General features: G+C 53.0%; 16 protein-coding genes, 1 long non-coding RNA gene and 1 other non-coding gene across 23 annotated transcripts in view; 10 read left to right on the plus strand and 8 right to left on the minus strand.

Moving 5' to 3' along the window:
* The first annotated feature begins 1857 nt into the window (after positions 1-1857).
* On the plus strand, positions 1858-66413 carry UNC13A (unc-13 homolog A). Its single transcript, XM_072721259.1, has 45 exons — positions 1858-2038; positions 11402-11431; positions 12070-12169; positions 14051-14168; positions 15481-15604; positions 16238-16311; positions 17277-17331; positions 19413-19448; positions 22364-22571; positions 26314-26853; positions 27089-27197; positions 29557-29603; positions 32585-32663; positions 32825-32830; positions 33279-33350; positions 33632-33851; positions 34326-34553; positions 35465-35606; positions 35730-35899; positions 36550-36665; positions 37747-37910; positions 38310-38460; positions 39021-39089; positions 39417-39506; positions 39724-39858; positions 41815-41948; positions 43241-43326; positions 43514-43640; positions 44406-44502; positions 44870-45013; positions 45783-45866; positions 46369-46446; positions 46669-46757; positions 47217-47369; positions 48509-48632; positions 49593-49598; positions 51398-51436; positions 52566-52595; positions 53989-54045; positions 54407-54487; positions 55279-55426; positions 56422-56478; positions 59228-59320; positions 60030-60189; positions 61647-66413. The coding sequence occupies exons 1-45, from the start codon at positions 2017-2019 to the stop codon at positions 61945-61947; spliced, it is 5193 nt and encodes a 1730-aa protein (XP_072577360.1). The 5' UTR covers positions 1858-2016; the 3' UTR covers positions 61948-66413.
* A 6071-nt stretch (positions 66414-72484) lies between these two features.
* LOC112913331 (U6 spliceosomal RNA) lies at positions 72485-72591 on the plus strand. The gene has a single exon (XR_003233662.1). It is a non-coding gene; the product is annotated as a U6 spliceosomal RNA (small nuclear RNA).
* Positions 72592-75469: 2878 nt separating this feature from the next.
* On the minus strand, positions 75470-96910 carry COLGALT1 (collagen beta(1-O)galactosyltransferase 1). 2 transcript variants are annotated; one of them, XM_072721261.1, is made up of 12 exons: positions 96444-96910; positions 94997-95107; positions 93681-93798; positions 89080-89214; positions 87720-87924; positions 85665-85784; positions 80497-80573; positions 80312-80418; positions 79981-80113; positions 78652-78779; positions 77362-77568; positions 75470-77148 (listed from the first exon to the last, which is right to left on the minus strand). In XM_072721261.1, exons 1-12 carry the CDS (start codon positions 96704-96706, stop codon positions 76881-76883), a joined length of 1872 nt encoding a protein of 623 aa, XP_072577362.1. In that variant the 5' UTR covers positions 96707-96910; the 3' UTR covers positions 75470-76880. The 2 variants fall into 2 exon arrangements, with proteins under 2 accessions (XP_072577362.1, XP_072577363.1); XM_072721262.1 differs by lacking the exon at positions 96444-96910 and adding an exon at positions 95659-96389.
* Positions 96911-98569: 1659 nt separating this feature from the next.
* Positions 98570-114753, minus strand: NIBAN3 (niban apoptosis regulator 3). Of its 2 annotated transcripts, XM_025989666.2 has the most exons (15): positions 114519-114753; positions 112851-112981; positions 110368-110493; positions 109703-109817; positions 107706-107873; positions 107008-107123; positions 106830-106934; positions 106454-106616; positions 105652-105842; positions 104617-104775; positions 103491-103607; positions 103298-103405; positions 102120-102231; positions 100654-100737; positions 98570-99151 (listed from the first exon to the last, which is right to left on the minus strand). In XM_025989666.2, exons 1-15 carry the CDS (start codon positions 114571-114573, stop codon positions 99045-99047), a joined length of 1857 nt encoding a protein of 618 aa, XP_025845451.2. In that variant the 5' UTR covers positions 114574-114753; the 3' UTR covers positions 98570-99044. The 2 variants fall into 2 exon arrangements, with proteins under 2 accessions (XP_025845451.2, XP_072577364.1); XM_072721263.1 differs by lacking the exon at positions 100654-100737 and having other exon boundaries at positions 114519-114743.
* Positions 114754-117757: 3004 nt separating this feature from the next.
* Positions 117758-125096, minus strand: PGLS (6-phosphogluconolactonase). The gene is made up of 5 exons (XM_025989667.2): positions 124602-125096; positions 121138-121245; positions 120593-120694; positions 120166-120306; positions 117758-118118 (listed from the first exon to the last, which is right to left on the minus strand). The coding sequence occupies exons 1-5, from the start codon at positions 124887-124889 to the stop codon at positions 117981-117983; spliced, it is 777 nt and encodes a 258-aa protein (XP_025845452.1). The 5' UTR covers positions 124890-125096; the 3' UTR covers positions 117758-117980.
* Positions 125097-133635: 8539 nt separating this feature from the next.
* Positions 133636-163627, minus strand: SLC27A1 (solute carrier family 27 member 1). Of its 2 annotated transcripts, none has more exons than XM_025989668.2 (13): positions 162899-163627; positions 161312-161479; positions 147037-147431; positions 146743-146904; positions 146576-146645; positions 145716-145807; positions 145535-145644; positions 138972-139181; positions 137637-137763; positions 137410-137547; positions 137171-137335; positions 136630-136776; positions 133636-135046 (listed from the first exon to the last, which is right to left on the minus strand). In XM_025989668.2, exons 2-13 carry the CDS (start codon positions 161476-161478, stop codon positions 134889-134891), a joined length of 1941 nt encoding a protein of 646 aa, XP_025845453.1. In that variant the 5' UTR covers position 161479; positions 162899-163627; the 3' UTR covers positions 133636-134888. The 2 variants fall into 2 exon arrangements, with proteins under 2 accessions (XP_025845453.1, XP_025845454.1); XM_025989669.2 differs by lacking the exon at positions 162899-163627 and adding an exon at positions 162224-162399.
* Positions 163628-171430: 7803 nt separating this feature from the next.
* On the plus strand, positions 171431-173938 carry NXNL1 (nucleoredoxin like 1). Its single transcript, XM_025989783.2, has 2 exons — positions 171431-171756; positions 173608-173938. Exons 1-2 carry the CDS (start codon positions 171431-171433, stop codon positions 173936-173938), a joined length of 657 nt encoding a protein of 218 aa, XP_025845568.1.
* A 1617-nt stretch (positions 173939-175555) lies between these two features.
* Positions 175556-184247, plus strand: TMEM221 (transmembrane protein 221). The gene is made up of 3 exons (XM_025989853.2): positions 175556-176031; positions 178228-178313; positions 181142-184247. Exons 1-3 carry the CDS (start codon positions 175712-175714, stop codon positions 181609-181611), a joined length of 876 nt encoding a protein of 291 aa, XP_025845638.2. The 5' UTR covers positions 175556-175711; the 3' UTR covers positions 181612-184247.
* A 4227-nt stretch (positions 184248-188474) lies between these two features.
* Positions 188475-193491, minus strand: MVB12A (multivesicular body subunit 12A). Of its 2 annotated transcripts, XM_025989672.2 has the most exons (9): positions 192565-193402; positions 192378-192476; positions 192151-192247; positions 190532-190658; positions 189893-190012; positions 189712-189818; positions 189422-189483; positions 189046-189102; positions 188475-188864 (listed from the first exon to the last, which is right to left on the minus strand). In XM_025989672.2, the coding sequence occupies exons 1-9, from the start codon at positions 192652-192654 to the stop codon at positions 188802-188804; spliced, it is 822 nt and encodes a 273-aa protein (XP_025845457.1). In that variant the 5' UTR covers positions 192655-193402; the 3' UTR covers positions 188475-188801. The 2 variants fall into 2 exon arrangements, with proteins under 2 accessions (XP_025845457.1, XP_025845456.1); XM_025989671.2 differs by lacking the exon at positions 192151-192247 and having other exon boundaries at positions 192565-193491.
* A 9191-nt stretch (positions 193492-202682) lies between these two features.
* LOC140593774 (uncharacterized) lies at positions 202683-204049 on the plus strand. Its single transcript, XR_011994084.1, has 2 exons — positions 202683-202893; positions 203140-204049. It is a non-coding gene; the product is annotated as an uncharacterized lncRNA (long non-coding RNA).
* A 2049-nt stretch (positions 204050-206098) lies between these two features.
* On the plus strand, positions 206099-211121 carry BST2 (bone marrow stromal cell antigen 2). The gene is made up of 5 exons (XM_025989673.2): positions 206099-206623; positions 207417-207492; positions 207772-207832; positions 208135-208277; positions 209301-211121. Exons 1-4 carry the CDS (start codon positions 206321-206323, stop codon positions 208256-208258), a joined length of 564 nt encoding a protein of 187 aa, XP_025845458.1. The 5' UTR covers positions 206099-206320; the 3' UTR covers positions 208259-208277; positions 209301-211121.
* Positions 211122-211650: 529 nt separating this feature from the next.
* Positions 211651-218530, plus strand: CCDC194 (coiled-coil domain containing 194). The gene is made up of 4 exons (XM_025989854.2): positions 211651-212483; positions 213587-213683; positions 214072-214204; positions 214713-218530. The coding sequence occupies exons 1-4, from the start codon at positions 211833-211835 to the stop codon at positions 214867-214869; spliced, it is 1038 nt and encodes a 345-aa protein (XP_025845639.1). The 5' UTR covers positions 211651-211832; the 3' UTR covers positions 214870-218530.
* Positions 218531-224961: 6431 nt separating this feature from the next.
* Positions 224962-236614, plus strand: PLVAP (plasmalemma vesicle associated protein). Its single transcript, XM_025989674.2, has 6 exons — positions 224962-225482; positions 229555-229651; positions 229749-230461; positions 232056-232113; positions 232264-232345; positions 235884-236614. Exons 1-6 carry the CDS (start codon positions 225114-225116, stop codon positions 235888-235890), a joined length of 1326 nt encoding a protein of 441 aa, XP_025845459.1. The 5' UTR covers positions 224962-225113; the 3' UTR covers positions 235891-236614.
* Positions 236615-242175: 5561 nt separating this feature from the next.
* On the minus strand, positions 242176-246152 carry GTPBP3 (GTP binding protein 3, mitochondrial). Its single transcript, XM_025989675.2, has 9 exons — positions 246052-246152; positions 245388-245641; positions 245186-245272; positions 244895-245097; positions 244660-244732; positions 244428-244571; positions 244070-244235; positions 243291-243569; positions 242176-243072 (listed from the first exon to the last, which is right to left on the minus strand). The coding sequence occupies exons 1-9, from the start codon at positions 246102-246104 to the stop codon at positions 242847-242849; spliced, it is 1485 nt and encodes a 494-aa protein (XP_025845460.2). The 5' UTR covers positions 246105-246152; the 3' UTR covers positions 242176-242846.
* A 1634-nt stretch (positions 246153-247786) lies between these two features.
* Positions 247787-257535, plus strand: ANO8 (anoctamin 8). The gene is made up of 18 exons (XM_072721264.1): positions 247787-248143; positions 248881-248991; positions 249120-249252; positions 249432-249570; positions 249651-249747; positions 250314-250430; positions 250518-250645; positions 250743-250904; positions 251137-251289; positions 251405-251531; positions 251652-251707; positions 251814-251888; positions 252712-253512; positions 253730-253921; positions 254035-254166; positions 254247-254357; positions 255347-256013; positions 256860-257535. Exons 1-18 carry the CDS (start codon positions 248038-248040, stop codon positions 257228-257230), a joined length of 3678 nt encoding a protein of 1225 aa, XP_072577365.1. The 5' UTR covers positions 247787-248037; the 3' UTR covers positions 257231-257535.
* Positions 257460-267768, minus strand: DDA1 (DET1 and DDB1 associated 1). Its single transcript, XM_025989676.2, has 5 exons — positions 267077-267768; positions 262586-262666; positions 262297-262348; positions 261384-261445; positions 257460-260213 (listed from the first exon to the last, which is right to left on the minus strand). The coding sequence occupies exons 1-5, from the start codon at positions 267077-267079 to the stop codon at positions 260103-260105; spliced, it is 309 nt and encodes a 102-aa protein (XP_025845461.1). The 5' UTR covers positions 267080-267768; the 3' UTR covers positions 257460-260102.
* A 433-nt stretch (positions 267769-268201) lies between these two features.
* On the minus strand, positions 268202-269255 carry MRPL34 (mitochondrial ribosomal protein L34). The gene is made up of 2 exons (XM_025989680.2): positions 269119-269255; positions 268202-268899 (listed from the first exon to the last, which is right to left on the minus strand). The coding sequence occupies exons 1-2, from the start codon at positions 269163-269165 to the stop codon at positions 268686-268688; spliced, it is 261 nt and encodes an 86-aa protein (XP_025845465.1). The 5' UTR covers positions 269166-269255; the 3' UTR covers positions 268202-268685.
* Positions 269256-269679: 424 nt separating this feature from the next.
* ABHD8 (abhydrolase domain containing 8) overlaps positions 269680-274376 on the plus strand; it is an 8042-nt gene continuing 3345 nt past the window's right edge. The window contains exons 1-2 of one of the 2 annotated variants that reach the window (XM_072721266.1): positions 269680-272063; positions 272487-273231. In XM_072721266.1, coding sequence (XP_072577367.1) covers positions 272024-272063; positions 272487-273231 — 785 coding nt within the window. In that variant the 5' untranslated portion in view covers positions 269680-272023. The remainder of the gene's footprint in view (positions 272064-272486; positions 273232-274376) is intronic. The other variant, XM_025989679.2, reaches the window with a different exon arrangement.

The raw sequence follows: 274376 nt of genomic DNA on the forward strand, positions 1-274376 counted from the left end.
AAACTTGAACAAGCATTTCACCCTAAGTAGAAATCAATAATCACGTGAAAAGGTCCCTCTCATGAGTAATAAGAAAGCAAATCAAAATCAAAATGCAGCACCAGTTCTCCCCCTCCATTTTGGCATGATCCAAAAACTGAGAGTATTCCAAGTGTTGATAAGGGTGTGGAGCAACTGAATGCTTATATGGTATGGGTGTGATAAAAATAGTTGGAGGCATGTCAAAAAACAATTTGATGTTATCTCGTGAAGCTGAGCGTGTGGGTGTCCTATGATCTGTCTAATCCATGTGCACCAGCCTACATTTCTGAGAATGATTATAAAAGTTTTTTCTAAATAAACTCAAAGTGGAAGCAATCTTAAAGTTCCCCAACTGGAAGATAGATAAATAATCAAAAGTATAGTAAATCCAGAGGATACTGTAAAGCATTGAAAAATTCATGTATTACAGCCACATGCAGAAATGTGGATGAATATCAGCAAAATCATGTTGCACAAACAGAAAAGGTTAGTAAGATATGCAATAATTTTATTCTAGTTACATAAAGTCCAAAAACACACAAAACTAAACCACGTGTTGTTTGTTGATAAATATGTGGTAAAACTGTACAGAAAAATAGAACAAAAAACAAAATTTGGGATAGTTCTTTCTGAGAGGAGGGACAATGAGATAGAGGAGAGGCCATGGGGTCTTTGACTGTGGTGATAATGTTCTTTATTCAAGCGTGTCTTTGCTACCCCTTATTCCTTACCTAGAGATAATTGATACGTAATAGAAATTGAAAAAGCAGTGAGAGTTAACAATAAGTGACAATATACATCACTATTCCAAGTTCTTTCAGGTATTAGCTTACATAACATCTGTAAATCTGTGAGGCAAGTCCTTTTATTGTCCCTATTCTGTGGATAGGGAAAATGAGGCATAGAGTGGTCACATGACCACTGGCCCAAGATCATGTTAGGGATTAGAGGCAGAGTTGGGTTTTAAGTATAGGCCTCATTTGCAACTGACAAGTCGTATTCATTCTGTATTCATGAAGCTCCTTCACGTGTGCTGGGGGCAAAGGACTCTGGGGTTCAGCTTCTAGTGCCATCCTACACAATGAAGATGACACAGTGAACAGGTTTGTAGGACACTGGCACACATGGAACTGCCCAGGTAGATAAGTAGGGACAGGGCTAGAGAGCAGAGATGTGTGGGGGTCAGGGCTGAGCCAGGGGAAGAGTTGGAGGGCTGGGGAGTCCAGAAGATAGGGTCAGTGTGGGGGAGTCAGGGAAGGCTTCCAGGAAGAGGGGGTGTTCAAGCTGGGTATTGATGGATGAATAGGAGTTTGTTAGTTACACAAGGGAGTGAAGGATGGAATCCAGTATGAATGTGTGCAAAGATCCACAGGCTGAGTGGCTTAAAGAGTGAAAGATACTCAGAAGGAGACCTAGACAGGGAGCGGCAGAGACAGAGACTGGATAGAGAGAGGCTCGGAGGGAGACACATGACCAAAAGAGACGAGGAGACAAAAAGAGTAACAGAGAGACACAGGGAGAGAAAGAGATAGAGAAACAGGCAAGAAGACAGACACAGAGCTAGAGACAGAGGAAAAGAGGGAAAGCCAAGAGACAGCAGAAGACTCAAGAGAGAGCCAGGGAACCCACAGAGACTCCAGGAGAGATGGGAACCCGCAGAGCCCGCAGGGAGGCTGAGCGGGGCCGTTCTCTGTGCTCTCGGTCCCGGAGCCCTGGGGGCGGGGAGGGCGGGGAGCCCCACCCGGCGCCGGCCCTTTAACGCTCCCCCAAGCCTGCAGCGCCCCCGCCCCATCAGGCGTCCCCGGCTCCGCCCGCCGGCCCCACAGCGGCACCACGTCAGGAGCTGTCCGCGCCCCCGGTGCTGAACCAAGATGGCCGGCGGCGGAGGCCGGGCCCCGGCGTGAGCTGAGCGCGCGCTGCAGCCCCGGCCATGCCCCAGCCCAGGGGCTGCTAAGCTCTCCCTGGCAGAGCCGGCCCGCCGGCGACCGCGGAGAGATGTCTCTACTTTGCGTAGGAGGTAGGAGGCGAGGCCGTGGGGCTGGGAACCCGGGCTGGGCTCGGGGTCCGTGCGGATGCGGCTGGGCTCCAGGGGGGACGACCCGAGTCCACGCGGCCGGACTTTTGAGAGGGGCGCTAACCCTTGTAGACGCGTCAGGGCGCCGGAGGGGGTGATCCGTGCAGATGTGGCTGCATTTTCAGGGGGTCCTGGTGGGGGTCGCTGGGGGTCCTACGGACGTGGCTGAGCGCGGAGGCCCATGTGGACGCCAGCAGGCACCTGAGCCTCTATCCGGATCCCTGGTCTAGACTGGGGAGTCTGTGTAGACCAGGTGTGGAAGAGCTGGGTTGGGTAGTTCGAATGGATCCTGCAGGGTACTTGGAAGGAGTCCTGTGCAGTGAGCTGGGCTGTGGGTTCTCAGCGACGTGGACTGGGCTCCGAATTCGAATTCGAAGAGGCGGGCGGAGGGAGGGGTCCCCAAGCCCTGAGCACGTAAGGTTTGGGTAAGGAGACTTGACCATCAGGACCTCGGGGAGCTCTCGGGATCTTCCAGCCTTGGGTGTGAGGAGTCCTGGGGAGGGGCTGGGGGAGACCCCTCCGTCCCGAGAGGGGTGTGATTGGGGTCTGGGGGCGCTTTTCCCATTAACCCTCTGGACTCCCGAGTGGGGGCTGGGGAAATCGCCTGAGGGCCTCCCCACTCCCCGCCCCCCCCCAGCACTCCGGGAACGCGTAACGGGCGGTAACGGGCGGGCCTTCTTCGTCGGCAGCCGGGAGCCGACCCCTCCAGGTGCAGGGCCCGTCTGCGCCCCTCCCGGCATGCTCACCTCACCCACTTTGCGCCGAAGGGAGGGAGGGAGGGAGAGGTGGGGTGGAGCTATTTTGGGGCCTGAACGCCATCTGCACCGAGGCCCACGCCCAGGCCCACACTCTGCGTTGGGGTTGGGGGGGAGGAGCACGACACAGGAGGGGGCATGATCCCTGCCCCTCACTTCTGAGGCTGGAGTGGGAGTGAAGTCAGCCCACCGGTCAGGCGTTCCGGGCATTCCTGCTGGGAACTCAGGCTCTGGGAGACCTTAGGCGGCGGCGGTGGTGGCAAACAGGGGCTCAAAGCTTATAGAGGTCTCAACCTTGGGTTTCGAGGACTGGGGTCCATCCCCCCTCATTCACACCTACTCCCCCCAAGAAGGCTGAGGTCGGGAAAGAAGTGTGATGGTCAGGCCTGGGATGTCAGGCTTTGGGAGATCTTAGGCAGCGGGGACTGTGTTGAGACAGAGAGAGACAGAGAGAGGCAGAGCTGAACCCCGGTTTCCGCCTGGACCCCAGGGAACAGGCCCAGAGCTGGGAACCGCCCCCGCCGCCCCTCCGGCGTCCTCCCCTCCCCCTCTGTCGCTCCATTCACAAACCCGGCCCCGCCCGCCGGCTCCCTGCCGCGGCGACTTCCAGAGTGCTGTCGCGCGGGGCTGGGCAGGCGTGGACGCGGGGGTTCTTAAAGGGACCGGGACCTGCTTTCCCTGAGCTCATTCCTGACCGTGGCTGATGGCGACAGAAGGGCCCATAGATTGAAAGCAAACTACCCCCTGACCTATGGAGTTAAGGGAATGGGGAGGTGGAGAGGACCCCCTGGAACCGCCACGGGCGAGGCCTAAGAGAAGGCCGAGGCGAACGTCCAAACCGTGTATTGGCCTCTTCCCCTCCTCTAAGTCGTCTAGCAGTGAGGGCGGGGCGGGGCGAGGGGCCGGCCCGGGAGGAGGGGGCCCACGTGAGTGTTCCTGGCTGATTCTCTCCTCTGCTCCTCCCACCCCACCCCATCCTGCCTCACACCCTCCAAGTTGGGTTCCTCTGGAAGGTTTGCCTAGTTGTGTGTGTGTGAGGGAGGGTGAATCTCACCCTTCACTCTGACGCAAACTGGAGGCTGGACTGCGGGGGTGGTGCGAAGGGAGGGGGGAAATAAGAAGAGTGAGGCTTCCAGAAATGGAGGCCTGGGGGAAGAATTGTGTTGGATGATTCTGTGGAACTTACAGGAAGGGAATCACCAGCAGAGTGGAGGGGTGTTGCTGGGAGGGGCAAGGCCATGGGTGGAGTGGGAAGTAAAGCCCTGAGATATATGAGGGATGGAATAACGCTGGGAGAAGCAGAAGGGGGGATCAGAGAAATGGAGAGAGGGTGAAATACAGGGAGGGATGGTGCCCAGAGTGGAGAGGCCAGGGGGCTGAAGGGGTGAATGGGAAGGGAGAGGGGGTAGGGGAGCAGTGGAGCTGGGCTGAGAGGGCTTTCCATGGATCTGAGCTTATTCTTGGGGATGGGGAAATACCTACATCCCCAACCAGAGGCCCAATTACGTTTGCCCATATCTGTATACACATGCACTGAAACATTCATACACACACTCATTCCATGTGGACAGAAATGCCCAGGATCCACTAAGGCTCCAGGAAGACCACATGCCTGTGAATGCAAGCTCATGGACACATGTGCACATTCATATGTGAAAACACACATGTATACAGGACACAGCCATTCTTCCACACAGACATGGTCCCCGAAATATATGCATGTGTGTCCACATGCATGTTTGAGGACATGGATGTATCCAAACATGTTTGATCTACTCATGCCCTGACATACAAGCATGTACTTATGTAAACCCGTTAGGGCCCCCAATCCCAAGAAATACACATGTGTACACACAAGCCACACATGCCAAGGCCACATGTATATATGCATGATGACACTTGCCTGGACATTCAAAGCAGCCCCTTTGAACAGGTGAATGATGATGTATACACACAAGTAAATAAATACACTTTCGATACAAGTGTATAACACAAACACATATACATACACCACGACATATGTTTCTAATTAACATATCACCTGCAAGCCCTCACATACCTAAACTCATGCATACTAGCATGTCCCACATACTGTCCCACATACCGCACCCCCTGACACATGTACAGATCATCACCTGCATTCAGAGGGTATAGGTAAGGTTATGACCTTATACACACACACACACACACACGTACACATACACCTGCCGGCCCTGGTAACACTAGAAAATACACACAAATGCAAACTCTTGCAAACATACCTGACACCAACACATAGGAGACCACCTTTTACAGGTCTTGCTTCTGTCCCCTCTCATTTGTCTACTTGGAGTCCCATTGCCTCCTCCTCCCACCATCCACTTGCTAGGGCTTGGCAGAGTCCTGAGGCTGCAAATACCAAGTGTCACCTGGTTCCTCCACGAATTCATTCATATATTTACTCAGCAAGCATTATTTGGGCACCTACTCTATCCCAGGCACTGTTTCGGGAGACCCAGTGCTATTCCTGGCCTCATGCTGGAAGGGTCAGAGTGGGAGGGACAGGGACAGGCTGAGGGAACCAGGGAAGGTGGTGTCTAGGGTTCTGTTCCTTTGGGAAACCTCCTTTTACCCACCCCACCCCCACCCAACACTTGCCTGTGTTTCAGAAGATGAGGGGAAGCTAAGCAGAAGGGACATGGTGCTCTAGGTGGAGGGAATGGCACACATGAAATCACAGTGGTGGGAATGCAGGTCTAGAGCTTCCTATGTGCCTTACAGCATTTTGCTGGGCCACTCAACGTTTTTAAAGGCTCCATAAATATTTGATGAATGAATATTGCATATAATTAGCAGATGCATGTGAGGGTGAGTTTGCCTCAAAACTAATAATATCAACAACAAGCCCCTTTTATTCAACAGTCTACAAGTATGGTGTTGATGACTTTAATCCCCATTGTCTTCTTTAATCCTCAAGACACCCATTTTATAGATGAGGAAAACTAAGGCTCAGGAAGGTTCAACAACTTGCTTAGTGCCACAGAGCCAGAGAGGTAGCTGTCTGACTCCACAGCTTACTGGGAGTTGGGGGTGAAGGTTGAGCTTCTTCTTGGAAGAGGGAAGCCAAGTAAGTCCGTTTCATGGGGTAAGAATCTGTCGTGGAATCACCTTCCTTCACCCACTCAATAAAGAGACGTGTCATTTCTCCCCATTCACTGTGGCTTTTCCTCTCTCCTCTCCCAGGAAGCCTTCACAAATCCCTCTGTCCCTGGCTGCCCTGTTTCTGATATCACCTAGCCAGGGGAGTGTGTATCTGGGTCTTTGTTCTCACTATACTCATAGGATAGTCTCCAGGTTTGGCTCTGATTCATCTTCAGGGCTGCAATCTTAGCCCCTTCCCTAACCTGTACCTCGCTTTCCTCCCACATATAATGGGCTTTCTCTGTGAGGTGCCAACCTGTATATCCCTGATCCAGAAGGCCTGGGTTTGAATCCCTAAAACCACCACTTCCTGGCAAATCTTGTATCCTCTTCTTGCTCAGTGTGCCCATCTGTAGATTGGACACACTAATAACACCCACTGCCTAGGTTTGCTAGAACTCTCCAGTGAGATGAGGCACACAGAGCCCTTGGCCCAATGCCTGGCCTGTGGAAAGGTTCCGTAAGTGTGAGCCAATGACAGGAAAAATCAATGATGGTATTTTTATTAATGGGGACTAAAAGCTTTCTGGAAGGAGGTCCGTGGGCGTAGGACATTTCCTGAGAGCTCACTGCGTTCTCAGGCCTGAGGAGAGCTCAGTAGTATACAGGAGATAAAAAGGCGTGCCAAGTTCATTGGAGGTAAGCGGGCGGGGCCGGGGGTTCAGCACCGTGGACAGAGCAGGGACAGCGTGTGCCGCACCGTGGACAGCGCCCGCCCCGCCCGTGCAGAGGGGTCAGATCTCAGGACAGGGCCGCTGGAGGAGGAAATCACGTCATTATTTCCCTGAACGCTATTTAATGAGCACCTACTATAGGTCAGGCTTAGTTCTAAGTGGCGGCAGCTGGTAAACAACACAGAAAGAAATCCCTGTCAAGGGTCTTGGTGCATTTGTGTTTTACACTGAAGTCTTCTGTCCGGCTCTGGCTTATTTCTGTCAATGGAGGGTAAGAGTCCTTGCTCTCACATGAAAGCCAGTGGGGCCAGTGTCCTTATCACGAAGCTCATATAGGCCATCGACATCACATATAAAACACCTCAACATCTTAAAATCAATTTCTAAATTCTTTTTTTTTTTTAAGATTTTATTTATTTATTTATTTATTTATTTATTTATTCATGAGAAACAGAGGGAGAAAGGCAGAGACACATGCAGGGAGCCCGACGTGGGACTCTGGGACTTGATCCCTGGTCTCCAGGATCACGCCCTGGGCTGAAGGCGGTGCTAAACCGCTGAGCCACCCCGGCTGCCCAATTTCTAAATTCTTGATGTTTCCCTTCCCTCCTCCCCAGTCTTGTGTCTTCCGACACCCCATAAGCACATCACGAAGGGGGGCTTTCAGATGCTTCCCTCGACTGTTGGAATCTACTCTTCACCCGCCCCCATCCCAGACCTGGCAGGTCATCGAGGAGGTGCCCAAAGACCGGAATTCACCTCAATTAGAATCCAGTGTCATCCAGACCCGGGGCACAACCAAATAATACAAATAGTAATGATCCTGGTAATGGTAATGGTAATTGTAAATATAGTGGTCATGAGAGTATAATAATGCCGGTTCTAATAATGATGAAAAATAGAAAGGGGAGCAGGAAGAGGAGAGAATAAGAGGGGAGGAGGCAGGGATGAAGGCTCTGCTTTGCTCCATTTCCCAGATGCAGAAACTGAGGCCCAGAGCCTAGCAGAGCCTGTGGGAATCCCCGAGCCTGATCCCCTGCTCCCACCTTTCACCAATTCTGCCCTGGCCAGCAACTGCCTGTGTAACCACGTTAATCAGTCCTAACCAGTCCGCACGGATGCTAATGGGCCCCCCAGGGCCGTGCAGGCAGTGGGCACCTCCCCCACCCGCCACTCCCAGCTGTCGCGTCGCCCACGCCCTCTGTGCCCACTTTATAAATAGCCCTGTGCGTGTGACCAGGAGCTCGCGGGGGGGAGGGGTGGTGCTTCCGCCCCGGTGACCCCGATACTGCAGCTCCGTGCCAGCAGCGCCACGAGAGCGAGCAGGGGGAAAGTGGTAGGGCAGAGATGTGACGACTATGGTGGTGAAGGCGACAATGACTCGTTTGCTGACAAGGAAGACAGAAGGAGAGAGACTTGGTTCCTTCTCGGAGCCCCACCAGCCCTTCCCTGAGCCCCCTCCTTCCTTTAAACCCCCTCCTCCTCTGAGTCCCTCCCCGGATGACACCCGCTCCTCTGCCTTCCTCCACCAAGACCTTCCTCCAGCTCCGGAGCTTCCTTCCTTAGTCCTCTGCCCTCCACCCCTTGCTCCATACCCCACACCCCCTCTGCATCCTCCTCCCCATGCTGCCGAGCCCCTTCCTCAATTCCCCATTTCTCTCTGCGGTCCCCTCTCTCACGCTGAGTCTCCCCCTCCTCCCTCTGAGCTCCCAGTGATGAACATACACTGATGTCCTCATCTTGGACTCACTGAAGCAGCCTGGGAGCTAGAGCCTGGCCTCAGCTGTCAGAGCTAGAGCCCCCGGCAATCACTCCACTGCTGGTGGGTCCCCGTGGAGCTCATTACCCTCTGGCCCACTGAGGCTTAAAGAGGAGGAAAGTGGGTAATCTGAGGGAGTGAGGACAAGACAGAGACCGAGACAGATGGGGGAGAAGGGGAGGAAGAGAAACAGAACCAGGAGGAGGGAGACAGAGAGAGACACTCCATCCCCCACCAGGAGGAGATGGAGGACAGACCTTGAATGACTGACCTCCCCTCTGAGCTCTATCCCTGGTCTGTAAAAAGGGACACAGAGCAGGAGCTGCAGGCCAGGGCCCAGGCCAGGCCAGGCTAGACACCAACCAGCCCCTCATCTCTCCCTCCAACCCTTGTCTCCCAACTCTGCCTCTCCTTTTTGCTGGCCCTCCCTAGTGGACATCTCCATGTCTTTCTTTCTTTCTCTTTCTTTCTTTCTTTCTTTCTTTCTTTCTTTCTTTCTTTCTTTTTCTTTCTTTCTTTCTGTTTTTCTATCTCTGGTTCTCATGACTTGTCTACCCCCTTCTCCTCCTCCCTCTTTTTATTTCTTTCTGCATTTTGATCCCTCCATGTGTTTGTGTCTTCCTCCCTGCCCGACCCTGCCTCTGCACCACCATCACTTCCACTTTCACAGTCACCAGGTGTTATAAGTGGGAGCTCCCCGAGAAGGGAAGTCTGTAGTTCCTGCTGGGTACAGTCCTAAGGGTCCCTGAGCTTCATGCAGCCCCAGGGGTGAGAGGCTGGGTGCTTGAGCTCCCTATGGGCTGAGTGGGGCTGAGGGTGTGAGGGGAGGCCAGTGGGATAGGAGCTGAGCATGCCTTCAAGAGAGGGGCCTTTGCACTTGCAGCTATGTACCTTGAATGAGAAGGTGAGGAAGACAGCACATGGTGACTGATTTTCAGATGCGAGAGAAAGGGAGACAGAGACACAGAGATAAAATACAGTGGGAGACAGAGAGGTAGAGGGAAAGCTAGATCTAGAAAAACAGAGAGAGATGGAGTGAGAGAGAGATGGAGGCCCAGAAAGGAGGATTCACTTGCCTAGGTTCACACAGCACTATAAGTAGAACCTGGCTTCACCTGATTCCATGCTGAACCCGTGCTCATCTCTCCCAATGTCCAGCCAAGGGCTCCCTCTGCACGCTAACCTCCCAAACCCAAATCTGGATGTGAGAATATGATGTACAACCCATTTGCATTTCAAGTTTAGGTCTTCTTGGGAGGGGTGTTGGCATTGACATAGAAAGGTTCTCTTTCCTCTGCAACTCTGGGGAGCTCACTTGGTGCTTCTGGAGGCCAATCCCCCCCACCCCACCAGACACACACACCATCTGTCCACAACAGGAACAAACAGTATTTACTGAAAAGTATTTAGAACTACTCTATGTCCCCCACCCTTGATGGGAATTCTCTCTTCACCGGTTTCACTCGGGTGCTTTTGCAAGACAGAAATTCAAGCAACGAGGACAGACAAATGAACTCAAGACGGGAAGCCATGGCATTTGCCCAGAAAAGTGCTGAACTTGACTCTCAAAAGAAAAGAAAGAATAGAAACACAATTTTGCTTCCAAGAATTTATCCTTCAACTTATTTGCACTTACTCTTCAAGACACACCAAAAAACAGAACGTTTCCACAAAGCGTGTAGAATACTGTCATTTGTGTAGGAAATTACGCACACATGCATATGCGCTTGCTGAATCAGAAACTGTCTATCTCTAGCACTACGAGGAGCTGGTAATGCTGATTGCACAAGGTGGGATCGTGAGGGTTGGGGTAGAAAGAGCCTTATTCTCATCGTATGCTGATCTCGTTTGCCTTGGCTTTTGTGAAATGAGCGTGTATCGCCTCCCCAAACAAAAATGTTCATTGAAAAGGAGAAAGGGAGATGAATTGTGGAAAGCAGGAGAAAGAGCTCGGTTTGGGAGCAGATACAGAGTGAGGGGTGGAAAATGATGCTGGGGGCAGCTGCAGGGTGCAAGAAATGTTGAAAGTTTAATATCCTGTGAGAAAAGCCAGTAAAGAGTGGAATTGCTTTAAATCACTTGGGACTGTGGGATTATGTGAACAAGACTGGACCACGTGGAACCCTGACATATATTTGGATTTTGCCTTTCATAAGCAAGTTGGGCTGGACAGGCTCTAACAACCTCCCAGCCAGGCCTGGGATGTCTCTGTGTGCACTATGGAGCCACCTCTCTGGGCTGCTCTGTTCCACCTCGCCCAGTCCCCTATGAATATTAGACCTCAAACTCCTGGAGCATTTGGTAGGACAAACTGAGCTGGATAATTGGGGGAGAAGTCTCACTGGCCTGAAAGGGGGAGGGGGGTCACTGGAGATTGTCTTTCTCCTCTCTCTTCCTACCTCTTTCCCTCCCCAGCTGTTCTCTCTCTCTGCTGCAATCCTGGAGGACTTCCTGTGGGAGGCCTCTCCTGTCCCCTACCCAGCTCCTTCTTTTGAATCCTGTTCAATTGTGGGTAAAGGCACAGCTGGAGGTGGGGGAGCTTTGGAGGAGTTTGATGGGGAGGAAGGAGGGGCAGAAATTACTCTCAGGGTCCAAATTTCCTTCAACCCCTAGGTCTGCCTGTGCTCATCTATCTGATGGCTTCTTTTTCTCCCTCTCATCCCTGCCTGTCTCTTCTCCTTCCTGTTTCTCCTCCTCTTCTTGTCTCTTTGTCTCTGTCTCTGATCTCATCTCTCTATCTTGCTTTTGTTTTTGTTTTCTGTTTGGTCTCTTGATCTGTCCCTTTACTCTCTATCTTTGCTTTTCCTCTTTGTCTCTTTGTTTCTATGTCTCTCTCCTCCTGTCTCTCTTGTTATATCTCTATTTTGGTGTGTCTCTGTCTCTCTCTTCTCCCTACTCTCTCCCCATCTCCCTTCCCTATCTCTATCTCTCTCCACAGTCAAAAAAGCCAAGTTTGATGGTGCCCAAGGTAAGTGGCCTCCATTCCTGCTCTGTCCTGTGTTGTCTGTCTGTCTGTCTGGGTCTTGGAGAGATAGGGGAGTAGGTCTGACCCAGTGACAGGGGACTTGGGCTACATGTCTTCTGAGCATCACAGAATGTCAGACTTGGCCTATGATCCCAAAGTCTCCCCAGCCATCTCCTGGAGAATCCAGTGGAGTGGTGCTCACCCTGAGTCAATGGCTCTTCCCAGGATCCTAAGGGACAGGGTGGGGGCTCTTAGATCAGGCTACAGGTGGGAAAAGTGAGGCTCAGAGAAGTGAGGGGAGTTTCTCACAGTCAATTTTCTTCCACTACCTGGGGCCTGTCTTCCCAGCTAAAAACCAAGGTCATAGTCATTTCTAAGCAGCAAGATTAGGCATCCCAAGAGTCCACATCTTCCTGAACCGAGGCCCTTCCCTTGTGCTCTGAGGGACTGGCGGGGAGGGACTTGGGGAGCTGGCCTGGGGTATAGGCATAGAAACAGCTCAGTATATTGGATCTGGTTATTGGACTGTAGTCCCAAGCACTCAGAGATCCTGAGGGATCATAGCAGGGTCATCTAGAGCTTAGGAAGGGGCATGGGGGGTCCCTGAGCCACTGTACTGACTCCTGTTCTCACCACCACAGAGAAATTCAACACATACGTGACCCTGAAGGTGCAAAATGTCAAGAGCACGACCATCGCCGTGCGGGGCAGCCAGCCCAGCTGGGAGCAGGATTTCATGTTGTGAGTCTGCAGTGACCAGGCTAGCATGGCCTGGCACCTCGATGATCCCACAGAGCAGAGCTGGACACCTGCATGTCGTCTGGGACTCCACTTCCTCCTCCCTCAGTCCCATGTCCAGCCATCAGCTTTGCCTCCAAAGCACTTCCTAAAGCCAGTTGCTTCCCTTTATCTCCCTGGCCACCAGCCAGGTCCCCGCTGCCCGCCAGCCTCCGCCCCTGGCCTCCTGCTGCTGCCTGCCTCCTGCCTCCTAGCAATCTGTTCTCCTCCAGGCAGTCAGGGGGATATTTTTAAAACTGCAAATCACATCCTGTCACTCTCTAAACTGGCTCATGGCTCATGGCTTGTGAACCTCAGAACAAAACCCACACTCCTCTCCACGACACCCTCTTTCTAGGCCTGGCCCCTGTGACCTGCCAGTACCTCCCTCCATCTCTCCTGGCTCACCTGCTCCAACCACCTCCACCTCTGGACCATTCCTCCTACATGTCCAGCTTGTGTCTGTCCCAGGGCCTTTGCACTTGCTCTTCTCACCTCACCCCCTCCCAGCAGGCTCCTTTTCATCCTTCAGGTCTCAGCTGTGTCCCCTCCTCAGGGAAGCCCTCCCTGACCACCCTCCCCAAAGTGCAATTAGAGAGTAATTTCAGCCCTAGTCACCAATTATTATTTTAGTCATCTGTGTAATTTCTTGACACATTTCTGGCATGTAGCCCTGGACTGTGAGCTCTAGGAGGCTAGGGTCCAGTTGGTCTCTGTCTCCACTGTGAGTCCCGCTCCACATGCCAAGGACAAGGCCTGGCACACAGTAGGTGGTTCAATAAATATTTGCCTGATAACTAAATGAATTCATGACCTGGACCCTCCCCCCAACCTGGAGCCACTCACGGCCTTGTATTACATCCCATCTTCTCTGATGATGACCAGCAACCTGTGCCATGTCTTCTTCTAAGCCTTTAATTAAATCAAACTTTCCCACAGCCCTGGGAGGGAGGATGCTATTCTGATCCTCATTTTAAGGAAGAGGAAACAGAGGGCCAGAGAGGCAAAGTCAACTGCTCAGTGTCACACAGCCTATACTTGGCAGAGCTGAGATTTGGACCAGGCATCCCTCAAATCCATCCCTGAGCAGAGTTTACCTGGGCACTAGCAGTGGTGGAGGCCATGAGACAACTCAGTTGGAATCTTAGAGCAAATTGGAGAAAGAGGGGAGGAGTTGGCCCTACAATTTTAGGGAAGATGTGAAGGGAGAGAGGCAATGTGGTCCCCAACTCCCTGAAAACCAGTTACTGAATGATCAGGTCATAGATATATGCAAGGAGAACATTCCTTAAGGTAAATCTTTGGTAAATTGGTGAATTCAGTGAACTGGACGTTCACTAAGGATTTCCCCCAAATCTGCATATTTCCAGGGTGTGGAAAGTGCTTAGAGGTGGTATCATTCATGTTCTCAGGAATGTCCCATGTGATTGGATAGAGATGAGCCTGGGAAGGTTGGAGGCATCCTGAATGCCCTTATCCTGGGGTGACAGGGAGCCACAGGGGGTGTTTGAGCCTCTTCCTCACTTAGCCAGTATGCTCAGGGTCTGAGGGCTCAAGGAAGGGCCAAGGGGAGGTGGGGTGCAGGAGATGTGTAATATCTTCCACCACTCCTTCCTCCCAGCTTGTAGTCCTGTTCTGCTGTGATACCCTGAGCATGTAACTTAACCCTTTGGCCTCAGTTTCCCTCTATAAAACAAGAACCACTGTGTTACCTTCCTGATAGGACTCACCCAGGCCTGGGTTTGAATTCCAGTTGGCTGTGTGTCCTAAGGCAGGTGAACTGACTTTTCTGAGACTTCACCCCTTCACTCCTACCTCTTCATGCTCCTCCCCGTCTCTCCACAGTGAGATTAACCGCCTGGATTTGGGGCTGACGGTGGAGGTGTGGAACAAGGGTCTCATCTGGGACACAATGGTGGGCACCGTGTGGATTCCCCTGCGGACCATCCGCCAGTCCAATGAAGTGAGTGGTGGACCAAGGGTTGGGGAGGAGTGACTTGGAGGAGCCCAGAGGCCAGTGGCCTACACAACAGGAATGTGTATCTCTATCCTCCAACAACATTTGTGATGGTGGCTCTAAAGTCACCAGGGCCTGAACTCCTTCCATCTTGTTGCTCTGCCTTTCTCCCTGGGCAGCTCAGGATGGCTGCTGGAGGATCCCCATGACATCTGCATTGCTGTTGAGGGAAGAAAAGGTGGCGGGAGGGGCCGGGGGCGGGGGGGGGGGGGGGGGCGGGCACCCTCTTGGTTAAGGACCTAACCTGGAAGCTGCTCATGGCACTTCACTCACATCCTATTGGCTAGAACTTAGTCATGTGGACACTTAGTGGCAAGGGAGTCTGGGAAATGTAGTCTTAAGCTACACAGCCCTGGGTCCAGCTAAAAATGTATTTCTATGGAAGGGAGGAGAAGGGGTATTGTGGGTAATTAACACTTTGTGCAGGGGGAAGGCTACAACAGACTGAAGGTAGTAGACAATGACCGTGGCCTCCTCTCTGGCCTCCTGGCCTTTCGTTTCACCCCTTCCACTCAGCCCCTTCATGCTGAGCTCAGCAGGATCTTACCACTCTAGGACCTTTCCTTGCTGTCCCTGTTCATCTCCTTTGGGAGGCCTTCTTGATGGCACTTGCCTGCATTGCCAGCCTCATCTCCACTCCCCACCCAACATTCACCCTTTGTAGACCCCAAAGATGGCCTCTGAACCTTCACATGTGCTGTTCCCTGGGCTTCAAGTATCCCTTCCATCATCCCCTGAGCCCAGCTCCCATGCTTTCTCTTCCAAGAAACCTTCCCTCATTTCCCTCTGAATACCCCAACCCCCTTCCTCCCTCTGGCTCTGTCCTGACCTCTCCAGGCTGGAGGTATCTATATCATGCTCTGTCTCCTGTGACTGCAGGACTGGTTTGTTCACTTGGAGTGGGGGGTTCTCCCCTGGATGGAGATCAAGGATTTTATTTGAAGCCAGGGTCTCATATGTCCATGAGAGATGAGGAATGGCTGTGTAAGCTTGGGACTACCCCTTTATGGCCCCACAGGGCCTTCTCTCTGGGTCCTTGCCTCTGAGTTCCTTGGATTCACCATGTTGTCCTAGACTGGAACCTTCTCTCTGAGTCTGTTTCTTTGTCTGTAAAGTGTGAGCATGACCCTGCCTCTTGGGGTGTGGGTGAGATGAGGGGAAAGGCATCTTCTGTGAGAGTAGGGGCCCTGTCAGCATACAGCAGATCCCTGCTCCCCCGGCATCACTTTGGACCCTGTCACCCCACCCCAACCCCCAGGAAGGCCCTGGAGAATGGCTAACATTGGACTCTCAAGTCATCATGGCAGACAGTGAGATCTGCGGCACCAAGGACCCCACCTTCCACCGCATCCTCCTTGACACCCGCTTTGAGCTGCCTTTAGGTGAGTGTGGGGCGCACAGGACCCTCACTAGACCCAGGAGCATGGCCAGGCCTGAATGGGTTCAGATTGACCTGCATTCTGAGGACAAAGTTTCTTGTCCCCAGAGGAGAGAGTTTCCCAGCTGCAGTGAGTCAGCGGGTCATGAGCCTGCCATGTGCAGAGTACGCCCCGGCCACCCCCCTCCGTCACCAACAGGCAGCAAATGCTTCTTAACCCTTGGGGCTTAGGTCTGAGCTGCCCTGGGCTGATCTTTGGTGAGGTCTTAGGCTGCAGGATCAGCTGGGGGTAGGACAAGAGGCAAACAGGGACAAAGAGACATGTAGAAATAAACAGCGGCAGAGACACAGAGAGGCCTGTGGAAGCAGCTCAGTTCTCTCCACAGCATCTTTCCAAGAACCCATGGCTTCCCCGCCCTTGTAATGCTAGGATCTGGCTCCTCTCTCATCCTCTCTCATCCTCCATGCATTCCCAAGGCAGCTCTGGTGGGGCGGGGGGGGGAGTGGGACACCACGCTGTCCTCCCTTCCTCTTCCTCCACCCCCTTGAGACCAGCCCAGAGGCCGGCAGGATGCACTGGATGAAGGCTGAGGGGCAGGGAGGGGTTCTGGACTCACAGCCAGGGCTCTGCTTTCAGACATTCCTGAGGAGGAGGCGCGCTACTGGGCCAAGAAGCTAGAGCAGCTGAATGCCATGAGGGACCAGGATGAGGTGAGCATTGGAGGGGGGAACGCTTTTCTTCTTGTGCTTATCTCTCTGTCTCCCCATGTCCTCTGCTCTCTGTATCTGCTTCTCTCTCCACTTGTCGCCCTCTGTCTGTGTCTCTAACTGGACTAAATCAGGGTCCCATCTCAAAGCAATGATGGCGTCAGAGAACATACAGTCCACCACGGACAAACTATTTCAGTCGGCTCAAGTCCTGCCCTTCCCAGGTACCCTTATGGAGACACAGGGGCCCCACACCCCTCAACTCCTTGAATTTCACTTTCAGATTTTTTAAAGATTTTATTTATTCATGAGAGACACACACAGATAAGCAGACACATAGGCAGAGGGAGAAGCAGGCTCCCTGCAGGGAGTCTGATGCAGGATTCAATCCCCGGACCCGGGATCATGCCCTGAGCCAAAGGCAGAAGCTCAACCCCTGAGAGACCCAGGCGTCCCCCACTTTCAGACTTTTTAAACTTCTCCCCCACCAGCCCTGGCCTCTGTGCCTGTTCTTCCACGACATTTCCCTTCTTCTCCTTGGCTCTGGATCATCACAGGGCAAAGACCCAGTGGGGCCCAGAAGGCAAAGGCCAGGAAGAAAGAAAGGGAAGACCAGAGCTCTCTTTAGTGGGAGTTGGAGTGTCAAAAGGCAACACTTACATGATAACAGAGAAATTTTTGTCTAACCTCATTTCCGACCTTCTTCTTTATGCTGCTCCCTGCCTCAGTTTACCCCACTGCCCTCTCTTTCCCTTACTTCTATTTGTTTCTTTCCTTCGTCCGTGTTTCTCACTGTGGTGTGTGTGTGTGTGTGTCTTTCTCTGTGGACTTCTGTATCCCTTCTCCTGCAGACAGAGCGGATTTGGGAGGCAGGGGGTAGTCAGGATGGAACAGAGCAGAGGACCATCTTGGTCCCCTGCACTCTGGCCCCTCCTGAGAGGAACCCTCCCTCCTTCCCTCCCTCTCAGTATTCATTCCAAGATGAACAAGACAAGCCTCTCCCTGTCCCCAGCAACCAGTGTTGTAAGTACCTCTTGATTCCTCCCTGGGCATCAACCGAAACCTCCTCCCTCCCCCACCCACGACAGTCCTGTGTAACAGGCCACTCCCCTCCAGAGGAACAGGTCCTAGGAGTGCACAGCGTCTGCTCACGGTGCAGTGGAAAGAAAAGATCTGGGGCTTGAATGTGAATCCTGCCTTGCTCTGTGGTCACAGCCATGCCAGTGTCCCGCTCTGATCCGTAGGGTCCCCACTCTGAGAGCTGTTGAAAGGAGTCCTTCTAGATGTTTGAAAAACATTTTGCAGACTCTTTAATTCCATTCATCAGATCCTGGATGAGGACCTGTAACTCATTCAACAAGCCTTCACGGGGGTCTGCACAGACTCCCCCAAGCAGCCCACAGTCAGATGGTGCAGACAATCCTGCTAACACAGGTACAATAGGCACACCATCCGGGTGTGCAGTGGATGAAGGCTGCTTCATTTGCCTGTTTTCTTAGATAGAGAAACTGAGGCCCAAGAGGAGAAGCGACTTGCCCAAGGTCACACACCCAGTAGGAGGCAGAGCTAGGATTTGAACTCAGGTCTGAAGGACTCCAACTGTGCTTCTCTTTCCACTGCTATGCATCTATTGATAATGATGATGATGCTCATGTTCCTCTGACTGTCCCTCCATCGAGGCTGAAGTTTTCAGGAGTGTTTATCTTCCTTGGCCTTGTGGATACTCCGACGCACTCAGACCAGTTCTACATGGGCCAAGGAGATGTCTGTCCGCTGAGAAGTGCCCTCCGAGTCCTCCGGAGTGGGAAGAAAGTGTCGAACCAAACAGTCTCAGGGCAGAGCCCCCACCCCCAGACATTTTGACCCCACCCCACCTTTCGACCTCTTTCTCCTCTTCCATTTGCTTCCCCATCCCCCTTTCATCCCCCTTCACAGTCTCCCCTGTATCCATTGTCAACCCCCCACATGCCCAGGATGGTAATGATGGAGCCTGGTGGGTGGAGGAGCTGGGGGACTGCAGTTGAGGGGCCCTGTTTCTACCTTAATATGGGGGTACTATTGAGAAAGTCCTCTGACTTCTCTACTGGGGAAGGAGTCCTCACTGCCCTGAGTAATTACTAATCCCCTCCCTGGTGAGTGGAGTCACTGAAGGATTGGGGTGGAGACAGTAAGAAAGTGGAGGCAGGAGCAGATGACAAGGAACAAACACCTGGAGAGGTGGACTGAAGTGAGTGGTGGGCTCAATTTGAGAATGGAGACCTCCTCCCAGCATTTACCTCTGAGTTCTTTCAAGAATGTTTCGTTACCTCCATTTCTATTTCTTTAAAGATTTTTATTTATTCATGAGACACACACAGAGAAAGGCAGAGACATAGGCAGAGGGAGAAGCAGGCTCTTCACAAGGAGCCCGATGCGGCACTCGATCCCGGATCCCGGGATCAGGACCTGAGCCGAAGGCAGATGCTCAACCGCGGAGCCACCCAGGCGTCCCTCGTCACCTCCATTTCTTGGAGGGGGCAGCCAAGCAGCAGAGGAGATAGGATTCCGGTCCAAGGCATTTTTTCCCCCAAGATGCCAGGTTCTGAGGATGAACAGATGAGGGAAGATGTGGTCCTCTCCCTGGTCCTGATGCTTGAAGGCTGTGTGACTTTAGGCTGCTCACTCTACCTCTCTGGGCCCTGTTTCTTCACCTGCAAAAGGAGCAGAATGATTACAACCCACCCATCACGGGTGTTTCCAAGTTTAGATCGCCAGTTCAATGTTTCTTTCCTTATATTCCAGAAGGGGCAGGGAAAGAGTAGGGCCTGCTGACTCCAGAGTTCAGAGTTGGAAAACCCTGGACCCAAGTGCCCCCTTTATTACTTTCTGGCTGAGCTTGCAGCCTCTGTGCAAAATGAGGCTATTCTGACTCCCTCCCAAGGTGATGATTGAATGTCAGGGGTTGAGGTGATATTCTGAGAAGATACTCAGGGCAGGAGGGGATCGGGGTCCTGGGGTGTGAGGAGGAGATGGGGAAAATGAGGAGGATGGGGGAGTACCCCTCCCCATGCCCCCCCCCCCCGCCTCCTGCTCCCTTTTATTATCTCTGCCCCTTCTCTTTGTAGGCAACTGGAATTATTTTGGCTGGGGTGAGCAGCAGAGTAAGTACTCAGTTTGATGTTCTGGGAGGCCGTGGGGAAGTGGGTGCCTTGGCAACCCTGAGGCCCCCATCCAGCCACCGGGGAAGCAGGGAGTCTATGGTGTGCACACCAGGGCCTGACAACTGGCAAGGCCCCTCCCATGCCCGCCTGTCCCCTGACCATTAACGTCTGTCCTGAGGGTCCTGCTTTGTTTGGTGGGGAGTGGGCACTATTACTGGGGTGGAGGGATTCAGCTGGGAGGAGTGGGCATTTAGACCAGAGACCTGCCTGTCTCCAGCTGGGCGCTGTGACCCCTTCCCCCACTCCCACCTGCGTTCCCCATGTATAATGTCATCTCCTCTCCTGTGACTTCTTCCTCTTTTTGTCTCCCTGTCTTCCTCCTCCACCTGGAAATGAGCCCCAGTGTCACTCAGAGGGTGGTAGATAAGGAGTGAGAGGGTCTCAGAAGGAGCAGCCGGGCAGGGACCAGCAGGCACATAGCATTCCAGAGACCTCAGCTCCCAAACCACCCCCACCCCATCTTCCTCCAATTTAACCCCAGAGGAAGGAGACAAGACACCCCCTACTCCACAACTGGAGGCTCATTTACCTCCCTGAGGAATCGCTCCCTTTTCTCCATGTCCTGCTCTTCCCAGAGAAATCGAGTCTTCTAGCCTGAACATGAATCTTCCTCCTTCCCTCTACCCCACCAGCTGGGAGCTCCTCCACCCGGTGCCCCCCCCCCCATATCCTGATGGACAACCTCCACTATGCCCTCCCTCCAGGACCAGGGAAACTGTCCACAAATACTTTGATACAAAACAATTTGTCAAAAACCAATTTAGCCAAAATAGGCATTTGGCAAACAAGAGGGCTTGGTAACAAACAGTTTGCCACCAACAAATAGTACAGTTAAAAACGAAGACAATTTTGGCTGAAATCAGTTTGGCGAAAGCTGATAAATTGGATCAGGAAGAACAAAGACAATTGGGTCAAAACAAGAGTGGTTGAAAATACCTATTGGGAAGCAGACAATTTGGCAAAAAGCTATTTGGTAAAAAAAAAAAAAAAAAAAAAAAAAAAAAAAGCAGAGTCTGGGTAGAAGCAGAAAGAATCCAATAGGAAGCAATTTGCCCCCAAAACAAGACAGCTTGTCAGAAAAAAATTAATAATTTGGTGAACACACCCGCAGCCTCATGCAATTTGGTTGGAAATGTCTTGGCCCGGTCAACAACAGTTTGGTAGGAAGAATGCCCATTTGCCTAAAGACTATACACCCAGGCAATTGGATAGAAAACCAGTTGGTCAAGGGAGCAATTTGGTGACACTGACAAATTGTCCAGACTTCCAGGGGGTACTGTCTGGGTTTCAGATCCCCCACTTCAGGCTTTTATGGCCTCACAGTTCCACCCCAATGCCTGCGGGTCTGAGCCATGGAGATTCACATCTGCTTCTGCCTAAAATGCCAGCATTGATGATGGCACAGAGCGCATCAATCAGATGCTGGCCACGTATGACAGGACAGGATAAAAAGCTTGTAGGTCACAGTGGTCCAAGTCAGATGAGAAACCAGGAAGCCAGAATCACCTTGGTAAGGCCAGCTTCGCTAGCTGAAAATGAATGTAAGTTTTCTCAGAATGCTAAATAAATAAATAAATAAATAGATAGATAGATAGATAGATAAATACATTTGATGTGGTAAACATTATAAAAAAGGACCTACTTGTCAAATATATAGAAACAGACACTACTAGCTGGAAAAAATTTAGAAGGTTAAAATAATAAGGCAATAAAAGCACACAAACATCTGGGAAATGAGCCAAAAAAACTTAACAGGCGTAAAAAGGGGCAAGCAACCCTTTTGGTATTTAATATCACCAGTAAATTGATGCCATGGCTGAGAGTACTATAGACCACCCAGTCAGGGGTTTAATTTATTTTTTTTGCAGCCCATTTATTTTCAAGTATTGCTTTCTTTTTTTTTTTTTTTTTAAGAGAGAGCATGCACACCCACACGTGCCCGGGGTGGTGGTAGGGGGTTGGTGCAAGGAGGAGCAGAGGGAAAGAATCTCAAGCAGACTCCCCACTGAGCCAGACACAGGGTTTGACCTCATCCCAAAATCAAGAGTGGGGTATTTCATGACTGAGCCACCCAGGTGCCCCTCAAGTGTCACTTTCTAAATAAATGGAGTCTCTCCCATCCCACTACAATCTAACATCCTTCCACACTGTTCTCTTCTTATCAAGGAAAATAAACCAAACTAAAATGTCCCTTAATTCTCATGAAACACTTGAAGTTCAGCAATTCCACCCTTTTCCATTTTAGTGATAGATTCTGAGTGTGTGGCGGTCTTGCTAACTAAGAATGCGATCCTTTTTGAGGACTATAGTATCTGTCGGAGCTCCTTCTTTCTTCCCACACGTGTGAGTTCAGACCTAAGATCCACACCCTTGGATATCAGGAAATCTCTGAGAGTTAAAGGAAATTTATACTCCACCTTGTCCTCCTGACTTCCCTCTAAACTTTTCCATGAGTGTGTGACTCCTGTTATGGGAAGCTCACCGTCTGATGGAAAAACCCCTCTTGTTTTCAGAGAGCTTGGACTTTAGCAAAGTCCGTGCTCACATTTGAGCTGAAGGACACCCTCCAATTTGTCCTTATCCTTCTCACATTGTAGGACCTACTTTGGACCCCAAACTTTGAGTCCAGTCCGCCTGGCAAAGCAGAGTTTTCCCCTCCCTTATCCTAAAGCCTCTACTTCTATTAACAGGACCCAAGGTCTTTTATTCATTCTGGCCAAGATTCCCCTGCTTGGGTTAGGAGCCACTGAAGATTTCCCTAGTCTGAGGAGTCTGAGAGATTGGGATTGGCTTTCATTGTGTGTTCTCTCTCCCTCCCCTCCTCTCTCTCTCCCCTCCCCTCCTCTCTCTTCTAGATGATGACCCTGACAGTGCAGTGGATGATCGTGACAGTGACTATCGCAGCGAGACAAGCAACAGCATCCCGCCACCCTATTACACTACATCCCAGCCCAATGCCTCAGTCCACCAGTACTCTGTCCGCCCGCCACCCCTGGGTTCCCGGGAATCCTACAGTGACTCCATGCACAGTTATGAGGAGTTCTCCGAGCCACGGGCCCTCAGGTAAACACCGCGGAGAAGGGGATCGATGTGTGTGCATGTGCGTGTATCTGGCTCTGGGCCCCAGAGTGGAGAGAGGGGTAGGGGACCCAGGGAAGCTGGAGGTGGAGGTAAGTGGGTTTAGGAAAGCAGCATTCATACTTTCTGGTGGGTAATAAAGCCATTTCTTTCTTTCTTTTTTAAAGATTTTATTTATTTATTCATGAGAGACACAGAGAGAGAGGCAGAGACACAGGCAGAGGGAAAAGCAGGCTCTCTGAGGGGAGCCTGATACGGGACTCGATCCCCGGACCACAGGATCACGACCTGAGCCAAAGGCAGACGCTCAACCATTGAGCCACCCCGGTGCCCTAATAGAGCCCTTTCTTTACTCTTGATCTTGTAAGAAAATCTCATACACTTGGTAAAAGACGACCCATTTTGGCTGAAGAAAGAGGGCTAAGTCAGAAGGCCCCTGAGAGCTGCCCCTGAAAATGGGGGTGCCTTGGCGCTCCCTTTAAGGGCACTGGTTTCTGTGTGCTCTCTGACTGGGCAGGGGAGGGGCGGGTGCAGGAAGAGACGAGCATTCGTGGAGGGTGGTGAAGCATAGTGATGTTGGAAGGACGCCCAGCAAGCAGCCAGCTGGTGGTCCTGGCATGGTCCTGCCCAGCCCTCCCTAATGGCCCGACTCTGGGTTTCTGAATGGGAGCCATGGGCACGGTGACTTGGAGCTGCCCCTGTTCGGTCTAGCCATCATCACTAGTCCCTTGAAAGTAGGCTGTCCCTAGATCTGTTCAGTAGGTGAGTCCCCTGGTGCTCATGAACCATGGCACCTCTCAGTGCAGGTGCTGGTCCTCAAGCCTGAGAGGCTGACTCTTGTGCGGGCCCTCCTTCCTCGCGGACCTGATCACCCCAGCCCTGGTTTCCAAACAGAATGATGACGAACATGATATTAAGCAGTTTGAATATTTGTAAATATTCCACTTAGGGTGGTGTCTGAAAGTGCTACACAGTGACCGTTAGGTACACAGCACAAATAATGGCGTTTGGAGCTAACCATGTGCCCAGTGCTGGACCAACGCACCTTCCCTTTGTCATCACACTTAATTCTCTGAGTGGGAATACTATTAGTCCTATTTGACAGATGGAGAATCAAGGCACAGAGAGGTTAAGTCCTTTGTTTGAGGTCACAACAGCTGGTAAGTCATAAGGACCAGTGTTTGTTTGTTTTTTTTTAAGATTTTATTTATTTATTCATGAGACACACAGAGAGAGGCAGAGACATAGGCAGAGGGAGAAGCCTCTCCTGTGGGGAGCCCGATGTGGCACTGGGTTCCGGACCCCAAGATCACACTCTGAGCCGAAAACAGATGCTCAACCACTGAGCCACCAAGGTGTCCCAGGACTAGTATTTAGGGTGAACCTACTGGGTACCAAGTAATGGCCTGGTGTGATTTTTGGTTGTGGATCTTTTTCCAAAATATTTGTTCCCCAAAGAATACATTTCCTTCACTAAAGCATCACTCGCATTCATTTGCATACTCGAGCTGGCTTCGACATAAGCGATTATGGGAACAAAGTTTCAACATGTTGGAAATAGCTAAGAGTAAGATATCAAATATTAATAAACTATTAACTTTTTAGAAGAAGGAAAAGTCTTGTTTTGGAGAAAAAGCGCTGGAGAATGACCCTAGCAGCAGACCCAGAGAAAGTGCCAGGAAATGATTGGTTGGAGGAGTCTGTCTACTGTGGGCATTCCTAGGATGGAATGGGGGGGCGAGGTGGGGAAAGAGGAGTCCCCTCCTCTCGTGTTGTGGTCAGGCCACACAGGGATGAGGGGAGACATTTCAGAAGGAGAGGATGCAGAGGTGGAAATAGCCTGCGTTCCCCTGAGAGTGACTCAAGCTGCACTCCCCGGGCATCCTGGCTGTGCTGCCTGGTGCTGGGTGATCTGAGAGGCTGGGGACACAGGGCCAGACACAAATATCCCAACCCACAGGGCAGGCTTGGCTCGAAGGAGGGACAGGAATGGACACTATAGCAGTGGGCAAGGGTAGGGAGGGCTTCCTGGAGGAAGGTGCCTGGGAGATGGTCCTTGAAGGATAAATGAGAAGTCTGATGAAAGGAATTTCAGGCAGAGGAAACAGCTTAGCCACAGACTGGAGAGATTCGAGGTGCCAGATCATGCAGAAGGCCCTTGGGTGGCTAACTCAGGGGCATGGGAGCCAGGGGAAGCATCCGAGTTGGGTGAGAGCTGTGTTGGGACTCATTATGTCAGAGCCAGACTGCGAGGATGAACCCAAAGCCACGCCTGGGGCAATTTCTGTGGTGCCTAGGGTTGCAGGTGGACCTCAGGGGTATTCATCAGCAGAGAGAGCTTGGAGTCCTTTCCAGCAAGGAAATACCTGCTGATCCCCCACCTGTCTCCTGCCGTCTACAAGGATGGGCACTAAAAGGCAATCAACTAAACTCATAAATTAGCAAAGAATAGCTAGAGGGAGAAACCCCCTTTTGATCCCACAGCATCCCTGGAACTGGGAAAGAGGTCCCAGTCACTGAGAGTGGAGGAAGTATTTAAGACAAGGAATGATGTCTGTTGAGTGACTGAATGAATGATTAGATTAGAGGGATGCATGGTGGCCCATGTGTCACGCTGCCCACCCTCAGGCAGAGATAGATGTTTCTTCTAGTCATGTCCAGCACAATCCAGGGGGCATATTAGGACCTGACTTGGCCAGAGGGTGGGGGAAACTCTCTCAAAGAAGTGACATTTCGATGGGCACCAAAGGATTTTGCCAGATAAAGCAGGTGAGGAGAGGGGTTCCTGGCAGAGGGCACAGCCAGGGCAAAGGCCTAGAGAGGGGCACGAGTGTAGGGTTTTGGAGGAACAGTGAGAAAGCCGATGTGGCTGGAGCAGAGGGGAGGGCAGGCAGCACCGAGAGAGATGAGGTGGGGAGGCTGGAGGGTTTGGGCCACACTGGGTGTGGGGCACGGCACAGATTTTATTCCCAGGGCTCTAAGGAGCTACAGTGGGGTTTGGGGCAGGGAGGTATGCGATTGCGCTTGTGATTCCAAGAAGCTCCTCTGTGGTTCCATGGGAAGCAGGTCCTGTTGGGGGCAGGAGTGGACGTTGGGGCTGCATCTGGTGGAAATGGCAGAGCTTGGACTAGGGTGGGGCCCAGGGCGCCAGACAGTGGCTGCATTTTGCAAATGTTTTTGAGGTGGAGCCGAGGAGTTAGACTGCAGGGTAGGCTGTGAGTGGAGGTGGAGGCAAGGAGTGGAGGCAGGGAGGCATGGGTCCCTGGTGAATGGAGGAGGCTTGGTGGTAGGAGGACCGGGTTGAGGTTTGGGGACATCAGGAGCCAGGCGTGGCATGTTGAATTTTCATCAGGAGCACGAAGCCTCCAAAGACTGGAGGTGAGGGTGCTGAGTGGGGTCCCCAGCATGTGAGAGGAGCATTTGCAGCCTCCACAGTGCGTGGACAGGAGTGAGGCACCGTAGGTCATCAGTGATCACTGATGTCATCCTTCCAGTTTACTGCCTGTACCTCCAGATGGGAAATGCCAGGAGTTTTTGTTTCTTTTGTTCATGGCTGTGTGTCCGTGTCCCCCCACCCCCACCCCCCAGTACCTAGGGCACAACCTGGTGCACAGCAGGTGCTTAACCGATGCTGAGTGGATGCCTGGGTGACGGAACCTGTGTGCCTGGGGCTGGGTCAGGAGGTGGCTCTGAGCCTCCGCCGCTGAGCCCTGGCTCGTCCCCACAGCCCCACCGGCAGTAGCCGCTATGCCTCCTCGGGAGAACTGAGCCAGGGCAGCTCGCAGCTGAGCGAGGACTTCGACCCCGACGAGCAGAGTCTGCAGGGCTCCGAGCTGGAGGACGAGCGGGACCGGGACTCGTACCACTCCTGCCACAGCTCGGTCAGCTACCACAAGGACTCGCCGCGCTGGGACCAGGACGAGGAGGAGCTGGACGAAGAACTGGACGAAGAGCTGGACGAGGATCTGGAGGACTTCCTGGAGGAGGAGGAGGAGCTGCCCGAGGATGAGGAGGAACTGGAGGAGGAGGAGGAGGTGCCTGATGATATAGGTAGCTACACCCAGCGTGAAGAGGTGGCCGTGGCTGAGCCCAAGGACTTCAAGCGTGTCAGCCTCCCGCCGGCGGCATCTGAGAAGGAGGAGAAGGCTCCGGCTGTACCTGCTGAGGCCCACGATGTGGCCAAGGCGGCCCCTGAACCAGCGACACTGGAGGAGGTGCCCACAGCTGAGCGGGCACCTGAGCCGGAACCCCCCAAGTCTGAGGAGAGGTAGTGAGAGGGGACCGAGGGGCTGTCGCGGGGTCAGCTGTGCTGCGATGGGGTCAGCATGGACCTGGCGAGTGGAGGGGAGTTTGTCACGGGGTCATGGGTTGGGGAGCGGAAGGGGTACTGAGGCCCATCACAGGGGAAGGGCCAGAGAGGCCACGGAGGGCCTGACGTCACTCGGAGGGCGGAAGGTCAAGGGAGGGCCGTTCCTGGAGCCTCACGACGCCCCTTGCCCCAGTTTCAGGCGACGAGAGGATGAGGAAGGCCAGGAGGGTCAGGACTCCATGTCCAGGGCCAAGGCCAACTGGCTTCGAGCCTTCAACAAAGTGCGGCTGCAGCTGCAGGAGGTGAGTGAAAGCAGCCGCCTGCGGGGTCAGGCCCATGCCCGCCCACACCCGTGCGGGGTGGGGGTGTGAGGTGGGGGGTAGGGGATCAGTGCTCCCACTTCTCCAACACGCCCATCATCCACCCGCCCTGGTCCTTTCCCAGGCCCCGCCCACACGAGCCATGACACGCCCACGGAGGGCTTGGCCACGCCCACTCCCTTGCCCCGCTCTGGGCTTTCCATGGCTCCGCCCACGCCCCCTGGCCCCACCCACACCGTCCTAGTCATCCCCTCATTCCCGGCCCAGCCCCTGTCCGATCCGACCCCTCCCTGGCCCTAGCTACACCTTGGCTTTGTCTGTTCTCACCCAAGCCTGCCTGTCCTCTTCCCCAACTAGTTGCCCCCACCAAGGCCCAGCCCAGCCTCCCCCATGCCATGCTGGAATTCTGAGTGGGGAAGAAGAGGTGAGCTGGAACCTGGAGCCAGGTCATAGTTACAGCCATTCAGAGCTCAAGTTCATGGATAGGGGTAGAAGTTAGGGATAGGCATAGAGGTCAGAGTTAGGGCAGGAGTCCGAGATCAGAGGTCAGGGTTAAAATTGGTGTTAGGGGGAGGAATCCATGCCTGGGGTCACATTGGGTACCAGTGTCAGGGTTGGGGAAAGGTCTACGGTCTGGTCAGAGAAGAAATTAAGTGAAAGATTAGCGTTAGGGTCAGGGTGACTGCTCAGATGGGCAGGAGGATTGAGGCCATTCATATATCTCTTCAGTTGCTCAAGCCACCCTGGGTTGGCACCAGAATAGTGGCCTTATGCAAGGGGACCTTCCAAACTAGGGTGGGGGTGGCAATAGGAGGTTCTAAATAAACTCCCAAAGTCCTAGACCATCAAACATCAAAGCCACAGAAATTTCAAGTCAAATTTCTTACTTTTTTAAAGATTTTATTAATTTGAGGGAGAGACAGAGATAGTGACAGATAGCGACAGAGTTAGCGACAGAGATAGTGACAGCATGAGCAGGGAAGAGAGGGAGAAGCAGGCTCTCTGCTAAGCAGGGATCCATCCCAGGATCCATCTCAGGATCCCGGGATCATGATCTGAGCCAAAGGCAGACGCTTAACCCACTGAGCCATTCAGACGCCCCAAATTTCTTGTTTTTTTCTTAATTTATGTTTTAAAACTGAATTTTAGGGGTACCTGGGTGGCTCAGTCAATTAAGTATCTGTCTTCGGCTCAGGTTATGACCCCAGGGTACTGGGATCGAGTCCTGCATCAGGCTCCCTGCTCAGCGGGGAGCCTGCTTCTCTTTCTCCCTCTGCCATTCCTCCTGCCAGTGCTCTCTGGCTCTCTCTATCTCTCTGTCAAATAAATAAAAATATCTTTTTTAAAAAACCCAGAATTTTATTTTTTAACTAAATAATAGGTTCACATGATTCTAAATGCAAAGGGGAGAAAAGAATATACAGCATAAAGTCTGTTGAATAACTTTCATTAAGTCAGCAAATTAAGTGAAAAAACAGCAGCTACCCTTGTAAATGAAGTCAGTAATATGACAATAAATAAATAAATAAACATGGGCAGCCTTCTGGGTGTCACAGAAGGGGTGTAAAGCTATTCCAAGACAATCAGGAAAACTTCCTGGAGGAGGTGATACCCAAAATACTTCAATGATACTTCAGAAGAGAGAGCTGGACCCTTCCCACTCTTCCGTCACCCTGCCACCCTTTAGTTACATAGGAGGTGGGGGAGTCAGCCCTGGGTCTACACTGAGATCCGAATGATAAATGGAAGCTGGACAGGTGCAGTAGGTGGGAGGGCATATAAAGAGCTAGCACAGGGACACCTGGGTGGCGCAGCGGTTGAGCATCTGCCTTTGGCTCAGGGAGTGATCCTGGGGTCCTGGGATCAAGTCCTGCATCGGCTCCCCGCAGGGAGCCTACTTCTCCCTCTGCCTATGTCTCTGCCTCTCTCTTGAATAAATAAATAAATCTTAAAAAAAAAAAAAAAAAAGAGCTAGCACAGTTCAGGCAAAGGCCCTGGGGTCTGAGATCAGATGAGCAGGTGAGGCTGGAAGAATGACACTCTTATGAGTGTTTGAGTCAGCCCCAGAGAATCCCAGGAATAGAGAGCAGGAGCTCTTGTTGGAGTTGATACCAACACATCCCCATTCTGATAGACAAGGAGACCGAATTCTACTGAGATTGGTGATAAAGAGGTGCTCTTCTCTCCCTATTTTACAGATGGACAAACTGAGGCCCAGAGAAAGCTTAAGAACACACAATGAGGACTAGGACCCAGCCCAAAGGGGAGACAAAAGTGGGTGGGGAGCCTAGCCTGGCCTGAGGAGAGGCTGCCACACTGACCATATCTGTCTGTCCCACAGGCCCGAGGAGAAGGAGAAATGTCTAAATCGCTGTGGTTCAAAGGCGGGTGAGTAACGGAATTGTGGGGGTAGAAGAAACTTTTGAACCTAGAGCTTGAGACTGCTTTACCTCATAGCCTCTGCCCCATGAGGGCAGCAAGGGGTTCCATTTAGACAGGGGACAGACCGAGTGACAGGTCAGGTGAAATAATGTGCCTCTATCCTAAGACATTCACTATAGACAGAAGCCAAAGACAGTGACACATTGAATCCTCATAACACACCCACGGGAGGCCGGCTACTCCTATTTTACAGGTGGGGAAACTGAGTCCAAAGAGGTACATGCCTCACCCCAGCCGCTTCTATTACTCAAGACCATTCTCCCCTAGATATAAATATAAGATAAAGGAGGAGCCTATTTCCGGCGGCAATACCTCTGTAATCCTGGAGTGCATTTTTTGCTTTGATTCCGGTTTTTAAATATCCCAGATCATCGCTGTGGTTTCTGGGTCTTTAACGAGAACCATTTGGGCTTCCATGGAGCATTTTGTCATATCTGACTTCTTAAGTTTCTAATTTTCGGGGCTTTCTTTTCCTTCAGCATCTGAGTGGTGAGGTTAGAAGATGTAAAATATATTTTTAGATTCCACTAATGTTTTAAAATTAGCAGCAGGAGGGTGACCGCCTTCCCTTGTACGTCCTCTGCACACAGAGGCACAGAGACACAAGCTGTGACTCCCAGATGAGCAGGTGTGCTGGGTGGGGAGCCCCGGAAGCAGGGACCGACACGGGGATACACACATGATTTATGGAGGAAAGGCCCTCAAGAGAAATGTGTGAGGCAGGCAGGGGGAGGCAGGGGGAGCAGCCTAGCACGGATGTCATTCAGGAGTCACTGTGCCTCTGCCTGATTCTGGAGGGAGCTCTGGCACGTGAGTAGCACCCCAAGGCTTGTCCAGAGTCATTGGCTGCCAGGCACCTCTCTCACCGGCCCATGGGAAGCTTCTGGAGAGGAGCCACCCCTGAAACTTCTTTGGGATGAGAGCACCTCTCAGTAAAGTGAATTTGTACAGGCCACAGTGGCCTCTGCCGCAGGGCTCATTCAGATCCACCAGCTACGCCAACACTGCCAAGAGGCAACGGCGCACATTTCCAGCTCCCTTGTTCCCATCAGCTTTGAAGTCACTCCTTCCAGAATGGATTTTAAAATTTCATTTATTTATCTGAGAGAGAGAAGGAGAGAGCAAGCATGAGGGGTGGGGGAGAGAGACAAGCAGACTCTCTGCTGAGCAGGGAGCCCGACGTCTGGGGATCATGACCTGAGCCGAAGGCAGATGCTTAATCGACTGAGGCACTCAGGTGTCCCGTTCCAGAATAGATTTTATTTATTATTTATTTATATATATTTTAAAGATTTAGTTTATTTACTCATGAGAGACACACACAGAGAGGCGGAGACACAAGCAGAGGGGGAAGCAGGTTCCATCCAGGGAGCCCGATGTGGGACTTGATTCTGGGACTTCAGGATCATGCCCTGGGCCGAAAGCAGATGCTCAACTACTGAGCTACCCAAGCGTCCCTATTTATATATATATATATTTTTTTTAAATTTTTTATTTATTTATGATAGTCACAGATTGAGAGAGAGAGGCAGAGACACAGGCAGAGGGAGAAGCAGGCTCCATGCACCGGGAGCCTGATGTGGGACTCGATCCCGGGTCTCCAGGATCGCGCCCTAGGCCAAAGGCAGGCACCAAACTGCTGTGCCACCCAGGGATCCCTATTTATATATATTTTTAAAGCTTTATTTATTCATGAGAGACAGAGAGAGAGAGAGAGAGAGAGAGAGAGAGAGGCAGAGAGAGAAGCAGGCTCCCCACAGGGAGCCGGATGTGGGACTTGATCCCGGATCCTGTTATCATGCCCTGAGCCAAAGTCAGATGCTCAACCCGTAAGCCACCCAGGTGTCCCCCAGGAGATTGTAAATCTACATACCTATTTCCAATTTTGAGCAGAGGGAAAGACTTCATGAATATTTTAGTATATTATTTAGATTTGCTTTAATTCAAATTTTCATTAAACTTGGGCAACGGGCACCTGAGTAGCTCAGTGGTTGAGCGTGTCTGCTTTTGGCTCAGGTCGTGATCCCGGGGTCCTGGGATCGAGTCGCGCATCGGGCTTCCAGCAGGGAGCTGCTTCTCCCTCTGTCTATGTTTCTGCTTCTCTCTCTGTGTCTCTCATGAACAAAAAATTTTTTTCGTGAACAAATTTTTTAACAAATTAAAAAAACAAAACGTGGGCAACTGCGTCATCTCCCATTTCCCAGATGAGGAAGCTGGTGTCCAGTGTCTTCATCTCCTAGGGCCATTAGGACAAACTATCACAAATGCATAGCTTAAAACAACAGAAATAGGGATGCCTGGGTGGCTCAGCGGTTGAGCGTCTGCCTTTGGCTCAGGGTGTGATTCCGGAGTCCCAGATCGAGTCCCACATCGGGCTACCTGCGTGGAGCCTGCATCTCCCTCTGCCTGTGTCTCTGCCTCTCTCAATCTGTGTCTCTCATGAATAAATAAATAAAATAAAATAAAAAAACAGAAATAGATTTTCTTATAGTTCTGGAGATCAGAATTCCAAAGTCGAGTTGTTGGCTGGCCCACACTCCCTCTGACACCTGTAGGGGAGAACCCGTCTTTGCCTTGCTAGCTGCTGGTAACTGCTGGCAATCCTCAGGATTCCTTGGTTTGTAAATGTGTCACTCTAATCTCTGTCTCTTGTCACATTGCCATCTCCCTTTTTATAAAGACACCAGTTATACTGGATAAGGGGCCCACCTACTCTAGGATGACCTCATCTTAACTAATTATATCTGCGATGACCCCACTTCCAAATAAGTCCACATTGTGAGGTTAGTTGGGGGGCTAGGACTTAAATGGATCTTTTCCGGAAATACGATTAATCCTGGGGGAGATCAAGTGATGTCTGGGCCTCAAGTGATGTCTATTGGAGGAAGAGGGAAGCCTGGGTTCTTGACATCCTGTGTGTGTTGCAGCCCTGGAGGTGGCCTCATCATCATTGACAGCATGCCAGACATCCGCAAGAGGAAGCCCATTCCACTCGTGAGCGACCTGGTGAGCCCCTGGCCCTCTCCTCCCCCAGCAGAGGAGGACTGCCATAGCAGTGCTCAACCTATACAACTGCCCATGGCAGGCCTGGGACTGGGAGCTAGCAAAGTGTTCTCTGGAACTAATGTAACCTGATTTCTACCCTATCTGCTGCACGGACACCTTAGGCCATGGTGAGTGATGGTAACCTGGGCCTCCAATCTCCATCTCTTCCCCAGACCACCCACCCTGCCACTAGGATCTTTCAAATGGCCCCAACTCATGGGTTTAGGGGGGAAGGACCCTCCATATCCTAAAGTTTATGGGTGGGGAAGAGAGCAGGTGATCCCTGACCTTGGTTCATGGGGTGGCTGGTCGTTTTGTTCTGTGGCTGGCAGTCATGCCAAGTGCAGCTCTTGAGTCTGGTGGGGGATGGGTGAGTCAGGGGTGTGAGGCTGCACACTTCTAACCCAGAACCTGTAAAACTTTCCAATTCTTTCCTGGTTCTGCTCCTGCTGCTGTGACCTGTTTTTCCTATTCGCGGCTGTGGCCCCAAACTGTGGCTGTGGATTCTGCTTGTGGTGACAACCCCTTGGGTGTGCATCCACCCCTGTGACTCCCTGGATGATCTCCCTGCCCCAGTCCCTGGTCCAGTCCAGAAAAGCAGGCATCACCTCAGCCTTGGCCTCCAGCACTTTGAACAACGAAGAGTTGGTGCGTGGGGGGCCTCCCCTTCCACTGGTTGAGGGCTGGGCTGGGCTGGGGGCTCCTGGAGGAGGAGGAGGAGGAGAGTGTAGCAGAGACGCGCATTCCTCGCTCTCCAGAGTCTGGTTTCCAGAATTGGGTTGTGCAACATCTTGCCAACTCTATCTGTGCAGGGAGCCGTGGTCCCACAGCCTGGGGGCAAGGGGAGGGACTGAGACTTGACTATACTCAGCAAGGGGATGAGCGCGAGGCAGGACAGAGCCACACGCCGCCCCCCTCCCTCCCCTCAGAAAAACCACGTTTACAAGAAGACCCTGCAAGCCTTAATCTATCCCATCTCCTGCACGACGCCGCACAACTTCGAGGTGTGGACGGCCACCACGCCCACCTACTGCTACGAGTGCGAGGGGCTGCTGTGGGGCATCGCGCGGCAGGGCATGCGCTGCACCGAGTGCGGGGTCAAGTGCCACGAGAAGTGCCAGGACCTGCTCAACGCAGATTGCCTGCAGCGTGAGCTTGGGGCTGGAGGGGCGGGGCCCCGCGGAGGTGGGGGGCGGGGCTTCCTGGCTGCACGATTGGGGGGAAGGGGGGGAAGGGATGTGACAGGGTCAGAGAGGGGTGGGGCGCGACCCAGGAGCTAGCTAACCTGCAAGGGATGGCCTTACTGAGAGTCAGCGATTCCCCTGGAGAAAATTGGGTTAGGGTTAGGGTTGGCTCGGAGGAAGGGGGTTCAGAGTGGGAGGAGGAGTCACAGAAGGGGCGGGGTCTTGGCAGGGGGGACTGAAGGGTGGAGGGGTAGAGGATTCAGAGAGCAAGTAGAAAGCTCTAGCAGCTCCAGCTTTGGGGTGAGGGTGAGTCACCTGAGCCCCCATGGATTAAAGCACCCTTCGCCGCTGCCGCCGAGGAAGCTCAGGAATGGGAGTTGGGGTTCTGGCTCCCTTGAGGGAGCGCGCTCTGGACGGTGAGTGCTGTGTGCGTCCGCAGGGGCTGCAGAAAAGAGCTCCAAGCACGGGGCGGAGGACCGCACGCAGAACATCATCATGGTGCTCAAGGACCGCATGAAGATCCGGGAGCGCAACAAACCTGAGATCTTCGAGCTCATCCAGGAGATCTTCGCCGTGACCAAGACCGCGCATACACAGCAGATGAAGGCGGTCAAGCAGAGCGTGCTGGACGGCACATCCAAGTGGTCGGCCAAGATCAGCATCACTGGTGAGGCCGCGGGGGCTGGGGTGGCCACAGGCTCCCTTCTTCTCAGTCCCCTGTGCGTCCTCCTATGGCTCCTTTGCTGAGTGTACTCGAATGTGTCCATGTCTTTTCCCATGTCCATATGTGTGAGTGTTTGTGCTCACAGCGTGGGTGGGCATGAATGCCTCCAAATGTGAGTGCATGACACTCTGGATGAGTCTTGGTTGGTGCCTTCCCAGAATCAGACCCCGAAAAGAGGAATTGAGGGCACATTGTTTATTTGGGGGTGATGCCATGAGAGTTGAGAAGTGAGCCTGGGAGGGAAGGAGACCCACACAGCGTGCCAATGATCAGGCAATGCTGTGTGTGGAGGATTGGGGCTCAGTTCCCCCAGGGGACCACTGGGGGACAGTGTTGAGCTCACACAGCAGAGTGGTCCTACCCAGGGGTGGAAGTCTTAGGCTGTTTATCCATGCCCAACCTCATTAGAATTTCCCTGAAAGCAGAGATGAGGATTTCAGGGCAGATGGATATCCAGGAGGTGGCCCTAGGAAGCCACAGTGCTAGTGGAGACATGAGTCTGGGAGCAGGAAGGGAAGGAGCCCTGCAGGGGACACCAGTAAACAGGTGACTCCATGAGCAACTGTAAGCTCAGTCCTGCTGGAGATTTCAGGACAATGTATAGAATGTCCTACCCCGGAGTGACCCTGGGGCACCTTCGCATTCTGCATCAGCTGAGGGCTCCCTGAGTGTTAACTCTCTACCATCCCCTTCACGTCTTGTGGGTGTCCCCATGGACTCTTTTGATCAGAACAAAGCCCTCAAACCATGTCACAGGTGTCCCCAGTAAGCAACCTGAAGCCCGTGGCAGTGACTGTTCTCAGCATGTGTCACTCCTTGAGCTCATATTTGTATTTGTCCTTTGTGTCTTACAGTGGTCTGTGCCCAGGGCTTGCAGGCAAAGGACAAGACAGGATCCAGCGACCCCTATGTCACTGTCCAGGTTGGGAAGACCAAGAAACGGACAAAAACTATCTATGGGAACCTGAACCCTGTGTGGGAGGAGAACTTCCACTTGTAAGTGCCTGGTTAAACCCCTGGCCCCCTCGGCGGAGCTCTCTGCTGGGGCAGCTGCAGGGGGCTCCAAGAGCAGTGTATGCTGGCAACCTGACTCCAGCCTCTGCCTCCCCCACCCTGCAGTGAATGTCACAACTCCTCAGACCGAATCAAGGTGCGGGTCTGGGATGAGGATGATGACATCAAATCCCGTGTGAAGCAGCGGTTTAAGAGGGAATCTGATGACTTCCTGGGACAGACGATCATCGAGGTGCGGACACTCAGCGGCGAGATGGACGTGTGGTACAACCTGGGTGAGCATGGGTGGTGTTCTGCAAGGGACAGGGAGGGTGTCCCAGAGAGCCAAAGAGGGAAACCAGGGTCAGGAAGAGTTAGTCTAGGAGCCCAGTCTGAAGAGGGAGGCAGGGTCTATGAATCCCAATCTGATGTGGGAGGCAAGGACTGTGAGGCCCAGTCTGATGGAGGAGGCGGGGTCTGTGAACCCAATCTGATGGGGCAGAAAACAAGACCTGAGGATCCTAGTCTGAGGAGAGAGGCTCCAGCCCAGGAACCCTGTCTAAGATGAGTGGACTCTGCAGATCTTGATCTAATGGGAGAGGCAGGGCCTGAGAGCCCAGTCTGTGGGGGAGAAGCAGGGTCTAGGGCTCCTGGTTAAAGAGGAAGATGAGGACTCAGGAATTTAACCTGAGCAAGGAAGAAAGATCTGGAGGCCTAGTTGAAGGAAGAGACAGGGCCTAGCGAATTCTAGGCTAATGGGAGAGGCACAAGCCTAGAAAGCCAATCTGAAAAAAAAGCCAAGAAAAAAAAAAAAGAAGAAAAAGAAAGCCAAGTTACCCAGGTCTTAATCTCAGGGAGTCCAGGAGGGCTACAGTCATGCATACATTAAAATATACTAGGCCCGGATTGGAAAGTTCTGATGCAGCCATTCCTTTCTGTTCTACAGACAAGCGGACTGACAAATCCGCTGTATCAGGTGCCATCCGGCTACACATCAGTGTGGAGATCAAAGGGGAGGAAAAGGTGGCCCCCTACCATGTCCAGTACACTTGTCTGCACGAGGTGAGGCCCACCGCTCCTCCCTGCCTTCAGAGCTCACTAGGATCTCCCACATTGACCCCACTTGCCATTTCTGCCTGCCCTAGCCCCACCTTCCTCTTTCCAGCCACACCATCTACACTCCCTGGGCCTCCAAGACTGTCCCCCATGCCATTCCTTCTGCCTGGAAAACTACTCCCCCCATCCATCTAGTTTCAGGGCTGCCTCCTCTGGGAAGCCCTCCCTGACCTCTAGGCAGACTCTCACTAAGCTCCAGGCCTTCCATCTGTCCCAGACCCAAACAGGGGGCCTCTGGAGAGAACTCGGTTTGTTGAATGAATAAATGATTAAATGGACAAATAGATGATGAGTGGTTAAAAGGATAAGTGGATGGACAGATGTGTGGTTGAACTATTGGAAGTATAGATGGATGGATGAGTAAATTTGGGGGTGGTTGGATTGGTAGTTGGGTGGAAAGATAGATGTCAGATGAATGGATGGATGGATGGATGGATGGATGGATGCATGGATAAATTGATGGGTAGATAAATAGGTGATGGATAGTTGGATGGATTAATTGCTGAATGGACAGATTAAATTGTGGGTAGATATATGGAATGGATGGATGGTGGTTGGATTATTAGAAGGGAGGATTAGTGCATGGATGAAGTTTTAGGTAGATGAATGGTGGGTGGGTGGATGAGTGGATGAATGGGCAGGCAGATAGATGGAAGTTTAAATAGATGGGTGGTGGACAGAGGGATAAAAGTATGGTTGGATGAAAGGATAGAGGAGTGGACAGGTGGATTTGGGGGTAGCTGGATCAATGGGTGAATGAGTAGACGGATAGATAGATAGATGGATAGGTGGGTAGGTGGGTGGACAGACAGATGGTTGTATGGTTAAAGTGTTACAAGGATGAGTGAGTGGATGGGTGAAAGTTTTGGTAGTTGAATGAATTGGTGGGTGGTAGATGGATGAAAGAGTAGATGAATAAATTAATGAATAAGTGTATGGCTGATGTAAGCTGCCCTGGACCTGGGATCTTTCTAACCCCTTGTGCCTCAATGCACTCTCCATGATGCCTTCTCCCTCTTGGTGGCAGAACCTGTTCCACTTCGTGACAGACGTGCAGAACAATGGGGTTGTGAAGATCCCAGATGCCAAGGGTGACGACGCCTGGAAGGTTTACTATGATGAGACAGCGCAGGAGATTGTGGATGAATTTGCCATGCGCTATGGCGTCGAGTCCATCTACCAAGCCATGACGTGAGGCTGCAGGCTGGGGTGGACATGAGGGCAAGGTGCAGGAAACCGGGGTGAGGGGGTCACCAAGTAAACACTGGCAGATCTAGTGGTGGAAGGGTTCTTGGGAGAAGGATCCAAAGAGGGTGTGGGTGTGGTGGGCATTCTGTAATCCCCTGGAGGTTAGGAAAGTACCATTTCTGGGAGTTAAAATAACAGTGTGAGAATCAGAGTTAGAAGCAGAGATAGGGCAACCCATAGAGGAGACAGAGAAACTTGGAAAACAATCTGCCAGAAAGAATGGTTTGGAGGTTAGAGGGGGCCACTCACAGATGCTATCTTGGAGGTATTCTGGGGGGAGGGGGGATCACTGCCTGTCCTGGCTGGATGCCAGGCCTAATTTCTCCCATTCCCTCCCACCAGCCACTTTGCCTGCCTCTCCTCCAAGTACATGTGTCCTGGGGTGCCCGCTGTCATGAGCACCCTGCTTGCCAACATCAATGCCTACTATGCGCACACCACCGCCTCCACCAACGTGTCCGCCTCTGACCGCTTTGCTGCCTCCAACTTTGGGGTCAGTCCCAGAGACCGGGGCTGCAGGAAGAGGGAGAGCCCAACGCTGTGCTGGTCATACCCTGTGTGACTCCCTGGTCTCCAATCTGGACCTGACTTTTTGTGTGACTTTGCACCAGTCACTTGTCCTATCTTTCTTTCTTTCTTTCTTTCTTTCTTTCTTTCTTTCTTTCTTTCTTTCTTTCTTTCTTTCTCTTTCTTTTTTTTTAATGTATTCATGAGAGACACAGGCAGAGAGAGAGGCAGACACAGGCAGAGGGAGAAGCAGGCTCCATGCAGAGAGCCCGATGTGGGACTCGATCCCGTGACTTCAGGATCATGCCCTTGGCCAAACGCAGGCGCTAAACCACTGAGCCACCCAGGGGTCCCTCACTTGTCCTATCTAAGCCTCAATTTACCCCTCTGTAGAATGGAAATGAATATTACAGGGGTTCAGTTCTATGGTGGTTGGGGGGCACTTAGTATGTAGTAAGTGCTCACCCAATATGGCAGCCACTTTTAGCTGCTACACTTGACCCCCATGTCCCTGCTTCCATCCGTCTTTCTCCTCTCCTTCCTCAGAAAGAGCGCTTTGTCAAGCTCCTGGACCAGCTGCACAACTCCCTACGGATTGACCTCTCCATGTATCGGGTAAGAAGTGCATGCATGATGACTTGCTTGCTCTTACACACATGTGTGTGCCCACTGGGGAGAGCTCCCATCAGGTGTGTACATGGGAGGACCCATATTAATATGTGGAATGTGTTCCTTTGACATTTTTACACATATGTGGGGCAGCAGCTGCCCAACATGCTAGATACATCCAACCAGACTCCCCCAGTTGCTTCAAGATGTTCTCATGGACCTTCACGTATTTCCTGAAACTTGGCGGAGGGGGGGCTCTTGTGTTTCCCCTAAAACACTGCTACCCCACCCAGCCTTCTTCCATAATCTTACCCCTCTTCTCCTTTCCAACAGAATAACTTCCCAGCCAGCAGCCCAGAGAGACTCCAGGACCTCAAATCCACTGTGGACCTTCTCACCAGCATCACCTTCTTTCGGATGAAGGTAAGAAGGAGACCCAGTCTCATTAGCCCCCTGAGGGGCATTTTCTAGCACTCTTAGCTCCTAATCAAGCAACATTTCACCTGGAGAGTAGTGCCCTTTTTCAATGACCCTCTGCTTTCATGCTGCTACATTTCCTCAAACTCATAACCACTTGTAGCTACTTCCTGGGTCCTCCTGTCCCAGACAGGCCAACTTGTGCCTGTTTCCCTCCCTCTAGGTGCAAGAACTCCAGAGCCCACCCCGAGCCAGCCAGGTGGTGAAAGACTGTGTGAAAGCCTGCCTCAACTCTACTTATGAATACATCTTCAACAACTGTCACGAACTCTACAGTCGGGAGTACCAGACAGACCCGGTAAGGACTCCAGATAAAGCAGAAAGGAATAGAGGTTACCAACCAGACCCCAGCCCAAATCCCAGGTCTGACCCTCCTTAAGTGATTTAACTGAGCCTCAGTATCTCCCTCTGTAAAATAGGGGCATGAATCCATATCTCTGGATTGAGGAGAAAAGTCAAAGATGCTATCTTTAGATAAAATGTAGGTAAGTGCTTAGCATCTGATAGACAACAGATGCGCAATAAATTCAGTTTTAGTTAAACTCAGTTGAGTTTGGCATACAGTGTGCTCCCATAGAATCACTAATGGAATCGCTATTCAATAAATGTTGAATTTAATTTCTTGAGTAGAGGTCGGTTTTGGTCATTTCAACTCAATTTATTTGAGATATATATATATTTTTTTATGATAGTCACAGAGAGAGAGAGAGGCAGAGACACAGGCGGAGGGAGAAGCAGGCTCCATGCACGGGAGCCTGATGTGGGATTTGATCCCGGGTCTCCAGGATCGCGCCCTGGGCCAAAGGCAGGCGCCAAACCGCTGCGCCACCCAGGGATCCCTGAGATCTTTTTTTTTTAAGATTATTTATTTATTCATGAGAGACAGAGAGAGAAGAGGAGACATAGGCAGAGGGAGAAGCAGGTGCCTCACAGGGACCCCAATGTGGGACTCGATCCCAGGACTGGGATCACACCCTGAGCCTAAGGCAGTTGCTCAACCACTGTGCCACCCAGGAGTTCCTATATGAGATCTTTCAACTGTGTTTATCTACACATATAATTCCAGGATTGTCAATAAGGTTTTGAGGAGCTTATACCCTTTTAGAAGGGAAAGATAAATAGATTGAAACTCAACCTAGGGTGATTAGTCCTGGGATGGAGGAATTGCAGGAGACTGTGGGAGCTAAGGTGGCCCCTTCCTCACCTTGGGTTTCTGATAGGAGATAACACATTAGCTCAATTTAGTGAGATTTTATTTCATTTTGTTCATTTACACTCAGGATGACTTCAAGTTGAAGTCAATCTGAGTTTAAATCAAGTCACTTTCAACTGAATTGGGTTGAGATGCAGTGGATTAAATTGGGTTGGGTTTAGTTCAACTATAAAGAGTTGAGTCCCATTTATTTCTATTCAGGTGACTCAACATTGCTCTTGGCTAATTACTGAGCAGAACTGAGTTGGATTAGCAGGGTCTAATTGAATAAAAATCCATTTATTTCTATTCAGTTGACTTGAAGTTATTCTTGACTGGGTTGAGTGGGCTTGAGTTAGGATGAGATGGGTTGTTAGGTTAGGCATAGTTGAGTTCAAATTAATTAGTTTGAGTTGGACTCATTTCAGTTGAATTAGCTACATTCATTTTCACTGATTGGCTAAAGTTGGATTGAACTGGCCTGAGCGTGTTAGATTGGGTTGAGTAGATAGCATTGGATTGGATTGATTCAGTTGAGTTGAATTAGATTGTTAGGTTGGGTTGAGTTCAAGTCGATTTATTTCCATTATTCTGACTTAGGATGATGTTGATCTTGGATGAGTTGATTAGGCTCAATCCAATTGAATTCATTTGAGTTTAATTCAATCCAGTTAAGTTTAATTCCACTCCATTCAGTATAATTGGCCCAAGTTCAGTTTCATTGAATTAATTCTGAGAACCTCCATCTGTTAAGCTAAATGGGCCTGATTGGCATTCATTTCAGCCCCATTTGGTTTAGTGGGCTTCAGTTTTTTCCAACTAAATTCAGTTCTATTCACTTTTATGAGTTGAGTCTAATAAAGCTTTGTTGAGCTGCATGGACATGATCTCTGTTTGGGCCAGTTTACATGAACTCAGTTCCTTTTCATACAGCTCTCCTACCTGAACCACACATGTGTTAATGGGACCCCTTCCTCACTAACCTCCTGTCTCACAATAATGAACTAACCAAGGCACCTATCCCTGAGCCCCTTTGGCCAATGTCTCCACTGCCCCTTCTAGGCCAAGAAGGGAGAAGTTCCCCCAGAGGAACAGGGACCCAGCATCAAGAACCTTGACTTTTGGTCCAAGCTGATCACTCTCATAGTGTCCATCATTGAGGAAGACAAGAATTCCTACACTCCCTGCCTCAACCAGTGAGTTGTGTTATCTGTGCAGTTAATTTTCCGGAGGTCATTATGTGCGTACGTATGTGTGCACAATTTTGTGTCTTATGTGTAAAGATGATCATGTCTAATTACACATAATATGATGTCTATCTAGAGGCAACTGTAGGTATGGTTGTGCCTGAATGAAATATGGCACAGTTTACAAACATATACATGAAACTGTGTGTATGTATACAATTGCTGGTGTAATCAGGCATATATTTTGTATGTATTGATTTGTGTGAATAACAATGTGTACATATATATAATTTTGAATGTGTGTGTAGGTTCATAAGTAATAATAGACATGTTGCTCAAGTATTTACTATATGCTAGATACTCTACTAAATGTTTTACATTTAAATTGCATTATATATTGTATGTAGATGTAATTCATTGTATATTGTAGCCTATGGGTTTAATTGTATATATGCATACAATTGTGGAATGCACTTCAATATACAATATTGTATATTGTGTAATTGTGTGTATGTACATAGTTTTGGTTTGTAGATTTATACATTTGTAGAGTTTTCATCTGTGTTAGCTAAATGAACTGCTGTGTCTTATTTCTCTCTGAGTGCTAGAGGGGCTCCTAACTCTGGTGTGCCAATATCTCTTGGTTAGTTAGATATTCAGTTAAGATCAGGGATTTGGAATGGATGGGCTAAGGGTGGATGCATGTATGGGCAGATGGATGGAGATATGATTGAATGGAGAGATGAACAGATGGGTGGGTAGATGGTTGGATGAATAGGTGGATGGATGGATGGATTGGTTGATGGAAGGATGAATGAGTATATAAAGGAATGGATGGATAGCTGATTGGATGGAGAAATGGATGGATAGATGGATGGATGGATGGATGGTTGGATGGATGGATGGATGATAGATGGGTGAGTGGGTGAATAGGTGGATGAATGGATAGATTGGTGGAAGGATGAAAGGGTAGATAAAAGAATGGATGGCTGATTAGATGGAGAAATGGATTGATGGATGGATGGATGAGTGGATAGACAGATGAGTGAGAGAATGAATATGTAGAAAGGTGGATGACTGGGTAAATGAATGGATGAAGGGATGGAGAGATAGATGGGTGGAGGCTCATGGAGAAGAAGGGCTTCAGTTCAGAGCCACTCAGCAAGTCAGTGGCTTTGAGGGAGCTTGAACCCAGATCCCCCTGTCTATCCTGCACTACCCTCTGGGGTGGGAAGGCCAAAGCAGCCTGTGCCATCTTGCTTCCATCTGGCAAGGTTTCATTATTCTATGACCTTCTCCAGGTTTCCCCAGGAGCTGAACGTGGGTAAAATCAGTGCCGAAGTGATGTGGAACCTGTTTGCCCAGGACATGAAGTATGCCATGGAGGGTGAGTACTCTCATCCCTATGTCTGCCAGCCTGGCTATAAAGGTAGTTGTGCCTCAGTAGTATCCCCTCCGAGGCTGTGAGCACCCTCAGGCTTGAGGTTGGACACCTGTGATGGCCAGAGTAGGTGCTGCCAAGACAGAGAGTGGAGACCCTCCTGACTGAGCCACTTCCATTCTCACCCTACCAGAGCATGACAAGCATCGCCTATGCAAGAGCGCTGACTACATGAACCTACACTTCAAGGTTAAGTGGCTGTACAATGAGTATGTGGCAGAGCTTCCTGCCTTCAAGGACCGCGTGCCTGAGTACCCTGCGTAAGTCCCTTGCCCCAAGCCAGAACTATAGCACGGACAGATAGACTGAGGCCCAGGGATGAGAGCTGACCTACTCAGGGTACCCTGGGCATCAAGGGCATAGTGGGGTTCAAACCTAGTAGTCTCTATTTTCAGCCATTGGACTATGGATTCCTATAGCCCCGACAATTAATATTTATAAGTATCAGAAACTGCACTGAGCAGTCCTATGTGCCTTTTCTCATTTAATCATTTTGACAATTCTATAAGATGGGAGCATTATAATTCCCATTTTGGGGATGAGAAAATGGAGAGTTTAATGCTGAAGGACTTGCCCAAGGTGACATCCAATAAGTGACGGAGCCAGGATTTGAACTCTGGATGTCTGACTCACGGGCTGTGTTGGAGAGCAGGATGGTGGTCACCATTTACCGAGGACCTACTATGTGTTGTGTCATTCACTGCTCACAGCAGCACTGTGGGATAGATACTCCTCTGTTGTACAGGTAATGGGATCCCACAGAGGGAATCCACTTGCCCATGGGTAGTTTATCTGAACCATGAACCTTGCAAGTATGAGCCTTGCCCTGACAGTGACCACGAGGTCCATTTCGTGGCTGAAGTAACCGAGGCCTGGTGGGGTAGGGAAGCAGGGGGGTACCCACCCAAGGCCACAGGATGAATTCAAGGGAGAGAAGGACCTGCCCAAGTACCGTTAAGAACCAGGCAAAGGAGAGGGTCAGGGGATGAGAGGTGGCAAGACCCCACCCCTGCTCTCCATTCCAGGTGGTTTGAGCCCTTTGTCATCCAATGGCTGGACGAGAATGAGGAGGTGTCCCGGGATTTCCTACATGGGGCCCTGGAGCGAGACAAGAAGGATGGGGTGAGGACACTGGCCCATGATCAAGGCCCTAGTGTGCCCACAGTGGTCTCCCTCTGAGGCCCATTGGGATCCAATATGAGGTCAAAAATTACACTTGAGATGAAGCCAGTCTGAAAGATGGCCACCATCTTCGTCTTGTTCATAGTGTTGAAAGTGTTCATTCAACAAATGAATGAAAATTCATCAAGCTGGAAGCCCCACACTCCCCATAGCCTCTGTGTCCACATCTAAGTCACCCTTGCACACTATTCATCTCACTCCAGGGTAGTTGGTCTCTGGCTTTCCCCATGGAGAGCAGGGGGGTTGGATGCTGGGGACTGTCTGGCTCTGACCCCTCTCTTCCTTTCTGGCCTCCGTCCCACTACAGTTCCAGCAGACATCAGAGCATGCCCTATTCTCCTGCTCCGTGGTGGATGTCTTCTCCCAGCTCAACCAGAGCTTTGAGATTATCAAGAAACTCGAGTGTCCTGACCCCCAGATTGTGGGGCACTATATGAGGCGCTTTGCCAAGGTATGGGAGTGCAAGTGGGATTAGGGATGGAGTCCAGATGAGGAATTGGGATAGGGTCAAGGTTGAGGTTGCAGTTGAAATTGCTATTGGGATCAAGGTCAAGACTGGGGTTAAGATTGGGATTGAGGTCAAAGCTGGGGTTGGTGATATCAGTGAGATAGGGGTTGAGGTTGAGATCAATGTTGGAGTTTTGATTGGGGACAGCATTTAGGTTGAGTTTGGAGTTGATGTCAGGGCCGTGGTTAAAGTTGGAATTGAATTTGGAGATGGGGTCAAGGTTGAGGATGGGATTAAGCTTGGGTTTGGGTTTAGGGTTACTATTAGTATAGAAATTCAATTTGGCATTGAGGTTGGAGTGAGTGTTGGGATTAATGTAGAATTATGGCGGGCCTTGGGGTGAGGTTGGAGGTTGGGACCATCTAACTGGCATTGAGGGTTCCAGCTAATTGGCTTTAGGCTGAGTTGAACTTGAGGACTGTAAGTAGGAATTGGGATTCTGTCTGGGATCCAGTCATGCTTGTTCTTGGAGCTGGGTTAATATGATGGTTGATTGCTCTGTGAAAGAGCTGACTCTACATAAAATAGTCATCCTTACCTGGTGGTGTCTCCTCTTGGTTGTGAGGGTCATCTTGGGTAGAGAATTCACCTATTCAAGTGGTCCATCTTAAGTTCTCTTAGGGGTTTGGGTTCATCCCTGATCTCACTAGTGACTCTTGATGGACCTGTCCAGCCCCAGCCCCCATTCTCACCCCATCTGTGTCCTCCCCAGACCATCAGTAATGTGCTCCTCCAGTACGCAGACATCATCTCCAAGGACTTCGCCTCCTACTGCTCCAAGGAGAAGGAGAAAGTGGTGACCTGTGGGGGACCCTATCCTGTCCCCTCTCAGCCCCATTCTGTACCCCCAAGGCTCCATCCTTCCCTGGGCTCTGTGTCTATGTGTGTCCAGCTGTGTGTCCGTGTACCTGACTGTGTGTGTCTGGGGGGATCTGGAGGTGAGGGCACATGCCTTCAGTGTGTCATTGTTGCGAATGAAGCCTTCAGGGTGTATGGATGTAAGTGTGCAAAGCTTTGAGCCCATGTGGGAGAATATGGGTGTGTGACAGGAACTCTCCCCCTTCCTGCTACTCCCAGAAGCCTAGCCCACCCTAGGGAAGTTACTTAGCCCTGTTTCCCTCTGCCAGTCTCGAGACACCCCCTTCCCCAACATTCCCAGAAATCTGGTCCCAAATGCTGTCTTTCATTCTTCCTCCGGACTCAGACCCTGAAACCATCCTGGGGTCCCTGGCAGTGGATGGGGGAGGCTCTGGGGAAGGGTACTGAGCTCTGACTCCCTGCTCTTTTTGCATCCCTAGCCCTGCATCCTCATGAACAATACTCAGCAGCTCCGAGTGCAGCTAGAGAAGATGTTCGAAGCCATGGGAGGGAAGGAGGTGAGGCGAAGCCCAGGCAGGGTCATCACGTACCCTGCATCCCTGCAGGCCCTTGATAAATTCCCGCTCAGCTACTCCCTCTAACCCAAGCAAGCAGCTTCACCATCTGTGCCTGTTGCCTCCCCAGCCCCTTGGGATCTCTTTCCCTGTGTTGGATGGGTGAATACCCCATTTATGTGGTTGCTCTATAAACCTGACCTGCTATCCCTTTTCCCTCCTCAGCTGGATGCCGAGGCCAGTGACATCTTGAAGGAGCTCCAGGTGAAGCTCAACAATGTCTTGGACGAACTCAGCCGGGTGTTTGCTACCAGGTGGGGACATCTCCAGGGCTGGGAGCAGACAGGAGGGGGTATCCCCCACACCTCTAAACCTGGGGCATCCAGAGACTCAGCAGATGTAGTGGTGAAGACTTCAGGCTCGGAGTTAGAGCTGAGTTCAATCCTGGCTTCACCACTTACTAGCTATATAGCCTTGGGTGAGTCATTTAATTTCTCTGAACCTTAGTTCACTCATCTGTAGAATGAGGATAATAATAATAGTACCTGAGTAGGACTGTGCAGTGAGATAAATAGCACAAGTGAATGTCTCAGCCCAGTGCCCAATTCTGCTATTAAACACCACGTCATCCCCTGCTCAGTTATATGCCATGGCTCCTTGATGCTCAGGATAAAAACATAAAGGTCCATGGGTCAGCTTTTGAGACCTCATCTGGCCCTTTCTCTGGGAGGCCTGAAGAGTGTGGTCTGAGCTCCTCCCTTCTATGCCCCCAGCTTCCAGCCACACATCGAGGAGTGCGTAAAGCAGATGGGTGACATCCTCAGCCAGGTGAAGGGCACAGGCAATGTGCCAGCCAGTGCCTGCAGCAGTGTGGCCCAGGATGCTGACAATGTGCTGCAACCCATCATGGACCTGCTGGACAGCAAGTAAGCCAGGCTGGGTAGACTAAGATGGCCAGGAAGAGTTCAAGGATGGGGCCTCAGAGACCTAGGGCTGGCCTGGAGAGGACATTCAGGGCATGTGTTGTTGGGCAGTGGTTGTATGGTTTGGATGGGTGGGTGGGTGGAGGTATGAAGGGATAGAAATATGGGTGAGTAAATGGTTGGAAGGACTGTGAGTAAATATTTGTATGGGTGAATGGACAGTGGTTGGATGGATAGATGACATGAGAAATGAGTGCGCTGATTGATGGGTAGATTAAAAGATAAATGCTTGGAAGGCTAGATGGAGGGTAGATGAATAAAAGGAGGGATGGATGGGTAAATGAATAGTTAGGTAAGTATTTGGATGGACGGATGAATAACCAGATGGATGGATGGACGAATGGATCAATAGATTGAAATAAGGAAAAATGGATGGAAGTGTAGATGAGAGGATGGATGAATGGGTGGAAGGGAGGGAGGGAAGGAAAGAGGGGATGGAGGATGGATAGAAAGTTGACTGGGAAGGAGGGAGCAAGGGAGGAGGGGAGAAGAAAAAAGTTGGAGGGGTCATTAAATTTGGGGGAGGGATAGTTTGGAGGATGGGTGGGTCAGTTGTTGGATGGATCATGGTGGATTGATTACTCGGTCTCCTTGAACCCTCATATATCCAGTCTCGAATTCTTGTTTTCCCTCTCAAGTTTGCCCTCTTCCTATACCATCCCTTCCCCTCTGCCTGAACATGGTCCCAGCCCACTCACAGTCCCTAGTCTCCAGCCTTCCTCTTCCAGCTTACCCTCCACGCTTCTTTCGAACAGAAAAGTCTGACTATGTATCTCATGAACACTCCATGGTTCTTCACTGCCCTCATGCTGAGGCCCAGGCTTTCCTCCCAGGTGTTGAGTCCCCTTCCAGCCTGGCCCCTGCTGACCTGTCCAGTCACCATTTACTCCTCATGTGTGTCATGCTTCATAGCCCCATCAGATCATTCTGGTCAATGGGATCCATCAGGCCCCATTCAGGGGTCCCTGTACAAGCTCTGTGCCCTCTGGGGCATTTTCCCACCTTGCCCATTTGTTGAGGAAAGGGGGCTCTGTAGGTTAGAGCCAGCTGGGCCATCTCTCAGACCTGCCCTTCATCTCCAGCCTGACTCTCTTTGCCAAAATCTGTGAGAAGACGGTGCTGAAGCGGGTGCTAAAGGAGTTGTGGAAGCTGGTCATGAACACCATGGAGAAGACCATCGTTCTGCCGCCCCTCACTGACCAGACGGTGAGGCCCACAGGGGGCCAGAGGGGATTCCTGGGCAGCCTCCCCTGTGGGAGCCCAGAGAACTTGATGCCAAAGGCAATGGGGCTCAGAGGTCAGTGGGGCCATTCAAAGATTAGAGAGGTCACCTATGGATCAAAAGTCACCAAAGAGTCAAATAGGTCATTCATGGGTCAGATATATAAATGTCAAAGAGGTCACGTAGAGTTAAGAGATGTCTAAGGGACACAGAAGTCATATGTGGATCAATAGGGCATACAAAGGTCGGAGATCACCCAGAAAATAAAGAGGTCAACTTGGGGATCATGGCATCCATGGATCACAGAGGTCATATGGGTCAGTGGGTTCATCAAAGGGCTCTTTGGGGTCAATCACGAGACAAGGAGGGGAGATACCATGGACTTGGAAGATCAGAGACCAATAGAACACAGGGCTCCCAGAGGTCAGCCAGAGGTTACAGAGAGCATCCAAGGTCAGAGAGGTCAAGCAGAGGTCAGCATTCATCTACAGACCAGGACCATGCCTCTAGAACCCTTTGGGAAAAGCCCAGAGACCGTGATCCCCAGGGATCAGGCTTCCAGGTGGGATTGGGTGAACCTCAACATCTGCGGAGGGGTGTGGCTGGGTGTGGGTTCCTCCAGGGAGGTGTGAGGGCCTGAGGACGGCAATGGCACATGGGTTGATGGCACAGTACAGAGTGAGAGGACGTTCCTGGGTGGTCGGGGGAGGCTCGGAGAGGGTGGGCAGGGCCGCCAAGAGGCACCGATGGTGGGGGATGGTGGGGGATGGTGGGGGAGGCTTTAGACCTCCCGTCACGTGTCACCTGCCTGTCTCCTCTGGGCTGGGCAGGGGCACGGGGTCCGCCCCTCGGTGCTGTCTCCGCCCCCTCCCTGGCCTTCCTGGGAGACTCATGGTGACTTATTCCCCCCTCCCCCACCGCCCCGCCCCCATCTCGGCTGACAGATGATCGTAAGTAGAGGCCCTTCTGTCCGTCTGTCTGTCCGTCCGCTCTGTGTCTGGACTCGGCCCACCGCGTGGCTGCACCCACCCCACCCAGTGCCCCCTCCTCACCCACCGGCCTCCCACCCACTGTCCCACTTCCCGCCTAGATGTGCCTGTGTCTGTCTGGGGCGGGGCATGGGGAGGGGGCGGGGCCTGGAGGGAGGGAGGCCACGCCCGCCCACCCCGCCCCATTGTTAAGTACCCAGGAGGTGCCTTGGGGCTCCCAAACCCCGAAGCCTAAGGCCAGCATCTCACATCTGACTTCATCCCTTACTTGGGATTCACCCTCACCCCCATGCTCTGACTCCAGCTGGATACTGGGCCCTCTCTGAAGCTAGAAGGAGGCTAAAAGTCAACGGAGTTCTCAAACGTCCTCGCTGGGCTCTCAACTGTTAACAGCCACACAAAATACAGCCCCCCCCACCCCGAGTCCCTACTCAGCTGTTAGGCACAGACCTCCAACCCCCACCACCACCACCCCTGCCTTCCCACTCCCACCGCAGGATCACATGAATCCCAGACACACACCCAGGCACCCAGGTGGGAGACAGCATTTGTGACTTTGGTGGCAGGCAGACCTGGCGTCAAATCCCAGCCCAGCCACTCTGTGACCTTGGGAAGTCACTTCACCTCCCAACCTCCGGTTCCTTGTCTGGAAAAAGAGGTTACCTGTAGTAACTCTCGGAGGGTTGTTGTGAGAACCAAACGGGATGATGCATTAAAGTCTCATCTCTGTGACTACCTGAGGCAGTGCTCACTAAATTAGAGCTGATATTGTTGGTGATGGTAGTAATATGTAGACACACAGGAGGGCAGAGGTCAATAAAACCACTTCAGAGTCCCCTCCCCCCCTTTGTGGACAAGACAATTACAAGATTTCACCTGTCAAAAGTTCACGAGCGTTCATCTCACTTCTTGGTGGCTGCAGTCTGGGTCTTTGGCTGTAACCATCTGGTGGCAGGATACCCAACAACAGTGTGTTTATGGGCAAGGAGCTAAAGGGATTCAGTGTGTTTATGGGCAAGGAGCTAAAGGGATTTATTGATGATTCTTTGTGGGTTTTTTGTGTTTTTTTTTCTTTAAGATCTTATTTTTGTTTATTCACGAGAGACAGAGAGGCAGAGACATAGGCAGAGGGAGAAAGGCACAGGGAGCCTGATGTGGGACTCGATCCCAGGACCCCGGGATCACTCCCTGAGCCAAAGGCAGACGCTCAACCACTGAGCCACCCAGGCGTCCCTATTGATGATTCTTTGTATGCTCGACCTCGTAGTTGCTGTACAGCCTACATTCATGACAACCCTTTGAGTGAGGTGGATATTATTATTCCCGTTTCACAGAAGAGGAAAGCTGAGGCTCAGAGAGGAGGAGTCACTTGCTCAAGGCCACATAGTAAACATGCCAGAGTCAGGTTCCAAATTCAGACCTACCTGAATTTGGAGCCTATTTGATCACCTGTTGACCCAAGAAACAAGATCCTCATATATACAGTAAACATAAACGGATCACACTTTGGCAGTGACTTCTTTCTCTCTGGCTCTGTATTTCTATTTCTCCTCTTTCTCTTTCCTATCTCTCTGACTCTTATAGCTTTTAAGAGTTGGTCATTAAGGTACACACACATTCCTCCATGCAACCCAGCCATCAGCGCCCTGTGCGGTGATAGATGCCCCTTACCTCCTGTCCCCGTGAGTACGTGTGATCACCCTGGGTTCCCACCCCACATGGCTTGCCAGGTTGATCACCCTGTGACGTTGTCTCTGCAGGGCACCCTCTTGAGAAAACATGGCAAGGGATTAGAAAAGGTAATGAGGGCCTCATCTGTGCTGAGGTCCTGAGCTCTGGTGTCTGGGTGTGTGTGTGCATGTGTGTGTCCGTGTACATGGGTAGGAAGGTCAGCTGGGATCACAGGTAAAGGCAGGTGTCCTAGCCAAGTCCCAGAAAACCAGAAGTTAGAGATGAGTTGATTCTCCAGGGTCATGGCTTGGAGTAGGTGTCCATGTGTGAGCAAACATTGGCACAAACGGCTCCCACCCTCTTATAACAAAACCCAAAGGGCTTATCTCAGCCCTGGGCTCAGCTGAAATTCTGTGGCTTTGAGTAGGGCCCGGACCCTGGACTACTGCCCTGGACTGAGACACGTGTTGTTTTTCATGTAGATTTTTGTTGTTGTTGTTCTAATGGGTATTTGTTGTAAGGAGATGGGAGCTGTGGCAACACATGAACAGTTGCCCTTGCTGTGCATTCATGTAGGAACTATCATACCTGTGAGCACACAAGCTTCCCTACTCACTCATTTAGCCCTTTGAGGAGGGGCACATATTCAATGTGCCAGGCACCATATACATGTAAGTGCATCCATGTAGGGGTGAGTGTGTGAGCTTATGTGTGTGACTGTGCACACATGTGGAAGTGTTTAGGGGTCCATGTGTGTATTTTAATGTGTGAGTTCTTCTGTGTGTATGTGTTTTTGTGTGCTGATCCAAGTGTGTATGCGCGCGTGTGTGTAAACTTTCTGCACCTGTGTGGATGTGCTCGGGTGTGTGTCTCCACATTGAGGGAACTCGTGATACCTATAAGTACATTTCTTTTAGAAGCAGCCCTGTGGGAAAAAGTCTTGGGAGTTGGGGGAGGAGAGAAACCCAAGCCCTTTCTCTTCTCTCCCCCTCTCCAAGGCACCCCATCCCTAGGCAGGCTGTCCCCAGGTGATGGGCTGGTTGTAGCCTCCTGGCAGTCGGGGAGTCCAGCCAGAGCCCCCAGTGGGAGACAAGGGAAGGTGCCTAGCTGGGGAGGGGGCCCAGTGTTAGACTCAGGACCTGGGGGGCAGCTTGTGGGCTGGGGAGCGGGACTGTGCTTTGAGTGGGCAGGGAAGCCCCAGTGAGCATCCTCCCAACAGCCACCCAAACTCTGACCTCCGCCTGATTCTCTCCACAGGGCAGGGTGAAATTGCCAAGCCACTCAGATGTAAGACCAGCCTCTCACTGTCTGTCTGGCTCCCACCCCCGTCCCCCTCCCCACCCCGTGCCTCCTTCCACCTCTGTGGTCCTTGCTGTCTGGGGGCGCACTGTGAACCCATTTGTGGTCTCTTCTTCCTTTGTCTGTCTGGTTTGCTGTGAGGGTGGTGGGTGGGGGGAGACAGGAGGGGAGGAGGGTGTGGCAAGGGAAACTGAGGACCAGATAGCTGGGCTCCTAAGTCGCTGTGCTTCAGGACAGCCTCAGGGAATTACAGACAAGGAATCAAAAAAGTGGCCACAGCCAGGCCGATAGTAAGGATGTTAGTAGGGGCAGCTCCCACGGCCAGCTGGTAGACCGTCAATGTGATTCCAATCATCTCAGCTGTAAATGGGCCTCCTTCCTGCCTAGCCCTGCTCAGGACCCCAGACCACCCCAGAGCCCAGTAAATGCAGGACCTCATCGATACTTAGGCCTACCCCAGCCCCCGAGCTAGTGTAGGTGCCCCTGTTAACCAGCGAAGGAAACTGAGACCCAGAAAAGTCTAAGGACATGCCTCAGGTCACCCAGTACAGTGATTGGAGGAGGCAGGACTTGTGGCTTCCAGGCCGATCATTGCCCCCAGCACTGCTCATGACCTTGACGCCAAATGGTAATAACGACAGTGAACACTGAACAAAGACACATTTAGCCCCAGCTAAACCATGAAGTAGATATGATTTCCCCCAACTAGATGAGAAAGCTGAGGTTCAGAGAGGTTAAGTGACTTGCCCAGGGCCACATAGCAGAGCTGGGATTTGAACGCAGGCCCACCCAGGCTCATTGGAGCCATAACCGGGATGCCATCTTGCTGGTGTCTGTTTTGGGTGGGTGGAGGATGGGTACTGAGGTGTGTGTTGCTTGGGGAGGATTCTTCCTTTTACAAGGTCGTACTAACAGCCACCCAGATTACTGGGGGGAAATTCTCCTACAGGAGCATGGGGCCCGGGGAGTGGTGGTGCTGGGGTCACCAGAACCCATCCCACAGTTTTCTTGAAACCCCCTGACTTTGGGCTGCCCAGCCTGTCCCATACTGACAAACACCATCTGGGGCTCCCTGCACCCATGGCTCCTCACTGCCTGCTCTCTTTCTTCTCTGTCCCACAAACCTGGGGTCCTGGTAGAGATGAGAGGGTGGGTAGTGCGCCCACACTGGGATTTGCAGGGACAAAGTCATCACCTCCTCCCCCTCAGCACTTCCTGAGGGGAAGCTCCAGATCTGTCTCTGGGACATAACCATTGCCCTGCCCAGAGCTTCTGGACAAGAACCAAGGTGGTGTCCGGGGCTAGGGTGTCAGTAGGGCTGTGGGGGATTGGTCTGGAGGACCGCCACCCTCACCTCGGCTGTGACTGTTGTTACCTGCAGGGAACCCAGATGATCTTCAATGCAGCCAAAGAGCTGGGTCAGCTGTCTAAACTCAAGGTGAGGCCAAGGGTGGGGACAGGAGGTTGGGGTGGGGACGTTTCCTGGGGGAGAGGTCCCAGAATGGTGACATGCCCAAGGGACAGAAGCCCCACTTGGACTGACTTAAGCCAATTTATTCGCTCCAGTGTGTTGGAAAGATGTGCAAAGTTCAGCTTCAGATACAGCTTGATCAAGGGTACAAATCGTTTATTTGACAAATATTGAGCACCTGCTGTGTGCCAGTCACAGGCAAGGCACCAGGCACACAGCAGACCCACTACCCTACTTGTCAGAGTTTTCCATGAGGCCCACCCCAGACAGGCATATCCCTAAGGTGGGGTCTGCTCTGCCCACCTGGGCCCTCTCTCCATCCATCCAGGACCACATGGTACGAGAAGAAGCCAAGAGCTTGACCCCAAAGCAGTGTGCAGTTGTCGAACTGGCCCTGGACACCATCAAGGTGAGAGGTCCCACCCCTGTCCCTTCCCAGGTGGAACAGGCAAAGGGTGTGACTGGTGAGGACATGGACCTAGACTCCCAACCCACCTTACTTTATTCAATTTATAAACACTCACTGATGACTCCTCTGTCAGTTCCAGGCTGGCTGATGCAGGGTCCCGCGAAGCCCTAGGTTCAGGGGGCCAGCCAGATACAGACACCCCCAGCTCTGGGGTGTCAAGCTCTAGGTCTTGAGGAATGCATAGGAGTTCCAAGCCAGAGCAAACAAAGCATTCTGGGTAGAGGGCCAGCCCATGCAAGAAGCCGGGGGCGGGAGAGGGGGCATGAAAGGGGCCGTGGTCTCCATGAAATGAAAAGCATGAAAACTACTCTGAAGGCAATTTTTTTTTTTGCTGAAATAATTATAGTGAAATAGAGTTGGCAACGTATTAAGGAGGGTGGTCAAGGAAAGCTCTTTGCGATCTTAACCAACGGAGGGAGGAGAGCGAGCCAGCCACGGCAAAATTAGGTGTTTGACTTTGGGAGGGAGGCCGTCCCATCAAGGAGCGCAGGAAGTGCAAAGACCCTGAGGCAGGTACCTCGAGGGGCTGGAGGAGAGGCGAGAGTGTTATTTTGAGAGTGCTGTAAGCCGCTGGCTTTGGGGGCAGGGCTGGAGGTGGGGGAGTAGCAGAGCCGACCAGTGTTCTGAGGCCCCGGGTCATCCAGCACGTCACCACTGGACGGCAGCGGGGGTGGGGTGGGGGTATGGGGCTGCCTAACTAGACTCACCTCTCCTCGCCCTGTCCTCCACAGCAATACTTCCACGCAGGTGGCGTGGGCCTCAAGAAGACCTTTCTGGAAAAGAGCCCGGACCTGCAGTCCCTGCGCTACGCCCTGTCCCTCTACACGCAGGCCACTGACCTGCTCATCAAGACCTTCGTGCAGACGCAGGCGGCCCAGGGTAAGCGGCGGCCTGCTAGCTGCGGCCACCCAGCCCCTAAGCCAGTGAGGCTGCCACCGACTCACCTCCTCTGTGACGTCACGGGCCGGGGCAATTGACAGCCCCCGGGAGTCCCCCCGAGCTCCGCGCTGGCTCGGGGCCAACGAGTGATCGCCTACTCGTGGGGGCGGGACCTCTACGTCACTGGGCCAGGAGGTGATTGAAAGCTGTGGGGCGGGACCTCTTTGAAGGCCAGGCCCCGGGAGTGATTGAAAGCTCCTGGGGGCGGGACTTGGAAGGATGGGATCCAGGGAGTGGTTGACAGCTCGGGGGAGGCGGGGCATATGACGTCATGCGGCAAAGGAATGATTGACAGCCCCGGGGGATGGGAGGGACCCCCGACCCGGAGGAGCGGACCAGAGGGAGTTTCCATTTCTCAAATTCTGTCTTTCTCTCTCTTCTCTTGCCTCTGTCTCCTGTCCCTCTCTGAGTCCACGCACAGCAGCTGGGGCTGGGGAGAGCAGGACTCTAGGGTCCTAGTTCCCCTCCCTGGGGACACCCCCCGCCCCCCATTCAAAACTGGCCCTAAGACGCGGGAGAGAAGTTTGGCCGCTGACCCAGGCGTAGTTCCCGCAGCGGGGTGGGAGGGAGAGAGGCCATCCGGCCAGAAGCTGGGGGGAGGGGAGCGCCCCCCACCCCCCACCCCCCCACCCCGAGTCAGCCCAGGGCCTAGGGCCCTCCCTGGGCGCCGGGCTTCCGTGCTCAGCCTCGTGCCCAGTCCAAGCTGCTGCTTTTAGTGTCCCTGGTGTCCCCCCCGGAGCGGGAGGCTGTCCGTCCGTCCGTCTGCAGCTGACGTTTCTCTCTCTCTTGTTTCTCCTCCCTCTCACTCGCCGCCCCCTCTCCGCGCCTCCCCTGCTCCCCGCCACGCACACTCGCCCTCCATCCTCGCCCCTCGCTCGCTCGTCTCTCCCCCCACCCCTCCCTCCCCTCCTTTCTCCACCTTCCCCCGTGATTAGTCCATGGTGGAAAAGGGACTAGGTTTACCCTTAGTGAAGACATTTATCCTGAGAAGGGTACGTGCCTCCGCCGCCCGCCCGCCCGCCCGCGCCCGGTGCCCGGTGCCTGCGCCCCTCCCGGCCCGGCTAGTAAAAGGCCCGTCCTTCCGCCTCCCGGCCGCGCCCGGGCCGACCGGCTCTGGGGGCCTAGGTGGACGAGGGGGAAGGACGGCTTGCTGGTTCCACGGGGGGAAGGAGAAGCGATTCGAGTCGGAATCCGCTTCGCCCTAGGTGCACCTCTTAAGCAGGTTCCCGGGAGCCCCGGACATCTCCTGCACGGCTAAGAGTGGGCTCGGATTCCAGTGGGCCCCTCCCCCAGCTCTGCCTCTCTGGCGGCTGGGCGCCTGCGGGAGTAGCTCAGCTTTCCCATCTGTAAAATGGGAACAGTCAAGGGCCCTCATACATAAGATTATTTTTAGGATTAGCTGAATTAAATTTAGAGCAGTTCCCGACCTGTAGTACATGTGGTAGCTCCCAGGAAGTGTATTGTTGCCGTTACTTTATTATTATCACTAATGACTATTATTACTGACGTCATGCTTCCAAGCATAGAAAACGAATTGTTTTCAAGCTCTAACTCTGAGCCAGCGCTTGTGTCAAGAAACATTTCTCAGGGATTTTTTGGAAAAGATTTCTCCCAATTGCCCCACAGGGCAGTCCATCATTCCACAGATGAGGAAGCTGAGTCTCAAAGAAGATTAAGCCATTTGCCCAAGGAACCTTCCTTTATGAAGGGGCGGGGGGGGGCAGGGACTCAGGGAGGGGTGGGATTGGGGTAAACAGAGAGGCCCGAGAAAGACCCTTCCCCTTGGAGCCAGCAAACCACGGGATGGGGGCGCCCAGCAATGCCCTCCTCCCCCTTCTTACTAGCTTTGGCCATGGTCTGACCCCTCACCCCACCCACCACTGTCCAACTCCCCACCTGGCACCCTCAGTCTGGCCCGGATTGAGCTTGCTGTGAAGCATCAGCCTTGGGGTGGGGGGAGGTGAGGCTGAGCATGTGACTGGTTGGGGGGAGGGGGGAGCCGGAGCCTGAGATGACAAGGAAGGTGGCCTGGGGTGGGCAGTGAGGATTTGGGGGGGGTGCACGCCCCAGTAGTGGGGTGCTGGGGGGGTCTCCAGGCCTCTTTGTCCCCTGAGCCTCAGTCACTTTCCACCCAGTGCCAGGTAACCCTGATTAACCTTGGATACCCATCCCTGACTCCCCCCCTTCTTCCCCCTATGCATGGGGTGCTCAAGGTGTGGGGAGCTTTCTGAGGGGCAAGGGAGGGGCCTGGTGGGGGTGCTGGCGGTCACAGGTCCCCAGGCCCCACAGGATGCCCTTTCCAGAGCCACAGAAAGAGGGACAGGGACAAAGCTTTTAGGTTGCCCCTTCAATGACCCACCAGAACCAATCAATCAGGGCATCGTGGTGGCCACAGAGACACACCTTACCCAGGCTCAAGCAGACTAGGGAATTTGTGGGCCTGGAACTGAAAGATTAAGGGCTGTGTCGACATCCATAATAGCCGGATCTGCGGTCTTGGGGAACGTCATTGGTCACTGATATCTGCTGAGACATCTGTGACGAAGGCTTTCCCCTCATTGGGCAGAGACGGACTTGCCAGCTTAGCATCAAAGACTCTGTCCTCAGAGTTATGGCCAAAGTCCCAGGGTTAACTCTGATTGGCCCAGCACGGGTCACATGACCACTCCTGAGCCAATCATTGCAACAGTGGGCAGGGTATGCCCTGACTGGGCAGCCGTGATTCTTATTTCGCCATGTGTGCAAGATGGAGCTGCTAGGCTTAAGATTCTTGACCCTTGAGATTCTCTATGGAAAGAGGAACAGCCTTGAGGCAGGGAAAATAAAGATATCCCTACAAGCTGTCACTTCAGAAGAAGTGAGGACTCTGCGTCAGGTTCTCACAGTGTTTTGGAGAAGCAGTGAAGGAGCCTGTGTGGCTGGAGCAGAGTGAGCGAGGGTGAGCGTGGACAGAGGTGATGCGGGAGCGGTAATAGTGAGGATGCACTGGGAGGGACACTGCAGGTCACCAAAAGGACTTTGATTATTTTAGAGGGATTTGGAAGCCACGGAAGTGTTTTGACCAGAGGAGGGAAGTGTGCTAACCTAATAGGATTTCTGTGGGTGGTGTATGGAGAGAAGCTGAGAGGAGGATTTGGGGGACAGGGTATGGGCTACTGCAATAGTCCAGGCGTGAGATGATGGGGGATGGAACCAAGGAGGTGGGTCAGATTCTGGATGTATTTTGAAGATAGAGCCAGCAGACTTTTCTAGTACGTACTTAGAGAGGGAGTGAAGACCGAGAAGGGAGTCCCAACAGTTTGAGGATTGAAAGAGAAGGTGACAAAAGAGGGTGAGAAGGAGCGGCTAGTGTGTAGGAGGAGAACCTGAAGAGTGTGGCATTGGTGCAAGCAAGAGGAGAAATGAGGCCCCGGAAGCCAGGATATGTAAGATGAGGACTGAGTTTTGACAACGTGGCTGTCAGCAGAATGAGAAAAATGGGGGGGGGGGGGGGCAGGTGCATTAAGCTCAGAGAAGTTAAGAGAGCTGCCTGAGATCACGCAGCAAGGTAGTGAAAGGCCAGACCCCAGCATTCTTGGCCTCCTAAGACCATTTGCCATCCCTGCCCTACCCTCAGTGCCACCCTGTCAGGGCTGATGACCTGGTGCCGCCAGCACATGGTAGGTGGGAGGCAGTCCAGGTCCCCTAGAGTGGGTGGGAAGAATGGAGCTCATGCCAAGCATCCTCCCCTTCCCCGCCCAGGCTCGGGTGTGGAAGACCCCGTGGGTGAAGTTTCAGTCCACGTTGAGCTCTTCACTCATCCAGGAACCGGGGAACACAAGGTCACTGTGAAAGGTGAGTAGTCTGAGTTGGAAGGGGGCATGGCTTCACCAGGATTCACTAGGTCCTGTGACAGAAACCAAACTCAAACTAGCTTAAGCAAGAAAAACATTTTTCATTTAAAAAAAATTTTTTTTTCATAAAACTGAAAATTCCAGAAATAAATTACCTTCAGGCATGGCTGGATCCAGGGGCATGAACAGTGTTATGGGACTTAATTCCACCTTCCCTATCTTTCAGCTCTGCCTTCCTTTTATTAGCTTTCTTTTTTTTATTAGAACACAAATTGAGCTGTTTCATAAGCCCTAAAATAGCAATGGCTTAAACAAAACAAAATAGAATGAAATTTCCTCTGAGGTAACTCCAAGAACAGTCATCCCAGAGCTGACAGGGAGGCTTCACAAATTTGGGGGCTCCTGTCATCTTATGTTGCACTTTAACCCCCAATATGCTTTCCTCCTCTATAGGGTACCAAAGAACTCAGTACCCACCAGCACCCCAGCCAGCAGCTGGGAAGGAGAAAGTTAAGGCCCATTCTCCCTGCCTTTTAAGCTACAATCTGAAAGTTGTACAGATCACTTCCTTTCACTGAAATTTCATAGGCTGGAACTTAGTCATATAGCCACACTTAGCTATAGGAACATTCTAGGAAATGTATTATTTCAGACAGACTTCGAAAACCACAGCTTCGTAGACAGTCTTACCCTCTACTTCCCCTTCACAGTCGTGGCTGCCAATGACCTCAAGTGGCAGACTTCTGGCATTTTCCGGCCATTTATCGAGGTCAACATCATTGGGCCCCAGCTCAGCGACAAGAAACGCAAGTTTGCAACCAAATCCAAGAATAACAGCTGGGCCCCCAAGTACAACGAGAGCTTCCAGTTGTGAGTCTAAGGATGGTTTGGGGAGCATGGGGAGGGGACATCTGCTGGGTGACCTCAGGATCCACCAGAAGAGGGATGTCTGGTGGCCAGTGATACCTGGGTGCAGGAATGAGAGGGGTCACATCTTACGTGAGGGCACTGGGAAGGAAGGCACCTTAGTGCAGGAGTGACCTTGGTGAGGGGATGGGATGAGTAATCACTTTGGAAGACAAGCAGTTCCCAGGGGAGGCAGTGAATGTCATGTAACATGTTGATGAAGCTTGTGAAGAGGAGGGGAAGTCTGGGCAGAGGGGGCCTGTTGGGCACAGCCATTTCTGGGGCTGGAGACTCAGGTCTGGTTAAGGGCCATGAGTGGTCATGATGCGGCAAGGAAGGTGTGGGTGAGGTCTCGGAGGGCATGGGGCCGGGTCTCCTGGAGCCAGCACTGAGTCCTGTCAGGGCTGTCAGGGCAGGTCTGGAGGAGTCACCGGCAGGGGACAGGAGTGGTGTGGTCCAGGGCTAGGGTTGCCTGTCCAGTGGGTGAGAGTGGGGTCACATCCATGTGGGACTTCCTGGTGAGCATAGTCGGAAGCATCAGGGCCCCAGAGGAGCAGATGACCTGGGAAGCACAAATACGTCTGATCAAGGTGTTACTTGGGGTGGGTAGGTATTTGGATCAGGTGCAAACCTCACTGGGGCAGGTTATGTTGGGAGGTGTTCTTGGGGGACAGAAGAGCAGAGGGGTAGGGGGGCATGAGAGCTGGGAGAGGACAAGAAGAGGGCTCTTGGTTAGAGGATTTTGGAGGGGTAGGACAGCTGATGCAATGCTTGGGAGCAGGGGCTTCCTCTAGTAGCGGCACAGGTATCTCCTGGGGTGGGCGTGGCCCTCCAGGACAGGTCCCCTGGGACAGAGGCCAGCATTGGGGACAGAACTTGGGGGCTGGGGAAGGCACACTGGAGTGTGTGGGGCGGGGGGGGGGGAGTTCACTCGTGATGAGACATGAGGCAAGTCGTGTGGAGAGAGCACCTGAAGGGTAAGAGAGGTGGGCTAGGGAGTATGGGGGAGGGGCCACGTCAAGGAGAGAGCTTGGGTTCAAGGGGGAGCCCGGTAAAGGGGCTTCTGGGTGCGATATCTGGGTTAGGATGGTGGGAGCAGCAGCTCATCCGGCCAAAGGTGCGGGCGCCCATATCACGGGGCGGAAGCATGGTCTAGCCAGGGGGTCTCGGAGGTGTCACCTGGGTGGGGGCGTGGCTTGGCCTGGGGCTGGCAGTAGGACGGTGGGGGTGCTGGCTAGAGGTGGGGTGGGTGGCAGAGGGGAGGAAGGAGAGACAAGGGAGATATTCCCGAGGCGGGGCAGAGGTGCGCATCCGGAAAGATGGGCGTGGGCCCGCTCTGGGCGCCCTGGGGGCGGGGCCGGCGCGGGGCGGGGCCACCGGTGGCGGTGGGCGGGGCTGTCCTCACGCCCCGCCCCCCGCAGCACGCTGAGCGCCGACGCGGGCCCGGAGTGCTACGAGCTGCAGGTGTGCGTCAAGGACTACTGCTTCGCGCGCGAGGACCGCACGGTGGGGCTGGCCGTGCTGCAGCTGCGGGAGCTGGCCCAGCGCGGGAGCGCCGCCTGCTGGCTGCCACTGGGCCGCCGCATCCATATGGACGACACGGGCCTCACAGTGCTGCGCATCCTGTCGCAGCGCAGCAACGACGAGGTGGCCAAGGAGTTCGTCAAGCTCAAGTCGGACACGCGCTCCGCCGAGGAGGGCGGCGCCGCGCCTGCGCCCTAGCGTGGGGCGCGCGGGCGGGCAGCGTTGCGCCTGCGCACGGGGCGGGGCGACGTCTGCGCTGGGGCCTCCCAGAGGGCTCTGCGGAGGGCTGGCTGTGCCTGCGCCCTTGACCTCGCTCCCCCCTCTAGGGAATTGTGAACGGACGACGCCCCGCCCCCTCGAGAGGCCACGCCCTCGGGCGCGATGAAGGAAGAAGCCACGTCCCCTACTAGAAGCCAAGTCCCCAGCGCCTAGGGGACCTTTGGAGCTGGGATGGGAGGAAGTCCCGCCCCCTGTGGAGGAGGCCAGGTCCTGGGGCTCTGGTACGGGGAGGCCCTGCCTCCTGTCCCCTGGAAAAGCCATAAGATGGGTCCCCAACCCCTGGGGCCCAAGACCAATTGCCAAGTATGGAACTCTCAGCTCCCTCGAGGGGCGGGCCCTGGGCGAGGGGCGGGGCTTCCTGGAGCGCCCCCTGGGGTGGTCTAGGGGTTGGAGGCACTAGGATGCAAGTTGGAGGGCCCAGGTTGGACCAGAGTGTCTTTTCATGTTTGTGCAAAAAATAAACGGGGAGGGAGGGTAGGATGGGATTTCAAAAGCACATGCGCCCTCGGGCGCCCAAACCCTGGGGGCCAAGTGGATGGCTGTGAAGCACCCGCGCTGCCCCCACTTCCCTATGGGGGTTTGCCTCTCCTGTTCCCCCAATATACCCCATCCTCATATCATAGAGTTCAATCCACCCATTTAACAGATGGCAAAACTGAGGCCCAGAGAGCTGCTTGAGACTTTGCGGAAGGTCCCAGTGCCATACCCTCTCCCCACTCCCTTTGGCCTGTGTGCCCCATTTAAAGGTGGGCTGAGATCGGATGACCGACACAGCTCCCCATTGCTGCTAACCCCTCCTCAGGGGACCTCCCCCAATCCTTACAAGGGATGGGGGTTCTGGGCCAATCCTCCACTGCCCCCCCTCCCACATCTGGCTGCCAAGCAAAACCCCTGCCCTCAGCCCTTTCCCCCTGGGACCCTGTGGGGAGGTTCCCTGAGAACTCTTGACCTCCCACCAAAAAAAAAAAAAAGTGGGGGGAGGATTTGGGATTCCCTGGACCCAGGCAGTCCCCGAACCTCTTCTCCGGGCAGGCAAGAAAGAGACCAGAAACTCTAGGTGTGTGTATGTGTGTGTGTGTGTGTAAATACACAAACATGCTCGGAGCTTAGTCTCCAAAATCTCATTCATTCATTCAAACACCATGCCACAGGATACCCCCGGTGGGGCCTCTACCTGCCTAAAGCTCTTCCTCCAGCAGGCAGTAGTGGGGCGATCTGGCCAGAGTCAAGTTTCCCCATTTCAGTTCATGCAGGCAGAACCTTTTGGGAAAGTTTGTCATGGCTTGACTTTGCTCAGAATCTGCTTTTCCATGTTGGACAGGTGCTCGTGTGCCATTTTTTTTCCCTGCCAGATGAGCAAGTACAGGATTCTCTTGTGCTAGGAAGAAACTAAAACGGGTGAGGTGAGGAGTAGCTGGGCTTCTGGAGTGGTGGGGGCTGTGTCAGACGGGAAAGCAAGGGAGGGCTTTCTGAGGAGGTGAGAAATGAGAAGGAACCACCCATTCGAGAGAAGAAAGCTCCAAGCAGAGGGAACAGTAGGGGCAAAGGCTGAGGTGGGCAGGCTTGAAGCGCAGTGAGGTCCATGTGGCTGAAGAGGGGGACAACAGGGAGGAGGTGTTGATGTCGGGCAGACCTGCAGAGATATCAGACCAGGCAGGGCCCTCGGGAGTTTATACACTAAGAGACTTGGAGAGCTTCAGGAGATTTTAAAACCGAGGAGGGTCTGGATTTCAGGTTTTAAAACCTCCATCTGGCCACCTTATGGAGAATGGACCAGTGCATTTTGGGGGAGAGACAATGTGCTTTTGGGACACTGAAATTAATTCCTGGAGGGATTTTAGAAGATCTATTTTAAAAGAAAAAAATAAACCCACCCCTTAGATGATCCCTGGGCCACTGGGTACAGTTGTCCCCGTTGTGCACTGCCCAAAGGTTTGACACTTCTAAGGAGGCCATGTGCAAATCCTAGGGATTGAGAGTTGTATTTTTATATTGATGGTTTCCTGGCACTATTTTGTAAGTTACCCAGAGGTGCTCTACGTCCTCTGGATTTAGGCAGGTTCAGGTACCTGAAGGTTCTGAACCAGAGATTAAGATGCAAGTTCTCCTACAGGTAGGTCGGGGAGGGGGCAGGGCCAGGGGCAGGTTGGGAGGTGGCAAGGAGGGAGCTTAGCATCTCTCTCACATGAACTGAGAGGCAGATTTTAAGTTCGGACCATCCATGGGGTAGGTAGGAGTGAGGTGGATAGAGGATTCGGGTTGAGAACACCAGCAACACCCAAAGGGGAGGTAATGTGACCTGGGGTGAGCCCTGAAAGATTTATGGATGACCAGTAGGAAAAGAGAAGAGGGAGCTGAGCTTTTGTCTGAGAGAGCAAACTTATTTCCCAAAAGAGTCCTTGGGAATCCCTGGTCAAGGCCTGCCAGTGTGTGTGTGTGTGTGTGTGTGTGTGTGTGTGTGTGTGTGTTTAGAGTTCCCCAGCGCCAGCCCAGGCACATGGAGGGAGCTTCAGGGAGTATTTGTTGAAAGACTTTTTCTGACTCCCAGGCTAGAACTGTTTTGGAAATTTCCTCCCTCTTCTTTCCCCCAGAGAACTCCTATTTATCCCTCAAAACCCATCACAAATATCCTCTCCCATAGAAAACCCTCCCTGCTCCTCCTCAGGACTTCCCCAGCCTCTGTCCCCGATGCCCGGGGGTTAGGGGTGTCTGCGATTGTCCCCGTTTCCCCCAGACTGGGGATGTGAGGCCTCTAGAGGGCCCTAAGTTCACCGAGCACAGACTGGGTACAGGTGTGCCTAGTTGAATTACGTCTTGGGGTCGGGGGTCCACATGCGTGTCTATCCGTGTCTGTTCCTAGCAACCTTCCCCTCCCACATAGACCTGGGCACACAGAAGGTGTTCCAGGCAGACTGTGGCTGAGTCACAGGACACGGCGTGGAGAGAGGACGAGAGCAGACGAGGAGACAGGGAAGGAGTCTAAGGGGCTGGAAGCCTTTGAAACTAGGAAGTTCCTGTATTGGAACAAGGGTCAGAGAGGAGCAGGGTCTTCCGCAAAGCCACTCCCTGCCTCACCTGGGGTACCCCAAGCTCTGAGCCTTGGTGGGGTCTCAGGGTTGTATTTAGACCTCATTTCATGCCAGGAGCTGGCCCTAGATTTCCATGGTCAGAGAACGGAGGAGGTAGGGTTGGCCCATGGTGGGGCAGGGAGAGTGCGACATTTGAGGGGCGTCTTGGACAGAGTCGATCCCCTCTCCCTGCGCGCCCACCCCACAAGAGGGTCAGTGTCCCAGAGTAAGGACATGAAGAGAGAAGAAGAGGGAAAGTTAGAGAGAGAGAAGGGGAGAAATCGGGAGGGTGAGATCATCCCCAGGGAGACCTTGAGGTAGAGAGAGAGACTCAGAGATGGGGAGATGCAGGAACAGAGGGGAAAATGAAGCTGGGGATCTAGAAGGAAGAGGAACCCACCGTTCTCTCTGGCTCTCCGGTCCGTCCTGGAAGGATTTCTGTAAAAGGAGCAGGTGCCTGGCCGCGACCGCAATCCCTCTCAGGCTCCAGTCTGAAACCTCACCGTGCCCCCATCAGAGATGCAAAAAAATTAACACCCAACTAGAAATCTTTGGGACCTCAGAGACCTTTCTGTCCCCCACACCCTGCGCTGTTCATTTTGCAGATGGGGACACCGAAGGGCGGGGCAGAGCAGGGACAGCCCAGAGTCGCCCCAAACTCTGCTGCCCCTGTGGAGCGGGAGGGGAGCTCACTGGGGGTTTGGTTCGGATCACGACACCGTCTGCCCCCCCTGAACATCCTTTCCTAAGAATTGTCAAGGACCAAAGTCGTCTTCGCTGACATGTGTTGCTTTTCTCTTTGCCTTTTTTTTTTTCTTTTTTTAAAGAGAGAAATCAAGTTGACGCTGTCAAGTAAGACCTCTCCCGATTGCCCCGCCCCCGCCTAACCATAGTGGCTCTCTTGAGGCACAGGTCACAGGCGGAGGTCCCCCCTCACCCTTCGCTCCCATGCATCCCAGGCCATGCAGCCAGGGGGACTCACACTTCACCCCTGGCCCCGGCCCCCTGGGAACCCCCCCCCAAAACCCGGCCACGCAGTCCAGGGAGGTTCTTCCTCCACACACCTTCTCTTAGCATGTGATTGCAAATGTGAAATCAAATGCTGTTTGTTTGTTTGTTTTAACTCCATCCCGTTGGTCTGGCATCTGCGCAGATGCCCCCATTTCTCTGTAAATATGTGACTTGGAACAAATGTTTAAAACCAACGAGAAGTGGTCATGAATGCATGGTGTTGAGATGTTTTGCACTATTCCAACTTTTTGGTCTCTGTAAAAATATTTTATTAACAGCAGACATTAAAAAAAGAAAAAGCACACAGCCTCAGATGCGTGGTGGCTTCCTTGCATCCCCATATTGGCAAAAAAACTCACATTACCCTTAATACCCGCAGACGCTGTTGGACGCACTTCCTACCCATGAACACAACTCATCCACAGGTAGCTTCGTAGAAGAAAAAGGGAGACCCAGAGAGGTGAGGTATTGGGGAGGCAGAGGGAGCAACGATCTGAACCTAGGACTTTCGGCAGCTGTTGCTCAGCTCAAGCAAGTTGGGACACGCTCGTAGTCAACCTACAGCCCCATGTGTGTCCGTTTTGTTTTGTTTTTGCTTTTCCCGGCTTAAGTATAAATTTATTGAGAATTCCTGGGCTGGTGGTTATCGCCTCCCAATGTGGAGGGAGGACTCAACACTAGGAAATTACTCGGGAAAAAAAAAAAAAAGAAAAGAAAAGAAAAAAAGAGGAAATTACTCGGAAATCATACTGTCCCAACACTTCTGGCCAACATGGGAAGGAGCAAAATCGTTCCCCACCCCCAAACCGGTCAGGCTTTTGTTCATCCAAGAAGGGGTGGGATGACAGATGCAGAAGGGACCATCACATGGATGGGGGTGTGCAGGACCCCAAGCTGGCTCCTCAAAACCCAGGGGAGGAACGCCTGGGTGGCTCAGTGGTGGAGCATCTGCCTTTGGCTCAGGGCATGATCCCAGGGTCCTGGGATCGAGTACCGCATCGGGCTCCCTGCATGGAGCCTGCTTCTCCCTTTGCCTGTGTCTCTGCCTCTCTCTCTGTATCTCTCATGAATAAATAAATAAAATCTTTAAAAAAAAAAAAGTATTTTCTTAAAAAGAAATTACATTCAGCTGCAGAAAAATTAAGTTTTATTCTTTGCATCTTTATTTTTTTTTTAAGATTTATTTTTACTTATTTATGATAGACATAGAGAGAGAGAGAGAGAGAGGCAGAGACGCAGGCAGAGGGAGAAGCAGGCTCCGTGCCGGGAGCCCGACACGGGACTTGATCCCGGGACTCCAGGATCGCGCCCTGGGCCAAAGGCAGGCGCGAAACCGCTGAGCCACCCAGGGATCCCCCTCTTTGCATCTTTAAAATTAAGAAATGAGATTCTCACCTGCTACATTAAAACAAACAAAAAACCAGGTGGGGACCACCTGGCACTAGGCTGGAGCTCTCTGAGCACAGTTTTGGACTAACAGCCAGAGAAGAGCTAGAGTAGTAAGGATGGGGCCAGGGGTTGAGACCTTTCACCCCAACCTGCTCACCTTGGAGGAGCCCTGAAGAACGCTGGCTATACCCAGGTGCGCAAGATCCACACAGGGAGCCTGATGTGGGACTCAATCCTGGGACTCCAGGGTCACGCCCTGGGCTGAAAGTGGCACTAAACCGCTGAGCCATCCAGGGCGCCCCAGATTTATTTATTTTAGAGAGAGAGAGGGAGAGCATACAAGCGGGAGGGGCAGAGGGAGAAAAAGAGAGAATCTCAAGCAGACTCTGCCCAGAGCCGGACACGGGGCTCAACCCCACAACCCTGAGATCACGACCTGAGCCAAAGCAAGAGCCAGCTGCTTAACCGAATGAGCCCCCCAGGCACCCCTCGAGCTGAATTCAGTTTCTGTTTTGAGCCCCCATCCCTCCAGGGAGCAGAAACGGCATCTCACTCAGCTCAGCGTTCCCTCTTCCCTCGGGGGAGATTCAAGGATCCCCCGGCCCAAGATCTGGGACCAGGGGTTTTCCATTTGAGTGGCCAGGGCAGGGGCCATGAGATCCACCACCTGTGGGAGTGGCTTCACTGAGTGCTCTTAGCTACAAATAACAGCAGAAAAAAAATGACAAACAGGACTACAAGTGATTAAACCACAGGGGTGACCTATACCCAGAAATTCTCCTACGAGTACACCCTCCAGGGAGTCTTGCGCGTGGCTAAAGGAGGCTGGAAGCAGCCTCCAGCTGTGAGGATAGATGAGCCGGGGCTGTGAGCAAGGTGGCAGAGACACAGCCCACCAGGGCCCCTCGCGTCCTTGCTGACTGGGCCAGGGGGCAAAGTGGCGTGAGTTCTCCTTCTCCTCCTCCACCTCCTCCTCCTCTTCCTCTTCTTTTTAAGGATTTTATTTATTTATTCATGAGAGACACACAGAGAGAGGCAGAGGGAGAAGGAAGCTCCATGCTGGGAGCCCGATGTGGGACTCGATCCCAGGACCCCGGGATCACAGCTTGAGCCAAAGGCAGCCGCTCAACCACTGAGCCCCCCAGGCGTTGCTGCAGTGCAACTTCTGCATAACTGCTTGCTCCCTGACCCAGGGGACCCGGTTTGTTCCCCACTTGCTAGGAAAGGTGCCCCGCCCACTGGCCCACTGTGGGCTCCATCGTGTCCCTCTGGAGCCACTGAGTCTCCTGGTCAACGCCACACCTGGGGGCGAGGGACAGGCTGACCTCTGCCCTTCTGTCTGGAGGGAGGGAGGCTTTTCTCTAACAAAGGATGAGAATGAATGTTAGACATTTGATGTTGACTGAAAAAAAGAAAGTCTTCTACATCTTCACAGAGCATGAGCCGTGTCGATCCAGCCCAACAACTAGCTGTATATATTTCCACACAGATATAGTTTCAGGATACATAGGTGTGAATAATAATAATAATAATAATAATAATAATAGGTGCCTGGGTGGCTCAGTGCTTAAGTGTCTGCCTTCAGCTCAGGGCATGATCTCAGGGTCCTGGGATCGAGCCCCATGTTGGGCTCACTGCTCAGTGGGGAGCCTGCTTCTCCCTCTCCCTCTGCTGCTCCCCCTGCTTGTGCTCTCATTCTCTGTGTCAAATAAATAAAATCTTAAAAAAAAGATAAGCACAAAATTAAGGATTAAAAAGTTGAGAATTCTATCTCATACCATCAATATGACTCCTATCAAAAAACCCAGAAGGCAGCACGTGTTGAGGATGTGAGGACATTGGAACCCTCGTGTCCCACTGGTGAGAATGTAAGATGGTGCGGCCTCAGTGGAAAATGGGAGGGAGAGTCCTAAAAAGATTAAAAATAGAATTACCAAGTGACCCAGCAATTCCACTTCTGGGAATATCCTCTAAAGAATTGAAAGCAGGAAAAAAAAAAGGAATTTAAAGCAGGGTCTTGAAGAGGTACTTGTTCACTCCTGTTCAGAGCTTCATTGTTTACAATAGCTGAAACATGGAAGCAAGCCAGTGTCCATCAACAGATGGATGGACAAGCACAATGCATCTTGCCCACACACAAGAATATTCTTCAGCCTGAAACAGGAAGGAAATTCTTTTTTTTTTTTTTAAGATTTTATTTATTTATTCATGAGGGACAGAGAGAGAGGCAGAGACACAGGCAGAGGGAGAAGCAGGCTCCACACAAGGAGCCCGATGCAGGACTGGATCCCAGGATCCCAGGATCACAACCTGAGCCAAAGGCAGATGCTCAACCACTGAGCCACCCAGGTGCCCCCAAGAAGGAGATTCTGACCCAGACCACAGCATGGATGAACCTTCAGGACTCTGTGCTGAGTGAAAGAAGCCCATCACCAAAGGACAAATACTATATGATCCCACTTGTAGGAGGTCCCTGGAGTAGCCACATCCATAGACGTCCGTAGGGGCCAAAAGTAGAACCGCGGGCGCCAGGGGCTGGAGGAGGGAGAGGGAGTTTGTGTTTAATGGGGACGGAGTTCCAATTTGGGAAGATGGAAAAGTTCTTGAAGTGGATGGTGGTGACGGCCGCACCACACTGAATATACTCAATGCCATGCGATTGTCCACATGCATTCGGCTATGTTTTTTTTGTTTTTTTTTTTAATTTTTTTTTTTAATTTTTATTTATGTATTATAGTCACAGAGAGAGAGAGAGAGGCAGAGATACAGGCAGAGGGAGAAGCAGGCTCCATGCACCGGGAGCCCGATGTGGGATTCGATCCCGGGTCTCCAGGATCGCGCCCTGGGCCAAAGGCAGGCGCCAAACCGCTGCGCCACCCAGGGATCCCGCATACGGCTATGTTTACGTTATCTGAATTTCATCTCAATTTTATTTTATTTTTATTTATTTATTCATGAGAGACAGAGAGAGACAGAGAGAGAGAGAGAGAGAGAGAGAGGCAGAGACACAGGCAGAGGGAGAAGCAGGCTCCACGCAGGGAGCCCGACGTGGGACTCGATCCCTGGTCCCCAGGATCACATCCTAGGCCAAAGGCGGCACTAAACCGCTGAGCCATCTGGGCTGCCCTCAATTTTATTTTTTTAATTTTTTAAAAAGATTAATTAATTAATTTATTTATTTATTTATTTATGATAGACAGAGAGAGAGAGGCAGAGACACAGGCAGAGGGAGAAGCAGGATCCATGCCAGGAGCCCGACGCAGGACTCGATCCCGGGACTCCAGGATCACGCCCTGGGCCAAAGGCAGGCGCCAAACCGCTGAGCCACCCAGGGATCCCCTCATCTCAATTTTAAACATTAAAAAGAAAAGCAGGTGACCAGAGGGTCTCAGGCCCCTGGGCCAGAGTTTGTCCACCTCTGACCTAACCCATTATTCAACTTGCCCTCTGGTTTCTCCTCACTTCTCCTAACTGGGGCTAAACTCCAGCACCATCCTCATGCTCACCCCACCCTCCACTATCCCTGAACCCCTGGTCTCAACCTTACCCTCCCTCCTGCTCTCGACTTCTACCCAAATCTCACCCCTGTTTACGCACACCCCCTGCTACCATGGCAGGATCGCCCAGGGAACATAAACAAGATAAACAGTTTCCTGGAGGGTATAACACAATTATGTGATTCATGATCTATGTAAGATTACATTTCATTACATAATTTATTATATTGCATGATAATTACTGTGTTCCTAATCCTGCAATTACATATAATAGGTTCCACGATTATGCATCCTACAATTACACAATCCCTCTTGCCATCACCATAAAGTACAGTCATAAATGAGGAGGAAGTGGTGGGTTGACATCAGAACCCGCCCTGATCCAACCCCTTTCCAGGCAGAGGCTGCAAAGCTGCAGCCGCGCTCACAGACTTTCTTGCAGCTGGGCACGGGCTCAGGCCCACCCGTGGACATGCCTGGGGAGTCTGGGAGGCACAAGAGACCACAGCTGCCTAGATTTTTGCTTCCCCTTCTCTCGGCCAGCAGCCAGGCATGGGAACACCTGCTGTTCTGGAATCTGCATTCCTTTGTCTAGTGAAAAGCTTGGTGGGCATTACAAAGCAGTTGTGGCAGACACAAAGGTGGCATTCTGTTTCTGAATCACAGCTACAGGGTGTATGCCCAAAGTCAGAGGTTTCAAAGGCCTCCTGATTCCCTGCCTTGATTTTGGGGGAGCTTCGGTCCCCCCCCCCCCGCCCCCCCCCCTTTCTGCAGAGTCACTCCTGTAGGATCAGTCCTGGTCTCGCTCCTCTGCAGTAGGAGTGGCAAACTGCCCCCTGGACTCACCCAGCCCACTGCCTGTTTTTGTAAATAAAGGTTTTATTGGCACAAGGCCATGCTCATTCATTCATTTATTCATCCAGCTCAATCTGTGGTTGCTTTAATGCTACAGCAGCAGAGTTCAATCATTGTGAATTTCCTGTGTTACACCCTTTGTGTTAAAAGACCTCAAGTGGTTTTTTGGGGTGCCTGGCTGTCTTGGTCAGGAGAACGTGGCACTCTTGATCTCAGTGATGAGTTCAAGCCCTGCACTGGGCACACAGTTTAAACAATAAAAAAATTAAAAGAAAAAAGACTCCAAGTGGCTTGTTTCCCACTCCTAAACCTGACTGCTATGCCACGTTATGATATGTAATAAACTATGATACATCCATAGATCCAGCCTCAATAACAGCCTGCTAAAAGGATGAGTATGTTAGACTGCATAATGCTTCCACCAAAGATGCCCACATTCCATTGACCAGAAACTATGAATGTTACTTTTTTTAAGTAGGCTCCATGCCCAGCACCCAGTGTAGAGCATGGAGCCCAACACGGGGCTTGACATCACAACCCAGAGATCAAGACCTGAGCTGAGATCAAGAGTCAGATGCTTAACTGACTGAGCCACCCGGGTGCCTCTGTGAACGTTTGCTTTAAATGGCAAAACAGGTGCTCGCTTCGGCAGCACATATACTAAAATTGGAACGATACAGGGAAGCTTAGCATGGTCCCTGTGCAAGGATGCACATAAATGGCAAAAGGAACACTGTAGATATAATTAAGGATCTTGAGCTGATGGGAACATTATCCTGGATTATTCAAGTGGGCCCTAACTGTAATCCCAAGGATAAGAGGGATGGCAGAAGGTAGGATGGAGAAGTGGGAGATGTTATGACAGAAGCAAGGGGTGTGTGTGGGGGGGGCGGTTACAGGAAGTGGCTGTGAGTCAAGGAATGCTAGCAATCTCCAAAGCTAGAAAAAACAAGGACGTGAAAAAAAAAAAAAAAAGAACAAGGACGTGGATTCTCCCCTAGATTCTCTAGAAGGAACCAATCATGCTGACATCTTGATTATGTCCAAGTGAAACTGATTTCAGACTTCTGAATATAATATATATATATACACACACACACATAGTCGTGGAAACATGGAACTATATATATCAAATGACGTGTGTGTGTGTGTGTGTGTGTGTGTGTGTGTGTGTGTGTGTGTATTCCAGAAGGAAGATATGACTCTTCTGGAGATTTTATTCAGAATAACATTGGGACTCCCAGGCACCACCCCTAAACTTCTAACCCCTTCAGTCTGGGGCAGAGCCTGAGAATCTGTTTTAATCAGAGGAATTTCATAGCACAGGAAGCTTTACTTCATGCCACTGAGAAGACCCTTCTAGAGACCCACGTCCTCAAAAGGCCCAATGAGATTGGTGCAAGATTCTCAACCACAGCCCTGTGGACTTTTGGGACCAAATCAGTCTTGGTCACAGTGCACTAAAGGACATGCAGTGACATCCCTGGCCTCTGCCCACCAGATGCCAATAGCACCACCCCCAGTCACAACAACCAGAAATGTCTCCAGACATCACCAAATGTTCCCGAGGAACAAAAATACCCCAGCTGAGATCCACTGGGTTAAAATAAGATTTAGAAACATCACACGTAACTGGAACACATGAGAAATGACTGCGATGTTCTATGAGAGGTTAATAAGCTTGTGTCACCCACCTCCGTGAACATGGTGAGCAGTTGGAACTGAACAAAAAGAGTAAATACAGTAGCCACATGAAGTGAGACAGGCGCACACACGTTAATCCAGCAATTGCACCTGCGCTGACTCACCCAACTGCAAAAAGAGCTCAGTAGGAAGGATGTGTCACGTAACACGGCTGGCAGTCACGCTGTGCCACTCTTGGGTCAGCAGGGCCCCGTGAATGGTGGTCCATCACCATCACCAAACATTGAACTTGACAACCCAAAAAGAACTGGTACACATCTGCACTGATTAGAACATCTACCATCTGTTGTTAAATTTAAAAAGAAAATTGCTGAGGTGCCTGGGTGGCTCTGTTGGTTAAGCATCTGCCTTCGGCTCAGGTCATGATCTCAGGGTCCTGGGATGGACCCGGCATCGGGCTCCCTGCTCTGCTTCTCCCTCTCCCTCTGCAGTTCCCCCTGCTTGTGCTTTTGTGGGACCCAGGAAATCTAACAAAAATCCCCTACCCCTGGACAAGCAGAGCAGGACTAACTCCATTCTGTGCTACACCCGCCATCTCATGTAAACCCCCCACACGACCTGCCTATTGTTTAAGGCTCTCCCTCACCCTAGTTTAGCTATTAAGCACACCCTTATCAGAAACTAGCACACATAGGAATGCGGGACCTCTGACCTTTAACCGCCAAGGAACGAAAACCCCTCTTTTGCCTGCCAAACCTGCGCACCAATTCTAACCAGAATAATTGGCTAGTTCAAATGGTCACTATAGGGTGAATCGTAATTCAATTGGCCACCTGCGTGTGGACCGACATGACTGTGCAACTTTCTACATATGTTACAATCTCATTGGCCACGGGCCCCTATAACACTGCTGTGCTTCTTAGTCTCGGGGTCCAAGTCCCTGCTCTGCTGCATGGAGTATACTTCGACCCAAGCTCGAGCTTGTAAATAAACCCTCATGTACTTGCATCGGGGTTCGCTCCGTGGTGGTTTCTCGGATTCGCAATCTTGGGCACAACACTTTCTGTCAAATAAACAAATAAAATCTTTTAAAAATAGTAAAATAAATAAAATTGCTGAAAAACCGGGTGCCATGTGATTCCACGTTTATGGAATAAAAATGTGTTGCATTGGTAGGGGGTGGGGGTGGGAGGTTGCAACAGTTTATGGAACATGATCCTCTTTTAGAAAACGTGTATGTATTTGCACCATGCACATGGGCGAGACTGAAAGGTTTTTCACCAAAATGTTAATTGTTGTCTCTGAGGATAGAAGATTTAATTCTGTTTTAGCGGCATATTCTAATTCTCCCACAAGGATCACACACCATCTGTGCTCTCTTGTAAAAGGCTTGGGTTTGTACCCAAGCCTTCCAAGTCCTTAGAAATCTTGAGAACCTTTAAGTATTGGACGAAGAACCAGGTGTGGATGAACACTTCATCCCCATCACCTGAGGTGGGACCATTCCGCGGGGCATGCTCAGTGCTGTCCCCTGAGGCCCCCAGCGGCGGCCCAGAGTGAATTGCTCATTGGCACCTCCGGCAGGGGCTCCTTCCCTGTCTCATGTCCCCACCCTCATGGGCGGGCTTCCTGGGGTCATCTCTTGGGACAATTCAAATCCTCATTTTGGAGTCAGTTTTCTGGAGATTCCAAAACGTGACAGCTTCTCATTCTGTCATCTGAGACCACGCTGCAGCTGACCCCCGCAGGAGACAGTGCGGTTGGCCAGCTGTCCCTGGGCTATTTCAGGGAAGATTTATGGGGTGGGCCGGGTGGGACACGAGGGACTCTCACTACACACCCTCACCCCCACTCCCTCCAGGGTGGGCTCTCCTCCAGCACCTCATTTCCTCCCACATCTTAGTGGGCAGCGGGGGGTGGGAAGTGTGAGTGTGTAACCGTGGTAAGCAGAGCAGTGGAGCAAGAAGAGAATACAGGTTTATGTGAAAATCAACCAGGAACCTTTAATAAAAAAATAAGCAGGTTATCCAGGACCTGACCCAGTGAGCAGTTATCCCTAAGTGAGCAAAGCACCACTGACTGGCTCTGACATTCATTCCAGGCGGGAGGCACAGCAAGTCCTCCAGGCCCTGCAGGGGAACGTCCTGCCCAGGCCACGGGCTGTGCCTTGGTGCAGCTGAGCCCATGCAAGCCCCCCCCTCAAGAGTCCCACCAAAGGCTTGGCGGTAGGAACCCCACGGAGCAAGCAGAGCTCACACCTGAGACGCAGGCCAGGGAGGTCAAGCACACAGGGTGACAGGTCAACACGGGAGCAGGGGTGAGCACAGGAGACCCAGCCTCTGTCTTCATCCCTGGCCCCCACCAGGGGGGCAGGGTCCAGGGGAGCTTGCCTGTGGCCACGTGGTCACTGGGCCCAGCTGCCCCTAGTGGGGGAAGAGCCACCCTCCCTCCTGGGTGGTGGGGGGATTTTGTCTGCACACAGCTTGGGTGACCAGGGGGCGGGGGAGTGGGGGCAGGCAGGGATCAAACTCAGCCAACCATTCTCATCCCACTGGGAGTCCATGAGGTCTGGTACACAGTAGGCGCTCAATAAATGCCTGCTGCATGGAGAAGTAAAAGACTCATCTTGGTGGCCAGCACTTAACACGTGTCCCAGCACACACGTAGGTGATCCAATGCTGGCCGAGCAACTGCCATACTGCTTGGTATCACTAATGCCCGGCACACAGTAGGTGCTCTTTAGGTGTGTGGGGAAGAAACCAATTGAAGAGTGGAAAGCACCTTGCTTATCTTCACCCCCAGCACCAATCTCAGTTCCTAGCATATAGCAGGCACTCAACAAATGCTCTAAGTCAGTGAGAACTTATCTTTGTGTCACAAGTACCAGGCACATAGTGGGTGGTTCATAGGTGTTCGAAGGAATGAACGGGAAGTGTCTTGTTTATCTCAATATTCCCAGAGCCTAGAATGGTTGGTGCCCGACATACAGTAGGCATTCAATAAATACCAATGAATTAAAACAATGATTGTTTCACTAGTGCTGATTCTTGCAGGGTGGGAATCAACAAAAGCTTGATGGCTGAATCAATCCCTGACGGAGGGAGTAATTATGCATCACTCAGTGCCAAACATAGGAGCCTGGTACAGGGTGAGGACTTCAAGTGTTCGGAAGCCACTGACGGTGTCTGGGTCCTGCTGATCCCCCTGGTGCCAAGCCCTGTTCCCGGCATACAGTAGGCACTCCATGAAAGCTGCCTGCGTGCACGTGATTGCGGAGCAAGAGCTGGCTGGACACCGCCTTGTGCGGACAGCCCGGGGCAGCCTGCCGGGGGTCTGCAGGATGGGGCGCGGGGGGCGCAGCAGGCCCCAGGGACATGGCCACTGGCCCTCAGAGCTCGTCGCGGGCAGCGCTGTCCAGCGGGGACTGCAGCACGTCTGAGTTCTTGGCCTCGCGGCTCAGGGCCTGCTGCTCCCGCATCTTCTGGGATTTGGCACGGTCCCAGTCGGTCTTGACGTGCTCATTGTTCCACACGACGGAGGTCTCCGTGTCGCTCACATACCCGTCGTCCCCAGTGTAGTGCGTGGGGTAGATGAGCAGGGGCTCCACCGAGAAGGCGTGCAGGTTGCGGGGCGAGAAGTGGGCCTTGTACTCGGACCTGAGGGGAGGGAGGAGGGGCGGTGTGGGTGGGGAGGAAGGGGCAGATGGAGGGAGAAGTGGGCAGGGCAGGGGCGGGTGGATGGGATGCATGGAGGAGGGAGGAGACAGGTAGACACGTCTGTCCCCGGGGTCTGCCAGCCCCATGCCCACCCACCCAGGACAGACACACAGCGAGACCCCGGCCCGGGCGCCCGCTGCAAGCCCCTCTCACACTGGGTGCTTGTCAAACATGACCGGCAGGAACTCGTCAACAGGCAGCATTTTGGAGAGAGGCTGGGCGGCCAGCAGCTTGCGGGCGCCCTGCAGGGAGATCACGTAGGCCAGCGTCCAGTAGGAGTAATCCGCCTCCACCAGGTTCCTCACACGGGGCACAGCCTTCTCTGGGTGCTCTACCTGCATCCGCTTCCGGCCCACATAGCTGCGGGGGCAGAGTTTGAGCCCTGTCACCCTCGTCCCACCCGCTGGAGAATGCTGACTGAGCAAGTCGGAGATCGGAGATCGAGTGAGCCTCCATCAGGCCCTGGGGTGGGAGCAGGCTTGGCGGGTTTGGGGAGCAACGAGGAGGCTGGTATGGCTGCTGGACCAGGGAGGACCACAGGGGTCTGGGATGTGCAGGGAGGAGACTGAGTTTTTTCCAAGGGCACTAGGGAGCCATGGGAGAATTTGGAGCTGGGAAGGACAGGACGTCCTGGACACTCTCTGAGGCCAGGAACGCGCTAGGAAGGAAGCTGCTCTGAATTCAGAAGACTGTGGGGCAGCTGCGCAAGGTGCAGGAATGGTGAGTAGGTAGGGATGAAGGGATATGGCTACTGTTCCTATTACTAGCATGGTCCAGAGTCTGCAGCCTAGAACCTACATCAGGGCTCTGCACATAGGAGGAGAGAGAGAGATGGTGGGAGGACAAACCAACTCACCTACAGGAAATCCCAAAAGGCTGTTCCAGAAATACGCTAGCCACATCCTACCTAGTGCTGGTCTAAGACCCAGGCTCCCTGGCAATGCCCCACACTCAGCCATGCCCCGGATCCTGGGCACACTCCCAAACCCTGACCACACCTACCCCAGGCCACACCCCAAGATCTCCAGCCATGCACACAGGCTTCCAGGTCAAATCTCTGCCACACCCCATCTTCCTACATGACTTAGCAAGTCTCCAAGCCCTGACAAAGCCCCGTCCCCACAGGCCAGGTCCCTAGATTTCCCAGTCATCCTCACAGGCCTGTGGCCCTACCCCCCAGGCCTTAAGCCAAGCCTTGACTGCTCTCAGATCCAGGGACCACAGGGCCCCTCACACAGGCCACACCCGAGTCCCCTTCTGCCACAACCCCAAGAGCTGGCTGGCCTATTAACTTGCAAAGGTCCTCATGCATACAGGCTCTGGGTCACACTTCTGAGCTCCAGGCTCCAGCTTCACCCTGCTCCAAACTGCACCCCTGAGCCCTGGCCCCAGCCCAGCGCCACCCAGGCGTAGATCACACTACCAGCCCTGCCCCACACTCACATGAGGTCCCAGTCCAGACCCTCCCGCTCCACGTCCCGCATGAGGTTCAGCAGGCGTCTCTTGAAAAAGATCTCAAAGCGCAGGTCATCCTCGAAGACCAGTGACTTCTGCAGCCCGCGGTCCACGACCTGAGGGGGGTGCCCTGCCCACATCACATGGAGGCCAAGGCCAGACCTGACCCTGACATCAGCTCTGCTTAGGCCTGGGGCAGTAGGAGAGAAGCAGACACAAGCCCTCCTCGCCACCTACTGGATCGACCTCTTGGCCATTGGCTCCCCTCACACGTGGCAACAGGTGCCCTGGCCTTGGCCTTGTCTGAGCTGCTTCTTCCCACCCCAGGGCCTATGCCTGTGCTGACACAAAGCACCCCTTGTCGTGGCAGCAGGCAAGCCCCCAGCCTTCAGGCCTCGGCTCAGATGTCACCCTCCCCAACCACTGGCCAAAGCTGTCAGCTGAGGACAATTCATGGCCCTGCTGTGGGTGCATCACACTTGGTTTATTGTGGTTTGCCATCAGTCTCCCCACTTCCCTGGGCTGTGAGCCCCCTGCAGGGGTATGCATCTGTCTTAGGAGCTGTCACGTTTCCAGCACCAGCACTAGGCCAAATGCACAGTAGGTGCTTGGGTGCTCCCTGAATGCACTTGAGAGTCCTCAAGACTGAGGAGGGTGACTGTCATCTGCAACAACAGGGACCCTCGTTACAGAACTTACCCCTCTACGAGGTAGGGCTGGACTTGACACCAAGTCCTGGCCCCCTGAACACGGTAACCTCTGCCCCACACCCTCTGTGACGTCTGTGACCTCTGTGACGTCCCTCTGTGACGAATCTCACTCAGGGAAAGAGCACCCATCACCTCAAATGCCTAAATGCCCTATCTGGCCTCATGCTCCGTGGTTCCAGGTTTGAATCTCAGTTCCCACCTATCACAGCCCTCCCTTCTGAGGGTGGCTGGCAAACCCCTGGCATGGGGTTAGCATTGCTTACTGTCCCCATGGCCGTTACTCCTAATGGTTGAGCACAGAGTCCGGGTTCCAAAGACATGTGACAGCAGTTGGGTGGGAAGAGGCCTTGCTTGGGAGTCCTGGGCCTGAGACCCCCACCTTTTTCAGGAGCCAGGCTCATCCCACCCTCCCTAGTCTGCTTCCCCATCCGTATAATGAAAGGACAGCAGCTGCCCCAGCCAGGGTGCAGGTGACATGCAGGTGAAGCGTTCTCTAAAGACAGGCCCTGCATCCTGCTGAAGTCTCAGGGTCCTGCAGGGGGCGCCCGTGAGTCCCTCCCTGAGCGGCCAGTGGGGGGACCGCCCTGCCCTCCCCTGCCAGACCTACCTCCTTCCAGATGTTATAGTGGCTGAGGAAGCAGCCCAGCTCGCCCTTGGTGAGCGGCCGCCCGTGGTAGGGGTCCCGGTAGCCGGGCAGCATCTGGATGCCCAGCGCCTCCACCTGGCTGGTGTTCATGGCTCTGGAGGTGGGGGAGGCGGGTCAGAGGAAGACCCACTGGGCCTGCTGTGCCACCATTAGCGTGCCCCTCTCTCTTCCATCCTTAGCACCTCTCCTGGACCCACGAGGCCAGGGCTGCCAGGGCATGGTCTACACCCCTGGACGGACCTGCTCCCCGCTGGCCCCCCATGCCCCGACCCGGGGAGAGGGGGAAACGTACTTGCCATCTACGGCCTCTACCAGCCGGCACTCGATCTCCTGCTCCTGCAGCGCCCGCAGCATGCGCTCCCGCCGATCCTGCCGCCGCTTCAGGTTGATCATGAAGACCTGTAGCCAGAAGCTCTGGTAGGACCCTCCAGGCGTGTCCCCGCCCCGTCCCCACCCGCCAGGGAAGGCCCAGCTCACCTCGTCAAAGCCCATCTTGTCAGGTGTCTTGGTGGGCACCGAGATGAACTTGGAGGGCTCCGCTGGTGGGTGCTTCACTGTGGGCCAGACAGTGCCAAGGGGTCAGTGGGGACACTGGGGGGGGGGGAGGAACAACATCCCCTCCCCAACCTCTCCAGGAACCATTACCCTAAGCTCCAGGAACCATTACCCTAAAGCTCCTTGGCCTGGCATCGGAGACTGTGCCTGACACCGCTCTGTTCACAATGTTGGTGCTGGCCTCTTTACCCCCCACCTACTCACCCTGGCTGTTGACACTGCCCCAAATGCACCCCTTCCTACCTCAGGACCTTTGCACATGCTTGGCCTTGGCCCAAAACACCTTTCCTTTCTCCTCTCCTTTCCCTGACCTCCCAACTAAGATGCCCTCTTGAGTTGGAGCAGGGTACCTTAACCTAGCTCCCACAGCACCTGGCCTTTGATCATCAAATCCCAATCCTGCAGCCCTACCTCCCTGGCTTCCTGTCTGTCTCCTATGAACCCCATAGGACAGACACCAGGTCTGCCCACTCATACTGAGTCTCCAGTGCACAATGCTTGGTACACAGCAGGCACTCAATAATTATTCATAGAATGAACAAAGGAATGGTGGCAAGCTGTGTGACCTTGACCTGTCAGGGCCTTGGCTTTCCTCGTCTATAAAATGGGACTCCTACTTTATTTTGTTTTGTTTTTCTATTTCATTTCATTACAGATTTATTTATTTAAATTTTTTTAAGATTTTATTTTATTTATTCATAGATACAGAGAGAGAGAGAGAGAGAGAGAGGCAAAGACACAGGCAGAGGAAGAAGCAGGCGCCACACAGAGAGCCTGACGTGGGACTCGATCACCGGTCTCCAGGATCATGCCCTGGATCACGCCCTGGGCTGCAGGCGGCGCTAAACCACTGCGCCACCGGGGCTGCCCTACAGATTTATTTTAGAGAAAGAGTCCACAAGCAGGAGGAGGGGCAGAGGGAGAGAGAATCTCAAGCAGACTCTGCACTGAGCCTGACATGGGGCTCAATCTCAGGACCCTGAGATCAAGACCTGAACCAAAACCAAGAGTCAGATGTTCAACCGACTGAGGCACCCAGGCACCCCAGGGCTCCTAATTTTAAAAACCTCCTCCTCACAGAGGCTTCAGGAAAAGATGTTGTAAAATGACACACATTATGGGTTGAACTGTGTCCTCCCCAGCATGTTAGCATCTCAACCCTCAGTACCTCAAGATGTGCCCTTATTTGGAAATAAGGTCTTTATAGACATAATCAGGTTAAAATAGTGACTGGGATCCTCATAAAAATGAGAAATTTGGATACAGCCATGCACACAGAGGGACGACCACAGAGACACACAAGGGAAAGGTGACCACGTGACTGGAGTGGCATGTCTACCAGCCAAGGAATGGCAAGAATCTCAGAGTGGTCATGATCACTGCCCTTCCAGCTGCTGTGAACAATGCTCAGACCAGACCACGTCTCCAGAGCCCCATCTTGGCACATCCCTGGTAGCCTCCCTCAGAATGACCAGATCCTTGGATGCCAGGGTGGCTTCTGCATCCAGAAGGGATGAGCCTTCATGGGACAGACAAAGCCCCCCTCTGTCTGAGACAGGCCTAGGCGAGGCCCAAAGCCAACCTGGGCCCCCTAGGGACACTGCATCCCGGGCTTTCCTCCTGCCCAGGGCCCTTCACAGCTCTGGCTACTCCCCATCCTCTTTGGGGAGCCTGGAGATCAAGGGCCAGATGTTGGGATCTGAGGACCCGGGTCCAAACTCCAGGTGTCGTTTCCCTTTTTCCCAAGGGTCTGCCCCTCCACTGGGGGGTGTGGAGGCAACAAGGCCTGCCTGTGGGACGGAGGGTCTCCTCACTCTTTGGCATCAGTTCTGTGAAAACGGAGCACACCAGACATCCAGAAGGAACAAAGCAATTTAGCCTTTCCAGAAAGTCACATCACAGTGGTTATAAAAACCTAACACCTCCAGGCCCATCATGGGGTGAATAACCAAACTTGCCCAAAGAAAAATCTGGCTTTGTCCCTCAGCTTCTGAGAGGTGGAAGCCCTCTGAACATCCTGCCTAATAAGACGATCTTTGTTTGCCTGAGGCCTGGAGTGGTCTATGCCAACAGTGTGATTTAGGGCAGGAGGCTTGGGTCACGTAGAATCAGCTCGCCCTCTGCAGGGGTAGAGACGGAGGTCACCCATGTGGTAATCAGCCAGCTCCATGTGGGTGAGCCCCAGTAAAAACCATGGACACCAAGGCTCAGGGAGCATCTCCATATGGTAGTACACCCTGCATATTGTCACACAGCAGTGCTACAAGTGAAAGCTGTCCACACGACTCCACAGAGAGGGGACAACCGGAAGTTCCATGCTTGGAACTCTGCTGGGTGCCACCCCAGATACCTCTTCCCTTTGCCGATTATCATCGGTGTCCTTTTGCTTGTAGTAAACAGTAACTGGGAGTGTAATGGCTTCCAGGGAGTCCTGTGTCCTTCTAGTGAATTATCAAACCCCTAATCTGGTCTTGGGGGCCCCATGACCTTGCAGCTGTTGTAAGAAGTGAGAGCAATCCTGTGGATATTTCCTTACTTGGCACCCACGGATGCATGTCTGGAACTCCCTCACACACATGCTTGGGAAACTCATAGCAACCCTGGGGACAGTGGGAAACACCCTGTATCCCTCATGAGAAGACTTGTAAGTGATGTGTGATGCAGCCAAGACTGGATAAATCTGTGGTTAAACATCCACGTGTAACACTATGTGGCAAGGCGAGGAACAAGCCACAGCTGCACATGGCAGCCACACTGGCACTGGTAGGACACTGAGCAGAAGACATGGCACTTGAGAGAGGCATGCTGGGCGATTCCACTCATAGAAGAACAAGATAGCTACAACCCATCGGCCGATGAAACTGGGGTGGCGGGAGGGCCAGAGTGAAGGCCAGGGCCTGGCCTGGTGACAGGATATAAAAAAAATCATCATGCCACATGCACACCACGCATTCCCACGGTGTGTGCTAACACTCAACAAACAGGATTTATACCAAGCAAAGTATCTGGGGCTGATAGGGAAAGATGCCCCACTGTGCATGAGCAGAGGGAAGGAAGCAGGCTGTAGGATTCCCCATTCACAGAGAACCTTACTGAGACTTCCTGCAGGCCTGAAATTTCATCGTAAGAGACTTTTGAATGCATGAAAAAAATCACAGGCACAAACCAGGTCCAGGTATCCACATAATGGATGGAGAGAAAATGTCTCCACTGAAACCAGAAGGAAAGATTTACACAAATATCTGAATCTTCCAGACCCTCCTTCTGTTTGTTCTATATACTTTGCTTGGGCCCTAGAGACACAGGAAAATATTCACCCCTCTGGTGCCTTCAGTTTCTGACAATAGTGTGAATGGTTTTCTGACCAGAAATGCATGAGAAACTTTAAACTAGGAAAACTAGGGATGCCTGGGTGGCTCAGTTAGTTGAGTGTCTGATTCTTGATTTCGGTTCAGGTCATGTTCTCATGAGAGCTCCACGCTGGGCTCTGCTGGGTGTGGAGCCTGCTTAAGATTCTCTCTCTCCCTCTCCCTCTGCATTACCTCTGTTCATATGCATGGTTTCTCTCTCTTGAAATATAAAAAATAATAAAATTAAAATAATAAATAATATAATAAACTAGGAAAACTATGGCAGCCTCAGAGACATTTCTCAGGGGCCAGTTCCCGCTGGAGTTGGTAACAAGTAGAGACCTGCCTCTGTGACTGCAGCCTGGTGAGGCTGCTGCACCAGGTCTGGGCATCTGTGTGTGACAAACACTAGAGTATTGCAAGGGTCCATACTCTGGTGACCCTGCAGCCTCCAGGTATTACCTCAAAATACCCAAAAGTCTCTCAAAACAAAGAGGGCACGTGCTGTTCCATCTTCAGCCACCAGGGGGTGCCATAAGCAGAACTTTCCAGAGCTAGGTTTAAGAGTGGGAAAGGAGCTCCAGGGCAGGGCTCCTCCCAGTCTGTGCAGTGGGAGGAATGGCCATGCTGCCTCAGGGGCCTTCTGGGGGATATGTGTGGCCGGCACAGGGTGCGGCCCTCATGGAAGTAGGTATCATATCACTGGGTGGTTGCTCTGGTGCTCCCCAGCTGGGGCACGAGTCCCCTCCTCAACCTTGATGGCAGCTCAGCCCTGTGTGCTTGTCTGATCTCAGGCGCCCACTAGAGGGACAGCTAGTTTAACAGTTTATGGATTTATTTGTCTATATATTAAAAAGATATGAGCTTGCAACTACGGTAAAAATATCTAGTTTCCTTTTTTAAATAAATGTATTCAAGCGGGGGAGCCTGGGTGGCTCAGTAGGTTGAGCATCTGCCTTCGGCTTAGGTCATGGTCTCAGGGTCCTAGGATTGAGTCCTGCACTGGGCTCCCTGCTTGGCATGAGGAATCTGCTTCTCCCTCTCCCTCTGCTCTCCCACTCCTTGCTCACTCTCTCTCTCAAATAAATAAAATCTTTTTTAAAAAATGTATTTAAGAGGGGAAAAAAAAGTGTGCTTGAGATAAATATTAAATAATGGTGGGTCTGGGGTTTGGTAGAGGCATGGATGAGGAAAAGCCCAAAATAGGGAGGTGTCCCAGACATGCCATGCACATAAAGGTCCATTGGTGGAAACCTGCTGCCCCTCTGCTCCTGCACCCTCTATGGCTCCCAACTGCCCCTGGGAAAAAGGCCTGTCTCTCAGCTTGGGTGTCCAAGGCCCCTGCGCTGGCCCTGCCTGCCAGCTCTGCCCCCTTTACCTCCTTTATTTTCTGCCCCTTTATTTCCCTGTTCTCTGAACTGTTCTCTGAGCTCAAGTCCCCTCCAGCCTTTGCATGTGCTGCTCCCTGCAGCTATGATCCTCTTCCTGGCTAACTCCTCCCCCCTACTGCATCTTAATGTAACCTCTTCCCAGAAGGCCATCCTGACAGCTCTCAGGATGCTGTGCACAGCTGCTTGCAAGCTAGTAAGAGCCGGAACAACCATCCACCTTCTTCATGCCAGACTCCCAGTAAAGGAACTGGCATGCAGCAGACACCCAATCAGTGCTCAGGGGATGGATGAGAGGTAGTAGAGACAGGGAGGTGACTTGGCCCTCCCAGATTGGCGCAGGTGGACTTACCCATGACCTCCAGCTGCACATGCATGAAGCTCTCAGCCTCATCCTGGAGGGTGCTGTGGGCCCTCAGTGGCACCGGCAGGAAGCCATACACCTCCTTGTTGCAGACGTACATCTGGACCTCTGGGGCCAAGGAAACAACAATCCAAAGTGAAAACGTTCCAAGGCAGCAGTGGCCCCCGTGACCAGCTGCACCGCCCAGCAGGGGGTTGGAACCTAAGCAGGTCCCCCTGTTCCCAACAGGCAGCAGAGACTCCTCAGCTCTCCAGCTGGGACCGGGACCCAGAAGAGGGGTTCACACTGCCAGGCAAGCCCCGGGGGAAAGCTCCAGAGCTGTTAACGAGCGTCTTGCACAGCTACTGTCTCCATCCCCATGGGGTTCTGTGACACAGCAAACCGCAAAACAGCGGGTGGGTTGCACAGATGCACAGTTAGGCCCAAACAGGAGAGGCGGCTGAACAAGACAGTAGTTTTGGTACCTCCATCTGCATTTGCTCTTTTCAGAGTGGTTTACATTTTTCTGTCTTTTTTTTTTTTTTAAGTACAAAACCCAATGAAAATGATTTTCACTTGAACTGGTTAACTTTTTCTGCAGAGGACCAGATGGTCAATATTTACACTTGTGGGCCAGACGGTTCTGTCTCAATGACTCAGATTCTGCTGGAACACAGAAGCAGCCAGAAATGAGGCTTAAGTGAACGGGTGTGGCTGTGTGCCGATGAAACTTTATTTATAGGCACTGAAATTTGAATTTTATACAATCTTCATATCATAAAATATTATTCTTCATTTCTTTTCTCCATTCAGATGACCAAATATAGACTTCTTGAGTATATTTGGTCTTTGTCCACAGTTCCAGGCTCAGTTTCTAAAACTCTTGGAATTTCCCAGATGTTGAGAGCTTAAAGGTATCTCTTAGGTTAACACGTGACTTTTGGAAAGCACTTACAGGCGACCTCCCCCCTACCAGCCACACACACACACCGGTTGCCAGGAAGATCAACCATGAATAGAGGGGCAGGGTGAGGAGCTAGAGGATGAATCACCAAAAACCAATGATTCAATCCATCATGTCTACATAATGAACCCTCTGTAAAAACCCAAAAGGATGGAGTTTAGAGAGCTTCCAGGTTGCTGAACAGGTGAAGATGTGGGGAGAGCAGCACACCTGGAGCAGGTGAGAAAGCTCTGTGCCCCTTCCCACATACCTCGCCCTCAGCATCTCTTCACCTGGCTGCTCCGGAGTTATATACTTTTATAACAGACCAGTCATCTAGTGAGTAAGTGCGTTTCCTGAATTCTGTGAGCTGCTCTAGCAAGTTAATGGAACCCAAGAGAGTGTTCTTGGAAGCCTCTGATTTGTAGCCAGTTGGCCAGAAGCACAGTGAGAACATGGATTTGTGGCCGGCATCTGAAGTTAGGGTGAGGGGCGGTCTGGTAGGATTGAGAACCTCAACCTGTGGGATATGATACGATCTCTGCAAAGACAGGATCAGAATTGAGTTGAATGGTAGGACACCCTGCTTGTCCTACAGACAATTGCTTGTTGGTGTGGTGGTACGGGGAAGTCCTCCCCCTCCCCTAAACACATGATAGAATTAGGTCCAGGAACCCAAAAGACATTTTTAGCTTGTGGCTAAAGGAAAACAGATGGTTGACTGGATTTGGTGCATGGGGCATAGTTTGCTGAACCATGGTTTAAAAAAAATGATAGGTCGGTTTTCGCTGGCTGTGTTCTCTTTCTCTTTAAAATATTTTTTCCCTAATTATACAATTAGGGAATAATTATGCTCAACTAGAAAACACAGGAGAATATCGAGATGGAAATAATCTTCAATAAAGAGGTCTTAAAGATATGGGGAGTGAAGTGACCCAGTGAAGCCAGGGCTGGAGAGAAAGCGAGCCCTTGGGAACATCACCTGAGCACCTGGATAGAGCCACACCTGAAGCCATCCTGCACCCTGCAGTTCTCGTTCTGTGACCCTTCTGTGGGCTCTGACACTGGTCCCAGAGAATCAGACAGATGCCCCTGTGCTGGCAAAGTCCCTGTGGGCTCACCTGCTTGCTTGCAGGAGAAGGCAAAAACGATGATGTCATCAAAGGACCAGGTGTAGTCAGGGTGAGGAGGGTAGAATGCCAAGTTCCTGGATGCTGCCTTCCGCAGGTCAATCAGGAAGGTCGAGTGCACCATGGGGACTGCAAAGCAGCCCCGGCGGTCCCGCTTCCGAATGGGGATGTAGGCGGGTGTGCGCTTGTAGTAGCCCTGTGGGGAGGAAGGCAGAGTTCTATATGGGGGTCCCAGAGATTGAGGCTGGAGGCCTGGGACAAGGGGAGGCATGGAACACTTGGAGAGCAAGACTCGGATGCCAGCCTCTGGCTGTGCCGAGCATTCCCTGAGTGCGGAGCTCTAGGTGCCGTCAGGCATCTCCCTCCCCAGAGCCTTAGGTGGTGGGGCAGTGGGGCAGTGGTGGATGAGGGAGGGGAAGCAGTTGCGCACCTGCAGATCTAGCTCAACATCTCAGATCAGAACCACTTGAAGGAGGAAATCAGAAAGCTGAGAAAGGGACTGGATATGTGTGATCCCTTGATTTATACGAGATTAAACATCAGAGGTATGACTTCAAGGAACTTGGGAGGAATCTTTTAGAAAATAAGTTGTAACCATCTGAAGTTGGGCTCTCTCTTCACCATATCTTTACAAACTGGAATTATTAGAGAATAACATTTAGAACTCTATGACATATTTTTAAAAATAGAAACCACTGAGCTGTTCACTTTAAAATGGTGAGTTTTATGTTACGTGAATTGCCCATCAATTAGAAAGACAGGACGAGATAGGGCGGGGTCCTGGCTCTGGCATGGCCCCTACTCCAGACCTACCCTTTCACTCTCCCTGGTGCTGCCAGCAACCCCAGCCTGAACCCTGGGGTGGGACTTGTGGCCCAGGCTTGGCCAATCAGAACCTGACTTATTTTCTTGGCTTCAAGAATTGGCTCAGCTTTAAGAGGAGACTGGACAAGGCCCAAAGTAGACTTTGGCCGAATTGTGCTGGGATCATGCCCCAGGAGTCTGAAAATGAAGCCACCCAATGGATGGAGGAAGATACAACTGTTATTTTAACACCTGGATCAAGCTGTGCCTGAAGTTCTACCTGGCACCATGCTTCCTAGCTGTGTGAGCTTAGGCATGTCGATTCCTTTCTCCCTGTGTTCCTGTTTCTGCCTCAGTGACTGGGAAGGGGGTGCGGAGAAGAAGGCCCAGTCATGGACTCTCCGTCAAGGAGCTATTCAAGGATTACCATGAGGGTCTTGTAAAGTGCTCACCATGAGGTGGTATGATAAGTTAGATTCCAGCCACACTCCCCACTTGCTGGCCCCTACCATCCCCAGGTCCCACCCTACCCCAGCAGCCCCCTGACCTGGGAAGTCATCCCACACCAGAAGTTGGAGTATGCAGCCCTCGAATCCAGCATGGGGGCCACCACCGTCTTGTTCTCAGCGATGAGGAGGCTTAGTGTGTTAGGGTTGAGGATCAGGTTGTCTGCATCCACGAACTGCAAAACACCCAATACAGCATCAGCATAGGCCATAAGACTGACCTGGCCTGGGCCACAGCTCTGAACAGCTGAGGTGGAGGCCAGAGTCCTGGAGGGGAGAGGAGGGAGGTCTGGGGGTCTGGAGTAGTAGCTGTGCCCTGGAAGCCACCCGGTTCCTCAACCATCCAGTTCTGCCTCTAGTGACAAACCAAGTGACGCTCCTAAAAGGAAACACACTCCATAGCAAGAGAAAGGACGGATCACACAGCACAAAGAGACACAAATGCAGCCCAGATGTGGCACTGGCGGGATGTCGAGCATGACAGCGAGTATACCATGTGGCTCCACTTATGGAAACTTTTAAAACAGGCAATGCGGGGCACCTAGGTGGCTCAGTGGCTGAGCGTCTGGCTTTGGCTCAGGTCGTGATCCCAGGATCCTGGAATCGAGCACCATATTGGGTCACCTGCAAGGAGCCTGCTTCTCCCTCTGCCTGTGTCTCTGCCTCTCTCTCTGTCTCTCTCATGAATAAATAAAATCTTTTAATAATAAAACAGGCAGCGCTGGTTGATGAGGACAGTTGGAGCAGAGGCCAACTCCGTGGGGAGCGGCTGGGAGGAATTCATGTTAGTTTGTCTAACATGAATTACATGCTGATAAAGAGTGTGTAAAAATCAGATCTTTATGTAAGCCTTTTGTTTTCCTTTAACGCCTTAAATGTAGAGATAATAAGATTGTGACTTGCTTGTTGCAGCATGGAATGGAATTCACCAACCCAGGAATAGGGTCGCCATTGGGGTGGCGGAGGGGAACCTGCTGGTCCCCCCCATCCCTCAAAACTATGTGTCACCAACATTCTCCATAGAGGCCTCACCAGGATGCTCACTGTGGTGCTGTTTATCACACAGACTGGGGAACAACCCAGGAGTCCAGCAGTGGCAAACTGGCTAGAGAAATTCCGGCCACATCCCACTGCAGAGTGAGCCCAGACAGCTAGGAATCACGTCACAGAAAATGATCGGGTAAGGGTGTTCCTGTGCACTGGGGTGTGAAGATATGCAGGTCACGATGCATTACAGAACTCTTAGGAGGATCTCCCAGGATGGTTTTTTTTTTTTTTTTTTTTAAGATTTTATTTATTTATTCACGAGAGACACAAAGAGAGAGAGAGGCAGAGACACAGGCAGAGGGAGAAGCAGACTCCCTGCAGGGAGCCTGACATGGGACTTGATCCCGGGTCTCCAGGATCACGGCCTGGGCTGAAGGCGGCGCTAAACCGCTGGGCCACTGGGGCTGCCCTCCCAGGATATATTTATTTATTTATAAATGCATCTGATCCACAGATATGCTTTGTCACCCACACAGGCTTTTTAAAACCTTTAAATCACCTGCCACAAACAACAGCAAAAACTAGAATTCCAGCCTTCTCTGGCAGCTCCAGAATGGAATTCCCACATGACAACCCCCGCTGCAGACTGAGGGTGGCTTGCCCCTTGGGTTAAGCCGCAGGGGTTGTTCCCGGCCCAGCCCCTGGATGGCTGGATTTTTGAATTTGCGACCTTTGAATTTATACACAATAAAAACAGCCAGAACGGTCTGGTAGTTCCTCAAAGAGTCAGACATAGAGCAACATATGACTCAGCGATTCCACTCCTAGGTATGCACCAAGATAGCTGGAAACAGGGTTGCAGACCTTTGCACACCCACGTCCACACTGGCATTGGCCACAATAGCCAAATGGTGGAAGTAAAACCAAGTGTGCATCAATGGAAGAATGGATAGATAAAACGTGGTCCATCCACACAATGGAACATCACTCAGCCATAAAAAGGAACGAAGCCCTGACACACGCCACAACATGGATGAACCTCGAGGATATCATGCTGAGAGAAGCCAGACACAAAGGCCACATAGCGTATGATTCATTTATAAAATGTCCAGAAGAGGCGCCATCTGTGTAGACACAGGAAGAAGCCTGGTGGCTGCCAGGGGCAGGGGGAGGGGGAGAGGGAGTAGATTGTTCAATGGGGATGAGGTATCGTTTTGGGGTGATGGAAACGTTCTGGAACTAGATCGAGGTTGTGGTTGCACAACATAATGAATGTACTAAATGCCACTAAGTGGTTCACTTTGAAACAGTTAATTTTATGTTATGTGAATTGCACCTCAATTAGAAAACACAGAAAACCAGCCAGAAAGTGAGTCTCTCTGGGAGGTAAGATTATAAGGTTTGCTTGTTTTTTTCTTCCCTAAGCTTCTTACTTTTTCTTGTATATTTTCTTACAAGTAACACCCACAGTGTTAGTAAAAAGAGGTCTTTTTAATAACAATTTTAAAACACTGGACAAATGACTTCACATCTTAATATGGATTTCCTGAGTCCCCAGTTACAAAAAGATACCGGTATGTCAAAAGCTGCTTTGAGTTTTGAACCAACACATGGAATTCCACCCAAGTTTGCTGAGGGAAAAGAGTGAAAACCAGCCAGCCTCAAACCATGAAAGCAACATCCAGGGTAGCAGACAAGGAGGCCCTGTGCTAGATGGTTCCAGAAGGTCCCACCTCTATGCCTCCCTGGTTCTGAGACTCCACCAACAAGCACGCTGTCACCTCCCTCTGTAAGCCTCCACTTTCCCATCTGTAAAGTGGTCTGATTAAGGCATCAGCCTACAGGGCTCTGAGGAAGAGCTTGCTTCATTCTTTCTCCTCTCTGCAGGTCTCAGGCCAGGGTCATGGGGTCTCCTGGCACCCTCACATCCAGTCCCTGAGCAGGGCCTGTCCCTTCAGCCTAAGAAGGTATCTTCATTCTATTTGTCTTTCTCCACAGCCCTGCTCCATACTGGCCTCTACCCTGGCCTCCTGTTATCCCCACTCCTGCCCCAACAGGTCTTGCTCCCCATGGCAGCCACAGGGCTTCTGAAAATCCTAAATCAGAACACAGTCCTCTCCTGCTCGTATACCCTCCATGGCTCCCCATTACCCTCAAAACCAAATCTCTCCCTTGGTTTGCATAGTTTGGCCGCCACCCACCACTTCAGGACCACCTCCATCATCCCTCCAGCCTCTCTGGCTTCCTCACTGCCCCAAGTCAGTGCCTGACTGCCCCAAGCTTGCACCCTACTCTATTTCCTCTGCCTCAGACACTGGCCCTCAGCTTCCCCCGAGGGTGGCTTCCTTGTTCCTTCAGGCTGCTAGGGTCCCCTCCTAAGACAGCCCCCCAACCTTGCTCATTCGGCACTACACTCTGTGCCATCTGCTGTAGATTGAATGGTGGCCCCAAAAAAGATATGTTGAAGTCTAGATCCCTGGTACCCTGTGATGGTGATCTTAATTGGAAATAGGATCTTCGCAGATGTAACTAGGACATAGGTTAAGATGAGGTCAGACTGGAGTAAGACAGGCCCTAAAGACCTAAAGAGGAGAAGAAATAGAGACAAGTGCACGTGACCACTGAGGCAGACAAGGCCACAGGCCAAGGAATACATGGGGCCCCAGAAGCTGAAAAAAGTGAGGGAGGATCCTCCCTCAAGCCTGTGGAGGGAGCAGAGCCCAGCTGACATCTTGACTTCAGACCTCTGTCCTCCAGAACTGGGAGAAAATAAACTTCCATTGTTTGCAGCCCCCCTACCCACATCCCCAAGTGTGTGGTCCTTTGTCACAACAGCCCCAGGACACAGATCCACCACCAGCTGCCCTTCCACAATCACAGTACTGGCTGCCTCTGGGTACTTCCTCACCCAGTTTCCTTTTCTGGTCACTGCCACACTAGGAAGGCAGGGCTCAGGCTGCACTGACTCTTCCCGCATCCTCAGGTTCTGGCATGTGGGGGGCAGGGGAGGGGCTTGTGGAGGTCTGCTGACCAAATAAGAAGGTACAGACCACGGCTCGGGGCCCAGTGCCTAGATGGAAAGGCTCTAACAGGCTATCATCGAATTCAACCTTCCTGGGGAGCTGGACCCAGCGGGAGGAGATCATGTCCAGCTCCAGGTGATGGGCTGAAGGAGCTCGCACAGGCCCATGGGCAGGTACCTTAACATGACTACACTCTAGCCTGAACCATCCCTTCCTCCAGGGGCAATGGCCAGTCCAGGAGAAGGAAGTGAAAGTCAAGCCTCAGCAGCCCAGCATTTCAGCGCACCCCCAACCCCCACTGATCCCATCCTCTGGCTTCTCAGGAGTCACCCAGAAGATGTCATCATGGGGGAGCGCAGAGGTGACAATAAAGTGACAACCCAAGTGTCCAACCATATGGGATGGCTGGGGACACAACCTGATGATTAAGAACCCCCGCAGCCCTGGATTGAACTTCAGCTCCTCTGCCAACCAGCTGTGTCGCCTCTGACAACTCACTCCACTTTTCAGAGCCTATTCTCCTCTGTAAAGGGGTTTAGGGATGGTCTCTACATCCCATTGATCCTCCTTCCCTCGGCGGCCACCCAGTCCTCCCCCACGACCTCCTCAGGGTAGCTGGCCAAGAAACTCACCAGGATGTAATCAGCCCACATGTCCCGGGCAGATTTCAAGGCTGCCTGGCGCAACTTCATGACGTGCTCATAGCGTGAGTCGGACCAGTGCTTGGGGCCCTCTTCATCCGGGTAGGACCTGCAGAGAGGCAGCTGTGATGTGGAAAGGATGGGACACTATGGCAACCCAAAGGGCTGTGGTCAGAGAGGGCTTCCTGGAGGAAGAGATATGTAGGTATGATCTGAAGGGGGGGCAGAAGAGGAGAAAACTAGGGGAGGGAGTTTGTGTCCTCAGTAGAGGGCATAGCACGTACAAAGGCCCAGAGCAGAGAAAGCCCAAGGCAGGGGGCAGCCCAGGTGGCTTAGTGGTTTATCATCGCCTTCAGCCCACGGCCTGATTCTGGAGACCCAGTATCAAGTCTCATGTCAGGCTACCTGCATGGAGCCTGCTTCTCCCTCTGCTTGTGTGTGTGTGTGTGTGTGTGTGTGTGTGTGTGTGTGTGTGTCTCCCCCCCCCCCCATGTCTCTAATGAATAAATAAATAAAATCTTAAAAAAAAAAAAAGCCCAGAGCACCTGCAGAATGGGAAGAAGGCTCTGGATATGGGGCTAGGAGCCTCTTTGCTTTGTAGGGTCATTCCTGAGAGTAAGGGGAGCTGCTGGGACAGAACACACAGAAGAAAGAAGAAAACTTGGGGCCTGTCCTCCCAGACTCAGAATTTGGTCCGGACGGCAGATAGGTAAAGAAATAAACCCTGAGAGGCATCTCGGTGGCTCAGCCAGTTAAGTGTCTGCCTTCAGCTCAGGTCATAATCCGATGGTTCTGGAATCGAGGCCCCTATCAGGCTCCCTACTCAGCGGGGAGCTTGCTTCTCCCTCGCCCTTGTGCTCTCTCTCTCTCAAATAAATAAATAAAACCTTTTTTAAAAAAGTCATTTACTAGAAAGACAGACAGACAGACAGGCAGGCAGCTAGGAGCCAGGGGCCTGCATTGCCCAGAGGCTCCCGGGAAGCGAAGCAACAGAGCACTGGGGCACAGAATGAGACTGGAAACAAAGCAGAAGGCGGCCACCAGGAGGACAAGAGAGTGAGGGAACTCTAGGTGGAGGGAACTGCTGGGGCAAAGGTCCAACTGGAGGATTATGGTCCATTAAATATGAGGGCGGGTCTGAGAAGCTAAGGCCAGCCCTTAAGGCTGCAGAGTTGGGCTGGAGAGTCAGAGGCTGAGGGGCTGAGGTTCTGTCTCAAGACAATGAGGAGTCACAGGACGTGTGTGAATAGGGGCGCAGCCCAGTCTTACTAGGAAGGTAGGCGGTCAGGACAGATCCAGGAGCTCACCTGGGCTCCTCTGCTGGCCGCCACTCCACAGAATGGTACAAACTCTTTACAGCCACCAGCCATTCCCGCAGCACAGCCGATGTATTGTCTGAGTTGTGGTCTGTGGCCACCCTGCAAGCCGAGCAGGACAGTCAGTGTGAGGCTGGGGAGACTGAGGCAGGATGGGGCAGCAGTGAAGCAACATGCACTCTACACTCTAAACTGGCCTTCCACCAGCTGATGGCCCTGGAAGATGCCTCCCCCCTCCAAGCCTGTTTCCTCATCTGTGTTCCAGATGAAGACAGGACCCACAAGCTAATTTTGGAAAAATTAACACACTAGACACTGTTAATACCACTGAGCATCTAGGATCTTATAACCATGTTAAGTACTAAATATTGCGGTTTAATTTTAAAATGCATATATTGGGGATCCCCGGGTGGCTCAGTGGTTCAGCGCCTGCCTTTGGCCCTGGGCGTGATCCTGGAGTCCCGGGATCGAGTCTCTTGTTGGGCTCCCTGCATGGAGCCTGCTTCTCCCTCTGCCTGTGTCTCTGCCTCTCTCTCTCTCTCTCTCTCTCATGAATAAATAAAATCTTTAAAATAAATAAATAAATAATAAAAATGCATATATCATATACCCCCACCCCACCTTCCTCGAGTCTGTTCTGTGAGCAACACTACCTTATAGGGGCCTGTGGTTACTCGTCAACGAACATTTCTGAAGCACCCACTGTGTGCCTGCATCATCCAGGCTGGCGAACCTGGGATGGAGGGCGAGGGAAACTACGGAGTCCACAGGCAGATGAGAGCTATCCCCTCAAATGAGCCGTTACTAAGTTAACAACAACAGTATCATTGATGACTAGTAATGACAACATACTAGCAGCCGCAGCTCTGGGCACCGAGCACCAAGCCAGAGACGCCAGGCACGAGGGCTTCACGTGCATTACATTAAACGGTTAAGCTTCAGAGACCAATGCAACCGGAGTTCTACTAATGCTGCCATTTTCCAGATGAGGAAACTGAGGCAGGAGGCGGGACGTCACCAGCCAGGTGTCACGGCTCTGCCGCGTTGCCCTACCCTTGGCCACCTGGCCCCCTAACCCACCCACGCACCCACCCGCGCTGGCCAGAGCGCAGGGAATCCGGCTCAGGCTGGGTTCAGGATCCGCTGCAGAAGCTGGAAAGCCCCCCCCGTTAGTGGAAGCGCAATGCGGGCCGCGGGGGCTCCGGGCTCCCCTGCTTGGGAGCTGTGGGTGCCCCGAGGGCGCTGTGACGGTCAGTCCCAGGCGGCGGGGCAGAGCCGGGGAGGGAGGCACCGCAAGCAGAGGGCCCGCGCGTCCCGCCCGCCCCGCAGACGGAAGCGAGCCGGGGACACGCGTGGGTCCGCCCAGCCCGCCCCGCCCGGGGCCGGGGCAGCAGGCGGCGCGCGGCGTGGAGCCGCCCGGGCCGGACGCCGCGCTCACCACAGCGCCGTGCGCTCCCGCGGGTGCCGCAGCCGCTCGAGCGCGCCCAGCGTGGCGGGCAGCGCGTGGGCCGCGTTGCGCGCCACCAGCGCGATGAGGACTCGCGGCGCCTGCAGCGGCGACTCGGGGCTCCAGCGCTCCTCGGGGAAGTAGGCGGCGGCGCCCGGCGGGCCCCCCGGGGGCGGCAGCGCCAGCAGAAGCAGCAGCAGCAGCACCGGGCGTGGCCGCCAGCGCCGCCGGCACGCGCGTGGGGCCGCCGCCATCGCGCCACGCGTCGCCTTTAAGCCGCTTTTCTGACGGCGGACGCGGACCGCGCCTTGAGCGAGACACGGGGCCCCGCCCTGCCGCGCGCCTTAAAGGGGAGGAGAGTGTCTGGCGCGAATCCTCCGTTTGGGCCCGCTCTCCAGGCCCCGCCCCCGGAGGGCCTTAAAGGCTCCCAGCGCGGCTCACCCTGCGCCCGCCGCGTCGGCAGGCAGGCCCGCCCCGAGGCCCCGCCCCCGCTCCCGCCTTAAAGGCACAGAGCGCTCCTAGAGTTCCCGGCGGACGTGACTCACGGCCGTAGAGGTGTCAGAGCTTAGAAATGCCCTTCTTCCCGACACCTCCCGCCGCCTGGACCTTCGCCTCATACACGTGCCGCTCCCATCTGTATAAGGCCCAGTCTGTGCCCCCAGGCGGACCTGGTTTCACAGGGACGTCCACAAGGGCTGTTGGGTATTAAGCGCGTGTGGGTCCCTGGCGTCCTGGGTTCAAATTCAACCCCCACCGTGGGCTCGCAGTGTGAGCTCAGTTTCTCCGTCTGTAAAACAGCGTCTTACCGACCCCGCAGGGCTGATGTTAGATGGAGCTGGATGATACTTGCAAGTGCTGAGCACGCGCTCCGGAGGCAGCGTGGGGGTTTTCTTAGAAATGCTACCCGGGGATTGCTTCCCAAGACCCTGGCCTACTTTCCAATTGCTTGGGTTTGTGTCATTCTTAAAAATTACGTTTTAAGAAGGATGCTCGGGTGTACATTTATTAATATGGTGGTCGGGAGGAGAAGAGTCAGTGTTGTTCAGTAAAATTCAGGGCACAGGTAGTGTGTCCTTGAGCTCAAAGGACAGTAGGGTCTGAACCTAAGGAAAAGGTGAGCTTGACCCCAAAAGCTCCAAATCTCCCAGCTTGGCTAACAGAATTGGTCATACTTGCCCTTCCTCCTCCCCATGCCCTTCTCCTTGTTCGTTCCCTTCTTCCAATTTCATTTCTCTCCTTTGCTTCTGTTCTCCATTTTTTTCTACAACAACCATTTTGCACAAGTTCAGTTTTTTTGCTGAGTATTTTGGAAACACACCTCAAACGTACTGGTTATATAACTGACTAAGGAAGTGAGGGAAGGATGTAGAGGAAAGGAATCAGGCCACCCTTGGTCACTGCGGAATCTAAGTGGGGGCACACAGGGGGCTCTGCTTTTGGGGTATGTTTGAAACTTTCTGGAATAAAATGGCAAAAACAATTTTGCACTCTATGGACCTGACAAGGAAAGATCATATTAAGTTAGAAAAACAGAGTGACAAGACACATCCCGTACCCTGATAAATTGACAAATGACTGGAAGATTTTAGAACCAAAAGCTAATAGTGATTTTCTCAAAGGTGGCAGGATGACAAGTTGTTGTTGCTTCAATTTTACAGTTAACATCATATCTTGGGTTAAAAATTTAAAAAACAAACAAACAAACAAAAAACAGCTGTATGGGGGCCATGAAGCACAAATATATCTCAGAGGTTTGAGTTGGAGGGTAAAGTCAGGAAAAGTGAAGAGAATATTTCTATTGGGGAGGCTGAAAACTCCAGGATGGAATGGAAGGAAACCAACTCCACAGAGTGTGCACATCCCCCTCTGAAAGCTGAACGGAGAAAGACCCTGGGGAAATCCCTCCGGAACCTACTCCGGAAGCAGCTGGAAGGCTTGTGATACAGAGAAGCTGCCAAACCCCGGGTAGACAGATGACTTTTCTGGCAAGCAGAGGGAAGTCAGCAAATCCTTCACTCCCAGCTGGGAAACTTGAAACTGAGTTAAGATTTGGAGCAAATAAACAAACCCAAAAGGTCCACAGCATGCTAAGAATAAAAATACCAGTAACCTGTATAACAAAGCATTAATATCTTTAATATACAAAGAGTTATTAGAGATCAATAAGAGAAAGATAAAATCTCCTGAAGAGAAAAGTAGGTAAAAGCCATGAACAGGCAATTCACTTAAAAAAATAAAAGCACAAACATAAAAATGGCCAATAAACACATGTTTAGATTCAGTGTAATCATTAAGGAAATTCAAAATAAAACAATGAAATGTGTGTGTCTTTCAAATTGACATTTGCTCTGTTATGAAAATTTCTAGTGTTTGGAAAGGATATGGAGAATATGCACAAATGCTGCTGATGGGAGTGTAAAAAAAGACCAGCTTTTTCAGAGAGGAATGAGGTGGAGGTATAAGGGTTATAAAAGGCTTGAAATGGTGCATATGCTTTGACTCTTAAATTCCACTAGCACACACTTATCCACTGCGAACGAATTTTAGAATTGAAAAAGGCCCTCGGTGTCTTCTTCAGAGGTGGCTGAAGACTCAGCTGCAGAATGTTCTCGGAGGAGGCAGTGGGCAGAAAGGCTGGACCTCAGCACCAGAGCCTGGCTGCCCTGGGCAAGTTCCTTTCTGAGCCTTAGCTTCCTCATCTGCAAAATACAAAGCGTCATAAGGATGCCAAAACACATCAAATGCCTGGCACATAATAAATGCTCAGTAAATGCAAGCCCAGCAAAAGAAGCTGAACAGAAAATTACAAGTGCCCAGAAGATAAGTGGGCCAAGGAAAGGAATAAAGTTTCAGAGAAAAGAAGCTAAAAACAGTTCCTGAACACACGAAAAGATGCTAATCTCATCTCCCAAAAAAGATGCTCACTATAATGATGCCAAGACACCGTTTTTCACTCAGAAGATCTGAGAAATCCAGAGTCAGCTGGCAGCCTGTGCAGCCTGGGGGGAAATGGGCCACTGGCACACAGGTGAGGGGTACCAGGTGGGACCACCCTGGTGGAGAGTGCTCTGGAGACTGCTGTTGAAATGCCAAACACAAATGCTTGAGACCCTGAGATTTCATACTGGGGGATTTACCCTTAGGGACCTGCACTTGCCAGGACAGTAGGTACCAGGTCATTCTCTACAGCAGTAACAGTTGGTTCAAAAGACTAGAAGCAAAATGGCCATCACTGGTTAGATTCTAGTCAAATAGATTAAGGGGCCCCATTTGTAATCCCTCATCCTCAATTGTGATTCCCCAGATATTCTGACATCCAGAAGTCTTTCTAAAGCAGTTTAATCTCCATTTATCCCGGTACATGTGAATATTCTTCAGTTTATATTCAGTGATCGACTACAGGATTTATCCCAGATCAACAGCATGTTAGTTAGCTACTGCTGTGTAACAAATAACTCTAAAAGTTAGCACACATTATCTCAGAATTTCTGTGGGTGATATGGAAGCCACTTAGTTGGGTGGCTTCACAAGGCTCTCAGAATAGCAATTCTCAAGGGGATTGAGCTGTGAGCTATTCCAGAATCCTTGCACCTGCCCTGGGTTCTGAATATCCAGATCATAGCCGTCCTGCCCACCAGTCTGCTTCTAGTTGGACCAGTTGTTTTCTGCCCCATTTCAGGGAAGTCCCCATGATGCATTTCCATCTTACAGCTGGAGCTGAGGATCCCTGCACCAGCAGCAATGTCAGCCCCAGCCCAACATGCATTTACTGCTCCAACAAAGAGCTCACTGTAGGATCCTGTAGTAGGAGGGCAGGCTGCCCTGGCCCTGAGCATGGCTCCCTGTACCCATCTCCCAGAGCAGCCCTCACTTGTGGTAGACCCAAGGCCCCCATCACCAGAATCTCCCCTTGCAGTGTTGGAAACTGGTAGCTGCTGGGAGAGACTCCACGGAGTCCTGGCAAGATGAAATGGGACACCAATTGATGTCCATGTCAGAGGGTACCTCTGTGGCTCAGACAAACACTTGCTCCCCATTGCCCTTGTTTACCATAGCTTGGCCAACCCGCTGGGTCAGGATGTAAGGTATACGCTGTTCCACCCAGGAATCCACGCTTAGAACCATCCCTTACACCCCATAAGAGGTCCCCTTGCCCCCCAACAATTTAGCAGAATGGCCCAAGAGCTTATGAGGTGCTCACCTACTCCTGTCTGGTCCCATGGGGCCTCTGAGCAACCATCCAAAGTGCAGGACACGTCACTGACACCGAGGGCCTTTTTCAATTCTAAAGCAAAAGATAAACCTTTGGACCCACCTAGGGATTCCATGCATTCTCTCAGAGAGGCCACAGGAGGGCAAAGGATGGGAGGAAATGTCTCAACCAGGAACCCAAAATGAGTGATTCAAATAAGTCTGTTTCCATACTGTGCCCATGGCAGACATTGCTAGCTGATACCCACACCTTCACTGCGCTGCCTACCAGCCCCACTTGCCAACACAGCACTCTGAGCAGAAATTACAAGTCAATTAAGGTTGGAGTGACACTAAGGACATGTAAAATCTCTAAGAACAGAAGCTAAGGGTTTTTTTTTTTCTCCAATTAGAGAATAGTTTTTTGTTGTTGTTGTTTTTTCTACTTAAAATGCCCCTTTTTAAGGGAACTTAGTTCTTTTTGTTTGGATGCCCAAAGACCAAGGACATCTGCACCCTTACTTCCTGGCTCCCCAAATCCTACCGTCTTTGGCTTTCTCCCATCATCTCCAACTGCTCCTTCTGTGTCCCTTCTTCCTCTTGTGTCCTTCAAATACAGGCTTTTCAGGACCCCACTTATTCCTGTATACACTGTCCCCAGTGTTGTGGCCCCCCTTGTACACTCAGTGATGCCCAGCCCAACCACCTCAGACTCCCACCTCAGCCTCATACCTGGGCTCTATACCCTTGTTTGCTGCCCCTGAGTCCATCCTTTGTCTCCAGAACTGTGCTCTCAGCTTCCTGCCTGGCTTCCAGTCTGGTCACTGTTGCCCTCTGCTCACACACCCTTCATGGCTCCCCAGTGCCCGCTCAATAAAGCTTAACCTCCTCTGCCTGCTATTCCAGGCCCTGCACACCTGCCCTGGCAGCCTCCAGCCTCCTCTCTTTCCATTCTCCTCCATGTTCTCTGCATCAGCCACATGGAGGCCCTGACAGTCCCTCAATCTCACATGGCTCATCCCAGCACACATCTCTGCAGTCTCAGGCATTGGGTTATGAGCAACTAATGAAGTGAGAAGGAGAAGAGATGGTTCTAGAGCTACTTCCCAGCCCGGAAGATTCAAGAATCCTTGGGGCTTTAATGCCAGCCCAGAAAAAAAAAAAAAAAAAAAAGAGTGGTTGCTGAATGAATAAATATGCATGTCCACCCCCAGTTTCTGAATTTTGCCTCCTTCCTTTCATCCTAAGAACTCCTACACACCCCTCACAACCTTGTTCCAATGTTCCCTCCTTTAGGAAATTCCATCACTGCCCCTCAAAGACTCACTCACCCCAGTCCCCATCTGTCCCAGTCCTACCCTCAGCCAAAGGGTTAATGTTGACCAGAAGTAAGAGGCGATGGGGAGCCTGGCAGAACACGGTATACACAGCCAGGGGTCACTAGGCTTCCTTGAGCCATAGAGGAATGGGGCTCACCTCCATTGATCCTCTGCAGCAGGACCCCCTGAACAATGTCTTCATAGATGCCTTCGAGGGTCAGGGCCGGGCTACCCACAGCAAGGACATCTCCTTCGAACTCAAGCAGATCCTGGAAGAGAGGCAGCTGAGGGGCTGGGCTGGACAGGAGGGCTGCAACGTTGACCCTGATTAGCTGGCAGGGGGCGGGGGGCGCCTTGGGACTAAATGTCCTCATCTATAACATGGCCTCTGTGATCCATCCTCCCTCAGGGTGTTGTGGGGACTGATGAAACCCAGCCCATCATATCTCAAAGGGAATAGTGCAGTATCTCTGCTAGCCCTCCCATCCAACTTCTTCTCCGAGAGGATCTCATCAGCACCTGCCCGATGCCCCTGTGTGACCAGGCCCCTGTGACCTACTCTCTCACCCTCTCCCCATGCCCTCACTCACTGAGTTCCAGCCATACTTGCCTCCTCACTATTCCTCCCACACACAAGCATGGTCCTACTTCAGGGCCTTTGCACACGCTGTGCCTTCTGCCTGGACCACCCTTCCCCGGGACATGGCTCATGCCCTCGGTTCACTGCTTCTTAGGGAGAGCCTCCTGGACCACCCGGAAAACCCCCCAACATACATACCTTCCCTCTTTCCCTCCTCCCTTCTCTGAAGCCTGTGTCACCCACTGATATGCGTTGCATGCCCCCCTCCCCGGCTCTCAAATAACAGATGCCAAGGACTCTCTTGGGAGAAGCAGAGGGCATTGAGGAAGCCCAGAAGAGTCATCCAACCCGGCCATAGGGCTCAGGGCACAATAGTCTCTTATCATCACAGTGGCTCTGAAGGAGTGAGCACTCTGTCCACTGTATAGAAAGACACAGACAGGGACGCCTGGGTGGCTCAGCGGTTGAGCATCTGCCTTTGACTCAGATGTGATCCTGGGGTCCGGGATCGAGTCCCGCATCGGGGTCCCTGCATGGAGCCTGCTTCTCCCTCTGCCTGTGTCTCTGCCTCTCTCTCTCTCTGTCTCTCATGAATGAATAAATAAAATCTTAAAAAAAGAAAGAAGAAAGAAAGAAAGAAAGAAAAAAAGAAAGAAAGAAAGAAAGAAAGAAAGAAAGAAAGAAAGAAAGAAAGAGAAAGAACACAGACACTTGGTTGTCCTCTAGGATGTGCCCGTGCGTGCCCTATTACTCACCACTTTGCAGCTCCACTCCCGCTGGCTCAACACAAAGGGCAAGAAGATGCAGAGCAGCCACCCGCGGATGAACTCCCTCTGTGCCGAGCTGCTGTCGGATTGGAACTTCTGCAGGACACACACGTGGCTGGTCCAGTGGCCATCTGAGCATCCAGGCCCACTGCCGTGCCCCCCTCCCCCCAGCGGACCTCACCTTCAGCACACGGCCCCTGACTTTCTCCAGCTGCTGGGCAGCCTGGGTGCAGTCGAGGGCTGTGGTCAGACACTCGTCCGCCAGCTGGAGGAAGGTGGCCACAGAGTCAGCCATAAGCTGCAGGAAGAGTAACTGATAAAACCCCTGGGAATCCAGGCTCTGGCCTTCTGGGCCCCGCACCTGCCTGACTAACCCTTCTCAGCATCCAGACTGACCCGACCAGCCACTTTGCCCCAACCTCCTTTTTGCCTCAAGAAACAGCATCCCCCTCCACTCAGGACCTGGGAGTCATGCAATCAGTGGGAACCTATATATAACCTAGCAGAAAGTGCCCTCCCCCCTGGAGGATGGTGCCAGGGTGCTCAGTCTGGGGAGCAGAGAGCTGGTCAGAGTTCAGCCTCCTTGGCTGAGTGCTCTTGTGCAGTGTACAAATTGAACAACTGTACCGGGCAGCACTCAGTATTTGCAATCCCTGTCTCCTTCACTCACCATGTCAATTAGCAGGTCCTATTGTCTTGGCCTTCAAACACACCCCACTTCTGTCTACTGACAGCACCCATTCTGGTTCAGGTCTCCTTCCTGCCTACTCTACTCCTGTACCCAAGAACTCCCCTTCCCCACAGCATGTAGGGCTTCCTAAATCTTGAATCTGGTCAGGCCCCTCCCCTGCTCATACATCTGCTATGGCTTCCTATTGCCCTCAGGGCAGTGCTTGGCCCCTTAGCCCCACATTCAAGTCCCTGACCCATCTGTCCACCCACCTTGCTGGCATATCTCCCACCTTTCTGCCCTCGCTTGAAACCTACGATCCAATGTCTATCAATGGCTTCACTTCCCCCAAATGCAGACAAATTCCCTCACTTTCCAGAGCTGATCCACGCTGCTCCCTCTACCCAGGACATACCCCACCCCCATTTTCCCTGTTGCCTCAGTTTGGAAGTCCTCTCTTCCTGGAGGTTCTCCTAACTCTGTGTGTTCCCACCACAGCCCTGTCTCCCACATGTGAGCCCAGTGAGGGAGGTCAGGTCTATTGCCCTCATGGTCTCCCCAGCACATCCTTGGCACCTGTTCAGTGGGGCTGCTCCCCTTGCCTTGCCTCCTTGCAGCCTCCCACTCCCTCCCTCACCTGCTGTGCAAGATCCTGAGCCCCAAATATGAGGCTTCGTGTTCCAGAGAAGCCAAATGGCACCACCAGCTGACCCAGGCGGCCCTGACTTCGCTCAGCCTGACGGTAGCAGGTCTGCATCAGCTCTGGGTCCCAGGGCATCTCCCCAAATGAGTAAACCTGGGCTCCAGTGGCAGGCAGGTGAGAAAAACACCATCAGTTGATGGAAAAGCAGGGCCAAGGATCTCACAGCCAATCCATAGTAGGAGATATGCAAATGGAAACATATCCCACCTCAGTCATTACCCCCAAAAATGCATAATAAAAGTAACAGGTATGGTGTGATGGACATAAAACGGTGGAACCTGAAAAAAAAAAAGGTTAACATGCAGTTCTGGCATGACTGAAAGGAAATAAGCAATAGCCTTTGTCACATCTACACCCACCACCTGATGCCCCGTCTATGCTGGGGGGCTCTGCGGCTGCAGAAATGGAGTAATTCAATATGGTCTTTGCCCTTAAGGAGCTCACAGAAAAGTTGGACATAAACTACAAACCACTAGAGAGGTATGTAAACACCTCTATGAGGAAGGAAGCACAGGTAGTTGTGGATGCAGAGAGGGAGCAGAGAGATTCTTGGAGGAGGTGATTATGAAGTGAAAGTTTAATGAATTGAGGTTTTCCTGGCACTCGGTAAGTGATCATTTAATATCAAAAGAACTGAGGTGGCCTGCAGGAAGCAGAGTTCACTGGCTTAGGAGATGGGGTGGACTCTGACAACAAAGGAATGGGAACAGGAGGAATTTGAGGGTAGGTGACTCCAGACCCATGTTGCTAAAATGCTACTCTTGTCACTTTACTCCTCCCCTCAACCATGTTTTAAACTGTGCCCCCAATGACCATAGTATGGTGGTTTACAATAAGTAAAAAGCCTAGAACAAAATTCAGAAAAGGTTTTCGAGAGGTTTTTCAACTGGAAAGTTGAAACAATTTACACGTCGCTTCTGTAAAGCTAGCACACTGCCTGTTCATCCCCACCCCCAAACTGGAGCTCACCTCCTTGCGCAGCGATGTGCCAGAGGAGCTCCCACGCAGGTGGCGGGACAGGCGGTCCATGCCCTGAGCTAGGAGGGTCTGCACTGCTGAGAGAACGGCTTCCATGGTGCTCAGCAGCTTTTGAGTGACCAGGGACAGCTGTGTGTCCACCTTCCTGCACAGGCACGACTCTAGGGGGCCCTGGACCTGGACTGGGAGTGGAAGATACTGGCCTGGATCTCCTCCACAAGGTGCTCGCGGGTAGAGGCAGCCATGGGCCAACACGAGGAGGAGGGCAGGAGCTCAGACTCTGGGCACCCTCGTCTACCTTGTTACACAGGAGAAAACTGAGGCTTTGAGTCTGGCAGCATCCAGCTCAAAGTCGCACACGCCAGAGGCCGAGTCTGGATTACGAGCAGAGTGGGAGCCTCTGCCATCTGCCGGGGTATCCCGGGTCAGGTCGGCCACTGCCTGTGCCCCCACTGTTTCCCGACTGGGTGTCCCTGGCTCCATCCGTAGCCTAACGCCCTACCTCGCCGGGACTTCCCTCTGGACGCTGCCCCTGTCTCGCAGGCACGCCCAGACTCCCACGGACCCCGGGTCTCTCGTGCCCTTCCTTTCTCCCCCCACCCCCACCCCACCCCCATCCCCCACCCCGCCTGCCCTGTGTGTCTCAGATCGGGGATTCTCCGCCCCACCCCTTACACCCACCCGGTTCGGCTTCTACCTGTCGGGCTCCCGGCCCCGCCCCTCCCTGCCCAGGCCCCGCCCCTGTCTGCTCAGGCCCCGCCCCCATCTGCCAGGCCCCGCCCCCAGGCCTCACCCCGCAGCCTCCCCGCCAGGCGCTCCCGCTGCCGCAGTATCTGGTCCACGTCGGGGCGGATGGTTTTCTCCAGGACCGTGAGCAGCTCGTCTTTTTCCGGCTGGAAGGCGCGGAGTCCGGCGGAGGCCCCGGCCAGGACGGCGGCGTGCACCGCGTCTAGGAGCTGTCCCGCCCGGCCGAGGGGACCCCACGGGCCAGTGGCGCGGGAGGGAGCGGAGATGGGGCGCGGGTGCGGGGACAGAGAGATGGAGACGCGGAGAGACGGGGAGAGAGTTTAGGGGCCAGTCGCGAGGAGGGGGAAGGTGGGCCCCCGGGTCCGTCCCGCATCGGCCTCTGCGTCCCCCGCGAGTCCCGACCTCCGCGACCCCGCGCGTACCTCGATCCAGGCCCAGGCACGGTGGCGGCCCGCGCCCCGCAGGCCGGGCAGCGTCTGCGCTCGCAGCGCCGGCAGCAGCTCCCGCATCAGCACCCCGGTCAGCACCTGCGGGAGAGGGGACCGTGGGCGCCCCGGCGGGCCTAGAGGGGTCCCGGGGGAGGCCTTGCGCGGCACTGACCTCGGCGTCCGAGCCCAGGGTCACGTCGTCGCCGCCAAAGTGGCCTTGGTGCTGCCGATAGAGTCTTACGGCGTCCAGGAAGGCGCGGGCGGCGGGGGCCTTACTGCGCTGCAGGACTGCGGGGGCAGCTCCTCAGTGCCAGCCCACTCCTCCCCTGCTCGCACCTCCGCCTGGCTCCCCACGACCCAGGGAGGAAGCCCTCCGCCTCCTCACCCAGTCCCGGAGCACCCGAGGCTCACCCATCTCCAGACCCTTGCGCAAGCAGTGCCCTCTGCAGGGAACACGGTGCCCGAGGACATCACCAGCCCATAAGGCACCTTTATAATATGATTTAGGAAAAAGCATTCTCTGTGTAGACAGTCACAGCCGCTCCACATAAGTACATTTGTGCACTCAACAACCTGCTCAACATGTGTCGGTCCTGTTCCCCTTCTTCACCTGGCTGGCCCCTTATCCTTGTCAGACCCCGGGCTGGACATCCGGCCTCCGAGTAGCCCTCTCTGACCTCCCAGGCTAAGCTCCCACAGGGCTGCGTCCCCATCGCAGCCCTGGTCACTAATAACTGCCTATGGTTGCTTCTGTCTCCCACCACCCCAATCCATTTCATAAATAAGAAAACTAGAAATTGGAGACGACTCCATAGCCAGCAGGGGCAGGACTCCAAGACCCACGGCTGCCTGAGCTTTCCCAGGGCCCACCTGTGCCACGAAGCCGGATGCCGCCCTGCAGGGCTAGCCTCCAGGCACGCTGCGCTTCCCTCGAGGCTGCAGAGAAACAGAGGTGCCGGCGGAAGGGGTGCTGCAGGAACAGGGGGAAGGTCACCGGCATTTCCAGGAGGGGGTCAGGCTCTTCCTGTGTATGATCTCCTGCAAGCAGACAGTGGAGATTGTGTCTTCATTCACTCACTCACTCCACAATCATTCGTTCACTAAAAGAAAACACCCACGAAATGCTTAGAGGAGCCCCTGGCATGGGCAGTTGCTCGATAAGCATGAGCGGTGCTATCATAACTGTGCTATCCTTGTTCGAGCTCAGACCCAGAGGGAGGTGAGCCCAGGGCAGACACCGACCATTCCATCCCAGCAGTTTCCGAGCTTCAGCATCCTCCTTAACACAGAGGCCTGGGCAGCCACTGCCAATCTAGCTGAGTTGGCAAGTGATCTGAGCCCTGCTTACTAATTCATAGTAGGGGGGGTTGGGGGAGGGGGGTCAGCCAGGTCCAGATTAAAACTCTGCCAAATCATTTGCTAGCTCTATACATAGGTGCAGTTGTTTTTTATCTGAACCTTGGGTGTCCTGCCTGTGAAATGGGCTTCAAAGTGATACCAATGACCTCCTGATGGGACAAAATGAGTGAATTTCTTTTTGATTAATTTACTTGGGGTTGTCCTAAATCCTCAGTGTTTGGTTCTGATTTCCAGAGCCAAACCTGGGATATGCAGTGAAATGCAGTCATCCAGAAAGTAGAAATCCCTGATCACCCTGGTCCTTCAGCCGCAGCGCCCAGAGGTAATAATAGCCTTTAACACTTTGGGGGACGTTACTCCAGATCTTAAAATCCACACAAAGTGTGTGAGGCGGGCTTTTGTGACAAGATGGAGTTTTTTGCTCTTGCATATGTCTGGGGCACCTTCGGCTGCTTACACCGCTATCCTTTCTAAGGGTTGGACCATCGTTTATTTAATCAACCCCTGAAGGATGGGTATCTGGATGGATTTTGATATTTTCAACAGCATCATCATTTCTGCGAACTGTCTTTATTGCTACATCTTTGCATCACTTGGGGGCAGGATAGCTTCACCGTGAAGCAGAAGTGCAATTCTGGTCCTGACAGTCCTCAGCCTCGGTGTCCTCGGCTGTGAAATAGGGTAGTTAGTGATGGGGCCAGCTGTTGGTCAGACTCAGTGAGATAACACAAGCCCCGTGCTGAGCACTCGTCATACATATGCCACCAATCCAATAATGCAGTTCCTTTCCCTATTCCTGCACAGTGTTGTGATAATGAAAGAGGGGGGCTGGAGGGAGAGAAAGGAGGAGGGGAGGGAGGGAAAACCCTCCTGGAAATGCTGGGTTGAACAACACACCCTGCAGCAAATCTGTGTGATTTTCCCACCCACCAGTGCCCATATCCCCACATGCTCGCTGACACCAGGTTTTATTGTTTTTAGCCTTGCTACTTTGATTCTGGTCCAATGTTCTTTTTTTTTTTTTTTTAAGATTTATTTATTTATTTATGATAGACACAGAGAGAGAGAGAGGCAGAGACAAAGGAGGAGGGAGAAGCAGGCTCCATGCTGGGAGCCTAACGCGGGACTCTATCCCGGGACTCCAGGATCGCGCCCTGGGCCAAAGTCAGGCGCCAAACCGCTGAGCCACCCAGGGATCCCCTGGTCCAATGTTCTAATTCTCCTTCTCTCTCTGGTGAGAGTGGATATTTCTCTTGCTAGAGCTGGGGTGCACACCAAAGGCAATGCTACCCCCCGGGGACACTTGGCAATGTCTGGAGATATTTTTGATTGTCACCCTTCGCATAGGGGGTTGCTCCTGGCATCAGGTGGGTGGAGGCCAGGGATGCTGTTCAACATCCTGTAATGCACAGGGTGCCCCCCTTCCCTGCAAAGAATGATTTGGCCCCAACTGTCAACAATTCTAAGGTTAAAAAAAAAACCTGCTCTTGAGGTCCCAGGGACCTTACCTGAGGAGACTGGACAGAGAGTGTCCAACAGGTGGAGATATTCACGCTGGGAAGTCAGGACAGTATACCCTGTCAAGGTCATGGAGCCCAGGGGATGGCCTCCATTTTCATATTCCTATGAAAGGCATCCAGAGAACCAGCTTGCGACAGGTCTAAACTGTTGCTTCTATGTCCTAACTGGATCAGGGGAAGGTTTAGGGTTGGCTAGGGAAATCCCCCTGTCCCTCTCGTGTAGTCAAGCACCCAGCACTCACTATGTGCTAGGCTAGTCCTAAATATTGCATGAGGATTATCTCATTGAATCCTCACAACCCCTTGTGGCCTGGGCCACCGTCATCCCATTTCACAGAGGTGGAAACTGAGTCCCAAGGGCACAAATGACCTGCCCGAATTCCCCAGCCAGATGGGATGCACAAACGTCCTCCCAGTTTCAACCTCAGCTCTGCTGATGACCATGAGAAAATTCCCACTCTTGGACCTCAGTTTACCTACCCAGCCCAGCAGGACCCAGTCACCCACCCCAAGCCAATCTCATAAGGATCCTCAATTCATATTAGGTAAATGAAGAAAAGAGAGAGGATCACATTGGGAGCTGGACCCCAAACCCATGCTGACGGGAGTGGGATGGTGAGGCCAGAAGGAAGGGACGAGGGCCACTTGCTTACCTCCCTGAGGCTGAACCACTCCAGGCGGCCATCCCCACGCAGGACACAGAAAATGGGCTGCCATCGGGGTGGGTGGCCCCCAAGCTGTGTCAGATGCCCTCGGTGTTCACGGACTCGGGGAAGCTTCTGCAGGAGGAGGGACCAGTGGATGTCGGGGGCAAAGACTGGTGTCCCCATGTCCAGACCACCTGGAAAGCACCCCCCACCCCATCTCAGGTTCCACCAAGTACAGGGAGCTCGGGGGCTGCTGACATGGCACTGCTATCCTTTCTCACATGCTAACAGCATGCACTTGTTTGGGACACTTCCAAATACAAACTGACATAATGCCCCCTACAGTCCTGGGAGGCTGACAATTTGTCACTTGGAAGCAGGGCGTTCCCCACTTGAGCCTCCAATGAGACCCCAGCCTTGGTCAGCATCTTGATTGCAGCCTGTGAGAGACCCCAAAAGAAAGAACTCAGGAGGTTGTGTCTCGACTCCTGACCCACAGCAACTGTAAGATAACACAAGTGTGTTGTTTCCAGCCACTGGTGGTGCGATGTGTCATTACACAACGTTAGCTAATACAAGTGGGATTTCTCGGTCAGGGAGCAGGTGCTGTTCACTTTCATGCGAAGCAGCTGGTCCTCTGTCCACAGACCCCTCCCTGGGGCAGGGTGGGACATCACATTGTTTTATTATCTTTGTTGCTCCTCTCACTACCTGGCCATCTGAATTGTGCACGTTTTGTTTCATCGCTGGGTCCCAGAGCGAGGCCCAGTGCACAGATGGCACTCGATAAATATTCAATGAATAAATTAACCGTATTTGTGATCTTTTCATTCTTTGATGGGGCGGTAGAAACTCAGGGGTTTGTTGAATGATTCTCCAGATTTTTCCTGAGGCCTGAGATTTTTCAGAATAATATTGTTAAAGCATTATTATCGAAATTATACATAAAATAAGAATTTTCTAAAATGTTCAAACTGAAGCAAGGGGGAAATCCCACCCCCTCCACCATGGCTCAAACCCCAAAGTCAACTGTGCCCAAGGCGCAGGTGGCAAGAACCTACAGGTGACAGAAGGTGCAGGTGGGGACCACACCTGGGGTCCCATGATGCCCCAAGTGGACAGGGAGAGCCCAGGTGAGCTGTGTCCACAGTGCAGGGAGCCTCCAGCCCAGGACCAGGCACAGCTGGGAAAAGAGGCATCTAGAGAAGTTGAAGAAGCTCAGAGTCGACTGGGGCAGGGACCCAGTGTCAGTAACAAGCACGGACTCTAGGTTCAAATCATGCTTTGCCTCTTGCTGGCAGAGTGACCTCAGGCAGGTCACCCTATCTCTCTGTGCCTCGGTTTCCTCACTGGTTGAAGACTCATTTCCCAGGCTGATGAGGGCTGGGTGAGTTGTTTAGAGCACATGGAGCCATTTGTTGGCTCAGGGAGACATCTGGAGCCAGGCCAGGCAGCTCCACCCTCTTTTTTTTTTTTTTTTTGAGATTTTATTTATTTATTCATGAGAGACATACACAGAGAGGGAGGCAGAGACATAGGCAGACAGAGAAGCAGAGAGAGAAGCAGGCTCCATGCAGGGAGCCCAATGTGGGACCCAATCCTGGGACTCCAAGATCATGCCCTGGGTCAAAGGCAGGCGCTCAACCGCCGAGCCACCCAGGCGTCCCAGCTCCACCCTCTTATGTTCCATCAACAAACTCTCCTGGAGCTTCCACTATGTGCAGGCACCACATAAGCACAAGGGGTCTGGGGGAGTGAGTGGACAAGGCTGGCCCCTGCCCTCACAGGACAGACAAGTGAGGGAGGCAGACGTGTGACCCAAGGCTTCCCTGGAAAAGCAGCGGGACGGGGATCCCAGAGGAAGCACCCAACCCAGGAAGGGGCTGTGGTGATCAAGGAAGGCTTCTTGGAAGAAGAATGTCTGGAGCATGAGGAAGAACAGTAAGGGCACCAGGCAGAGGGCACCACATGTCCAAAGGCGTGAGGGTCCAATGGGCATGCCTCTTGCCCAATAGACAAGGCAAGGGTTCTCCAACTCCAGAGCTTTTGCATTGGCTGCGCCCTCTGCCTAGAATTCCCTTCCCACTCTGGGTTCCAGATCTGGTCCCTTCTCATCCTTTACATCTCAGCTCAGAGCGCCTTCCCTGAACCCCAACTCCCCGACCTCCCAACACTGCCTTTCATCTTGTCTCCATAGCAACCTATGGGAAGTTATCGTGCATCATGATATGTTAATGTGTTTGGTCATTTCTCCCCGCGTCAGACCATGACCCTGGGTGAGGGGAGAGGGGGCAGTGCGGTGTCCCCAGTGTCTAGCCTGGGACATGGTTTGCAGTAGGTACCCGGTGAATGTTCAAAGAATGAATCTTAATGGTCTCCCCAGGTCTTGGCGCCAGCTAGGGTCAAGGTGTAAGGAGGGCCCCCAACTGAACCAAAGCCTCCCACCCCAGCCTCCCTCACTCAGCACCCTCTTCCTTTGCGGCACCCACTTTACTGCGCATCAGCTGGCATCCGGCGGGCTCCCGGGGCTCCAGCTCACGGGAGATCTGTCGCAGGACAGAGGCTGCCAGTTGCCCGCGGTAGCAGGGCAGGAAGTTCCTCAGCAGGGCGTCCACCTGGCCTGCAGGGGTCAGAACAGGCAAGGGAGGCCCCATGTGAGCTCCCACCATCGCCCCAAAGCTGCCCAACAAGACATGCTCCAAATTCCACTCACCCTCCACAGGCTGTTTCTATCCACGTGGGGGCCAGGTGGGGGGTTAGGGACTCAGGCTTAATTTATAACTGATGCAGAATAAACTTTACAATCTGATGCGCTTTGACACCTTTACACACCCAAGAAACCATCGCCACGATCAAGATAATGAACCCCCAAGTTTCCTCTTGCCCCTTCCCTGGGGAGAGTTTTGAAATCTTTTAAAAGCCTCACCCTAGCACAAGGGAACTTTCTGCATTATGATCTAGGAAGTGATCACTCAAGTTTCAAAGTCCTTCAAACTGTTCCCCAAAGATGTGTGCACTTGGCTAAATGTAAAACGTAAATCCAAACTGCTGCGTGGAATGTGGACCCAATGGCTGGAGCTTCAGCAGTTATTGTGCACCACGAGGTGGGTTTGGGCACAGAAGCCACATGTGGCAGGAGGAATTCAGGTGTCTAACTTTTATCAGCCTGCCCACCACTGTACCTCTCTACAGGCAAGAGAAATAAATCTTTATCTTGTTTAAGCCACTATAGAAAAAAATACATGGCATAAAGTAACTTACTGAATCCTTACAATGGTTCCACAACTAGACATTGTTGCTATCCCTGTTTTACAGGTGAGAGAATGAGACCTAGACAGCTGACATCATTTGCCCAAGGCCACCCAGCGAGTGAGGGCAGGGCCACGGTGTGAACTTGGATGGTCGGTCTCAAGTGTTTGCAAGACACACCACATGCCTGTACACATGCGGCTCCCTCTACCTGGGACGCTCTTCCCACATCTCCTACCCACCAACTCCACCACAATCCTCCCGCCCTGGCTTGACCATCATCTCCATGGTGGGCAGTTACCTGCCTCTTCTTCCCTCGACTTGAGGAACCTATGGGGTTCCACTGCGTTCATTCGTCACCTGCCATTCCTGTAATGATAACTTGATCTTCTTTCCTGGTCCAGGTTATAAGCCCAGGAGAGTGGAACATTCTCAACCCCACTGTGTCCCCAGTACCCAGCATACAGTAGATGCTCAACTATGTGAGGGCACCAGCCCTTCTCAGTCTCGTATCAGAAACTGAGCCTGTTTCCCCAGAGTCCCCAGGCAGAGGGCCCTGCTGGAACCTTCTCATCGAGGAAAATCAGCCCAGGAGATCTGGCTGGGCCTGGGACACCTCCCACCTGGTCCCTCACCCTCCTCCTGAACCCATGCCCCAAATAGGGTTACCAGATTTACCAAATAAAAATACATGACACCAATTAAATTTGAATTTCAGAGAAATTAGGAACCATTTTTTAGCCTAAGTATGTTCCCATGCAAAATTTGGGACATACTTATACAAGAGTATTCACTACTTATCTGGAATTCCCATTAGTAGGCATCCTACTACTCTCAGACACTGTGTCTGACAATCTTAGCCCCAAACTCCACTTGCCCCACTCCCACCTCACCCCATGCTGGCTCACCCCTCAGGTGCTGCTGCTGCCGCTTGTCCAGGGGGCTCGAGGGCCGCCCACCCATCCTGCTGCCGTCTCTAGGGGCTTCCTTGAGAGCAAAGCAGACGCTACCTCCCCTCCCACAGCCCCAAGGTTTCTGGGCTCAGGGGCAGCCCAAGAACAGGGCAGCTGATGAGGGGTTTGGATGCTGAGACCAGCTGCCTGGGCTCTGAAGCCAGAGCATGGCCCCTGTGTGAATGTGTGTGTCGGGGTGGGAGGGGGAAGGAGTGAGGGAATGCCCGCCCCATCCCTGCCCTGCCCCACCCTGCACCTGCGTCCTCCTGGTTCCCCTGGGGCCAAGGCCTTCAGAGCTGCTGGTTTCTGCAGGGGCCACTGGGGCAGCCCCAGGGGTGGTTGGGAGTATGGAAGACTAGAATCCTAGCTTTGGAGGAGGGAGGCAGGGCCAACACCGGGCAGGACCAGCAGCAGTTGTTGGTGTGTGGGACAGGGGAGGGGGATGGGCAGGGCCAGGGTGTCTAAACACCCGCTCCCTGCTTCCACTGTGCCTACCGCCTGCTGGGTGCTGCTGGGTGCTGAGAGGATCCAGCACTGACCCAGCCGCCAGCAACCCCCAGACCGGAGAGGCAGAGCTGGACAGACACCCCCAGTTTCCTGGGGCCGGTGCTAGGGCAGGGGGATAGGGTGGGGGGATGTTGGTGTGCCACAGATTGGTGGGACGTGCCCCCCTTGTGTTTGTTTTGTCAGCCTGTGCTCCATCAGTGCAGATAGCCCTGGACTTCATCAGGTTAGCTGGATCTTCCTACGCCTTCACCTGTTTTTCCAGTGCCTGGTAGAGAGCAGCCCTCAGTTTGATGAAGGAAGAGAGGAAGGGTAGGAGCAGAGTCTGCTCCAGGCTGAATTATCATCAAATGTGACTCTCACAGGGTGTCAGACGAGGGGAGTGTTGAGTTCCAGGGGCCGGAATGTGGATGTAATGACTGGAGCATGTGCAGCCCACCTTGGACCATAAGGTGAAACCCACATAATGACAATGACCCAACTACGATGTGGGAACCAGGGGTCCCGGAAGAGTTCATGACATTGCTCCATCAACCCTGGGTGGCATCCCTTCAGAAAAAAAGCTAACTCTCCATTTTGTTTAAGCCACCAGGAACATCTGACTGTAATCCTCACCAATGCCCCAGGTTCATGTCTTCTCTTGACAACCATCACTCGTTGCCAGACTGACTGTCTTCCTTGAATGATGTGCCAGGGATGCAGAAGTGGGCAAAACGGACCATGGTCAGCCCCCATGGACCATCAGCTGGCACAGCAACAAAACGGTCAGATAATATTAAAGGTAAGGAGGAAAAATGGAATGGGAAGAGGGAGAAAGTACCAGGGGTGGAGCACGATCAGGGAGGTGATGTTGTGCCTCAACCTAAAGCAAGTGAGGGCCCAAGTCATGCAAAAAGCTGGAGAAAAAAGAATACTGGGTAGTGCACATGCAAAGGCCCTGAGGTGGGGATTGTTTGACAGGTTCTGGCACAGCACGAGGTGGGTAGGCTGAAGGGAGGTGAGTGAGGGGCAGACACAAGCAGGTCTGAGCAGGGGCAGCTGCTCCTACAGGGAGAGGGGCAGAAAGGGGACCCGTCCCAGAGGCCCCCCACATGGGGTCCCCATGCCTGTCTCATCACTTCCCTCTGCTTCTTGGCACCCCCATCCTGGCTTCTGCCTGAAGCACCAGGGTCACGGCCACCTGCTGTTGCCCAAGCCCATGGCTGGGTTGCTTTCTCTGCTTCTCTTCACGTTTCCGCCCTGGCCCTGACCCACTTCCTCACTCTCACATCTGAGTGATTGACCCAGACAAGATGTTAAAGGAAACTTCACTTTCTGTGGTTTTTGGCTTCGGAGTTTCAATCCCCACAGCCTGACCAGGTGCCTCTGTGGGACGCGCCCAGCCCCCAAACTTGGCATAGCTCAAGCATGGCTGGGGGCCCCCCTGTGCCCACCAGCCTCCCCCGCTGCAAGCCCTGGTGCCATGAAGCTGACAGGTGGGTCATGCAGTCACACTGTGGGAAAATGCTACAGCCTGGAACATCACAGACTGAGGCGTCCTGGCACATTCAAGGCTCTGAGAAGGCCCGCAGCATAGTGGGACAGCGGCTGCCACTGGCCCTATGTGTGCAGGGAGAGCTCAGTCAAGTGTATCATGGGCTGAATGGTATACCCCAAAAGGATACGTCCACAGGCTACTATAAAAAAAAGAACAAAACACATGTTGGTAAGGATGTGAAGACATTGGAACACTTGGGCACTGTTGGCAGGAATATAAAATGGTGCAGCCACTGTAGGAACCAGTATGGAGGTTCCTCAAAATTTAACCATAGCATCACCAAATGAATCAGCAAGTCCACTGCTAGAAATATCTCCAAAGAACTGAAAGTCAGGTCTTGAGCTATTTATATAACTGTGTTCACAGCAGCACTATCACAATAAACAAAGTGTGGAAGCAACCCAAGTGTCTACTGACAGATGAATGGAAAAATGTGTGGCACATACATACAATGGAACATTCTTCGGCCATAAAGAGGAAGGAAATCCTGACCCCGGCTACATGAATGAACCTTAAGGACATGAGACTGAATTAGGGTAATGGACAGTGATGACAGCTGCACAATGGTGTGAACATACTTAATGCCCCTGAACTGGACTCTTAAAAATAGCTACGATGGTTAAATTTTGTTACGTGTTTTTTAACACAGACACACATACACAGAGGATATGTCCCTGGGAGCCTCAGATTGTGACCTTATTTGCAACTATAATTCTTAAGGATCTTGAGAAGAGTTCACCCCGGATCTAGGGTTGTCCTATAGCCAATGATAGATGTTCTCACTAGAACGGTAGAGAACACAGAGAGACACAGAGGGAGAAGGACACGAGAGACAGAGACTGGAATGATGTGTCCACAAGTCAAGGCCCGCGAAGAGTGCCAGCAGTCACCAAAACACAGAAGAGAGGCACAGGACAGATTCTCCCTCAGAGCTTCCAGAAGGGAGGACCTGTGGACACCTTGATTTCAGACCTCTGACCTCCTGAACTGGGCAACCATAAATTTTGTGGTACTTTGCTCTGGCAGCCCCGGGAAATTCCCCCAGGGTGCCCATCCCTGACCTCCATGCGCTGGGACACGGGCTTCAGGTCACACGGTCAGCCTGGGCATCCCTGGTCCCGCTGCCCTCCAAGGACCATGAGACAGTGGAAACTTCAAGCAAATGCTCCATTTAATATCTGGTCACCCCGAGCCACGGCTGGTGGGTTGAGCACCCCAGGGCAGGACTGACGGCTGGATCCTGTGACCTTCCAGCAGCACCACGTAGCTTTCTGAAAATGAAGCCTGGAGTGGTGATGGCAGTGGGATCCCGCCCAGGAAGGTCCCTGCCCACAAGGGCTTTTTGTGGTCCCCGCTGCGGTGTCCCTTGGGGCCAGCTACAACGTGGAATGCTTCTCAAAGGGCACAGTCAGGAGTCGGGCAGCTGCCTCGTCCAGGAACCAGCAAAGTTTCCCTGTGTGGGGCTGGACCAGGGCGGCGGGGAGGGGGTTCTCCTCCTTGTCCTCCAAAATCCGCTGCATAGAAAGGGCAGTAGCATGAAAGCATGAGGCCCACCAGCACCCCCAGCACCCCTCAGAGCTCCCATGGCCCCCCACCCCCACAGACAAGACTCTCCTACTCTCAACATGTGATGTTGCCTTGCCAGCTGTCCTAGCTTTAACCAATCAGCAGGTCCTTTCCTTTTCTACCTATCACCTGTGACTGCTCGATATGAGGGTCAGCTCCCCTTCCCTACACAGGCTAGAGTCACACTTTTGCTCTGCAGATCACACTCTGTCTCAGTCACAACTACTCTGCTCTGCTGTTACACAGTAAAAGGTGTTAGTAGATGACACATCGACAAACGGGCACAGCCTATTCCTGTAAAGCTTTATTTATGGACATTGCGATCCGAATTCCATAGAATTTTCATGCATCAGAGAATACTGATTTTGCTTTTTTTCCTGTTTGCTTTAGGATCCTTCTTAGCTGGTGGGATTTGGTCCTGCGGGCCATGGTGTGCTGATCCCCTGATGTGACCTCACGATGAGTAGAAATTATAAATACCACTTTCTAATAGCCAGGCCTATCCCATGCACTCATTTACTCTGCCCACAGCCCAGTGAGGTCACCTCTGTTCCCACCCCCATTTTATAGTTGGGGAAGCTGCGGCTTGGGTGGCCTCATGTGAGCTAAAATCGCCTGGACTGGCCATCAGGAGGTCCATGGGGAGGGGCCCTCCCAACCCACCTTGCAGATGGGAAAGTAGAGGCTTGGGTGGGGGGGGTTGTAAAGTGGCTGCCCAAGGCCTTGCTGGGCATCGCCGGTAGGGATGCTGGTCTGCTGGATTCTTTACAGTCTGCACCCTTAACCCCAACACCAAGCACCCTGTGAGGACATCTGGGCTCAACAGTTTGGAAGGACGAATTATTATTTGTTAATTTTTAAAAACATTTCCCCTTTCTTCCATAGTTGGCCTTTTCAGTGACAGTGATTAAAATATATTTTTATCTTATTAATAGCTTATCTATTCTATATTTTCCTAAAATGCTACGGATAAATATATCATTTTTTCTTATTCCTCCATTTTTTACCTATTCCTACTACATAATTCTCCCCCCTGATTAGTTTTGTCAGGTCTATCTTTGGGAATCTATCACCATTAAGCTTTTAAGAATATTAACCAATTCATCAATTTCTTTTTTTTTAATATTGTAATTATTTATTTCAGACAGAGAGAGAGCAAATAAACAGGAGAAGAAGCGGATGGAGAGGAAGAAAGATTCCAAAGCAGACTCCGTGATGAGCACAGAGCCAGACATGGGGCTCAAGCTCACGACCATGAGATCACTACCCAGCCAAAACCAAGAGTCAGACACTTAACCCACTGAGTCACCCAGGCACCCCTTAACTAATTCATTAATTTCTGATTTTATTTTATTTTTTTTTAAAGATTTATTTATTTATTCATGAGAGAGAGAGGCAGGCAGAGACATAAGCTCTACTTAGGGAGCCCGATGTGGGATCTGAACCCCGGAACCTGGGATCATACCCTGAGCCAAAGGCAGATGCTCAACCGCTGAGCCACCCAGGCGTCCCTAATTTCTGACTTTAATGTCAGTTATTCCTTCCACTGACTTTCTCTAATTTATGTCATCATTCTTTTTCCTAAATCTAAAGTGCTCAATTTAACTTTTTTTTAATTTAATAATTTTTTTTAATATTCTGTTTTTAAGTAATTTCTACACCCAATATGGGCCTTAAACTTACACCCTAGAGATCAAGAGTCACATGCTCTACCGACTGAGTCAGCCAGGTGCCCCTATTTAACAATTTTTAAAACTGCCTTTTTTACACTATGAATTTACCTCTGAGTACAGCTCTAGCTTCATCCCATCAATTTGATTTCATAACAGTTTGTTCCTAACTAACCTTTAATTAGTTTCCATCTCCTCTTCAACCCATGAATTACTAAAGTACCCTGAGACCTGGTACTTCCAGCACAATAATGTCTGGGGCTCTATTCTATCCCTGGGCCCACATGCCTGTGACCTTCTTAGGAATGAGGCCCTCAGCCATTACCTTCAGGACAGCAGCCTTGCCTTCTCCAGTTGCCACAAAGATGACAGTTCGGGCCGCATTCAGCACAGGAAGTGTGAGGGTCACGCGCTGTGGTGGTGGCTTTGGGGAATCACTGATGGGGGCAACAATCTTCTCCCGTTCCTAGGGGAGGGCGGCCCAGAGTGGAGATAGAAGGGCAATGACACTTCAACTTCTTGTGAGCTCATACACACTTAGCATGGTCCATCCATCATTCCATCCCCTCCTACAAATCCTGTGGTGCTTGATCTAAACCTTCACTTTAAGATGGGTGAACTGAGGCTCAAAAGAGTTAAGCCCAGCCAACTGGCAAAGGCTGACTCAAATCCCGCTGTGGGTACCCAGCCGCCCAAAAGTGGCCCTCCCTCTGGAAGCCCTGGTCAGCAGAGGCCCATGCGGGGGTGCTTACCTGCAGGAGGGGGTGGTCTGGGAAGAGTGAGCAGGTGTGGCCATCAGGACCCACCCCGAGAATTAGCAGGTCAAAAACTGGAATAGAGTCCCCTTGGAAGGCCTGGGTGGGAAAAAAGACAGTCCTGACAGGTGTGGGGGATACTCCAAGGGCACAAACAAACAGTAGTCAGAAAAAGAATCCCAAGTGGTTATAACACAGGGTGCAAGACTCAGCCTCACCTGCATGAAAGGGACTTTATGAAGTTCCATATTTCACCTGACTGGCCAAGAGTCTGGGGACACAACTGTCCCCAAGATGTGAGAACCCAGGCCCGCTCCCAGAGTGTCAGAAGCTGGGCTGCCCTCAGGGACCCAAAGGTGGGGCTGTGGCCTCTCAGAAGGGAGATCCTCAAAGGCATCTGTCCAGGGTGGAACCGCATTTGCCAACTGTCCTTGTAGAGGGGGGTAGATTTTGCTGGTGACAATCACGCAGTGCCGCCTGCAGGGCTGCTCCATCACCACTGTATGGATGAGGCCTCCCTGGGGCCACACTCTGGGACTTACCTGTCTCAGCTTCTTGGCATAGTCCTCGGCTGCCTCCTCCACAGGTAGCTGGGGGTTAATGGTGATCACCTGGCTGTCAGGAATGGGCAGCCTGGAGAGCAAGTGGGTCTGCAGGAGATGGAGGGACAAAGTCACCAACAGCAACGCATGGTTCCCAGAGGCATGAGGATGCCTCCAGGACAGGACTGCCATTACACCCACCTCCTGTGGGAGTCAGGAACCCAGTGGCATTCTACCAGGAGTCTTTCTCAAGTCCAGCAGGATTGGGGGCCTCCTGGCCCCAGCCTGCACCCAAGTAGCCACACCACAGCCCTGTTTCCAAGCCCCCAGGGTTCCCTGCACCTCAGGATCAAACCCAGCCCCTCTCTGCCCTCCATAAGGTCCTGCTGACCTTGCCACCCCAACCCACACGTAAGCCACTGCTCCTGCCTGGGAAACTCCTCTACATCCTTCAGACCACCTTTTCCGAGCATCTACCCGTTTGTCCCCTCATTGTGGCCTGGAGGCGCCACAACTTTGATAACCATTGACTTCTCTTCCAGGCTGCCACTACAGGGTGCCCATGCCCAGCATATAGCACACACCATAGCCTCTGAAAGATGGATTTAATTTCTGTGGAAGTACCTGGAGTCAGGCCTCCTACAAGGTGGAGGGCTCTAGCCCTTTCCCTCATCTCCCCAGATGAGCCTTTGATCTGCTCTGGCTGGGACAGACACTGCTGACCCCTACCTTGGTACCTCCCTTCACACAGGATCTTGGCAGCCTTTGCCACAGAGATAATGCCAAGCTGAGCCACACAGAAAAAGCAGAAAAAAATATTGCATTTAGAGGGGGCAAGTGACAGGGACACGGAGTAAACATGCCATACCACATAGGGCTGACTGCCCTGAACAGTGGCCTGAGGAGTAAGAGCTCTGTATTGAGAATAACGGGGAGCCAAGGAGGGTATGTGAGCCAAGGAGGGACGGGGTCAGATCTGTTGTTGGAAAGACCTCTCTGCTTTGTCCAAGGTCCCCATCTATACACATTCTCAGGGATTACGCTGAGCAAAGCCAAGCCAACGGGGAACATCAGTGCCCTATTTCAGGCCCGTGATCCTCTCCTTAGCTGCACTTTGCCTACAGGCTCAGAGCCATTCCCTCCTCCTCCTCTGGCTGGGCTCCTACCAGGGAATCAGCGGCTGGTGTCTCAGTCAGGCAGGTTCCTGGAAGTGGAACTGCTGGTTGATCGGACTGTTTCTCTCTTAACATTCTGCAGGCATTGAGGAACCATTCCCAGGAAGGAGGCAGCCCCAGCTAATCTTCCCAGCCCAGATGAAGCCCGGACCTCAGCAGTAGAAACCCATAGAGCATACAAGGTGAACAGGAGACCATCCACACCGAGAGAGCCTGAAGGGACACGGGATGCGTCCTTGAGGATAGAAGCAATCCTGCATTCCTATACTGGGTTGACTCAGGGCCCCCCAAATTCATGTCCACCCAGAACCTCAGAATGTGAGCTTCTTTGGAAGAAGGTCTTTACAGATGTCATTAGCTGACTTCATAGTAGATTAGTGTGGGCCCTAAATCTAATGACTGGTATCCTTCTAAGGACAGGACACAGAGAGAATCAGAGAAGGCCATGAACAGATAGATGCAGAGACTGAACGCCAAGAAACACCTGCAGCCCTCAGAGGCTGGAAGAGGCCAGGGATCCTCCCCTTGAGCCTCCAGAGGAAGTAAGGCCTTGCCAACACCTGGATTCCAGCTTCTGGCCTCCAGAACTGAGAAAATAAATTCTTGTTGTTTTAAGCCACCTAGTTTGTGGTCCTTTGTTATGGCAGCCCCAGGGAACTCACATGACTCCTCTCACCAGGGAACTGGCAAAAGCAGCAAATCCTTGCCCCACATCTGTTCTCACGGCATAGTGTTTGCCTTCGCCATACCCTCTGCCCCAGCTCTGCGCACGGCCAGGTCCTCAAACCTCCAGGCCTCAGCTCAAACATCATCCCTCAAAGCACCCCTGCCCCACCGTCCCCGCTGAAGGATCTCTCCGGGTACTTCCTATCTTACACTATTACTTTTGTCTACACTGCATTATGGGAATGCTCTGAGTGTATTTCCCTTGTTTACTGCCCTATGTGTAGGTGGCCAATGCTCCACTATGAGTCCCATGAGGGAACTGCCCAGCACCCTGCTGTGTCCCCAGTGCTGGATACAGGGACACAAACAAACATCCCTGGAACTTTTTTTTTTTTTTTTTTTTTTTTTTACTGTTTTGTTAGAATTTTGTTACATGAGCAAGTACAATTTTCCTAATAAAAAAAAAGCAAAAGTTCTTCAGATGAGCTTGTCTGCCTTTGGCTCAGGTCATGATCCTGGGTTCCCGGGATCGAGTCCCACTTCGGGCTCCGTGCAGGGAGCCTGCTTCTCCCTCTGCCTGTATCTCTGCCTCTCTCTGTGTGTTTGGAAGGAAGGAAGGAAGGAAGGAAGGAAGGAAGGAAGGAAGGAAAGATCAAGCCCACTTTTTAATGAAGCTCTTGAGGAAGACAAGGCCCTGCCCCTGAGATATGTCCCAGATGGTGTCTGGGGGGTCCAGTTCAAACCCTGGCTCCCTCACTGGTCATTAAGTGATCCTGGCACACAAGCTTTCCTCTTCTGGCCCGTTTCTCCATCTATGAAATGGAGGAACTAACTGCCTCCACCTCACAGGTTATTGCGAAATTTCATGAGATGGTGTGGATAAAGTGCTTCGCAATCAGTAGACCTTCCTTCTTATGACAAAACAAACAAAGAACCCCAGAAAATCAGCTCAAGCTTCTATGCAAAGAGACAGCAACACACCCAGGACCCAGTGACCTGAAGCCTGTGGCCACGCCCGCCCCTGCCACACCTCCCTGGGCGCATTTTTCCACGTCTAGGGCGGGAGGGGTTGCCTCAGATGCAGGCGGAGAACCCCAAGGCGGACCACGCCTCCTCCTGAGGACCAGGCCTCAGTTTCCCTGATTCTATAGGACCTGAGCCCACGAGCCAAAGATCACCAGCCTGGGAGGCGACCAGCGCCGAAAAGCTGCGTGCAGATCACCACAAAGGCGTCCAGGTTGGAGATGAGAGAGCTGACACCTCCTGCCTGGCCGCCCTAAGTCACCCCTTGCAAGCTACCAGGCCGGGGGCCTGGGCCTCTCTAGGTCACTGTTTCACCTCCACACCCTCGCCCCGGCGCTTCCCTCTACCTGGCCACCGGGTAAAGCATAACGGGACTTCAAGGCCCCCGCCGGCCCCCAAGGGTGGCAGTGGAGGTGGGAGTTCAGGGCTCCCAGCCGACCATTCCCAGAGGGCGTCGTGTGACCCTGAGCGACCCCCGCGGCGGGGTTCAGGAGGTGGGCGCGGCCTTCTTGAAATGACCCCCAGCGGCCCCCGTAGTCGGGCGCGGACGGTGGGCGCGGCCCTCTCGGCGTGACCCCCGGCGGCCCCCGTAGCTCTCACCCGGTAGAGACCGTACGTGCTCTCGGCGTGCTCGAAGGGCACGAGGCGCTCGTCGCAGAAGCCCACGGTCCAGCGTGCGAGGCCGGCGGGGCCGGCGGGGGCGGCGGCGGCGGGCAGCTCACGAGCCAGCATGGAGACTAGGCTGCCGCCCGACAGGCCGAGCGCGAAGCGGGCGCGAGCCCCCGCCAGGCAGCACGCCGCCCGCTGCGCCACCAGTTGCGCTAGCGACGCGCCTAGCTCCTGCGGGCTCGAGAAGACCGAGATGAGGCCCGGGGCCGGCGCGGCCATGGCGACGGCGGCGGCGGGGAGGCGGAAGCGCTCCGGGCAGCCTCCAGTGCGCCTGCGCGGAAGCCGGCCCCGCCGCTCGGCTGTCAGGACCTTCGGGCGGCCGCCGGTGGCGCATGCGCAGTCCCACGAGTGAGGGCGCGGAGGGGACCCGCCGTAGACCCGAAGGGGCTTATTGATTTTCTGCACGCAGTGCGGGAGCTCCTTCCTGGGCTGGGGCAGGCGGAACCCGTGCGGTTGCCCTCGGCCTCGTGGTGTCAGGGCGGGGCCGGAGAGAGGACGCTAGAGCTGGGGTCCCCAAGAGGGGATTGTGGGGTGGGATGTGGGGTGGGATAATACAGGATCTGAGGAGATGGGAGACTTCCTGGAGAAAGGCACATTTTGATGGACTTTGTCATAACATTTATCTTGTTGCTTTTTGTTGTCTCCCTCTTTTAATTAAAATACAAGCGACATGAGGGCAGGGTTTGTTTTGTTCACTGATGCCTCGAAGCCTCCTGAACCGTCATGCCTGGTGCAGTGGTGGGCCTGAAAACATAATTGTTGAGTTGCTTCTGCAAATGCTACCTGGGGATCTCTGTGTCTCCATGAGGACCCAGAGAGGTCTCCACACTGGCTTGTTTCCCCTAGAATGGGGCAGATGGGTCTTGGCTGATGAGAAAGGGTATTCCAGGGAACAGCGTGGGCAGAGATGGCTGAAAAGGGGAGAAGGCCTGGTGGGCCTGGGTAACTGAGCCACTTATTGGGGTTGGAGGGGATAATTCAGTACCCTATAAGTGCAAGGAGACATGTATATAGGTAGTGCATCTTTAAAATCCGTAACAAGTGAAGAAAACAGTCCATTTACAATAACATCAAAAAGAATGAGATACTTAATAATGAATCGCAAAACTTGTGCACTGAAAACTATAAAGCTCTGCTGAAAAAAATAGAGGTCATCTAAATGGAAAGACACCTTATATTTATTAATTGGAAGATTTAATATTAAGATAGCAGTACTCCCCAAATTGGTCTACATATTTAATGCAATTGCTATCAAAGTTCGGACTTTCTTTCTCGTAGAAATTGACAAGCGGATCCTAAAATTCAATATGGAATTGCAAGAGGCCCCAAGTAGCCGAAACAATTTTGAAAAAGAACAAAGTTGGAAGACTCACACTTCCTGATTTCAAACTTACTACAAAGCTGCAGTAATCCAGACAGTGTGGTATTGGCATAAGGAGAGACATAAATGATTAGAATTGAGAATGCAGAAGTATGTATCTATGGTCAGTGACTTTATTTTTTTTTAAGATTTATTCATTTGAGAGAGTGTGTTGCACACGAGTAGAGGGAGGGGCAGAAGGGGAGGAAGAGGGAAAGAATCTCAAGCAGACTCTGCGCTGAGCACAAAACCAAACGTGGGACTCAATCTCAACCCCAAGATCATGACCTGAGCACCCAGGCACCTTTAACAAGGGTGCCAGGATCATTCCAAGAGAAAAAAAAAAAAAGGTCTTTTCAACAAATAGAACAGGATAGTCACATGTAAAAGAATGAAATTAGACCCTGTAGTTGTAGAATTGTAGACCCTTCCCCAATCGCCAAATGTATGTACACACAATCCTCAGAATATGTAGATCTGTTGGGATACTTGGCAAGGAGAAATAAAAGTTGCAGATGGAATTAGACTGCTAATCAGCTGTCCTTAAAATAGGTTACCTAGATGGGCCCCATGTAATCAGAGTCCCTATAAATGGAATAAAGAAGCAGAGGAGAAAGAACCAGAGGAATGACAGCATGAGAAAGACTCACCCACTGTTGTCTTAGAAAATGGAAGAAGGGGGATCCCTGGGTGGCGCAGCGGTTTGGCGCCTGCCTTTGGCCCAGGGCGCGATCCTGGAGACCCGGGATCGAATCCCACATCGGGCTCCCGGTGCATGGAGCCTGCTTCTCCCTCTGCCTGTGTCTCTGCCTCTCTCTCTCTCTCTCTCTCTCTCTGTGACTATCATAAATAAATAAAATTAAAAAAAAATTAAAAAAAAAAAAAAGAAAATGGAAGAAGGGGCAATGAGCCAAGGAATGTGGGTGGCATCTAAAAGCCAAAAAAGGCAAAGGAAATGGGTTCTCTTAACCTCTAGAAGGAATGCAGCCATGCCAATGCCTTGATTTTAATCAAGTGAGATCCGTTTCTGACTTCTGAACTTCCAAACTATAAGATAATAAATTGGTGTTATTTGTTGCATAAGCAATGGAAAAATAATACAGAGCCCCATCTCACACCATAATACAAAAACTAAAATGGATTGGGGCACCTGGCTGGCTCGTCAGAACATGCGACTCTTGATCTCAGGGTTGTGAGTTTGAGCCCCGTGTTGGGTGTGGAGATTACTTAAAATCTTAAAAATTAAAATGGATTGAAGACCTAAATGTTAGAGTTAACTAAAATCTCTTAGAAGAAAACAAAGGCATAAATCTTTCTAACCTTGGGTTGGACAATGACACCAAAGCACAGGCAACAAAACCAAATAGATGAACTGGACTTCATCAAAATGAAAAACATATTTCAACTGACACCAGCAAGAAAGTGAAAAGAACCCACAGATTGGGAATAATTTGCAAATTATATATGATAAGGATCTAGTGTACTGAATACATTAAGAACTCTTACAATTCAAAAATTTTTTTAAAGACTTTATCCATTTACTCATGAGAGACAGACAGAGAGAGAGGCAGAGACACAGGCAGAGGGAGAAGCAGGCTCCATGCAAGGGAGCCCAACGTGGGACTCAATCCTGGGTGTCCAGGATTGTGCCCTGGACTGAAGGCGGCGCTAGACCGCTGAGCCACCTGGGCTGACCACAACTCAATTTTTTAAAACCCAATTTAGAAAAGGGTAAAGGGGGCACCTGGGTGGCTCAATCCATTAAGCAATTGTTTTCAGCTCAAGTCATGATCTCAGAGTCCAGGGATCAAGCGCCACATCGGGCTCCCTGCTCAGTGGGGAGTCTGCTTCTCCCTCTGCCCTTCCTCCCACTCATGCTCACACTCTCTCTCATATAAATAGAAATCTTAAAAAAATAAAAATGGGCAAAGGTCCCAAATAGACATTTCTCCAAAGAAGATACAGAAATCGCCAATAACCACATGCAGAGATGTCCTCTTTATTAGCTGCCAGGGAAATGCAAATCAAACTATGAGATACCACTTCACAGACCCAGAATGGTGACTATGATACAAAAGAACAGATGGGATGCCTGGGTGGCTCAGTTAAGTGTTCAACTTTTGGTTCTGGCTCAGGTCATGATCTCATGGGTCATGAGATTGAGCCCCAAGTGAGCCCTGAGTGGGCTCTGTGCTTAGCAGGCAGTCTGCTTGAGATTCTCTCCTCCTGCGCCTCCCCCTATTCACCCTCTCTCTCTCTCTTTCAAATAAAGAAATCTTTAAAAAGACAGATAAATATACTCACAAGCACACACACATGCATGCACATATACACACATCCTCTTTTATTTCAAAGGTATCTAATTGCTTGTGTAAAATGGCCCCACCCCTTTAATCCTGAAAAATTACAAAAAGCAGCTCAGGTTCAAGACAAACTTGGGGAGGGGATCCCTGGGTGGCGCAGCAGTTTAGCGCCTGCCTTTGGCCCAGGGCGCAATCCTGGAGACCCGAGATCGAATCCCACGTCGGGCTCCCTGTGCATGGAGCCTGCTTCTCCCTCTGCCTATGTCTCTGCCTCTCTCTCTCTCTCTCTGTGACTATCATAAATAAATAAAAATTTTTTAAAAAGACAAACTTGGATAAAAGAACTGCTTTCATTTGCTAGAAACCTAAGCAATACAGAGCATAGGTCAAATCTCAGTATTAGTCATTAGACTGCTATGACTCCATTCGCTGGAAATAATCTTAACTGTCTGCATGCAGGAGCTGGAGAGTGAAAAGAAGGGGCTGCATCCAGCCTGGGGAGGGGAGACATAATCGCATTCCTGTCCAAGATGTTGAAAACATTTTGTCTTTCAAGCTGCTAGGTGATTTTGGTTCTCTGCGCTTAAGGGGTAGTCTTGGAGCAGAGGGTAGAAGGTTGGGATATCAGATTGGAAAAGGAAGGCAAGAAAGAAAAGCATAAATGCCACCATCACAAGTAGGCATACTAATTGTAGAAAGTGTGGTTATGTGGACGCTGCGTCGGCAGGATCCTGGTGGGGAGCACGGGGCCCTCTTAAACACCACAGATGGGGAAAGTGAAAGAAGGTGCTGTAGACAAAGGTGTGGTCAGGTTTGAGGATGGTGAGCAGCCTGGAGCTAGAGCATCAGCTAGAGGATGTTTCCACCAGTCGGTAAATGGGACAGGAAGAGGAAATGGTTTATGGGGACCTCGAGGAGGGTGGCTGCTGCAGGAGAGGGTGGCAGACAAGAGCCATGGCCCTCAGTAGAAGAACGTAACCCCGATCACACCAAGGTCTACCAGGGAATAAGTACTGTGACCTCTTTCCTCCTCTGATCTCTTGGTGTCACCCAAAGACTGAATCCATTGTGCCCAGAGGGCAAGGGAGCCAACTGAGGCAGCCCACAGTGACAGCTTCCAAGGAAGGGTGGAAGGTGGCTTGTTATCCACAAAGTGTTGTTCAGACGAGTTTTAATATTGAGCACACTTCGCTTCAGCAGAAGTCAGGACCAGAGGCTTTGCTCTGATGTCCTGGTTATCACAATGCTGAGACTCTACACCTATAAGGAGCTGTCCTGCTCACCAGGGCTCCACACGTCCTCACTCACCATCGCAATACACCTGAGCCTTCACTCAGATGCTCCCATTTCACACCTGGGGAAACTGAGACTCAGGGGACCTAATGGTTTCTTCATGTACTCATTTAGAAAACCACTTATCAAGCTCCTCCTGTGCCCAATGCTGTTCTTCATCTGATGGAGCCCCTGGGTGTAGTCCCTACCCTCTCCTAGCTTACACCATCCTGGAGAAGTCAATTAAAGATGAGCCACAAACACAAGAAAAAAGCAGTGCAGTAATGGAGATATCATAGGTGACGGGAGAGGTGACTCGGGGCTGTAGAGATTGGGAGGTGAACGAGATGCCATTTACATGGAAGCCTGGTTGTGTATTTGGAGGAAGAGTGAGGCTCCAGAAGGAGCATAAAGATGCAAAAGCCCCAAGGCAGGAACATGAAGGCAGGCAGTGTGATTAGAGACTGACCACCCAGCCCAGACCAGAAAGGCTGGTCTTGGGGGAACCTCTGGAAGGCTTTGAATAGGGGAGAGCCTAAGGAATGTTTTTAAAAAATCACTTTGGCTCCTAGGTGAAGGGATTGTGAGGGGTGGGGTGGAAGCAGGGAGGTCAGCTAGGAGCCATTTTAGGGGGTTAGAGAAATCTAGTGTTGGCTGGGTTCGGTGGGTTCAGGATCTGCTTTGAGGCAGGGCTCCTGGTCCTTTCTAATGGATGGGCCGTGGAGCATGAGAAAAAGAGGAATCAGGACTGAGTTCCTGAACGTCTAGCTTACTTAATTGGATGCATGTGGAGCTTAAACTCACTGAGACAGAGAAGAAGGCTGGAGAGAAACCCCAGGTCCATGTGTTGGCCATGTCTTGCCTGAGATAGATATATTTCCCCAAAAGAGTGCTGGCAAGAATGTGGGAAGCTGAAACTCTGAGACACTGTTGTTGGCGGGACCATAAAATGGTGCAGTCGCCTTGAAAAAAATCTGGCAGTTCCTCAAAATATTAAACAGTTACCATATGGCCTAGTATTTCCATGCCTTGGTTTAGACCCGAAATAATTAAAAACATACATTCACACAAAGACTTGTGGATGTTCACCGCAGCATTACTCACAATAGCCAAACACTGTAAATACCTTAATGTCCATCAACTGACGAATGGTCAACCCAACGTGGTCCGACCATACAATGGAATATTATTTGGCCACAAAAAGGAATGAATCCAGATGAACCTTAAAAACACAATGCTGAGTGAAAGAAGCCAGACACCAAAGACCACATGTTGTATGATTTCATTTATATGAAACGTCTAGAACGGTCAAATCCAGAGACAGCAAGCCAGTTAGTGGCTGCCAGGGGCTGGGGGAGAGACTTCTAATGGTATGAAATTTCCTTTTGGGTGACTGAAAATGTTCTGGAACCAGATAGCGGTGACCGGTTGCCCAACTTTGAACACTAAATGCCACTAGATTGTACAACTTCCAAGGGCTGATATTATGGTATGTGAATGACACCTCAATTAAAAACAAATCAGTAGGGACGCCTGGTTGGCTCAGTGGTGTGATTCTGGGATCAAGTCCCGCATTGGGCTCGCCACGGGAACCTGCTTCTCCCTCTGCCTATGTTTCTGCCTCTCTGTATCTCTCATGAAGAAATAAATAAAATCTTAAAAAAAAAAAAGAAAAGAACCACACAGATCAGTAGGAGTTGGCCAGGCATGCAGCGTGGGAACAATGGTTCAGGCATAAGAGACAGCAGGAGGAAAGGCATGGAAGCCAGACACAGGCTGGAAATGACCAATCACAGTAGAAGGAGAAGAGCCTTCAGGGTGACGGTGCCAGCCAGGGAGCCTGGGCTCTTCCCCAGGGTGAGGGAGGCCCTTGAAAGTTTTGAGGCAAGGTCGCAGCCTGCAGCCACCTCTCCTTAGAGAGGCTCTCCCTCTTCCACATGCCCTCTAGGCTTCTCCCTCCTCGTCCCTCACACACCACCCACCCAACCCCTGCTGCTCCTGGCCCACGTGCTGATGCCAGGCTGGGGTTTTCTCTTCCCACATCACAGGGATAGACATCCCCTCTGTACACATCTGTCCAGGAGCCCTCTGTAAAGGAGAGGCTTGGGGCGGAGTGCCTTCTGATCCTGGCTCTCCTCCAGACTTAACAAGTCTTGCTCCCTGGGGGCAAGTCACAGAACTTCTCATTACACACACACACACACACACACACACACACACAAAACAAAGCTCTTGGGGCGCCTGGGTGGTGCAGTTGGTACAACCATCTGACTCTTGGTCATGATCTCAGGGTCCTGGGATCAAGCCCCACATCAGGCTCCACACTCAGCATGGAGTCTGCTTGAAATTCTCTCGCTCTCTCTCTCCCTCTCCCTCTGCCCCTCCCGCTCCTGCTGTCTAAAATAAATAAAATCTTTAAAAAATAGGTAATATCTCAAGCTATCTAAAGGCATGGGGTTTTTTTTTTTAAGATTTTATTTATTTATGCATGAGAGACATAGAGAGAGAGAGGCAGAGACACAGGCAGAGGGAGAAGTAAGCTCCATGCAGGGAGCCCGACATAGGACTCGATCCTGGTCTCCAGGATCTCACCCCAGGCTGAAGGCGGTGCTAAACCGCTGAGCCACCAGGGCTGCCCTAAAGGCATGGATCTTAAAGGCATCTTGCTAAGTGAAAGAAGCTGTTTTGAAAAGGCTGTACATCGTGGGATTTTAGGTGTGTGACCTGGAAAAAGCAAGACTATGGGGACCGTAAAAGATCCATGGTTGCCAGGGGTTGGGATAGGAGGGATGAAAAGATGAAGCATAGGGGATTTTTAGGGCAGAGAAACTGTGATACCATCGCAGGAGACACATGTCAACACGCACAGAATGTACAACGCAGAGTGAATGTGAATGGAAACTGTGGACTGTAAATAATGATAAAGCATGAACACAGACTCATCAACCATAACAAACGCAGTGTAGTAAGGCAAGATGTAAACAGTAAGAGAAACAGCAGTGCGGGGTGAGAGAGTATATGGGAAGTCTGCACTTTCCACTAGTTTTTTTTTATAGACCTGTAATTGCTAGTAAATAAAGTTTGTTGTTATTTAATTAAAAAGACAAACACAGAGCCTGTTGCTGGGAGTCACCAGGATTATTTTCCTGCCAGCTCAGAGGGAGTTTCTGACCCTGCTGAGAGTCCCCAGCTTTGGAACAAGAAAGGTCCCTCTGGGCTGCTTTCTTGCCAGGAGCCGCTGGCGTTAACTTCATGCCTCTTCTCATGCCTCCGTTCTCTTATCTGTACAATGGGGACCATGGTGGTTGTGAGGTCTGGTGGGATGTTACTTTATCAGCACACCAAGGGTGCTCCATCCCAGCGGCAACAGGTCCTTCTCCTGCCTCCCTCACCTTGGGGACCACGGGCATCCAAGGACCAGCCCCACCCACGGATGAACCAGGGCCATCCCAATGAACCAGGTTTATCCATGGATGAACCATCCCAACCAGGGCCTCGTCCATCCCTTCCCCCCCCATCCATCCCCAGGGCTGCCCCCTCAGTGTCTCCTCCCAGAAAATGCTCAATCATCACAAACCTTTGCTCCTCTGTCCCCTGAAGTGGAGACAAGATGAGACAGATGTTGTAATACTAGAGGAGGAACAGCAGAAGTGGGGATTAAGTATATAAACTCTGGAGTTGCACGTCCTGGATTGGAATGCCAGCTCCAATAGCCACCTTTGCAGCCCGCACCGAGAGCTATGGCCACCCTGGGGCACCTTTCAGAACCCACAGCAGATCAGTCCCTCCCCTGGGACTGAGCCCCCAGAGGCTGCAGGGAGGCAGCAAGGACCCTAACTGCTAATGGGCAGGCAACCTGTGCTCCAGCCCCAGAGGCCTTGCAGCTGGGCTTCCAGGCCACAGAGGGCAGTGAGAAAAGGTCACGTCTTGCTCTTGTCACATGATCACGAGTTCTCTGGCAAAAAGTCCTGCCTTCTGAAACTCAGAAAGGGTTTTGTGCCATGTGGAGACAGACAGTAAATAACCAGGATTTAGGCATGGGACACACTACGGGTTTATTTCTTGAATTCAACTAGGAAACAAAACCTTGGTGCGTGTAAAGGCCCCTGTGCGACAGCCCTGGCCTCAGTGTTTGAGGGGCTGGATGCCGCTGCAGCAGGAGGAAGGGACGGACAGTCTGGGCGGCCAGTCCTAACAACAGGAGTCCAGGATGTGCCACCAGCAAGGCCGATGGGGAGGTCTGAGCCATCCTGGCTGGTTGTCCAGGAGGTCACCACCAACACAGTGTCTGAACTGTCACCAACAGGCCAGTGTGGCTATTCAACGGGCTGGGACCCCCCCAGGGCCCAGAAGTCCATCTCGGACACCACCCCCTAAGCAGGAGACCTCCCCCTACACCACAGCTGCCACTCCTATGGGTCCTACCAGCAGCCATGCCAGATGGGGACACCCAAGAGGCCTCTGCCAGGGTGAGCGTCTAAAAGGTAAGCCGAACAGCCACCGAATCCAGTCTTCAAGGCTCCTATAGCCAGGGCTCCATGAGGCGCCTAAAAGGAGACATCTGGGCAGAGGCAATGTCCAAGTGGTAACAGTCGATTCTGGAAGCTTCTGGGCTTCAGGAAGGGCAGACAGGGTGTGGGAGACCCACCAAAGATGGTTAAGTGCAAAAGGCAACTGGCTCAGCCTGGGAGATTTTGGCTGGCAGGGAGGTCTCTTCATGATGCCCTCTTACACCCAGGTGGGCGGGGCAGACCACGCGAGGCTCCTCCTTCAGGAGGGAGGATGGAGGGTCACCGGAGCTCCTATGGGGCTATGATGCCCTGGAGCCCAGCAGCCTGGGGAGGTCTGGACTGAGGCTCCTTAAGGCACAGCAGAGAGAGAGGCCGGGAGGCTCCACTCTGGGTCCATGACCCAGCAAGGATGACCCACCGAGGCCCCATGGGCAACTGGCCCTGCATACCTGCAGATCCCAGGAGAGAGCAGCAGAGGAGAAAGACAGAAGAGGTGAGGGCAGATGGGGCCCAGGGGAGGCTGAGAAGCAGGGAGGAGAGACACACACACAAACCCAGGAGCCGGAATTCAGGCAGGAGAGAGCCCATAGGAAGAAAGAAGAGCGCGAAAGGTAGCAGAGCCATAGGCTCCTGCTGGGGTCCAGTTGTCTGGCACCAGGAAGGCCCCACCTGGTGCATCTGGGCCAGCCCCTCCCCGGGCAGGGCTGTCTGGCTCAAGCCTGGCTTACTGGCAGGGCCTGGCTGGGAGTCTCTAGCAGGCAGAAGAGTGGTGTCAGAGGGCAAAGGCACCCGAGCAGATGCGGGTGTAGACACTCTGGTCCAGGGGCAGGTAGTGGCCCTGCTTCAGGTCCAGGAAGAAGAGCCGGTCCGAGGTCTGGCGTGGGTCAAAACCCTCATGCTGCAGTCGAGTCTTCTGGATCTTGAAGGTGCCTGTTGGGGCAGGGATGATGGTACTCAGCAGGGGGAGTTTCTAGGAACCCCAAACTCACCATCCTGTCCTCCACCTCCAGGCTTTGGCAGAGGCCATCCCCTTGGCTGGAAACATTCTTCCCCATTGTGCCTGCCTGATTCTCCCTTGTCCTTCAGATCCTGACGTCATGCCTCCTCCTCCAGGGAGCCCTCCCTGACCATTACCCCATCACAGACCCATACACTATGTACTCCCTGCCTGGGCACGTGTCCACTGCCCACAAGACCAAGGCAGGGCTGAGTCTGTCACATTGTAGGTCAAGGATCAGCCGCTTGTAGCTAAGGGCCAAATTTGGCCCATAATCTGTTTTATAAACAAGTTTTATTGGCACGAAGCTACACTCACTTGTGTACACACCATCTATGGCAGCTTTTGCACAACAGAGGCAGAGGTAAGTTGTTGGGACAGAGACAGCATGGCCCAAAAAACTGAAAATATTTACTATCTGGTCCTTTAAGAAACAGTTTGCAGGACGCCTGGGTGGCTCAGTGGTTGAGCGTCTGCCTTTGGTTCAGGGCATGATCCTGGGTTCTGGGATCAAGTCCTGCATCAGGGTCCCCACAGGGAGCCTGCTTCTTCCTCTGCCTATGTCTCTGCCTCTCTGTGTGTCTCTCATGAATAAATAACTAAAATCTTTAAAAAAAAAAAAAAAAGAAACACTTTGCATTCCTTGCAGTGGACAATTAAAGAAACCCTTCATGTAAGATAAGGCTAAAGGGAAGGGGGAGTAGGAAAAAACCAAGGCAGGACACCTGTGTGCTTTAGAATTAGGAAGGTTTCTCATTTTAAAGAAAACTTCAAAAGCACAAACCATAAGATTTTTTTCTTTAAAGGGTAACTTTGTATCAAAATTAAGGACTTGGGGATCCTTGGGTAGCTCAGCGGTTTAGCGCCTGCCATTGGCTCAGGGCGTGATCCAGGGGTCCCGGGATCAAGTCCCGCATCGGGCTCCCTGCATGGAGCCTGCTTCTCCCTCTGCTTGTGTCTCTGCCTCTCTCTCTCTCTCTCTCTCTCTCTCATGAATAAATAAATAAATAAAATCTTTAAAAAAAAATTAAGGACTTCTTTTCAAAAAAGAAGATTAACAGACTCCCAAAGACCCATAAACAAGATTAACAGACTCCCAAAGAGAAGATTCCTGATGTCTGAAATCGCTAAGGAATTAACATCAGAAATATTGGGAGAAACTCCCATAAATCAAAAAGGAAAAGAGAACAAGACTATACAAAGATGGGCAAAAGACACAAACAGGTGATTTACAGGAGTGGGAACCTCACAGGTAGCAGCAGATGATTGGCTCAAATTTCCTAGTCATCAGAAAAAGGCAGGAAATGGAAGAAATGCACCAAACACTGCAGAACACCTAGTGGGGCTGGGATGGAGGAATGGGAATACATAACAATGCAAATAAAAAAGGGCCCTGGATGAGCTGGCCACAAGCCACTGTAATCAGACTTGGCACGGGGGCCTGAACTGGGATAAATAAGCAGATAGTTGCTGAACCGACAGACAGATGGACGGACAGAGAGGCGGGAGGCCACACCTGTGGTGTCCACTTGGGGCAGGAGGCGGAGGAAGATGGGCCGGGCATAGGGTGCGAGCACCTTCTGCAGCTCTTGGTACAGCGCATTGGGGCTCAGCTGGCCGTGGGGGTCCGCGATGGCCGCCATGCCTGCTTTGCCCTCCACTCCTAGGGACAGAGGTTTGGCTGAGAACACCCCACCTTTTGTCCCACCACAGGACTGGATACACCCTCAAACAGAAGCTCCTGGCCTCTGATCTCCAGTCCCCTCCATCTGAAATAACATTTGCTAAAGCAGTAACCATTTTATTGAGTGCTTGCTGCACTCTCCACAACCCTGAGACAGTTGCTTTCATGATCCCATTTTCTGGATTAAAGAAACTGAGGTTGATTATCATGCATGAAGGGTGATTCCAGATCCAGTGCTCCCATTCAGGCTGCCATGTGCAGTTACCCAGGTTGAGCACTGTGCAAGGGCTCCTGTACCTCCAAGCTTGTGCAGGTTGAGCTCCTCTGGGGCTGCCATACCCTAGGGCCACCCATCCCCACAACCCCAGCTTGCCTGGCACAGCCACCCCATACACAGCCACGTCTGTCTGGCCCAGCAGGCGGCTCAGCACGCCCTCCACCTCTGTAGTGGAGACATTTTCCCCACGCCAGCGGAAGGTGTCCCCGCTGCGGTCCCTGAAGTACATGTAGCCCAGCTCATCCATCACCAGCACGTCACCTGGCAGAGGGGAGAAGGTGGGATGAGATGGTGGCCCACCATCCCCACAGCCAGCCCTCCCAGGGTCTTCGCACCTGAGATGTAGGCACTGTCGCCCTTGCGGAAGACACTGTGAGCAATCTTCTTGCTGGTGGCACTCTCGCTGATGTAGCCATCGAAACGACGCAGTGGGTCCTGCTGGTTGATCTGGCCCACAAGGAGGCCGGGCTCCCCTGGGGAGGAGGCCACCCTCAGGCTGCGCTGGGTGGGCAAGGGGTGGGGGGCCCCAGTTCCCCAGGGGACTGGGCAGGGCCTGGCTCACCAGCCTGGCACGGGATACAGAGGCCCTGGGCATCCCGGAGTAGTTCCATGGTGTCCTCATTGACCTTCACCAGCCGGATGGGGTACACGTGGGGCAAGATACGGCTGTTAAAGCCACAGGAGCCAACCTGGGATGGAGTAAGCTGAGTCGTTGAGGAGCCCCAGGGTGGCACACTGTCCTCCCCACTGACACCTTGCCTCTCCTGCCCCAGGGCCTGAAATGAGCACCTGCATGTTTCCTGAACTCTGTGACCTCAGGTGATCTGAAAAAGAGGGTATTAAGGGCCGTGCCTCCTTCCCAGGACCCATGCCCCCTCCTTCCACCTTCCCAGCCCCCTTCGAAATCATACAAGGAAACCTGCTGACTGGTCACCACTTCTTCGTCCATAAAGCCCTCTATGCTGGCAGGAAGTAAACGCCTAGAGTGACCCTGGAGCCTGCTACCTGCTGCATGTCACCTTGCCTGGCTCAGTCCTATACGTAGAAATGTCTGTCTCATGGAGTTTGTGCTGCTGTATGCTGTTGGGTATGTTTGTTACAGCAATTTCTGTGGCCGGCCAGAGTACCTTCTGGGGCTGTCTGTTCAACAGATTTGCACGGGGCAGCGCCTTGTTCTCAGGTACTGGGGCCCCAAAACTGAGACAGAGACAAAAGACTCACTGCCCCCAGGCTCTTGCTTTATTACTATTCTCCTGATCTGTGCCTGATTTGGTAAGACTTGATAAGAGAGGAGCACCTGGGTGACTCAGTGGTTGAGGTCTGCCTGTGGCTAGTGGTGTGGTGCCAGGGTCCTGGGATCGAGTCCCACATTGGGCTCCCCTGTGGAGAGCCTGCTTTTCCCTCTGCCTATGTCTCTGCCTCTCTGTGTGTGTCTCTCATGAATAAATAAGTAAAATCTTTAAAAAGAGAGAAAGAGAGAGAGATCGGTCCTACTCAGCGAACGGAGACAGTGATTGCTAATCATAAAAGCATCCGCAGGCAGCCTGCTACCTGGGGGTACTGTGCTGTGCTCATGATCTGTTGGGTGATTCAAACAAACCCACTGAGCTGTCATCCTCGTTTACAGAGGACAAAACCGAAGCCCAAGGAGTCCAGGTGACTCACCCAGCAGGAGGGGGTGAGCAGCCAACCCTGGCCCTGGATGCCCCAGAGCCCTGCTCTCCCCTGCCACCCCCGCGGGTGGGAACTGAGGCTCAGAAAGGCCAAGCCCTCGCCCACGGTACACAGCAGCGCCGGGGACTCGGCCTCAGGGCCCAGTCCCGGGCTAACGGAGCTGCGCCCCCCCCCGCCCCGCCCCGTGGAAGGCAGGGCCGGGGAGGCGCGGGCGGCCGCCCACCTTGCCGTCCATGTTGGCGATGCTGCAGTTGCACTCGGTGGCGCCGTAGAACTCGCCGATCTGGCGCACGCCGAAGCGCTCGGTGAACTCCTCCCAGATGGCGGGCCGCAGCCCGTTGCCCACCGCCAGGCGCACGCGGTGCCGCCCCTCGGCCTCGCGCACCGGCTGCTTCAGCAGGTAGCGGCAGATCTCCCCGATGTACTGGACCACCTGGCGGAGAGGCGGGGAAGCGAGCGGTGGGCGGCCGCGAGGGGCCCGAGGGGCGTCGCCCCCCAGCCTGGGCGCTCCAGGAACAGATCGGCCTTGGGGGGCCGCTAAGAGAACCTCGGGGGTGCGGGGGGCAGTTAGGCCTCCCCCTTGCTGAATCCTCGCTAGGGGCCGGGCGAGGGGATGCCCTCAGCGTCCCGCGCGCCCCCTCTGCGGCCCTCTCGGTCCCCCCAACCCCTCGCCGCTTCAGGGACCCCCGCGTGCGCCGCAGGCAGTGCAGGCAGGCGGCCCGCACCGCTGACACCCCACAGGGCAGCCCTCAATCCAGAGCCGGTGGACGCTGCCCCCCCAGAGCCCCACCTCGCTCGGGGTGCGTCTCCACGCTGCCTCCCGGAGCCCCAGGTGCCCGCAGGGTCACCTGCTCCTCGGGGCCCCTCTGCTGAGCTCCTTCGCTGACTCCAGGTGCCTTCCAGTCCTCATCTCTGGGTTGACTTCGGAATGATTACACAACCCCCCAACCTCATTTTACTGAGAGTCACAAACTGTTAAGTGACTGGACCAAACCTGATAAGTGGCGGAGGTTGATTTGACTCTGGGCAGCCTGGCTCCCCATGAATGAAACAGTTACATGCTCGGGATTAACTGCTAAATTGAGCATCACGGCTTCAAAGTGCTAGCAGCTTCCCTTCACACACAGGATAAAGTCCAAATTTCTGCCAGTGGCTAATTCCCTCTGGCTCCACCGCCCTCACTGCCTCCTCAGGGCCTTTGCACATGCTGTGCCCTCTGCCTGGAGGGTTCTTCTCCCAGATGGAGATGGGCCTTCCACTTTTGGGTCAAAGATCCACTGCCACAGAGAGGCATTCCCTGGACAGTGCTTGCTAAATCTCTGATGATTAAACAATTGTGCTAAGTATTCTATTCGCCGATCACAGAGCTCACCCATATAATTCTCCCCACACTCCACGTTGGACATGAAGGCACTGAGATTCACAGAGGGAAAGAGCCTGCCCAAGATCATCAGCTGCTGACCAGGAGGCAAGCCCAGGGTGGGGCAAAGTGGTGCTCACTCTTGTCAGTTGGCCCCTAAGTTCAGGTCTGTGCTTTGCCTGTGGCCCAGCCCACCCCATCTCCAGAGAAAGGTAGAATAGGCCCAGCCAATCACCCCAGTCCATCACCAGCTACTAATTGGTTCAAGGAAGACCACCTGATCAGAGTTAGGCCAATGAGAATCAGCCCCGGGACTTCTGATAAATTGGGAGGAGGAGAGAGGCTCTTTCTCTCCTGAAGCTGCTTGGAACCTTCCCGGAGAAGCAGGGCTGGGAAGGAAGCTGCACACTGAAGAAGGAGAAACACAAGAAATGGAGAGAGAGGGGATCCCTGGATGGCTCAGCGGTTTAGCACCTGCCTTCGGTCCAGGGCATGATCCTGGAGTCCCAGGATTGAGTCCCGCATGGGGCTCCCTTCATGGAGCCTGCTTCTCCCTCTGCCTGTATCTCTGCCTCTCTCTCTCTCTCTGCATCTCTCATGAATAAATAAAATCTTAAAAAAAAAAAAAAATGGAGAGAGACAGAGGCCCTCCTGGATCAGGCTGTGCCTGAAGCTATCCCCATATGGCCTCCTCAGGTCCATGAGCTAATAAATCCCCTTCTTCGGGAAGCCAGGGTTTAGGTTAGGGTTTTGGCTCCTGCCAAATGACACAAAGTCCTGCCCAAGTGCCCTCGAAACCATCACAAGGTAGTCCCAGCCATGCCCTGAGCAGCTCTCAGCTGTCTTGTCTAGGCCAGGGGAGGAACAAGCCAGCCACGATTGAGAGGACAATGAGCAGAGGGGACAATGACCCCCTCCTCATGGCTCTGAGGCTGTGTCCATGCACTTAGAGCAAACAATTGATCTTCACCTCTGGCCTGGACCCTCAGACAGAACCGAGGGGCTGAAGGGAAGGCAACTCGGGTCAGTTCAGAGAGGCAGACACCAGATGCCCTATGCCAAGACCTCCAGACCACAGGGTGGCAACAGGATAGAAAATGGAAGTGGGGGGCACCTGGCTGGCTCAGTCCGTTAAGCATCTGCCTTTGGCTCAGGTCATGATCCCAGGGTCCTGGGATTGAGCCCCACATCAGGCTCCCTGCTCAGCAGGGAGTCTGCTTCTCCCTCTGGCTGTCCCCATTGCTTGTGCACCCATGTGCTCACTCGCTCTCTCTCTCTTGCAAATAAATAAAATCTTTCCTTTAAAAAAAAAAGGGAGGTGGGAGTGGGGTAAATGGATGATGGACATTAAGGAGGGCACGTGATATAATGAGCACTGGGTGTGACTGATAAATCACTGAACTCTGCCTCTGAAACGAATCATACACTATATGTTAATTAATTGAATTTAAAATTTTTAAAAAGATTGGATGAATAAAAGAAAAAACTGGGAGCAGGTCATCATCCAGGGACCCTACTACAACTCCCATGTCAGGTGGCCTTGTACACCAAGTACCACACCCCGGTGGGTATGGAAAGATAAAGACTCCACTTACTCAGTCCCCCAGGGATGGGGAGGGGTCCAGTCACCTGTTTCCTGCCTGTCTGTTGCTATGTAGCTAAGAAAGCGGGTTCTAAACAGCCGCTATTGCCTCCCTTGTGGTTTGGGTCTGCTCCCGATATAGCAGCAGCCACGCAGTTTCCCCGTCCAACAGCCAGGGGATGGGATTTCTGAACCCAAATGCATGTGCTTGTTTTATCGACATCCTTGTTTAACTTTGACCTTTGAGGATTCTGTCTTCTATTCCTTAAAGAGCCCCTCAGTGTCTACTGGGTACCTTCACTTGACACAGAAACTCCCCTTCCTAGAAACAGAACAGAGGGCACCTGGGTGGCTCAGTTGGTTAAGTGTCCGCCTTCCGTGCAGGTTGTGATCTTGGAGTCCTGGGATGGAGCTCCACATCAGGCTCCCTGTTCAGAGGGGAGCTTGCTTCTCCCTCTCCCCTGCTCATGCTCTATTTCTCTCTCTCAAATAAATAAAATCTGAAAGAAAGAGAAAGGAAGAAAAAGAAAGGAGAGAAGAAAGAAAAGAAAGAAAGAAAGAAAGAAAGAAAGAAAGAAAGAAAGAAAGAAAGAAAGAAAAAAAGAAAGAAAGAAAGAAAGAAAGAAAGAAAGAAAGAAAGAAAGAAAGAAGAAGAAAAAGAAGAAAAGACAACACTATCAAGGGTCTGGAGACAAGAACAGTGTCCAATAGAGCGGCACGTCAAGGACAAAGAGAGGGACCATCAGACACCATGAACCTCCCAGAAAAAAAAAAAAAAAAAGCTGAACTTGAAGGCGATCAAATATCTAGACCAGGGGTTCTTAACTCTGTCCCCCCGCCCCCCGCAACACCTGGCAATACCTGGAAACATCTCTAATGGTCACAACGGGAGAGGTAGGGGAGGTGATACTGGCATCTAATGATTCGGGTCACGAGTGCTGCTGAATATCCTACAGTGCACAGAATGCCCACCCGCACCCCAAAGAATGATCCAGCCCCAAATATCCTTAGCATTATGGTTGGAAAATGCTGTGCTGGACCCAACAACTCTCAATGGACAGGAAATACCAGGGACAGAGGAACATGTTAAGGGACACCCCAGCAACATCCAGACAGGGAAAATACTACAGGACACACAACCCTTCAGTAAATGCCTTACAAAATGGAAAAAAAGGAGAGACAAGGGGCTCCTACAGATGAAGGGATTCTCATGAGACACATCGACTGGTCAAAATGTGTGGGTCTTATCTAAAAAGGAATTTTTTTTTCAAATTATAGAAATGGGGAAAACCAAATTTTGACACAGTGAGACACGGGGGTTGAGCCACTGCCTGGATTTCTGATGATGCTGAGAGCTCACTATCCCTTTTTAGCTGTGATGATGGTGCTGAGCTTATAGGGTTTTAGGGGTTTTTTTCCCTTTTTTTGTTGTTGTGTTCATGTGTACAGAACATAAAATTTACCATCTTAAGCACTTTTAAGTGTACCGTTCAGTACTATACTTTTTTAAGATTTTATTTATTTATTCATGAGCGACACAGAGAGAGAGAGAGGCAGAGACATAGGCAGAGGGAGAAGCAGGCTCCCTGTTGGGAACCCAATGCAGGACTCGATCCCAGGACCCCAGGATCATGACTTGAGCCAAAGGCAGACGTTCAACCACTGAGCCACCCAGGTACCCTCCCCCCTTTTTAAAGATTTTTCGGTTCAGTAGTTTAAGGACACTCACACTGTTCTGCAGCCACCACCATCCATCAGAACGCCTTTCATCTTGTAGAACTGAGATTCTGTCCCCACTAACCGCTGACTCCCCGCCCCCCTCCCCCAGCCCCAGGTGTTTGCCATCCTCCTTCTTTATGACTGACTGTGTCGACTCTAAGCCCCTCATCAAAGTGGAATCATACAGCACTTGTCTTTTGGTGACCAGCTTCTTTCACTCAGCACGATGTCCTCAAAGTCTATCCATGTTGCAGAATGTGCAAGAATTCCTTCCTCTTTAAGGCTAAATAATATTCCATCATATGAATACACCACATGGTGCTTGTCTATCCACTTGCTGATGGACACTGGCTTGCTGCCACTTTTTCGCCATTGTGAATAATGCTGCTTGTTGTGAATGTGGCTATATGAAAGACTCTGCTTTCCATTCTTTTGTTTTAAAAACCGTCCTTACCAGACACAAAAGGCTACACAGTGTGATTCCCATTTACAAGAAACATCTGAAATAGGCAAACCCAAACCCATAGAGAGAAACGGTAGATGAGGGGTTGCCCAGGGGCTGGGGGATAAGGGGACAGGGATGAGGGGTGAGCGCTAATGCAGATGGGTTTTCCCTTTGGGGGGATGCAAATGTTCTGGAATTAGAGGTGATGGTTACGCAGCACTGTGCATATATATACTAAACACTACTGAGCTGTCCACTTTAAAAATGGTTTATTTTATACGAATTTTGCCTCAAAAACAAAATAGTTCTCATCTTTCAGAGGTTTTCCTCAAACATCTATGACGGAAACACACTGCTCTCTGGGGCTTGCTTCGCGATGATGCAGAAGGAGGAAAGTGGGTGGGGCTGGCCAGGGGCAGGATGGGGTGTTCGAAGGCCCCTGGGGCCAGTGACAGATGCCTGGCCTATACTTTCTGTCCATGTTCGTGAGTAGGCTTTGCCCACTACCCCCAAAGCAGAGTGTTCCTAGGAAAGCTTTCACAGGTTGAAATGGCATAAAGCAAAGCATATCCCTTGCTTTCCAAAAGTCTGAAATACACCACTTCACTTTTATGAAAGATCTACATTACTACTGGAATGGGTGTTTTCGAAAAAAAGAAAAATCTTCTTCGGATTTCTTTTGGTTTAGTGAACTCAGGTATTGATGTAGGTCTTTCCCCAAAGTGAAGCGATGCAACTGGAGCTTTCAGAAAGTAGGGAATACGTACATTCACAATTCTCAATTATCAAGTTCATACAAAAACAGACTGCTTTGCCTTTCAAGACTTGATTTAACAATGTACCCCAAGAACTCCCCGCAAGCAAAATGGAAAATCCTCAAAAGTGAGATCACAGTCGTTGCCCCAAAGGGTCCCCAGGATGCCAGCCCAGAGCCTCCACCCTGCCCAGCTGTGTGACCTGGGCAGCCGGTCTGATCTCTCTAGGCCCCATCTGTCCAAGGTGAGGTGGTCACCTGCCAATTTGCCAGTCCCTGGCCACACCCCATTTTCTCCTCTCCTCACCCCTTCTTCCTGGAAGAAGGTGCTGGCACCTGTATTCCTACCCGCAACAGGGCCCTGAAATCCTCAGCCTGGTTTCCTTTCACTGTGGAGGGGAGAAGAGAGGAAAGGATGGGTCCCAGCCCCCTTCTTTCCCTGATCCAGGACTGTGGATGTCCTCCACCTCTACTCATGCTTACGCCTCTGGAAGCCCCACACCTTGTGGCCCTAGCCAGCCCAGGGTGGTGGCTGTACCCACTGGTTTTATTTCCTGATTTACTGCAGCCACCAGCAGGGAAGACTCCTGGGGCACAGGGTGTATTCCTTAGAGAACTCAGGCAGCCTGGGACCAATCCCAGTTGCAGGACAGGCCTCAGTTTCCCCACCTGCAAAATGGTCTTCGTGATGCCTTATGCCCACTCCCACGTAGTCGTAAGGATCCACTGAGTTTACAGGTGGAAGGTTTAGTCTGGGGCTGGGCACAGAGCTCGTGCTCAGGAAACCCCGGCTACCCTCCTGTTCCCCTCCAAAGCAGCCATTCTGGGGGGGGGGGGGGTCTGGAGGGGAGCTGGGAGAGTGGCTGTGCCACAGTGGTGGCCCAGCAGCTGGAAGGCGGGGCGGCGCAGGAGGGGCGGGGCCTGACCGTGCAGTTGTACTTGACGCAGTCATCCCAGAAGCGGCTGGCTGAGAACTTCTTGCGGAGGACCACCGTCAGCCCGTAGATAAGACACTGCCCCACGCCCATGATGTTCCCTGCAGAGGGCGGGCTCGGTGAGGGGTCCCCAGTCCCTGGCCCCCACCCCGCCCCCACCTGCCCGCGGTACCTGCCGTGTGGTACAGGGGTAGGCAGTCATAGAGCACGTCTGCCACCTGCATGCTGTAGGCGTGGTGGCCGAAGGCTGCGATGCGGTAGTACCTGCGGGAGGAGCGGAGTGCAAGGGCTGGGACTAACATCCTCCAGGGTGTGGGAGTGGGGGAGGCGGTGCAGGGAGGGGGACACAGCGGGGACACAGCAGGGACCCAGGCAGAGCCAGGCCAGCTCACCGAGGTGCAGGAGAGCAACTTGCAGCTAACAATTGTTGATGGTGCTAGGGGCCATGAGGAATACCAGAGAGCAGAGAAACAGAGAGGGGCTGAAGGTGACAAAGCCCGAGGGATTAGGGGATGCTGTGGGGCAATGGCAGAGGGAGAGGGGGGTGACATATGAGCTGAGACCTGGTGAGAAGGAGCCATGGAGGTGAGCTGGGGAAAAGCATCCAGGTGGTGGGCACAGCATGTGCAAAGGCCCTGAGGCCAGAAGGACCATGGCCCATCTAAGGAAGTATAAGGGACTGAAAGAACATGAGTGAGGCGGGAAGAGGAAGAAGAGGACAGCAGAGGATTGTCAGGGGTTGCACAACACGAGTCTGGATTTTTCTCCAAGGGCCAAGGCAGGTACAAGCAAGTCTGGCACAGGGGAGGTCTGATTTAAGATTTTAAACCCTCCTGTGGCCCCTGAGGGGGGCAGGGCCATTAGGGGCAGGGGCAAGAGCAGTGCTGTCCCGGGATGGGCCATGGGTTTTATCCGATTAAGATAGAAATGTCCCTAAGATTCCCAGCAAGAGCAGAGGGGAGGGGCCTTCCCCACCCTGGAAGACAACCTGGAGTCACTCCCCAAAGCTGGAGTAATGCCGGGGTCCCTTACCTGCTGTGCACTACAATGGCAGCCTTGGGCAGCCCCGTGGTCCCCGATGTATAGATGTAGAAGAGTCGATCTGCAGGAGATGCACGTGTTGGAGACCGAGGACTCGGTGGGTGGGCGGGGGACAGGGTGGGCGTCGGCAGAAGAAGGGCGTCCCACCCTAGCCTCACCATCCATGCCCTTGTCTGGGGGCTGTGCCAGGGGCGCTGTGGAGGCCTCCTTCAGCAACGGGTCCAGGAGCTGGGTGTCTGGCAAGATGCCCTCGGGCCCCAACTCTCCAGAACAGAACTTGAGCAGGCTCTTCCCCAGCTGTCCGCTCACCTCGGCCACCGCTGCGGCCCAAAACGCATGTCACGGTCAAGGATAGTCAGGGCCCCTCCCAAGGCCTGGGGTGCACCGCACCATCTCCCCGGCCCGGAAAGCCCCGGGCTCCTGCTCAAGGCGATCCCTGCATCCAGCCTCACCTGCCGCCAGCTCCCCTCCGAAGATGAGGGCCTTGGCACCAGAGGTGCCCAGGCAGAAGGCCAGGGGCTCCCGCCGCAGGTTAACATTGAGCAGCGCGGCTTCCACGCCCACCTTGGCCAGGCCCAGCCACAGCCCCACGAACTCCGGCCGGCCCTCCAGGAAGATGGCCACCACGTCACCTGGTGTGAAGCCCAGCTGGCAGAAGAGGTTGGCCACAGCGTTGGAGTAGGCATCCAGCTGCGCGAAGGTCCAACACACGTCGCTGCCCGCGTCTACCAGCGCCAGGCGGTCAGGCTGCTGCTGTGCCACCACCTGGAAGATCCGCGGGATGGTGTGGCGGGCGCGCTGGTGGTGCCGCAGCTCCAGACGGACGCGGATCAGCACCAAGAGGCCGCTGGGAGGGGCGATGGAGGGGATGGTGTCACTGGGTGCCCTGCCTGGCCTCCAGAAGACTGCTCTGAGCCTCAGCATCTCCATCTGGAGAAAGCGGAGGAAGAGGTCTCTGCGCCCCCAAGGATGCCAAACATTCAACAAGGACCTTTTGGTTGCTGGGTCTCTTGGGGTACCAAGGGCATAGAGAGGGCTATTTACCAACCAACCCAGAAGTACCTAGATTGTCAAAGCTGGCCATGCCATGCCATACAAATCAGTCACTCAGTCCTTCTCCACCAGCTAGCTCAGTGACCCCGAGGGAGCCAGAGTGCAGTCCTGTCCTTGTTTCTCTCTCCTAGGACGTCCAGAGCCTCCCATGGATCTCACCACCACCTTCAGCCTGGATTCCTCATGCTGCACCCACCCTAACCTGGTGTCCTTATCACCTCCTCCAGGAAGACTTCCAGGGCTCGGCCCCTGTCCTGTGCCCACTGCTCCTCCATCAAGGCATACAGTCACCCTCGTGGGGCCAGACTGGGGCAGGAAATGCTTTCTTGTCCACCTTGGGAGCTCTCCTTATCCCCTATATTCCATCAAAGCCCCTGTGCAGAGCCGCTTGGTAAGGGGTCTGTTCCCCACCATCCCTGGATTGTGAGCACCCAGGAGAAGTCACACCTGCACTGGCTGAGAACCCAGGCACATACTAGGTGCTGGATAAACAGACCAGACTGTGCTCATATCCCCAAATCTGGACCTCAGTGTGCCCTCCATCCCTAGAAGTAGCAGCCAGCACAGTGGCAGACTTTTTCCACTTCCTGCCAAATGATGAGCACCTACTGTGTGCCAGGCCCATGATAGGCAAGACCCAGTGGTGACCTGGACATGACCTTTCTCCCCCTCCAACTTTCTCCCACTCCACCTCACTTTCCATCCTGCTCCCCCTGCCACCTCCCCCTTGCTCACTAACTCCCACCACAGGGTCTTCTTGCTGTTCCTTGAACACACCCAGCAAGCTCCTACCTCAGGGCCTTTGCACAGGTTGTTCCCTCTGCCTGGACCACTCTTCTGCCAACATCCACATGGCTCCTCCCCCACTTCCATCAGGTCTGGGCTCAAATGCCACCCTCTCAGGTGGCCGTTTCAGGATGCCCATCTATTAATGTACCACCACCCCCTCCCTTCTCTGGTCCCTGGTTTGTTTGGTTTTTTTGGTTTTTTTGTTTCAACACAGCACTTACACTGTCAAATTTCATATGCAACTTTCTGATTTACCATCTTGCCCCTGGGCTATCTCTCCCTGCTGTGAATGACAGGGACTCATGTCTACCTTGTTCTAGGCCCTGGAGAGGCAGCAGTGGAGATAGATGAAGGCCCCATTCTCCTGAAGCGCAGCGAGCCTGCCACAGATAATCCCATAGGACAGTGTTGGAGGGAGGGAGAGAGGCCTCTGGAGCTCCCAGGCCAGGCCTGAACCCCACAGCCCAAAACTAGCAGTCACATCTTTGCGGCTAGCCAGATCTCTGGTGAGAGGAGGGGCAGCCACACATGAGCAAGGTCTCAGGGCAGGCATGGGGACAGCTTTGAGGAGCATAAACAAAGAGTCTTGGGCAGGTTGCTGCCCACCAACTCCCTCTGGATGCCTGCCCTGTTACTCTCAGGGTAGTTGACAACCTCCCAGAAACAAACCCTGCTGGGGCACCTGGATGGCTCAGTGGTTGAGTGTCTGCCTTCGGCTCAGGTTATGATCCCGGACTCCCCATAGGGAGCCTGCTTCTCCCTCCGCCTATGTCTCTGCCTCTCTGTATGTCACGAATAAATAAATAAAATCTTTTATTTTTTTATTTTTAAAATTTTTAAAAAGATTTAAGTTATTATTCATGAGAGACACAGAGAGAGAGAGAGAAAGACAGAGGCAGAGACATAGGCAGAGGGAGAAGCAGGCTCCACGCAGGGAGCCCGACATGGGACTCGATCCCGGGTCTACAGGATCAGGCCCTGGGCTGAAGGCAGGTGCTAAACTGCTGAGCCACCTGGGCTGCCCAAATAAAATATTTTAAAAAAAGAAAAAGAAATGAACCCCGTTAACCAGAGAGCTCTGCTCCTAGAAGCCCCTGTTTGCAGTGACCAGGGGATGTGACACCTGCTCCTGACAGGAGCCTGGCACATAGTAGGTGCTCAGTAAGTAGAGGCTGAACAACTATATTCAAGCCCCTAAACCTGGAGCCCCACGTCCCACCCCTCCCTGGTGACCAGTCCTTCACTAACGCCCCTGACAGCGAGCACCCACTTTGCACAGGCGAAGCTGATCAGCTGGGAGAAGCAGATCAGTGGGGGCAGGGGGCTGGGGCCAGGTCGGAGGCAGGGTGGGTGGCGGGGATATGATGGCAAAGGGGCAGGAGTCTTGTGGGGCAATAGGAATGTTCTGTATCTTGATGGTGGTGATTACTTGGGTGTGGACCTTGGTCAAAACCCACAATGTTTTGGTAATCAAATAACCAATCTAGGTAATAAAATAACCTAGAATGGGTTATTTTATTATATGTAAATGATACCTCAAAAACAACCCATGAGAACAGAGCACATTGGTGGTTGCTAGGGACTGGGGGAAGGGGGAATGACTGCTCATGGGAACGGGGTTTCCTTTTAGGGTGATGGAAATGTTCTGGAACCAGACAGAAGTGGTGGTTATGTAACAGAATGTGTTCTATGTCACTAACATGAATTTTTAAAAAAGAGTTTATGTATTTATTCATGAGAAACATAGAGAAGGAGGCAGAGACACAAGCAGAGGGAGAAGCAGGCTCCCTGTGGGGAGCCCAATGCAGGACTCGATCCCAGGACCCTGGGATCACAACCTGAGCCAAAGGCAGATGCTCAACCACTGAGCCACCAGGCGTCCCACTAATGGAAATTTTATAAGTGCTTTATTTACTACAAGAAAACCGAACAAGATAATTCACAGAGACTATCTTGCAGCAAGGTTAAAAAGGGAGAGTCCTTGCCTTCCAGAGGCAGATTCTAGAAAACTAAAGGTGAAGGGATGCACCAGTGGGACTCAGACAGTGGAGGAAGAGCATGTGAAGGTTATGGATGCTGGAGGATGGGCCTATGGGCTCATTACACTATTCCCTCCACTTCGGTAGGCACAAAATCTACCATAATAAAATCTTTTATTTATTTTTTATTTTGGGGAAAGAGAGGAAGAGGAGAGGGAGAGAAATAATCTTAAGCAGGCTCCACGCTCAGCACGGAGCCTGCAGTGAGGCTGGATCTCATGACCCCGAGATATGACCTGAGCTGAAAAGAGGAGTCAGATGCTTAACCAACTGAGCCACCTGACACCCTCCCCACCGAAATGTTTTAACCTTCCACAAAGGGCCTGTGAGGCCCCGCCTGCCCCACCCCCATCTGTCTACCCACTTCATCACTCTATTCCTCTAGCTTGGTCTCACCTCCTTCTCTGATTTTCAGCACAGCAAAAGTTCCTGCCCCAGGGCCTTTGCCCATGTGGTTCCCACTCCTGGAATATTCTGCCCCAGACCTCTCATCAAGGTTCCTTCACATCCTCTGCTTGTGTCTCTGCCTCTCTCTCTGCATCTCTCTGTGTCTCTCGTGGATAAATAAAATAATAAAATAAAATATAAAAAAAATAAAATAAATAAAATTTGGGCAGCCCGGGTGACTCAGCCGTTTAGTACTGCCTTCAGCCCAGGGCATGATCCTGGAGACCCGGGATCAAGTCCCACATCGGGCTCCCTGCATGGAGCCTGCTTCTCCCTCTGCCTGTGTCTCTGCCTCTCTCTCTGTGTGTGTCTCTCATGAATAAATAAATAAAATCTTTTTTAAAAAATTAAATTTAAAAAAAGGCAGGTCCCATTTCCCCACCCCTTGGGAAGGCTTCCCACTTATGGACTCACGCCTAAGGAAGAGAACACAGCAGTAGTGATGCTGTGTGACTTCTGAGACTGGGGCACAAAGATGGCACCCCTTCCTCCAGGCCTGCAGATGTTCTCACACTCTCTGGGGACAGTGGCCCTGGGAACCCAGCACTGGATTGCAAGGAAGCCCAGGCCACATGGAGAGGCCACTTGTAGGTGTTCTAGTGACACGTGAGAGTGAACAAAACTTCAGGGGATTCTGGCCTCAGATTTTGAGTCTTCCGGCTGAGGCCCCAGACGTGGCAGAGCAGGTAAGATGGTGACATCTGAATTCCTGACCCACAGAAGCCACAGGAAATCACACTGAGCATTGTTTTAAGCCCCTGGGCTCTGGGGTAATTTGTTACACAGCCACGGAACTGATGGGTAACTGATACACTCCCAGCCTGTTTTATTCCTTCAGAGTGATCGTCACAATCTAAAACTACCATATCCCTTTATTGGTTTCCTGGATTTTTTTGTCAATTTTTTTTTAAATTTTTATTTATTTATGATAGTCACAGAGAGAGAGAGAGAGAGAGGCAGAGACACAAGCAGAGGGAGAGGCAGGCTCCATGCACCGGGAGCCCGATGTGGGATTCGATCCTGGGTTTCCAGGATCGCACCCTGGGCCAAAGGCAGGCGCCAAACTGCTGCGCCACCCAGGGATCCCTTTTTGTCAATTTCTATGAGAGCAAGCATGCAGTCTGTCTGTCTATTGTGTCCAGGGATACAGTACCGGCACTAACCACAGGGTCTGGAATGTAAGGACCATGCTGATGTCCAGACTCAAATGCAGCCCTGCCTCCTCTGCCTGCACACAACTGTAGTTGTTGAAGAGCATCCCTGAAAATTCATGTCCATCCAAAACCTCAGACTGTGACCTCAATTGGAAGGAGGGTCTTTGGGGCACCCAAGTGGCTCAGATGGTTGAGTATCTGCCTTTGACTCAGGACATGATCCCAGGGTCCTGGGATTGAGCCCCACATCAGGCTCTCTGCTCAGCAGGGAGTCTGCTTCTTCTCTGACTCTCCCTATCTCATGCTCTCTCTCTCACTCTCAAATAAATAAACAAAATCTTTTTTTTAAAAAAAAGGAAATAGTATCTTTATAGATATAACTAGAGTAAGTTTGAGATGAGGTCATCCTGATTCCCCCAGCAGGATCTAAATCTAACGACAGGTGTCTTCTTAAGAAGAGAGAATACAGGGCTGGGGGAATGGGGTAGCTGGGTGATGGGCATTAAGGAAGACATGTGATGTGATGAGCACTGGGTGTGATACGCAACTGATGAACTGTTGAACACTACATCTGAAACTAATGATGTACCATATGTTGGCTAATTGAATTTAAATTGGAAAAAAAAAGAAGAGAGAAGACAGAAACACAGGGGAGGAGACTGGAGCCACAAGCCTTGCGACACTAGGAGGCCTCAGAAGCTGGAAGAGGCAAGAGAGGATTTCCCCCTACAGCCACTCAAGGGAGCATGCCCTGCCAACACCTCGATTGCAGGCTTCTGGTCACTAGAACTTTTGAGATGACAAATTCCTGTGGTTTTAAGCCACCAAGTTTTTTTTTTTAACATTTTATTTATTTATTCATGGGAGACACAGAGAGAGGCAGAGACATAGGCAGGGGGAGAAGCAGGCTCTCTGCCGGAAGCCTGATGCGAGACTCAATCCCAGGACCCCGGGATCATGACCTGAGCCAAAGGCAGACGCACAACCACTGAGCCACCCAGGTGTCTCTAAGCCACCAAGTTTGTGGTCATTTGTTACGGCAGCCCCAGGACACTCATACAGTGGCCATGGGCAGGTGCGTCCCTCTCTGGGCCTCATGGTAAATGGAGACGATAAGATCCTACACCTCCTAGGTCGTGGTAGGGATAAAAGAGGTAGATGTAGATCTCTGAAGACGGGACCTAGCCTGTCCTATAGTCTCAATAAACTCTGTTGCTATCCTTTCCCCACGGAAAGAAGCACCTGTCAGTAAGGAATCAGAAGTAAATTAGCACTTTATCTACCCAGCAACTTCATTCATATCCACACTGCAAGGAAGAGAGAGGAACAAGCAAGTTATAAGAGCAGGGGCCAGCCCAGGAACCCCTCAGGGGTAAGGGTCAAGGAGGAGGCAGGACTGCTTCCTCAAGTATCGGCCCAGAAGCTCCAAGCCCCAGCACAGCCCAGATGGGAAAGGTGGCCTGGAGTTCACAGCCTTAGTTCCAATCCTACTCCACTGCCCACCAGTCTGGGGCCCAGGCAGACCCGGCCCTCTCTATATAGGCCTGTTTCCTTACTTGGAATGCCAGAAGCCTGAGCCTAATGACCTCCACGGTGTCCTCCAGCTCAGCACAGCGTAGGTCCTGCCCATTGCCCTATTTACAAACAGAAGTAGGGCCCAGAGCAGCGACCCAAACAACGCAATTCTCAGCCTAATACCTGTCAAGTGTGTTAAGTGCCCGGCCAAGAAGAAGGGTTGAAGAGGGGCCCGTTGTTACTCTGCCCAGCAGGATCCTGCCTCCAGGCTTTGCACCTGCTCTTCCCTCAGTCTGCAACTCTCTCTCTCCCCACATCTTTGCAAGGCTGGCTCCTCTCACCTGTCTAATTGTGCAGGAGGGCTCTGCACTCACCCGCCTGGCTAAAGTAGCCACTAGCTTACCCCAACATGTTCGATCCTTCTCGTCACTTTTCCTGATGTTTTCTTATTTCCTCATTGCCTTCTCGGTTATTCTTCTCCCTCACTAGGCCATGGGCTCCACAGGACAGGAAAAGTACCTGCCACCTTCACAGCCTGTCACATTGACCATGGCATCCCCCAAGCCCAGACAGGGGTCCTCGGGGGGTGGGTAGCACAAATGACTTTCTCCGAGGCAGACTAGCCCAAATCTGACCATCTCAGCAGCCCAGTCTGGCCCCCACTATCACACCATGGAACCAGTGCTGTAGTCAGCTCACTCTGATCTCCTGGGTCCGCCCTGGGCCGGGCCCCACTCCCTGCACAATGGGATGAATGGTGGTCTAACTCCTGGCCCCTAGAATTTGTAAAAGTAGCCATAATGCGGGGAAAGGGTCTTTGCAGATACAATTGAAGATCTTGAAGAGGTCATATTGGAATAGGGTGGGCCCTCAATCCAATGACAAGTGTCCTTAAAAGAAACGTAAAAGGGGCAGCCCTGGTGGCGCAGCGGTTTAGCGCCACTTGCAGCCCGGGGTGTGATCCTGGAGACCCGGGATCGAGTCCCGTATCAGGCTTCCCGCAGGGAGCCTGCTTCTCCCTCTGCCTATGTCTCTGCTTCTCTCTCTGTGTGTCTCTCATGAATAAATAAATAAATATTTTTAAAAAGAAATTTCAAATGTGAGGGCATAAGTCAAGCATGAATAGAAAAGTTAGACGGTATATTTGAAGAAATATCATAGAAAGTAGGATAAAAAGGTAGAGATGGAAAAGAAAAAAAAAAGGAAATTAGAGAACCAGTCTAGAAAATCCAACACTACATTTATTCAACAAATAGTTATTAAGCCAAGCACTGTTCTAGGTATTGAATAACGGGAGTTCTAAGAAGAACAAAGGACATAAAGGTAAGTAAATCAATACATTCAAGAAAATTTCGTTGACCTGAAACCAACCAACAGACCATACAATGGATGGAAGTAGCCCACCATCTTAAAAAGATCCAACAAGCTTCCAGAAAGAAAAAAACAGATCAGGAATTAGGAGAGTTTCAGACTTCTCAACAATAATCCATGTGAGAAGAAATGTCTTCAGTTTTGAAGGAAAATAATTTCCAATCTAGACGTCTATACCCACACCATCAGTCAAGTGTGAGGGTGGAAATAAAAATGTTTTCATACATGAAGGGTCTCAAAAAATTAATTTCTCATCACAATTTCTCCAAAAGCCAATAAGGGTGTGCTGCAACAAATCAAAAGAGTAAACCAAAGAAGAAAACCACCAGGGATCCATGAAACAGAGTGTCTAACCCAAGACAGAAGTAATGCCAATCCTCAGGAAGGTGGCTATGATCAGGCCTGGAGTTATGGTTATGCACCAGGTGCAGAGGGCAACTAGCCTACCCTGGACAATTTGAAGGCTAAAAGAGAGACTTCTCCAAAAAGGTGAAACTGAAATCCAATCTAATGCTATAGAAGTCATGAGAGAAGAAAGAGACAACTGTTGTTTGGGCTTAAAGTAAAGATAAATACCAAGAAAACTAATAAATATAAAGGCAATCAATAATCCCAAAGAAAATACATAAAGGTTGTTAATGAAATAAAAAATGGTCATAGTATACTAGATCGCTGAACTGAGAATACTGTTAGCATCAAAACAATTTAAATACTGACATGTGACCTGACCAAATTATGATAATTGATAATAGTCAATCCTTATTATTCACAGATTTCTTCACTACAAATTTGCCTGCTCACTAAAATTTATTTGTAACCCCCGAATCAACATTCACCTTACTTTCACAACCACTGGAGGACACACACAGAGTGGCAAAAAAAATTGCATTATCAATGTGCACATTCCCAGGTTAGGTCAAACTAAGGCAACACTTTGTCTTCTTGTTTCAGCTCATATTGTAAACAAGCATCCTCTTGGTAATCTATTTAGTGCCACATTTTTTGCATTATTGTCCTTTCTGCTGGTGATTTTGCTGTTTAAAATGGCCCCTGGGTATAAAGCTATCTAGTAGTCCCAAATACAAGAAGGCTGAAATGTGCCTTACTTAGGAAGTTTTGTTCAGGCATGAGTTATAATGCTGTTGGCCATGAGTTCACTGGTAATGAGTCAAGAATCTATGTATTTTTTCAAAAGAATATAGGCATGCTTGGCTGGTTCAGTCAGTAGAGAATGTAACTCTAAATCTCGGGATCATGAGGTCAAGCCCCACACCAAGCACAGAACTTATCTTTAAAAAAAAAAAAACGCAGAATATATATAAAATAAAGTGTCTTTAAGTAGAACAAACATAAAACAAGATTATGTATTGCTTGCTTGATAAAAATGTTGTAACCAGAGGTTTGCAACAACCTAACCCTGTATTTTCTCTGGGAATGATGACTCGGTATTTGTTAATTCAATGTTTGCAGTATACTTTTGTTCTTTACTTTTTAAAAGATTTCATTCATCTATTCATGAGAGACACACAGAGAGAGAGAGGGGAGAGAGAGAGAGAGAAAGAGAGAGAGAGGCAAAGACACAAGCAGAGGGAGAAGCAGGCTCCATGCAGGGAGCCCAACGCAGGACTCGATCCCAGGACTCCAGGATCACGCCCCAGGCTGAAGGCAGGCCCCAAACCGCTGAGCCACCCAGGTGTCCTACTTTTGTTCTTTTATAGAACAAAATTATTGCAAATAATGACAATCAACTATAATAATACTGGGACAATGAAGGTATGGGAAAACGTGTCTGTTGGAAGGAGGGCGTGCAGGCAATGTAGAGGGATAGGAAGAGAGTTAGGGCAAGGAGGGTAGAAAGATGCCACATCCTCTTCTTCCATGGAAGGAGATGACAAATCAAGTCCCCAACTGAAAAAATTCAGGTATTGTCCCATAAACCATTTAGAGATAGTGAGTTAAAGACCAAAAGATTCAGACAAGAGGTAAGAGTCATTCCAGGTAGACAAGGAAAAATGTGGGTGTGGGTGAAAGGAGCATGTAGCTGCCACTAGAAGTAGGAGACTTGAGTCTTTCATCTCAAAGCTTGTATGACTTTAGTAAAAGTAATATATAAAAATGGACAGAAAGTACCAGGTGAGAAATATGATGGAGAACGTGCAGCCATCTGTAGGCATGGAGAATAGGAAGGTCTGTGCATATTCCTGTAACTATATCTTGGGAAAGATATCGAAGAGGCCTCTGAGGAAGGAAACTGCAGGGCTGGGAGCAGCAAAGAAGATGACATTCACTGTAAACCTCTCTGTAACATTTGAATTTTGTACCACGTGGTATATGCTGATTATTCCACAAAAAAAGTAAAAACAAAATATTAAAAGATAGCTGTCTACACATCTACCTCCGTGGTCAGATTCTGATATCGGATCCATTCAGTAGTAAATAGAGTAGCTACGATGACCAGCTATGGCATTTCCTGAGCACCTACTATGTGCCAGGCACTGAGCTAACATGGCCACCCTCCAAAGTAGGGCCCTAAGATTCCCATGTGACAGGTGACAGAAAGAGGTTGGTGCTCAGAGGGGTGAATTAACATGCCCAAGGTCACACAGCAAGTCAGGGCAGAACAGCCCAGAACCAGGCCCCCAGCAGGGTCCCTCTGCTCCTCCTCAGGCTTGCCACAAAGCATTAATAGTCACCATGTACCATGTGGTGAGCCAAGTGCCCATGTTGTACACAGGAGATATTCAATTCATGCTTCTTGAAAAGGAAGGACTACGTAAGGACTATTTTCACAGATGAAGGAACTGGGACTCAGAGGGTAATGCTCCTTGGGCCAGCAAGTGGCAGAGCTGGGGTCCACAGCTAGACACGCTGGCTCCGGCCCTCCAGCTCCCAACCGTCCAGCCACCAAGGCCCCCACCACCAGCTGATGGCAATCAGCACCAACTCATCTGAGTACCTACTATGGACATAGCTCTCTTCTAAGAGCTTCCCATGAGTAAACTTGACAGAGCACCCCAAGAACCCCGTGAGCTGGTGTTATTTTTATAGCAGTGGGGAAAGGACCATCAGCAAGGCTGGGAACAACAGGAAACAGCCCCCTTACAAAGAGGCCCCCCCATCCATAGAAGACACAGCAAAAAACAGGAACTGAGATTGTAGCTTATCATGATCAGGTTACAAGGCATTCATGATGAGGCCCAGCTCACACGGCCTGTCCCATCCTGCCCTCGCCCCCATTTTCTCTGGAGTACACCCACGTGGGCAGGCAGTGGACTCCAGTGCTCAGCTCCAGCCACATGCCTGGGCTGCCCCATCTGGCAGCAACCCAAGCCACCCCCGCCCTGGGACAAAGAAGCCACTGTCTGCCTCTGGGCCCTTCCTGAGACCTTTTCTCATCCTTCTATTCCTTCTGCCCCCTCATGTTTTCACGCTGAGCTTCAGAGCACCATGGCAGAAAGAAATCAACAAGGATAAATAAATGTGATCAAATTTCATGCCACAAATACAGGAGACGGAATGAGGTGGGGAACTGTAGGCAAGTGCTTTAATATTTTCTGAACCATGGGCTTAAATGCAGCCACCACCCCCACCCCCAGCACAGCACAGCAGCTCAGAACATAGAATCCAGTGCCCTCATCCGTCCTTGGCTGTGCAATCCTTGGTAAATGACCTCATCTCTGTGCTTTGGTTCATCAGCCTGTAAAATAATGCTGGTGGCATTCCTTCTTCACAGGACTGTAGAATGCTACAAAGCCTGGTCCACGGAGAGGGCTCTATAAGCTGCATTAGTTAGCTATTGCTGTGTAACAAATTACCTCCAAAGTTACCAGCTAGACACATTTATTATCTCGCAGTTTCTGAGGGTTAGGAAAGCAGGAGTGGCTTAGCTGTGTGATTCTGGCTGGGGGTGTCTTGTGCAGCTGCAATCAATGTGTTGACCAGGGCTGTGGTCATTTCAAGGTTTCACTGGGAGAGAATCCACTCCCAAGTTCACGGGTCTTTTTTATTACTAATCTTAGATACAATCTCCTATTCCTTTTGCTCTATTCTATTCATTGAAAGTGAGTCACTACATCCAGCACACATTCAAAACAGAGGGAATCATATGAGTGTGAAGACCAGGAAGTTGGGCCATCTTCGAGGCTGCCTCCTATAGAAAAGTGTGTTGAGCCCTCTGTCAGGAAGTTGGAGTAGTCCAAGTTCCCGCCCCATTCCCCAGCTCAATGAGGCAGAGCTGGGGCCTGGGCAAACCCAAGGAAGCTAGGGAACGCCTGCCAGCCAACAAACATATCCCGTGTTCCTGCCATGTGCCACCCTTCGTGGAGGCCAGGGCTATGAAGACCAACACAGCCTCCACTGTGCCCCCAAAGGGCCCACAGCCTAATAGAGGGAAAGAGACTTAAATAATTACAAATGACAAATGCTGCTAGTGGTTACAAGTCAAGCTTTGGAGCCACACCCCCTGGGTTCAAATCTTGTCCCTACTACTTACCTGCTTTGTGACCCTGGGCAAGTGACCAAACTATGCTATACCTTAGTTTGCTCATTGGTAAGATGGGGACAAGAGAGTACCCACATCACAGGGTTGTTGGGAGGGCTTAAAGAAGCCATGTTTAGCCTGCTGCCTGGCATAGAGGGAGTATTCTGTAAATGTTGGCCATTCTGCCAAAGAGCAACAAGGTGAGAGGACATACAGAGACGCGGTGTCAGGAGAGGGCTCTCTGGGGTGACATTCAAGCCATGGCATGATGAAAATGAAGAGCAAAGAAAGAGTAATCCAGGCAGAGGGAGCAGCATACTTGCTGCCCAAAGTCCCTAGGGCTGGGCATGCTCCCTAGGGCTGAGCATGTTTAGGAACAGCAAAAAGGCCAGTGTAGGTGGAAGAGTGGCAAAAGAAAGGAGAAGAGATTGGGGACGTGGTCGGGAACCTCGTGTGGTCTAAATTCTAAGGGCAACAAGGAACCATGGGAGGGTGCTGAGTAGGAAAATTCAGCAAAGGGTCCCCTGAGGGAGGCAACATCATAAGGCATCAGCAGACAAAAGGAGGTCCAGTATGTTCCAGACATAAGGAACATCCTGAGTCTGACAAGGCAAGTTGATATGAGGGTCAGGTGAACCTACGGAGGTGGGGAATGGCAAGTGGGCAGATCCCAGGATAGGTCACGGCCCCTAGTGTCCAGCTGGAGATTGAGTCTTCCTCCTGCAGAGGACGGGGGTTGTGGAGGGTGTGTGAACAGAGTACATGGTCAAATCTGCATATCAGAAAGACCAAGGGCAGAGGCAGGGGTCAAGGCATGGAGAGAAAAGGATGAGCTCTAGAAGGTTCAGAACCAGCCAACTGGCAGTGGAACTTTCCCCAGCTCCACACCATCCCTGCTGCTCACAGAGCCTGTTTCTTTACCCTTACAATAGGTGAGTTCCTGCATCCTGCATCTCCCCTGAGAGGATCAGCCGGGCAAACCCACAGCAGGTGCTCAGCCATTCCTATGTGGGGTTTGTTACTAAGATTTGCTCCAATGGGAATCCCCAGTAACACCTATTTCATGCCAGGAGGACCCCCAACAGCTTCTTCAAGGAAGCCCCTAGGCAACACCCTAAAGATCTTCCTCCAAGGATACCTGCATCCCCTCCTGAGAAATCACAGTCTCTAGAGATCCCCAAGCAATCGGAGTACATAGCACCCCCACACACAAATCCTGAGCCCCCCAAATCTTGCACAGATCCCAAACTCTCAAAGAGCGCGCTGGCCACAGAGAAACCAGTAAATGGCCCTGTGGAGACAAACACCCTTCAGAAACCCTAAAAGTCCCTTACAGATCCCCCAAGAAGCCCCCTCATCCCTCGCCCTCCGAGAAAGCTCTAAAAAATCCAAAGTATCTTGACAGCCCCCAAAGACCACTGAGTCACCACTATGGACCCATTAGGGACCTACCAGAATCCTTGAAGAGCCCTTAGGGGCCTCTCACCGGCACCAAGTCCCCATAAAGACCCCCAAATACCCACGGCCTCCCGATTGCCCCAGTTCTCTGGAACCCCCCTACCAGCTGCCCAAAGATCCCCAAGTTACCTTCCAGCTCCCTAAGGTCTCCCAAACAGCCTCTAGAATCTCGAAATCTATTCATCTCCCTCCAGAGACCCTCAAGCTGTCCCCTGCGGTTCCCCTCAGAGACCCCCAACCTGTCACTCTTTCGCGCCCCGGCCCCGCTCGCAGCCCCAATCTCACCTAAGCCTCGCCCCCAGTCTCCAAAACCTGTCTCCCCAAGCCCTCAGGACCCCCCAATTCCACCGCTGCAACACCCCCCTCTGACCACCCCCAAGTCGCGCAGCCGGCCGGGGGCCCAGGCGCCGACTGCACTCACAAGAGGTCCCGCCTTGCTGTCTTGCAGACGATGCGCAGGAAACGCCAGCCGCCACCGCCCACGTACACGCCGAGTGCCGCCGCCGCGCTCCAGCTCCACGGAAGCCCCAGCAGCCACAGCAGGACGAGCGAGACCACGGAGGCCGAGCCTGCACCGGGAGCCCGCATCCTGCGGAGGCGGAGAGCGCTGAGGCCGCGGGCCGCTGGGCCCCGCCCCCACGGTCAGCTGGCTCCGCCCCCAGAGCGAGCTCCGCCTCCAGGCGCAGGCCCCGCCCCCGCGCCTGGAATTGGCCCGGTCCAGGACAGACCCCGCCCCCGGATCAGGGCTCCGCCCCGTCCTATGTTGGGCACAGGCCTTGTTCTTAGCCCGGCTCAGGCTTCTTTACCAAGTATTAGTCCAGGCCATGCCCTCAGACGCAGCTCTTCGACCCCGTCAGTCCCGGTCAAGCCCTACCCCGTGTCTTGACCTAGCGGCAGGACTCTGAACCCAAGTTGGCCCTACTCATGGGCTCCACACAGACACAGGTCCTTCCCAGCCACGTGACCAGCCCTTGCCTTGACCTAGCCTCCGTCCTCGGTTACAGGATCCACCCCCGTCCCCAAGCCTCTCCGCAGGTCCCGCTTTCCTCCAGGTCCCGCTTCTACCCTCACTCCGCCACTCACTGGGCCCCGCCCCCACGTTGCCCTTGGCCCCGCCCACAGCCGCAAACCCCGCCCACTCCCAACTAGGCCCCTCCCCTAGTCCCGGGCCTGGCCCGCCCCCAATCCCAGGCCCAGGTTCCACCCCTGGCCACTGGCCCCGCCCTCAGGCTTGGGCCCAATCGTCACCCTCCGGGCCTCACTCGGGCGCACCTCGAGCCCCAGGCCCCTCCCCATCGGCCAGCCCAGGCCCGCCCCAAGGCCCTCCTCCGACCTGTCTAGCTCAAAGCGCCTCAGCCGCTTAGCCGAGGTCCCCCTTTCCGGAGGCCACGACCATAGAGAGGGGCCCCGGGCCAGAGAGACGACGGCCAACGAGACCCAGGGGCTAGAACGGCCCGGGGAGCGCGGCCGCGGTCTTCGGGACACCCAAGCCGCTCCCCCCGCCCGCCCCCGCGCGCCGTTCCGAAAGCACGTGCGCCCGCGGCCGGGGGCGTGGCTCCAGCCTGAGCCCCAGATGGCTGAAGGATTCCTAGCCCGCGGGACCAGAAAGTCCCGGTTCACACCCAGGCCTGTCTGTCCTGGATTCCTGCCCCGTTTGTTCTAAATCCAGGCACCAGTGCCTCTTGGGTCTTAAATAGGCACGCAGGAACCCGGGGAGCGCTAAACTCACAGCTAGGGGCCCCAGAAGGTGCTAAATCCAACCCCCACCTGTTTTATTAATGATAACATTTCAAGGACCCAACCAATCCCAAATCCATACCGCAAAATCTTGTCGGTTAATCTTGTCCTGGGGTAACCTCCCAGGAGCCCAGGGAGGGCAAAATCCACACATACCAGGTCCCCACCCTCCCACACCCTCCGTCCCAAATGCCCGCCGAGACCCAGAAGCCCTTCTGATCAGGCACGGGCCAGTCCGGCCTGGCTGCCCACCACCTGGTCCCTGACTGACCTGGAGCGAGCGGCTCACAGACCCTCAGTCTTGGGCTGCTTGCTCACGGGTTCCCAGAAGCTCAGGCAGGGACGGTGAGGCCAAGACGCAGGATTCCAAACCTAGCCTGAGACTGGGCCCTCCAGAACCGCTCTTCCTGCAGACGCCTGCGCCCTGCTCTGCCGGTGCTGTGCCCATGCAGGCCACTGCCTTGGATCCCTGCCTCCAAGCTCCCCCTCCTTTGCCCCCCTGCCCACCCCACCCCAACTTGTTTTCTGCCTTGCTTTGGCCGACCTTCTCTGCGCTCTCCTTGGGAGGCGGCCAGGGCCTGCTTCCAGCACCATTTAGAGGACAGGGCTGGGCAGGCTCCCACCCCTCCCACATGCTACCATTGGTCCTTGCAGTTAACCAAGAGTGGGTGGACTGGGGGGCAAGGAGGCAGATCAGGAGGACAGGCCCAGAGCCAGCCACTGGTCGGCTACTTTCTTGGCAGTGGCTCAGCAGAGTCAGCAAGGACCAGTAACTCCAGCTGCACTCTTATCCTGCCAGGTAGCACTGTTGTGCTCTCCCCATTTTACAGGTAAAGGAACTGAGGACTGGAGCTGTCACACTAGCTGGAGTTGAGATTCACTCATTCACAAATGTGGGCTGGAGGCTTGCTGTCCCACCTTCCAGTCCTCCTCCCCTTTTCTTCTTCCCTAAGCTTCTTCTCCCCCTCCACCCTCTGCCCTGACTCCTCCCTTCTTCCCCACTTCCTGCCCTCCCCCTCTCCTCCACTCTCCCAAGTCTTTGCTCCTTCTCAGCCTACTTCCTTCTCCTCTTCTGCTCTCACTTCCTCCCCACCCCTCCCCCTGCCCTCCTGCTTTCCCTCCTCCTCTCCTTCATCCCCTTGCTCTTTCTTCTTCTGCTCCCTTTCTTCTCCTCCTCCCCTCCCCCTTTCTTTCTTCTCCATCTTAACAAGTTTACTGGCACCTCACTGTTGGTGCCTCCCGATCCCCCTTGGGCTGATGGGATCACTCCAGGGGAACACTCAATAAATAGTGCCCATGGCAGGGACACCTTGGATGGCTCAGTGGTTGAGCATCTGCCTTCCGCTCAGGTCACGATCCTGGGATCCTGGGATCAAGTCCCGTATCAGGCTCCCGACGTGGATCCTGCTTGTCCCTTTGTCTGTGTCTCTGCCTCTCTCTGTGTCTCTCATGAGTAAATAAATGAAATCTTTAAAAAAAATAGTAGTGCCTGTGACAATAAATCTCTTCCAGCTCTATCCACAGCTCCTGGAGGTCCTCAATCTGAATTTCCAAATTCAAAGGCTCTGGAAATCCAACTTTTTTTCTTCAGGTGGTGCCAGAACGCCAGGTATAGGTGTAGACAGGGTGAGGGGTTCCTGAAAAAAGAAAGACAAGATATTGCTTTCTTAATGTAAGAGAAGTCATCTTAGGTTCCCAACTACTTTGTGATCTATACTTGATGGGCACTAAATACCCAAGAACATTTCTTTTTTTTTTTTTTTAATTTTTATTTATTTATGATAGTCACAGAGAGAGAGAGAGAGAGGCAGAGACATAGGCAGAGGGGGAAGCAGGCTCCATGCACCGGGAGCTTGATGTGGGATTCGATCCTGGGTCTCCAGGATCGCGCCCTGGGCCAAAGGCAGGCGCCAAACCGCTGCGCCACCCAGGGATCCCCCAAGAACATTTCTTGCAGAACTTCCTGAGATTTGTTAAAATTGCAGGAAAAGTAGACTTCAGTAGTTAATGGTTTTAAAGAAACAAAAGAGGGCATGTGAGTGGCTCAGTGGGATAAGTGTTTGCCTTCAGCTCGGGTCCTGATCTCAGGGTCCTGGGATCAAGTCCTGCATCGGGCTCCCTGCTCAGCAGCAAGTCGGCTTCGCCCTCTGCCCCACTGGTGCATGTGCATGCTCTTGCTCTCTCTCTCTCTCTCTCTCTCTCTCTCAAATAAATAAATAAAAATCTTTAAAAAATAAAATAAAGAAGCAAAAGAATGTGAAAACTAACAGCCACTACCAGGCCAGGGGAGAGCCTAACCATATCAGAGACAAGGAATTGGTGGTAAAGCTCCCAGTGCTGTTTCAGAAGTAAAGGTCGACAGCACACACAGTCTTGAGTCTTTGCAGGATTTAAACCCCTTTGAGCACTCAAACACTAATGACTTTTGCTCCAGTTCTTTACTGATCTCTCCTTTGCCAAGTCCCTTCATGGGGAAGTTTTGTGCATGCACCCCTAGTATAAAACTTCTCCAATTTTGTTGTATGGGGGAGGGAGGGGACACTATTTTGGAAAATATCCTCAGTTGTCTCCCTACTTGTTGCAAGTAAAACCCTTCCTTTTCCCCCCTCTTTGGCTTGATTGTCTTCTGGCTGGATACTCACCAATAGGAGAACCCAGGTTTGGGTGACAGAGGAACCACCTTCCCCTGCGCTGACCCAGTCTGCTTTCAGAGGTCAATTATCTCTTTGTATCCTTGTTTATCCCTTATTTATGCCTTTGCTTAAGGGCTGTCCCTAGACTCCCAGGGGCATCACACGGTGTATAGCATCTTTCACCCTCAGTTACTTTCTTAAGAAACAAAAAACTCCCAATTCTGAAATACAACTTTCCCCTGGTTTTCCAAATGAAGTACTGTCTTATGCCCATTTCACAGAAATGAAAACGGAGGCCTAGACATGGGGGAGAGAGAGCAGACTGAGGTTCTATCTTCCAGCTGGTGGCTTCAGGCTGGCTGCCTCCCACATCTGTGCTTTGGTTGCCCTCTGGGTGATACTGCCCGCCTCCTGGAGCACTGTGCATCAAATATTTCTTGATCACCACTGCACCACAGTTGACAAGGGGCTTTGCATCTGCAGAATGAATGGGCCAGGCACACACTAGGTGTAGAGGCACAGTCAGACGTACATCTCCCCTGACCCAGGGTGACCACAGGGGCCTGCAGGCCACAGCAAAGCGAGTTCTTAGGACTTCCCGAAAGGAGAAAAATGAAGCATACTTTAAAAGTAAAATACTGGGATCCCTGGGTGGCGCAGCGGTTTGGCGCCTGCCTTTGGCCCAGGGCGCGATCCTGGAGACCCGGGATCGAATCCCACGTCAGGCTCCCGGTGCATGGAGCCTGTTTCTCCCTCTGCCTGTATCTCTGCCTCTCTCTCTCTCTCTCTGTGACTATCATAAATAAATAAAAATTAAAAAAAAAATAAAAATAAAAAAATAAAAGTAAAATACTGGGAATGCTTCAGTGGTTCAATGGTTGAGCATCTGCCTTTGGCTCAGGGCATGATCCCAGGGTCCTGGGCTCGAGTCCTGAGTCAGGCTTCCTGCATGGAGCCTGCTTCTCCCTCTTCCTATGTCTCTGCCTCTCTTTCTATGTCTCTCATTAACAAATAAATAAATAAAATCTTTAAAAAAAATACTGAAAGATCACAGCTTGGGGGTTTCACTATAAATAGAACATGAGCACCAAGTGGGAGTGAACAATTTCTCTCTGCCAAGTTCATGTGCCCACCACAAGTAGGAGATGAGTTTCTTGTGGCTGCTATAACAGTACCATAAGCCAGGTGGCTTAAAACAACAGAAATTTATTCTCTCACAGTTCTGGAGGCCAGAAGTCCAAAATCAAAGTGTCAGCAGCTACATTCCCTCTGGAAATTCTAGGGGAAGATCCACATGCTCCTTGGCTGTGGCCACATCACTCCAACCTATACCTCCATGTCCATCCACATGGTGTTCTCCCTGTATCTGTCTCCTCTTCTGTCTCTTATAAGGTCACTTGTCATTGTATGTAAGGCCTACCTAGGTAATCCAGGATGATCTCATCTTGAGATTCTTAATTACATCTGCAAACACCCTTTTTCCAAATAAGGTCAGAGTCACAGGTTCTGGGTTTAGGGCTTGGACATATCTCTCTGGGGGCCACCACTCAACCCACTACAACAGAATAAGGGATTAAAGCAGTAGTGTTGTTGTTGTTGTTGTTGTTGTTTTTAAGATTTATTCATGTATTCATGAGAGACACACAGAGAGAGAGAGAGGCAGAGACAGACAGAGGGAGAAGTAGGGTCCTTGCAGGAGCCTGACCCAGGACCCAATCCCAGGATCACAACCTGAGCAGAAGGAAGCTTCCCAACCGCTGAACCACCCAGGCGTCCCTAAAGCAGTTTTCAACTGCCCCCTGGGGATACCAGGCAACGGGCAACGTCTGGAGGCATTTTTATTCGTCACAACTGGAAGAGGGGTGCTACTGGCGTCTAGTGGATCAAGGCCCCGTATTGCTGCTAAACATCCTACACCACAGGATAGCCCCCACCACAAGCAATGAGCTAGCCTTATATGTCAAAGGTGCTGCAATTTGGAAATGCTGAGATAAACAAAAGCCCCAGTCAAGTTGGACTTGGCTCCAAAGCCCCACACACGTCATTCGCTGGGCTGTGAAAATCAGTTTTCTTGAGACTCTATGCTTCACCTGTAAAATGGAATAAAAATGCATAATCCTAATAAGGCTGTTCTGAGAACAGGAGCCTGGCACCTCATAAAGATTAGAGAAGAGTTCTCAGTTATTGAGATCATTTTGATCTTCGTGCATCTTGCTATTCACAAGACGACAGGACTTCCTGGGGTTCTGGTAGAGTGAGGAAAATCTGACTGGGAAATTGTTCCTAAACTGAATGTAACGAGGACACATTAGGAATGAGCACATTCACAAAGCCTTGACAACATGAATCAAATCTTGAGAATAGGGCAGCCCCGATGGCTCAGCAGTTTAGCACTGCCTTCAGCCTGGGGTATGATCCTGGAGACCTGGGATCGAGTCCCACGTCGGGCTCCCTGCATGGGTCCTGTTTCTCCCTCTGCCTGTGTCTCTGCCTCTCTCTCTCTGTGTGTGTCTTGAATAAATAAATAAAATCTTTTAAAAAAAATCTTGAGAATAAGGATTCTGCAACGTTCCTCTATTTGCTTATTTATTTATTTATTTATTTAGAGAGAGAGAGAGAGAGAGAGAGCTTGCATGCACGACCAGGAGGGGCAGAGAGAGAGAGAACCCCAAGAGGAAGAGAGAGGGAGAATCCTCAACGTGGGACTCAATCTCACAAGACTGAGATCATAACCTGAACCGAAATCAAGAGTTGGAGGCCTAACTGACTGAGCCACCTGGGCACTCTGTCCCTTTTTATTGTTTAAAGCCATACTAACCCATACTAAGCCATACCAAGTTTCTTTCAGAGTCTCTCATGTTTCCTAGGCCTTGAAAAATCCTCTAGACCTGGTGTACTAGCTAGCTATTGCTGTGTAATAAATCACCCCAAATTGGAGTGGCTTCATACCATAGGGATCGACTATTTCTTGAGACCCCCTCAGTTGCCTGGGCAGTCCCTCTGCTGGACTCAGTTGGCTCAGCCAATCTGCTACAATCTGCCAGCGGCTAGACTAAAAGATCACATATGTACCAATTGGTGCTGGCTATCCACTGAGCGTCTAGTTCATCTCTGAAAATTAATAAAGGGAAACCTCACTGAAATGCAGTTGGAGGCCAGAAGGGGGAGCTCTCATGCCAGTCCCACCTCACTTCAATTACAGGAAAAAATGTCAATTACAGACCCTAAACAGAAGAACCAACAGGAAGGAATTATGGTTCATAGGCCCCAAGAGGAAACCCTGGACATTACATCTCCTATAAGAAACTGACTACCCGGGAAGCCTGGGTGGCTCAGCGGTTGAGCATCTGCCTTCTGCCCAGGGCATGATCCTGGAGTCCTGGGATCAGGTCCCACATGGGGCTCCGTGCATGGAGCCTGCTTCTCCCTCTGCCTGTCTCTGCCTCTCTCAAATAAATAAATGAAATCTTGAAGAAGAAAGAAAGAAGAAAGAAGAAAGAAGAAAGAAAGAAAGAAAGAAAGAAAGAAAGAAAGAAGAGAAAGAAAGAAACAAAGAAAGAAAGAAAGAAGAAAGAGTAAGAAAGAAAGAAAGAAAAGAAAGGAAAGGAAAGGAAAGGAAAGGAAAGGAAAGAAAGAAAGAAAGAAAGAAAGAAAGAAAGAAAGAAAGAAAGAAAGAAAGAAACTGACTGCCCAAGCAACTCGGCCAATGAGAAACCATCATCAGCTTTTCTCCAATGGACTTCCCTTCAAAACAACCCTTCCCAACTTCCTCTTTCTCCATAAAATCCTATCCTTTGTTTATTGGACATTCCTATGGTTTTTGCCATAGTTTGCTTGTCCCAAATTGCAATTCTCTGCTATTCCTGAACAAGCCCATTTTTGTTGGTAAAATAATTGACTGTTTTAAGGTGAACACCTCTGCGTAGCCTCTTATCCAATAGGCTAAAACAGGAGTCTGCAAGCCACAACTCACAGGCCAAATCTGGCTATCCACAAGCTGAGAATAGTTTTTATATATTTTATTTTTATTTTATTTATTTATTTATTTATTTATTTATTTACTTTTATATATTTTATATAGTTTTTATATTCCAATAGTTTTGGAATAGTCAAGGAAAATCGAAAGACTAATATTTCATGACAAGTAAAAATCTATGAAATTCAAACTTCAGCATCTGTAAATAGAGTTTTATTGGAACCCAGACACATAAATTCATTTGCATATTGTCTAGAGGCGCTTTTGCACAACAGTAGCAGAATTCGAAATTGCAACAGAGACTCTATGGCCCACAAAGCCAAAAGTATTAACTACCTAGCCCTTTTTTTTTTTTTAATTTTTACTTATGATAGTCACACACAGAGAGAGAGGCAAAGACACAGGCAGAGGGAGAAGCAGGCTCCATGTACCGGGAGCCCAACGTGGACTCGATCCCAGGTCTCCAGGATCACGCTCTGGGCCAAAGGCAGGCGCCAAACCACTGCACCACCCAGGGATCCCACTACCTAGCCCTTTATAGAAAAGCTTTGTCAACCCCTGAGTTGATCAGCTTCCTTACATGGGGCATCTGGAGGCAGCCTTCCAAGAGAATGAAAATAGGAAGCAAGGGTAAGACTCATCTTCCAAACCTCCCACCACATTTTGTTGGTCAAAACAAGTCATGAAGCCAACCCAGATTCAAGGAGAGGGGAACTAGTTTCCGTCTCTTGATGGGAGGGGGCCACGATTTTCAACCTTACACACCAAGAGATTTTTTTTTTTTTAGATTTTATTTATTTATCTGAGAGAGAGAGAGAATGAGCAGGAGAAGGGCAGAAGGTGAGGGAGAAGCAGGCTCTACATGGAACAGGGAGCCTGATGCGGGGCTTGATCCCAGGACCCTGGGGTCCTGACCTGAGCTGGAGGCAGACACTTAACTGACTGAGCCACCCAGGCACCCCCACCAAGGGATCTTAAGGTGAGCTGTCCCAACTTAATTCAAGAGGGTGAAGGGGAAAAAAAAACACGTATTTCTTTTCATTAACTTCTATTGACCTTAAAAATAAAGTAAGTTTACTAGCAAAAATGGGATCATTTGGAAATAATAGAGAATTGTGATTCAGGAGAAGCAAAGTATATAAAAAGTCAGAGGCTATTTCAACAAATAAGATAAACATTATTTTATGGAAAAGAAGGGAGGAAGCTGGGAGGGGTTGTTTTGAAGGAAAGTCCACTGGAGAAAAGCAGGAGTTCAGGGTGATGACAGTTAATTGGCTGAGTTGCAGGGGTCGTTGACTTATTGTAGGAGGTGCAATCTTCATCTTTTCCTGTTGGGAACTGTAATTGATCATTCTTTCCTGTAGATTCTTCTATTTTTCAAAGATCTGAAATTGACCTGCTTTCCTGTCATTGACATCGAGTGTTTGGTGAGAGCTCCCCCTCCTGGCCTCTCCCCTCCATATGAACAGGTTTCCCATCATTAATTTTTAGGCTTCTAACTGGAATGTGGCATATCTTTTCATGTCCTGTCATAGCAGGTATCAGCCAGCCCTGTCTCCCGTGGAAATCAAAGATAATTCCATATCACATCCTGGCCATTGCAGGTAGACACCTCAAAACATCATTTATCACAATAGAAATCACGATCATTTGCAGAGCCCTGGTGAATCGGATTACTTAATGTGCTCAATTTGTGGAGAAGCACATCTATTTGGCGTTACAACTTAAAATATTTTCACACCCATATGTCAGGATGACTGTTTTCCTTTACAGTCCTATGCATTTTCTTTTCTTTTTTCTTTTCTTTTTCAAGATTTGATTTATTTATTCATGAGAGAGGCAGAGAGAGAGGCAGAGACACAGGCAGAGGGAGAAGCAGGCTCCCTGTAGGGAGCCCGATGGGGGACTCGATCCCAGGATCCCGGGATCACGACCAGACGCTCAACCACTGAGCCACCCAGGTGTCCCCCTGTGCATTTTCTTAATGGATTTCTAGCTGTCTCCAGAGAAGGACCCACAGGTGGCCTGCCTCTGCCCTCGGAGGCAACACAGAATCAGGTCGAGGTTTAGGCAGATTAGTGAGGTGCTAAGTTGGCCTCCTAAAGATACCTAATCCTGGACCAGCAGCCGGCCAGCAGGCTCAGGACCACGCAAAATCCGTCTGCCGTGTCCCCAGCTCCTAGCCAGGGCTGCCATGGCCTCCTTGTTCTCTGGCCGCGTCCTGATTCGCAACAACAGTGACCAGGACGAGCTGGACACGGAGGCCGAGCTCAGCCGCAGGCTGGAGAACCGGCTGGTGCTGCTGTTCTTTGGCGCTGGGTCATGCCCACAGTGCCAAGCCTTCGCGCCTATCCTCAGGGATTTCTTTGTGAGGCTCACAGATGAGTTCTATGTGCTGCGGGCAGCCCAGCTGGCTCTGGTGTACGTGTCCCAGGATCCCACAGAGGAGCAGCAGGATCTGTTCCTCAGGGACATGCCGAAGAAGTGGCTCTTCCTGCCCTTTGAGGATGACCTGAGGAGGTGAGGTGGGAGAAGAGGTCAGGGAGGGCTTCCTGGAGGAGGAGCTATTTCTGCAGAAAGTGAAGTATGTGTTTATTGTTGCCTCTGTTCCACCTGGAATTGATGAGCACATTCTGTGTGCCAGTGTGCACGGAGTCGGAGTGGGAAGGGGGCCACGGGGCGGGGGGGTGGCTGTGCCCATTTCTATTTAGCTCCCAAGGAGCTTGCAACCTAGCTGAGGAGACAGACATGACACAAAGACTCAAATAAATACATAATAACAAACTGTAGTTATGTTCCAAAGGACAAAGGGAGGATGCCATATGGGAATATAATGGGGAGACCTTGCTGAGGTTTGGGGTCAGGGGATGCTTCCCTGAGAAAGTGGCTTTAAAGAGAGACCCCAAGTCCAGGGAGAATAGGGAAGAGTAAGGAGAGGGAAGGGTTTCCAGGCAGAGGGCACAGCCCAGATAAAGGCTGGGAGGCCATCAGAGAAATAACAGCCAGTTCAGGGAACTGTAAGTAATAACAGATGTGAGAGGTCTGCAGCCATTGTGTGGAGCAGTGCCACAAACTCCATGCTAACTGGGGTGGATGTGATCCTCAGAGTCGCTGGGAGCCAGGGAGGGCCTTAGAGCTGAGAGTGGTGGCTGGATTCATGCTTTGCACTCAGCTGCCCAATAAACAATGCTACAGTTTGTGGCTATCTTAGAACCTTCCCCTTTCTGCAATAAGGCTTCCCTTCTTTTTATTTATTTTTTAAAGTATACTCTACACCCAACATGGGACTCAAACCCACAACCCTGAGATACACATGCTCCTCCGACTGAGCCAGCCAGGCAAACCCAGCTTTCCTTCTTTATAAACTCCAACTTTTCACTATGAAAAATTTCGAAGACACCAAAATTTGGAAGAAGCATATAATGAAACCCACAGCAATCGTTAACATTTTGCCATATTTGCTTTATCTCCACACACGTGGAGTCTGCACTGAGCCATAGACTTTCTGACACTTCACTGATTTCATTAATTCTGCTCCACAAGTTGGAAGTTTCTAGAGACTTTCATTCTCCACCCAACATTATCATCGTTTGGGCATTATTGGCTCACTCCTACTGCCTTCTCTGAGGCTGAGGGGGAATCTTTCCTGTAAACTGGCAACATTTCCCTTCCCAGGGCAGAAATGGCAGCTGTGAGGGCATCATAGCCAAACTCAGACCTGCTGACCTCATTTGTGGCAGGGTCCTCTCAACAAAGCATTCACTAGGGCTAGGTGTCTGGACAGTGAGCGAATCCCCACCCCCTCCACTGTTCCCAAATAAAATACAGGATGCCCAGTTAACGTTTTTTAAGATTTATTTTGTTCCTGAGAGAGAGAGAGAGAGAGAGAGAGAGAGAGAAACAGGCAGAGAGAAAAGCAGGTTCCCTGCAAGAAGAATGGGGGACTCAATCCCGGATCCCAGGATCACGCCCTGAGCCAAAGGCAGACGCTCAACCGCTGAGCCACCCAGGCGTCCCAGGATGTCCAGTTCAAAACAAATTTCCAATGAACAATGAATAATTTTTCAATATACGTTTTTAGTATAAGTATGTCCCATATAGTGCATGTTGTGAGAATAGAATAGAATAGAATAGAATAGAATAGAATAGAATAGAATAGAATAGAATAGAATAGAAGTGAGGTAGCCGCGTGTCTAAGGTATTGGAGACAGTGCAGAGGCCACCGCGCCCTGGCCTGGCCTGGTCCCTGGGCGCCCCCAGCGTACACGGGGCACGCAGAAGGCGCTCAGTAAGTGCTGGGAGGAGGGATGTGCGGCTCCCCAGCTCGGGATCAGGGACGGGCTTCCCCGGACTGACCCGCCCGCCCCGCAGGGACCTCGGGCGCCGGTTCTCGGTGGAGCGCCTGCCGGCCGTCGTGGTGCTCAAGCCGGGCGGGGACGTGCTCAGCCGCGACGCCACCGACGAGATCCGGCGCCTGGGCCCCGCCTGCTTCGCCAACTGGCAGGAGGCAGCCGAGGTGCTGGACCGCAACTTCCTGCAGCCCGAGGACCTGGACGACCCCGCGCCGCGGAGCCTCACCGAGCCGCTGCGCCGCTGCAAGTACCGCGTGGACCGGGAGGCCCGGAGCAAACGCGGCCCTGGGGGCGGGAGTCAGCCCGAGGGGGAGCGCGGGGCGGAGGGCGGCGCCGGGGAGCTGTTCTGACCCCGCGGCGAGGACGTCCGTGGGGATGCCGGGCCGAAGCCTCTGTGCTGAAGAGCGCCGCCCAGTTGCTAAGGGGACACAGCAGTGGACACTTGAGGCAGACATCCCGGGGTCCCGGAGCACACCCACCCCCGGCGGGGTGGGGGGACCTCGGACTGCAGAGAAACCAACGGGCAGGGCTTCAGGAGATGCAAAGTGCTGGGGGGCGGGGAGGAGCAGGGAGGGACAGGTACACAGAAGACAGGCAACCAACTCAAAAATAAGCAAAGGACCTGAACAAGCATTTCTCCAAAGAAGATACACAAATGACCAACAAGCACATGAAAAGATGCTCAGCATCATTAGCCATTCGGGAAATGCAAATCAAAAGCACGGTGAGATACCACTTCCCACCCAGTAGGTTGGCTGTAACCAAAAACCAGCACACAGCAAGTGTTGGCAGGGAAATGAAAAAATTGGAACCCTGGGGCACTGCTGGTGGGAAGGTAGAAGGGTCCAGTTGCTGTGAAAAGCAGTCTGGGGTTCCTCAGGAACTTAAGTGTATAGTTACCAGCAATTCCACTCCTAGGTGTAAACGCAAAAGAAATGAAAACAGGGACTCAAAGAAATACTTGTGCGTGCATGTTCACAGCAGCACTATTCACAACAGCTAAAAGGTGGGGGAAAAACCCACATGCCCCTCAACAAACGAATGGATAAACTAAATGTGGTCCATCCACACAGTGGGGTGCTATTCAACCATTATGTCCAATGAAGAACTGCTACATGGTACCACATGGATGAACCTCAAAAAATTATTTTGCTCAGTGAAAGAAGCTGGACACAAAAAAATCACATACTGCCTGGCTCCATGTATGTAAAATGTCCAGAACAGGCAAATCTAGAGACAGAGAGCAGATCAGGGCGGCCAAGGCTGGGGGAGGTGGAGTGGGGAGTGATTGCTAATGAGTGGGGGATGAGGGGCTCCTTTTGGGGTGATGAAAATATTCCAGAACTAGACGGACATGTTGTTTGCACAACATCATGCATGTACTAAATGCCACTGGATTGTTCACTTCAGAGTGGTTTCTTTTATGTCATGTAAATTTCACCTCAATTTTAAAAATGAAAAATAAATTATAATAACCAAAAACGTGTCACGGGAAGAACAAAGCTCAGCAGCAAAAGACAGGGGAGCCTGGTCAAGCGGGGGCCCCAAAGAGCCTCACCCAGAAGACGACATTTCTGCAAAGCCTTGAAAGAAGGTTAAGCAGAGGGGAAATCACAGCCAATTGCAAGGTCCGCAGATAAGAGACTGAATATCAAAGGGAATTATTTAAAAATTCGCTCAAATTTCCTTTTTTAAAGAACAATGAAACAGGTGCTTAGGGCAGTGGGTGGTGTGGGACTCGCTTTAATGAGTTTGCGGGCTTGTGGGGCCCCCTGGATCCGGCCACCCAGCCCTGGCGGCTCCCGGGGCCACCTCCGTCCCATCCTCGCCCCGCCCCGCGCCGGCCCCGCCCGCCCAGGACGTGGACGCCGGGAGGGGGCGCCCGCAGGGTCCCCAGAGGGAGGAGAAAAGACTTGGTCCCAAGTTTTCGCGGCACTTTCTCATCCCCACCGCCGTCGGCACGCCAATCCCCCGACGGCCCCCCAACTTTCAGATACCCCGTGCAGTCCCGCCCCCCTCGGAACTCCTGGGGGCCCTGGACGCCCGCCCGACTCACCTGCCCGGTTAAAATCTCTTTTATTCCTTGACCACCCCACCCCCACCCCGACCGGCAGACCCCAGCCATGGCCCGGTCGTACGGCGGCCGGGTGCTGGCCGCGATGACCCTGCTGGGCATCCCGGCGGCCGTGCTGGCGGCGCTGGGAGCGCAGCTGCTGTTCCAGCTGCAGGCGGGCCGCGCGGAGCTTCGGGGGCTGCGCGCCGACGGGCTGGGCCCCGAGCTGGGCGGCGGCCCCGGGCTGCCCGAGGACGCGGCCGGGGCGCTGCTGCCGCTGGCCGCCGCGCTCGCCGCGCTCGCCCTGGTGCTGGGCCTCACCTGCCTTCTGCTCGCCGCGCTCTGCGGCCATCTGGGCGCCGAGCTGGCGCGGGGGCCTGGCCCCGGCAGGTAGGACAGTCCCCTCCTCCCCGAGGCCCGGCTGGGGGCCCGGAGAGCCCGGGGGAGCCGCTGCCCCTCTCGGGGTCCTCAGGTTGGGGGAGAGCTTTCCGTCTCCCCTCTCCCTCCCCCTTTCTTCCATCCCGACCTCCCTTTCTCCCCTCTCTCCATCCCCCACTCTCTCTACCATCTCTCCCTCCCTTCATCCTATAGTAGTTGAAAATTTACAGCAGGTGCACCGACTATACAGTGACCCCCATTTTACAGAGGTGGAAACTACAGTCAGAGAAGACCCAGGATAGGCTGGCCCCAGTGTTGACGTTCACTTAGGGAACCCTAAGCTCCCAGTGCTTCTCGTGCTTCTCGTGTTCTGTGGACTAACCCAGCGAAGGGCCCCCAGTCCCTGGGCTGCTGGTGTTGCTACCTCCCTCTGTAACTGAGCCTCACACAGGGGAGACTGATCTCTCTAGGCTGCCCTTTTTGGAAGCAGGTGGACTAGATGTGAACATGCTCCTGGTAGAGCCACATCCTGTGCTCTGGCCCCCCGTTGGGGTTCCTTACTCAGGCACCTGGAACATGGGCAGGGGGCAGGGGAGGCAGGTGTCAGGGGGCAGGGAATGGAGAGGAACTTACCCTGAGTCAAGGACTCGCTGCTGCCCCACCTCCCAGTGTTTTCTTCCAGGATGCTGGGGCAGGGGAGCCAGAATCAGGGACCAGGATTCCATGGATTTCAGCAGATGGGAACTTCCCCCGCTGGAGTTGATCCCACCTAAAGTGTGCAGTATCCATTCCACAGCTCAAGGGGTGCTGAAATGCACTCATCTGTTAGTCGACAAATATGTATTGGGTGCCTGCAGGGGGCTGAGCCCAACATAGCTTGTAGAGGATACACTGCAGGAACCAGACGGATCCAGATCTGCCCTCTTGGGGTAGACAATAGAGACTAGACAATAATGTCAATCCCAGGATAAATGCTGGGAAAGGAAGAAAATGGGTGATGCAGTAGAAGAGGATAGGGTGTCGTTGAGATGGGATCATCAGTGGAGGCTTGGGCAGAGACTTAATTGAAGGAGGAAAGGAGGCAGAAGATCTGGAGGTTTGTGATCCAGGCAGGGGGAACAGCACGTGCTAAGGCCCTGGGGCAGGAATGACCTTGGGGTGTTAGAGGGTAGTGATTGGTGTGGCTGGAGGGAGACATGAAGGAGATAAGAACAGGGAAATCCGGAACTGGAGCATGTAGGGGCTTCCTGTGCTCTGGTGAAGACTTTGGGGTTTACTCTGCCCGAGAGTTGTGAGCAAGGAGGGGCATGATCTGACTTCAGTTTGAAATAACACCCTCCAGCTGCCACACAAGAAAACAGGGGCCGGGAGGGGAGGTGGTGGGGAGACCAGGGAGGAAGCCATTTCCACTGTACCAGCGGGAGGTGAGTGATAATGGAAGCTCTCAGAGCCTCCATTTCCTAAACCTCCAGGAGTACAGAAGTGCTTAGCACAGTACCAGGCTCAAAACTAAGTCCTCAATCAGTCTCAGCTCTTGGGAATCTCTGTTTCTATCATGTCTGATGACAAGTTACCCTGGTTTCTTCATTTCCCAAATAAGCTTATGGTCCATAAAATAATGAGAAGTCAGGTCCCTAGCAAGTGTCTGTGCATAATAGCTGCCTCATGAATGTTGGATATTTGAATGGACTGATGTATATGGATGAGTCATAGGAGAGAGGGGATGGATGGTGGATGGATGAGTGGTGAATGAGGGGTGGATGAATGGACAGATGGATAGTTGGATGGATCAATGGATGGTGAGTGGGAGATGGATGATGGATGGATGGGTGAAGGATGAATGGATGGATGGATGGATGGATGGATGGATGGATGGGGTAGATGGGTGGTGAATCACAAATGGAAGGACGGATGGATGGTTGCTATTTAAATAAGTGGATGGATGGATTAATAGGGCCTGGCTAAGTGGATGATGGCTGTGTGGTTGAATATCAATGGGGATGGGTGGATGGTAAGTAGTAGTGGACATTTACCTGGAAGAACAAATGAATAGGTAGGTGGAGAGACGATGGATGGATGGATGGTTGAGTCCTCCCATAGATCTCAAGTCCCCCAAAGCTGGGCCACTCTCCCTGCCTCTCCTCCCTGGCCTTCCCCCACCAGTTCCACCCCCTGAGCTCGTTCTCTTCCTGCGCCCCTCCTTCTCAGGTCTGACTGGTTTCTCTATGACTGCCGTCTCCTCAGACACGTGGCCCTTGGTGTTTTCTGCTGTGGGGTCTCCGTCTACTTAGCAGGTGCGTGCTGGGGGATAGAAGGTGGGGTGTAGAGCCCCAGGCTGGGGTGGCCAGGGGTAGTGGTCCCATAACTGAAGCCAGCTCCAGAGCCAATCTGCCTGTGTTAGACTCTCAGCTCTGACACTTTCTTGCTCTGGGACTTTGGGCAGATTTCCTTTGTGTCCCAGTTCCCTCATCGGTACAGCAGGGATGCATACTTCCCTGCCTTCTAGAATTGCTGAGGGGATTCTGGGTTAATTCTGATGAAAGCCCATGAACAGCATCTGACCCCAGTTATTGGAACCCAGTGTGGGTTCCGTAAGTGGTAGCTGTCTCCAGAATATTTTTGATTCTTCAGTTTCTCACATTTGGTTTGAACAAAAGCTTTTAAGTCCTTGGTGGTTTTCTGGGGATAGTGTTTCACAGGTTGGTCTTAGTAAAAACTGTTTGGTTACAAATGTTGAAACTTCCAGCTCAAGAATAGCTTAGGAAAACAAAAACAAAACAAACAAAAACCAAACACCGCCCCCTCAAAAAAAAATATATATATATACATGTACATGTGTATATATGTTTTATAAACCAGAAATGTAGTTATAAATCCCAAAACATGAAGCAGAAGAAAAACTAATAACGTGGGTGACAGAAGGACACACTGCACTGTCTTTCCTTCCCTAAATTGTAATAACTTTTCTTAAATCCACCATCTCTCACCCACACTTACCAAAAAGGAACCAAATCATCAAGATTCCTTAAAGAGACACCTGACATCTTATATTTTGTTCTAATCCTGAAAAATGTATTGATGGTACTGCAGACTCAGTGCTGAATCATACGTAGACCACTGGCACTCCTATAAACAACCTGTTTTACTGGAAGAAAAAAATATTCAGCTGAATGAAAAACAAGAGATTTGCTGTTACTGCCTTTTTCTTATTCCTGCAACAGAGAAATAGAAGTTTAGAAACATATTTAAATTATTTATTTGTGAGACGTGAGCCTATATTCCATTATGGGAACATAAGGGAATATGTGGGTGTATAATGTACAGTAAACTCTGAATAACTTTTGATGTTCGACTTAATAAAATGCTCCAGTTGTGAGTTTTTTAAAAGGAGAGTGGATGGGATGATTCATGTATCTGTAAAGATCAGGGGTGGTTGTCCTCAGGTGCAGCTGGATCTAGGTGCTCAAACAATGTAATCAGAAATTCCTCTCACTTCCCCTCTTCCCCTGGTATCCCCAGAGAAAGATGCTGTATCTGTAAGTGCTTTCAACACAATGCCTACAATCTTGAGCCTTTTCACAGCCTGGCAAAAAAAAAAGTGTTGGAGACTTGTAGAATAAGACATCCTCATTCTAATCTACAAGAAAAACTCACAAAGAGGGGAAAAGAGATAAGTGTGTCAGCCTTGTTAAGTGTTAAATTAAGAATTTGTTCAGCTCCCATTTAGATTCTTTTTGAGGTTAGGTGACCTCACTCAGCAAGAATTCCCAAGCACATCAAGCCAATCATCCAATCATCCATTCGTTGCTAGCCAGAGCCAAAAGAATAATTAAAAAAACCTTTTCAAGAATGTTTAGAGAAAAAAAAAGTCCTTGGCCTCACTTTAATATGTCAAATATGATGCAGTGTGGCATCTTAAAAGCAAGAATATAGCCACCCAGGTGGGTGGCTCAGAGGTTGCGCATCTGCCTTTGGCTCAGGGCATGATCCTGGGGTCTGGGGATCCAGTCCTGCATGGGACTCCCTGCAGGGATCCTGCTTCTCCCTCTGCCTCTCTCTCTCCGAGTGTCTCATGAATAAATAAATAAAATATTAAAAAAAAAAAAAGGCAAGAATACAGAGCCAGAGAAAGCATAAAAACAACCAGCCAAGTGCCAAGAAGGCTTCCATCCACTCTGGGTTTCTCTTCTGCCAATTCCTTGGCTGCTGCAGTAAGAAAGTTCCTCCCTACCCACAGCCCAGTTGAAAGTCCCAAGGATGGCTCTGATTGGCTGGGCTTGGGTCATGTGATATCCCTGCACCAATCGCTACAACCAAGGGAAGCAATGCTCTGATTGGCCAAGCCTAGTACCATGCACATTACTGATGCCAGAGCCATGGGTCCGTGCTCCTACCTTAGTGCGCAGGGTGACGGTACGGAGTGGACAATGGTTCTCAAGGGGACTGATTCTGCTGACCTGGGGGACATTTGGCAATATCTAGAGACTTTTTAAAAAATATTTTATTTATTTATTCATGAGAGAAACAGAGAGAGGCAGAGACATAGGTAGGAGGAGAAGTAGGCCCCCCCAGGACCCTGGGATCATGATCTGAGCCAAAGGCAGACACTCAACCACTGAGCCACCCGGGTGCCCCTCTGGCGACGTTTTTGCTCGTCATGACAGGGAAGGGAGAGAATGCTACTGTATCTAGTGGGTAGAAGCTGCTAAATGTCCTACAAGGTGCAGGCCAGTCCTCATCAAAAAGAATGGTATCAACTGGGCGCTGGATAGGTCAGCGGAAAACTAGTACAGATCAGACCTCAAGGTCAGGTCACCAACCGTCTTGTTCAAACCAGCAAACTAAGGCCGGAGAGGGGCTGTGGTTCCCTGAAAGTTAATCACGGGCTTCAGGAAGCCTGAGATTCGTGTTGCTTCAGTTGTGGTCAAGTACGCATAACATAAAATTTACCATTTTGGGGTAAAATGGATGTGACGACAATGTGAGAGGATTAGATAGCTAAGCTATGCGCCTGTCATGCTGTATGGGTTTCTGTGACTGCCCTGTGTTTGGGGGAGCTCTCTCGGGGCTTGGGGAGCAAACGCTTGGTGACTAAGTAAATGAGAGCCCTTTCTTTCCCCAGCACTGTCCATCTATGCCTTGCTGCTCTTTGAGATCGAGACAGGTGCGGCCGCCGCCTCCATCCTCGGAGTGGGTGCTCTGGTGCTGGTGGCGGCCCTCACCCACACTCTGCTCCGGGCTGCCCGGGCCACCCGCCGTAGCCTCCATGAACTGTCTCCACCGCACTTTGAAGACGACCCTGTCCGCCCTGCTGAAGTCTCCAAGGCCAGCCCCAGGGCTCAGCCCCAGCAGGGTACCCACCACCGGACCCCCTACTCATCCTTCCCAGAATCTGGGGACCCCTTCAGACCCATGGGCACTGCTACAGCACCTGCAGCCCTGGGGGGAGGCCGGGAGAGCAGCCTGCCTTTACCCCGCACGCACCGGACTCTGTCTGCTGGCAGGCGGCACTGGGAAGTGGTCACCCACGAGATGCGCAGCATGCTGGGCCACCGGCCAGGGGCCTCGGGGAAGGATTCCACACTAGTGTGAACCCAAGGATCAGAGATAGCGACGTGGTGTCAGGCCTGCTGCCTGACAGATAGGTCCAGACTCAACCACAGTAATATGACTTGTTTTCTCAGTTCACAGCATCCCTGGCTTGTGTCCTCAAGGCTGCTTCATGGCACAAAGCGGCTGCCAGGGCTCTAGCCTTCACCTCCTCCCTCAGAGGGAAAGGCAGAGGCCAAGGGGTGGGGGGCTCAGCATCTTCTAGAAATCTTTCTAGGAGGCCTTGGGACCCTCCTGCTTATACCTCACTGGAAAGAACAGAGTCACATGGCCACATCTCCTGGCAGGAAAGGCTGGGAAATGTAGCTGTCAGATGTTAGAGGCAGGAGGGGAGGGTTGGGTTTAAACAGTGATTCTCTAAATGTCTCCATCCGTTTTACAGATGAGGAAACCGAGGTCCAGAGAGGGGCAGTGACTCACCAGGAGTCCCATGGCCAGTACTGAGCGTCAGAGTCAGGATTCGAACCCGGGTTCTCTAACCCCCATGCTGCTGACAGTGCAAGTCTCAGACTCTGCGACTTCTTCCAGGCTGTGAGCATTTGAAATCTGTGTGTGCTGAGCTCAGAGCAGCCCAGGGCCACAGGGGCCCCTGGAGGGCTGAACCCCCTTCTGGCTGTGGGCCCCTGGCCGAGGGCTTTGCTGCTCTATGTCTCAGTTTCCTTGTCTATAAAATGGGGACAGAAGCAGTTCCTCCACCTAGGGCTCCTGTGAGACTCAATGTAAACCATTCCAAGTGCCTGTGCACAGTAGGTCCTCAATACATGCCAACCTCTGCTGTCATCCTTCAGGGCCCCTGGTAGCAGGAAAAGGGGGGTTGATGGCCACTTTCTGGGGCTCATGAAACTGACAAGGCTTAGACTGGATAACTCAGAGCCCCAGAGGGGACGCCTGGGTGGCTCAGAGGTTGAGCATCTGTCTTCAGCTCAGGGCATGATCCCAGGGCCCGGATCGAGTCCCACATCGGGCTCCCCGCAGGGAGCCTACTTCTCCCTCTGCCTATGTCTCTGCCTCTCTCTCTGTGTCTCTCATGAATAAACAAATAAAATCTTAAAAAAACACACAAACCAACAAACTCGGAGCCCTAGGGATCTCCAGAGGCCCTGGTCCCACTCCCATCCCACATGACCTGCACGACTCTCAAATAAACTCCAACCTTCACTATCACCTTTGTCACTTGAGCCACATCCGAACATGCTGTGTGGTCAAGCCCAGGCCCAGCATGATGGGTGGAGTCAAAGGAGTGGGATGTGGAGGCTGAAGTGGGGTACAAGGGTGTACTCTTTATAGATAGACCCCAGTCGGGGCCCATGTCCTACAAATCTTCATGCATATAAATTTCACTAGGGGTGGGAATGCCTGGCCTCCACCCTCACCCCAAATGGACAGATGTCCCCAGAATTCTCCCAGTGGGTCCCTTCCTGGGCCATACAGGCACTCTGAAGCCCAGGGAGAGGAGCAGCTCAGCCACAAAGTGGCTTAACCCCCCCCCCCCCAGGGCCTTTTCCAATGGAGAGAGAGGTAACAGTGCCCAGTGGGGAGGGGGAGGATCCTCTCCTAATTCTGACCCTGGCAAGGACCCTGCTGATCCAATACACCCAGACCCTAGTGGCCCACTGACCCCAACTCCAGCTGCCTCCTCCCAGAGCCACCGGGAAGCTGCAGAGACCTCTTTGCTGGTGGAGTGAAGTGGAGAGATAATACACATGAACATCCCACGTGGCGCCTGACATGTGGGGCACCCAGTAAGCATGGATTCTCGGGGAGCATAATAAATATCAATGAAAAAGATAAAATAAGAATAAATTTCGGGGCAGCCCCAGTGGTCCAGCGGTTTAGTGACCACCTTTGGCCCAGGGCATGATCCTGGAGACCCGGGATCGAGTCCCGCGTCAGGCTCCCTGCATGGAGCCTGCTTCTCCTTCTGCCTGTGTCTCTGCCTTCCTCTCTCTCTGTGTCTCTCATGAATAAATAAATAAATAAAATCTTTTTTAAAAAATAAGAATAAATTTCAGGGCACCTGGCTGGCTCAGTCAGTACAGCATGCAAGTCTTGATCTTGGAGTCATGAGTTCAAGCTCCACGTTGGGTACAGAACTTACTTTAAAAGAATAAGAAATGTCACATCTTTATCACATGCCTGGTTCTGCAGGCACATACCATTCACTTTCCTGGCCTCAGTTAATCTTCAGGATAACCCTATTTACAGATGGGGAATCTGAGGCCCAGGAACTGAGACCATATGGTGGTGATGGCTGGAATCTGGTTACCCCTTCACAAAGAGCTCCAGGACAGAGCAGGTGCCCAAAAAACATTGGAAATTACAGTTTCTGAGAATCCACTGGAATGGGGCAGGTGATCAAGCCATGTGATGGAATATTACTCAGGCATGAAAAGGGACAAAAACCACTGATATGGTACACATGGATGGAGTTTGAAAACCCCAAGTGTTGGGATCCCTGGGTGGCGCAGCGGTTTGGCGCCTGCCTTTGGCCCAGGGCGCGATCCTGGAGACCCGGGATCGAATCCCACGTCGGGCTCCCGGCGCATGGAGCCTGCTTCTCCCTCTGCCTGTGTCTCTGCCTCTCTCTCTCTCTCTCTCTCTCTCTGTGACTATCATAAATAAATAAAATAAAATAAATTAAAAGAAAACCCCAAGTGTAAAAAGTCAGACACAAAAGGCCACATAGTGTGTGATTCCACATATATGAAATGTCCAGAACAGACAAATCCACAGAGACAGCAGGTGAATGGCTGTCAGCAGCCGGGGTACAAGGATAAGGAGTGACTGCTCATGAGGATGCGGTTTCCCTCCTGAGTGATATAAATGTTCTGGAACTAGGCAGTGGTGATGTTTACACAACATTCTCAGTGCACTAAATGCTACTGAACTGTATACTTTAAAATGGAGAATTCATGTGAATTTTACTTTAATTAAAAAATTTAAGGAGGCACTGCAGGTGGAGATGGGCTCCTGAACTAAAAGCTCCTTAAATGTTGCACCTGTGAGCTCACTAGCCTCTTCCCCGTCTGACCCCTGCTCATCCTCCTGGGACCCAGAATAGGAGCCCTGGAAACGAAGCTGGGAGCGGGCTGCCCATTGCCCGGCTGAAGCCAACCCCCCCCCCCGGCTCTGTTTTGGAAAGGGTGCCAAGCATCCTCATATCTCAGCCAGAATCAGGTGAGAGGGGACGAGGCTGGGCCTCGGCCAGGAGCCAAATGCTGAGGTCGTTGCTGTGTGTCCTGGCTACCTGATAAGGGTTTGGTGCTCCAGGAGCTGGCACAGACCTGGCTCGGGGAACAGTCATGCGACCTGCCACTTTAGTGTCCTTTATAAAATAAAGTAACCTCCTCCACTCCACCAAACACAGCTGCGAGGACCAGATCAGAAAGGGGATTGATGTCTCCATTAATTCCACAGGCCACGCAAAAACAAGCAGCTGTTGGGACGCTGGTGTGATTAGAGAGTGAATAACATCTCCCAAAGACATTGTCTTGGGTTGGGATCTTCAGAACCAGACCATGAGATGATGAGGGGGGTGTGGTTTGTTTACAGGGGAGGTTACCCCAGGAAGCCCCCAGAGACACCAAGCCTTCAGGGACACCAATAAGCAGACAGTACCATGACTGCCTGGGCTCCATCCTGCTGGGGATCTCTGGGAGACAGCAAAGAGCACACACAGCAGAGTGACCCCAACACAGGGGCTCAAGGCCTGGGGTATTTATCCTCTGACCCTAGAAAAACGTCACAAAAATAATATTGAACAGAATTAGCCAGACTCAGAAGAGAACTCATTAGGGAATCACACTTACATCAAGTTCAGTAGTAGGCAGAATGAACGGTGAGGTCGAAGGCAGTAGCATTAAGGGGGCTTCAAGGGGGGTGGCAAGCGGATGCTTGAATCTGGCATAGGTGGGTGCTCTGATCTGGGGGTGGAGAGAGCAGCAGGGGCCACAGCTGGGCTCAGAAGCATTGGAATACAAGTGTGGAGTTTGCGCTAGCAGAGGCCACCGGGGCTGCACCCCGCATGCACCTGCTTAGACTTTACGCTGTAGAAACTGTTGAGCTGGGAAGTGTTTCTGCAAGTCGGTAGAGCAGTATGCGAGCATCTCCCTCGGAGCGGCACTGAGGTAAGCACCATGGAGAGTCCCATTGTAAAGATGGAGAAACTGAGGTATAGAGAGGTTAAGCCACTGCTCAAGGGTCACCGGCTAGTGAGCAGGGGAGCCGGGACCTCATCTCACCTGAGGTGACACCTGTCTCAGCACCTGGGAGAAGCCAAAGGCAGGAAGGATAAAGCTTTGGCTCTCTCCTTGTAGCCCAAGATGGTGTAGGCTCAGCCATGGAAGTCGGGATGGATGTGGCCCGAGTTGGGAGTGGGTGGTGGGTGGGCTCCATGGTGACTCTCCCGCACCTTCCTGAGGGTGTCCTTAGGCCCCACGGGGCTCAGAGGGATCTTGCAGGGTCATTGGCCACCAAGTCCAGTCAGAGCTGAGACCAGGACGGCTCACCTGGGGGCCCCTGGTCACTCGCGGGTGTCCTGGAAAGTGATCCAGAGCTGGTGTCAGGGTGGCCGAGAAGGGAGAACAAACGGCCTTTGCTTCCCGGCGGGATCAGATTCCGTGGCCGGCGCCAGGGCAGCCTGGGCGGGACCTGGCAGGGCCCAGGGAGGGGAGATGTGGGGAGATGTCTCAGCACCCAAGGCCTAGTTTTCCCAAGGCAGCTGAAGCACATGGGGGACGGGCACATTTTGCACAGTCTCTTCCCTCGCCTAGCTCTCCGGGACAGCGCGCAGTCTCTGCCCTCAGACTCCCAGCACAGGGCCATCCTGCTTCCCTCAGACCCCAGAGCAGGACAGATCTCTGCCCTCAGCCCCCTGGGACAATGCTGTTAGATACAAGTACCTGGGTGGGGGGTGCACCCCTTCCAGGGGCCCAGTGGGGTGCCTTCTGGCCAGTGATCTCTGAGCAGAACTTTGACGAGGCCCTTCCAGGCCAGGGCCTTTCACTGACAGGGTAAGAGCTTTCTGAGCCTGCCCCCACTGTCATGGTGAGATGGTGGCAGCCCCTTCAGGCAGGTCTCAGAGACTGTGACCAGCAGAGTCCGTTGCTGCTCCGCCACGGGCATGTGGTATGAATGAGGAAGAAGCCTAGTGGGGCACCTGGTGGCTCAGTTCACTAAACACCTGCCTTCAGGTCAGATCATGATCCCAGGGTCCTGCTTTTCCCTCTGCCTGCCGCTTCCCGTTTTTGCTCTATGTCAAATAAACAAAATCTTAAATAATTTAAAAAAAAAAATAGAAGAAGCCTTCATCTTTCTAAGCCACAAAGATTGGAGGATGTTCCTGACTGCTGCGGACTAGGTTACCTTGATGCTACAGCCCCCCACACGTGTGAGTTCCACCCACTAAGCTTTATTTGCAACCCCCAAACCAATACTTGCAGCACTTTGTAGCCATTCAGGGACATGCTCAGAGTGGCGGGGGGGGGGGGGGGGGGGGGGAGTTTGTATCACTGAGGCACACGGTCCCCATTGAGGTGGAATGTGGTGACACCCTGCCATCTTCCTTCAGCTCTGATGGTAAACAGGTGGCCTTTTTATGGTCTATCTAGTAGCACATTTTGTACATTTTTGTGTTTTTATTGGCAATTTTTCTACTTAAAAAGGCCTCTAAGTATAGTACTTGGTGCTGTCCTACTGTCTCTGAATGTAAGAAGGCTGGATGTGTCCTCTGGAGAAAATGTGTGTTAGATGAGCTTTGTTTCAGGCATGAGTTATAGTGCTGTTGGCTGAAAGTCAGTGTGAGCCAATCAGCAAGGTGTATTTTAAAAGCTGTCTTTGGGGATCCCTGGGTGGCTCAGTGGTTTAGTGCCTGCCTTCGGCCCAGGTGTGACCCTGGAGTCTGGGGATCGAGTTCCACATTGGGCTCCCTGCATGGAGCCTGCTTCTCCTTCTGCCTGTGTCTCTGCCTCTCTCTCTGTGTGTGTCTCTCATGGATAAATAAATAAAATCTTAAAAAAATAAATAAATAAAAGGTGTCTTAAAACACACAGAGAACAAGGTCATGTATCGATTGCCTGACAAAAATGTGACCAAAGGCTTGTAGGAAGGTACCTGCGTATTTGCTGTGGAATCCAGTACTCTCAGTTTTCAGGACAACATCATAGAATGCTTTGGACAGAATGTATCCATCACACAGTAGAGAAAAAAAAGACACATAGAACAGCTTTAAGATTAAGAGAGCAGGCTCTGGGTTCAAATCTCAGCTGTGGGGGACGCCTGGGTGGCTCAGTTGGTTAAGCATCCGACTTCGGCTCAGGTCATGATCTCAGGGTCCTGGAATCCAGCGCTGCATCGCTCTGTGCTCAGCAGGGAGTCTGCTTCTCCCTCTGCCCCTTCCCCTGCTCGTGCTTGCTCGCTCCCTCTCTCTCAAATAAATAAAATCTTAAAAAAAAAAAAAATCAGTTGTGACCTTAGCTTCCCCTACCTCAGTTTCCCTATATGTAAGACACACAAAACTGGGGCTTTCCACCAGGGTGTGGGGGGATTAAATGAGATACTGTGGAGGTGTTGGGGATGTGATCCCCACCATATAAACGCAACAGAAACTATCATTCCTGCTATGTGCAGTGATGGAGGGGCCGACCGGGTCTTCTGTGTTCTACAGTCTCGCTCACTCACTGAGCCTGTTTACCCCTCTGCAGAATATTCTGGGAGTGGCAGCAGCTTTGCCTCCCGTCCACAATTTTGCTAACTGGGTGGATATCTGCTCCCTGGCTTGTGCTCGATGTGCGTGGCACAGACCACGAGCCACAGAGGGCCCTCGGCGGGGATCAGGACTCCAGACGGTGGGCACAGGGCAATGTTTATTGCCGGGAGGATGCCCGAGTGGCTTCCGGGCACCGGAACGTTTTGACACAAATGACTTGAAGGCACTGGTTTCCATCCAGCCCCCACCTCTGCCTTGTAGGGCCGGGGGGCGGGGCAGGCCAGAGACCCCATCACCAAGCAGACAGGTCTTGCTCCTTCTCCAGGGCTGTGGTTCCACTGGATGGCTTAGTCTAGAAAGCCCTGCATCACCAAGGTTCCCAAGATGCTGCAGGGTGGGGTAGCTGCCAGTCCTGGGGTGTGTCAGGGGTGCTGGGCAGCGGGCTTTCCCTGGGGCTGACGAAGAGCTACGAGACACTGGGGGGCAGGCGTGCAGCTGCAGTCTTCTCCACCACGAAGCCGTAGTTATACTGGGGGGAGCAGGGGTGGATAAGGAGAACACAGTGAGTGAGGGGCCATAGTAGTATCTGAGGAATGGTGAGGAGGGGAGACAATTAGGGGACTTAGCAAGAGATGGGGTGTGGCTGGGGGAGACTGGGGTGGCAAGAAAGTGGGGGTTCCCCCAGCACCCCATCCTGGCCCTGTACCCACCTCCTCTTCAATATCCGCCAGTGACTTGATGGTCAGATCGGCAAAAGCAGAGAAGGCCTGGTAGGCAGAGGCAGGTCAGTCTTGGGCAGGGACCCTACCCTGGAACCCCATTCCCCCATCCTCAGGGAGGGCCCCCCCAATATTTGCCTGATCATCCCTTCACCCTTCCCACCATGGTCTCTTGCTACCAGCATCCAGTTGTCCCTCCTGATTTGCCATTCTGGGACTAAGACCCACCCCACCAGCTTCCAGCCTCCTCTAACCCAGGAACGTGGGCCTGCGGGCCTCTGCGCTGGGGGACTGGATCCACAGATGAACCTCTCTGCATCCTGACCCTTAGGAAGACAGACCTAAGCTCCCCACAGCAGAGACTCACCAGGGGGCCACAGCTCTTGCCTTCGAACCGGGGGTGCAGTGTGAAGGGAACACCATCCATGGCTGAGGAAAGCAGGTAAGGGTAGGGGCTGAGATACAGGGATCTTGAAGCCTGCCTGCAGTCCACCCTAGCCAAAGAGGGTGGTAGCCCCAAACCCCTGGCTCTTTCCAGTCTTTGGAAAACTGGGGATCCCAGGACTGGTTCCAACCCCAGCCCTACACCTTCCTAGCTATAAAACCATGAGCCAGTCTTGCCCCACCCGGTGCCTCAGTTTCTTGCTTGGCACTCACCTGAGATGCCATAGAGGTTGGAGGCCTCATAGATGGAGTCACTCCTCCTCAGAGTAGATGCCCGAGAGCCTAACCTGGACAGGGTCCGCTCTGGAAAGCCATCCTTGCTGGTAGAGGCAGGACAGTGTGGGTCAGGCCTAATTCCCCCCATGGCCACCCTACTCCCAAGCCTGGGACTCACCTGGGTTGAGCAGGTGGGTCCAGGGAGAGGCCCCGCATGTCCCGACTAAGAGCCCGGGGCTTGGGCACCGGCCTTGGGGCCTTGGCCTTCTTGCACCAAATGGCAAAGCCCCCCATGTCTCTAGAAGGAGAGAGAAGTAGAAAGTGGTCCTGGCCCAAAAGGATGACCCCAGTCCTTTGGGTGGTTTGCATTTTTTCTTAGCCCACACCCTGAGCAACATCCGAATTAATACTGCTGGGTCTGGTCACTGTGCTGTGCACTTCAGACATATCAACTCACTCCTCGCAAGAACCTTACAGGACTGATACAATTACTCCTGGTTTGGGGCACCGGGTGGCTCAGTGGTTGAGCGTCTGCCTTCGGCTCAGTTGTGATCCCAGGGTCTGGCAATCAAGTCCCACATCAGGCTCCCCACGGGAGCCTGCTTCTCCCTCTGCCTATGTCTCTGCCTCTCTCTGTATGTCTCATAAATAAATAAATAAAATCTTAAAAAAAAAATTGCCCCAGTTTAACCTGTGGAAGTCGAGGCACAGTGAAGTGACTGAAGGCACTGGAGGCCTCAGGAGAGTCCCTGAGGGTCAGCAGGGCAAACATGGGAGCTGGGAGGCAAAGGAGGCCAGAAGCTGGGGGTGGCCCTACCCTACTCGCAGGTATCCAGGCACCGTCTTGGTCTTCCCACTCAGCCGCACATCGAACACAGCCATGTCTGCAGCCCCCAGTGGCACCAGCTTCACACACATGCGTTTCTTCTTGGACACAGAGGCCTCTGGGAGTGGGGGGAGTGCAAGGGAGTAAGAAGAGGGAAAAAGCAGCGAAGGGACCCAAAGGATGATACTCGCCAGGGCACTGTTTAAGGCAGCTACCCAGGGCAGCCTGGGTGTTTCAGCAGTTTAGCACTGCCTTCAGTCCAGAACGTGATCCTGGAAGTCCTGGGATCCAGTCCCACATCGGGCTCCCTGCATGGAGCCTGCTTCTCCCTCTGCCTGTGTATCTGCCTCTCTCTCTCTCTCTCTCTCTCTCTCTGTCTCTCATGAATAAATAAATAACATCTTTCAAAAAAAAAAACAAGGCAGCTACCTGGATAGCTTTAGGTCAGTAGTTAAATCATGAATGGTACAGCCATAGGAGGGGACTCCATTTAGCCCTTAGGAGCCATTGAGGCAGGCCTGGGGGGTCTGGGGGGCTCAGTCAGTTAAGCATCTGCCTTTGGCTCAGGTCATGATCTCATGGTCCTGGGATCAAGCCCCACATCAGGCTCCCTGCTCAGCAGGGAGTCTGCTTCTTCCTCTGCCCCTGCCCCTGCTTGTACTTTCTCTCTCTTTCTCTCTCTCTCTCTCAGATAAATAAATAAAATCTTTAAAGAAAAAAAAGAAAAAGAAAGAGCCATTGGGGCAGGCTTATCTTTGGTGACATGGAGAAGCCTCATGGGGTGAGCATGGGCACCTACGGCAAGGGTGGGCAGGTGCAGAATCAGACAGAACTGACTGCCCATCCTGGCTGGCCCTGCAAACATCACATGTCCTTAGTCTTCTAATCCAGGGGGCAGCAGACTCTGGCCCACAAGCCAAAAGACGTCCAAGATCCGCTTTGCAGGGCTCATGAGCTAAGAATGGTTTTCACATTTTAAAATGATGATTGGGGGGGGGGGGGGCACAGACACTATCTGGCCTGCAAAGCCTAAAATATTAACTATCTGGCCCTGTACAGAAAAAGTTTGCCAACCTCGATTATCAATAGATATCACCCTGAGAGTTAAATTCACAGGACAAGACGCAGTGAGAGGCAAGGAGAGCCAGGCGGTTGGAAAGCAGAGGGTCAGGGCTGGGACGGAGCCAGAAGACAGGGTGGGGAGGGCTAAGCAGAGACCCGGGGGAGAACCAAGTATAGCTGGCCGGCAGTCTCGGGTCGGGGGGCGCTCCAGACAGAGGAAACCGTGCATGCAAAAGCCTGGAAATGGAAAGGCTCGGAAAAGGCTCGTGGTTCGGTGGAAGATGTAGCAGGAAGAGTAATAAAACAGGTCACAACTCTTGCTCGAGGTCAATGGCTCATTTTTGCTCAGGGCAGGGCATCTGGTCCCGCCCCAGATCAGGGCTCGACTCCTCAGCCAACCCTGTCATCACCCAGCGCATCGAGTGGGCAGTCGAGGCTCGAAAAACAAGCACCTGTCGTCCCTCCACCCTCCCTGGTCCTGCCCACAGGGACCCGAACGCGGCCCCCCGCCCCTCGCCCCCACCCGCAGCCTCGGACGCGGGCCTCACTGGAGTCCAGGGGGTCGCAGACCGGGGAAAAGCCCGGTGGGAGGGGGCTCTTGTCCACCAGGACCTGGATATCGGCCACCACATTCTCCTGCGGATTCTGAGGGGGAGGAAGGGGAGGACACAGCGACAGTCACGCTGCGGCGGGGACAGCGCGCCTGGCGGAGGGTCCCGCAAACGGACCGGGGAGTGGGCGGACCCCAGGAACGCCGAAGGGGGGCGCTCCTTACCTCCAGGCTGCCCAAAGAACTGAGGCACAGAAAGTAGCCAGACTTCTGCGCGAAGCTCTTGCCGAAGCTGGCGGGCGCCCCTTCCACGGTGCAGGAGATCTACGGCGCGGACCCGGGTCAGAGCCAGGCTGCTACCCCGACGCGGCCGCCTCTGCCCCACTCAGCCCCGGACCCCGGCGTCGCTCACCGCACTGAATCCCCGCGGCGGAGGCGCCGACGCCGACGACCAGACCAGGCCAGTCAGCGGCGCCGTGTCGGTCCCCGGTCCTGGATCCATCCTCCCAGCGGAGAGCCGAAGGCAGGGACGGCCTCGGAACTCCCAGCCGCCGACCAGAGGTCGAGTTCGGATACGAGTCTGAACTACAACTCCCAGAGGACCGTGCGAAGGCCCGGGGGAGGGTCCAAAAGGGCCATCTGCGCGTGCCCGGTAGACAGCTGGCCAATCGCATGGGAAAGTGAAGCCGCGCCTTCGCGTGTTGCGCAGGCGCGCCCGTGAGCGACGTTTGCGGAAAGATGCGCGGCTCCTTTCTCACGCCCAGCAATTTCCGCCAGTGATACCCCAGCTCTCGCTCGCTCCAAGCCAGAACTACGCTCCCCACAATCCCTTGCGGTATCAGCCTCTCCGGAGACGCGCAGGGACGTTTAGGGGAGAAGTTTGAAACGGCAGTTCCCGTTCTAGGACGTCGTCCCAAAGGGAACTTTCACGGGTTATGCAGCGGTTAGTTCAAGTAACCAGAAACAGGGACCACCGCGAGCCACGAAATCTTGCGTGACGTGAGGACTTGTTCGCGTTACCGGCGGGAGACTGACAGTGCGTTGTGTGGATGGAGGTCTCGGCTCTCGGATTCCCCCCCAAATCTTCCCCCCACCCCCCCAAAGATTTACCTGGGGATCCGCGCTGGAGTGAGGACAGCCGGAAGGAAGGTAGCAAGCACAAGGCAGTCGATTAAGGACGGCACGCTCTGGAGGTGGGAGAGCGGGCAGGCCCAGAGGGGATGACAACTGACCTGAGGCTAGAGGTGTCTTTTTTTTTTTTTTTTTTTTTTTTTTTTATGTTTTTTGCGCTTAGCTAGGATGTTCTGCTACTGAGGTTTCTAGTCATCTAAGGGACTCCTCCTACCGGTTGGGAGGGGGAGGTTTTGGCCCTACAAGGTTCTTACGGGGAGTGTCAGGACTATCTTCCCCCACAGGGGAGTAGGTCAAAACCACAATGCAAATATATTATAACGAACCCAGGCAGTCACCGACAGCAGAGGAGACCGCAGGTTCTGCACCTGTGCTCTTGATCTGCCAGCCTGCTGCCGCAAAGCCACAAACAAGGCCCCCAGGCTTCTAGTGTGTGACCTACTTATCCCGGCCTCGGTCTAACTAACTGCCTGCTCCATCATTCTTAGACAGTTTTTTCGGATGAGATCTGAAGTATTTAATGTGGTAACATGCTTTTACACCCCTCAGGGAAAAGTATGAAAACTTAGGGAACAGAGTATCATCTACTTTTCTACATTTTTCAGCTTTCTGCAATATCATGGCTTGGCCCACTGTCTGGATTTTATGGGACCTGTGAGCTAAAAATGGTATTTATATGTGTAAATGATTGAAGGAGGAAATAAAATGAAAGGGGTATTTAGTGACATGTGAAAAGCATATGACATTCAGATGTCAGTGCCCATAAGAAACAAATGTCCTGGGCACCTGGGTGGCTCAGTTGGTTAAACACCTGCCTTCTTGCTGGGGTTATGATCCTAGGGTCCTGGGATTGAGTCAGTTGGAGCCTCCCTGCTGCTGGGGGAGCCTGCTTCTCCCTCTTGCCTTGCTCCTCCCTCCTGCTCATGCTCTCTCTGTGTCAAAAAAAAAAAAAAAAAAGAAAGAAAAAGAAAAAGAAAAAAAAAAAACCCACAAATCTCCTGGAAAAGATGACCCAATAATGCATTACAGGAGTGAACTAACCTTGGGTTCCCCTTGAAGTACCCCCGTATTCCCAGTGCTTAGGAGGAACGTGCATTCATAACCTCCATCTTACACTGCCCATTCTTCCACAGAATGCCCTGGGTGGTTAGCATGAAGATGGCTTGCTTGGTGGCTGTCTGTATTGGAGGCAGTTACCACAGCAGCAATCTAAGCAGATGCAAGACAAATCACAGACTGAGAAAATGACTCCCAAAATAAGCAACTTGTTTTTTTCCACCAGGACTCCCATGATCCAAACTACTCATTTATTAAGTCCCTTACGCTGGGGGTGGGATCACTCAGGGCATTCATTCACTTGTGTCCTCCTGTGCATTAATAAAGATGATACGTTAGCAGACTCATCACATATGAACACACAACATTCTGCTTGGATAATGGCATAGGTGCCTCCTTGCAAGGTGACAGTAATGTCCAAGGCCATCGTAATCTGGAGGACAGCTTTTCTCATGAGAGACATTTCAGTGTTCAGTAGGACAGGCTTTGTTGGCTATCATTTTTTTTTTAGGATTTTATTTATTTATTCATGAGGGACACAGGCAGAGGGAGAAGCAGGCTCCTTTCTGGGAGCCTGATTCGGGACTTGATCCAGAACCCTGGAATCACCCCCTGAGCCAAAGGCGTACACTCAACCACTGAGCCACCTAGGCGCCCCTGTTGGCTATCATTTAAGGCTTTACTAGGAGCTTAGTAAGGGCATGTGTACTTACTATAACTTCCTCCAGGCCAATGGAGGGAACAAACATGGTGGCCAAGTGATCATACCAGTGGAAAACATCGTGCCCACCTGGCCTTGAAGGGAGGGAGATTGGCAGCTTGTGTTACCATGGGGCAGATTTCTGGGAGAACTCAGGATTTAGCAGCCCAGTCACCTAGGTGGAAGCCAAGCCAAAGATTTGTGCTGCACAACCATTGGGTCTCATTTGGATTTACCCAGTAAATACCTGGAGGATGTGACAGTGCCAAACCTGTCATGATCCTTTAAAATGACCAAATGAGGGACGCCTGAGTGGCTCAGTGGTTAAAGCACCTGCCTTCAGCTCAGGGTGTGATCCTGGAGTCCTGGGATCGAGTCCCGCATTGGGCTCCCTGCATGGAGCCTGCTTCTCTCTCTGCCTGTGTGTCTCTGCCTCTCTCTGTGTGTCTCTCATGAATAAATAAATAAAATCTTTATTTTTTTTTAATAAAATCTTTAAAATGACAGAATGACCACACGGTTATGGTGACATCCATCCCATATCCCTGGTGTACTTGGGACGGTTCTATTTAGAGTGCTTTTTTTTTTCTGCTCCCTACATTGGAGTACATGAGTGCTCAACCTGGGGTAAACCACATGAACCCATCCCAAATCTGAGTGAAGCCACCTATGGCTCTGATAGTGGTATTCTTAGGACCTTTCGGATGGGCTGCCTGTTTTACTCAATCAACAGGAAAAGAATAGCCAATGCCCAATGTTACTGAGCATGTGTGCCACAGGCTAGGTTTCTGAATCAATATCAGTAATATCAGCTGAATTAAGAGCCCCTCTCCTAGCTTGTGCTTCCTTAACATACTGCTTAAGTGCCTTCCGATCCCCTCCCTGGAGGAGTGATAGCCACCAAAGCACTCCTGGCAAGCTAAAGAGGGGCGGCTGCCCGCATACCCAACAGTGTGGATTGAGTCCTTTGCCAGGCACACAAGTGGGCCCTCTGTAGAAAGATATTTCTCTCAGGTGTCCATCCCATGACTGGACACCCAAGGGGCAGCAGAAGTCTAAGGCCAAAGAAGACAGATATTTAGTAGAAACTTGTATTGGGAAGTCTTTTTAGTAATGCAGCTGCAGCTTTAGGAACCTGGCCAGGTTTTGCATAACGTACCTGTTGGCCGGGGGCACACAGGGGAGGCACCGCTGTCAGGCGTGAGGAAATGGGACTAGGGGCAGGATGTGTTCAGAATCCCTGTCTTCTCCCCTCTTTCTGTGGTGCGTGTTCCATTCCAGGTATAGCGGGTTTCAAAAGATCTGGCTTACAGCGGGACAACAGGATCCCAGTGGAGTTTCAGTCGTTCCCCCTCACCCAAGGAGTGAAGTGACTCACCCCTCCGCGAGGGATGTCCCATTGTAAATTCCAGTAGATAATGCCTCTCCCACACCTGATGGGACTTGGTATCTTCCTCAGGGCATCGTGTTGATCCACAGTGAGCATCAGGGCAATAGTTGTCTCTGGAGACTCCACACCTTTACAAAATTGGGTGCTTTGGCAGGGAGGGGTTCCCAGTCTGGCATATAGGGTCGTGGGTTCAAATGCATTCAAATGCATTCCTCCACACAGCCAAGGTGGCTTTACCTGTTAATGATTTAACCTGCTGCTTTAATATCCCATTCTTAAAAAAATAATAATAAATAATAGTAATAATGATAATAATAATAATATCCCATTCTTCCTTTCTCCCAACCTGGCTGCCTATGGCATAGAGGGGAGATGGAGCCTCCATTCACTATTCTTCTGCCCAATCTTGCACACCATGGCCCCTAAAATGTGACCCCAATCAGGTGCCTGGGTGGCTCAGTGGCTAAGCATCCGCCTTTGGCTCAGGTCATGATCTCGGGGTCCTGGGATCAAGTTCCGCATCAGGCTCCCCATAAGGAGCCTGCTTCTCCCTCTGCCTATGTCTCTGCCTCTCTCTCTGTGTCTCTCATGAATAAATAAATAAAGTATTTAAAAAAAAAAAGTTACCCCAATCACTGTCTATTTGATGAGGGTTTCCATACATCATACCCAGTTTCTCTAATCCCCTAATGGTGGCAGTCTGCTTTGCATGGTGACAGGGGAAAGCTTGGGTTAGGCCAGACACAATGACCTCACAAACCAAGCCATAGTTAGAACCCTCACTCAGGGGCACCTGGCTGGTTCAGTCCCCAGAGCATATAACTCTTGATCTCCGGGTCATGAGTTTGAGCCCCATGCTGGGTGTGGAGATTACTTAATAACACAAAAAAGAACCCTCCCTCAGAGGGAAAGGACCAATGTAATCAATTTGCCAATGCCTTACCAGTTGGGAACTCCAATGGATGGCCCCAGACATTTCCTTTGGCAGGTGCCATAGTAGCCACTCTTCCTATGCACCCAATCTGCTGTATCTACTGAAAGGTTGGTGGCCAAGGCTCCTACCTGGGCTGGAGCATCAGCTTTCTGAATGCCAGGGTGGGGTTCAGCGCCTTGTGAGCCTGGATGTGGAAGACAGTGAGGATGCCTCAGTCTCCTGCAGATGAACCTAGATGTCTTTCCACATACCCTGACCCCACAAAGCCTAATTCATGATCATCCATCTCTCAGCTTTTCATTGTCCAAGTCATAGGGTTTTGGTCCTTTTAAAACAGCCCAACTATCGGTGCAAAGGGTTAACAGGGCTTCTGAGTGATCCATCACCAGCCAGATCACCAGCCAAACTGGCTGCTGTGGTTGGTTCTGTTTCCATCGAGATGGTGTCAGCATGGAGCTGACTAGTGATGATAGCTCTCATGGATAGGCTGCCCAGACAAAACCTTCTGTACACTAGACATCAGCAGAAATACCCCCCCCTTGCACCCTACAGACCACAGGAGTAGGGACGGGGGCATTTGAAGGATCTAGATCCCCTACAGGGCTTGGTAGCACCCTCTCGCAAGAGGTGGTGGGCTGGCAGATGGTATCCTCCTATGCTGCAAACAGACATGCCTTAGTCAAAGTGGGAGTTTGAACCATGGCAGAGGTGAGTCAATGGGACATGTTCTCAACCCACCCTTTGAGAGGCAGAAAAGTTCTTCCCGTGATATCCTGTCCTTTCATGAGAGGCTCAACCTGAATGGCAGTGCCATTGAGTTTCCTGCAGGTTCACCACACATCCTCCCACTCACATGTTCCAGCAAAGTCTGCAGAGTGTCCCGCAGCAGAGGCAGGTCTTTACATGTCAGCATCAGATCATCAGTGTAATGGGCCCACTTTACGGATGTGGGGAAGGAGAACAGTGACAAGTCTTGGGCTAGCTTCCTGTGACATACGGTGGGGCTGGCAGGTAGCTTTGGGAAGCAGTTGAAAGGTCCATTGCCATCCCTCCCACATGAAGGCAAATTGAGCTTGTGTCTAGTGGCCAGGGATATACTGAAAAAGGCGTTTGCCAAGTCCCATCCAACATGAGACGTTCCTAGGACTGTGGCCAAGGTATCTACAACGGTGGCAACGTTGGGCACAGCCACATGGATTGGGGGACAACATCTTGTTTAATTCTCAATCATCCACCATGAGCCATCTGTTTTTCCTACTGGCCACACTGTGCTGTTAAAGCTAAGGGCAGGCTGTACGATACCAACCTGATGCAGTTCTTGGATAGTCTCTCCTACTTCTCTATTGCCCCTCAGACACCTGTAGCACTTGGCAGTACCACTCTTTCATGGGGATGGCTGGCTTACTCGTTCCCGGTGGGCATTTCCCCTCAGCACTGGCTTGATCACCCTAACTCAGAGGCAGAGTTCACTGTTAGAAGTTTGGAGACTTTGACCTTGTAGGATGTCAGTGCCCTACATGTTCTCTGGTACTAGAGAAATAAAAACCTCCTATTCTCGGGGCACCTGGGGGGCTTAGGTGGTTAAGCATTTGACTTTGGCTCAGGTCATGATCTCAGGGTCCTGGAATCGAGGACCCCCATATCGGGATACCCGCTCAAAGAAGAGTCTGCTTCTCTCTCTCCCTCTACCTCCCCACCTCCCCCCGTCCTGCTCTCATGCTCTAGCTTACACAGCTCACTTGCATGTGATTTCTCTCTCTCTCTTTCTCTTAAATAAATAAAATCTTTAAAAAACAAAAAAACAATCTCGTATTCTCATGGGGAAGAACTCTCAATTTTCAGTGTCAAAGAGACCTTCCTGACCATAACCGTTTACCTTCCATAATCATTGATGGCACTGAGGGATTCAGAAGACATCCAAGGGGTACCATGTCAGAATACATTCAGCTCCAGCATCCACCAAAGATGTTACCTTTTGTTTATTTCTGGGGGACCAGTAAATAATGAGCTCCACATGGGGCCTCCAGCTGCCCCGTCAATCCTCACCCAGAGGCAATCTTAGCCCACATCCTATTGCCAGGGTGTGGGAGGCACCCACCCTGAATAGGACAGTATCCCTGAAGCCTCTCCTGGCACAGAGGAGCATCGGGGATGGTGGGGGCAGGTGGGGCAGTCCTGACCTTTTGTTCAGGTCTGAAGGCTCTCCGCGGGTCAACCAGCACAGTGTCAGGGACCAGTCTATCTTCAGCAATGAGGTCAAGCCATATTTGCTTCTAGGTGACCTTTATTATACCCTTTACACTCTCTCTCTCTCTTTTTTAAAGATTTTATTTATTCATGAGAGACAGAGAGAGAGAGGCAGAGACACAGGCAGAGGGAGAAGCAGGCTCCATGCAGGGAGCCCGACGTGGGACTCGATCCCAGGTCTCCAGGATCACGCCCTGAGCTGAAGGCAGCACTAAACCACTGAGCCACCCAGGCTGCTCTCTCTCTCTCTCTCTCTCTCTCTCTCTCTCTCTCTCTCTCTCTCTGTCTAATGCCCTTTACCTTCTCAATCAAGATAGTCTTTTGGCTTCCTGATCTCCTTCTCTCTCTTGGGTCTTTCCCACAGCCCGTACCCATTGTCATGATTTGTCAGTTTCCCCAGATGAGCAATGGATTCACCAATGTCATAAATCTCTCATCCCACAACTGGGCTCAGCATGGACATCAGTGTGTCCCATAGCATGTTCTGGGAGTGGGCTGGAGAATCTTAGTTTTCAGTGACTGCAGTGACTGTGGCCTGATCAGGGCCTTCAAAGAAAGGAGTATAAATGGCCTGTTTCATTCCTGACTCCCTAAGAATTTGCCGTACCTCTTCTATAGATTTCCAGGGCCCCATGCCCAGGGAGGCCCCCCTCATTGGGTCAAGCCTTCCTGCAGGCTAAAATAATCTAATCTCTAAGGGAATGAGTACCTTGAGCTCTCCCTGAGCACCACACAGGTGCTATCAGGAGGCAGGGTGAATGGTGGTGCTGCTCATTTTCTCAGCCTCCTGTGCTGTAAGAGAAACTCCATCACCCCCTGGATCCCATAGGTGCACTACCCATGCCTGGATACTTTTCTGGGCCTTTTGCTGGGACTTGGCAGCCATGTCCATAAGTTCAGGGGGAGTATATTCTCTTATCTTATACATTTCCCAATTGGGGAGCTGCCCCACTGACTGCCCCACCTTCCTAGCTTTGCAGAACAGCATGCAGGGACACCTGGGTTGCTCAGTGGTTGGGCGCCTGCCTTCGGCTCAGGTCGTGATCCTGGGATCCGGGATGGATTCTGTATTGGGCTCTCTGCAGGGAGCCTGCGTCTCCCTCTGCCTATGTCTCTGCCTCTCTTTCTCTCAGTCTGTGTCTCTCTTGAATAAATAAATAAATCTTAAAAAAAAAAAAAAAAGCATGCAAAAGCATCCAGCTTACAATCCTGCTCTCTACCTCATCTGCCAGCCCTGAAGCCAGCAGAGAAGAGGACACCACATATCCTCCTCTAACCTCAGCTCTCCTTCCAACTTTAAAATCCAGCTTTAGGGGTAGCCTGGGTGGCTCAGCGGTTTAGCGCCGCCTTCAGCCCAGGGTGTGATCTGGGAGATCTGGGATGAGTCCCACGTCAGGCTTTCTGCACGGAGCCTGCTTCTCCCTTTGCCTGTGTCTCTGCCTCTCTCTCTCTCTCTCTCTCTCTCTCTCTCATAAATAAATAAAATATTTTTTAATAAAAGAAAATCTGGCTTCAGCCTCTCCTTGGGCATCGATGGCTAGCCGCCCTTCCCTTCTCTGCCCCAGTACGTTGTGTGCATTAGACCACCCAGAGTGAAAAAAAAAAAAAAAAAAAAGACCACCCAGAGTGTTCGGGATGTCTCCAGACTCACATGGCCATCCACAGGCCTCTGACATAGGAGCCACCCTTCCCCACATCCAGGTCGATGGCCAACTTGGCATTATCTCTGCAGGTGCCTCTTTCCCAAGGCCCGTTTTCTGGCCTCCCAGCGGTCTGACACCATTGTTGGCTCCCAACCTCCAGACGTCCCCGAGTCAGATCTGAAATTGGCTGCATTCATAGAGGGCAAGGAGAGACGATAGAAAAAGGCAGACTGCTCCAGATCAGGTAGGTGGCAGGCTTAATAAGGAGGGGAGCTTACTTATGAGATTTGTCTTGAGTGGGACGATGGGGAGATCTCTTCACCCACCCACTAGAATCTTAAGAGTTTCTGCAGAGACCTCAGCGGGGTTCACCCACATATACAGCCCAGATAGTCTCAACAACACCTTGCTTTCTCACAAGGTTATGTCCTTGAAGTGGCTCCTCGTGTAGGAAAAATAAGCAGAAGGTACCCTCCAAGGACAGGGGATGGGGAGGGGGTGAGGAGCCTCAGAACAACTGGGTCCAGCTCATTGGTCAACCAACCCACACATCTTCTCGATTACCTTCTCCAACAAGAAACATGCTTTGATCACCAACATTCAGCCCTGAGGCCGGGTGAGAAGCTGGCACTGATTGAATTATGGACCCAGGGAAATGGCCGCAGTGGGTGGAGGTCACCCTGGAGCCAGCCAGTCCTACCCAGTGCTGCTGGAACAGGAACAGGAAGGAGCTAGAAGGAAACAAGATGTCTGATATGAGGAGAGAGGAGCACCCACTCCCTGCAGGGGCAGGAACAGACTAAATTCTAGATTGTTCTTCAGGGAAAGTGAGAGTCCGAGGACCCGGTAACTCCACTCCTGGGAATTCAGTCTAAGGAAAGATCACATCGATCCACAACTTATCAAAGGATGACACAGGTAGACGACCTGGCAGGCAGCGGGGAGGAGCTGAACACTGAGCTAAGCGCCTGTCAGGTCCTCGGAGCAGCTGGGGCAGCCGCTGTCACAGCCAACCTACAAGCAAGCAGGCTCGGCAGGTGGAGGAGCCCAGGGCTGAGCGGACCGAGCCCAGCTGACTCCAAATCTGACTCTTGGCATCATTCTCCACCTCAGGGCTGTCCTGGGTGCTGTGGGGTGCTGAGCAGCATCCCTCACCTCCCCCCACCAGATGCCAGTAGTGCCCTTCCCCTCAACCCCAATATGAAGTTCCTGACCATCGAAACTAACTCGAGGGGCACCTGGGTGGTGCGGTAGGTTAAGCATCTGTCTCTTGGTTTCCACTCAGGTTGTGATCTCAGTCAGGGTCCTGGGACCCAGCCCCATGTCAGGCTCCATGCTTAGTGTGAGTCTACTTGAGATCCTCTCTCCTTCCCTCTCCCCCTCCCATTCATTCATTCTCTCTCTCTGTCTCTCTCTCTCAAATAAATAGATCAAGAAAGAAAGAAAGAAAGAAAGAAAGAAAGAAAGAAAGAAAGAAAGAAAGAAAGAAAACTATCTCCCGATGTCCCCTGGAGACAGAATCACCCCTGAGTGAGAACCCTTGGGCCGGTGTCTTCCTACAAGCCTGGAGATGACCTCTGTCACCCACTCAGGGACATGCACAACTGAAACATCTCAAGAGCAAGGCATTATACAACAAGGTAAGGCATTTGGTCAACACGATGAAATATGTGTGTAATTTAACAAACAAAAAGAGACAAAAGAGCTGAGTGAGGGGAGCAGGATTGTGGATGACCTTTTTGTCCTTTAAGAAGTTTGTTTCGCTGGTGTCCCTACATTATTCTCTCAAGATTAACCACAAAAGAAAAAGCCCTGCGTGTGTACCCTTCCTTCCTGCCCCAGATGTGGGTTTAGATGAGAGATGCCACACTAACTTCCTTCCACAGGGCACAGCACTAACCGGGAAAAGGAAGTAACTTAGCAGTGGAGGCACCTGACAGAGGCCACCTCAACCAAGCCATCTAGGTCAACATCTCAGTGAAAAGTCAAGCTGGTGGCATGTGCCCTGGATGTAGTGTGACAAGAAGGTAACTTCACCTCTGCCGTCCTCCCCACAACCTGTCACCCCAGGCCAAGCTTGAAAAACCAGCAGACAAATCACAACTGGGTAGCATCCTACAAAACACCTCACCGGTTCTGCTCAAAACTGTCAAGGTCATCAAAAACAAGAAAGTCTGAAACTACCTTTTTTTTTTTTTTTTAAGATTTTATTTATTCATGAGAGAGAGGCAGAGACATAGGCAGAGGGAGAAGCAGGCTCCCTGCAGGGAGCCCAGTGAGGGACTCGATCCCAGGACCCTGGGATCACACCCTGAGCCCAAGGCAGATGCTCAACCGCTGAGCCATCCAGGTGTCCCAGTCTGAGACTGTCTCAGCCCAGAAGGGCCTAAGGAGATGTGACAACTAATTGTAACATGGAGTCCTGGATCATAGAAAAGGCATTAAAAAAACTCTGTTTTGGCTCAGGTCACTATTTCAGGGTTATGGGATCAAGCGCCGGGTCAGGCTCCACACTCAGTATGGAGTCTGCGTGAGATTCTCTTTCCCTCTCCCTCTGCCCCTCCACAGTGTGCGCTCTCTCTCTCTCTCTCTCTCTCTCTCTCTAAAAGAAAGAAGCCAGGACCAGAACCTGGGATCAAGCCCCACCTTGGGCTCCCTACTCTGTGGGGAGCCTGCATCTCCCTCTCCCTCTGCAGCTGTTCCTGCTTGTGCTCGTGCTCTCTCTCTCTCTCTCTCTCTCTCTCTCTGTCAAATAAATAAAATCTTTAAAAATAAAAATAAAACAGATGCACCATACCACTGTAAAATATTAGAACTCTGAGGAACTGGAAGTGGGGGCATACGGAACATTTTTGTATGTCTTCACCATTTTCCTGCAAATTCAAAACTATTTTAAGACAAAATAATCCTTAAAAAAAAAGTAACAAAGCTAAAGTCAGAAAAACAGCAGACTGTTCCCCTTGGAATTTTAGAGGGAAAACTTCATGTCAGCAGAGCTGGGGCTAGAGCGAGATGAGTAAGGCACTTGCCTCAGTTGCAAAATGTAAGGGCCCACTGAAAGGCTTCGTTTGTATCATCCCCATTTTACAGCTACAGAAACCGAGGCTGAGAGGAAGTTGCTTGTTCAGGTCCTATAAGAGGCAGGGCTGTTCACACACAGCCTTGGCCTCTGACCTGGAGTTTTAGTCTCAGGGTGACCCCAAAGGTTTGAAGACCAGGGCAGCCCGAAGCCAGCTTTGCCAACGGTCTTATGTTTGCGCCTGGGGGTCCTGGCTAGGGAGGGAGGGCCCTTTTCAAGCTCCCCCTGGGCCTCTTCAGCAAGACCATTGCTCATCCTCTGCTATTTGGCTGCTGAGTGGCTTTCATGGGGGCTTCTAGGCAGAGCATGTCTAATGGGGGCCTAGAGATATGCCTCCAGGCCTTCTAGGAGGCCTGGGACCCTGGCTGTGGCCCTGCTCGCCTTCTGGCCCAGCTCATCACACGCACTGGAAATGGCTGACCCAACCTGGGTTGGGATCCGGATCGTGGTCTGGCTGTAGCTGACGAAGCCACAGGAAAAGCACCCAACTACCTTCCAGCTGCCTCGGCCAGCAGGTGGGAGCCTCTCAGCAGGCTGATTTCCAGCAGGAAGCTCTGGCTCTCCCAGCCATGTGGAGTGGAGGGCAGTGTAGCTTCCCTCCAGGGTCCAGCCCCCTTCTGAGGCCTCTCCCTGGACACTCCCTGAGAGCACTTTGGGTCCAGCATGTCCCCAGATGGACTGAATTGTCTTTCCTCAAAATGTGCTTCTCCCTCCATGGGCATATTTCTGTGTCACTCACCTTTCCTCCTGCCCTGTCCCACACATCCATTGAGTGCCTCCTGGATGCCAAGGCACTTTACTAGAAACTCCTCACTGGCCACTCCTGATGAGGCTGCTCCTGTTATCGCCCCCTCCCCCCTTTTACAGATGGGAAAACTGAGGTCCAGAGGGTTTTCTTGGTGTCCTGGGATGGCAGAGGCAGATTCTAGAGGTAGGAGCCTATTCCCTGCAGGAGCCAAGATGTAATCTGGGTGACCCTATTCGTTGGCTGGGGCGTCCCTGGGGGCCAAATGAGGGAGCTGCATGCAGCCTGCGTCCAGGGGGTCCCCATCCAGAGCAGCCTTAGGTCCCTCCTCAGACACCCTCCCTCCACGGATCCCTGTGGTCCCCTCGGTGGGCTGGGCGCAGGGATGCAAGAACCCCTGCTGGGTCACCACCACAGAGACCCCCTCTTGAGTCAGAGCCAAGCCCTGCCCCCAGTCTACCACACACTTCTTGGCCTCAGTTTCCTCAGCTTGGAGCTGAACCAACGGCAGCTTCTGTTTCTTCAGGTTCTGGGACACATGAACACAAGGCTGACATGCATGAGATGCTCGGTAACTGCAGTTGTCACCCCCAGCTGCATGCGGGTGTCCAGGCAGATCCCTCCCTCAGGATCTCATGGCAACCCCCCCCCACCCTCACCAAACCAGAAAAAATCAAGCTTTTTTTTTTTTTTTTTAAGATTTCATTTATTTGGGACACCTGAGTAGCTCAGCAGTTAGGCGTCTGCCTTCAGCCCGGGGCATAGTCCTGGAGTTCAATAAAATTAAATAAATAATTTTTTTTAAAAATAAAACTTTTATTTATTTATTCATGAGAGACACACACAGAGTGAGGCAGAGAGACACAGGCAGAGGGAGAAGCAGGCTTCTCGCGGGGAGCCCCATGCTGGACTCAATCCTGGGACCCCGGATCATGACCTGAGCCAAAGGCAGACCATTAATCACTGACTGAGCCACCCAGACGTCCCAAATCTCAAGGTTTCAATTCAGCACAAGCAACCCACATTTTCCTCTGGGAAATCGAAACTGAAAGCCTAAACTGTTTTTCTGCCGGCAGATGCCCCCCGTCGAGAGCCTCCATCCAGGTCAGAGGACTCTCTGGGTCCTTATTATTGGTCAGGATGGCTCCTATGCTAATCAGGGGGTAGCCCCAGCCAGTCAAAGGGTTTCCAGCGTCCTGCCCTAACTCCCGCCCAAACTCACTACATTCATGAGCAGATCTACATGGCACCTACTCTTTACCACAACTGGCCTGTGCCCATAACTGACAAGTCAGAGTCAATGTCGTCAAGTCAGAAGCTGAAGTGCCTGGCGTGGCTGGGCATCTTGGAGATCCCAGTGGTGCTGGGTCTGCTTGTGGCTCTGATCATCTTTGTTGTCAAGGCCAACAGCAAAGCCTGCCAGGATGGCCTCCTAGTAGAGCAGGAGTGTCACAAAGTCACCAGCCTCCTGGAGCGCCAACTAACCCAAACCCGGCAAGCGTTACAGGGGACCATGGACCAGGCTACCACCTGCAACAAGACTCTGGTAAGAGATGGCAACTCTCGGAGAGGGCCCCGTGCCTGCGTGGCCCCCCAGGTCTAGATGGAGACAGAGACGGAGATGGAGATGGAGATGGAGACAGAAGTAGAAACTGCCCCCAGAGCCCCACATCGGGAGTTGAGTTTCCCCACTAGGGCTTGGGGGATCTCTAACTTTCTCAGCAGTGCTGGTGTGGGGCAGGCCCTTCAAACTGCCCAGAGCACTCAAATCCCCGCTAGGATGTGGGAAGAATCTCCAACCTGTTACAGGAGAGCTAGAAACTCCTCTCTGCCCCAGTCTTGGGCAGCAGAAATCCCAGCTAGGGCTTGGGATGGGGACCTCATCACACTGTAAAGAAGGGTGGGACTCTCCATACATCTACTCCATCTGGGAGAGACTTTGAAACTTTCAAGTGGGTCCTGACCTGGGGGACCTTGAAACTCTCACCAACATCCAGCTTGGCCTTGGAAATCCCCCTGTGTTCTGGGTTTGAGGGGGGGTGTTCTAAATCTTGGGCAATAGCCCACAGGGTCTAGGAGTTTCTCCTAGGGTTTGGGCATGGGGAGGCCTCCAAATTCCCATGTAGGGGAGCCTCCCCCTCTTTTGAGGATGGAATCCTGAGGTGCCCTGGGAGAGAGGGAGGTTGTGGTCATTCTTGAAGGTGGGAGACTGGGGTGCAGGGAGGGCTGGAGAGGTTTGGCCCCGGGCCCTTCTGACCCCCTCTGGGGCCCAGAGCAGCAGCCGCCAGAACCCCAGTCTCTGACAGCCACCCCCACCCCACCCCCACCCCCGCATCCAGGTGACCCTGTCAGCTTCCCTGGAGAAGGAGAAGGCCTGGGGTCAGGAGCAGCTCACCCGAGGAGAGAAACTTCAGGGTGAGAAAGAACAAAGCCAGGGTTCCATGGAGGGGGACTGGGAGGGGTGGGTCAGGCAGTGAAGGGGAGGGGAGAGGGAGGGTCCCAGGGTTGGGGTCCCCACGGAGTGGCTGGAATCCAGTGGAGGAGGGGAAAGGAGTGGCCCAGAATTCCAAGGTGGGGCCGGCGGGCGTGTCAGGTCCCAGGGTAGAGCCAGGTAAAGGATGTGGCCACTTGTCACACCTTGTCCAGGCCACTGCCACTGTGCTGACATGGCCCCCTGATCCTGTCCCACCTTAGGAGAGATAGAGACATTGAAGCAGCAGCTGCAGGGCGCTTTGGAGGAGGCGAAGCAGCTAAGGTCTGAGCCCCCACCCTTGACCATGCCCCTCTCCCTCGCATTTGTCTTACCCCAAGACCATCCCAAACCGCCCCCCCCCCCAAGACCCAGGCCTCCCTTTGCTTGGGAAATCCCCATTGCTCAGGTTGCAAAGTTTGAACCCCAGCCTGGTGCCCCTGGTCGCACGAGCCTTGAGTGACTGCTGCCACTCTCCTTCCCACTGACTTGGTCAGGGAGGAGGGGGAGACTCTGAGGGGTGACCAGCCCAGACCTGGTAGAACCAGGCCCGGCAGCTGCTTCAGTTCTCCCCACATTTTCCCCAGAAAAGGGAAGGAGGCCTCAAGCAAGGAAAGGGAAACCAGCTCTGTCAGCTCCTTGAAAGCACCCCCTGGCTCCGTGGTGGTCCCCGTGTACCTGCTCCTAGGCCTTAGGGCTCTGCTGGCCTGAGGTCCCAGGAGGCCTGCCGGTAAGAAGGCGGGTGGCCTGGGGTAGAGAAAGCTGGTGACAGAAGGGGGGAGGGAGTCCGGGATGGGCCAGGGTCTGGGGAGGTGGCCTGCCGACAGGGTAGTGGACAGGACACAGAGAAGGGTCTCTAGGAGGGGGAGGGCACAGAGTAGGGGGCTGGCCTGGAGGGGGCAGGGCTGGCTGCCTTCTGTCCCCTTCGCCCTCATCCCTGAGTCCCTGTAATGGTGTCTCTTAGCCCACAGCCGGGGCTGGTTCCTGCTCTGTTTTCCCCTTCAAGGCTTCCCTGACCAGACCAGTTCTGAGGGGGCCACATGGCACTACCGTTATGGGGAGATGGGCGAGGTAGCAGGGGCAGGGGAGGGGGACAGGGGACAAGGAGCAGGCTGGGGGATGGACAAGCAGGGGGGTTGGCCCAGGGTTGCCTCCCCCCACCGACCCCACCTCCCCCCAGAGCTGGGCAGGGCATGGGGTGGGGGGGAGTACCTATTTCTCGATGTCATGGTTTCCAGAAGTTCACTGTCTTCTGAAGTCTTAGAACTCCAAAAAGTAAACACCTCTATGGGGTCCCCCCTCTATGGGGGGGAAAGACCTTACCCTGAAGTTTCTGGAGTGTTTATGTCACCCTCATGCATCTGGGGCCTGTCCTGCAGGTGAGGGTGCACACCCAAGCTTCCCTGCTCCAGAACGTTCCCAGGAACCCTTAGGGTTCGGGCAGCACGGTCCCCCTGCCTCCCTGGAGCTCTTCACTGGGATCAGCTTACAGGACTCTACACCCTCATCAGCACTCCCTGCATGCCGGGCATCCTAGTCATCAACTCTCATCTCCCCTCTTTTCCTCACTGGATCTTCCCCTGATGCCTATTCCAATGGGGAAACCAAGGCTATGGCAGGGGGACATCTTGTCGTAGTGCCCAATCCCATCCCACAGAAAATTCGGGGCCAGGATTCAAGCCTGGATCTGCAGACACACGCAGCCCAGGCCTTTGTGACAGGGCCCCACTCCAAACTCTTATTCCTCCTGCAGTGTCCAGCGCTGGGAACCCCTCCTCCAGAGAGTCTCTCTGCTTCTTCAAAATTGAGAGCAGCTGTCTCCATAGACTCTTCATCTACTTTCATGGATCCTCCCAGGCTTCCTCAGCCCTTCCTCCTCTGTTATCTCCCTTTCTCCAAGTCCTTCTGGAATCCCAACTATTGTCCAGGGGACTTCCCTTCCTGCCGGTGGCACCGGAGCCAGGCCCTTTGGGTCTGTCAGCACTGCTGGGTTGTGCTCTGTCTGCGGTGGGGGCCGCCCTGAGTGCTGTAGGATCTTGAGCAACATCCCTGGTCTCTACCCACCAGATGCCTGTACCCCTACCTTGTGACAACAACAGAAAATGCCTTCAGACATTGCCAAGCACCCCCACGGGGGAGGGGGGGGTTGCAGATTCACTTCCTGTGAGAAACTGCTCTAGAGACGGTTCTCCTCTTCCTCACTTCTGTGTCCCTAGCTTGCTTGAGGTCGCTTTAGGATGACAGAGTCATTTCACCCCCCAGTTAACCGCCCCATCTAACAAACAGGGAAACTGAAATCCAGAAAAATTCCTGGACTTCCTCAGAGCTTCTGAGCTGCTGGGGGGAGTGGGGAAATTGAAACCTCTGATTCCCAGAAGTGAGTCCTTCTCACGTGACCTGCCCCCCCCCCAAAACTGTTACAGAAGCCAGAAAGGCAAATATTCCAGAGATGGGTCCTGACTGGAAAGGTACAGGAGCTTTATTCAGGAGGCTGGCCACCTGGGGAGAAGGTCTCAGAGCCCAAAAGCCACTCAGAAGTTTCTGCCTGGCCCAGAGATTTTTTAAAGGGACTTAGGGGCAGTTAATCGGCTAAGGGAGTGCTGCAGCCTGTGATCTAGATTATGTGCAGTCTTGCCTGTGCCAGCTACAGATGTTATTGTGGTGCTCACAGGTTGGGCACGGGATTCCGGTTCCTTGGTTCTGGGGGGCCGGGGGTGCAGGAGAGCCTGGTGACAGAGTGTAGAAGTGCTCTGCTCTAAGAAAGAATGCAGGATATACAAAGAAAGGTTTGGGGATCCCTGGGTAGCGCAGCAGTTTGGCGCCTGCCTTCGGCCCAGGGCGCGATCCTGGAGACCCGGGATCGAATCCCACATCGGGCTCCCGGTGCATGGAGCCTGCTTCTCTCTCTGTCTGTGTCTCTGCCTCTCTCTGTGTGTGTCTCATAAATAAATCAATAAAATCTTTAAAAAGAAACAAACAGGGATCCCTGGGTGCTCAGCGGTTTAGCACCTGCCTTTGGCCCATGGCGTGATCCTGGAGTTCCTGGATCGAGTCCCTCATTGGGCTCCCTGCATGGAGCCTGCTTCTCTCTCTGCCTGTGTCTCTGCCTCTCTCTGTTATCTCTCATGAATAAATAAATAAAATCTTAAAAAAAAAAAAAAAAGAAAAAGAAACAAACAAAGCCACCTATCAAGCCCACAGACAAAACTCACAGGTGTCTGTACTTGACCCTGACTCTTGGTTTTTCCAGGTAATGGTCCCCTCATTCCCAGAAAATAGACCACAGCTACACAACATAGTCTTCTCTAGCCCAACCACAACCACATCCCAGACAAGCCCGGACAGAGCCCCCGACCCTACCCCCGCCCCAAGAAGCATGTCACCTCCTGCTCTACCTGGCCAAGTGTCAACCCCTCCTCACAACCCCCCCCCCCCACCGGTTGCAGCTGCCACCTTCTGACACCCTTAAAACCCCTTAAAAGGCCCAGAGCAGCAGAAACTCCCCATCTCTTGTGACGTCTGGCCCCTCTCCTCCCCTGGAGAGTGAATAAATTCTCTGCTGCTTGTTGCTCTACTCTTGGTGCAATTCTTTGAGCAGGGCTGGCTGGGAGTCACCCTAGCACAAGGGAAAGAGGAAGAGGAGGGGGAAGGGGAGAAGGAAGTGGAGGAGGGGCCAGAGATGAAAAGAGAAGGAGGGGGAAGGAGGGAGAAGAGGGAGAGGAGGAGGAAGGGAGGAGGGGGAGGAAGGGAGGAGAGAGGAAGAAGAGGAGGAGGAGGAGGGGGAAGAAGGGAGGGAGGAAGAAGAGGAAGGGAGGAGATGGAGGAGGAAGGGAGGAGAGAGGAAGAAGAGGAGGGGGAAGAAGGGAGGAGGGGAGGAAGGGAGGAAAGAGGAAGAAGAGGAGGGGGAAGAAGGGAGGGAGGAAGGGAGGAGAGAGGAAGAAGAGGGGGGAAGAAGGGAGGAGGGGAGGAAGGGAGGAGAGAGGAAGAAGAGGAGGAGGAGGGGGAGGAAGAGGAAGAAGGGAGGAGGAGGGGCAGGGGAGCTGGGGGAGGAAGGTGAAGCAGAGGAGGAGGGAAAGTTGGGGAGGAGGCTCCTAGACTGGCCTGGATCTGATTCGCGGTGTAAGGTCGCCCCCTGGCGGCCCGATGGGACCGGGCGGGGGGGTCCCCGTGGGTCTACCCCTGACCCTCACAGCCAGCACCGAGGGCGTGGAGCCAGGCGGTAGCCTCCCTCTTGTAGCCTCAGTGTTTCCGTGAATGGAATGGGGATCCTTACCGAGTACCCCCAATGCAGATGGGTGCTGGGCACAGGTGCCCTCATGGTACCCACTGGGCCCCGGGGGGGCAAGAGCTACGGCCGCTCCCACTTCACGGTGGGGCAGACTCTGAGGCTCAGAGGACAGCACATGGGGTGCAGAGGCGGGACTGGAACCCGCGACCCCCAACCCCGCCCTGGGCTCGGGGAGCCCAGGCTGGCCCCTGGCGGGGGTCCAGCCCCCTCCCTGCGGACTCGGGAAGCCACGGCCGGGAGGGGCGGAACCGTGGGTGTCCCTGGCGCCCCAAGGTGCCAATTAGCTGCTCGAGGCTGTCTGGGGCCAGAGCTGTGGACGGCGGCATGGCCGAGCTGGGGCCCGAGCCGGGCCGCGCCTGGCGGGTGCTGGCCCTGTGCGGGGCCGCGGTGTTCCTGGCGGCCGCGGCGGCCGGGGCGGCCCTGCTGGCCTGGAACCTGGCCTCGGCGGCCTCCCGGGGGCCTCGCTGCCCCGAGCCAGGGGCCAACGCCACGGCGCCCCCCAGGGACCTGGCGCCCGAGGTCGAGGAACTACAGCGGCGGCTGGCCGAGGCTACCCAGCGTGAGGATGCCCTGGCCAGACGGCTGGACCAGGCCAACCGCGCCCGCGGGGAGCTGGAGGAGGCGCTACGGGCCTGCCAGGGCCGCCAGGTAGGTGGGCAGGGTGGTGGGCCAGGGTGTCCGGGAAACAGGGGAGAGGGCGCGCACACAGCCCCCGGGCTGCCCCTGTGCAGTAGTTTCCCTAATTCTTCAAATGAGGGAGGCAGATGAGAAGAGCACCATCGTCCCTTCCAGATCCTACAATACCAGTTCCCCCTGGTGTCTACCTCTGACCAAGGAAGCCCCCAGTTCTCTGCTATCTGCCTAAGAGCTGGTGGTGGCTAGGGAAGCCCCAGACCCTGAGCCCACCTGGGGAGGCCCTGTGCTAACCCTCCCTCTTGGTGCCCACTCAACCTCCCCCAGCCAGTATCCCGAAGCCCTATTTCGAGAGAGGGACATTCATGTCACCTGTAATTAGGAGGCTAAAGTTGGCCTCTTGGGGGAGGTACTGGCCAGGTCCTTCCTTTTCCTCTGGCTACCCCTTCAAACTCTTTCTTAACCCTTCTCAGCCCTGCGCCTTGCAAAAGAACCATCCTCAAGGTCCCGGATCTTTCATTTACTGACCGCCCCGTGTCTCTGTATACCAGGCCCAGCAGGAGTTGAGCAGGGTGTGAATTCTAGAAATCAAAACGGACCTCTGTCCTTTACCTGCCTGCCTCAGGGAAGGGCCTGAGGCCACCGAGGTTAAGAGCAGCTGCTCTAGGTTCAAATTCTGACTCTGCCCCTCAGTGGGAAATGTGTTGAGCAGGCCGGGCAGGCCAGTTGTTTTGAAGAACGTCTCCCAGAGCTGAAGAAGCATCCTCCAGAAACCCAAACATTGTCAACCACCAAACTGGCTTGTGTTGGGCTGAAACCCCCAGTCAGTGAATCTAGAAGTGGGTAGAATTGAAGAACCCGAGTGTGACCGCAGACCTAAACCCTTTCCACATCTGGTGGCTTGGGGTAGGGGGTTGGTCAACCTGGACAGAGCAGCTGTCACACTTCTGGGTTTTACAACCACAGGACTCCCAAAGGACATCCCAAATAAAGCTCAGGGAACACGGTGACCAGTGTCAGTTCAGTCGCCCCCAGAAAGAGGGGAGACTTCACTTCTTCTCTCCGACCCCCCCCCCCCCCCCCGCCCCCTACTCTCCTCACTTCCCCTCCCTCCTCAGAGCCGGCTTCAGACGCAACTGATGACCCTGAAGACTGAGATTGACGAGGCCAAGGCACAGGAGACCCAGATGGGGGCTGAGAACGGGGCGCTCACAGGTGTGTTGGGGGCACAAAGGGTGGGGTGGGAGGAGCCTAAAGGCTCCCGGTTGCGCAAAAGCACGCACAGGTGCAAACGTAATTTAAACAACATGCAAACGCGAATGAAAAGTCAGGAAAGAAATGCACACAACACTCAAAGGCCACGCAAATGTCACAAAAACAACGCAAATGCAACAAAATATGCAAACGCCACGTGCACGACTCCCAAAAGCAATACAAACCATGAAAAGCCCTGCAGGTGACACGCCAAGGTCACGCAAACAGCACACAAATTTAATTCGCACGAGGCAAGGCTGCAAATAGTAGGCGGACCGTAAACTCAAGGGCCGGGGTTGGCCCGGCGGGAGCGAGGGCTCGGACCTAAACCCACTCCCTGCGCCCGCAGAAGCCCTGGCGCGCTGGGAGGCGGCGGCCACGGAGTCTGCGCGGCGGTTGGACGAGGCACAGCAGCGCGCACGCGCGGCCGAGGCCGAAGCCGAAGCTTGCGCGGCCCGGGAGGCGGTGCTGCGCGAACGCGCGTGAGTGAAGGGCGGGGCCCGGGGCGGTGGATGGGCGCGGTGCGCGGCCAATAGCTGCGCAAGACTTCGTTCTTTCGACCAATCAGCACATGGAGCGTCCCCGGGGACGGAGAAGGGGCGTGGCCGTGTGGGAGGGGCTTCGGGGAGTTGAGTGATGGGAGGGCCAGAGGCGGGTCCTAGAGTCGGAGCCTCGGGGTGGGGAAGGACGTGGGCTCTCTGCGGGCGAGAATCCCCAGGTTGGGCCGCCATTCTGGGGGCGGGAGTCCCTGGGGTCGGGCTTCCCTGGAGGGCCCTGGGGAAGGGCGAGGAGCGGAAGAGAAGGAGGCGAGGAGAGGACGGGGGATCTGAAGGTGGAGCTCCTGGAATAGGAGCGGGGAGTCCCTGGGGGGAGCCCCGGAAACGGCTGGGGGTGGAGAAGGATTAGCGGATCCTGGGGAGTGAGGTTCTCTGGAAGGTCTCGGGGAACGGGGGTCCAGGTGCTGATGGGCCCCTCCCCACTTCCTGTCAGTAAAGCCCTGGAAGCCGAGCTGGGCCCCCAGCGCAGAGTGCCGCGCCCCCGATCCCGCTCCGTGTCCCGACCCCGACCCCGACCCAGCCCCCGCTCGCGCTCTCGCCCGGGACCCTCGGGGGGCTGCCGGCGGCCGGCGCGGCGCGCTCGAGGGTGAGTCGGCCCCCGCAGGAGGGCTCCAGGCAGGAGGGCACACACTGCGCGGCCCTGCGGGAACCTGTGTGCAGGTGCCCACGCTGGAGGAGATGGCCCGTCGACACCCGTCAACGCTCAGCTTTACACCCACTGAATGGACGCTACGGAAAGGAAACGACCCTCTCACCCCAACCGTCTTCTGCTTATTTTACAGACAGGGAAACTGAGGCCCTTTTGATAACACAAAGAGATAGTGTTTGGGGGCTTAAGTCCCTTCTAACGACAGTGTTGCTTCATCCCACAGACAAGAAGACTGAGGGTCCAGCCCTGGCTCAGGAGTGACCTGGAAGGGTCACTTCTCCTCTCTGGGCCTCAGTTTACCTTGTCTGTAAATTGAATGTTGGAACCACGTTTAGCGAGCCACCCTACCCTTGACAACAAAAACTAACTGAGATGGCACAATGGGAAAACCACAGACCCCTCTTACTATGCGAAGGGTACGAAACTTCAAAATGGAATATTAGAAAAAAAAAACTAAGTAACGTTTTTAAAATACATCACAACAAAGGGGACTTATCCCTGAGATGCAGGGATGGCTCAATATTCGCAAGTCCGCTAATAAAATTCACCATACTAATGGATCAAATGAGGAAAGTTCTGAAAAGGCCATCAAAGTAAGGGGCAAGGTGAGGATGACCACTGTCAAGTATTTAACATTGTTCTGGAAGTACTAGCAAATGCACTTAAACAAGGGAAAAAACGAAGTACGAATATCAGAAAAGCAGTAGGGCATTTATAGTTTGGATCATATGTAAGCACTGTTTATATAGGAAAAAAATAGAAATACCAACAATTTCATGTGGCTCAATTATGTCTTTTACCTTATATTTGACATAACTTCAGATTTACAGAAAAGTTGGAAGATTAATACAAAGAATTCTTAGATACTCTTCCACCACATTCCACAAATGTTACCACCTTTGTTTTCTTCTTTCTTTCTTTCTCTCTCTCTCTCTCTCTCTGAACTTTTTATGAAAAACTTGCAGAAATGATGTCTCATTACCCATAACACTTCGGTATGCATTTCCTAAAAACAAGGACATTCTCCCACATAATCACAGTACAATTACAAACATCAGGAAGTGGACATTGATAAAACACCATTATCTAATCTACAGACTTTAATCAGACTTTGCCAACTGTTCTCATAATGTCTTTTATAACAAAAGAATATCCTGGCTCACACATTGTATTTGTGAAGTCTTTCATCTCTTTCAATCTGGAACATTTCTCAATCTGTCTTTGCCTCTCATAAGACTGGCATTTTTTTAAAGACCTGGGTCAGTCACTTTTTGGAGTTCAGTTATTGGAGTCTGTGTTACTTCCGTAAGATTAGTTTCAGGTTGGCATTTTAGGCAGGAAAGCCTCAGAAGCAATTCAACCTAATATTATTATCTGCTGGTGATATGATCTTATATATAGAAAACCCAAAAGAATTACCCAAAACTTTCCTAGATCTATTTCATATACTTATTTATACCCAGGAATAAATTAATTTCCTTATTACATAAAGAACTCTTATAAATTTTTCAAAAACAGCTCAGTAGAAAAATGGGCAAAGAATATAGACAGTCAAAATAATTTTTTTTAAGATTATATTTATTTATTCATAAGAGACACCGAGAGAAGGCAGAGACATAGGCAGAGGGAGAAGCAGGCTCCATGCAGGGAGCCCCATGTGGGACTCGATCCTAGAACTCTGGGATCATGTCCTGAGCCAAAGGCAGATGCTCAATCGCTGAGACACCCAGGCATCCCCATTGCAATAAAAACATGTTTTTAAAGTACCCAACCTCACTTCTGGAAAAGAAATGCAAAATGAAACAATGTGGTACCAATCTGTACCCATTAGTCTGGCAAAGATAAAAACAAAAACAAATTACAAAGTAACTTGGGCTGGCACTGCTGTGGAGAAATAAATAATCCCACATGGTGCTGGTGAGACTGCTCATTGGTACAACCACTTGGAAGGGCAATTTTCTAGAACCTCTCAAAATTAAAAATGCATGAATCTTTTGATCCATCAATTCCCCTTCTAGAAATTTTTTACAACTATATTTACATGTGTACAAAATGATGGACCAGGGACACCTGGCTGCCTTAGTCCATGGAGTGTGCAACTCTTGATCTCAAGGTTGTGAATTCAAACCCCATGTAGGGCACGGAGGCTACTTAAAAATAAATAAATTTTTATTCATTTATGGGTGGGTGGCTCAGTCTGTTAACCATTCAACTGTTGGTTTCAGCTCAGATCATGATCTCAGTGTTGTGAGATCTAGCCTCACATGGGGCTCTGTGCTCAGGGCAGAGTCAACTTGTCCCTCTCCCTCTGCTCCCTCTTGTTCTCTCTCTAAAATAAATAAATAAAATCTTGAAAGAAAGAGAGAAAGAAAGAAAAAAAGAAAGAAAGAGAAAGAAAGAAAGAAAGAAAGAAAGAAAGACAGAAAGAAAGAAAGAAAGAAAGAAGAAAGAAAGAAGAGGGATCCCTGGGTGACTCAGTGGTTGGGCGTCTGCCTTTGGCTCAGGGTGTGATCCTGTATTCCCTGGATCAAGTCCTGCATCGGGCTCCTTGCATGGAGCCTGCTTCTCCCTCTGCCTGTGTCTGCCTCTCTTTCTGTGTCTCTCATGAATAAATAAATAAAGTCTTGAAAGGAAAGAAAGAAAGAAAGAAAGAGAAAGAAAGAAAGAAAGAAAGAAAGAAAGAAAGAAAGAAAGAAAGAAGAAAGAAAGAAAGAAAGAAAGAAAGAAAGAAAGAAAGAAAGAAAGAAAGAGAAAGAAAGAAAGAAAGAAAGAAAGAAAGAAAGAAAGAAAGAAAGAAAGAAAGAAAGAAAGAAAGAAAGAAAAAAAAAAATAATGGACCAAATACAATGCAGAACCCTGGGTTGGATCCTGCCACGGAAAAACATTTAGTGAGAAGATCCAATAAAATCTAGAATTAGGAAGCCTGAGTGGCTCAGCGGTTTAGCCCCTGCCTTCGACCCAGGGCATGATCCTGAAGTCACCAGATCGAGTCCCACATCGGGCTCCCTGCATGGAGCCTGCTTCTCCTTCTGCCTGTGTCTCTGCCTCTCTGTGTGTGTCTCTCATGAATAAATAAATACAATCTTATAAAAAATAAAAACTAAAATCTAGAATTAGTTAATTTAATGTCCTACGGTTAGTTTCTTCATTTTGACGAGTGAACCATAGTGTAAAATAGCTTAGCCACGGAAGAAGTTGGGTGCGGGCCATTCAGGGACTCTGTACTATCTTTGTGACTTTTCTGTAAATCTAAAATTATTCCAAAATTAAAAGTTGACTTTCAAAAATGAGACAAAGGGTAAGGGTAGGGAAGAGAATTAGGACATTTATTATCATATCTTGGTAATTACAAAAAATTGGAAACCACCTCAATGTCCTCCAGTTGGTGACTGTTTCCATGAGTGTCCATCCATCCATGTGGTGGAACACAGATACAATATGTCAAAGGGGCCAAAGCAAATCTCCTCTGACAACATTTTAATGTAAAAAGCAGTAAAGTGACCATTTGTGTGCATTTGCTAAAATGCAGGGATGGAAGAGACCTTTACCCCAGTGCATCTGAAGGAAACATTGGCCACAGCCCCGGGCCCCTGGGGCAGGAACTACAGGGGTGAGAGTGGGGTGGGGTGGGTGGGTGCAGTCTCATATTTGTATACCATTTTGTAAAGTTTGCATTTAAAATCATGCACATGTATTACCTTTAAAATAATTAAAATCTGTTTCTAAAAATTCCTAAGAGGCTGGTGTTTGAGGCGGGGTGGAAGCCATTGGAACTCTTTCCCCCACCTCATCCAGTCCTGCTCATTATCCCCCCCTACCGGCCTGGGGCTTGGAGGTACCAGATCTGGGTCTTTACCTGGGAGGGGCTCACCTGGAGGGGCAACTGGAAGGTCAACGCTCAAGGAGAAGCGATTCGGCGGGGAGGTCTAACCGCTTAGTTCTGCTAACAGCCACCAGGGGTCGCCCCACCTTGCACACCCCGTTGCTTCCCAATGGCTCAGAGCTTGAGAGACTAAGGATGGGACTGAAATCAAGCCCCACCACCACCGTCACCCCCAATCCTGAAGTGAGCAGGAAGTGGCTTCTTCTGGAGCCAGCCAGAGCTGGAGACCAGGAGACTGACATTGCTTTGTCTGACTTAACACCCCTTCACTGTGCAGCTGTGGGATCCCAGGGTCAAAGAGCTGGGCTCAGGGTTGTAAATGGGACCTCACACATTATCATTGTTCTCCACTCACTCGGGTGGCTTCATCTTGGCCATGCCACCGGACCTCTGAAAATCCGTTTCGAGGTTGGAGGGAATAAGGAGCCAAGGCAGGTGTGTGAGCAGGAAGGGGACAGTTAGATCTGGCGTCAAAAAGAACTGGAAAAATAGAGAGGACACAGGCTGAGGGCTTTGAACTCCCAGGGAGGCCATAGGATAGGGAGTGGGTGCAGACTGAGGGTGACCTAGGGAGAAGAAGCCCAGGCGCCCCACCCCTATTTGCTCTGAGGTTCCCTCAGCTGCTCAGGGAAGTAAATAGCGCTCCTTGGTGGGACCTGCCTCCTCACCCCCAGCCTTTGGCAGGCCCTTACTCCATTCTGCCTCCCACTTTAATTACTACTCAAAGTCTCTGTCTCTCTGTCACTGAGTCTCTGTCTCTGTTTATCTGTCTCCACCCCTATCCCCAGCACAACCTCCTAGGCCCCTGCCTTGGTTTCCCCATCCTTGTTACATTGGACCCCACCACCACCCCACCACCCCGTGGCTGCCCTGACAGTGGAGGGGGGTGAGGATAGAAAAGGGAAGCCTGGTGCAGCTGTAGGCAGGGAGCACCCACAGCAGCAGCCTGACCCCACCTACACCCCCAACCCCAAGCAAGAAAGTAGGGGGCTTTTACCAGCCAGTAACATCTCTGACAGGTTCTCTTTGCTTCCTCTGTCACCTCCAAAAGCTCAAAACGTGATTTCATTTGAATTTAACCAAACACATTGATATAAAAATGGATGGTTTTTTGGACTTCGCTGAAATTTTTCTTTCACCGGAAATATCACTTAAGGACTTCCCTAAAGTTCTGTGAGAGTTCTGGTTTGGAGAGGGGGTTCTTTTTAAGATTTTATTTATTTGGGGCAACTGGGGTGGCTCAGTCATTTAAGCATCTGCCTTGAGTTCAGGTCATGATCCCAGGGTCCTGGGATGGAGCCCCCACGCTTCCCTGCTCAGCTCAGCGGAGAGTCTGTCTCCCTCTGTCCCTCCCTCCCTCTCTTGCTTATGCTCTCCCTCTTTCTCTCTCACTCAAATGGATAAATAAAATCTTTATTTTTTTAGAAGATCTTATTTATTTATTCATGAGAGACAGAGATAGAGGCAGAGACACAGGCAGAGGGAGAAGCAGGCTCCCTGCAGGGAGCCCGATGTGGGACTCAAGCCCAGGACTCAGGATCACAACCTGGGCCCAAGGCAGACGCTCAACCACTGAGCCACCCAAGTGCCCCTAAATAAAATCTTTAAAAATAAAAAATTTTAAGATTAGGGCAGTCCTGGTGGCTCAGCGGTTTGGCACCGCCTTCAGCCCGGAGTGTGATCCTGAAGTCCCAGGATCGAGTCCCACATTGGGCTCCCTGCATGGAGCCTGCTTCTCCCTCTGCCTGTGCCTCTGCCTCTCTCTCTCTCTCTCTCTCTCATGAATAAATAAATAAAATCTTTAAAGAAAAATTTAAGATTGTATTTATTTATTTTAGAGAGAGAGCAAGCATGAGGGAGGGTGGAGGGGAGGGGCCGACTCCTGGCCCAGCAGGGAGCAGAGGTGAGGCTCCATTCCAGGACCCTGAGGTCAGGACCTGAGCCAAAGGCGGACACTTAACTGAAGGTGAACACTTAACCTGCTGAACCACACAGGCACCCTTCTGTGAGAGTTTTAAAAAATCCTGTGTCTCCTTGAGAATTTCAGTGTCAGTTTTAGGTAATGACACGAAGTTGACTTCCTCATAACACTTTTCCCTTCTGTGCCCAAACAAACACATAAAACCAAATTGATTGTTTTTAATTTAGAAAACTAACAGGGACCCCTGGGTGGCTCAGTGGTTGAGTGTCTGCCTTTGGCTCAGATCATGATCCCTAGGTCTTGGTCCAGCTCCCTGCAGGGAGCCTGCTTCTCCCTCTGCCTGTGACTCTGCCTCTCTCTGTGTCTCTCTCATGAATAAATAAATAAAATCTTAAAAAAATAAATAGATAAAAATAACTTAGAAAACAAACAAACAGAAATTTAAAATCAAAGCCAGATTTTGTGATGACCCTCCAAGGGAATTCAGAGGGGTTCATGTGCAAAATTTCCTGTGAACATGACAAATTGTTTTCAGGAAAAAACCAAATGCTCCCATCAGGACCAATGCATTTAACCTCATAAGAATCCAAAGATCTGTCACTTATTTCCTCCCTCTGGGGTTTTCTGGACAGGGACACAGGCAAATGTGTTCAAAGAGTCTGTTTTTAGAGATTTTAGACACTGCTGGCAGGAGTGTCAATGGAAACTACCTCTGGAGGACAAATTGTTGACTAGCTGTCAAAATAGAAGATGTGACTGCTTCGGGACCCAGCAGTTTCATTTGTGGGGATTTGGATATCAAATCTTATTTTGTTCACTGAAACAAAAAATTTAGAAACAATCTAAATTACCCATTGATAGTTACTATGGTAACGTATGTGATGAAAACCTAAGCCTCAGGCAAAAGCAATCAATAAGTCTTGAAGACATAATGTTGAGCAAAAACAGGAAGTTTCATCATTACTTTTTCCACTTAAAAAGACCTAGCTAATAAAACAAACTATTCAGAAAAGAAACATTGCAAATCAAAGATGTGAGATCAAATTACCAAAAAAAGATAGAATACTGTTTTTGAGGGGCACTTGGGTGGCTCAGTGGTTGAGCGTCTGTCTTTGGCTCAGGTCGTGATCCAGGGGTCCTGGGATCCAGTCCCCTGTCGGGCTCCCACAGGGAGCCTGCTTCTCCCTCTGCCTATGTCTCTGCCTCTCTCTGTGTCTCTCATAATAAATAAATAAAATCTTTTAAAAAAATATTGTCTTTGAGCTTGATACAAATGACATCAGTGTGTATATTTAAAACTCTGTTTCTAGAGCACCTGGGTGGCTCAGATGGCTAAACGTCTGTCTTTGATTTTGGCTTAGGTCATGATCTCAAGGTCATGAGATTGAGCCTCACACATGGAGCCTGCTTAAGATTCTCTCTCTATGGGGTACCTGGGTGGCTCAGTGGTTGAGCATCTGCCTTTGGCTCCGGTTATGATCCTGGGGTCCTGGGATCGAGTTCTGCATCAGGCTCCCCACAGTGAGTCTGCTTCTCCCTCTGCTTATGTCTTTGCCCCTCTCACTATGTCTCTCATGAATAAATAAATAAAATCTTAAAAAAAAAAAGATTCTCTCTGTCTCCCTCTCCCTCTGCCCCTCCACCCCACTCACACAAATGAGCTCACTCTCTTTCTTTCTCAAATTAATTAATTAAGTAATTTAAAAATTAAAAGAACAGGGCCCCCTGTTCTTGGTCAGTTGAGTATTTGCCTTTAGCTCAGGCCATGATCTCAGGGTCTTGGAATCAAGCACATATCATGCTCCCTGCTCTGCAGGGAGTCAGCTTCTCCCTCTATATTCTCTCTCTCTCTCTTTCTCTCTCTCTCTCTCCCAAATAAATAAGTAAATCTTTTAAGAATAAATAAATAGGGACGCGTGGGTAGCTCAGCAGTTGAGCATCTGCCTTTGGCTCAGGGCATAATCCTGGAGTCCCAGGATCTAGTCCCATATCGGGCTCCCCTCAGGAAGCCTGCTTCTCCCTCTGCCTATGTCACTGCCTCTCTCTGTGTGTTTCTCATGAATAAATAAATAAAATCTTTAAATAAATAAATTAATTAATAAAATAATTAAAAAATAAAATTTTCTTACACTGTGACAATTACTCAAAACTGTACCATTGGATCTAGGGTGGCTTTTTTATTTTCTGGGAAATTATGGTTGCCTTTCTTTTTCCTTGACAACAGATATCATGTTCACATACATATATGCAACATTTTCAATATATCACGGAGAATAGATAGGATCTTAATTACACACCAAGACCATCACACCTACTGATATTGACCCAGGCACTGCCCCCATGTCTAAGCATCCCCACTGGACCCACCTTACCAGGCTGTACACCTATCATGCTCTTTTCTATTCGATGCTCCCACAGACCTCAAGGACCACTACTTGGAGGCAGTGTCCCTCCCCTACATATCAATTTCACAACCTGGCATCAGAGGCTGCACATGATCCTGCCTCTCGTGCCTTTAAAAAGTACCCCCATTTATTAAAGTAACCCCATTTATTAAGGGGGTTACTGTCTGCCACAGTGATAGACGCTGTGACAAGTATTTCATGACTGGCCATGTTACCTCCACTTTAGACGGGAGAAAACTGAGATTTAAGGAAGGAAAATCACTTGTCTGAGGACACATGGTGATAGGTGGCACAGCCAGAACTTAAGTCCAGAGCCTAAATTAAAACCATGTAGTCACTCTGCCTACATGGCCCCCATTAGCAAAGATGGAAGATGTCCTCCTCCCATCCTGCTCAAGGGGACTCTGGGTGGGCCTGGCCAACCCAGAGAAATAGCTGGTTGGGCACTACTTGCAGCCCCCAACCCTCCTCCCCCTAGCTAGGCTCTGGGAAGGGTCCGGAATCAGGAATCACTGGGTAGCTGCAAAGGCCAAAGGTCAGACTGGGGTTTCCTGCCTACCCCTGGGAACTTCCTCCTTCCCAGCTCAACTCCTGCCTCTTTGATGAACACCATCCTGGAGGACCCCCTCTCTGCTGTCGACTACCCCCCACTCCATTAACCTGGATGATGGTTACAAAGCACCCTTCACCCTACTGAGCCCCCCAAAGCAGTGTACAGCAATGGTGTTTTTGTCCAGCATCCTCTCCACACGCTGGCCTCTTTGCCATCAGCCCCCATCCCTCCCTCCTACCAGCCTTGACTCCAAGGAACTAGGGGCTGTGTCCCACTCTGTCTCCCTGAGGGTCCCTTCATCAGGCCTGACGCTAACACCTCAACCAGCATGGAGGGTTTTCCTGGAGTTCCTGGTTCTGGGGGGATAGCCAGGAGGGCACACTCAGAATCCTTTGCTCCTTGGTTCTCAAATCCCCCTCTTGCCCACCCCAAGGGCTGACCCCCAGTGAAGCTCAACCCCCCACCTATCTGGCACTTCCCACTCACCATCGCACAGAGCCCAGAAATAACACTTCCAGGAGGAAATGCTAGTAATAACAAAACAGCAAGCCCTTTCTTAAAACCCTCCTCCCTGGCCCTGTAACCAAGGGATCCCACAGGGATACCCATCTCACAGAAGGGGAAACTGAGAACAGACAGGAGAAGCGCCTCCCTTGAGCTCCCTTGGGCCAAGCCTGCTGTCTCAGCTCCAAGTTCACTGCTGCTTATGCTGCTGTTCGAGGAGTACTTAACACAGCACCTTTTCAAACAGGGCAACGGGTGGGCAGACAGCCCGGGGGCCTCGGCCACTGCCACCCATGCATCCACCCTCTGTGAAGAGCCCTGCTAATGCACACCTACCGCGTGCCTGGCTCTGGGCCAAGCGCTCCACCTGACTTAGCTCACAAGGTGGCCACACATCTGTAGCTAGTCCACCAGGAGGTAAGGCCAGCTCTGCGAACCACCGGTGGGAGACTCACTCAAAGCAGTCCCTTTGCGAACCACCGGTGGGAGACTCACTCAAAGCAGTCCCTTTGCTTCCCTGTGCCTCAGTTTCCTTCTCCACGAGACAGGGGCCACGACAGGAGATGCTATGCAGCCAGTGCCGAGAACTGCACTTGACACAGAGCAAGGGCAGGGGAGAAACTGAGGCTGGGGGTGGCCGAGCAAGCGCTGCCACCCAGCTGGTGCCCCACCCAGTGGCTACCAGAAGGCCAGAAGCACCGCCGCAACCCCTCCCTTCACAGCCAGGGTGGGAGTGTTGTGATAACCCACAGCCCTCATTTCCTCCCGGTCAGGAAGGAGCCAGGCAGAGGAAGTATTAAGAGGAGTAATATAAACACTCCCCCCCTCGGTGCAGGGTGCAGAGGGGCAGCTGCCGCCACCCAGAGCAGGCCGCACGCAGGGCTGAGCAGCGCGGGGGACCAGGCAGCGGTCGGGCGAGATGGGCCTGCCGGTGGAGCACGGAGGAGCCTACGCGCGGGCAGGGGGCAGCCCCCGGGGCTGCTGGTACTACCTGCGCTACTTTTTCCTTTTCGTGTCGCTCATCCAGTTTCTCATCATCCTGGGCCTCGTCCTCTTCATGGTCTACGGCAACGTGCATGTGAGCACAGAATCCAACCTGCAGGCCACCGAGCGCCGGGCCGAGGGCCTGTACAGCCAGGTCGTGGGGCTCACGGCCTCCCAGGCCAACCTGTCCAAGGAGCTCAACCTCACCTCGCGCGCCAAGGAGACCATCATGCAATTGCTGCTGAATGCCCGCCGCGACCTGGACCGGATCAACGCCAGCTTCCGCCAGTGCCAGGCTGACCGGGTAAGGCCTCAGGCCGGACGCTCACCCTGGGAACTCTGGGCTGGTCACATCATCCATCCGAGCTTTGGTTCCCTCGTCCATGAGCCAGAGACAGTCACAGGCTCTATATTGCATGTGAGGAGCCCATGTGGATAAGCAATGCTTATTGTGTTAGTACAAGTATTTCCCACACAATATTGGGGACACATTTACCTTTACTTATTTATTTATTTATTCATGAGCGACACAGAGAGTGGCAGAGACGTAGGTAGAGGGAGAAGCAGGCTCCCAGTGGGGAACTTGATGTGGGTCTTGATCCCAGGACCCCGGATCACAACCTGAGCTGAAGGCAGATGCTCAACCACTGAGCCACCCAGGTACCCTGAGGACACACTCATCCTAAAATAATTTACTCTTTATTTATCTGGAACTTAAGTTTAACTGACTGTGGATTGGCATCACTGTGGGCCCGTGATTTAATATGCATAACGTGCTCAGAATGTGCCAGCACATACCAGCTATGAATAAGAGCTGGCTAAATAAAAAATCAGAGTCTTTGGTTCTTAGTAAGAAGTACGAATAGCTCCTATCTGCCTTATGCTGGGTGTGCATTTTAGAAATATTTCATCATTGGGTTGCCTAGGTGGCTCAGCGGTTGAGTGCCTGCCTTCGGTTCAGGGTGTGAGCCTGGAGTCCAGATATCGAGTCCCACATCAGGCTCCTTGCATAAAGTCTGCTTCTGTCTCTGCCTGTGTCTTTGTGTCTCTCTCTGTGTGTCTCTCATGAATAAATAAATAAAATCTTCCAAAAACAAACAAAAAAAAAGGAGGTCCCAGGCCTCATTTCAAATTTTTTCACTTCCTCCTACAGGAAGAAAGCCTCTTTCTCATCTCATGTTTAGATCCAACTCATTTTGTTGAAACCCACAGATCTTCCTCTTCTGTGGCTTTTTGAGAACAAAAATCACTAGAACTTCCAGAGCTATTTCTGCCTTCCCCCTAACCCCGGGGTCATGAGCATAGGGCCAGCTTCCAAAGGTATAAGGACAAGGAATGACAGAAAGGCCAACCCACTGCATTCTTCATCGCTTTACTTGCAATATTTCTGCAGAGGATTCTGTTCCACAGTTTGGAAAACACACCTTGTCGAATTGTAAGAACTTCCTTTAGAAATAGCTTTATTGGGACGCCCAGGGAGCTCAGCGGTTTGGCGCCCACCTTCAGCCCAGGGCATGATCCTGGAGTCCCGGGATGGAGTCCCACATAGGGCTCCCTGCATGAAACCTGCTTCTCCCACTGCCTGTCTCTTTGCCTTTCTCTCTCTCTCTCTCTCTCTCATTCTCTCTCGAATATATTTAAAAAATATTTTAAAAATTTAAAAAATGAAAACAGCTTTATTGAGATACAATTCAGATGCTCTACAGCTCATCCATTAAGAGTGTATGGTTCAATCATTTGTAGCACCTTCACAGAGCTGGGTGATCATCACAATTGGTTTTAGAACATTTCATTGCTCTAAAAAAGAAGCCCTGTCTCCATGAGCGGCCATTCCCCATCCTGCCCCTTTCCCCAGCCCCTGGCAACCACTGATTTCTGTCTCTATGAATTTTGTTCTGGATGTTTCGTATAAATGGGGTCATAAGGTGTCCTTCTGTGTTCTGATGTTTTGTATAAATGGGATCCTACAACAGGTGTCCTTTTGTGTCTGGCTTCTATCACTCAGCATGATGTCTGGAAGGCTCACCCATGTTGTAGTGTGTGTCAGGGCTTCCTTCGTTCCTTGTTATGGCTGAGTAATATTCCATTCTGTGGATGGACCACATTTTGTCCGTTCCCCTGTTGATGGATGCTTGGGTTGTTTCCACCTTTGGGTGATTGTGACTAGTGCTGTTATAAACATGCATGTAAAAGTCTTCATGTGGACCTATGCTTCAATTTCTCTTGGGTATATACCCAAGAGTGGAATTGCTGGGTCACATGGTAATTCTATGTGTGACATTTTGTGGAACTGCCAGACTGTTTTCCAAAACCACTGCCCCGTTTTTAAAAAAAGATTTATTTATTTATTTATTCATGATAGAGAGAGAGAGAGAGAGGCAGAGACACAGGCAGAGGGAGAAGCAGGCTCCATGCAGGGAGCCCGACGTGGGACTCCATCCCGGGACTCCAGGATTGCGCCCTGGGCCAAAGGCAGGCGCTAAACTGCAGAGCCACCCAGGGATCCCCCACTGCCCCGTTTTTATATTCCAACCAGTACTACCTGGAATTTCTCATTTCTCTACAGCCTCACCAATGCGTGTCACTCTCTGTTTTTGTTTCCCATTTCATTTATAACCATCCTCCTGGTTGGAAGGCGGAATCTCATGGTGGTTTTTGTTTGCATTTCCCTGATGACTAATGATGGTGAATATTCTTTGATGTGCCCGTCAACCACATGTGTATCTTCTTTGAAGGAATATTTCAGATACTTGGCCCATTTTTTCATTTAAGTTATCTTTTTACTATTGATCCATAAGAGTTTACTTTTGTATATTCTAGATACTAATCCTATCATCAGATACATTCTCTGGAAATATTTTCTCCCATCTATGGGTTGTCTTTTCCCTTTCTACTTTTTTTTTAACTGAAGTATAGTTGACACACAACGCTACATCAATTTCAGGTCTACAACACAGTGATTGAACAGTCTTTTCCCTTTCTTGGTAGAATTCTTTAGGTACACCTGGGTGGCTCAGTGGTTGAATGTCTGCCTTTGGCTAGGGTCATGGTCCCAGGGTCCTAGGATTAAGTCCCACATCAGGCTCCCCACTAGAAGCCTGCTTCTCCCTCTGCCTATGTCTCTGCCTTTCTCTGGGTCTCTCATGAATAAATAAATAAAATCTTTAAAAAAAAGAAAAGAATATTTTAAAGCACAAAAGTTTTTAATTTTAACAAAGTCCAATTGATTAGTTTTTCTCTTTGTATTTTTGGTATCACATCTAAGAAACTATTGCCAAATCCAAGGTCATGCAGAGTTAATACCTATGTTTTCTTCTAAAGAGTTCTATGACTTTAGCTCTTACATTTGGGTCGTTGAGCCATTTTGAGTTAATATTTGTATATGGTGTGAGGTAAGGGTCCAAATTCATTGCTTAACATGTGGAGATCCAGCTGTGCCAGCACCATTTGTTGAAAAGACTTTTTCCAAAAAGAAAAAAAAGACTTTTTCCCCATGGAATGATTTTGCCTAATTTTCTAGGGCTGCTACAAATTGGGTGGTTTGAACAATAGAAATTTGTTTTTGCACACACACGAGGTCAAGATGTGAGTTCCTTTGGAGGGTTAGGAAGGAAGAGTCTGTTCCAGGCCTCCCTCCTTGCCTTGTAGGCACCTTCTCACTATGTCTTCACATCATCTTCCCTCTGTGCATTTCTGGGTGTCCAAATTCCCTCTTCTAAGGACACCAATCATCCTGGATTAGAGCCCCTCTCATGACCTCATGTTAATTTAATCCCGTCTTTAAAGACCCTATCTCCAAATACTCTCACATTCTGAGGTCCTGGGGGTCCAGACTTCAACACATGAATGAGGGGGGCACAATTCAGTTCGTAACAGCATTGTTGTCAAAAAGTCATTGGCCACAAATGTGAATTAATGTTTTCAAGGTTCATCCAAGTTGTAGTGTGTATCAGTGCTTTCTTCTTTATCATTGCCAAATAGTATTAACTATAACAACTTAAAAAAATTTTTTTTTGTTTATGAGAGAGAGAGAGAGAGAGAGCATGAGCAGGGAGAGGGGCAGAGGGAGAAGGAGAAGCAGACTCCCCACTGAGCAGGGAGCTCAAGGCAGGACTTGATCCCAGGACCTGGAGATCATGACCTGAGCCAAAGGCAGACACTTAACCAACTGGGCCACCCAGGTGCCCCTAACTGTAACAACTTTTGAAAATCCAGCCAGCATCCCCTATAAAGGAGCATGCCCTTGTGAACTGGGCCAACCCAGGCCACCTGGATGTGGAATCTGAGCCCTCAGCCCAGAGGGTCTGGGCAAACCAGGAGCAAGGGGACCCGCAGGGGGCAGACTGTGAGCTCTGACCTGTGTCCCATCCGGTTAGGTGGTCTACATGAACAACCAGCGGTACATGGTGGCCATCATCTTGAGTGAAAAGCAGTGCCAAGAACAACTTAAGGAGACCAACAAGAGCTGTAATGGTGAGTGGTCTGGGTGTTAGGGAGCAAGGGTGGTAGATTCCCCACCCGGTGTCTTGGCTCCCAAACCTTCCTGAGATTTATTATCCTGTACCTGTAGCCCTTTTCCTCATGCTGAACCAGAAGGCCAAGACGCTGGAAATGGAGGTGGCAAAGGAGAAGCAAGTGTGCACGAAAGACAAGGAGGCGCTGGTGCTGAGCAAGCGCGTGGTGGAGGAGCAGCTGGCCGAGTGTGGCAAGGCCCGGGAGCAGCAGCGGCAGGAGCGACAGCTGGCTGAGGATCGCTTGCAAAAGGTGCAGACCCTCTGCCTCCCGCTGGACAAGGACAAGTTTGAGACGGAGCTGCGTAACCTCTGGAGGGACTCCATTATCCCACGCACCCTGGACACCATGAGCTATAATCTGTACCATCCTCTGGGCTCAGAAATAACCTCCATCCGGAGAAGCTGCGACCACATGCCCACCCTCATGAGCACCAAGGTGGAGGAGCTGGCCCGGAGCCTGCGGGCCGGCATAGAGCGTGTGGCCCGTGAGAACGCGGACATCCAGCGCCAGAAGTTGGAGGTTGAGCAGGCCCTGAAGGCAAGTCAGGAGGCCAAGGAGAAGTTGGAGAAGGAGGCCCAGGCCCGGGAGGCCAAGCTCCAGGCTGAATGCGCCCGGCAGACACAGCTAGCGCTGGAGGAGAAGGCAACGCTGCGGAAGGAGAGAGACACCCTGGCGAAGGAGCTGGAGGAGAAGAAGCGGGACGCAGAGCAGCTCAGAATGCAGCTGGCCGTCAGCAACTCCGCCTTGGACACCTGCATCAAGGCCAAGGTGGGCGAGAGGGCCCTGAATTCAGGTTGCATTGGAGTCGGGTCTGGGGGCCACGTTGGTGGTGATGTCTAACTTGGGTTTGAGTTGGGCTTCCCAGTCTAGGTCTGGTGAGTTAACTCACTTGAGAGTTTCACTGACATAGGATTGGGGTGGAGTTTGGAATGACACTGAGAGAGGATTAAGGATTGAGATTGAGTTAGGGGTGGCTGGTGGGCCTCAAAATTCATTCAGGGTGAGGACTGGGGATTCGTGGAGTGTTCGTGTCAGGGTTGGGATGTGTCTGATTTGAAGGCTTAGGTTGGCAGTTAGACTGAAGATTAAGGCTGGTCTAGAGGAAGGCTTGGTGTGGAGCAGAGTCTGTGTTTGTATCAAGGTGAGTTCTTGGGAATGCTGTGTTCAGAGTCGGTTTGAGTTGGAGTTAGGGCTCCATTGAAGATTACATCAGTCTTAGAACTGGGGTTGTGTTGAGTTTGGATTGTGAGGAAAGCTTGAAAGGTAGATCAGGGGTCACGTGCAGGGCGGCCGGTGAGTCTAGCTTTGGGTGTAGGATGTCAGTGGCTCTGCAGTTGGATTGTGTAGAAGCACCAAAGCTGGAGTCGAAGCTCAGGTGAGTGTAGGTGGCTGGTGGGTCTAGAGATGATTAGAAGTTTGGGGGCAAAGGTGAATTTAGAATTTCATGGGCATTAGGATTGGGATTGGGATTGACCACGGGTTAGCAGTTGAAGTTGGTTTTGGTTTAGGGCGGCTGGCTGAGAAATGGATGAAATCAGGCTGACGTCGGGATATATTTGAAATGAAGGATTGGGTGACCCTGAGTTAGGGTAGGGAACCTGGGACAGGGTGAGGGTCAGGGCTGGATGTTGAGAAGAAACTGTACAGATGCTGATCTTGGGGTGGGGCTGGTTTGGGGTTCCATATGGGGTAGAGGCTAGGGTCTAAGGCTGAGTTGGGATGAGCGTGGTGCTGGGAAGGTGTTTATGGGTGGCCATGGTGGAGCCCAGGGCTGGGCTGCGGGAAGGAGGATGGGGGTGCATTTTCATAGCAGCCAGGTCTAAGGAATGCGTTGGGTCAGAGTTAGATATAAAGTTATAGTTAAATCAGGTTTGTCATTAGGATTGGGTCTAGGTCGGGGTTTGATTCTAAGGAAGGTTCTGTTTTCATGTAGGGATTAGATGTCAGGTGATTGAGTTTAGAGCTGGTTTTGGATTTCAGGCACAGGGTTGTGGGAGGGAAGGCAGCTGGTTTACAGAGTGGGTCAGCTTCAACCTCGAAGGGGGCTGTGCTGGGTGTTGGGTGGGTGGACTCTGTTGGGGTCATGAATTGGGACTGGGTTGGAACTAAGACTATAGCAGAGACTGGAGCAGGTCACGGCAGAGTCTCTGGGGGGCCTTCCAAGGAAAGCCAGTCCCTGGGGTCCCCAGTCCTTTGTGGGGAGGTGGGTGCAGGTGGTTGTACATCCGTGTCTTTCTCCAGTATCTGCCCTGGAAGGAGCTCAGACTCAGGTATTGAAGGGCATGGAGGAGGGGAGCCTCCCTGGCACTCTGGTACAGGGGTCCCAGCTTCTGCCAACCTCTCTCCATCTTTCCTCCCACAGTCACAGCCGATACCTATACCAAGACCTGCGGGCCCTGCCCCCAACCCCCAGCCCATCGGTGAGTAACAGAAGGCAGGGGCCAGGAAGAGGGTCGGGATGGTCCTTTCTACTTTTTACCCCGTCTCAGCCCTGCTATAGGGGCTGCCAGCCCATCCCTAGCCCAGGGTTGGGGCAGTTGGTTGGAGCTGACTTGTCCCTCTCACGGCAGACCCAGCTGGCCTGGAGGAATTCAAGAGAAGGATCCTGGAGTCCCAGAGGCCCCCTGCAGCCAATGCTGTAGCCCCATCCAGGTGAGACACTGGGCAGGCTGAGATGGTTCAGTCTCAGGGCTTCAGAGGAGGCTGGGAACAGGACAAAGAGGGGAGGGAGGCTCATCTCCCACTTGCTGCTTCCTTAATTGAGTGCCTGCTGTATACCAGGCCCTATGCTGGGTCCTGGGGACACAGCAGTGACCAAGACCCACACAGATCCGTTCATTAAACTCCCTGAATAGGGGGTGAGAGAAACAATGAAGGAGCCACAAAAAAAGAGAGAGAGAGAGAGACCAAGAGCCTGCAACTATGAGGTGCTTACTGTGAGTTCACAGTTGAACTCACTCTGCAAGATTAACTCACCCAATGCTCACAACCCTAATCAGTGGGCGAGCCACTGTTAGTGGCACTTTCCAGACTAAATAAGTGAGGCACGGAGAGGGTGTGCATCGTGGCCCAGATAACCCAGCTGGGGAGTGCAGAGCTGGAGACAAGAACCCAGGCTATTGGAGTCCAGGCAGGCAAGAGAGGACTTTGGTGGGGAGGAGGCCTTTGTGCTGGAGGATGTGGCTGGGGAGGGTGGCTGGAGCAGTGGAAGGGAGGAGGGACAGCTGAAGACCCTGGGCCTCTCACCCTCCCCTCTGAGCCTCTCTTTCTACCTCTACAAAAATGGAGGTCTCCGAAATCAAGGGCACAGAAACTCTTTGCTAACTGTAAAGTGCTGTCCACAACTGCCTAAACCAAGGGGCCGGGGGTTGCAGCAGGGCGCACCAGGGCACCCGTCAGCGGACACCCAGTTCAGGACTCGGTGCCAGCACCACCAACACCCACCAACACCCCTCCCCCGCCACCTCCCAGAGGACGGCATGTGCATCACAGGGAAGGTGACTCAGGCCACCGCCCCAAGAACATCCTGTGCTCCCTCCCAGGTGGTGGCCATGCTCCCGGTTCAGGGGTTCAGGATCACATCGCTGGCCAAAGAGTCTGGGATGAGCACTGCCATTCACAGTTTGGGACTCAGGGCTCAAAGAGACACCTGGGATTTTAAGTCACATCCCTCCGACCCCAAGCTTGTGCCCAACAGGGCTCTGCCAGCAACGCTATTGTCCCCCTGGTCTATTTTAGCCTTAAATGTAGGCTTTGGGGACAAACAGACTTCCAGAGGTCTGTCTTCAAATCCCGGGGGTCCTCCACCTCCAGCTCCATTTCCACTCTGCCTCTTCTTACATAGCCCCTCTGACAGGGAGCTCACCTCCTTGTGGAACTTGTCCCTTCACTCCGGATGGCTCTGTCTGGGAGAAACCCTCACCCCCAGCCACCCCCCAGCAGCTTGATGAGAGAGAAGCCAGAGGGTGGAGAGAAGACCCTGCTCCAAGCAATTTTCCTCTCTCCATCTTGGCCCAAAGCCATCATGGCAAGGAAGAAGGTTCTATTCTTATCCCCACTTCTCAGAGGAGGGAACTGAGGCCCCAGGGAAGTGACCAGCCTGGGGTCCTGCGTCACTGAGTCAGGGCTAGAGCCAGGCTCCCAGCCCAGGCCCATCCCAGCAGAGAAAGGGGAAGCTCTTGAGATTGTTTACCCCAAAAGACATCCCTCTACAGAGAAAACAATGAGTACTTAAGCAGGGCCCCTCCCGCAGCCTCTCTGCAGGGTCTCAGGAAGGGCCTCCGGGCTCCCTGGGCTCCAGCCTTGGTTCACCTTCCCCGGAGAAAGGGCCCATCAGCTCTGGCTTGGAGCCCCAGCGAGGCCAGCCACTCGCGGGTTAGCCCACCCCAATCACGTCTCGCTTTTTCGTTGGACGTCTTTAAGTCATTTTCTCCTGATGGCAAATGTACTAGTTTTCCTTTTTGCCCAGTAAGACTGTGTCCTCTGGCTATGGATTTATTTAAGTTAAACCCAGACACCGACAGGGACACACACGGTTGATGTGAAGACACATAGGAAGTCTGGTTTAGGGGCAAAAGGTACAGTGTGGAAGGCTGAGGATGGAAGTCCAGCCCTGGCTCCCAGCCGAGCCGGGCACACAGCGACTGTGGCTCAAGTTCATGGCCATCACTATTGTGATTCGGTTCGTTTACTCAACCCGCGTGTCTGGAGCAGCTGCTGGGTGAGGAGGACTCGGGAGGAATAGGCACAGAAGCCGCTGCCCTTGTGGGGCTCCCAGTCTAGCTGGGGGGCAATCGGGGGACCAACCAGATGAATGAGCTGCTGTCACGGGGCCCCTTGGCGGCGTGAGGGGCCAGGGAGGCTTCTCTGCCCTGCACAAGGGTGAAGTTGGGGCAGAGAACAGGAGGAGGTGAGGGAGGAACCACAGGGGTGGGGGGGTCCCCCAAAGAGTGAACCAGGCAGAGAGCACAGCCTATGCCAAGGCCTGGAGACAGGACCGGCCAGGTGAGGAGGCTGGTGTGGCTGGGGTGGGGGTGGGGGGCTGAGTAGGAAGGGAGGGGGTGCAGGGGGCTCAGATCGGGCAGGGCCGGTGGCAGCAGGGAGAACCTGGGGAGCCCCGGGACAGTGGTGAGCCGAGGAGGACAGGACGGGACCCAGGTGTTCACAGGCACATTCTGGTCGCTGTTGGGGAGTCGAAGCCCACTGTGCTGCTCCAGGCATGTGATGATGGGGGCTTAGGAGCCTCAGTCTCTGAGAAATGGCCAGGGACCCCCCTGCCTTGCAGGCTGGTGGGCAGGAGCGGGCGAAGAATGTAAGTCAGGGCTGGCCGGGAGCCTGGTGAATCCTGGTCAAGCTGGAGCCAGGGAGGGGGGCCAGAGGCAGCCAAGGAACGTGAGGCGGCTTGGCCCCAGGGAAGAGCGGGGAAGGAAGGGAGGGGGCCAGCGGAAGCAGCACTTGGCTGAGGCCCCCTCCTCCCAGACCAGGAAACAGTGTCTGAGCCAACCCCTGACCCCTCACGAGAACCTTTGCTAGGCCAAGGAGGGGGAAGGGCATCCCAGACAGCAGGACGGCTCCTGCGAAGGCAGGGGGAGGGGTGAAGCGAAGCCTTGCCTCTCGAGATCTGGGGGGACTCTGGCAGGGTTTGAGTTTCTCATGAAGAGGACTGGTAGGGACAGAGTGGGTGGAGCCTTGAATGCCGGGTAGAAAGGATCTGGCTCGGTCTCCAGGGCACAGGGGATCCAGGGAGAGTGTGTGGAGAGGGGCAGGCCCCTTGGAAAAACCCTCCTGGGAATGAGTGAAGTGCTGGCCCTGGGGGGTGCTGCGGAGACAAAGGAGGGAGACCGAGGCCCTGTCTGAGGGGTAGGGGTGTAGACAGGGGCTTTGGGGCAGACTCCCAGGATCCCACCGGCCTTGGGAAGCAAAGGTAAAATGCGGCAGAGGCCCGGCGCCCGGAAGGTGGCCTCTCTGCCCGCTGGCTCTTGATCTGTCTAATGAGGAGGCCCACGTCTCAGTCCCCCCCTCCCAGAGAGGTTCAGCAGGTCCGAGTCTCATGGGAAGGCTGAACCCCGAAAGAGCCCAAGAGTCCTTGGTAGCGAGAAGGGGCCTGCGGTGGGAGGAGGTGGGCCCAGGCAAGGTTCGTCCTTCCGTCTGTCTGTCTGACTATTGTGTTACCATCTCCTTCCTGCCCTAGTGGCTGATGAGGCTCTGGCCCCTGAGGACCGAGGTGCGGCCCCGACTGGCCAGTCTGCGGACCCCGCGCAGCGAGACGCCCCGGGCACACGAGCAGCTGGGGCCACCGCACCGACTCCCGCACACACCCACGGCCCGGACCCCACACTCGTCCTCCCCTCCACCCCACCGCACCCCCGACACCTTCTCACCGGCCCACACCTGCCCGCCTGATCTCTCACCTGAGACAGCGATACAACAGTGGCGTCACACGAAGATGCAGTGACATCACACAGACCAGGCGATGGCATCACACAAGAACGTGGCAGTGGTGCCACACAGACGCAGGGAGGATGTCACCCACAGATGCAGTGCCGACGTCACACACACGCACATGCACACCTCTGCCCAGCCCTTGTCCGATGTCACACCCTCCCACGCACTCGGGCCCAGGTGACTGCAGCACCATACCCATCTGCCACCTCTGTGCCCTCGCCACACTGCCCTCCAGTTTTCTCCTCTTCTGACTCCTCACCCCCAGGGTGTCAGGCCTAGTGAAGCAGGAACGGGAGACATTAGCCTCAGTCCCCTCAGGGACAGTCTCCTGGCTCCCCTGCCAGGCCGCACCTGAGCCCAGGGCCAATGTCACCCACAGGCCCCATCAGAGTCCCTCCCTCCCGTCCACACCTAGCCCGGCCTGTGGCCCGTATAAATGCTAGTGGCACTAAATAAATATTACTGAATCCTTTCAAAGATTCCAGAGTGGTGATTTCTTTTTTTTTTTTCTTTTTTTAAAGATTTGATTTATTTATTCATGAGAGACACAGAGAGAGGCAGAGACACAGGCAGAGGGAGAGCAGGCTCTATGCAAGGAGCCCAAATCAGGACTCGATCCCCGGTCTCCAGGATCACACCCTGGGCCAAAGGGGGCACTAAACCACTGAGCCACCCTGGCTACCCTTTGTTTTTTTTTGTTTTTTTTTTAAAGATTTAAAGGGATCCCTGGGTGGCATAGCGGTTTGGCGCCTGCCTTTGGCCCAGGGCGCGATCCTGGAGACCCGGGATCGAATCCCACATCGGGCTCCCGGTACATGGAGCCTGCTTCTCCCTCCGCCTGTGTCTCTGCCTCTCTCTCTCTCTCTGTGACTATCATAAATAAATTAAAAAAAAAAAAAAATTTTTTTAAATAAAGATTTGATTTATTTATTCATGAGAGACATAGAGAAAGGCAGAGACACAGGCAGAGGGAGAAGCAGGCTCCATGTCGGGAGCCCGATGCAGGACTGGATCCCAAGACCCCGGGGATCATGACCTGAATCAAAGGTAGACATTCAACCACTGACCCTCGTGTCCCCAGAGTGGTGATTTCTGCTTTGAAGAGGTACCACCTAATGATGCTATGAGAAAAGACTGCAAGCTAGGAGCCCACACCCCACACCTTGACCTCCCAGCCTGTCCCAGGCCAGAAGAGCCTGCAACCAAGACAATCTTAGGGCGACATTAGCTTCCCTCAAGGTAGAGGCATCTAGAGGCATCTCTGTACATGAAGAGAAATGGCAAGAACCCTAGTCAGTGAGGGTTTCACCAAGTGGCTCAAAAGTCCCCCATTGTGATAACTTTGTTGTCAATCTAGTGTTTCTTCAAAGTAGTGGGCATTTAAAATAAATAAAATAATAAAATAGCAGATACTTAAAAGCAAAAAAAAAAAAAAAAAAAAAAAAAAAAAAAAAACAAGTTATCCATCTGTGGCTTCATCTTCCTAAGATTTGCAAAGATTTCCCCCAGGTACTGCCAAGAGTTGCTGAGGCACGACCGTAGGAGGAATTCCTCTCCAAAATGGCTTCAGGAACAGTATCACTACTGGCTCAGGCCATTTGTTTTGTCTTGTTTTGTGGCAAGATGGGATGTCAGAAAGGGCACCAGGGCCCAGCTGGGGAGTGCTTTAACAGATTAACCATTAAATTTGTGGGGAAAACAGGAAAAAGTACATTAGAGGAATACAGGGAAATCCCATGGTACCCACCAGACAGGAGGTAAAAAAAAAAAAAAAAAAGGTTTAAAAAGCCATAGTACCTACTGCTGGTGAAGATGTAGAGAAAAGGCATTTTCTTACAGGACCCCAAGAAATGTAAATCTCATCACGGCCCTTCTGGAAATTAGTTTGGTGACATTTAATTAAAGTAAAGGTGCATCAACCCTTTGACTCAGCAACCCCATTTCTAGGATTTTATCCCTAAAAAGAAAAAATTCAGGAAACAAAGCAAATGGTCATCAGTAGGAAAGCGGCCTAAAAATTGTGCTCTAGAATCTCAGCTTGTCATTTGCTGCCTCCACCCTCCTGTCCTCCCCCAGCCCCCACCATCCCCACTGCCCCAGCCTTGATTCCCTCCCAGTCCATACCCCCCGGGACCCTAGACAGGGAGGGGGATGAGTCACAAGGAGCCAGGGCTGGCAAAGCCACGCTTAAGGCAGGCTAGTCAGGAGGGACAAAGGAGCGATATTTCCTGGATACGGAAACTCGGGTGAGAGACGCCTGCTGCAGGAAACACTCGGCTGGGGCCCCGCCAAGCCGGGGCAGGGGGGTCAGCCAGGCCAGGCCGCCCAGACAGGCCAGTCTGGAGGCCCCAAGGAAGTGAGGACGTCCCTGACCCTAAGCCTACTGCCTGGGCAGCTGGAGACTGGAGATGATGATGACACCAGCCAGTCACAGCCACCACAGGATGTCTGAGTTTTGGGTTCTGGAGCCAGACATCCCTGGATTTAAATCTTGACTCAGTTGGTCTCAGCCTCCATTTTCTCATCTGAGAAATAATCGTTCTAAACTTTCTGGACACATGGGCACGGGCCTGATTTTTCGTTCTCTCCCATCCAAAGCATCCCAGGATATCGTCCCTCCAGCTGGTCCCCACGCCCAGCCCTGCTGGTCCAGGGACACCTTTCCATCATGGGATCTGACCATGTCCCTCTATCCTCTGTGGCTCCCCATTACCCTGGGAACAAAGTCCGGTTCGTCAGCTCTCTTGGGTCCCTGTCCCCGACCCCCACTCCCACTTCCAGGGAAGTTCTTGACTATAGCAGCCCTGGATCTTTTTTTTTTTTTTTTTTTTAAGATTTTACTTATTTATTCATGAGAGACAGAGAGAGAGAGGCTGAGACACAGGCAGAGGGAGAAGCAGGCTCCATGCAGGGAGCCCTACATGGGACTCGATCCCAGGTCTCCAGGATCATGCTCTGGGCTCAAGGTGGTGCTAAACTACTGAGCCACCTGGGCTGCCCCGAGCATCTCCCTTCGGCTCAGGGCATGATTCTGGAGTTCCAGGATCGAGTCCCACATCGGGCTCCCTGCAAGGAGCCTGTTTCTCCCTCTGCCTGTCTCTGCCTTCTCTCTGTGTCTCTCATGAATAAATAAATAAAAATTTTTTTAAAGATTTTATTTATTTGAGAGAGAGTGTGTGTGTGAGAGAGAGAGAGAGAGAGAAGGAGCAGAGGGAAGGGCAGACAGAGAAGAAGAAATAGACTCCCTGCTGATCAGGGAGCCAGATGATCAGATGACATGGGGCTCATCCCAGGACTCTAGGATCATGACCTGGGCCAAAGGCAGATGCTTAACCGATTTAGCCACCTAGGCGCCCCTGCCCTGGACCTTTAATTCTAAAGATTATCTCTTAATTTGTGCTCTCAGACTAAAATGCCTTTTTCTTCTTCCTCCAGGGCCCTCCCTCAGAGATACCACCTCCAGGCAGCCCTCCCGATTGCCCCAAGTATAGCCCTTCCTCCCCCTGGGGGAATCCCCAGCTCCATCCCTCCCTTCCTACAGACCTACCATGTAACTCTGACTCCCCCAAGTTGGTGGCTCCCCTAGGAGCAGGGCAGCAGGGAATGAATACCTGTCGGGGAGCAATCCACAGACCCCCTCCCTGACCCTGTGGCCCAGCCAGCAGATGAGGTTGTGACTCTTTAGGGATTTCCTGTGACCTCTATAAATAACCCCTATGACTGCTTCCCACAAACCACCTCACCCTTCTTGGAAAAAAGGGACTATAGCCAAGGACCTCAGTCCAGCTGTGTGCCAGGGCCTGGGAGAGGGGGGTGGGGCCCAGGCATCCTGCCCCAAGAACTTCTCTCTCCTGACCCAGACCCCACTTACCCCTCCTGGGAGCCCTCTGGTCCCTCCCAGCGTGGAGGACATCTGGACACCCTCCTATGGCATTGTTTCTCTTCTCTGGGTATCATTTGTAGTCCCGAAAAATAGACATAATAGCAATATTCGTGGACTCAGCCCACGAGTGATCCTTTCCCTCCTTGAGCCCCCCACACTCAGGCAGCCCTAGGTGCTGAACAAGAAAACAAACCAATAGTGACAGATTGCCATGAAGTCCGTGAAGACACGGGGTGGGGGGGTGTGGGGGGTGGGCTTTGGTTGGGTGGTGGGGAATTCTAGATGCTTCCTGAAAACTCTCTTCATATTCTTTATCGGCCCTGGATACCTCCCAGCCTTTGCTCAGGTGTTCCCTAAAACCTGAGAGCTTCTATCTTCCATCACCTGAGATAGGACTCTCTGATTCTGGAAGGGATCCTGAATCTATTTAAGACTGTTTCTACCCGTGGCAAGGAAAGTTAAACATTTACCTGCTGCCACGTGGTGTGGAAACCTGTCTCCCAGGGTCCTTAGAAGGCCAGAGCTTTGATGGGGGGGGGGGGGGGGCCCAACCCCTGCCTGGACCTCCTTTTGTTAGAGCAAGGCGCCCTCTGCTGGTGTGCCACCAACATAGCAGGCCCCTGTGAGTCTCAGAATCCAAGACCTCAACACTAATTCAAAGGGACACATGGACCCCCACATTCGCAGCAGTATTATCTACAATAGCCAAATCATGGAAGCAGCGCAAGTGTCCATTAACAGATGAATGGATAAAGAAGATGTTACATATATACAATGGAATGTTATTCAGCCACAAAAAAGAACGAAATCTTGCCATTTGCAAGAACAACGCCGTTGGAGCTATAGAGTATAATGCTAAGCGAATTTGTCAGAGAAAGACAAATACCACACGATTTCACTCAAATGTGGAATTTAAGAAACAAAACAAACAGGCAAAGGGAAAAGAGAGAGAGAGAGAGAGCAAGAAACAGAGAACTCCAGAGAACACATTGCTGGTTACCAGAGGGGAGGTGGGTGGGCAGGTGATGGGTAAAATAGGGGATGGGAATTAAGAGGTGCACTTGTCATGATGAGCACTGCATACGGTATAGAAGTGTTGAGTCAGGGGCACCCGGGTGGCTCAGTGGTTGAGCATCTGCCTTTGGCTGAGGTCGTGATCCCAGGGTCCTGGGATCGAGTCCCACATTGGGCTCCCCCCTCTGCATGTCCCTGCCTCTCTCTCTGTGTGTCTCTCATCAATAAATAAATAAAATCTTTAAAGAAAAAAAAAGAAGTGTTGAATCACTACATTGTATACCTGAAACTAATATAACACAGTATGTTAACTATACTGGAACTAAATTTAAAAACTTAATAAAGGAAAGGATTAAAAAAAAATCAAAGTCCTATCAATCAGATGCTCCCTCTCTTCCTCCACTCATCTCCCTCCTCTCTCCCCCTCACTCATTACTTCAGCCATACTGGCCACCTCACTGTTCCTTGAACAGAGTATGAGGCTCCCACCTCAGGACCTTTGCACATGCTGTGCCCTCTGCCTGGGATACTGTCATCAACGTCCTCCATCTGGTTTCCTTCTCACCATTCGGCTGTCAGTACCAATGGCACCTCTGCAAGGCAGCCTGCCCTCATGTACCTGAGCAAGGAGGTCTCCTCCTCATCAGAAGCTCACACGGCAGCCATCAGATCTCACCATAAGGAAACAGGTTTCTAACGTGGGCAGGGGCAGCACCTGTGACAATCGGTCCCCTCTGTGTCCCCAGCATCCTGCACTCAACCTGTTGCACAGAAGGCCTGCAGCAAACTCAAACCGGAAGTCCAAACAAACCTATGTGCAAATCCCAAAGGTGGGGATGTCCAGCAAGTAACTAAGTCTCTGAGCATTAGTTTCCCCATCTGTAAAACTAAAAGAAAATACTCTTTGTGTTGTGGTGTTATGAAAACCCAATAAAATCATGCGTGTAGTTCTAGCACACAGCAGGTGCTTGATAGTTACGGAGGGAATGAATGCATAAGCTTGGAGGGCATTGGGACCCGGGATCTTGCAAGGCTCTTTTAAATATTAAGAGGCAAAGCTTCAAGATTAATACTAAAAAAGAGAATGACAACTTGCAGAGCAATACACAACTTATGTACAAAATATAAGACAAAACATATATATTTTTAAAGATTTTGTTTATTTATTCAGGAGAGACATCCAGAGAGAGGCAGAGATACAGGCAGAGGGACAAGCAGGCTCCCTGCGGGGAGCCTGATACAGAACTCCATCCCAGGACCCAGGGATCACGACCTGAGCCCAAGGCAGATGCTCAATCACTGAGCCACCCAGGTGCCCGACAAAACATATTTTATAGGTGTGTACACAAGTATGTAAAAGAGCAGAGAAAATCAATCCTGGAAGTACACAAGTTAAGCTGTGACCCCCCAAGGGATGGGAGGGAGATTGCCATGTTTAGGCATTTCTGAATCACCTGAATTTTGTCTGTTCCTTTGGTATTTGCAAAATAAATTAAGAACTACAAAACAAAGGCCCTCCCAAAGACCCCACCCCCATCCAACCATCCACTCCTACTCCCTCCAGCATCGGACACCCAAAGGGACCTCCGTTCAGTTCCATCCAGGGCTTGAACCCCTAGCATGTCCCCACAAGGGAATGTGGCTGGCTATAGCTTACTTACTGCCAGCAACAGGGAGCTCACCACTTCTGAAGGCAGCCGCTTTGCTCATCATTCTGGGGACAAGGTCTTTCCCCATGGGATGAAATTCTCACTTGGCCTAAGCTGTGCCCACATGCCTCAGGGCTTCTGGCTGAGAGCTTCAGTGGTCCTCTCACTTGCCCACACAGAAGTCCCGGAAGATGATGTCCAGGATCTCCTCAGTGTCCCCTCCACCGGTGATGCGGGCCAGGTGGCCGCGGGCGAGTCGCAGTGCCTCAGCAGCCAGGGCTAGGTCTTTTGTCTGCTTGTAGTGGCTGAGAGCATCCAGGCAGCCCTGGAGATGATGCTGGTGCCTTGCCCGCGTCAGAAGTGGTGGGCCTGTAGACGGGTCCCCACACCTGCAAGGGACAAACCATGCAGTCTTTCTCACCTTTCACAACTACCACTGGAAGGGGGATGCTCACTTGCACTCTGTAGGTACAGAAAACGAGCCTGGGGGCAGGTAGGCATCCAAGGCCAGTGGCTCAGCCCTGACTTGAAGGCGGGCTGAGGCAGGCTGCGGGGCAGGGACGGGCGGAGGGACCGGCGGAGGGGCACGGGGCGGAGGGCGGCTCACACTTCAGCCAGCTCCTTCCTCAGCGCCTCCAGGAGGCCGTCCAATCCCTCTCCGGTCAAGCAAGACAGCAGCAGATGCGGAGGCAGGTGGGGACTGAGGTCTGGGCCCCCTCGAGGCAGTAAGTCCGATTTGTTCAGCACCAGCAGGAGGCGCTGGCTGTTCTCACTGGGGCTCCCAGCTCCCGCGGGTACGACAACGGTGTCCAGGAAGCTGCAGCTGGTCGGAGAGGCCAGGTCCGTAGCATCTAACACGGCCAGAATGAGATCAGCCTGCTCCAGCCTGGGGGAACAGGGAGAACCAACCGGGCATTGACCCCAGAGTTGAGTAATTAAGGGCATGAAGATTGAGGAGGGCGGAAGGGCCGGGTAGGTGAGGGCGGGGCGGGGTGTAGTATGTGGGGCGGGGCAAGAGGGGAGCAGGAGCAGAGGCTGAATTTCATTTATTTTTTAATTCTTTTTAAAAAGATTTTATTTATTTATTCACGAGAGACACCCAGAGAGAGGCAGAGACACGGGCAGAGGGAGAAGTAGACCCCTGGCCCGATGCGGGACTCCCCGGACTCCTGGATCACGACCTGAGCCAAAGGCAGAGGCTCAACGGCTGAGCCACCCAGGCGTCCCAGAGGCTTAATTTTAACAGTTGTTCTCCCCATATCAGAGTCCCCGATCGAGGGAGCTTAGCAGCCTTTCGTGATTTGAGAAGGACCCAAAATAAATGCAGCAAGGAGAAACGGGAACGGAAGGGCTCTGTCTCCCCATCCCACCACCCTGCAGGCCTACCTCTGGCGGGCGCGCCGCACGCCCTCCTGCTCCACCGGCCCCGCGCCCTCCCGCAACCCCGCCGTGTCGCTCAGCAGCGCGGGGAACCCAGCCAGGTCCACAGGGGTCTCCAGCACGTCGCGGGTGGTCCCCGGCTCCGGCGACACTATGGACACAGGCTTCCGGCCTAGGATGGAGTGGGGAGTAGAGGTGATCACCAAGGGGGCGGGGCGGAGGCGACGGAGCCCCTCCCCCAGGCTCCACCTCCCGGCTAGACTGCGCTTCCATCCTCGAGGACCCTCCCTCATACCTGAGCACCACCCCAGTTCCCTGCCCCGCCCCCGACACTAGGCCCCGCCTCCGCCCGCCTCCCACGCACTGAGTAGGTTCACCAGGCTGCTCTTGCCGGCGTTGGGGGGGCCTGTGACCACTATGTGCGCTCCTGAACGAAGCCTCTGCCCGCGCCTGGCATCTCGAAGATGTGCGCTCAGCGCCAGCTCCAGCTCCCGCACTTGGCTGTTGGCTGTGGATGGAAGAAAGCAGAGGGGAAAGGATGTGGGAGCTTCATAGGGCTAAGATGCCAGGTGTCCCCAACCCTTAGGAGGACTCACCTCGCTCGAGGACACCCTCCTCCAGGTTGTCATCCTCACCAAAATCGATATAGGCCTCCACATGAGCCAGAGCCTGGGGGAGGGGTGTAGGGAGGGAGGTGGAGGTGTGGTCGTTCAAGAACCCAGGTCCAGCCTGACCTAAGGGACCAGACTGGAGGCTCAGGCACAGGAAGTTCTCACACACAGAATGGCAGGTGGGGTCTCTAAGAGGAGAATGGGTGCAGAGGGGGCTTGCCTTGGTGAGAGTCTTGGCCCAGCCATGGCAGAGGTGGCCCAGTTCCCCGTCCAGCTGCCTCAGTGCCTGTCGCCGCTGCGCCTCGGTTTCTGCATGAATTAGATCCGCCAGCCCCTCCACCTCGGTCAGGCTCAGCTTTCCGTGAGCGAATGCCCGCCTGGTGAACTCACCGGCCTCGGCCGGCCGCAGCCCTGGCACACTGCCTGAGGGAAGGTACTGGGTCCTGAGCTCCCTGGCCCCCACGGGGTCCCCTGGCAGAGCCAGACTTCGAGCCCAAGGCTGCAGACTCACCCAGGGCCTGCAGGACGCCACTCACCACCGCCGAGCCTCCATGCACGTGGAATTCCGCGCAGTCCTCACCCGTGAAACTTTGGGGACCTGGTGTGGCGAGATGGGAGTCGAGGAGTGCGGCCAGGCAAACGCCGGGCGGGTGTGTGTGTGTGGAAACTGGGTCAGGAGAGCTACAGCAGGTTCGGGATCTGGAGCCCCTCACCTGGGAACCAGAGCACCAGCGCGCGGTCCAACGGCTCCCCGGAATGGGGATGGCTGAGCAGGCGCAGGCAGGCGCTGCGAGCCGGGGGCAAGTCCCGGGGCGCCGTGAGGCTCCGGAGGGCGTGGCCGCTGGCGGGGCCGCTGGTCCGGATCACCGCGATGCCGCAGCGGCCTTGCCCGGAGCTCAGCGCGAAGATGGTGGCCCCGGCCCCGGGGACCGGGGCGCCGCTGCCCTGGCGCGTGCACGACCTGGGACTGCAGAGGAGGAGATCAGTGCCTCTGGGAGGCTCTTTGGCAGAAAGCAGGTGGACAGAGAGCAGGTGGACAGGGAGTGGGGAGATGCCCCGGGGGAGGCTCTGCGGCTGGGGGATGGGCAGAGGGGCGCCCGAGGCCAGAGGGTGACCCAGATGTGGGCCTGCGACAGGGGGATGGATACATTGTGAGGGGGCGGAGGCTGGTGTTAGAATGTGACCCGAACGGGTACTCTGAGGACAACAGGTGACCCAGATGTCGGCTCTGCGGCAGGGGGATGAACGGATTGGGGCTTGGAAAAATGCGAAAGGTGATCCTGCCGCAGGGAACCGGGCCCACAGACCCCAGGGAAAGGGTTCGGAGCCCAAGCAGGCACCCCCACGCTGTCACACCCGTTTCCTGTATCGCCCCACCTGCGAGGCCCACGTGCGCCCCGGGCTACTAGGCTCCACAACCCCCGCCACATGGATTCACAACCAGCGACCCGCCTACCCGCTCTGCCTGGGTGGCTTCTAGTCCTGGCAGGAGGACCCGCCCACTCCGCGGCGTGACTGGTGGAGCGCTGAGAGACGCTCGATCGTCATTGGGCCCCTCAGGAGGCGTACGGCCCACCCACTGAAGATCTCCGTTCCTATTGGCTGGCGACAGGGAAAGAGGCGGGGGGAGGCCACACGCGGGGGTGCAGCGAAATGGCGTTCCCCCGGCAACATTAGACCGAATTTTTAGGACCCAAGGAAGCGCGGGTATCCCAGACACCGGAAATGGAGGGTGGGAGGAAGAACCGGGCTTGGCCCAGGGCCGTGGGAATCACACGGAGGCGAGGGTGCGAGCCCCGTATTTAACATCCGGCCACTCCGCAGCTTTAGGCGGAGCAAGAACAACTCAGGGGCGGAGAGGGACGAGTTCCGGGGAGCCCACGCCCCGGCCCCGGCCAAACCTTGTCCAAATTCCTAGGAAGATGCCTACCTGTGTGCCCAGAACTCTGTTTCTCCCCTACCCCATCCTTGCCTCCCGCCGTTCCCTCCTCGGAATCCCTGCATCGGACCAACTCGTCCTCAGGCCCCAGCTCTAGGGCCCCCCCTCCCCCGACAGGACGCCTTTCTGGAACCCCCCAGCATCACGCTCTCTGCCCCGTTGGGCTTTCCTGGCCCGGGCCTGCCCCGCGGAGCCGAGTGTCCGGTCCTCCGGGCCGGGCTCCCCGAAGGCCAGAAAGGGGAGTCTCAAGGATTTCTCTCAGGTTAACCCAGGACAGCGCTGGCGAGCGAGATAAAGCGCTGAGGGTGGAATTCTAGGCGCTGGGCTGGGTCTCCGCCGGCCGCGGTCGCACGGACGGTTCTCTGGTTCTCGGACGGAGCGGGCGGGCGACGCACTTTGCATTTGGGGAAGAATCTGTCCGTCCGACCCGCTGGAGTTCGGATCCCTGCCTCGACCCGCTCGACTTTTTCATTTGTCAAAGAGTGACGAACGCGGACACTCGCCTTCCCCGAGTTGTTCCCTCTGTCACAAGTACACATCAGGTGCCTGCTGTGTGCGCTACGAACCTGGAGGGGCCCCTGCCCTCGCTGGGCCCCCGGCCTACCCGAAGTGCCTGTGCAGGACAGTCAGGGGTCTGGGTGCAGATGAACCTGTACAGGACGTCCAGTTCAATGTGAATTTCAGATAAACAGTGAATAAGGTTTGGGCATAACTACATCCCACTAAAAGTGTATTCGTTTGTTGAAATTCAATTTGCTAAAATTGGCATCTCTCTCGGGTCCTCTCTGAGGACGTTTCGTCCTGAGAAGTGGACGGAGAAGGTGTGACGAGTGCCCCAAGGAGCTGACCGGCACATGCTAAGGCCCTGAGGGCAGGACTTGCTGTAACTATTAATTCGTATTCTAGCTGCGGTGAAGTCACTGCTGCCTGGAATCTCCTCGGCCCGAGCCCACCCCTTCCCAAGTCCTGACGTTGTCAAAATCAGGCCCAACTCAATATTTCAAACCGTGCCCGTGCAGACGGGGAAACTAAGGCTCCGAGGGGGTGAATCTGGGGCCTGGGGCGGGCGGCGACGAGACCCAGAATTAGACCGCGGGCGGGGACTCGGAGGAGAATACATCTTTGGTGCGGGCGGAGACGGGCACCAGAAAACGAAGTGGGCGGGCGAGAACGAAATCCAGAAAACAACACGGGCGGAGTCGAGAACCCAATAGCGACGTGCGCGGGGACGAGAAGGAGAATCGAGGTTCCGCGCGGGCGGAGACGACAAGCAGCGCTCGGGCACGCGGGGACGGCGGCCGGCGCGGGCGGGCGCGGCCTTTGTCTCCACCTCCAGCGCGCTCCGCCGGCTGCACCGGCCCGATGAGCCCGCGGCCCCCCGGCGCTCGGGCCGCCCGCAGCCCCTGACCTGACCTGCCCTCGCCATGGCCGAAGCCAGCTCCAGCGCCGGGGGCACGTCCCTGGAGGGCGAGCGTGGCAAGAGGCCCCCGCCTGAGGGCGAGCCTGCAGCCCCGGCGTCTGGAGTTCTGGGTATGTGTGCGGCGGCCGGATCTGACAGCGCTGCAGGTGCCTGTGGTGCGCGGCGGCCGGACGGGGAGTGGGATTGGGGTCAGCGGTCCCGGGCCTAGAGTCCTGTCGAGGGGCCGGCTTCTCCCGGCACTGCGGCTGCGGCGAGGCCGGCGCGGCTGGGACGGCGCAGGGGGCAGGGGTCCCCGCGCAGAGACGCGGACACGCCCCTCCGAGAACCCTGGTCCGGGGCTGAGCTCAGTCACCCCCTGGGCTACCAGATCGCAGCCCGGCAGGGATGCGCTTGAGAGAGCCTCTCCGCAGATGATACAGAATCCTACGGTCCTGGGTTCGAATCCCAGCTCGCCTGTGTGACCTTGGGTGCGTGACTTAAGCGCCCCGGTCCTCAGTTTCCTCACCTGTGAAATGGGGGTAAGAACCGCGCCCAGCTATGAGGACGCGCTGACATGATGTGGTGAAGTGCTCAGGGCTGCTAGTGAGCGCCCCATCGATTGTGGTTTTGGAGGCGGAGCTGGGCCTCAAGAATGAGTAAGATTTGTAAGGGAGGACCTGGGGGAAGGGCGTTCCTGGCTGGTTGCAAGGACGAGGAGGGAAGGAAACAAGCCAAGGCCAAAGCTTGCAGGTCCTTGAACGCCAGACTGAGTGTGTGAGCAGGGGCTAGGGCGGGAATGACTGAACTGGAGGCTGGGGTCCTGGTCTGGGAGTGGCCTGACCTGGGCCCTGCCCCGCCTGCCCCCTAGATAAGCTTTTTGGGAAGCGGCTGCTGCAGGCTGGTCGCTATCTGGTGTCACACAAGGCGTGGATGAAGACAGTGCCTACGGAGAACTGCGACGTGCTGATGACCTTTCCAGGTACCTGTGCCCGCCACCTGCCCGCTGCCCAGATGGGCTCCCCTGAGCTGGGCTCCCCTGAGTAGGAGTCTGTAAGAGGCCTCGGACCCCTTGTGGCGAGAGCCATCAGTCCCTGTGCCCCTTGGCAGACACGACTGATGACCACACGCTGCTATGGCTGCTGAACCACATCCGCGTGGGCATCCCCGAGCTCATCGTGCAAGTCCGCCACCACCGCCACACGCGTGCCTATGCCTTCTTCGTCACCGCCACATATGAGAGGCGAGTCTCTGTCCCTGGCCTCTCGCTGACCCTGCTACCCAGCTCCCCGCCCTTCAAGAACCAACTGCAAGGTCTAGCGCCCTGCATTTGTCCCAGGTGGCCGCCAGGTACACCAACCCTAGCTCCAGGACGTGAGCCAGGGGTCTCCCTGTGACCCCAGCTCCGTGTCTTCCCGGCAGCCTACTTCGAGGAGCCGACGAGCTCGGTTTGCGCAAAGCAGTGAAGGCCGAGTTTGGCGGGGGCACCCGCGGCTTCTCCTGCGAGGAGGACTTCATCTACGAGAACGTGGAGAGTGAGCTGCGCTTCTTCACCTCCCAGGTGCGGCCAGCTCTGGCTCCCAGTGCGCATCCCTAGCCCTTGGGCTGCTGCTCCCTGTGCTCAAGCCCTGTCCCCCGCAGGAACGCCAGAGCATCATCCGCTTCTGGCTACAGAACCTACGCGCAAAGCAGGGCGAGGCGCTGCACAACGTGCGCTTCCTGGAGGACCAGCCAATCAGTAAGTGGGCGGGACCAGCCTCCAATCACACGTGGGGAGTTGGGTGGGGCTCTTAGAGTGCAGCCTATCGGGAGCGAGGGGGCGGGGCCTGGAGACATCAATCAATGCGGTGAGGGGGTGTGGCCTTAGCGTAGGGGTGGGGCTTAGCTCCCGGGAGGCGTGTCCAGGAGAAACCTTTCTCCGGGTCTGGGATAAGGCAGGGGCAGGACCATGGACAGCACTCCATGCCTTGTGAGGTGTGGCCCTGGGCCTCAGTTTCCTCTCCCAGAAAGCAGCTGCTGCAAGTTCACCTTCTGATGCCAATTTAGCACCATTCCTCAGACGTTCGCAGCAGTGAACTGAGGCCGATGGCTTTATTTAAATACAAGGTTCCACCCTAGGACCTCACCCTCCAGGTGGATTCCTGCACCCCCTCCTGTCTGCCTCTGCACCTCCCAGTTCTGAAGGAGAACCAGACATCCTGCCCACTCAGAACTCCTCCCCTGGGAAGAGCTTCTGAAGATTTAAAGGCAGGGAAAAACTGTGACTTGGGTTTCGGCCAAGGTCCTGCTCTTATCCCCCCACAGTCCCTGAGCTGGCAGCCCGCGGGATCATCCAGCAGGTGTTCCCGGTCCATGAGCAGCGCATCCTGAACCGCCTCATGAAGTCATGGGTGCAAGCTGTGTGTGAAAACCAGCCTTTAGGTGTGGCCCCAGGTGGTGGTGGGGGGTGCGGGAGTCTCAGGAAGCGGGCAGGGCTGACCAGGACCCCCTGACTGTGCCCCCTGGCAGATGAGATCTGTGACTACTTTGGAGTGAAGATTGCCATGTACTTTGCCTGGCTGGGTTTCTACACATCAGCGATGGTATACCCAGCTGTTTTTGGCTCCGTCCTGTACACATTTACGGAGGCTGATCAGGTGCTGGGAGTGGGCTGGACAGGGGCTGGGGTACCTGAGACACCTCCCTCTTCCCTGGGCCAGCTTGGCCAACAGCGCAGCCTTCTGCTGTCCCCAGACAAGCCGGGATGTTTCGTGTGTGGTTTTTGCCCTCTTCAACGTGGTCTGGTCGACCCTGTTCTTGGAGGAGTGGAAACGGAGGGGGGCAGAGCTGGCCTACAAATGGGGGACGCTGGACTCACCTGGAGAAGCTGTGGAGGAGCCACGACCCCAGTTCAGGGTCAGTCGGGGGTATCTGACTCCAAGAGTGACAGGTGGAGGTGGGGGTCACTGCAGGGGCAGAGATTGTGGGAAATTGCATTTGAGGGACTGGGAAAGGTGTACTAGGTGTGGGCACCACAGAAGCAAAGGCGTGGTGGGAGGAAATTGAATTCAGAGGACTGGGAAGGTGGGGGAGGGGCAGGGGCAGCCCCTCTGGCCTCCTGCTGAGCCCCACCCCCACCCTCTGCCAGGGCATCCGGCGCATCAGCCCTGTGACTCGGGCTGAGGAGTTCTACTACCCACCCTGGAAGCGGCTGCTTTTCCAGCTGCTTGTGAGTCTCCCGTTATGCCTCACCTGCCTGGCCTGCGTGTTTCTGCTCATGCTGGGCTGCTTCCAGCTGCAGGTGACCTCCAGCCCCCAGCCCTGGCCTTGGTCCTTGACCTGGCAGCCACCTGCCCAGGTCCACTCCGAGCTAAGCCCGGATGCCAGGGTGACCTGTGAACCCCCTGCCCCTGCAGGAGCTGGTGCTGAGCGTGAAGGGGCTGCCCCGTCTTGCCCGTTTCCTGCCCAAGGTTGTGCTGGCTCTGCTGGTCAGCGCAAGTGCTGAGGGCTATAAGAAGCTCGCCATCTGGCTCAACGACATGGGTACGCCCTGCCAGGGGAGGTCCCGCTGCCCTGGGGAGGGAGGTCCCTACTGCCCTACAGGGCCCCCTGCTGCTTTCAGGGGGCCTGGGCCACCTCCTCACTCACCCCTTCGGCCCCCAGAGAATTACCGGCTGGAGAGCGCCTACGAGAAGCACCTCATCATCAAAGTCGTCCTGGTGAGCGGTGGCCAGCAGGCAGGCAGCAGGGAGGCTGCAGGGGGCATGGGAGGGGCTCCTGGGGACGGGGCAGCAAAGCAATTGCCCACCTGTTTACTTCCCACAGTTCCAGTTTGTCAACTCCTACCTGAGCCTCTTCTACATTGGCTTCTACCTCAAGGACATGGAGCGCTTGAAAGAGGTGAGATCCCCCCAGCCCAAGGCAGTGCCCCCCAGTGGTGGCCAGTGGGGGGCCGGACTTGGCCCAAGGGGTCCACGGGCTCTCCAGCCCCTCCCCCGCACCCTCCATCCTTCTCTTTCTGTCCGTCCGTCCGTGTGTCCTCTCTCTGCCTGTCGTCCCCCCATCTGTCCGTCCACCTGTCCGTCGGTCCCTCCACAGCTCCTGCTCGTCCTGTCCCTGTCCCAGAGCCTCGAGCGGCAGCTTCGGGCGGTGCTGGTCCCGCTCGCGGCCCTGCGGTTCCACCTGCTCCTCCTCTCCCTCCGGGGCCTCCTGCTCATGGCCCGGGCCAAAGTATGGGCAGACGGCAGGCCTGCAGGCCTTGCCAGGGCGGGCAGTGTGGCTGTGCTTGGGGCCTCACGCTGCCTGAGCCTCGGGTGCATGTTTCCAAGGCGCCGGGGCCCTGCTGATGGGGTGCAGATGGCAGGGGCCTTTCAAGGCCCTGGGTACCAGCTGAGCTCCTGGGCAGGGCTGCAAGCAGGGGGACCCCACAGCAGGCCTCCCTGCAACATGCGCTGCAACTGCAGGAGGTTGGCTAGGAACGCTGTGGCCCACTGGGCTATGGTTTGTGGCAGATGAATGGTGGTAGAGGCTGCCGGGGTTGAGTGCTGGGGCCTCCATGTCCGTCCGGGGACATCTAAAGGGCTGGAGATAGCTACTGGCTTCAGGGCATGTGTCTGGAAACTTGCTCCCGGAGGGCGGGTGCCCAGTGCCAGCAGCCCGCCCTGGTGCCCCGGGCCCCGCCCGCGCCCCACGTGGCCTCTCTCCTCCCCCTTCCTGCCCCCAGATGCTGGCCACTCTGCTGATCACCCGCCAGTTCCTGCAGAATGTGCGCGAGGTCCTGCAGCCTCACCTGTACCGCCGGCTGGGCCGAGGCGAGCTCGGCCTGCAGGCAGCCTGGGAGCTGGCCCGTGCCCTGCTTGGCCTGCTGAGCCTCCAGCGCCCCGCGCCCCGCCGCCTGGAACCCCAGGCTGAAGAGGGTGGTGGTGGTGGCAGCGGGGGCCGCAGGTGTCTCAGTGGGGGCTGTGGGGCACCTGAGGAGGAGGAGGAGGCCACAGTGGAGCGGCGGCCTGCAGGGGAAGGTGGGGAGGTGGGGGATGGCCCTCGAGGGGGCAAAGAGGAAGAGGAAGAGGAGGAGGAGGAGGAGGAGGATGAGGAAGATGACGAGGAGGAGGGTGAGGAGAGTGGCCTCCTGGACTGCGGGCTCAGGCTGAAGAAAGTCAGCTTTGCTGAACGAGGGGCTGGGCGGCGGCGGCCTGGCCCGGAGGCCCTCCTGGAGGAGGGGAGCCCCACGATGGTGGAGAAGGGGCTGGAGCCGGGAGTGTTCACACTGGCCGAAGACGACGATGAGGCCGAAGGGGCTCCCGGCAGTCCTGAGCGGGAGCCTCCGGCCGTCCTGCTCCGCCGGGCTGGGGGCGAGGGCCGTGACCAGGGGCCAGATGGGGGCCCAGACCCAGAGCCGGGCTCGGGAGACTCGGGCCGGAGGCAGCGGCGGCAGAATCGGTCATCTTGGATTGATCCCCCCGAGGAGGACCACTCTCCGCAGCTCACCCAGGCCGAGCTTGAGAGCTGTATGAAGAAGTACGAGGTGAGGAGGGCATCTGAGGATCAAGGCCCGGCCCTCTGAGGGCAGGGCAGACAGTCTGAGGGTGGGGCTAGGGGGCTGGAAGCTTGCTGGAGGGGGCGCTCTGGGTCCATTCAGCATAATCAGAGGGAGGTGGGCTTGAGAGAAGAAGGTAGTCTAAGGAAGGAGGCATCCTGGTCCAAGGGAGGGCCCAAGGCCACACCCAGGCACCCGCCTGCAGGACACGTTCCAGGACTATCAGGAGATGTTCGTGCAGTTCGGCTATGTTGTGCTCTTCTCGTCTGCCTTCCCCCTGGCTGCTCTGTGCGCCCTGGTCAACAACCTCATCGAGATCCGGAGCGACGCCCTCAAGCTGTGCACGGGGCTGCAGCGGCCCTTCGGGCAGCGGGTCGAGAGCATCGGCCAGTGGCAGGTGTGGGGATGGCCGAGGCCCAAAGGGAGTCAGGGTGTGCCGGGGAGGGGCGGGAGGCCCAGGAAGGGGGGCCGGACCCCACCTGAGCGCCTCATCCCCGTGTTCCCCTGCAGAAGGTGATGGAGGCCATGGGCGTCCTGGCGATCGTGGTCAACTGCTACCTGATCGGCCAGTGTGGGCAGCTGCAGCGCCTCTTCCCCTGGCTCAGCCCCGAGGCGGCCATCGTGTCCGTGGTGGTGCTCGAGGTGGGGCCGGTGGCTGGGTGGAGGAGCTGGGGCCCGGCAGGGCGTCCCCGAGCCTGCAGCCTCCTCCTCTGTCGCCTCAGCACTTCGCGCTGCTCCTCAAGTACCTCATCCACGTGGCCATCCCTGACATCCCAGGCTGGGTGGCCGAGGAGATGGCCAAGCTGGAGTACCAGCGCCGGGAGGCCTTCAAGGTACGCTGGCGGGGGCTGGGCTCGGTTCACGCCTTCCCTCGGTGGGGCTCCTCCGGCCTGCCTGGCTGGCAGCCCGCTTCCTAGCAGCAGGGAAGAGGTGCAGAGCCCAGTGTAATAATTAGCACTGCGAACAGGCCGGTCCCTCCCGGAATCCCTGGTGGCATCCAGCACCAGGCTGGCACTTGTGGGCCTTTAGTCATCGCCAGCTCACCGGCGGTGCCCTGTTTGGGGCCAGGGACACAGCTGATGCTTCCTAGAAGCCCAGCTTCTGCCACATTCCTCGGAAAGCTGTGGAGTGGGCCAAGGAGCTCAGCAGCGCCAGGCGGCGCTCTCCACGATGACGGAATGTGTCTCTGCGCTGCTCGCGTGGCCCCTCACTACAGGTGGCTGGCGGGTGCTTGACATGGGCTTGGTACAACCGCGAAATGCAATTCTTATTTTATTTTAATGATTTAAATCAACACTGACAAAGCCACATGTGGCTCCTGGACTGGCCAGCATGGACTCTGGTCTGTGTCAGTCGTGATTCTATCACTGGGTCTCCAGAACGCAGAGAACTGTTGAGGCCCGATACGTGTTTACTGCTCTCCCAGTTGTTAAGACAGTGTCTGGCACATGGCGGGGGACAGAGTTGGTGGCCAGTAATGTTCGCTTTCTAAATTCTCAGAAAGCACTGGCACAGATCCAGGAATGCAGTCGGTGCCTAATAAGTGGTTAGATCTCCCTGCTTCCTTGGAGAGCCCCAGGGCGGTTCCAGGGATGCACAGGGGACCCAGTAAGTGGTTAGATCTCTCACCACTTCCACAGAGAGCCCCAGTGTGGGTCAGGAATGCAGCTGGTGCCCAAAAGGTGTTTGGATCTCTCCTCCCTGCTGCAGAGAGCACCAGCAGGGGTGTGGGGGCCCCAGCTGGCACCTGCTCAGCTCACACGCAGCTGGCACCTGCTCAGCTCACACGCATTTTCTGCCCGGTCCCCTGTTCTGCCCACAGAGACACGAACGCCAGGCCCAGCACCGCTACCAGCAGCAGCAGCGGCGGCGGCGGGAGGAGGAGGAGCGCCAGCGCCACGCAGAGCACCATGCCCGGCGAGAGCGCGATGCCAGTGGCCGGGAGGAGGCTCGGGCCGAAGGCTCAGGGCTGGACCCCGCTGCCCCCGAGAAGGCCTCCACCAAGGCCAAGGGCGGTGGGGCAGGTAGCCATGGGCAGGAGCGGCCCAAGCGCCCAGGGTCCTTGCTGGCACCCAACAACGTCATGAAGCTGAAGCAGATCATCCCGCTACAGGGCAAGTTCCTGTCGTCGGGGGCTACGTCCTCACTGGCCAGTGCGGGGGCCGGCCCTGCCGCCCGGCCACCCCCTGCCCAGTCACCCACGGGTAGCGACACCCGCCTGCCAGCCTTCCTCAGCTTCAAGTTCCTCAAGTCGCCTGAGACCCGGCGGGACCCAGAGCGCAGCCACTCACCACCCAAGGCCTTCCACGCCGGCAAGCTCTTCCCTTTCGGCGGGGCCCGGGCTGACACCGGGTCCAACGGGGCAGGTGGGCAGGCCCGGCTGGACGGGACCCCCGGCGGTGGAGGAGGCCGAGCCCAGCGGAGTGGGCCGGTGGACGAGGCTGCGGCTGAGGAGCCGGACGCCCCCCGGCCTGAAGAGGAAGGCTCAGGTCACAAGCTTTAACTCGGGGGTGGGGACTCTGGGCCCGGCTCTGTGGGAAGGGGTGGGGTGGCCAGGCCTGGGGAGAGGGGCTGCAGGGGACAGAGGAGGCCCGGTCTCTGGTACCGGTTGGGAACCTGGGTATGTGGTATGTGGAGCCTCTCAGTCCAAGCCTGCCCAGTGTCTCCAGGACCCCTGAGAGCCAAAGCCCCCTGTCCCAGTGCCTCTCCCAGGGCACCCTGCCCACCCTGCTCTGGGGCCAGGAGAGATGAAGGAGGCTTCTTCATTCACCACCTGGCCCAGCCTCTCCTGTTCCTATAAGACCCCACACCCAGCTCACTCTGGGGGGACTGGACCCCCCAGGCCTCTATGCAAGTCCCTACCTGCAGCCCAGCTGTTTGAGGAGGCCTTCCTTGGAGGTCGGGGCTGGAGCTGCCCACTCCGGGAGCTCGGGGTGCTTGGCCACAGGCCACACCCACATTTGTGCTCAGCAGAGGTGCCAGTCTCATGCTCCTCCCCACCCCCACCCCTACCTTGCCAGTCCCAGCCCCAGCCCCACCCAGCCCCAGGCTCCAGCAACTAACTCCCCTGGGAGCCCGAGGTGGCAGCTGCAGCACCAGGGATACAGGTCAGATATCAGAGGGACTTCCTCAGACCGTCCTTCTCCCCATGACGGGGAGGGGCCCAGTGCCCAGAGGCAGGGGACGCACCAGAAGACGCCCACCCCTTGTCACTGATCAGAAGCAATAAGGCCCTCGATGTGCCTGGAAGCCCGGGAGGGAGCGCGGGCAGGGTCCGAGCGGGGTCCGGCGGCGGGGGCGGCACCCCCCCGGAACGGCCCCTCTCGCCTCCGCAGGGACAGCGCTGGCCCCCGTGGGCGCCCCTGCCCTCCGCACCCGCCGCAGCCGGAGCCCCGCGCCGCCGCCGCCGCCGCCAACGCCGCTGCCCCGGCCCCCGACGCCGCCCGCAGGCTGCTGGCAGTGGGACGGGCCCTGGGGCTGCGGGGGCGAGGGCGCCGCCCCCCGCCAGGCCCCCGCCCCCGCCGCCGCCGAGTGCCCGCCCTGCGCCCTCGCCGGGCCCCCGCCCGCCCCGCAGCCCCTGCCGGGGGACGCCAGCTTCTACAGCCTCCCCCCGCCGCCCACCTCCGAGTCCCCGGAGCCCCCGGCGCCCTCGCCCAGCCCCAGCCCCAGCCCCCAGGCCGTGTGCTGGCCCAGCGGCTGGCATTAGCTCCGCCTTCCTGTTCTCATATGCAATACCAGTCCGGGGACCGGGGCGGCGGCCGCCACCCAGAAAACGCGCTTCGGCCCGACGGCCCCCCAGTGTTGGCTGCCCCCTCCTGGGGCGGGGCCGGGGGCGGGCCTCCCCTATCTGCCGTTTTCCTTCCAACCGGGATGGGGGAAACGAAAGGAAACCCCCCCAAAAAAAACCAACAGAAAACACACAGAATAGGCGATTATTTATTTGTTTTTAATTTATTTTGTCATATTTTTGTAAAACGGCAGAAATGCAATAAAAAGTATATTTCAACAGTGCCCGAGGACAGAGCAGTGGAAGGGGGATCAGGGGGCCCAGTGACCTGTAGTTGGTGCTGGCTTTCCAGGGACCTAGCAGGCCTAGGGTGGGTGCCCCTCCCATCCCGTGACCCTTGGGGGCCTCCTCCTAAGAACTGGGTCTTGAGGCCACAGATGGAAAACTCCAGACTGCACCAACTCCGAGTCGGCCCAGATTTGGGGCCCTGGGAGGAGCTGCAGAGCCTCAGGCCCTGGCTTCAGCCTCCTAGACAAAGGAAGAAATCTCAAAGTGTTGAACAGACTCAGCAGTTTGGGTGCCAGGCCTGGGTCCTGAGTTGGCCTTGGCCCTGTAGTGTGACAGGGGTGATACAGTCCTGTTGGCCCCACTTTCTGGCATAACTGCCTCCCCGGCTGCCATGAGGAGCCACATGCGGTGGAAAGAACTTGGGGTATATGAAAATCAGAAGGCACCTGGCACCCGCGTCTGGATGTTGAGGGGATGGCACTTGCAGGGATGGCATTGGGGAGTGGCCACGACACCCTACCGTGGGTGGGGGTTGCTGTCAGACCCAGTTGCTGGGACTCTACTACTACCTCGTGTGGTCAGGGGGGGTGTGCAGCTCCTCCCACCCTCAAGCGTGTCCACAGCCAAAGGCTCCGAGCCTAGTGGGCCCTGCCAAGTGGCTGGGGGGTTCTGGGGGAGCCAGTGTATGGAAGGGGCACTTTGGAGGGTTGTGAAAGAGAAACCAGGGTTCACCGGAGGCAGGAGAGCAGCCTGTGCAAAGGCACAGAGGTGTGGGAAGGCAGAGTTTGGTGTCTGAAGGAGCAGAGGAATAAGGGGCGGTCCCAAAGGCAGGAAAAGTGAACAAAGGCTGGCTGAGGAGCCCGCACTCAGGAGACCTCGGTGGTCCCTGGCTCTGGGTCCCCTGCCTGAGCCACGGATTATGCTGACAGGAGACGAACCCAGTCTCTCGGGGGAACCAGGGCGAGAGGCAAGGGCAGCAGTGCCACCTGTTCCCACTGTCCTGTGGCCTTTGAAGCTAATAATTAGCAACACCACATGCCTGCCTAGCATCAGACCAAGCCCTGGGGCTGGAGATTCCAAGGCGTCTGAGGGCCTCTGGGGACTTAGCCCACCAGAGCACCACCCAGGTCAGCTTGTATTTGTGACTGAAAGGACTCAACAGAGGTATTAAAAGCCACCCAGAGCTAGGAGGAAAAGCTCTTTGGCCCCAGGGCACACCTAGGTGGTGAACCCTAGAACCTTCCACCTGGGAGGCAACGGGTGGCCCATTCCGGAGCAGTCTGGCTCAGTCAGCGCCCTCCACAGTGATAATCTGGGCTGGGTGCCCCCTAAGGCCTGGTATTCCTTCCAGCTCCACAGCCCAACCACTCATCTCCCCAAAAAGCCACAGCACTCAGCTCCCAGACATGGCCCCCACTTGAGACTGGTGCAGAGGGAGAAACAGAGCTCCCCCTGGCCCCAGGCCCAGTGTTCCAAGCCTCAAACCTTCTGCCTGGAGCCTGAACGCCCCCTAGGTCTCCAAGCTCAGGCCCAACTCAGCCTAGCTGACAGCCCACGAGTGGCTGTGGAACTCGCTGACCGACACAGCCTCTGGGCTGGGTGTTCCTTGCAGCTCCGTGCACCTCGTCTCTGAATCAGGTGCACTTGAGGCCAGGCCACCTGGGCTGTCTCCACAGTGGCTGATGGGCATGCCACCCCAACCCAAGGCATCCAGGGTGCAGGTTGACCACAGTTATGTCCTTGGCGACATGGACCATCTCTCAGGGGTGTCCTGGTCCTTTGGGACACCTTGCCAGGTGAGGCATGGGGGTGGGTCCAGACAGGTCTTGGCTCTGAGCGAGGGGGCCATGGCAGGCCCATGAGAGAATCCAGTGGGTCCCAGGGCCCTGGCACGTGGGGGCCCCTCTTGGCTCCTCTTGGTGATGACAAGTCGACTCTCAGTGGCTCCGTCCTCTGGGGCTGAGGCACACGGAGCAAAGACGCGAGGTCGAGTAGGAAAGATCCTTTTATTGGGGTGGACACGGAGCACGCACTAGTCCATGATAAAATGACTTAAGAGAAAGATCCGGAAATGCCGACTTCTCCCCCTGGCACACATTCAGAGCAAAGCCTGGGCACAGAATAGGTCCCAGCCAAGTCTTTAAGGCCCGGACTGGAGAGCAGGAGCAGGGAGAAAGGCTCCCACCCATGCTGCTGGGCCACAGCAGGGCCCTGGCTCTAGACCCTTGCAGACACGCTCTGGTTTTTCCGGAGGAGAACTGGAGGGGGGTGGGGGAGTAAAAGGGGGTTCTGGGTAGTGGGGTTTGTGAATAACAATGTTTTTTAAAAAGCATCTACCAACATCACACTACTGGGTCTGACGTCCCCTTTAACCATCGCTTGGTACATTTTACAGCATAAATAAAAACTCAAGGAAAATAAATACATCGGCTCCTATGAGGTTGGAAGTGGTATGGATGGTCAGGTGTGGGTGGGCCGGTAGGGGCAGGGCAGGGGGCGCTTACACAAGGCGGGCGGGCGAGGAGCAGACAAGACAGGAGGCGCCTGTGGGGGAGTGAGAGTCTTAAGTGTCCTCATGCATGTCCGGGCTATCGGTCCGTGCGACCTTGCGGGGGGGTGCAGAGCTCTCACCCTCAAGGTCCACTTGCTCCTGGTCTCTCTTCTTTGCGGCGTTCTGAGAGGCACGGGAAAGGAGAGGGGGTGTTAAGTCTTCACTGGGGTGAGCTCCTGAAATCCTGTGTCTGGGCCTGGAGCAGGGCAGTCAATCCAGGGTCCCTCCTGCCCGCCAGACCTCCCTGCCCAGCCAGTCTGAGGGGCCGCCAGCCTGGGACTGCCAGGCACTTCCTGGGCACCGTGAGAAGTCACCACCGCTGGCAACGACCCACACCCCATCCAAAACACCTAGGGAAGCAAGCTGCCCAGCCAGGGCGGGCAGAGAGAACTCAGGAGCCACCCAGGGGAGATGTGCATTGCTGCAGAATAGGAAAGCAGGCCTGGGTGGGGAACTCTCCTTTCCAAGGTGGGAAGTAAGGTCTGTGGGGTAGGACTGGGTGGGCTAAGTAGCTTCAGATTTTCTGAGCAGTCACTTCGTCATAGGGTCCCCCTCTAGCCTGGCCCAGAGCAGGTCTCTGTCTCATGTTCAATGTTAGGCAAAAAAATTCCCAAACCGACTATGATGCAGAACAACACATGAACATCTTCATTCAAGAAAAAGAAAAATTGGGGGCTCCTGGGTAGCTGAGTCAGTTAAGTGTCTGCCTTCGGCTCAGGTCATGATCCGAAGATCCTGGGATAGAGCCCCACATCGGGGCTCAGCAGGGAGCCTGCTTCTCCCTCTCCCTCTGCCCCTCCCCCTCCACTCGTGCTCTGTCTCTCACATGCTCTCTCAAATAAATAAAATCTTTTTTAAAAAAAGTCCTGTGTCAGAAAGGAAGCCTCAGGGGAGTGGGGGTGCAGCTTCTCACCGCAACTATGCCTGCTTGTATCCCCTAAAGTTTTAACCATGTGTACGTTTCAGCACTGAACAGTGACTCTAGGTAATAATGCGGTCTATCTGCTGCCAGGGCCGCTCTGGCAGGCTGTGGGGAGCCAGGCCTCCGTGGTACCCAGACCTTGGCAGCCCCTGACAAGCCCCTGCCTGTCTCTGAGCACCAGAACCCTACAGCCTCCACACAGCCATCCACTCCTCTGAAATGCTCTTCCCTCCCCTGGCTGGCCTGGAAAACTCTGATTCAGCTACCAGACACCTGGTCCCCCAGCCACCTGTGTCCTTCTCCCACTTAAACCCCCGCTGCTGGCCACTACCGTCCCCATGAGCTCTACCACCTGATCCCATGTGTCTTACCTTTTTGTCCCATTGCTGATGTAGGTAGCGCAAAAGGATGTTTGTCTTTTCTGTCACGATGACTGAGGAGAAAAGGCAGAGGAAGTTACAGGCAGAGGCTGCAGGTGACCCAGCCCCCACCCTGGCCTGCATTGCTCCTACCAGGACAGGTGCTCACCCCTCCCAGGTCTCCTGCCCACCTCTGCTCTGGGTGGCTTTGCTGGAACCCCAAGTCTGCATCCCACACACACAGGTTTTTGGGAAGCCTAGTGTTTTTGCTCCCAAATACATAGCTACTACCAGGGAACTGAGCCGGCTACTCCACCTGGGCCCTTGCTTTCTAGGGAGAGATCGAACCTTCTGCCACAAGTGGGATGCCACCCCTGGGTAGGGAAATGAGCCCCAGCACACAGGTCCAGGCAGACCAGGAACACAGATCTGTACAGCCGGGCCCCAGGGACCACAGAACCCACCATGCAGGGTTCAGGTAGATTCTTCTTTGCAATTAAATAAAACACAACCACGATAACCTTAATTAAGCTCCTCCTGCGCTGCAGGCTCTGCGCCTTTCTCTGCAGGTCCCTCTACCTGGTCGCCTCTACTTCCCTGAGTTGCCTGCCCCAGTCTGGGTGGGATCCCTCCCCACAGTACCCATCTCGGGGTCTGTGATGTGGTGCTGGTAGGGGACACCCAAACTTATGGGAGAGGAAGGGGAAAGGGCTGGTGAGCAGCAGATAAGGGCTAATGAGGGCCCTCTCGGGGGCTGGATGTGGATCCCAGCATGTGGAGATTAGGATGGTCCCAGAGAAAGCCAGGCTTCCCACTACTCCCCGGAGCTGGGAGCTGAGTGGCATCTCATAGGTCACCACCTGTGCTGCCCTGCGGCCCCTCCCCTCAGCAGCCAGGCTGAGACAGACTCATAGAGGCCACTTACTCTGTTCAGATGGGTACTCCCGGGTGGGCAGGTAGACTGAAGGACGCCGGTTCTGCAGGAGAGTTGGGGAGACATGGGTTAGGAGAGCACGCAGGCTGACTGGGGCCCCCTCACCCTTCAACTGGGCACCCACCCTCCAATGAAGATAGAACAATGTGCAAAGACGTTGGGCAGCACCTAGCTTAACAACCAGTCTCTGCTCCCCGCGAGACCCCAATGGGCTGTGCCCATCACCCCTTTCCCTCTGGCAGCTCCCCAACTGCTTCCAGTGCCCGGAGCACGCACTCACCGAAGCTTTGCACACAGAGTCAGCATGAAATCGACTAAAATTGCTTTTGTTGTAGACAGGCAGTCCTTTCAAAAAATCTGCCTAGAAGACAGGGAAGATGGTAAGTGAGACCAGGCACAGTTCAGGTCACCCCTGGAGTACTCATGAGACTGGGCTTCTGGGTGACTTCCAGTTTCCATCTTTGTGTTCTTCTGTTAAGTTTTCCAGAATGCTACCCTTAAGCTGGCTACCTGATGTGCATGCCGTGGCGACCAGAAAAAAGTTAGGGGGCCCTGGGAGAAGTGAGCATTCTCTTTTGGGGTCCTTCCAACAGCCCTGTAACCAGGCGAGAGGCGGGAAAACTGAGGCTCAGAGAGGACAGACCGTTTGTTCAAAGTCAGGAACAAGCAGCAGGGTGGGAAGCTGGACCTGGACCCAGCCTCTATGCCTGCTGAATATTAAACTCCTGGTTTCAGGCGGCCCTGGTGGCTCAGCGGTTTAGCACCGCCTTCAGCTGAAGTGTGATCCTGGAGACCCAGTATCAAGTCCCACATTGGGCTCCCTGCGTGGAGCCTGCTTCTCCCTCTGCCTGCATCTCTGCCTCTCTCTCTGTCTCTCGTTAATAAATAAATAAAATCTTTAAAATAAAATAAAATAAACTCCTGGTTTCTTTTCCATTTATCCACCTTGGCCTGGATCTGGAATGGGAAAAACTCATCTATCCCTAAAAACCCTGTGAGCCAGAGTGATGAATAAACAGGGAGCAGGGCCTTGGGTAAAGCGGAGAGAGTGGCCAGGACACAGGCTGCGGCTCTACAGTAACCGGAGCCCAGGGTCAACTGAACTCCCAAGTCGTAAGAAAACTCAGAAATCCAAGTCTTAATGTGCCGTCACCAGGTTGTTCAAGTTGGCTGGGCTTTTTATAAAATGCTATGTAGACCAAAGCAAACAGGTCTGTGAACAGGAGTCAGCTCAGGGGCTGCTCCTGGGGCGCATGACCCAGAGGCCACTCCATGAAGGGGAGCGTGCCCTGTCCACGTGCGGAGCCTGGCCTCTCACGGGGAAGGCCAGATTCTGCAGATCCACAAGTCTGCCAGGAGCCAGCAACTGACTTCATTCACAGCCCTGACTCGTCAAAAGTCTTTTTGCACTGATACTCTGGCATGAGCTGGGCAAAAAAGGGCGAGGATTCTGAATGGGAAAGGCTCCGACTCTGCATAGGATGGGACTCTCAGCCATAAGATAGAGGCAATAAGGTCAATGAGAGCTATGTCCACCTCAAGAGACTGAGGCACTAGAGCCTGAGGATGCTCAGAGAGGAATGATGGCTGAGAGCCTGGGATAGGGAGTGACTTCTCAGCAGAACAGGAGGGCAACGCTGTCATCAGGCCTGGAGTGGGGCAGCTAGGGAGGGGTTCCCCAAATGGCCCGCCAAGGGCTGAAGTCACCACATAATAAAGATGAGGAAATTGAGGCCTTAGAAGGGTCACATGGTACTTGTCTGAGGTCACCCGGCCCCAATAAGAAAACAAGGAAGTAGACGGACCCAAGTTCACCCAACCTCAAGAAGCCAAGCTCTTTGTGTTACATGCCATGCCAGTGCCTCAGTTTCCCTGCCTGAAAACCAAGGGCCCAGAGCCCCTGCAGGCTACATTAACCCTGCTCTGGGACACCCATCCCCATACCTGAGCCCAAGCTAGGCAACCTTAGGGAAGCAGCTGTTCAGATGATCCCTCCCACCAGCCTTTAGGGCAAGCAGAAGCAGGTGTCCTCACCTCTGCAGGGCCCAGCCCTCGAAGAAGACCTACAGACCTACCACCCTGGAGCCAGCTCAAAGCCCCTCTAACTGGCCTCCTTCATCCCCGGACCCTTGCCCCAACTCCACCCCAGATTATGGGGCCAGCTTCATCCAGCCCGCAAGGTTTTCCTCAGGCTCCAACTACGTGTCAGGCCTGGCACCAGCCACAAGAGTGGCTCTTGGCCCTGGGAAGCATCTAGTACACAAGGACACAGGTGCGCATTAAAGAGCTGTGCAGTGACTACAGAGTGGCTATGAAGACAGGGTGCCGTGAGGTGATGTGTGAGACCCAGGACAGCACTGGGGAAAGATGTGGCTGATTTGGAGGGTCAGGAAGGGCTGCCCAGAGGCAGTGATGCAGGCACTGAGCCCTGAATGGTGAAGAGAGGTTCCCGTCCCTGTCAAAGCCCTCCACAGGTCTGGCTCGACTTGGCCTATGCTGTCCTCCTGCCACAAACCCCCTAGTCTCTGCTGGTGCTGTGCCTTCCTCCTTCCCCATGTGGGAGGGAGGAATGCCCGTCCAGAATGCCCCTCCTCTCCCCATGTGGGAAACACCCACCAGCCACTCCATCCAGCTCAAAATCCCCCTCTGCCTCTTTCCTCTCTCCACACCTTGGGGACCTCTGCCAGAGCCAAGATCACACCCCAGCGAGGTCATCTGTTGACACATCCACCTCCCTTGCTGGACTGACTGCTCCCTGAGGGCAGTGCAGGGCTGTCTCAATGCTGGACCCCTGGGAGGGCTCACATGGAGTGAGAGGTATAGAAGCCCCAAGCCCACAGTCAATCCTGGCCGGGCCCCTCACTGGCTGTATGACCTGGGGGGAGTGGCCTCCCAGCCTGGAAAGAGCTTCTCAGAGAGCTCCCTGGAAGGCCAGCTGTTACATCAATGTGTTTGTGCTGAATAAATGAATGAAGACAGTATGACTAGTACTTCCTGTCAACTAAGCAGGAAAACAAGGCCTTGGACACAGGGAAGGAATCCTCACTCCAGCCAGACAAATCCTAGCCACAGCTAGGCCCAGAAGCTGTCCACAGCCTCAGCAACACTCACTGAACATGTGTGTGCCATCCCTGGGGCAGGCAGCCCATAAGCGATCCAATCAAAGGGGGATGAAAAGAAAAGGTGTGTCAAGAGAGGAGACACAAAGGGCCTCCTGAAGTCAGGAGGGGATCCTCCGAGAAGGTGATGTTCACAGGAAGAACATTCCAGGCAGAAGAAGCAGCAGGTGCAAAGGGCCTGCGGTGGAAGGGACTTAGCAGTGTGAGGACAGGAAAACAAGGCCCGTATGGCTGAAGCTTGGAGAGGGAGGAGTGAAGAGGGTAGAGATGAGGTCACAAAGGTAGACAGGGGTCTTGGGGACTGAGGGGGAAGCTGGGGTTTCATCTGGGTTACAAGAAGCCCTTAGAGTATCTTATATGCTAGAAAGTTGTATAATGAGATTTGTATTTTAAATTACAAGCTCCCTCTCGTTCCAGGTGAATTACAGACTGCCAACAGGGCAGGATGGAGGTAAGGAGATCAGGAGGTGGCTGGGACAGGCATCCAAGCAGAAGGTGGCAGTGCCTGGAGCAGGGCACACAACTGTGGATGAATTCATAATGCATTCGAGAGGCAAAGCCTTAGAACTTCTTACAGACTGGACATGGGGGATGAAGTTGCAGCAATGAATCAAGGACAACACCCAGGCCTGGGGACCCCCAGGCTCAGAACCCACTTTCCTATCTCCTTCTTTTGCCTATCCCCCACCACATCCCATGAGCTCTGGGTTGTGGGCTGGGACTCTGGGTCCAGCGACAATGGCGTTTTGACCTGCCCTGACAAAAGCTTGCATCACCCGTCAGTCCTGGGGATGCCAAGTAGTGGGGGATGGGGGGGGGCCTTGGGCACAAGTCTGATGTCCCACACTTTACAGGTTGGGGGACAGAACCCCAAAGAATCATTAGAGACAAACCCCAGGATGAGTAAATGGCCCAAACCGCTGGCATTATTCCCACTTCAAGATGGGAAGCCAGATGGGAGAAGATGCCTCAGGCCCCAAGTCACCCAGCTCATCTGTTGAGCGTTCACTGTCCTAAGCCCTTTATGACATCAGTTCTCTGAATTGTCACAACCCTATGAGGTCTGGACTACTGCTACCTCCATTTAACAGGGAAGAGGGCTGGGGACCCGAGAGATGAAGTTACTCCGTCCTCGGGGCAGGTCAGGGCCGGGAATCCTGGGGGTGGGATCAGGGCTCTGGGGGACCTGGGCAGTCTGTGATGTCGCACTTCCTTTGGCGACAAAGCCCCACATGTCACAATGTCAAGCCCCCTCCCCCGCCCCAACGCCCAGACCGGGCTCCCAAACCCTCCTGAACTGGAGAGACCCAGGCCGGGTAAGCCAAGGGCTAGGCCTGAAACGGGGGTCTCGGGGGACCCCGTCCCCACCCCCACCGATTTCCGGGGGACCAGCGACCCGGAAATGAATGGATTGTCAGGGCCTGGAAGCCTAGATGGGGTCAGGGGTCGGAGAGAGGAGCCGGGGCGGGGTCAGCAGGAAGCTCACAGCAGGGTCCCAAGGTTGAAGGTTATAGGGCAGAGCGAGGGGCGGGGCGGGGCCTGAGGGGGCCGGGCAGGGAGGCGAGGGGCTTCAGGGATTACTAGAGGTGGGTGGGCCCGCGGCGCCATTTTGTCGAAGGGAGGGGAAGTACGGGCCCGGCAGCCTCTCTCACCATCTTCTGTTTCCTCCGTCGCTGCCTCAGCCACCGCCTCAGCCGCCGCCGCCGCCACCACAGCCGCCTTCTTAGCCGCCGCCGCACAGTAACTTCCAGCCACGGCACAGCGCACACTGATGGCGCCGCCGCCCCCCCTCATTGGCCTGCCTTCTAGCCCCGCCTCCAAAGTAGCGGCCTCTGCGCACTCCCATTGGCCAGATCCCGTAAGTCACACGTCCATTGGCCACCCCACCTCCTCCCTTTGTGGTCAAGTTCGGTTGAGGAAGCAAAACCCCGCCCGGGAATTGGAAGCGAAGGCAGCAAAATCCGGAAGTGGGCGGAGGCCCTGTCCCCGAGGCCTCTTGGGACTTGTAGTCCACAACTCCGGGAGTTCCGCAGGTCTCTTCTTTTTCTAGTGTTTACTTCACTTTTTAATATGGTGTGTCATGCAATTTGCACAGCAGCCCCGGAAGAGAGGGACCTACCGCAACACTCCCAGCATCCTCCGCAGAATCCGAACCCTAGGTTTTCGGCATATCTAAACTGCTCTGTACTTGCTGCTTCCTCTTTGAATTGACAGCTCAGATTCTCTTGTTCATATGCCCCTGTGGCTCCCCAGCCACCCAAGGACCCAGTCTCATTCCTTTGGCCCCGAATTTTGGGACCCTCCGGGCCTTTCTCATCCACCTTTTATCCTGACCCCTGGATCTAATCCTTTCCCTTTGGGCCCTCCCAGGTCCTGCTAACCGCTTCCAGGAAGCCTTCTGTAACTACCTTCTTCCAAATCCGAGCCAAGCAAAACTTCCTCTGGGCTCCCATGGCCCTCACAATCCTCTTCTCAGCCCTGACTACTTTGTCTCCAAACTGCCTTTAAGTTTGAAGACAGCAAGGTCAGACAAGGACCCAGCACCCAGTACCTAGGAAGCACTCAAAAGTTCTAAGTGGAAGCTACTGAGTATTATTATTCCAACAATGAGGCCAAGGGGAAATAAGCACCTCATTTCATAGGAGCCAAATGAGCCTGAGGGCCAAGGCCTTGCTTAAGGTCACACAACCCATCCCCAAGGAGCAGGGGGATTCACACCCCAACTCCCCACAAGACCCCCCAGACCTGTGAAAAGTAATGACGTAAATAAGAAAAAATGGAAATTTCAACATTTATTAGGCAATGATATTAAGGAATTCTTAACCACTTTTTTTAGGTGTGTAAAGTTTTGTGATTATGTCTTTAAGAGCCCTTTTCTTGGAGAGATGCATTCTGAAATACTTAAGAAATAACCCAATGTCTGAGATCTGCTCTCAAATAACACAGGAGGGCGCAGGTGGGTTGTGGGTAACTGGTGGTGAGAGCCGTGAACAGAATCCACGGGGTTCACTGGTGACCACTACTGTATGTCCGGAATTCTTCCTAATTCAGTATCGTGGAAAGAGACTTGGCAAGGTCTGAGCTCCTGCTTCTACTTTCGGTGCAACCCTAGACTTCTCCCCAGTTCGAGGAGCGCTCAAGTCTGAGTTGTCCCAGCTCCCCACCAAAACAAGAGCAGGAGAGGTTCCAGGAAGGAGAAATGCTCCAATGGGGCGGGGCCGTGGGGGGCGGGAGAGGGTCCCGCCCGCAGCTTCGCGCTCCTCAGTGGCTCAGCGACTTGCGGCCTTTGAGCATGCGGCGAAGGATGACCTGGACGCCGGCTGGCGTGCTCAGGCGCCGGATCCAGCCGTGTTTGTGCTTGCGTTTGATGTTGCTCGGCTGATACTCGTTGCCACGCGCCTTACCCCGGTTCTGCTGTGTGGCGAGGAGTCCCCAGGCGTCGGGAAGCCCGGGCCAGGCCCGGGGCTGGAGCCACCTGCGGGGACGGGGGCAGGGCGGAGAGACGGCGAGAAAGGTCAGAGGGGGCGCTCCGTCCCTAACCCTAACCTCTTGGGAGCCTCGGCGCCCCCGCCCATGCCGGGACGGAGCAAAGGCGCGAGGCGTTGGCAAGTCGTGTTGTCGGTCAACAGCAGACACCAGCCCCCGACACCGCCCTTGTTCCCGGATTTGGGGAAGGGTCCCCGTGGGGACTCACCCGACGCGACCCAACTGGCGACCTACGGATCCCGTCAGGAGAGCCATGTCCGGCCGCCGGGCGCGACGTCCTCGCGCCAGCTATTCCAAAGTGAATAGGCTCCGCAGCTGCGTTAACGAAAACTCCTGGGAAACGTAGTTTGTCCTACGCGGAGCCCGCGTGGCCGCCGGGCCCTCCAGGAGTGGTCGTTCTGCGCCTGCGTCCCATCGGCAGGAGCGTCCTTCTCCGCAAGGGCGTGTAGGTCCTCACGCCGGCCAGCAGGTGGCAGGCGAACGACACCCTTTAGGCATGCGCGTGCGTAGAAGACGTTGTGTCCCGAGGTCCGCTGGGAACTGTGGTTCCTTCTCCTGCCGACCGGCAGAGGGTGCCCGGAGGTGACCGTGGCGCAGCTGGTGGCAGCCTCAGGAAACGGCTGGTCGAGCCTCCTTCCCCCAGCAGGCGGCAGGCAGATGGCACGCAGCTGGCTGGCAGCTCTTCTCTGGGCCCAGCCAAGTCTCTGCTCCTTGGCGGGGAGCCCAGGAGACCTAAGTCGGGGTTGCCTGGATGTCCTTGGGGTGGTCCCTGCTTCTCTCGGGGATTCGGTTTCTCAATCTAAACCTCATGTGTTGCAAGCTTGCCCTTGGTGGTACCTCCACTCGAGCTCTAGAAAAATTTTTCTAATACTCAGAGCCCCTTCCCCCCTCTCACCGCCTCTACAGCTCCTCGTTGCCCCAGGGAAGATATTCAGCTCCTCTGGCAAGCATATGAAGCCCTCTATACACACACACACACTAAATTTCAGCCACACCCTCCTATGCCTGATTCTTTATTCATCTTTTAAAATCCTCGGATTTTTTTCCTCTCCCCCAGCCCCATCTCTCCCTATGACCCAACCCTATGATTCTCCCCAGACTCCCCCAAAAGTCTAGGGGGCCCTCAGGGGGGCCAGGCTTGTGGCTGAGTCTCTGCAGGGGCCCTAGAATCTCCCAACTTGGAGGGCGGGGGGGGGGGGGTGGTTTCTGCATGAATCAACTGTAGTCTTCCTGGAGCACCCTGAGTGGGCAAGAGTGGGAGGTGGGACCTAATCCAGCTCTGGCAGCAAATTCCAGGAGTTGGGAGTGGGCAAGGAACGGTTAACCCCTTGTCCTCTGAAGCCCATCCTACCTGCACCATCACTTAGCAAACCCAGTACAGCATTATACCACTAAACCAGTACGATAATAACGCCAATGGTGTATTGAGCACTTATTGCGCTGGGTGTTTTTACCTGCATAGCAAATTCACGAAGGGATCAATTTCACAGAGAAATAAGTGGAGTCTCGGAGAAGGGGTTTGGCCAAGGTCACTATCAACGAAGGGCAGAAGCTGGATTTGAACCTTGGGATCTCTGACTCCGGTTGACACCACAGAGTCACCGGTTAGATTGGCCGATCTGGGAAACTCCAATTCCCTAATTACTCATAGCTTCAAGTCGTCTGTGTAAAGGTTTAACGAGTAACGACTTCCAGGACTTGATACCACACAGCGGTGGTTTTAAGTTCCGCCTCTGCCCCGCAGCCCTCCACCCCCCGCCCGCGCCCTTGCCTTGTGACCTTGTGGCCTTTATGAGCCTCAGTTTCCCCACCCGAAATTGGAAAGATCTGGGAGTCTCTAGAACGGGAAGGTCAGCACAGACAGGATTATGGGGTCCCGGTTTGGAGGGCACAAAGCAGGTCGGAGGCAGGGCTAGACGAGGGGATCCCATTCGCAGTAAGGGGCTCCGGCTGCTCTCCCCCCAGGGCTCCGCAGACCCGTCTGGGACCCCTTCTCGGCCCTGGGCCAGGCCCAATCCCTCCCTCCACCTCGGTAAGCCTCTGAAGGGGGTGGGGCCGTTGCTCCCTGAGCCCGCCTCCATCCCGGAGCTCCCGCCTAGGATTTGCAGTCTAACTAGGCCAGGGCACTTCTCGGCTTTGATTGGTCTAGACGCCCATCCGTCGCCGTACGACCCCTCCCCCCGGGGAGAGACTTAAAGGGCCGGCTCTCTCGGCGGCCGCGGGATGCCCCCGCGCTGACCGCCTTGGGCCCGAGCCTGCCCGCGTAGACGCGGCTGGTTCGACCCCGTGCCACCATGTAAAACGGCGCCGCAGGCGGACGCTGGCTTCCCCGCCCGGGACCCCTTCGCCCTGCCCCGGGCTACGGGGCCCTCGATGAGGTGAGCAGGGAGTGGGCTCCGGCGGGGGGCATCGAGGTCCCTGGGGCTTCCACTTAGGAAGGGGGTGTGCACAAAGCCAGTGCTCCGGCTCTTTGGAAGCCGCGGAGCCCCAGTGGCTGCGACCCCGCCGCAAGGCTTCCTAGCACCGGAGAGGCAGGGATCTGGCTCTGGGGAGGGGACCTGGCGTGGCGCATCTGCGTCCCCCTCTGCAATCCGGGGCTGGGATTCCACTGGAGTGGGGGGCGCGACCTGCCTCCCCTGTATCACCGAGTACGGGCCTGGCCGTGCCTTCGGCGTGTCTCATCCCCGCGGAGCCCAGGATGGGGACGGGGGAGGGGTCGGTCCCATCTCCAGGCCCTAGACAATGGGGGTGCGCTGCACGGGTATCCCCCTTGAGTTATGTAACTGCCTGTGGTTGCCATGGACACGGGGTGGGTGGCCCAGGGAGCAGCATAGAGGCCTGGAGGGGCCCCCAAGGGGGGCTTTACCTTCTCCATCCTCATCTCCACCTTTGGGGATTGTGTGTCAGACCCCCGGAAGTCAGGGTATCGACATGGGTACAGATAGTCTGGGCTTCCGCTTGTCCGTCTGTGTTATTGATCCAGTCTGGGTCTTGCGGAGCTGGACAAGGCCTTCTGGAACTCAGTCCCTAACCCCCTTGCCCAGGGCCTCACCTTTCAGGAGCCAGGTTCCCAGACCTGGGATGGGGGCTCATTGGAATCTGCACCTTCCCAGATGCCTTCAGAGGCAGTCAGAATGTGCCCATTTGGTGAAAGTAAGTTAATGAGAATGTGCAAGAATGGATGGATGGATGGATGGATGGATGAATGAATATGTGGGTTATGAAAGCCATCGCTGCTATAACCTGGAACTGGAGGGGGTCCTCATATGCCACAATGTCTCCTCCTAAAGAAGCAGTGCTTGACTATACCACCTTCCCTATGGACACCTCTTGGGGTCAGCCATAGCCAGGTCCTTCTCTCTAGGATAAGCTAGGAGGGTGGCCGACCAGCATGCAGGCACTGGCTAGACAAAATACCTCTGTGCTTGGCTGGCTCTGGCCCTCCAAAAACTTGGAGCCCAGAAGGCGCCCCCCTGGTGCAGCTCACCTGACCCAGGTGCAGGGATTGAGTGCTGTGGGGGTGGAGGGCTCCTCATTTATTAGTGGCCTCTGAGATGGCTGTGGCACTACTTGCAGGACACACCATGCTGACTGGGGTGACGGACGGGATCTTCTGCTGCCTGCTAGGCACACCACCCAACGCTGTGGGGCCGCTGGAGAGCGTCGAGTCCAGTGATGGCTACACGTTTGTGGAGGTCAAGCCTGGCCGTGTGCTGCGGGTGAAGCATGCTGGGCCTGCTCCGTCGCCTAATCCACCACCACTTCCAGATGCTGCCCACGGGGACCGGTCTGGCCTGGTCCGCTGCCAGCGCCGAATTACCGTGTACCGCAACGGGCGGTTACTGGTGGAGAACCTGGGCCGGGCACCTCGAGCTGACCTCCTGCATGGGCAGAATGGCTCTGGCGAGCCACCGGCCGCCCTAGAGGTGGAGCTGGCCGACCCAGCGGGCAGCGATAGCCGCTCGGGCTCAGGCAGTGCTGGAAGTGGCAGTGGTGGCCGGCGGCGGCGAGCCCGGCGCCCCAAGCGCACCATCCACATTGACTGTGAGAAGCGCATCACGAGCTGCAAAGGTGCCCAGGCCGACGTGGTGCTCTTTTTCATCCACGGCGTTGGCGGCTCCCTGGCCATCTGGAAGGAGCAGCTGGACTTCTTTGTGCGCCTGGGCTATGAGGTGGTGGCACCCGATCTGGCCGGTCACGGGGCCAGCTCGGCACCCCAGGTGGCCGCAGCCTACACCTTCTATGCGCTGGCAGAGGACATGCGTGCCATCTTCAAGCGTTATGCCAAGAAGCGAAATGTGCTCATTGGGCATTCCTACGGGTAAGCCAATGCTGGGGTGGGGGTGAGGGTGAGGGGTGGCAGGTGGCAGGGACTGGACACCCACTTGCCATCACTGATTTCTCTCTTTGAACGCTCTCATTAACATCTGTAACAAGATAGGGATTCCCGCCACCTCTGCTATTGTTTCATACCATTTTAAAGCAGTGTTTCTCAGCCCCGACACTACTGAAATTTTGGGTTAGGTCATTCCTCTCTGTGAGGGGCTTTCCTGTGCACTCTAGGATGTTGAGCAGCATCCCTAGCCTCTACCCACCGGTTGCTGCTGGCACAATGACCTAGTGATGGTCACAATAATCAAAAGTATCCTCCAAAAAAAAAAAAAAAAAGAGAGAGAGAGAGAGAAGTATCTTCAGATACTGCTCTAGGTTCCCTGGCAGTCAGAATCATACCTGGCTGAGAACCACTGTCTTTTAAGTTCAAAAATCACTTGTTCTGGAGATACCAAGGCCTCCAAGGAAGGGCTAATTAGAATCCCGTAAAGTCTTTTTACAAGGGCACTGGTTGCTCTAATTCACTCCCCCTTAAAGGGGTGATAGATAATACCATTTAGCATTTAGGTGAGTGCCCACTGCTTTGAAGACTCTGCCTGGGTGCCTGACCATTGCCAACTGGTACCATTTTCTCTCTTACCCTCTTACCCAGGAAGAAAGGCAGGATCTGATCAGTCAGCTACTTTTTTTTTAATGCTTTATTTTTTAATATTTTTTAAATATTTATTTATTCATGAGAGACACAGAGAGAGGCAGAGACATAGGCAGAGGGAGAAGCAGGCTCCCTGCAGGAAGCCTGATGTGGGACTCAATTCCAGGACTCCAGGATCATGCCCTGGGCCAAAAACAGACACTCAACCACTGACCCAAATCAGGTGTCCCTGAGCCAGCTACTTTGAGAACCACTGTTTTAGAAGTGTAGCCCATGCAATTAGACAAGAGAAAGAAATGTTTCATATATTTCTGAAAGGAAGCCAGGCTGGGTACTAACATAGCTCCTCTTTGTTCATATGAGAACACCCCCAAAAGTAGATGCTTATGCTAAATGTTTCCTTCAATTAAATGAGCACCTATCTGTGGTAGTTCCTGTGACCCCATAACAATGCTATGAGGACAGCCCAGTTACCATTTCAC

The sequence above is a fragment of the Vulpes vulpes genome, chromosome 9 (genome assembly GCF_048418805.1).
Source record: "Vulpes vulpes isolate BD-2025 chromosome 9, VulVul3, whole genome shotgun sequence".
In the NCBI taxonomy this organism is placed as follows: Eukaryota; Metazoa; Chordata; class Mammalia; order Carnivora; family Canidae; genus Vulpes; species Vulpes vulpes.

Excerpts from the sequence above, each read along its gene's own strand:
- NXNL1 (XM_025989783.2), top strand. The coding sequence starts at position 171,431 with ATGGCCTCCTTGTTCTCTGGCCGCGTCCTGATTCGCAACAACAGTGAC. Across the intron at positions 171,757-173,607 it reads TTTGAGGATGACCTGAGGAG|GGACCTCGGGCGCCGGTTCT; the intron begins GTGAGGTGGGAG and ends CCCGCCCCGCAG.
- CCDC194 (XM_025989854.2), top strand. The coding sequence starts at position 211,833 with ATGCAGATGGGTGCTGGGCACAGGTGCCCTCATGGTACCCACTGGGCC. Across the intron at positions 213,684-214,071 it reads TGAGAACGGGGCGCTCACAG|AAGCCCTGGCGCGCTGGGAG; the intron begins GTGTGTTGGGGG and ends CTGCGCCCGCAG. Across the intron at positions 214,205-214,712 it reads GCGGTGCTGCGCGAACGCGC|TAAAGCCCTGGAAGCCGAGC; the intron begins GTGAGTGAAGGG and ends ACTTCCTGTCAG.
- DDA1 (XM_025989676.2), bottom strand. Across the intron at positions 262,349-262,585 it reads ACTCTGTGTGCAAAGCTTCG|AACCGGCGTCCTTCAGTCTA; the intron begins GTGAGTGCGTGC and ends ACTCTCCTGCAG. Across the intron at positions 261,446-262,296 it reads GGAGTACCCATCTGAACAGA|TCATCGTGACAGAAAAGACA; the intron begins GTAAGTGGCCTC and ends TTTTCTCCTCAG.
- SLC27A1 (XM_025989668.2), bottom strand. The coding sequence starts at position 161,478 with ATGCGGGCTCCCGGTGCAGGCTCGGCCTCCGTGGTCTCGCTCGTCCTG. Across the intron at positions 139,182-145,534 it reads GCGTCAAGTACAACTGCACG|GTGGTCCAGTACATCGGGGA; the intron begins GTCAGGCCCCGC and ends CCTCTCCGCCAG. Across the intron at positions 137,336-137,409 it reads CGACAGTGCCTACATCTCAG|GTGACGTGCTGGTGATGGAT; the intron begins GTGCGAAGACCC and ends CCCCTCTGCCAG.
- MVB12A (XM_025989671.2), bottom strand. The coding sequence starts at position 192,826 with ATGCGATTGGCCAGCTGTCTACCGGGCACGCGCAGATGGCCCTTTTGG. Across the intron at positions 190,013-190,531 it reads CCTGGATACCTGCGAGTAGG|AGACATGGGGGGCTTTGCCA; the intron begins GTAGGGCCACCC and ends CTCTCCTTCTAG. Across the intron at positions 189,484-189,711 it reads CAACCTCTATGGCATCTCAG|CCATGGATGGTGTTCCCTTC; the intron begins GTGAGTGCCAAG and ends TGCTTTCCTCAG.
- PLVAP (XM_025989674.2), top strand. The coding sequence starts at position 225,114 with ATGGGCCTGCCGGTGGAGCACGGAGGAGCCTACGCGCGGGCAGGGGGC. Across the intron at positions 225,483-229,554 it reads GCCAGTGCCAGGCTGACCGG|GTGGTCTACATGAACAACCA; the intron begins GTAAGGCCTCAG and ends CCATCCGGTTAG. Across the intron at positions 232,114-232,263 it reads CCCCAACCCCCAGCCCATCG|ACCCAGCTGGCCTGGAGGAA; the intron begins GTGAGTAACAGA and ends CTCTCACGGCAG.
- COLGALT1 (XM_072721261.1), bottom strand. The coding sequence starts at position 96,706 with ATGGCGGCGGCCCCACGCGCGTGCCGGCGGCGCTGGCGGCCACGCCCG. Across the intron at positions 95,108-96,443 it reads CGGGAGCGCACGGCGCTGTG|GGTGGCCACAGACCACAACT; the intron begins GTGAGCGCGGCG and ends CTCGGCTTGCAG. Across the intron at positions 85,785-87,719 it reads CTTCTCCTGCAAGCAAGCAG|AGGTCCAGATGTACGTCTGC; the intron begins GTGAGCCCACAG and ends CCTTGGCCCCAG.
- NIBAN3 (XM_025989666.2), bottom strand. The coding sequence starts at position 114,573 with ATGGGTGGGCGGCCCTCGAGCCCCCTGGACAAGCGGCAGCAGCAGCAC. Across the intron at positions 109,818-110,367 it reads AGTGGTTCAGCCTCAGGGAG|GAATATGAAAATGGAGGCCA; the intron begins GTAAGCAAGTGG and ends TGCCTTTCATAG. Across the intron at positions 100,738-102,119 it reads GCTGCAGAGGATCAATGGAG|AATTGAAAAAGGCCCTCGGT; the intron begins GTGAGCCCCATT and ends CTTTTGCTTTAG.
- BST2 (XM_025989673.2), top strand. The coding sequence starts at position 206,321 with ATGGCACCTACTCTTTACCACAACTGGCCTGTGCCCATAACTGACAAG. Across the intron at positions 207,493-207,771 it reads CCGAGGAGAGAAACTTCAGG|GAGAGATAGAGACATTGAAG; the intron begins GTGAGAAAGAAC and ends GTCCCACCTTAG. Across the intron at positions 207,833-208,134 it reads GAGGAGGCGAAGCAGCTAAG|AAAAGGGAAGGAGGCCTCAA; the intron begins GTCTGAGCCCCC and ends CATTTTCCCCAG.
- GTPBP3 (XM_025989675.2), bottom strand. The coding sequence starts at position 246,104 with ATGTGGCGGGGGTTGTGGAGCCTAGTAGCCCGGGGCGCACGTGGGCCT. Across the intron at positions 245,642-246,051 it reads GGCGCACGTGGGCCTCGCAG|TCCCAGGTCGTGCACGCGCC; the intron begins GTGGGGCGATAC and ends CCTCCTCTGCAG. Across the intron at positions 245,273-245,387 it reads GCTGGTGCTCTGGTTCCCAG|GTCCCCAAAGTTTCACGGGT; the intron begins GTGAGGGGCTCC and ends TCGCCACACCAG.
- UNC13A (XM_072721259.1), top strand. The coding sequence starts at position 2,017 with ATGTCTCTACTTTGCGTAGGAG. Across the intron at positions 46,447-46,668 it reads AAGCCATGGGAGGGAAGGAG|CTGGATGCCGAGGCCAGTGA; the intron begins GTGAGGCGAAGC and ends TTCCCTCCTCAG. Across the intron at positions 54,046-54,406 it reads GTCAGCTGTCTAAACTCAAG|GACCACATGGTACGAGAAGA; the intron begins GTGAGGCCAAGG and ends CCATCCATCCAG.
- TMEM221 (XM_025989853.2), top strand. The coding sequence starts at position 175,712 with ATGGCCCGGTCGTACGGCGGCCGGGTGCTGGCCGCGATGACCCTGCTG. Across the intron at positions 176,032-178,227 it reads CGGGGGCCTGGCCCCGGCAG|GTCTGACTGGTTTCTCTATG; the intron begins GTAGGACAGTCC and ends CCTCCTTCTCAG. Across the intron at positions 178,314-181,141 it reads GGTCTCCGTCTACTTAGCAG|CACTGTCCATCTATGCCTTG; the intron begins GTGCGTGCTGGG and ends TTCTTTCCCCAG.
- PGLS (XM_025989667.2), bottom strand. The coding sequence starts at position 124,889 with ATGGCCGCGCCGGCCCCGGGCCTCATCTCGGTCTTCTCGAGCCCGCAG. Across the intron at positions 121,246-124,601 it reads GCACGTACGGTCTCTACCGG|ACCCACTTGCTCTCCAGGCT; the intron begins GTGAGAGCTACG and ends CATCTCCTGCAG. Across the intron at positions 118,119-120,165 it reads GCAAGGCTGCTGTCCTGAAG|CGGATTTTGGAGGACAAGGA; the intron begins GTAATGGCTGAG and ends CTTTCTATGCAG.
- ANO8 (XM_072721264.1), top strand. The coding sequence starts at position 248,038 with ATGGCCGAAGCCAGCTCCAGCGCCGGGGGCACGTCCCTGGAGGGCGAG. Across the intron at positions 249,748-250,313 it reads CCTGGAGGACCAGCCAATCA|TCCCTGAGCTGGCAGCCCGC; the intron begins GTAAGTGGGCGG and ends ATCCCCCCACAG. Across the intron at positions 251,889-252,711 it reads ACATGGAGCGCTTGAAAGAG|ATGCTGGCCACTCTGCTGAT; the intron begins GTGAGATCCCCC and ends TCCTGCCCCCAG.
- MRPL34 (XM_025989680.2), bottom strand. The coding sequence starts at position 269,165 with ATGGCTCTCCTGACGGGATCCGTAGGTCGCCAGTTGGGTCGCGTCGG. Across the intron at positions 268,900-269,118 it reads CGCCAGTTGGGTCGCGTCGG|GTGGCTCCAGCCCCGGGCCT; the intron begins GTGAGTCCCCAC and ends CCGTCCCCGCAG.